General features: G+C 36.5%; 1 protein-coding gene across 2 annotated transcripts; it reads right to left on the bottom strand.

The window, feature by feature from the left end:
- Positions 1-31,419: 31,419 nt before the first annotated feature.
- Positions 31,420-215,801, bottom strand: LOC145681460 (putative inorganic phosphate cotransporter). 2 transcript variants are annotated; one of them, XM_081753101.1, is made up of 10 exons: positions 215,480-215,801; positions 92,111-92,247; positions 70,637-70,888; positions 64,689-64,776; positions 60,385-60,605; positions 54,367-54,516; positions 39,973-40,105; positions 35,670-35,923; positions 34,597-34,744; positions 31,420-31,582 (listed from the first exon to the last, which is right to left on the bottom strand). In XM_081753101.1, exons 2-10 carry the CDS (start codon positions 92,195-92,197, stop codon positions 31,539-31,541), a joined length of 1,377 nt encoding a protein of 458 aa, XP_081609227.1. In that variant the 5' UTR covers positions 92,198-92,247; positions 215,480-215,801; the 3' UTR covers positions 31,420-31,538. The 2 variants fall into 2 exon arrangements, with proteins under 2 accessions (XP_081609227.1, XP_081609226.1); XM_081753100.1 differs by lacking the exon at positions 215,480-215,801 and adding an exon at positions 143,512-143,789.
- Between the last annotated feature and the right edge of the window lie 14,489 nt (positions 215,802-230,290).

Genomic DNA, 230,290 nt, shown 5'->3' with positions numbered 1-230,290 from the left:
GTTTTTGGATAAATACGGTCCCTCTACGTATGTGATACGTTAATTATTTACTAAAAGATCTAAATTCAAACATCTGAAATGAAAACAAGAAAAAATTAATAACATTAGACTAATAGTAAGTCAGTGATAAGGTTTCCAACATTCATACACAGCTGACTGAGGTATGAACCGCTACACGGAGCAAAGACAGAAAAAGAAAAGAATGAATCAGCTGTATACCGTCCGTTATTCGTCGACATTAACAAGTGATCGAAAATGTAGCGATTATCTTATCACAATAAAGAAAGAAAACGTGTTATCTGCTCTTTGCCGAACAGTTAAAAGCTGGAAGCAAAAAGAGTTTTAAAAACAATGCGTAGTTCTCTTTTCGTACACAGGTGTTCTGTCAAAAACTAAAAGCAAAAAGGAAGAAAAATGAATGAATGTCTATCGCTTAAAAGTTGAAAGAAAGATTAAAAGAAATGCATTGCTTTCCTGGCAGAAAAATTTGTATCAACACACAGTCTTAGTTGCCCCTCTTTTTTTTTTCTTTTCCTATGATTACTGTTTCTGCTTTGATAATTACGGTTTGTTCGTCTATTTCTACGATGGTTACCTCTATGTACAAATCTATGTTTAATGTCACACAAATTGCGGTTCCTGTCTAGTATGTGATAACTCGAGTTACGTGGCCGTGATTTACGACTTCTTTTGTATCTGTTATTCTTTCGTGTGCGCTCTTGGTTCTGATTCCCTTTAAATTTTGTATTGTTTACGATCTGATCTTGGTATCTTTGCTTATTGCTATAACTGTAACTTCGTTTACGCTTTTTCACTCTGTGGTTAGTGGTAGTTATTCTTGTACGCTTACGACCTCTGTCGTCTACAATTGTATATTCGTGGATTTCACTACTTCTACTACAAGCGGCGTCACTAGATTCTGAATAGATAAAATCGTTATCAGATTTGTTACGAGGTTGGTTTAGACTACCTGTCTCTGGTTGGAGTTCAGATTCCTGCGTTTCCTTTTCATTAGGAGTGTTAGTTTGTAGCTCAGGTTTCAATTCCAATGTTTTGTTTACACTAGGAATATCAGTCGCTAACTGAGGTTCAATTTCCGGTGTTTCGTATCCAGTAGGAACATCTGACTGTAACTGGGGTTCACATTCCGGTGTTTTGTTTTCAGCGCTCTCTGTTTCTTGGCTGTTTTCAGTATTTACTATTTGCTGATTATTTTCACGAAATACGTCCCGTAAAGCGTCTATCTTTTGCCCTAATTCGCTCTTTACCTCTGTAAAAATCTCTCTATTTTTATCCAGTTTTCGTTCTAACCTAGCAAAATTCTCTCTATTTTCAGCACGGTACTCTTTACTTTGCTTTAATAATTTAGCAAAGTGAGCGTGATTTTGTTGCAAAAGTAAATCTAATTTCTCATTAAGTAAAGCTAGTTCTGCTTGCGTGTATGGCATCTTGAACAAAATAACCTAGACTATCACAAAAACATAATTAAAATCACCTGAAAGAGATTTTTTTTCAGGTTACTGGTACTAAGCTGAAAGAGAAATGATATATTAAAATATTAATCTTATATGTATATTCGAGCACCAACGGTCTCGATTCGGGTCGGTAGTTCGGGCGTCATTTATTTGTAACGGTCCAGGGTTCGAGTCCCTGTTCGGGCGCCATTTATTTGTAGCCGGTCCTGAGTTCGAGTCGCTGTTCGGGCAGCCATTTATTTGTAACCAATTGGAGTTCGAGTCGCTGTTCGGGCGTCCATTTATTTGTAAACAACTCAAGTTCGTGGTCCATGTTCAGGCAGCTATTTATTTGTAACCGCCTGTAGTTCTGTTCGCTGTCCTCGGCTCGTGGTATTACCAATAAGTATACTCCTGATACTTTAACTTACCTGGACAGGACGACGAAGACCTCTCCAAGAAAGGTTACAAACTGTTTCCCAAAAAGCTCGTCGGTCTCAATAATGAGATGAGCATTAGGCGCCGAGAGGTTCGGGTGTCTCGTCTCGAAAACCTCACGGACGATCAGACGGTCATCCAGACCATAACGCACACAAACATCACTCATACAAACAACGAAAACACACTGGATTAATTGACACTATACTTATTTATTAGAACACTATTTTGAAAAAAAAATAACGAAGAGAAATGAATACAACACTGGACACTAATAAATTTTGCCGCGGAAATTACGTTTTGCCCTATTCGGGAAATATAGCCCTTTCTATATAAATGATTATAATTCAGGTATCACTATAAATACTTTGCTCACACCATTAACACACTTGGGGGATTAGCACTGGGGAAAAGTTGTCTGGATCGTCCCACGATGAATCCAGTTGTTACGCTGAACAGTCCTGCAGCGTAAAGGTGAATCTTCGAAAAAAAGATCTGCCCAGTGGGATACTGATATGGTGGGCGCGTATATAACTTTTTAAACGCACAAGGTCTGAGGACCTGGGATTTCACTGATTGGGGCTAGCCGTAAGAAATCGTCCTTCACCGGCTAAATAGCGTGTGCCCCTTAACACAACTTATGTTTGAAGTTCAACGCGAGATGCGTGGTTGCATCTTCCAGACCTGGAGTCAAACTCCTCGAGCGTCCAAGCTCAAGCTACGGGTTGCAATGGTCAACGGAAAAGTGTTGGCAGTTCAATTCAAAAATTACTCAGTTACTCACCTGTATGCACATACAAACAGAATACGGAAAACAATTTATGTTAATTTTAGTCAACTGCCCATAATGCACTAGACACGGCGATAACACTGGCGTGAGAAAGTACAGATAACGGGCTGGAATACAACGCAGTTGGTGCCACTTCGGCTACTGGGACATCTGGTCAGCCCGTATTTCTCTAATCTATTGTAATGTTTCCATAAGCGATTAACGAAAGCACTTAATTCAGTTCCCAATAACTATAGAATATATACTGTGCATATAATAAGTCAGGGAGAAACACTGAAATGGTTAGTCACTAACTGAAATGTTCTCAGCAAAAGCAATGTTTTAAATATATATATGAAAAAACGATGAAAGACTTCTTTGTCCAATTGTGTGGGAAAGAAGCAATTCCCACCAAAGAAAGAACTTATGTGCGTTGCAGAACAAAGTATAAATCGAAAATAATGATCACTGTCTTGACGAAATATACAGAGTGTCCACAAAAAATCCTTCTATAACCTGGTAGCGGTTATATATGAATGAGCTTTTGTAAAAAACACTAACTTCACACAACGCCGACGGACAACCCTATTGTCTGTTTATCGCTAGCGCTAGGACAAAATGTAAAAAGATTCTAAGGACAGTGTTCGGATTTTTGGCGTTTGCATTATCGACATCCTACTGTACTTATTTTTAATGAGTTTATATAGCAAGTTTCTTCTTCCGTGAAATATTCTATTTTTTGCATAAATTTTAAATCTCCCTCCTCTTCCCTTAGAATATTTATTAGTGTACAAAAATTTATTTCAACTACTTACTTATCTTTTGTTGTTTTAATATATTCAATTTACTCCTTCGACGCCATCCATTTGAACTCAATACACATCAACTGCACCGCTAAATGTAAACAAACAGTACCCTTGATGCGATCACAAACAAAAGTCCTACTTCTTTCATTTTTTTTTTTTTTTACCTATATTGGTTTCGACACTAATCTCAGTCATTTTAGTCAGGCTTTTATTTTTTTCTCTTCTAATCCCATGCAGATCGGGTCTGAACCTGAAGTTAGATTCCATCGAAAGTGTCACTATTCGTCTCAGCAATCCCGAAAACTATGGATCCAACATTATTATCGGTCCTTTTCGATTATTTTTACGTTATTCCCTTTCCACCCCCTGGGGTGTCTTAACATCCCAATATTTTTTTGTTTGTTGTAAAATTATTAGTTAAGATTATTAGCTATGTTTATGCCCACTTGTTTCTAAAAATGAGTTTACATACCGAGTTTCATATTCCTAGTATCAGAAGCATGTAAGATACTCTATTTTTGTATAAATTTTAAATCATCTCTTCCCCTTTCAACTTGCATCCTCTTCCGTTAGGATGCACATAAAAAATCTAAATAGCCTACGTGCTCTACAAGACTTTGGTCACCTCAATAAAGTTATTCAGTAATAAGCCCAGTCATCAGTGTGGGTTTGTGTGTTATATATAGAAATGATCACACAAAGAAAAATTTGTATATATAAAATTTACAAACAATTAATTTTATAAAATATATGATATAGTAATACGATATTAATTAATTTAAAATCGGCAATATTTATTGTTTCTTTTTAACATCCTAAAATATTTTACATTATAATTTAAAATAATACATTTGGCTAAACAACGGGTGGTGATCACTGTTTAGATATTAAAGATCATGATGTTCATAGTGTATCTAAGTATTTTAAGTAGAAATACTCACAAAAATTAAAATAATTAAAATCAGCTGTGGAGTAAAATTACCAAAAATTATACCGAAATTATGGAAATACTGAATTTTCAAAAATTATGAATTCGGTGAGAGAGACCGAGGTTCGATTCCCCATAGGAGATTATGTGCTCGGATCCCACGTTAAGCTTTAGATCCATGTCTCATATAGCCTTGATGTTGACTGGGACGTTAAACTTCAATCCAAAAATCGACCCATCCAGTGATTATTTCAGGGAAGGATTTCAATACACTGAGAGTTAAATAAGTAGTAAAAAGAAAGTACTGACAACCACCGTTGAGCACGAGCGAAGACATGCACATTTTGTTTTTCGTCTTCGAGGGAATTTCTCCTCGCTTCACTCCAAAATCACCACCACATCCACTATAGATTATTATGACCTTTCATCTTTCATTTTCACCTTCTTTTCCTCCGCAGAGTAAAAATTTTTCGTCTAGATATGAAAAACCTTTTGTGAAGGCCTAGGTCAACTCTCCACTCCTGAGATACAAGGTGGTATATATGTATTGAAAAGTCCTGAGACTCTTCATCATATAGAAGCACAAGTTGTACGTGTAGAGGGAGCAAGAACCTTCGTATGTAAGTGTGCGAAGAAGAGAAGCATTGCCTTATGCAGGACCGGATTTAGAAGGGGTTGCACGTGCATCCCCCCTATGATGTAAATATACATTATCTAAGTAACACTTTCTGAAACTTTTTGCCGTCATGTTTCGTTTGAGGCTTAAAAGAAAGCAAAGCTTTGCAAAAGCAATACTTTAAGTCGGTTTTCTGAAGGTTGAAGGAAAACAATATACAGGGTGTCTACTGATACTGGTAATACTTGAATTATACTGGAATTTTGATCCACATACTGGAAAAACCATGAAACTGGTAATTTGTCAACAACACTTTTTTTTGTAATTGTTTTAATAGTCTTAGAAACAATATTGTATTCATTGAGATTGTAATTTTTTTAAAAAAGCAAGAGCTGTATTAATTTTGTAATTAGACATTTAAAACAATGGGTGAAGTGGAGGGCTGTGAGGGGAGTTGGAATGTTAATCTAGTTCTAGTTCTAGTTATCTCCCTTTCGGGAGATTTATAAAGAAAGTCCCAGCCTTATAGCCCAGTGGACTGCTTTACTAAATTTGTTTTAATTGTTTTTGAAAGCGTAGATTTGTATAAAATGGCGCGTTCCAACATGGACGAATTCGCCTGTTCTAAGTAAATTTGTTTTTACACTATTTGTAAAATTACTTGGGGGTTAGAGGCTCAGGACATATAAAAAAGATGTAATAATATATAAAAATTGTAAAGAAATTAAATTTTGTCAAAATTTAAAATTATGAACAGATTCACAATTGCACAATTGTAAGAGCATGACACTCCAGGTGTAAAGATGTCCGTCGCCATCTTGTTCTCCCGAATCCAAAAAATGTTTAAAAAATCATTTGTATTTAAAAAAATCAATGGTAACGAAAATTTATTAAAAATATTCTTTTGATGGTAAAACAATTACAAACCTGAAATCATCAAGAGTGTTTTATTATTGCTAAAGAACTTTAAAAAAAATCATTGTAATAGGTATTGGAATTTTGCTGATAGTTATACTGAATATACTGGGATTTTGAAAATGAAACTCAGTAGACACCCTGATATAACATTTCTCAATGAAGAAAACAGAAGTCAGGACGAGAGAACTTCTTTCTGTATATCAGTTGTGAGTGGCCCTTTTTAAAATACTCCAATTGTATTTTGTATGTATCAATGTTGTCAAGGGTAAAGAATATTGTCACATGTCACTTTGAAGAGTTTCAGTGTGACTGGTAGTTATTGGTGCACCCCGCTCAGAAAATCCTGAATCCGACCCTGGTCTTATGTGTAGTCTTGTTCAAAAAATCGTGGTCATATACCTACCTTATTTTAGAAGGCCATATTCTGATAGTCATACGAAGAAATTATATTACTTCAGCTGTCATTAAAAATCTTTATTGGCCAAAGATAATATGCATTTGTTTGATTTAATTAATACTGTTGTTGAGAATGCATTTTAAAAAAAAAGACATGGTGACAAAAGTTTTTTTAATGATGATGAAGAAGAAGAAGAAGAAGAAGGCTATACATCGGAAAATCAACAACTGGTACTACTCTAACCATCATGGATATCAAGCAGCCAGACTATCAATACTACTACAATCAATACTACATATTTTATGATGCCTTGGGGTAGAAATTCTGCAACAGTGACTGAATCTGTGCCACGATCAAAATTCGATGTTCCACGATCATTATGGACTCTATTACTTCGTTCTTCTCACACTGAGTCAATACGATCTCATTTCTGCACTCATTCTACTCCCCAGATTTGGCTCTTCTGGACTATCTTTGCGAATGTAGGTCGAGCTCAAGAGTCACTGTTTTGACAACGCTGTGGAGATTCAGTGCGAATGCAGAAGGTGCTTGACACGTTTATAAAACATTTTGAGGGAGTATTTGAGAAGTACGAGGATAGTCAAAGAAATACCCGGCCTGACATATAGATGGTGGTTGTTGTTTGAAAAAAACATGATAGTCGAAAGCACCAACCTTAGTTTGAAGTTTGAAGACGCTACGTCGTTTAGTGCTTTTTTGGCAGCCATCAATAGTGAAAGCTCTGAGTGATTTTGTAAACATGGAAGGAATAGGCCATTATTATGTGATATTATACTTTCATTTGAAAGGTCTCAGATCAACAAATATCAAGGTCGAGCTAGATTCTACTCTGAGGGAGTCTGCTCCTTCGTTTACAAAATTAAAACATTAAGTGGCCGATTATAAACGAGGTCATACGAACTGCAAAGTCGAACATTGCAGTGATGGACCAAAGGAGGTGGGTGACCACAGCAAATATGGTTAATAAAATCTACAAAATAGTATTGGATGACTGTCGACTGAAAATAAGCGAGCTGGCAGACATGGTAGGCATTTCAAAAAAATGCTGTACATAGCATATTGACTGAAAATTTGAATATGAGAAATCTGTGTGCGAGATGGGTGCCGCGTTTGCAGAAAATGGAACAAAAACACTGCCTTCAGGATGTTTCAATCGAGTGTTTGGCGACGTTTCGCAGCAATAAAGCTGAGTTTTTGCATCGATTCATAACCGTGGATCAAACATGTGTCCATCACTTCAACATCTGGGACGAAGGAACAGTCAAAACAATGGATTGAAGGGAAGAATCGGCTCCAAAGGAGGCGAAGACAGTTTCATCTGCTGGCAAGGTCATGGCGTCAGTTTTTTTGGGATCCGCGTGGGATAATTTTCATTGATTATTATCTTCAAAAAGAAAAAAACAATCAACGGCTAGTATTATTCAAACTTATTGTAGCGTTTGAGAGATAAAATCAAGAAAAACAGCCGCATTTAGCGAAACAAAGTGTTGATTCATAGCAATGCACCAGTTCGCACATCCGTTATCATGATGGCCAAAATTAATGAGTTAAAGTTCGAATTGCTTCCTCATGCACCTTATTGTCAGACTTAGTCCCCTCGGACTGTTCTCTCTGTCCAAACTTGAAAACATGGCTCATTGGTTATGAAGACAATGCACCAATTCACACATCCGTTATCACGATGGCCAAAATCAATGAGTTAAAGTTCGAATTACTTCCTCATGCACCTTATTGTCAGACATAGTCCCCTCGGACTGTTCTCTCTGTCCAAACTTGAAAACATGGCTCATTGGTTATGAAGACAATGCACCAGTTCGCACATCCGTTATCACGATGGCCAAAATCAATGAGTAAAGTTCGAATTGCTTTCTCATGCACCTTATTGTCAGACTTAGTCCCCTTGGACTGTTCTCTCTGTCCAAACTTGAAAACATGGCTCATTGGTCATGAAGACAATGCACCAGTTCGCACATCCGTTATCATGATGGCCAAAATCAACGAGTTAAAGTTCGAATTGCTTCTTCATGCACCTTATTGTTAGAATTAATCCTCTCGGACTATTTTCTCTGTTCAAACTTGAAAACATGGCTCATTGGTAAAAGATTTGCCAACAGTGAGGAAGTGGACTTTACGGTTAATGGCTGTTTTGAGAAACTCGACATTTCTCACTATAAACAGGGTTTTGAAGCTATTGAACATCGTTGGGAAAAGTGTATCGAGCTAAAAGGAGACTATGTTGAGAAATAATATCTTTTAACCATTTTTTTGTCTTTTATTTGTAAGATCGGATACTTCTTGAAAATATTTTTGTAGCAAGAATGTTATATTACTCTGAAACGACATTGTATAAAGGAAGACTAAATCTACATTTTTGTAAACAGACCTAGTGTCAAAGCTTTCTGTTATCTCCTTGTATACTTATACTATAATATTTACCGTTTTCATCGAAGTTGTCGTTCTAGCGTAGATGATTTGTTATTATTGCTCGTACTTTTGGTGCAACTGATTTGTCAGAAATGTTAATCGAAACCTCCAATTAGAACTTTGCAATAATAGCACTTTGAGATGGAGTAAATGGTGTATTGTCCCTAAAATGTCACGACTTTCTACTAGAGATGGCCGTGGCAATCCCGTAGCCAGAATGCTAGGACAGGAAGACGAAATAATTTAGGGAGCTAACTTAGGTTCATCTTACATTTATACTACATTTATACACATATATACCAATAAACAACAAAGTTTCAGAGGATGTTGGAAATGAAATTTTGAGTTTTACGCCCCGTGGTTATGCCCGTTAGGCTAAAGGGATGGTGATGATGAGAAATGTGTGAAGCGGTTGAATGAAACGGGAGAACTACGAGGAAACCCACCCACACAGTGTTTGTCCACCAGAGTTCACTTGGCGCGAGCTGGGATCGAACCAGGGACCCCAAGCACCAGAGGTGAACGCTCTACCGCTGAGCCACTGCGGCTCCGATGTTGGAAGTGACTTCAGAGGTCTGAGTTCCCTGGCCACCACCTAGCTACAGGCCGAGGTCGTGGTAATAGCCGCAGGAGGTATAGATAATGCATCAGGACGAGATTAGTTGAAGATTGGGCACCGGCTAAAGTCAGCGACGGTTAGTAGGTCATTTCGCTGCTGTGGAGATGTTTACAGTTGGGCGACAGTATTCGGAGGCAGTATTCAGGTCACGCACATACAAAACTCAGCTGATATTCATTATTGAGTTATAAGTGATCAAAGCAAACATCCCCCAGAACAGTATCTACACAGGGTAGAAACTTCGCAGCAGCCTGTGAGAGACATGTCTCTCTATATAGCAGGTTGTGTATTGTCGAGCTATCCCTTCACCGAAAGCACAATCACGAGATGCATTTCTCTCATATAAAGGCAGCACTAGACCTATATAAGAGTATATTATCATCGTATTTGGGCCCCACAACAGTTGGGTAATGTACTTTTCAGGGATGAGTTTCTTTTAGTTCAGGAAACTGATTCTGTTCATTTGGCGCGTAGTAGCGAATCACTATAAACCAACGTTGTGGAAACGGATCACTGTGAATGTAAAGTAGTTACCGTCAGGCCAAAAATCATGTTGAAGTCATGTACACCACCACTCTATGTGTTTCAGTGGGATGCTGTTGCGGGTGTAATGGTCTATAGGGATGTCTTCCTGAAACTGTGTAAAACTGGTGTTCATAGATTACATTACTGGTATATAAGAATGTTCGATTCCATCTGGTTCAGAAATACCTGGAAAATGAGTGTAGCGCGAATCTAGAGTACACTATTAGTCACCTCGCTGTCCAGATCTCAGTTACAGCTTGCATACCTTAGATGTCCTTGGCCGCGGAATGGCATTCTTAATTATAGCACGGACCATTGCCAATCCATAAATAGGGGGAAGAGTTATCAGAACCAGAGGTATTGATGGATGGCCTGATCCATAGTATGAAGAACCGTTCTATGACATATTGTAGAGTTGAACAATACTATATCGTTTCAACTCGATATTGTACTCCGGGAATTTGTCCATATGTCCAGATTGTAGCCGATATGTGTCAGTTTTTTTTTTCACGTCTATAGTCATTCTCTTTGACTTATGGATGTTGTGTTCCCTCATGAGCGAATGGTTAAAGCATGGGCGGCGATTAGGGGGGGCAAGAGGGGACAGTTGCCCCCCAGTTTTTTGAAGTGACGCCCTAATTTATATAGTTTCATTTGGAAATGTAAACAGGGTGTCCACACGATTCAATTTGGAGAAAGAAATCTGTGATTTTTCCATGACGTTAAGTTTCAGATTTCCCTGACTCCTGAATAACTTTAAAATATAGAAAAAAGAAAGAAACCCCAGCATCCACACTCCCCATAGTTGGCCTTGTTCTCTGCTGCTTCTGTTTCTTTCTTTTTTCATTTTTTTTCCAAATGTATGTAAATTTACAAACATGTGCATTAGGCCGATATTGATTAGGCTTGCATATTACACAAAATGTAAAGTTACAAACGAAAGTATGCAGTATATAGAGTACTTAAGATATGAAAAAAAATACACATTGTATGCTTACACACTATAATACCAATCACATAGCATTATAATATTGCCTATAGTAATAAACAGTCAGTGGCGTCGGAAGTATTTTTCAGCTGGAGGGGCAAACTGCTGTCTTGAAAATAGACACGGGAATGTAACATAGGTAAGATAATACGAATATATGTTTGTAATGTAACAATAATTTGATTTGATTGGTTAATAATAATAATAATAATAATAATAATAATAATAATAATAATAATAATAATAATAATAATATAATGAAGCTGTGAACAGTTTCGTGAGAGTGAAATTTCCATCTATAAGAGGCATCTTAGTTTACATCTTTAGATTAATTAATCCTGTGTCAGTTCTGTGCAGAAATTTTCAACCGTGAATTTTGGTCTGGTGCAGAAATTTTCAACCACTGAAATCAGAATTAAAAACATATAAAATTGTAAAATTTGTTCTGCTCAAAATGACTATTTGTAAGTACAATTTTTACCATTTTATATACTGGTACATATCTTTAACTGTATTGGACAAGGTCACACGGTCACTATTAAAGAGTCTTAAAGCTGCTTAAATCACTTGGAAACGAGAAAATTAAAGTTATATTATTAAAAATCCAGTTCTAGTGTTGCAGTACACTGTAATATTAGAAATTGCTATTTAGAACTACAAACTTCGTAGCACTTTGTAGTAGAAAGTATCTTGAACATTATAAAACAGGCTACATAATCAAGTAAAAAATAAGAAAATATATTTTTTCTACCTCCTTGACTTCGTGCCAGAAATGGAAAAATGGAATTTTCACTAGACTTCATAAAATTTATATAGAAAATTCAATTACACTAATTATCCAGAGTTATTTGTATTTTTACTACACTTACTTCAGTATATCTAGTTTGTTACTACATTCACCTCTCTTCCTAATCTCATTATATTCACTTCACTTCACACTAATAAAGTACGACACAATTAATAAGGAATAATTCAAGTTTATATTGAATTTTAAGTGCTATTTTGTAATTTAAATAATTGATTATATACGGTAACGCATAACATTTTCGCTTATGTAATTCTACATTTATTTCTTTTCAAAATTGACCAAAAGTATCTTTTCTTTCGCTTGTCTTTGATATGAATTCTCTTGCAATGATGTTTAAATCTAAGTCTGGTCGCTACACATGTGCAACAACAGCAGATGAGCCAATCTTTGCTGCGTCATGGACGTCCTCAAATATGGTTTTGGACGATGCAAATAGCTGAATGATCTTTCGCAAATGCTCAAGAAGATGGCATAGTGAGAACGACAGTCCCTAGACGATTTGGTCGAAAAGGCTGCGAACAGTAGGGTTTTCAGCACCAATAGTTTTTAATATTCTGGTGGTCGTCAGCGACTCAGTCGTCATCAAAGTAGGTGAAAGCAGCCTGAGCTGAGCTCATAATCTATCCAGGCTAAAATCCGACACGTGAACTCAAAATTCCTGCTTCAAATATTCTCTTGAGAGAGAGCCACCAGCACATATAGCTCCTTCACAAAGTATCTTCTGGAGTTTTATGGGTTGTTTGAGGCCTGAATGATTGAAACGACGCTGTACTTTATTCAACATATAGTCAATGATTTCGATGTACTTTTTCGAAGAACTGATACAGGTTCTAGAGTAGGTGCTATAGAAAGGTTATCAGTCTGCTCCAACCTGATTGGTGGTCTGTTTGATCTTGAAGTGGGCAATTTTAAGTGTGGTCTGTCTGCATTTTCCTTTGCTTACTTATAGATGTTTTCAAATGCACTGTCCCCTCGTAGGTTTCTCAGAGTATCCTCTAGATAGAATCACTGCTGCTCTTTTAGCTCCAGAAGCAGAAGCTTCAGAATTTTGAACCACTTTCGCCAGTTGTCCGCAAGGTACGAAAGCACGTATACTGACTATCATAAAAAAATATCATTCTGAATTTGTTCATTCTTTTCAAATACCCTTTTAGAATTACTTTTTGATCATCATTTGGACCACTTGTATTACTGATGATTCTTTTCCAACGTGATTTGAATTCGTTTGTAGTAAATTGAAATCTGATTAGAGATTTTCGCCTAACACACCAGCGAGTAGGACAAAGAGGCAGCAAATGTTTAGGATTACTTTCGTTGATAGTTTTACAGGGCTCAAGAACAATGTCAGCGTATGTTGTCTGTCGTTTTGCAGAATCCAGGTTTATGTTTCAAACGTCTTTCACTATGGCCCGTACGTCACACAAAAATTCGCATTTTCGTGCTACTTCCTGCAATGGAAGATCTAATGCATGATTATTGCAATGAATGTATACAGCTTTCGGATGTTGAGTCGAAATTATCTTCTGCACATCATTCACTCGTCCTGACATAATAGCTGCACCATCATGACATTATTCGCGTATATTTTCTGCATTCAGGTTAAGTTTCGTTAGAATATCTTTGATCGTGAATTCTGTTTGTGCCATGTGGGATGATCATTCTCAAAAATATTTTGTAGGGTTTGATGAATCAGAGTCAATACATCGCACACAGAGATAACTGTTCTTTCTTTGAAATATCAGTAGTGGAGTCGGCTATGATTGCATAAAATGCAGACTCTTTAACTTCTGCTACCAAGTTTCTCTATATTGCATGTCCCATAATCTTTAAAATTTCATTCTTTCAATCAGCATTAAGCCAGTTATCCCGTCGATTAATCCATTGATTGAGAACAGGCACATCCATTTTTCTTTCAGCCAGGAGCAACATCAAATTATCCGTACTATGCAAATATCCACTGATTGCTTGACCACTGCGAGCTAAATATCTAGGACTACTAATTATTAGAAGCAGCGACTGTCTTCTTTATTCTCGTTTACGTATTTGGTCTGAAAGGAGAGCTGAAACAGGTGTTCCATTTCTGCACTCAATCTTAACCTTTCACTACCACTGGGACATATGTGTCCCACGATACATTCTCAGAGGATCCGTGATAATTTACCGCATGTTATTGCTATGAATCGATGTTCCACTAGTAAAGAGAAGCCTGCTAATGGTTCACAGAATTCTTATGAACATTATCAAATAGACAGTAGTGGAAGTGAACGTGGTAATAATGGAACAGATGAAAGTGAAGAACAAGGTGCTAGTGATAAAGCAGTAGTTGCATGTACTGTCATTTGGAAAAGGATGCCGAAATGTAAAATATTTGTAATCATAAATACGACCCAACTGTTTTTTTCTCACAATATACGTATCATAATTGAAAATACAATATGATCATTCATGTCACTACCACTGGGACATATAGATCCTACGTAAAAATATCAGTGGGATACATATGTCCCACCCTTCTCACGTCGAAAAACGAAACTGCGAAAAATGTTATTTTATTTAAAATATTTATTTTCATTTCAAATATATATGTTTGAAAACAACTTAAAGTAATCATATATTAATGTTTTTCACTCCGAAAAAAATGGAAGTGAAAGGGTTAAACGAACACAACGACAATGGAGTTCGCATTTTTCATGTGTTCTGAATTATTAATCCTATCTTATACATTTTTCCTCCTCACTAAAAAACCTTACTGCACTCTGCATATTGTTTGTAAGAACATTAATTTCACTTTGTGGAAAATGTATTTAGGTCCTAAATGTCGTGTTACTCACTCAAACTGTTATATTTTTCAAACTTTAAAATCTCGCTCGACGACTCGTTTCGTATTGCAGACTTACGATTACTAAAACAACAATTTTTAAAGAATTTAGTGTTTTGAGAATGTACACGAATGGAAATAAAGAGAATTTTCAATTCTTTCTCCTAACTCTTTTTGTCTAACATGGGGGCAGAGAAAGCGCCCGGTCCCTTGTTTCAAAGAGAAAGATGAATCTGGAATAGAGAATTTCTTTACATTACCATAAAAAGCAAAATTTAATTCTTATAATCAGTGTTGTGTGATGTTTTTACGGTCTCAAAGTGAGGGGGCAAAACGAGTATCTTGCCCCCTCTGAAACGAGTATCTTGCCCCAGTTCATACATGATTTTACTGATTATAAACACATACACACACACACACACACACACACACACACACACACACACACACACACACACACACACACTATGTGACATACTTCTGCTAGTTCAGTTGTTAAATGCAACCCATTTAGAAATTTGTTTTCATCCTTTCTCGCATAGTTTTCTTCTCATTGATCTGAATATCCTTCTTGTTGTCTCCCTAGTTTAATTTTCTTCTCTTCTTCCTTCAGCTCCTTTAGTTGTTGCTGAATCTTCCGTTTCTCTCTCCTCTTCTCGTCTCCAGCATTTATTTCTCTTTTCTTCTCCAAATACACTTGATATTGTCCCATTGAACTTCTCACTGAATTTATCATACCTCTTGTAATTATTAATCCTGATGATCCACCTATTCTCATCACAGAATCATATATGATCCGTTGAGCCCCCAGAGATTCTTCTTGTAAGGTATCAACAATGAGAATTTTATTTATTGTGAAACCACTTTCAAAAAATGCTTTTCCGTGAAAGAAGATAAAACACATTTCATAACTGACCATAAGTCAACGAAGTTCTTTCCATTTCCTAAGACTAAGATTAAAAAAAAAAAAAATCATCAAGTCCAATGCCGTCTCTGTCATTGGCTAAGAATTCATTCGAGTGTTCCTTAAATTCTTCAGTCTGAGCTTTCGCTGTGTGCTGGAGATACTATTTCTTTGCGTTCTCAGCTACTTGTCCAGATATCCTCTTGGCACCATGTAATTCTAGAACAGCGTCTACCCTTTTGAGCAAATATGCCAGGATGTAGTTAGATGTGTTTCTCACAGGAAATTAGTTTCCGCAACTATATCAGAGAACACTGACTCCCTCAATATCATAATTGAGAACACCACATTTTGCATCCAGTAACAGTAAAGAAATCAACCCTATTTCATAAATTTAGTAATTGAACAATGGGCCTAAATCGATTTTTCCGTGACTTTCCCTGGCCAATCCGCCATTTCCCTTACTTCACCTGATACACTTTTACTTCCCTGACCTTTCCATAACTTTTGCCAGAACGTGGACACCCTGGTAAAGGTTTTGTATGTGTTACTGTTTCATAGAAAAAATGGTACCAAATTTCACAAAATTAAATCCCCACGTTAAGCGGGTTTGCATATCCAGGCTCCTAACTATGAAAACATTTACGCTCAGTCCAACCTCAATCATTTCACGAATTCAACCTGTTTTACGTATGTTATTAGGACATAATATCGATTGTGATTTATTCTAAAAACACTTTTATACATTGCAAGAGCTGTAACGTCCAAATATTTACTGAGAACTCATAGTCGTATCGGAATAAACAAAAGCGAGTATGGAACAGTAAACTGCTATAACAAAAGGCAAAAGAAGATGTGCAAAGCCATACAAAACGGTCGAGTGGTTTGGGACGATACACTATTAATCACATGTTTGTGAGTTCGAACCCGGTAGCAAGTTGTTTCTTTTTTAAATGTCTTCCTACTTTCATCCGGAGGCTGATAATATTTCTTTGAGTAACTCATTGAAAACTTCTTTTGTTTCAAATTCGATTAGAACGGAACATTATATGAATTGCGAATCTTAAATCCATAGCTAAAAAAATGAAGTATATTCACTACTCTATTATCCTCTGATTTGTAACGAAAAACTATTTATAAACAGTGGTGACTTCAGAAAATTATCCTCGGGGGAATTTCAATATGCGGGTGGCGGGCAAACATTGGTAGTCCACATTGAGCACGATCGGATATATGGTCCTGAAGGCGGAAATTTCTTAGCTCGAGAGGGGTCTCAAATTCTCCCTCAGATCATGTCCTGAAAGCATCATTGCTTAAAGGCTTTTCGTAACAAATATAATATTACACTTGTTTCTCGTTCTACATTTAGAATTGGTAAAATCATAACTTATAGAGGATTATAATAAAAGTATAAAAATCACAATACCAATCATGTATAAATTATCCTGTAAGTTACCAACTTTGGGTCAGATTAAAACTCAAATATTTGTTTTCGCATTGCACTTAGAAGTAAGTCCTCTCTATATAATCCTGATTGGAAAGTCATGTTTAAGACTAATTAATTAATCAAATATTTATACGAATATTTTTTTTATCTTACTATTTTTACTATTCAATAGTATATACACTTCCTTTCCAAAATCAAAATCTCGAAAATGTATATTGTACGAGTGCAGACTCGCAAATAAATGATTATTTATCATATAGGCCTATATAGGTCTCTATTCAAAATTCTATTTAATCGAATCCGACAAGAACACAGACAGAAACATCGAGAACAGATGAAAAAAAGAGAGAAAAAGACGTTGTACCCGGCGCGGACTCGAAGTAAGTTCGAATGGTGCTTTACAAGCCGAACGCCTTAGACCACTCGGCTATGGTAACAACTAGTGACTGCAGCAAAGGCTTCGAGTAGTAGTTCTTATTACAGAATAACATTTTCTATTGCCTAAAATTTAAACCTAATTTACTTTGATATAATATATCTATTAATTTGTTTCATGAACGTTTTCGTTACTTTGATGAATGATGTATGTTGTTGATATAGATTCTATTACACGTTCTTTCGTAAATATTATAGCAAATAGGATTATTTATGATCTTTTATGGAAATTGACTGGCGCATGCGCAGTACAAAGACAGTTCAATTGGAAGGCGAGGAAGGAAACGCTAACACACTGTTAGAATGTTTCATCGCTGTGAAGTATAAAGAACAGCTAAAATGTATTTTACGCTTGTCATTGCGTAAAGAATCACCAGGTTAATGTTTGCCCAAGTTCTCACTAATCAACTGGACTCATGAAAAATAATTAATATTGTCATTACTGCACAATATGAAGAATAAAGAACGTATATTAAACCACATTTTTCTCGAATTCGAACTTAGCTAAGGAAGGGACAATAACAAAATGTGATTTATTCATTCGAATTGAGATAATTCAATGAAACTAGAAATTACACAATCAAAAGGAAAAATATCGTTAAAAAGACAATAATACTTTTATCCGAGATGTGAAATAAAGTTATTAATTAACTGAAATGAAAGTAGTATTGGGCATGATATAGAGTAAGAAAAAGAAGTAAATGTATTCTTAGAAACGTTCAAAGTAAATTCACAAATACTTTTTGAAGATATACTACTCTTCCTTTACATTTTAACGAACTAATAAGTAAACAAGCAAAGGAAAAGAATGAAGAACGAAAGTATTGCTCTTGAAAAAATAAAGATATAATAAATAAATGAAACTTAAACAAATGTTTACACAAAAAATAACACACTAGTACTTCGTGTAGTCACCTCCAGAGTCAGTAACTTCTTGAAGTCTGGAGGGGATACTAGATACAAGTCTCGAGCAATACGACGGTGTGTCACGAAAATGTTGCCACAGTTCCATAACATGATTTTGAAGAAACGTTTGGTCTCTGTCTTCATGTTTTTCTTCCCATTCTTGCACCATGTAGGCCCACAGCTGTTCAATTGGGTTCAAATCTGGGGATAGAGGGGGCCACTCAATACAAATTAACTCTGGATGTTCACTTAGCCACTCTAGTGTTTGCCGGGAAGTGTGAACAGCACTGTTGTCATGCATAAATATATATTCTTCCTGTTCGGGGAAGTTTCTTTCTAAGGACGGTAACAACGTATTTTCGAGGATATTAATGTAAACACAGCTGTTCATTCTCTCAGGCACCGCAACCAAATCTCCAGGACCAGCAGCCGTCATGTATCCCCAAAAGTGTGCTGATATTCGTCCTGAACAAGAAGTTCTGATAATATTTTGTTCAGCATACCTGGTTCCGCGCGGTCTATACAATATTACTCTGCCTTGTTGGTTAGATTTGAAAACCTTCTCTTCGGTCCAGATGACTAAGTCCCAATATGACTGAGGTTGGGTTATGTTATTCTGTGCCCATTCCATTCGTCTGGCCTTGTGAGTTTTAGTCAGGAGAGTCTTCCTAGCGGGTCTTGAACAGTGTAGACCAGCCCCCAATAATCTTCTTCTTATTGTTTCGTGAGAACAATTATATTCTCTGGCTTTGTCCAAGAGGATTGACGTGTGGCGTAGAGGTCTGTTTATTACTTCTGTAACTAAAGCTTGATCTTGAGCTGCAGTTGTCACTTTTGGCCTTCCACTTCTTGACCGAAACCTGAACCATTCACCACCTTCTTCATGTCGCTGAACCCATTTCTTGACCGTTTTCTTGTCACATCCCAGATCTCTAGCAATCTGAGGCACAGTTTGTCCCATTTTTGCTCGGCCTATGATTTCTCCTCTCAGAGCAACAGACAGTTCTCCACAACCTTTAGAACGAGGCATTTTGAGAACCTGTTAGAAATTTGCGTTCTGGCGTGTATGACAAATGTCGGTAAAGTGCATCTTTCTGTTTCTACTGCGCATGCACCAGTCAATTTTCGTGAAAGATCATAAATAATCCTGACAATTGCTGTAATATTTATGAGCGAATACGTAATAGAACCTATATTAACAACATCATTCGTCAAAGTAAAGAATACCGTAAACATAAAACAATTTCAACAGACTATTACATCAGGCCAAAATAGGCTTATTTCACACTGTAACAAAAGATTGAACATGAAACACGCTTACTATATTTTCAACTTGTCACATTAGCCGAGTGGACTAAGGCGTGCGGCTAGAGATTCGCACCATTCAAGAGTAGTTCGAATCCCACCACAGTACAATTTGATTTTACCTCTTCTTGACGTTTCTGTTTGTGATCCTGTCGGATTCTATTAAATATAATTCCATAATACGCTAAAATATACGTAATATTTGAAGTTCTTAACCTCCCATTTTTACATTTTTCAAGCTCAATTAAGAAGAAAGAGGGAAAATGAAAGTACAAAGATTTACAATAATTACTTAGCATTTACTGCATTGAAATTGTAATTAATTTATTTATGAAAATGTATAATGAACTAAAAATATATTTAGTAGGTCACTGTCTCCATTTTTCGATTCTAACTTGAAAGTTAGAGTTTAGGCGGTGACATGTCGAAGACTCAGGGGGTTGAGGGGGATGTAACCCCTCCCATTAAAACTTTTATATTCTATTGAAATAAAAAGTGTTTCAGTTTATAATCTTGGAAAAGCAACAATCACTGTGTGGGGAGGACGGTTTATTTATACTACGATTTATCACTTCCAAATGTGTAGAAGATGTGACTGGATACTGTGTATAATCATTCAAGAAATATAAGACAACGAAGGGACTTCGTAAACCCTTCACGCCACGTAAGGAGGACGAAGTGCGTCCCGCCGTCCCTCGGTTGGGAACTACTGCTTGCGAGGGAAACATTCTAACAGTGTGTTAGCGTTTCCTTTCTCGCCTTCCAATTGAACTGTCTGTGTACTGCGCATGCGCCATTCAATTTCGATAAAAGATCATAAATAACCCTGATATTTTCTATAATATTTACGAAAGAACGTGTAATAGAATCTATATTAACAACAAACATCATTCATCAGAGTAACGAAAACGTTCATGAAACAAATTAATAGATATATTACTGTATATCAAAGTAAATTAGGTTTAAATTTTAGGCAATAGAAAATGTTATTCTGTAATAAGAACTACTACTCGAAGCCTTTGCTGCAGTCACTAATTGTTACCATAGCCGAGTGGTCTAAGGCGTTCGGCTTGTAAAGCACCATTCGGACTTTTTTCGAGTCCCCGCTGGGTACAACGTCTTTTTCTCTTTTTTTCACCTGTTCTCGATGTTTCTGTCTGTGTTCCTATCGGATTCAATTAAATAGAATTTCGAATAGAGACCAATATAGGCCTATATGATAAATAATCATTTATTTGCGAGTCTGCACTCGTACAATATACAGTTTCGAGATTTTGATTTTGGAAAGGAAGTGTATATACTATTGAATAGTAAAAATAGTAAGATACAAAAATATTCGTATAAATATTGATTAATTAATTAGTCTTAAACATGGCTTTCCAATCAGGATTATATAGAGAGGACTTACTTCTAAGTGCAATGCGAAAACAAATATTTGAGTTTTAATCTGACCCAAAGTTGGTAACTTACAGGATAATTTATACATGATTGGTATTGTGATTTTTATACTTTTATTATAATCCTCTATAAGTTATGATTTTACCAATTCTAAATGTAGAACGAGAAACAAGTGTAATATTATATTTGTTACGAAAAGCCTTTAAGCAATGATGCTTTCAGGACATGATCTGAGGGAGAATTTGAGACCCCTCTCGAGCTAAGAAATTTCCGCCTTCAGGACCATATATCCGATCGTGCTCAATGTGGACTACCAATGTTTGTCCGCCACCCGCATATTGAAATTCCCCCGAGGATAATTTTCTGAAGTCACCACTGTTTATAAATAGTTTTTCGTTACAAATCAGAGGATAATAGAGTAGTGAATATACTTCATTTTTTTAGCTATGGATTTAAGATTCGCAATTCATATAATGTTCCGTTCTAATCGAATTTGAAACAAAAGAAGTTTTCAATGAGTTACTCAAAGAAATATTATCAGCCTCCGGATGAAAGTAGGAAGACATTTAAAAAAGAAACAACTTGCTACCGGGTTCGAACTCACAAACATGTGATTAATAGTGTATCGTCCCAAACCACTCGACCGTTTTGTATGCCTTTGCACATCTTCTTTTGCCTTTAGTTATAGCAGTTTACTGTTCCATACTCGCTTTTGTTTATTCCGATACGACTATGAGTTCTCAGTAAATATTTGGACGTTACAGCTCTTGCAATGTATAAAAGTGTTTTTAGAATAAATCACAATCGATATTATGTCCTAATAACATGCGTAAAACAGGTTGAATTCGTGAAATGATTGAGGTTGGACTGAGCGTAAATGTTTTCATAGTTAGGAGCCTGAATATGCAAACCCGCTTAACGTGGGGATTTAATTTTGTGAAATTTGGTACCATATGATATTTGCCGTTGCGTGAGTACGTATTGGTTATTTGTCTTCCCGTGGAGTTAAGAAAGCTACAGGAATTGCGCTTTAATTGCAATTCAAAGCAATTAATATTGCAATTGCATATTTCTTTAAATGTCATAGCATATGCTGCAGTATTTACTGTGTATAAGTTGTTCATGAATTCCCAGTTTCAATATAACCTCTGCAAAACAAGCGTCATTATCCATTACTATGATTAATATTATCCCTTCTATTTATTTGTTTTGCAAATTTATTAACTAATCTGATCACATAATTTTCCAGACAGAATTGTAAGATGTTCATGAGCAAGAACTCGAATCTCTTCTTATACTTTCGTTGTTTAAGAGTAAAGGGCTAGTACCTACCTGTATTGCTCTTATGAATTTGCTTAATAAAATAGAAATACGATATACGGTATTTTAAGTGAAAAAAAATAGTATCCTATTAGTTATACAACCATTCATCAAACAGCGTTAGAAACAAGCAGGAAATCTAACATTGATATGCAGTTGTTCAGATCATGTCTTGCCTCCCCCCCACACACTTTTAACGTCCAACCGCCGCCACTGGGTTAAAGCACGTGCTTTCTGTATCCGTGGTTTCGGGTTCAATTCCCGCTGTTGCCAAGGATAAAAACTACAGTCATGGTTCTGATTACACTTCAAACAGTAGGCATTTTCTCATGTATCATTAGCACTGAAAAAGGAACTTAACTCTATTCAACAACAACAATAGCTTTTTGCGTATAATTAAGTGTGCAAATTTCAAAATAATCGCTTTTGTTTGTTTACAAACATTGCAACAATTCAGAGGAGGATGAGAGGGGTGAACAGAGGACGTTTTAATCTATCAGCGAAATCATTGTGACATTGACCTTTCGCATAACACACAAGGACAAATCAATATTTAAGGCGTCGGGATCTAAGAGATTGAAATTTCTGTTACTGAGGTATTTGTCATCAGAATATCAATAAAATGTTTGTCAACAGGTGTGTGACTAATACCTAAACACCAATAGCAAGAAAAAAATATTAAACAGAAAAAAAAAGGAAATGCGTTTTTGTTTGCATGCAACTCTATTCATCTCTTTACGTTTATTATCAGCAGATCCGCCGGATGTTGTGAAAGGCAGTCTGCACTTTGTCAGCAGGTCCATCTGTTTCTCTTTGTGATCTACAAAGAGACGTTACAGACATTTATTTGCCACTAGGCAATATATTCTTGTCTCTATATAACACGAAGTTATGAATTGTTCATCCGAAAATATCTACGAGTAGTAATTTATATGGCTAATAATTCCTTTCATAAAATTGAATTGTCCAATCAGCTCCAAGAGGGAGCATGTTTTGCAAATGGGGACACGAAGCAATTATTTACTTGGTTATTGAAGTGGGGATGTTTTAATTACACATTTGAATCTAACTTGCAAAAGTTTAATTCCATTAATTGATTACATGCTTAACGTGTGGATATTTATTAAGTTCTACGTGCGTGTAGATTGTTTACGTTGGGTAGTGAAATACCGCAATACCGTTATTTGGGAGAAAATTTTAGATAATAATCTATAATGATTTTGGAGGCAAATGAAGGTTAATATTAAAGTACGTCATTTCAATAGTTTCGTTATATAATACTAAATGTAAGACAGTAACTTCCAACGATGCAGATATCAACATTTTTCAGAGGGGGCACGGTGGCTTAATGGTAGAAAGCATACTTTTGGTGCCTGGTTCGATAGTTGGACAAGTAATATTTGGTGGACAACATTGTGTCCGTAGGTTTTCTCGGGGGACTCCCGTTTCCTCCCACATTCTCATTCCAACAATTTTTCAGTCACATTCACTTGCCATAATCATCTATCTCGATTAGCCTAAAGGGCGTAAACGTGGGACGTTAAACTAAAAAAATTTCATTCCATTTCAACATTTTAAAAAAAAAATCAGCCTACGCGTTATGGAATTATACGTGAATACATACACACAATTAAGATACTAACACTGACAGCCATTGAGGGTTTTCATGGTCTAGCTCCGAAGCAATAGCGTAACTAAGTACGCATGAGCTCCCCATTCCGCCTTCTTTTTCACGTACACTCATGTCCAAAATGACTGTCGCATACTTATAACTGTCTTCTCGTAAGAATATAATTTGATAATGATTTTGCAGGGTACTTTTAATACTGATTCTATGTCTATAATCGGGAAATGTACATTTGTGGTAAATTTCATAGGAAAAGAATTATAAATACGAAAATTAGAATGAGTAGAACAAAATGTTGCTAAATGGACAAGAAAGTTTTATTTTCGTTTTATTGTTTCTATTTGCTGCTCTTTTGACATGAAATTTGCCACATACATGTCTTTGCCGATTATTATACGCATACTAATATTATAAGAAATACTGAGAGAATACGTTATCAAATTATATTCCTACAACAATATATTTATAGACATGCGACAATAATTTTGGACATGAGTGTACATGAAGGCACATAAAATTTATACAGCAGTAGAAAACTTTTTTTTTTTTACTTTGGATGTTCCATCTAGTCTATCATTATTTTCTCATATTATACACAAATTGCATATTATTATTATTATTTAACATTATATATATATATATATATATATATATATATATATATATATATAAATCTAGTTATAAATAAATCTGTTCCAGCAGAACTATCTGTTACTATTGACAATGAATGATATATTTTTCGTGCTACAGAAGTTCATTTTGTCTATTTTGTCGAAAACTACGCATCAGAATCTACTCTTGGTAAATTCAATGTAATCCATCAACTGATATATGTCTTAATTTTAAATAATGTATTAATTATAATTTTGGGCTATATCTCAGTACCCATACTAGTACTATCATCTTCTTAGTGTCATAATAAAAGGCTTCATGAGAGTATATATTTCAGTATCAGTCTCATCTCAAAATGTCGCGTGGTTTCCGCTTAACATCAATTTTTAGGACTACAAAATAAATTGTTTTCCCAATTTTCTCAAAAGCTATTCATGAGCTTTTTCACCGATGCATATAATTTTGTATTAATTAGTGAGATAAATTGATTGGTATATGTGTGATCTATGAACATCCCGCCTCCGTTAAACACTAATAATATTGTAATTTATAAATTTATAAATTTATAAATTACAATATTATTCATCCATATCCTATCCTATCCATTCATCCATATCCTATAAATTTATAAAAGCAAGGATTTTAGGGATGTCCAAAAAAATGGATAGGGTGTCTATCGGTCACGAAAGTCATAAAAATAAGTCGCGAAATCTGAAAACGGTCATGAAAGTCAAGAAAAAAGTCACGAAATTTAGCTCTTGGATCATTATTTTTTAAAAATCTGTACAAAAATAAGTATAGACTGGAAAATTTTGTTCTATAAAACGTCAAAATTCACCACCAAGATTGTCTATGATCGGCTTTAGACGCTATGAAATCGCAAGCAAAGCACCCTTCTATCACATGCATGAAAATTCGGCCCAATTCGCACCTAAATTCGTTCTTGAGAATGTTACTAAATTTTATGGTTTGGGAAAGAAAAGGTCACGAAATTTCATTTTGACATTTTAGTAGACACCCTGATGGATCAAAAGATTGCGACCTTGGCCAATAATTAGTTTGTGGACCAGGGGCCACAAAATGATTTTTGGAACGGACTCTAAATCGAATTTTCGTATTTTTTAAAATGAACAATATTTTCTTAGAGTGTAGCATACTTCAGGTACTCAGCATATCATGCTGAGTGAACTGATAGTTTGTGTTTGGTTACACGTATGTAGTTCTTCTGATATAAGGCTTACAAAAAAATTTTTTTGATTGAAATATATTGGATCTTTTGATCCAAAAATAGTCTAATTCGTTTTTGACAAAATCATTAAAGTAAACTACTCTTTGCAAAGATTTTAATATACAAAATTTATAATGTAATATTGATTTATGTTATATAAATTAAATCGTTAGAGTCATTTTCCAGAATATCTTGAGCAATTTTTCGTCTTGGTGATCTTTCAGAAAACTATCCTTATCTGCGGGACTAGAAAGAAAATTGGAATTCTCCTCTGACGAAGGTTATACAAACTTTAAGTTTTAAAATTTGAATCGTATTATCTTCCAGGTAAGTGAATATACATCGGGACGAATATGCGGACAAACATTAAAAAATATATACATATCTTTTTTGATTTGTAAGTGCCATGAAACGAGCAAATCAGTTGAAATACCGGTTGCTTATCACTTCCATTTGCAATAAAGAAACAATATCAGAGTTGAAATATATTCTGGCGGAAGCGAATCCATATCTGAAAAAATATTATTGCCATTAATTTCCGTTCTATCCATTATGCGATCAGTGTTGTAAACGATGATAATACTTTCTTCTTACTCATCGTCCCACGAAAGTAAGAAGACAGAAAAGAAATATTAATTATATCGAAAATAACTGTACAATTCGATAGATTCGATTCAACACATTCCTTAACGTTAGAAGGAATTATTTACATTGAGTTATTCCGTTCGTTTTTTCTTTGTGTTTGATTTCCTGCGTACATACAGTGTAATAGTGTTTACGTATTTAATGCTGTTTGTTTTACGTATCTTGACAGATGACTTTTGTGAGTTCTTAGAAATTATCTCTTGTCTTATTCTTATCAGAAGTACTTTTTACACTTATTTATAAACCCATGTTTCATCTTTGTCGATGTCAAGTACAAGATGCTCTTTTTCATTTCATACTTTCAGGTTTAAATGATTTCCTAAAACTATCTCCAAATGAAAAAAAAAATCTTTAAGTGTTTAAAATTCATTTGTTACAATTAATTAGCGTGAAGAGTATATTGTGTCAAAGTTAGGAAAAGAACGATGCGTTAGTTTTAAGAATGTTGCATACAATACATAAATAAATAGCAATTCCTTAGAATGTTGCATACAGTACTTAAATAAATAACAATTTCTTAGAGTGTAGCATATAGTACATAAATAAATAAATAACAATTTCTTAGAGTGTAGTATATAGTACATAAATAAATAACAATTTCTTGGGCTGTTGCATACAGTACATAAATAAATAACAGTTTCTTAGAGTGTAGCATACAGTACATAAATAAATAACCATTTCTTAGAGTGTTGCATATAGTACATAAATAAATAACAATTTCTTATAGTGTAGCATATAGTACGTAAATAAATAAATAACAATTTCTTAGAGTGTAGTATATAGTACATAAATAAATAACAATTTCCTAGAGTGTTGCATATAGTACATAAATAACAATTTCTTAGAGTATAACATACAGTACATAAATAAATAACAATTCCTTATAGTATAGCACACAGTACATAAATAAATAACAATTTCTTAGAGTGTAGCATACAGTACATAAATAAATAACAATTTCTTGGAGTGTTGCATATGGTACATAAATAAATAACAATTTCTTAGAGTGTAGCATACAGTACATAAATAAATAACAATTTCTTAAAGTGTAGCGTACAGTATATTGTTTTTCCAATATCCAACCTGGGAATTGGATTGATTTTCTGACTAAAGAAAAATAAAGCAATAATTGCGAAACAGTCGGAAGAAATTAACATATATCAGAGTAGCAGTACTTGATCCAAATTCTTTTGCATATGCCCACATTAATGTCCAGTTACTTCTAAAGAAACTATCTAACTAACTAACTCTATGGCCTATGGAACCCGGAGGTTCAATGCCGCGTTCACAAAAGCTCTTCACTGACTTCTATCCTTAGCTAACTGCATTAAATTTCTACTTTGTATTCCAATCTCTGCGATATCCATCTTAATATTGTCCTCCCATCTGCACCTAAGTCTTCCTAATGCTCGTTTTCCGATTGGTCTTCCAGCCAAGACTTTGAAAGCGTTTCTACTTTCTTCCATTCTAGCTACATGACCCGCCCACCTAAGCCTCCTAGACTTGACGACCCTAACAATGTTGGGTAAACCATATAACTTATGTAGTTCCTCATTATGAAGTTTCCGCCATTCCCTATTCCCGTTCCTCTTGGGTCCGAATATTCGTCTCAGGATCTTGTTCTCAAATACTTTTAGTCTATGTTCTTCCCTCAGAGTAAATGATCATGTTTCGCAACCATACAGAACAACAGGCATGATTATCGTTTTATATATTTTAAGCCTCAAATTCCTCGGCAGAATTCGCGACAAGAGATTTTGAACCGAATAGTAACACGAATTCCCTGCTTTTAGTCGACATTTAATTTCTTCGTGGATATGATTTTCGTCTGTTAATATTGATCCTAAATATTTGAAACTATCCACTTTATCAAAAGTATTATTTAATATTTTAACGCATTTATAATTTGCTGTATTACGGTCCCGACGCACTTCCATGTATCTAGTTTTCTCTTAATTTACTTCTAAACCCATGTCCCTGCAAGCGTTTAATAAGATCTCTCCATTTATTTCTATTGTTCTCCTATCATCCCCCATTAAATTTCATCATCATATGCCATAACCTGGTGAATACCGTTTAACTCTAGGCCCTGGTTGCTATCTTTGATTTTCCTTGTAGCGTATTCCAGAACAAAGTTAAATAATAATGGCGACAACGCATCTCCTTGCTTCAGGCCATTTTCGACGTGAAAGCTCGTGGACAAAAATTTTCCTACCCGGACTTTACTTTGGGATTCATTTAAACATGGGGCCGCGGTGGCTCAGTGGTAGAGCGTTCACCTCTGGTGCTAGGGGTCTCGGGTTCAAACCCTGCTCCCGCGAAGTGAACTTTGTGGTGGACAAACACCCTGTGCGTGGGTTTTCTCGGGGTTCTCCCGTTTCCTCCCACTTTCTTCATTCCACCATTTCATTCATTACTCATCATCACCGTCTCCTTTAGCCTAACCGGCATAACCGTGGGACGTAAAACTCAAAAATTTCATTCAACTCAAAAGGAGAATGAGTTTGTGTATCTTGTTCCACAATTTTTCACCAACAGCTAAAATTAACTCAGCCGGAATTTCATCTACACCCGGAGATTTCATACAGTTTAGAGATTTGTGTTTCTTTAATTTCTTTATAGCGGTTTCTACTTCTATTCTGTTGGGTTCTGGAATATACGATTCTGCGGTGTATATCTCCTTTTCTCCACACACACTAGTTTTTGGTTGCGTGTTAAGCAAATCGTCAAAGAAATCTTTCCACCTATTTAAGATGCTATCCGTGTCAGTGAGAACTGTACCGTCAGATTTCTTTAATATATAAATAAGCACGAGGTTGATAGCCTTTCTTAAATACGCTGATCCCCTTATACATGTCCCGGATGTTTTTATTTTTACTATTATCTTCAAGTTCCTTAATTTTAGCTTTCAGAAAATCGCGTTTCTTTGTTCTAAAAGTTTTGGAAGTTTCCCGCCTGATATGTGCGAAATTTTGTGTAGTTATTTCATTCGGATTTTTAGCCAGCGTAATTTTGCCTGTTTTCTCTTCTCTGCTAGTTTTATGCATTCCTGGTCGAACCATGGTTTGTTTCTACGTATTCCCGCGTGTCCCAATTTTTCGTTTGCTGAACTTTTAATGCTATCTCTAATTTCAATCCAAGTATCCTCAACACTAGTGCACTCCGAATCTTCTAAAACCGAGAATTTATTCGAAACTTCAATCTGGTATTCCTCTTTTACCTGGCTCTCTTCTAATTTCTTTAAATTGAATCTCTCCGTTTTCGGACAATGAATATTACCTTTGTTCAACGATAATCTCTCTCGTATTATCGCTGCTACCAGGTAGTGATCAGTGTCACAATCAGCCCCTCTAAACGACCAGACATCAATTATGCTAGATTACCTTCTTCTATCTACTAAAACGTGATCAATTTGATTATGCGTTTTTCCGTCTGGTGATGTCCAAGTGTATTTATGAACGTGGGAATTTTGTACTCTTCACGATTAGGTTTTTGGATGTTGCAAAGTTCACGATTCTAACACAGTTGTTATTACTTTCCTTGTGCAGACTTTCGTTCCCTATAATCGGTTTGAAAATATCCTCTCGTCCTACCTTCGCATTGAAATCCCCTAATAGAATTTTCATATGGTATTGCGGTCAAATATCCGTTCCACTTCTTCGTAAAAACTGTCTTTTATATCGTCATCCTTATCTTCAGTTGGGGCATGTACATTTAAAACAATAATATCACACCACCGTCCCTTAAGAGTAATAAAAGAAAGTCTGTCAGTAACAAATTCAACCCGTTTAATTGCTGGTAATATTCATTTGTGAACGAAAAACCCTGTTCCTAACTGGTGATTTTTATTTCCTTCCCCGTAAAAGAATGTAAAATTTACGGAATTCACAGATCCAATTTTTTCCCATCTAACTTCCTGAACTCCTACTACGTCCATCCTGTATTTCTCTAACTCACTCGTTACGGATTTTAACGCGCCTGCCCTATAAAGACTTCTAATATTCCATGTTCCAAATCTCATGTCCATTTTCTTTTACTGAGGTCGTGCCAAGTTATCAGTCCTTGTCCGAGGCTTTTGTGAATATTTCTGAACAAGTGCTTTCTTTTACAGGATGAGGTTGTTAGCCTTACCCAAATGAGTAGGAACCACCCGAAATTAAATAAAATTAAATTTTGAACACAAACTTTACAATAAAGCTAAAAAAAAAAAAGAAGAAAAGAAAAGAAAAGAAAGAAAAGAAAAAAGATACTGTTCGGGTTCAGTAGTATCTGTTACATTCTACACAAGTTTTACAGGTTTGTTTAATTAAATTTTGATATAAGTAACACATTATAGCTTTTTTTTCTGTGATTCTGCTGTGCTTATGCTCTAAAAGTTAAAAATGTACGCTACAAGAGAAAAAGAAACGATAGATTTAGTGAGCAGAAAAAGGGATAGAGGAGAGAATCTCTAGTTGGATTTGTATTTAGCGTCCTTTCCACCGCAGAGGCTATCTGAGACGTGGATCTACAGCTTAACATGGGATCCAACCCACATGACTTTGCACAGAAATCGTGTTTGTTAGAATTACATGAGCAGCCTCATACGTAATCTTCAAGTGTATGACGATATTTCGTTGCCTCTGGATCACAGGTCTGTCCAGCTCACGGAGTCTTGACTGCTTTCGTGTACGGATCACGAAGTTTGTGACCTGTTCTCTCACTGCAATGGTGGATCTAGGCTGGGTGTAACTAGCCCCCCTCCCGAAGTTTTTTGAGTGACAAAAATAATTGAAGCTATTGTTTATATATTTTTGAAAGTTTATAGTAAACTCATGATATAAGTCTTACGTTAATTTACCTTCTAGATCTCCACTGCCTCACTGAATTCATTAATCAATGATCTCTTTTAATCTTAAAAGGACCCATGTAAGATAGTAAATAAAGAATTCGCATTGAGCTTCTTTTAACTGCCATGCAAGAAATAACATTTTCCGTGTTACATGGTTCAACCACCACATACTCTGGTGTGCATGCAGAAATTTCAACAATGGATCGTGAAGCATTAGAAATGAATAACACAGTAATTGTTAACGTATATTTAATTTAGTATAAAACAGAAAAAAAAAAAAAACAATACAAATCTGGATGTTCAAATGCACGAAATCACATGTGATGAAATGAGAAGTTATGACATAGCAGATTAAAATCTCTCCTTCTCGACTTGTAAGGCATTTCCAACTTTATCTGAAATCAGAGAGGACATAATATAAATATAAGCATAAAAATACGGTCTCCAATAACCAAAATTGGATATCTTAACACAAAATACATGGATACTTACATATATTGGATACTTCCAATATATTATATTTCCTTCTTTCTTTAAATAAAATAAAATAAAATAAATAAATAAATACCGTATTTCAGTAAATTTGAAATGAATGTGGTTATCCTAAATATGTTTCAAATCACTTAAAACAAATATGGTTTCCACTAACTTTTTCGGAAACCATTACTCACCCCAAACTTTTTGATTAACTAAGTTGTATATACTGTATGTGGGTATTCACTAATGTTGACCTATATCCATTGTATCGTCTTCTGTGCTATATGCATATGCAAGCGAAGTAAAAAATATTATGTAATTTGCTTGCTTTAAATTTACTCATGCAACACAGACTTTTTATGGCCTGAGTAACTGAAGAATAGCAAAAGGGTAAAAAAATTTCTAGGGTGACGTTCATAAATGCTAAAGTACGGAAGTCCTAAATATTCGAGCACTAATTCTAAATTCTAGGTCTTCTCCACTTTAGGATTTGTGTTGCTAGATAAGTTTTTAGAATTTTTGTGTTTTAGGACTTCTAAGTTCAATAATATTTGTAACTTTCCCACTTTCTTAAAAAAAAATGTTTCTAGTCTTTCGGACTCATGTATTTTAGGATTTTTTATACTCATACAGCTTTGATGAATTTTAGGATTTCTGTATATTCTTAAGATATTCTTGTCTTTTAGGATTTCTGCGTTTTAGGACTAATGAAGCTAGATGATTTTTAGAACTCTTGCACATTGATTGTTTTCTAAACTTCTGTGCTTTAGGACTTGTGCACATAGAACTCAATATACGAGACAAATTAGACATTGCAAAAGACATTGCAACTTTTTTTTTTCTTGCTGATATGTGAGCGGATCACAAACAGCTATGTCGCGTAAAAGCCATACAAGCACAGTGTGTATGCATAATAACAGATGGTTCTGTAATTGCTGGTGCTGGCACAGAGAGCTCTAAAATCAGTTGTACGGTGAGCATTGTGCGAGAGGAAGTAACCCATATTAAGCAGACCGTATCAACATATCCGTTCTCCGAGGGAGAAATGCTAGAGAATGTCACAGTGAATTGGCGGAACCCTTGGGAATCATGTCCTCCCATAACGTACAATAGCATGGTGAGTAGGAAATTTCAGCAAAGACTTGTGACAACAGCGATCAGACGCTGATGATATTGCTTCCCACATCGTTGGCAGCGTGTAGTGAACGTTGCAGGGGACTACTTTGAGGGCCTGTAGACCCAGTTTTGTCATGTCAACTGTAGAACAGGTGCATGTGCTGTGCTCCTACTTACTAAAATATAGTACTTCGTACTTTTGCATCATGAAACCAATATTGTCCTCTACATGACCGTAATAAATATGTGAGGCACAACGTTCGCGTATTATTCCATGTCCACACATGTTGTTTCAACCTTGTTCTTTTATATGTATATCTCACATTTGCCAACCGGGCTGTTATCTGCAAGAAACAAAACAGTTGCAATGACTTTTGCCCCCCACCCTCGTATTAGGTTAATGTAACTGAAATGGTAGTCCTAATTGTCTATAAAACTTGGTTAATCAAAAGGTTTAAGTGCGTAAGTCAATGCCAAAATTTGTTTTTTTTTTTTAAATAATTTTCTGATCCTTTATCTCATAAACGGTTTGAGATAAAACATTAAAATTTTACATAGAATATGGTTTGATACTAGTTAGTGATGCAGCAAAGTTTCGTTTCCCTGTCTACATGGAAAGCGAAATTACGAATGTTCGAAAAATACCTGAGTGGTTTCGTGCAAATAAGATACACGGTGTGCTCCAGCCAGAGAATTTGACTTGGTGCACTGCCATACGCCTTGAAATAAATACAGATAATAAAGGAAGAGGTTTGGTGGTTCAGTAGTAGAGCACTCATCTGTTGTGAAGATGTCCCTGGTTCAATCCCCGAACATGTGAGTTTGTAGTGGACAACGTCGTGTCCCGGTGTTTTCACGAGGTTTTCCTGTTTTCCTTCACATTCTCATTCCATTATTCATGATCATAGACTTTCATTAACCATCTGTTTCTTTTTAGACTAAAGGGTATAACCGTGGGATCACGTTGCATTTAGTCGTGAGAGTTGAGATATTCAGACTCGCTTTATTAGATCACCATTCTCTCTTTGGCCATAGACAATTATAATCAGTGCCATATTTACGTATAACCTAAACAAGCTATGGCGTAGGGCCTCAGTCTCTCCTCCCCCCGCAAGAAAAAAATAAAGAAAAAAATGGTAGTAATGACATTTCAAAATAATGAAAAAAAGCAAATACGATAAAACGCACATACGACAACTGTGTTTTGTATTATGTACTAGTTCATGAATACCACCCCTGTTTTCCAGCTTTGCTTGTATTCGGAGCCTGTTTCTCAGCCCCGCATGTAATCGAACCGTTTTTCAGCCCCGCTTGTAATGGGGTCCCGTTAAACTATCCCCGCTTGTAATAGGGGCACCCTCTTCAATAGCTTAGGGCTCTGTCAAACCTAAATCCGGCACTGATTATATAATACTTGCGTAATCGGCAGTTCAAAACTCGGGAAGAAGTTAAAAAAGCAGTGGCACAATTTTCTGAGTCACAGGATACAAATTCCTACAAAAATGGCATCTATGGACTTGTTCGTAGATGGAAGAAGGTTATAGAAGCGGGTGGAGGCTATTTTCCTGAATAAATATTGTGTAAACCCCCTTGTATGCGCTTGTTTTCTTTTCTATGCTCAAACGGCACGAACTTTTTTGGACACCTGGTAAATAATGCAGAATATTAAGTGAAACATTACAAGTAGCAACTTCCCTTCAGTAAATAAGCACGCTACGCCAATAAAATTTACCCTTATTATGTAGTGGCCTTCAGATTATTCACACTATATACTTATGTCACAATTACAATGACATGTGTAAAAATGAAATGTTACCTGATATTTGTTGTGAGTTATCTTCCTTGACTATTACATTATTCCACGGCTGTACCTCTCCAGATCCACAGAGTATAAAAAATATATCTTCAACGATGAACACACCGGCGGAAATGAACCAAACAATTCTCCATCTGGAGGCATAATCCTGTGCAATAGAAAAATGACAAGAAAAGCTCAAAAATATTCTTGGGACGATGAATCGTTTGAAAAATACCACTTCTCGTTATATTTTACTGTTTTTATTCTAGTGTTCAAGATTAAAACAGGAAATGGTTCTAATTTTTGTCATTTCCGTTTCGAATAGAAGATTAAGAGAGAATATGGTACTTATTCTTACGGTTAGAACACTCAATCGATTCAAAAAACACAGCTACTCGCTACTTCCGGTTGAATAGATGGTTAACAAAGTAATTGGCACCAATTGTTAGGACGCTGACAGTGGCGGATCTAGAAGGTAAAAACTGGAGGGGGGCAGCCAGACCATGCTAGGTATATCACGAATTTACTATAAACTTTAAAAAATATATAAATAATAGGTTAAATTATTTTTGTCACAAAAAAACTGGGGGGGGGGGCTAGGCCTCCCAGCTCCAGGCTAGATCCGCCACTGAACGCTGATTCAATTCCAATATGAAACGAAGTTCGCTTTTTTTTTTTTGTAATAAATACTATTAGTTATTTTTAGATAGAATTACACTAAATAGATATAGAATAAATGACTGCATTTCCTAATTTCTTCCAAATTTACATTTTAGTAACGAGTAGGGCCTACATATACAGTATGTATAACATACATAGCTACAGTTGTGCAATTAGCATATAAACAAAACCGACATCTTTGTTCGAAAGTCAAGATGTACCGTATATATGGGAAACATTATTCAAGGGCATGGTAGGTCAGTTTTTCTTGTCTGCTGCTGACAGTAGCTAGAGCCTAACTCTTCGTAATGGAGGAAACATTTTAGTTATTCACAATCCGCACGTGACCCCTAATGACCTTCTGACTGCTCATAAGAGAATTTTGATTAGTTTTTAAATTTCACTATATGTAACCATTATATTATTCGTACCTCATTTGTTTTAACTCCAGCAACGATTTTCCCTGCTACTGCTGGTCCTGCGATACTCATTAAATTACCAGCACAATTCGTTATGCCCATCATAGTTCCAGCAAAGTTTGGTGATAGGTCAATGTGGTTAACTTGGAAACCAACGTAACTGGCACCATTGAAACCTACAGCGACAGTTAACAGAACCACAGCTGCTGTGCAATTGGTTCCTACGAAGCCAAGACCAATCAGAGCTGCTGCAGGCCCCACATGAGCTAAAAATATAAAAACACACACATGTTATATAAATTAATCTTCAGTCTCTTATGAGTGCAATTTGAAGACATATTAAAGAGATATTTTGAAGATTAGAGAAGTTTGTCCTAACTTGTTTGACCTTTAGGTTCTCACCTCATTCGCTCTCTTTTCCATGTGCGATTTTGTCATCATATTTATTTACAGCACGAAAGTGAAACACAACTAAAGGTATTCTCGTGGAGAGCGCCAATTCTCCTGTTGATATAAGGCTGTTGATCTTGCACACCTAAGGGTACTCAGCTAGATTTCGGCTACGTAGTAAACTATTTTGTTCTTTTTTTTTTTTTTTGCCAAACCGCTCATGCAACTCCTTATCAATCAACTAAAGACCAAAGGAGTTTGTGTTGCCACGACGCTACGTGAGGAGACAAGACATTACACGAGACAGATCTCTTCTTATCAATTCCGGAATTTTTACTTTCCAGTATCCGGAAAATTGAAATGGGAAAATTCCGGAATTCGGAAAAATTCCGGTTTTCGAATAATTGCGATTTCGAGAAAACTCCGCAATTCGGAAAATTTCCGGATTTTTCCGAATTCCGGATTTTTTCCGAAATCCGGAAAGTGAAATTTCCGATTCCGGAAAATAAATTTTCCGAAATCCGGATTCTGGAAAATTTTGGCCAGCCCTACTTCATATACTTTCTGAGACGAGACGATCGTTTTCGAGACGAGACAGCCTCAACTCTTGTTTCATTTCGTTGGTATCCCTAATTTCAATCATGAAAGGAAAATATTTACCAACGTGCTCGATGTCGAGTTAGCTTTCCATAAGTTACTGACACATGTTCAGTTTTCTTGCTAATATGTAACACACACAAACAATCATTTTCATATTGTGAGCTGTATTTGATTCCGCTACAGAGCTCGGATAAAGGCAAGGGCTTGGATAAAAAGGGGTTTTAAAATGTTTTTTTCATGGCCTTTTTGAGTGGGAAATTTTGTTCTTTTTTGAACATTTCAACTTTAATAAAGAAATAACAGTATGTTCCATCTTTTTTTGTTATTATAACAAGAAAAAGCATTTAAATGTCGTATTTTGAAGAAGTTCAGTACGATAAGTTCAGTAACCAAGGACAATCGGTCACTCGTTAGGAAAGAAAAAGGGCAAATCGGTGAACGCAATGGATTTTCTAATTCGAACGAATTGTTTGTGGAGCTATTAGAAAATATTCTATGACAGAAAAAGATTATCCCTGATACTTAAAAAGAGAAAGAGAAAATGGTTGGGACATTGGCTGAGAGCAGGCACGTAGCCAAGGGGGGGGGGGGTCCGGACCCCCCCCCCTTCGAGACCAGAAATGAAAAAATTAAGGAAGGATAAAACAAAATGAAATGACAAAAAGAAGGATCAGCGTTAAAAATTAAAAAGAAAACTACAGGAAGCTTTTGTTTACTTTTTCTTATGAGGAGATTTGTATTACTTGCAATATGGTGGTGAGGTAAGCGAGGTATTTTGGAAGAGTCAGGGAATTTTAAATTTCAAGAAAAGTTATGGAATTCTCAGAATTCCTGCTATTAGTCAGGGAGATTTTAAGCTTTCGAAAGCATAAGTGCCGTTGTGTAACAGCGTGGGCATTTTTAATCATAACTTTTCGTCATCGCATCCTTGCAGTATCAAACATGTTATTTCAAGGACAATTTTCTGTTGCTCCTTTAACCTGTCATTTGGAACCGACAGTAGTTGACGGAATAATAAAAACAAAAAAAATTATGTTGAAAGAAAGTTCTGTTAGCATTTGATTCAACAGAGAAAGGAACGCATATATTGTAAAACTAGTTGAATATACATATGCTTCGCACAGGGGCTGTATTTGGAAGTCAACGCTTGTGGGAGTATCACCATTGATTTCAGCGACCGCGAAAACTATGGATTTGATTCTAATATCGGTCATTTTGGGATATTTTTTATATGCCTCGGTATCGACATCCCGCTGGCTCCCGGCCCGTATACTTGCAAGTCATCGCTAATTGAAGTGTCACCATTGATTTCAGCGACCGCGAAAACTATGGATTTGACACTAATATTGGTCATTTTGGATTAGTTTTATATGTCTTAGTATCTCACCCCCTTCCGGTGACCCCCGGCCCGGAGGCGAATGGCGTGAATTTGGAAGTTAATGCGACTTGAGTTTCACCATTGATTTCAGCGACCGCGAAAATATGAATTCGGCACTAATAGCTCAAGTGGTAGAGCGTTGGCTTCGCATTTGGGAGGTCGTGGTTTCGAATCCCGCTGCCTATCATTCTGACTGAGGTTTTCCTGGGTTTCCCTCAGTCCTACCAGGCAAATGCCGGGATAGCACCTACTAAACAGGCCCTGGCCGACACCTTCCCAAATCCTTTCCATTGTTAATGTTGTTGGATATCCAGTGTAAAATGGCCTCTGAGCTGTATCTGGTGATTGTTAAATAAATAAATAAATATTGATCATTTTCTACTACTTTTACATGTCCCGGTAAACGCCCCCTGAGACCCCCCTGGTTCGAATTTCGACAGAAACGTTTAACTCTGGTCTGGAGCCTGGACCAAGGTATTCGTGACTAAAATTTGGTAACTCTAGGTCAATTTGTCTGGTTCCCTAGCCGGTTCCGGTAAACGCCCCCCTGAGACCCCACTGTTTCGAAATTAAAAAAAAAAACGCTTCGTCTTGATCTGGGGACTGGGCCAACCCCTGACCAAAATTTGGTAACTCCCGGTCCACTCGTCTGGTCCCCAGGCAGCACACAGACAGACAGACAGACAAACACACAAACAAACTCTTCATTTTATTTATATTAAAGGATAGTTTACAAGATAGTATTCAGTATGTACTTTTTATAATAATTGAGGTCATAACGAAAGGAAAATTGTTATATTTGAATAAACAGGAGAAGAACGTAAATATTGCAAAATCTTTTCAATACTTTTTTTTATTATTTTGCTCGAAATTTCTTCATAGTTTGTTATTAAAATACTTGCCAACATATCCTCATTTTATTGTCCTAACAAACCAATATATGTTGATAGTAAAGTAGTTTAGATTGATCGAGCGCCTGGGCCTTCAGAATTTCATGTCCATCCCCCCTCCCCCGCCGTTACGAAATCCTGGCTAAACGAACCAATATATGTTCCAGTAAAATAGTTTAGAGTGATCGAACACCTTTTGTGATGACCACAGTATTTCATGTCACGGACCCCCCCCTTCACGAAATCCTGGCTACGTGCCTGCTGAGAGGGAACTGTAGAAACGCACTAGAGAGTGTGGTGACAGGTAGAAGAGAGAGAGGCGAAGGAGCCTTACAGTGATGGACGGTATCAAAACAGATAAATCGTGCTTGAAGACAGAGGGTCTTATGCAGAGTCGTTCTGACGTCTGATTAATGACCTACTACGGGTTTGACTAACGGATGGTTATCAAAAGTGTATTCAGAGTCGCTGATTAGGACGTAGTAGTTGACGAAGTTAATCACATGTGACTAATTAATCTAGAGCAGAGGGTACCCTTTAGCCACGTTTTAGCTTGTGCGACACATTTCGGATTTCATGTATTTTCATGTTTACAGACTACGCATGCGCACATCTTTTCCTAGTTGCCACATTTATTTTTCTCACCCGATGCATTGAGTTTATATTAGTTAATCATACCCAAATCAACATTTTTAGTTGTATTCAAAGTAGACTCTGAATATCAAAAAATATACCTTCTTTAGTAAAGTTCTAGTATGCCACTAACTAGTCCGTGACTAACCCTTCATTAACGAATTCTCTCTGAATACGGCCCTGAAAGTTTAGCTAAAGACTTCGTATGGAAACTTCTCAGTTAAGGCAAGTGATCTGCCAATAATAGCAGAATTCTTGCGATTATTATTACTATTGTGATTTTATCATAAAACAACGTTACATTTCCTTCAAACACACAAACTTAGTTGGTAATGTTTACGGTAATAGGTTAGTAATGAGGATCATACTTAACGATTCTCGATGTAGGCTATTATTAAAGTTTCTAAATATTAACCTAACTCACCTATAGTATTCCCTATTTTTCTAGAAACTGCAGTAGAGACGATGTGGTTAGTCTTTGCAAAATCAGCTGCAAAGCTCGCTATGAAGCTAAACAGCCACATTGCCAAATATGGATAAGTAGAAAGTGTTCCAGGCTGTAAAACAATTAAGAAAATCTGTTTAATAATAAAAAAAAAGAGGTCCTTTTGAATTAAGACATAATAAGTCCGATGTTGAAAACTCAACTAAGGAAGAAACACACAATCCTTCAGTACTTTATGATCATATTTTCATGGTATTGAGGGATGCCGAAAAATAAAGGAACATTTTTTTCACTTACATATACATAAGAAGAGCTAAATATGTGTTTGAAGTCAGGTTAATTAAACTCTTTACTATATACAGTGAAACCTCTCTTAACGGACACCTCTCAATAACGGACACCTCTATAATACGGACAGAGTTTTTTGTCCCGGCAAATTTATATGTTCTCTTATGGAACAAAACCCTCCCTTTAACGGACACTCTCAGATACGGACGCGGACAGTCCTTTTTTCACCCAAACGTTTCAATAACCTCTTCATAACGGACAGGAATTATTCTCGGTTCAGCGATATATTACAAGAGACAGAAAAGTCTTTTCCCCACAAGTGTATCTATCATAAGTCTAGACCTGGTGAACCATCAAACAGAACAGCTTCAAGCTGAACTTGAAATTCTTCTTTGTTTATGCCCGCAATAAACTGCTTTGTGATGGAAATCCTAGAAAACCTTCATTCAATGAGTAATAACACTCATACAGGCCAGTCGTAAGGCCAAGAATTCTACGCGAAAGATCTTCTCTTCCCTAACAAATTTAGCCCTTTTTCATCTGGGCCTTGCATCTTTCCCGATAGTTTCTTAAATAACAAAATAATGTTTGTTTTACAATAACATTTTCAACTAGCAATGTTTCCTCTCTTACGTTTTTGGAAAAGTAACATTTTTCTTTTACTTACGACACTGGAACAAGTCTGGGTTTGGAGTTTCCCGGCTTTCTTTTCATTTTCACTAAGGGGATATTCTTTGTGATTGGGACTGGGTCAATAAACATATGCACTCCCAATAAACTGCCTTTTCATCCAAAGAACGAATATATTAACATATTCCCCAGTAATAATATTATTTAACAGGATTATATTTCTCCTTCATCCCCCTGCCAGTAATTTAAATGCGTACTAAATAGAATATTTTCATATTGAATTTCACGTATCTACGCTCATACATAATGCATTTACTGTATATTACTGCATACAATTACAATTGTGGGAAATTAAATTTCTGTAACCTCTATGTAACGGACACCTCTCAATAGCGGACAAAAATTCATGTACCATTGGTGTCCGTTATTCAGAGGTTTCACTGTACACAAAAACCTTGAGGTATCTTAAATACGTGTTTGAGCACAAGTAAACTCAAATTTTTACTATGTACACGCAAATTTGGAGAGCCTTAAGTATGGTTTGAGTTGAGATAAATTCAAACCTTTCTTTATGCATACAAAAACTTTAGTAACAAAAGAAACACTGACCAAAGCTTAAACACACACTGTATTTTAAATAATACAATAGAATTTAGACCTTTTTTTTTTTTATAAGAATGACAATATATATGTCTATATCTTCATTTATGTTCTATAGTGTGTAACGGTTTCAGATATGTAACATATCCTTCATCAGACACAATAGAACATAAACCAAAATAATAACTTTTCTCTGCCAATAGCCAGACACGGACTTCTAGCATATGTTGCTATTTTGCCCATGGCTTCTTCTCACTTGTATGGCAGGATGAATATCGAAACAAGTAACACTAGAATTCTGTTCCTGATGATCAGTATTGGGTAAGTTACTTGTAAAAATGTAACGCGTTACAAGTTACTTTACTTTCTTTTAAAATGTATCGCGTTAGTAACGCGTTACTTGCCCCAGAAAAGTAACTGTTACTTTACATCGAAAGTAACGCGTTACTTTTAGGTCCGAAATATTAAATATGTGAAAAAAATATTACTTCAATTTTCCATACTACTATTACTACCGCTATTATTATTATTATTATTATTATTATTATTATTATTATTATTATTATTATTGCACTTCTGAATCGTTTTATGTAAATGCAAGGACAAATTTTTACTTGTTATACGAATATTTTCATATAATGTAACATTGATAAAATGCCTAATGCGTTACTCGTAGAACTGGGCACGAGCGAGTTCGAGCTAATTTTCTTTGAAACTCCATTCGACTAGAAGCATACATTTTTGAGCTTGACCCGAGAACTCGATTCGAAAAATATCCTCTAACTCGACTCGAATTGGGGTCGAGCTTCAAGTCAAGTCGAGCCAAATCCGGTGTGTAATTTCGAGTACTCTCTTCAAGTATATTATGTAGACAATATAATTATTATCAATGACACTACTACTACTACAACTTATTATTATTATTATTATTATTATTATTATTATTATTATTATTATTATTATTATTATTATTATAACAACACTGTATATAAACATGAAAGATAGGTGGTTTGTATTTGAATACTAAAAAACTAGTTGATTGCCAACCTCGGTAATCGTGAAGTCCAGGAGTCAAGGACATTGTTCACGAGATTCTGAATTTGGGTTGAGGGTCTAGGTTTAGTATTCGAGCTCGAGCCAAACACTGTTAAAAGTTATAGGTCACTGGCCAAATATCTTCAAAACTGCTCGGCCCGGGTTTAGAATTGTCAACGACTCGAGTAGCTCGGCTCACAGCTCTTTCACTATCGACCCGAACCGAGAAGTAAACCGAGCCAACAGCTCACCCAACCGACTCGGCTAGAGCTCTCGGCTCAGTTGAGCCGAACCGAGCAGATGGCTCATCCCAACTAAGCCAGTTCGAGTCGATGGCTCACCCCAAGAGAGCCGGCTCGAACCATCTTCTCAGTTGAGCCGAGCGGAGCTGAGCTTGTTATAAAAAATCTCTTGTGGTCTCGCTATTGAGACGACATGAGATACGAGCAGTGTCTCCTCTCGTGAACAACACTAAAAGTATTCCATATTACTGTTTAGCTTACATTTCTCATGGCTTTCGCTTTCCAGTGTAATCAGACCATGATTTCAAGACGAGTTAAAACGAACGAGCCATTTATGAAACTCGACTGGACCCGAAACTCGACGCGAAAAACAATCGGCTCGGAACTCAACTCGAGAATATTACCTTTGACTTAACTTGAAACTCGACTTGAATTCGAGTCGAGTCGAGTTTTATCTTGACTCGTGCTCACCATTATGCGTTAGGAAAAATGGTTGCTTATTATTATTCTGCTAAACTAATTATATAATAATAACAAAGTTATGTAAAATTAAAAATACAGAATATAGAGAAACATTACACTACAACTAACAAAATGAGAACACATGAACTGGTTGTGAATCAAAACTGGCCAATAACTCTAAAATCGATACATGCTTTTTAAAGCTAGTTTCAAATTCTATAATCAACGGGGCTCTAGGATAAGCAAACTGATCTGAAAGAACTCCAACATTACATACCATCAGCAAACAATTTTCTAGTAATAAAGTAGGCCTGCTCATCAGAACAGTTTATTGATATTAACCCCTTACTGTATATCGTTAATTATGGCACCCTAGATGTCGATATATTCCTCCGGAGCAATTCAGACACTTTACTTTTGAATTCTATCCACCAACATCCTCAGCTCTTAAGAAAAAAGTATTGTTTCAAATGTTCGAACGGTAAAATAATTTCGTTCTCCATCTTTATAAAAACAACACCAATCAAAGTAAAATATCATTACACTCCTAGTTCACTCACTGAATGTATTGATTTGGAGCTGTCAAAATCTACGACAAAATCTTCCAGGTGCTTGCAATCAGTACACGTGATTTCCCTGAGGCTGTCCTCATCTTTCAAAAACAGCAAATGACACTACGAACTTATCTGTTTCTCTGTGTGTCGGTGACTGTCGGTCACTGACATACGTAGTTCATGCTCGATTGTTTCATTCTGAGAGATTCACCTACAGGAGAGAACCATTTGTTTCCGAAAAAAATTATATATATATATATATATATATATATATATATATATATATATATATATATATATATATATTGTAGTTACTCATCCGAAATGTAACGCGAAAAAAGTAACGCAAACTAAGTACGTTACTTAAAAATTTGTAACGCGTTATCGTTACAGTTACTTTGAAAAAAATGTAACGCGTTACTAGGAAACGTTACTTAAAAGTAACGCGTTACTTGCGTTACGTTACTTCCCAAGACTGCTGATGATCTTTGAGTGCGTTGCCGATGTTGTGTGATGCCGATGTTTGTGAAATCCTCTTCTTGGCAAGTGGTCCTGTACCTGGGTTGGTGATGTTGTCTTCTGGCGTTGATCTTATTACAATCCGAGGAGAGTACCGAAGCAGGAATCACATGGTATTCAGTTCATAAAACATTGAGTGTGAATTAAGCTAAATGTTGGATGTGTTATTTACTTGTTGCGAATATGTTGATAGTTGTGCATCTAGGTGATGTCAGGTGTAGGTAGAGTGGTTGGAAGCAGGGACGTACGCAGGGGGGGGGGTCACGGGGGTCCTGACCCCCCCCCCGAAATTTTGACCTTTTAAAATTTAGCCTAATTTTAGGGGCTATTTTAGGAATTTTAATAAAAAATACCTTCATATTTAGTTTGGACCCCCCCCGAAATGAATTCCTGGGTACGCTACTGGTTGGAAGTACTTGATGCTGAAATGTTCTTCTTTGTAGTGTTAGTGAGAGTGAGATTAGTGCAGTTAATGTGAAGGTTGCCTTTGGTTGTGGTGAGGATATTAAGTTGCTTACAGAAGATCTGGCGGGTGACTTTTGCGATGGTTTGGTGAAGGGTTTTCTGTTTCTGGGAGTCGGTGATTGTAGATAGGATGGATGCTGCCCATATGAGAATGCATTTAGTGGCGTTGTCAATGGCTTCGGAGATCTTGGCATCTATTTCTGCGTTGTGGATTTCTGATTCAGATGATTCTGTTTCCTCTTGTTTTCCTGTTTGGAAATTCAAACTGGTTGAGAAGGTTGCGTATGGTCTGTCTGAGTGGGTTTTTGCGAGGCCTCTGAGGACAGTCACTGTTACCCGTTTGATGTCCGATTCTTTTGCAGGTGGCACAGAACCATCGGTCGATTGGTTTGTTGCAGGGCGTGCTGTGGCTCTCTCCACATCGGAAGCAAACTCTGGGACGTGTGCAGGTCTGGGTGCGATGGTCGTAGCCGTAACAGTTATAACATGGTGTGGGTCTTGCTGTGGAACGTGAAGCTTCTCCCTTATACAAGTTGTCATGAATACAAATGCCGTCAGCAATGAGTTTGTTGACCGTGGCAAAACTGGTTGTGAAGAGCTGGATCAGGGGGAGTGGCCCTGTAGAATTCTTGATTCGAGTGATATTGCAGAAGTTCACATTTTTCTTGTCAAGATCATCTTCAATGGTTGTGATATCCATGTTCACGTCAACGCCCTTGATCACACATGTATAGGTATGTCTTCTATTATTTGTGTTTGATTACTGTCCGAGAGGAGGTAACTTGCCATCAGCTCTGTCTATGTCTTCTTGGGTAGAGATGGTGGTTAGTCTGACTTTCGGTCCAAAATCTCGTAGTGAGAACTTCTTAGTGAATGCTTCGATGGCTTCCTGTGTTTGAATAATGATATGAAAGCCTTCTCCGTTGTGTGTTGGTCGGCCACGCAGATATCAACGGTATTCTGGTATGCCATCCTTGATATGATTGAAGAAAACATCTGGTTCATAAAAATGGGCAGCAAGGTTTAGTGAGGACATAATGAAAACTGGGTAAGGCGGGAGATTGAGTAAGAATGTAAATGACGATACAGACATATATATTGTCATTCTTATGAAAAAGTCTAAATTCTATTGGCTGAAACCTTTATCCAATCCCGTAGGTCTCCGTGTTCACTTTCCAACGAATCATGTTCCGCCATTTTTGGTCTTTATAAGGGCCTTTTTCAATTTTCATATTGTCTACGCTATCCAAAATTCTCGAGTCGAGTCGAGTGATCGTCTTTTTACCATCTCATAGGAGACAGAAGGATATTCTAGCTTCAGCTACTTCATCCAGTGTTAAGCATTGATAAATGTATGTGGAAAATTGGTAGAAGTGATGATGAGCGCAACAACTGGTCGAAACAAGCCTTAACAAGTTGACTTCTGTTCTTGGATCTTCTGCTGTGTGTGATGCCGAAGTGGAGCGAAGCCGATGTATAAGATCTTCCATCAGGTAAGATGGTCCTGTACGTGGTCCTGTACCAGGCTGGTGTAGAATCTTCTTATATCATTGTTTTGAGCTGCTGATCTTGGCTATCTTCGTCTCGTTTTGAATATCCGAGGAGAGTGCCGAAGAAGGAAGCTTAAGGTATTGAGTACAAAAACATTGGTTGTGTATTGGTGTGATTCGATGAGTATGTGATTATTCAATATTTGAGTGTGTTTGGGATGATGATTTTATGTTATGTGAGATGAGTTTATTGTGGTATTCTTCTGTATCAATGGGAATAGGTTTTTGTGAGTGAAGTAGATATTACCATGTGTGGTTGTAAAAATATTTAGTTGTTTTCGGAATATTTGTTGAGTGGCTTTGGAAATGGTCTGGTGAAGTGTTTTTTTGTTTCGGGGGGTCGGTAACTATTGCGAGTATAGAACCTACCCATTTCATGATGGAATTTGTGGCCTGTTCTATTGTTTCATGGATTTTGTCTTGAAGATCTGAACTTTGAATGGTCGGTTGTGAATTTGGTTCTGCTGCTTCTTCGTCTTCTTGAATTGTGGGAGTCTGGTTGTGAGCCTTACAAGGGCCGGTTTCTGGAAGTGCTGAAAAATCAGTTGTATTTAGAATGTTTGGGATGATCTGTCTTCTTTCTGTGTAATGAGGCCTTTTGGGGCAGTCACTACTTCCTGTGCGGTGTCCAATTGTCTTGCAAGTAGCACAGAACCATCTATTGATTGGTCTTCCACAAGGTGAGCTGTGACTTTCGCCACAACGAAAGCATACTCTAGTCCGAGTACAAACGTGGGTTGGATGGTCGTAATTGTAGCAATTAAAACATTGTGTAGGTCTTGCTGCTGATCTGGATGCCTCTACTCGATGCTTCATGTTGTTGATATAGATACCATTCGCAATTAAGCTGCTAATGGTTTCTGCATTGGTGGAAAAAATCCTTATTAGTGGGAGTGAACCAGCAGAGTTTCGAATTCTTGTTATTTTGCAAAAATCAAGTTCACTGGCTATGAATGCTTCTTTAAGCTCTTGAATAGTAAAGTCGACATCTACACCTTTTATAACACATGTATAAGTATGTCTACTATTTTTATTGTGTTGGGTATTCTTAGATGATGGTAAGAGTCCGTTCGCCTTCTTAATGTCTTCGGGAGTCAGTATGGTTGTCATTCTGGTTTTAGGGCCAAAATCAGTCGGTTTAAACTGGTTGTGAAATGCCTCAAGGGTCTCCTGGTTTTCAATGAGTATGTGAAATCCTCCGTTAATGGTTGGACAGCCTCGGAAACCACTTTTAAATCCTGGTAGGCTATCCATTATATAGTGAAAGAAGGCATTGGGTTCATAGAAATGGGCGACTAGGTTTGTGAATACATAATGTTTTAGAATTGATAGTTTTTCTTTGTTGGTGGTTGAGGTGTCAGAGTTCTTCTCTGTATTTGTGTTGGTGGGTGAGGTGTCAGAGTTCTTCTCTGTATTTGTGTTGGTGAGTGGGATGTCAGAGTTCTTCTCTGTTTCTGTAGACTGTTGTGAATCAGTATCTTCTTGAGGTGTGAAATTGTCTAGTGCGGTAGTGATAGTCTTCCGTGATCGTTTACGCACCATTATGTTAGAGTAAAGTATGACTGCTTACGCTGGGCACTCTTGTCACTTCTCTCGGAAAGATGTCCAAAATTCTCTGCAATAATTCATTAATAGGTAATCCTCCTATTAAAATGGCGGAACGTGATTAGTTGGAAAGTGAATACAGGGACCTACGGGATTGGCTGAAGGCTTCATAAATAGAATTTAGACTTTTCTCACAAGAATGACTATATATATATGTCCACCTCCTGAAGAAACGAAGGCAGATAGAAACATGAAACCTTTTGGAACCTTCAAGGGACATAAAAGGCAACATTATGCTGAGAAGGAGAATCCCCCACAAGGGGGCTAAAGGGAGTTACTGGGGGTAACTCAAAAATTGTAAATAGCAACCCCCATCGTGTGGTGCCTCGTTTGAAAGGTAATCACGAGTAAAGACCACTTGTAAAAATTGTAAGTCGCTAGCATGTCCGTAGCCAACATGGCGGCCATCCGTAAAGGACGGTCGAAGTGCGTTCAACGAATAACACTAAAGCTCGTCTCCAGAAGAAACGAAGGCAGATAGAAACATGAAACCTTTTGGAACCTTCAAGGAACTTAAAAGGCAACATTATGCTGAGAAGGAGAATCCCCCACAAGGGGGGCTAAAGGGGGTTACTGGGGATAACTCAAAAATTGTAAATAGCAACCCCCATCGTGTGGTGCCTCGTTTGAAAGGTAATCACGAGTAAAGACAACTTGTAAAAATTGTAAGTCGCTAGCATGTCCGTAGCCAACATGGCGGCCATCCGTAAAGGACGGTCGAAGTGCGTTCAACGAATAACACTAAAGCTCGTCTCCAGAAGAAACGAAGGCAGATAGAAACATGAAACCTTTTGGAACCTTCAAGGAACTTAAAAGGCAACATTATGCTGAGAAGGAGAATCCCCCACAAGGGGGGCTAAAGGGGTTACTGGGGATAACTCATAAATTTTTAATAGCAATCCCCATCGTGTGGTACCTCGCTGGAAAAGTAATCGCGTAGAGACCAGACCGTGTCCACAACAAACTCTAAAGTCTAACGTAGGTCTAGTTCGGAACGAATGCACAATACACATACCACACAACTAGCACTATAACAGTATTGCAAATACAAAACATGCAAATTGAACTGAAACCGATAGAAAAGAGAGTACTATAATATTATTGAAAAATCTGAACCCTCCAAGGCTCGAACCCCGGACCGCACGTGTACTGAACCAACACTTTACCATTGCGCTACTGTCGAACTGCTACTCTTACGGACGAGGAGATGTAGTTCATGACGACGAGTTGCCCGTGGTGGGGCTTTGGTGTTGGACAAACGTACTTTAGCAAAGCTACTCTGTTTACTCGTGCACCACTATCAGATGTGCTTTTCCGACCAACAGTGCGCTACATTACAACCCGGAACAGTAGGTCTGAAGGACGTAGACGTGTGTTTGTGCTGGTGCGTTTGACCATCCTACATTGCATACATAATGTGGTCTCTTGAACAGAGAATTGAAATTGTGTTACTCTTTGGTGCTACGAATCGTTCGTACAGTGCAACAGCACGGTTGTTCAATGAACAAAATGTGCGCAACCCAATTAGTGTTTCTTCTGTACGCCATTTATTAATCAAATTCTTTACGACAGGCAGTGTGACCAATGCCCCAAAGTCTCGAAACCCTAGTGTTGCTACGGAAGAAACACAAATACAAGTGTTGGCGGAGCTGAATGTGCATCCTCAACAGTCCATAACAACTGTGGGTCAAACGTGTGGTATGTCACGCACAACGACATACAGAATCTAAAAAAAACATACCTTCCATCCATACAAACTACATATGGTCCAGGAGTTAAGTGAACATGATCCTGATATGCGTATCGAGTTTTGTGAGCAGATGTGTGACACATTGGCACGTGGGACCATTGTGCTGACAAACGTGTGTTTCAGCGATGAGAGTACGTTCTACTTGAATGGCAAGGTCAACAGGCATAACTGCCGATATTGGTGTGACACAAACCCTCATGTATTTCGTGAAGGCAACACTCAACACCCAGAGTCGCTGAATGTCTGGGCGGGTATCTTAGGTAATCACATAATCGGGCCCCTCTTCATCGATGGAATATTAACGGGTGAGAAGTACCTGGCGCTGTTGCAAGACTTTATTGCACCGTTGATGTCGAGGCAATGGAAGAGAATCCGCAAGAATTTGGAGAGATTCCGCCCGTTTTTCAGAATGACGGCTGTCCTGCCCATTTTCACCGCCTTGTACGTGACTATTTTATTTTTATTTTATTTTATTTTATTTATTTATTTAAAGAAGAAAATTAATATATTGGATGTATCCAATATATTAAAGAATATACATAAAAATACATAAACATATTAAATTATAAAGTAACAATATACAAAATATTTAGATAGTGAGTTTCCGCGACGATGGATTGGTCGTCGCGGCACCATTGAATGGCCAGCCCGTTCGCCAGACCTTGCTCCACCCGACTTTTTTCTCTGGGGCTATTTGAAGACTATAGTGTTCCGCACGCAGCCGAACAACATTGCGGAGTTGCGCCAACGCATAGTTGATGCCTGTCATTCTATACCGGTAATGACTTTTACCTGTGTTCGAGAGGAGTTCGTCCAACGTTTACATTACTGCCAGGAAGTGGACGGTGCACACTTCGAGCATCTCCTGCATTAATGAGGTATGTTCCAAATCATACTATGTTACTCTCTGCTTACAGGTTTGCAATGTTTCTTCGACCGTCCTTTACGGATGGCCGCCATGTTGGCTACGGACATGCTAGCGACTTACAATTTTCACAAGTGGTCTTTACTCGTGATTACCTTTCAAACGAGGTACCACACGATGGGCGTTGCTATTTAAAATTTCTGAGTTGTGGGGACGACTTCTTCTCAGCATAATGTTGCCTTTTAAGTTCCTTGAAGGTTCCAAAAGGTTTCATGTTTCTATCTGCCTTCGTTTCTTCAGGAGGTGGACCTTAGTGTTATTCGTGGAACGCACTGTATATGTCTGTATCTTCATTTATGTCATTCTGAGTAAGATACCGAGGGGAGACGTATGTTATACCGCTTCACTCCGCCCAACAAGAAGAAAACCAACAAACAGTGGCACGAACAAAAACAGGCTTCTGCCCATAAATTAAAGAACAAAGACAGTGTCAAGTGAGTGTGGTTGCGACTCGCGCACACACTGAAGAAGATAGTGCGAGTGTTGAAAGTCGTCGATTCGTGCCGCCGTCGACAATTCAGCTCCAAGTGCTACCGACTATAGAGGCCCTGTCACTCGCCCCATTGTGCGCTTCTCGTGAAAAAGAGAGAAAGATCGAGCCGTGGAGGCCCCTTGGATAACTAAGATTCGCACTGGTATCCTTGTTGTACAGCCTTTGGCGACAGCCGCTGGTGTAGATCTCTTCTCCCCTTCCTCGGAAACACACAGCCCCCGCACACACACACACACACACACACACACACACACACACACACACACACACACACACACAGATTGGTCCTTTTTAGGACCACACCACATCACCCACAAGAAATAGAATCCAGAAAATCCACTCACACCTACACAATCATGGGTAGAGGTCAAAAGAAACCAAAGCAGAACCCCATCAAATCCAGAACCACCCCCACCAATAGAAGAAATAAATGCGCACGGAGAACATCGCTTTAACGAAGAATTCACCAGAAGTACACCCAATCCCAATGAGACAGACTCGGCCCTTCTGCCCAATCGCAATGAGACAGAGAATACATCAACGCCCTTCTGCAGGATATATACCCTGGAAAAGTAAACTACACATTCGAAGAATTGAGTCAAATAGCAAACGACATCCAGCAAATAGTTGAGAGAGAAACCAAAACAATAATAGGGTTCACAACCAAACTAACCACAACAACGGACTGCGGTACACCATGCATACACCTCTCATTCGAAGATCCTGAAGACTCGTTACTCTTTCACCAAACATTCAATCCAGAATGTTTTAAAGACTACAGCGAACACACGTCCTTCCAATGGGACAAGGAGGACCTCACAATAGATACTGTCCCAAAGAAGAACACTCACACCTCACAACCACCACACATTCATGAAAAGCCAACCACAAAGAATACCAAGAAAAACACTCCAGAGAAGAACACAAATGCAAGAAACCCGAAGAAGAACTCTCGCCACGCCATCACACAAAACACACATTACAAGACAGCAGCAAACCACACACAAAAGAAGAACTCGGGCCAAAACAACATACTCCCAGCAAGAAACACAACATGCAAGAAACAGCGGAAACACACCCCTACCTTCACATGCATAATAAAAGGCGTAGACTTGAAATTCAGCATAGAAGAAATAAAAGACGAACTGCAGAAACAAAACATCGAGTTCACAAACGCACTCAGAATGCAAGGAAAAGAGGGCCCCATTCCCTTAATTAGGGTATTTTCCCAGAATCCAGAACAGATACAAACGCTCATACAATCAAGCACACCACTCTTTCAGAAAATCCACAGAACAAAAGCATCACGCTCAAATGCTAAGCCGCTGCCTTGCTGGAAGTGCTACCAATGCGATCACCCGACTTCAGCCTGCCCAAACAAGAAGATCTGCTTCAGATGCAGAGACCACCACACTGAAAATTGCAAGCTAGAATCAAACCCAAACTTCTGCGCCACATGCAAGAAGACTGGCCACCGGACGGGCCACAGCAGCTGCCCCAAACGACCGAGAGAAGGACAAAACTACATCTACAACAAACTTCCAAATATCATAAAAAAACAGAACAAGCAAACACCCACTTGAAGAATCCGGCCCTTTCAAGGACCACACGGAAGACAGCACAGAGCAGCTAACCGAAAAAAAGAACAAGAAACACATCAACCAATCACAGACAAGCAAACCAAATCCAATCAACCAATAGAATCCCTTATACAGGAAACGATCAAGAAAGCAACAGAAGAAATTATGAATTGGGTTTCATACATCCTAACTGCAGTAACCACACCCTCAAAACAAACAATGCTCTTTAAAGCAATCAACACAGCATCCAAACAAATATTACAGGAAAACCTCAGCATCATCACCTCTACCCATGGGGATATATACATGACACACACAAAACAAGAAGAAAATACATCACATGTCACGAGCAAAAAATCACAAAACATAGAAAACAACACATCATATGCCACCACTCCCATATAGAATCAAACTCACTAAGAACCCAACCAAATCCCGCTCTCAAGAGAGTCTACCTGTCGCTAGATAGCAAACACAAAACCAAATAGTGTCACTGAAAACTCACAAAAAACCCACACATATATATAACAAAAAAACAAAACAAAAAAACAGAAGAACTCTTACAGGCAGCGTCTCCTCGCCTCCTCCCATCCCCCACAAAAAAAAAAAAAAAAAAAAAAACTACAACACAAAACAAATACCAGCCTACAAAAATAAAAACAACATCTTCCACTGGACAAAGTAGCCATAGAGTATAGGTCCCTCCTTTCCATTATGAAAAGGTAAATCGACGTTCATTCATTCATTCATTCATTTATGTTTTATAGTGTCTGATGAAGGATATGTTAGATATCCGAAGCCGTTACACATTATAGTTTAAAATACTGTGTGTGTTGAAGCTTTGGTCAGGGTTTCTTTTCTTACAATATCCAATTCAAAGCCATGGAAAGTGTTGTTATAAAAACTTTGGAACTGTTAAATATGTGATTCAACGCAGATAAAATTCAAATCTTTACTACAATACAAAAACTGTAGAAACCTTAAGCATGCGTTTAGGTTCAGGTAAAGTCTAATCTTTACTACACATACATAAACTTTAGAAATGTTTAATATATGTTTGAGTTTAGGTAAATTCAATTTTTTACTGCACATAGAATATCTTTAAAAACGTTAACCGTGTGTTTCAACTTAAATAAATTCAAATCGTTGATATACATACAAAAAACTTTATAAAACGTTAAATATGCGCTTAAGCTTAGTTAAATTCAAATCTTTACTACGCATACAAAACCTTAGAAACATTAAATATGTGTTTCAGCGCAGGTAAAATTCATAGCAATAGTACACATACAAAAACTTTAGAAACCTTAAATATCTGTTTAAGTTCACAGAAAGTCTAATCATTACTAAACTACACATGTTTATCTAAGCTTAAATGTGTTTAAGATTAGGTAAATTCAATTGTTTACTATATATGCAAAAAAGTTTTGAAACGTTAACTACCTGTTTGAGCACAAGCTTCTCATAGTGTTTTATCGTCAAGTTTTTATATATATATATATATATATATATATATATATATATATATATATATATATATATATATATATATATATAGATAGATAGATAGATAGATAGATAGATAGATAGATAGATATAGATAGATAGATATATAGATATAGATAGATAGATAGATAGATAGTATCATAAGTATAATTTTAAAAATAATACAAACCTGCGCTTCTCCGCAATATAACGTAGTCTGTATGTATGTAGGCATTTCTGTAAGCAACGTCATCACACCCCAATTCTGTCCCATGTGTCCTATAATAATCGCCCACATAGGAAGGGATGTAAAGATGGATTTCCATGGAATTGGCAGGCGCTGTAGAAAATAAAAAAAACAATAATGCAATTGTTTTTGATAGTTACTTTTACCTTATGTTCTAACCAGTTTATTTTTCTTTTATTTAATTATTTATGTTATTATTATCTTTCATACTTTCGCTAACACTTCATTGACTTTTCCTTTAACTCAGTAATTTTTCTTCATTCTTCTCCATATCCAGATTTCAGTACTTCTAGTCTTTTTTCTAATGTCTACTTTTCTGCTCTGTACAGTATAACATTTCACATGGAACATTTAGTGTGTGTTTTTTTTCACACTTCTTAATTTAACACCTATAAAATATGAGTCTCTTCTTCCAAAATAGTTCCTTCGTCATCCATTGTATACTTGCTTTTATTTTAGATTTTCATTATTGTCCTAGCCAGTTCTAGGTTCTATACTGAGAAAAATTAGTTCTCCGGACAGCGGTATATTCTACAAATATACGGAATCCTTTTGCTTACTACAGAAATCAATACGGAGCATACGTTATCCGTATGCTACATGGGCACTGCCCTTAAATGTTACATCATGGCGTTGCAGGATGTCTGATACCTAACAGTCTTCCTTATATTACATACATATATGTATGTTACCTTCGTCAGCTGTATGTCATATACGTCCACTTGTATGTGAGGACCGCCTATACTGTTTCATACGGAAAGTATGTGTAGACGGCACACTTATACAGAAAGTATTATAAAACACGCGTTTTCAGTTATACGGTTACTATACGTTAAGTCCAAAAACTACAAGATTTACAAATCGTTGCATGAGAACCAGAGGAACTTAACTCCAAAAATGCAGTTTTCGTTTTCTTCATGTTTGGACATAATTTTGAAAGCCCCAGTTAGTGTAAATGGAACGTAACGAAATCTGTTCTCCTTGTCGACCATCTATTGTAATGTATCTCAATTACTATCTTATTGAAAACACATCTTTTTAAGAAAATAATATTTTGGTCCTCTCGCCTGCAAACCTACGAAAATGGAGTTACGTTCCTCTGGTTCTCATGCGACGAAATGTAACAGATTTTACACACGCCACATACGATTTTTTTCTCAGTTAAACGAGCGAGCGCAGGATAGTATGTAGTTGAGCGGTCTGAGGTATTATATTGATGATCGTGGGACGAAACCCTTGTAGACCCTCTTAAGAGTATTTTATCAGATTTTTAATTGCCCTCCAAGTTTCTGTGTTCGTGTCCCTGCCACAGTGATTTATTTGTGGATTTTGTAGAAAGGGGGAATGTTTATGCAAGATTGTGTTCCGTATAACAGAACAACTTTAAAGTCGGGTTTTTGACAACGTTATTTTTAAACCTACCTGCTTTAAAATTATGCTACTACTTTGATAGGCGGTCACCAAGTTCAGTTTTTCACCTTTTTAAAAACAGTTTTATGATAAATACGGGTAGGTAGGCTAGATAAGATTTGGTTAGGTACATTAGTTTACATGTGTTACCTTGCTACTTTTCGCCCTATTGCTGAAGACAAGTGTGCAACATCCAGTAAAACCCTATAATTACATTGCAATCTGCACAACTTGTCATAACATGTGTCACACTCCTACGTTAAACCGATTTGTTATGACAAATAATTCTTTAGTTCGTTCTAATTTGGTCTTTGAAAACCAAATTCCTCGCCCGAGCAATAAATACGATAAAAGGTAAGTTTACTTTGGGCAGAACAGTGATAGGTACACATACACTTGAACCTGATTTTATTAAATAGAAGGGGAAAGACGGTATTAAATGTCATTCCTCATATCATAAATGAGTTTTTGATTTGCTCCTTCTACTTAATAAAAGTAAATTCAGGGGTGTGTGACCGTAGCACTGTTCTGCTGAAAGTAAACTTCTGGTCAACAAAACATACTGGTATTAAAACGAATCCAGAATTGAACAAAGACTGTAATCTGGTCTCCGAAGAATCATGAGCATCTATTAAGCAATTGCCAATATGATGCTACCTAGGAAAAAATACTTTACCTTTTTTTTTTTTTTTTTTTTTTCACTTTTACTCTCGAAGTTGAAACAGCCACTGTAGCCTACAACATTTACAATTTTTACAACAAAATCACAAGAAAGGATTGACTGCCGATTTCACCTTGAGTTAAGCTAAAGCATGACTTACGGCGTGTTATCTAACACTGTCTTTAGAAATTAACAATATTTTCACAGCGTACCTCACTTTAGAATGGTGAAGCAATAGGAGGTTGGATTACATCGGATACCGTCTTTTTCAGTTGGTTTGTCGGTAGCAGCATGATATCCACTTTTTTATCTAGCTGAAGGCATACTTTTCTGCATTGAAAGAAGTAATGTCTGGCCCATTAACGTTTATGGAAAGAAGAGATTCGATGGTTTTTACAGATAAATGGTTTCTAGCGTCAGTATGCTGTAAGTTTAAGTTGGAAAAGCCTCTCTTACACTCTGCAGAAGAAACTGAAGCAATTCTATGAACAATTCTTCGGGAAGAAATTTTATAAACAAGACCAACATAGCTCGTGACAATAAACATACTGAAAAAAAATAAAGAATCGCTACTAAAACATGAAGTTGAATCATTGCACTTCAAAACAGTCTATAGCTTAAGAAAGGGGAAAAACATCTTCCCAGTCTGGGAAGCCTGGATTAAACCTAGAGACAGGGAAGTCAAAATTTAGAAGGGGGGAAATTCCCAGGCTTCCCTGGCTACAAATAAATCCCTGCCCTGCCATATTGGATTAAGCAAAATGTTGAACAAGATTAGTTACCTAGGTAAAAGATCATGGAGACAAGTGTTACGGTATGGACGATTAAAAGAAAAGTGATTAGCTTCTATCCTTCGCAATCAGAAGATGGATTCGAATCCTAAGGGAGACCATCCTGTGAAGCTTTATTCATATGTTTACCAGGCAAATTCCGGGATCTTAAATGCTTCCTCACTATGTTATTTGGTTGTTTATTAATAGATAGGATGGCTATACAGAACTTAAGTCAGTCCTAAATACTTTAAAATATGTGCTTTCTGTAAAATCACTAAAAATCCCTCCCTGGGCGCAATTGAATTTCCAAAAAACGTAAGTGACAATCAGTTAAATTTATTTCAGATTTTATCATAAGTAATTTACTAACTTTGTGGTCTATGGAACCCGAAATTTCAATAACTTACAAAAACTATGACTTCTCTCTCAGTCAACTGGATCCAGTTTCTACTTTGTATTCCCATTTCTGTGAGAGACTACATCTTAATGTTGTCCTCCCACCTGCGACTAAGTGTTCCTAATCCTTTTCGTCTTGGAGTTGCAATTTTATGAATAGAGTTCCTACTTCTTCTTCTTCTTCTTTTTCTTCTTCTTCTTTTTTGTTTGGCTACAAGATCTGCCCCACCTAAGCCTCCTACATTTGATGATCCTAACAATGTTTGGTAATCTTTATAAATTATGCCGTTACATATTATGAAGTTTCCGCCATTCCCCATTCTCGTTCCTCTTTGGTCCGAATATTCGTCTCAGGATTTTATTCTCAAATACTGTGTCTGCGCTCTTCCCTCAAAGTAAGCGAGCATGTTTTGCAACTGTACAGCACAGCAAGCATAATAATTATTTTACATAATATACCTAGGTATTTAAGCTTCAAATTCTTCGACAGATTCGAGAAGACAAAAGAGTTTGGGTTGAGTAATAAAACGAATTCCCTGCTTTTAGTCGACATTTGATTTTTTTAATATTGTTTTGGTCTGTTAATATTGATCCTAGATATTTGAAAGTATCCATTTTGTCGAAAGTACCACTTGATATTTTAACGTATCTATAAACTATGGTCACTGAAAGTTTCTGTGCATTTAGTTTTCGTATTCGTACTTTCGCATTCAGATTCAGGAATACGAGTCAATCATATTTAAAGTGAACACATTTAGCCCTTCTACCTTCTACCGAAATATCATCTTTCCTTGGCGCATGACAATGGCAAAAATTAAACATTTTTGGGAAGTAAGGAATGGTGGTATTAGAATAAAAAGCGACCAAATATACTTTTTAAATGAGGGTATGGAGAGGAATACAGGAGACTAGATGGATCTAACGGAAAACCGATAAAGAAATGTGAAGAAATACGAAAGGAAAGAACAATATTAGATACAATTTTATAAGAGGAAAAGAAGCTGGTTAGAGCAATAATTAAGAAGAAATTGTATTCTGAAGAACTTTATGGAAGGTACGATGAAGACAAAAAGGAAAGGGAAAAAAATCCAATTTGTGGACGTTATTACACTGGATACCTTGTACCGTAGTTAAGATGAAGGGCTTAAACCAGAACCGTGGTGGATGTAAGTGCTTGAGATTGCTTCAAGTAATCTGCCAGTAATGGCAGAATACGTGTTATATCCATGCTCCACATCACTTGCTTTGATTTTAAAAAAATAATACAATGAACAATGAGACAATTGGTGTTTTCAATTCACAAGGAAATCAAGTCCTTTTTTTTTTTGTCATTTTGTACATATTTCATTTGGACATATTGTAATTTGCTTGACAAACTTTAATTTTCAGTTACTCTTTAGTACAGTTGCTAATCAAAGCGAGTAACTATGTATATAAAGAAATTTTCAATTGCTATTAACTTTGAAGTCAAATGATTTGAGATTTGAGTATTTATATAGTCAATTGAATCTTAAGTGCACCATGTTCTCTGTAAGTTGCAGAAATGTGTACTCAAATAATAATAATAATAATAATAATAATAATAATAATAATAATAATAATAATAATAATAATAATAATAATAATAATAATAATAATAATAATAATAATAGTAATAATAATAATAATAATATTCATTTTGAAGTTACTGACAAACGTGTGCAGTCCTCAACTTTTGTATTTTCCTTTAGTGAGGTGGACGTTTCTTAGTTGAAATTAACGAGAATCGTAGTACGAAGAGTTGAGGACTAGACTATTATTACATCATAAAATAGTAGGTTCGATGCACAAGGGAATAAAGTCTATTTATAGTCATTTTGGACGTATTCTATCTTTAAGACTATCTGAGGCACCTTACAGAGTTTTACAGATTCCTGTAAATAACTTTTATATATATATATATATATATATATATATATATATATATATATATATATATATATATATATATAAACTGACTAAACTTTTCCATGTATTTTCAAAGCTTCCAACTTTTCCAAACACTGTGGGATACACGAGAAGAGCGATGGAGGCAACCTCCTCCTGAAAGACTACATTTTAATAGGTCTATATACATAAAATATTGTATTACTTTATTCTAATTTGATATAAAAATACGTATTTCAAGGCTGGATTAATCACAGGAGCTATTCCCCCCTCCAAACGATTTTTCTACATCTGCCAGTGCTTCAAAGAAATTTGTATAAACTTTATTTTTCTTACAATTTTGGTAAGGTGACTTGATTCCCTTGTGCTCTGAATGCCCTGAATGGATCATCAGAAATAACTTTTACCTAGAAATAACCAGAATGGTCTGTCTGTTAGTTTGTTTAAACGCATTTGATCAACACTAGATTGCTTACTTTCCAAAATGTTCGATATTTTCAATTGCAATTTGCGTCATTTATCATTACAATTTATAACAAGTGATGTAAAGATTCGTGAAAATATTTATAATAACTCGTAAATCGCAATTACTTAGAGTGAAAAAAAAAACAACTTAAATCCTTGAAAAAATGAATCTATTACTTAATAAAGTAACGCATATGACAAATGTTATATAATGATATTTGTAATCAGTTACTCAAAACTTTGCATTAATAAAAAATCATAATAAAATGAAACAAAAGATATAATTTCCAAAAAGTGAATTCTCTAGATAGAACAGGATTAACAACTTACCTCTGTGTTATGTGAGGTACCAAGAGAAGTCTCTATGTATTTTCTTTCAGCGTCTGAGATAAACCTATGAGTGGCCGGTGTATCAGATCCTAATACGCACCAGATAATGACCCAAAATATCCCCACACATCCCAGGAGATAGAAAGCAATTTCCCAGCCTAATTCACTGTCAATTATGGCAGCAGTCAGAGGCATCGCAATAAAAGTGCCGAATTGCGAACCTATGTGTCGTACAAAAAGAAAAAGAAAAAGTTTATTCACACTAGGCATTGTACGTGTATTTCTCAGGGGGTATTCACACAGAGTTCAGTTGCAAATTGGCTAAGTTTGAAGCTAAATTTCTTAAGGAACTGAAATACGGAGCAAATATACTAATGGTTCCCTAGGATCAATTTAATCTTTTATGTACTGCATGTTGACATTCAAAATTCTAGCAACCTCTGACTCTGGAGAATGCCGCATTCTTAATAATGTCGGAGTTTGGATGCTAACAGCATATGACTACTTATACAACCTTTTAATGAAAGAAGATTAGAACACTTTATGGAACACAGACCAAATATTAACGTTCACCAACTAATAAAACAGTTCCACACAATTTTAGTTCAACTGAAAAAAAAAAATAGTTCTACCGAATTTTAGTTCAACTAAATCAAGTAGTTCCATCCCTTTTCTTTGCTGAATTTATAATATGTCTATATAAAAGAAATCCTAAGTGAATGACTAATCAACAGTAGGAAATCTGAAATTTAGACTGAACATAGAAGTTGTGATGCTTAAGGGAGAGGATGTTGAACTGGCAATTATTATATTAAAATGTCCAATTACTGACTGTTAGACATGAAACTTAGTATATGGATTTCTTAGTTAAAATAATAAGACACGTAATTCAGTGTTTCTTGATATTTGACCTAGAAAGGAATAAAATAGTGCCTAAAGAAAAGGGGATGAGGATTACAATTATTATAATAAAAGGACTTCATACTTGGAATCTCTTTGATTTGCTTTTGGACTTATCATTTTAAATAATAAGAAATGTCTTCAAGCATTTTTTGATACTTGTCCTGGAAGGGAAGGAAGGAAAGAGAAAGTGGGGGTTGCAATTCTGGTGCAGGTGTATCAAAAGTCGTATTTCATAATCGTACTTCTTCCAGAAAGTTGTTTTCTGTAAATCACGATTAAAAATATTGGTATTCTACCAAGCCAGACTGAAAATCGGTAGCACTAGCGCTCTCACACGGTTTCTTGAATAGTTATGATTATGAGAGTTATATTGCCATGTAGAGTCATTCATGACAAGTCAGAAACTCAAAATCGACCATCTTTGGCTTCTGACAGTATTCGTAATGTCGTAACGTGGGTTACCTATGCTGCAGGCAAAATACAGCATCTCAACTTTGGTTTTCCTCATTTTACACCAAGTTGTGCCTAAGGTATCAAACCACGGTCTGAATATATTATAGATGAGTTGGTGCTACATCTATGGTGAAAAATAGAAGATGGTCATTCAAACATAAAACAAACAAACAAACAAACAAAAAAGAATTCGAATATTTTCGATGCATTTTTCGCTAGAAATTTCAAAGGCGAAATACATTGTTTCTCGTTTCGTGTATCGTCTTTATATTTACTTCCGAAATATTTCCCAAAACTATAACCCATTGCGATGAATTAATCGCTAGCAGAATTAGAAACTATTATTAATAATACCATACTTTACAGGCAAGGGCGCCCATCAGGGGAAGCAAGGTGGGGAGCTCGCCCCCCTAGAGGAAATTGTACTTCGAAATATCGAAAACCCAATAGAATTTTTACATTAGTTACAGCAAAATTTGAACCTATATTTGAAATGTCCCCGTACAATTGCCCCCCCTGGAAACCACAATATGGGCGCCCTTGTTTACAGGTAAATATAGAAGGCAATAAATAGCGAGACATATTTTATTTTCTATCAAAGTTTGATTAAAGTAAATAAATGACAATTGAATGTAGTTAGGATTAGTTGACTTTACTTGACTTTGAGTTTAGCGTCCCTTTTAGCAGCGAAGCTATATGAGACGTGGACCTACAGCTTAACGTGAAATCCGAACCACGTGAGCTCCCGCCGAGAATTGAACCCCGTTCTCCCACGCCAAATGCACGTAAACTAACAGCGTAGCCACGAAGAAGCTCAATTATTAGGATTAGTATTAGATCTCTGGTTTTCGGTAACTATGACCATGTTAGCCACTCACAGATATATGAAGGATAACATATCTCGGCGATCACACTACCCTGGAATCGGAAAAGATTGGAAATGGGAAGGAAGGGAGCGGCCTGGGGACCATTATGGTAGGTACCACCACCGCATTTGCCTGGTGTGAATAAGGACACCCTGGAAACCTCACTGAGGATGGCTGGCCTGGAAAAGCTTTTATACTTTTTCGACCGAGTGTCCTTGCCGGAAATCGAACCTGAGTCCGCTCGCACCTAGCGACTACTCCACAATTGTTAACTTATAGCACGCTTGTAAGCGCCAGTGACTTCTAACAGATCTCTAAGTCATGTGATCGTGCAATATATTAACCTAAGCATATTTCAGCAGGGTTGATATGTTTAAAACAAAATGTTTAACCCTTATCCGGGCAAGACATTTCCGGGCAAGACAAAGAATTCAGTATTTTATGTCTTCGAAATATGTATGGTTATTGAGAAATTTTAGAAAAATGAAGCTACTGGGCCTGGGAGGCTCCGGTTGCCCGGATAAAGGTTAAAACAAGTGTTTAAAACATATTTATAACGAGGGCTGTTGTTTTATTCAGTTTGTTTTAAACGTTTTAAACAAATTGTTTTAAACGTATTTTTATTCGATGGTGGTTGAACATGTTTAAAACAACTAAAATATCAGATTGAGTAAGTTAATTTAATTTTCTAACAAACAACCCATCCTTCGCAGGATTTGTGCATGGAGTAAATTACAAGCAGAGTTATATTCTTATTATAACAGCAATTACTGAACGAAATTCTGCACATCAATGTGCGTATAACTAAACCAACAGAAATTAAATGAAGTATTTCAACATTTCTTAATTTCCAAGAATAACGGAGGTTAAACACACTATACACTATTTTAAGTTCCAAATTCACAAATTAAAAAACTTGGATATTTTTTTATCATTATCATTTCCATAATAATGAAGAGTTCTCACATCATAAGCTAGAAGAAATGCTCTGACAAATACGATACAACTCATAGAAAAGAGCAGTGACTAGCCTACAAGGAGCAAATGACATATTTTAACTAAACAGTTTTCAAGATACATCTCTATCTGAAACATGGGTAGCTAATAATGATTAATGTCTACGGCATAACAACACAATTAACTCTAGACGCCCACCAGGCATTTTAACAAAATGGTAGACTCTCACGTTCGGGGCTCTGGTGACCCCCTAATTATCACAGAGTCATGAGTTATACACCATTGGAAAGCTTATAGACCACAAATTCCAACGAGGTAACATTTGTGAAATTCCCGCCGTATTCGTAGAAAAAGAACAGATTATTACCATGTAGTGGCCTACTTCATTTCTTCACGTAACAATTTTTATGAATCTATCCCCCAATAGGGGGAATGGTCCCCCAAAAAAACTGTTGAAAAAAAAACACGATATTTACCCTTCTCCCATATACATAAAATGCACACCAGCAAAGCTGCATCTTTCAGGAATAAATTGGTACCAAAACCATCTTCCAGGTTTAATTTGAGGTTTAAGACTGAGCCATTGAGGTTTAAAGCCCTGACACAGCAGTTGCGTCAATGGGCGTTTAAAGATTAAGAATGCAGACGACAAGTAGAACGTAACACAAAGAAACTAAGCTACATATTCCGTGAACGGAGATCGGAAAAATCCCGATTTCTTTCTCCGTAATTGAACATTGGGGCGGACCGAGATTAGGGAAGTTCCCGAAATTTGATCTAGCGGTTGAATATAGATGGCAAGCAATACCTAAGAGTGTAAAAATGTAATATATATATATGCCTATTTAGATTATTGTTTTAAACAAAATAAACATTTTAAACATTTTTTTTGTTTAAAACAAAGTACTTTTTTAAACGTTTAAAACGTTTAAAAATGTTTTAAACATAAAAAACGTTCTTTTTTTTTAAAAAAAAACGTTTTTTTCAACGCTGTATTTCAGAACATTTTGTAAACTATAGTTTTTATTTTTTTGAAAATTAACAAGAAGTTACGTAGTTTTAGAGCCAGAAGTTAATATACAGTAAGTTAATACGTACATAGTTTAAATTGTCATTTACTCTTACCTGCATAAGCAAATGTAACGAGTCTACTCCTTTCTAGTGGTGGAGCCCATTTCGCTAACAATGCGTGTGTTGCTGGGAATAGAAAGCCCTGCATGAAAGATAAAGAAAAGTAAATTTTTAAAATATCCATTCATTAAGTTGAAAATTTTGCTCTATTATTTGGTAGAAATTTAAAGAAATGTGTGGTTGAGCTTTCTGTAGTTCAATGCTTGAAAAGAAAATGTACCGTTTCAATTGTACTTAGATTATACTTGTTTAATTCTTTAGATTTCACTTCACTTTCGGAATTCTTACCTTCTTTCTTTTTTTTCTCTCTTGTAAATAGTTCAGCAACAACAGAGAACACGTTTATCACTTAATTTAATACACATTTTCATTAATACGTTTAGTTACACAGTTACACAGTTAGTTTAGTTACACAAACATTTAATAAGTACAAAGCACTACACTGAATGAACTAGAGAAGCGCAGAGGGATCTATTACCAAATGAACTACAAATAATAGGCAGGCACGTAGCCAAGGGGTGGGTCCGGAGGGTCCGGACCCCCCCCCCTTCGAGACCAGAAATAAAAATTAAGGAAGGATGAAACAAAAAGAAACAAGAAATAGGAAGAATCAGCGTTAAAAACAAAAAAGCTAAAAATAAAAATAATTTTTCATCATCGCTTCTCTGCAGTATCAAACATGATATTTGAGAAACAGTTTTCTGCTCCTTTGTCATTTGGAACAGACAGCAGTTGACGGAATAATAAAAACAAAAAGTTATGTGGAATGAAAGTTCTAGCAACATTTGATTCAACAGAGAAAGGAACCCAGATATTATAAAATATTTTACAAGACATTATTGGATACGTACTTTTTTTTTTAATAGTTGAGGTCATAATGAAAGGAAAATTGTTGTATTTGGATGAACAGAAGAAGGAACGTAGATATTGTAAAACATTTTTTTAAATCTCTTTTTTTTTTGGGGGGGGGGGCGCGGTGGCTCAGTGGTAGAGCGTTCACCTCCGGTGCTTGAGGTCCCTGGTTCGGTACCAGCTCGCGCCGTGTGGTCTTTGTGGTGGACAGACAATTTGCTCGTGGGTTTTCTTGGGGTTGTCCCGTTTCCTCCCACTTTCTTCATTGTATCCTTTCACTCATCTCTTATCACAGTCTCCTTTAGCCTAACCGGCATAAACGTGGGACGTAAAACTTAAAGATTTCATTTCATTTTCATGTCAAATCTTTTTTTTTTTTTAAATATTCTTTTATTCGAGATTTCCTCATAGTTTGTTACTAAAATGGTTACTAACATATCCTAATTTTAAAGTCTTAACAAACTAATATATGTTGCTATTAAAATAGTTTAAATTGATCAAGCCACTGATGTGATAACAATATTTCATATCAAACTCCCCTCACCCCCTCGTTACGAAATCCTGACTAAACGAACCAATGTATGTTACCAGTAAAATAGTTTAGAATAATCGAACTCGGATGTGATAACCACAGTATTTCATGTCTAGGAACCCCCTATTACGAAATCCTGGCTACTTGCCTGTAATAGGTATTTTCAAGATCTTTTATATTATAGAGAAATTTGAATACTGAACATTTGAGGAACATTTATTTTCAAAAAAGGAAGATTTTCATTTAATTTTTTTTTCTCTTCGAAATTCATCTTTAACGTTTTCTGAATCTTTGGAATTAAATGTTCTACAAGCGTAGACTGGGGTCTATTTCTCAAAACTATTAATTTTGTGTAACAAAAGGTACAGGCTACCGCACTAGGCTTTCTCGTTCCAATTTCTTAAACCAAATCATACTATGCTGCAGTTATTAATGAAATGTTTTCTTGTGAAGTACGAACAAAATTTTAAGAAGTTTTCGGGAAATTTCACCGCAAGAAATCTCATTCCTATAAGTAAACTACCCCCTTGTAGATTCTTTCATAAGAAAATAACTTATGTCATGTGTTAAAGTTATTAATGAAATATTTAAAAATAAAATAATACCCAAAAAAAGGTATTCGTAAGGAATAATTTACACAGCATTATAGAACTATTAATGAAATCTTTACGTATGAAACATGAAAAGAAAATGCCTGAATTGTTTTTGAGAAAATTGTCCGGCAAAACTCATTCCCAAGCAGTGGTCGAACTTGGTCGGTATGCGGTGGTATGCCATACCGCCTCTGGTTTTTCAGTGATGGAGGCATCTGTCTGTTTTTTTTTTTTTTTTTTTTTTTTTTTAAGTGATCAAGACATGTCACGGGAGAGTAGATGCTAAATACCTTTAATAAATTCATTTTTATACATACACAGAAATTGACGAATAGCTTTACACGTAAAATGATTTTATTTCTTATGTAGAAATAATTTTTTAGTTGACAATATGGACATTTTTGTTATTTTTTCTTACCTTTTGTTTTTAAAATGAGGTGTCTTCAAAGAAGTTCATCTAGTTTATATTTTGATATGCGATATTGAATTGTTTCTTTCGTATGTATGTATGTGGTCTTCTTGTCTTAATTCATATAAATGTCGTGTTTTGAGCATGAGCGGATTTAGGGATTGTCTGCTATGGGAGCGATCCTTCTGGTAGTTTGGAATGCCTCGCAGTCGAATGAGAACGCGGGAACTTTCCCCGCAGAAAATTTTTAATATAAAAACTCGGTTTTTGAGCATTTTCGCGTGTAGTTCTCTATAATACAACTAAGGGAATATTTTTTTTTCAGAAAGTTGTTGGCGAGAGTTCAGTCTCTCTATGCTCCCCCCCCCAAAAAAAAAAAAAAAAGAGAAGCTCTCCAGTGGTTTTCAGTCATTATACAAATACAAATGTAATATTTTAGGCAACATTCCCTCACTGTATTAAAAAAAAATACCGTCTTTTTTTCCCACTTCGAACACTGTTCCCAAGAACACATTTTTTCATAACAAATAAGTTATGCCATATTAATTAGATTATTAATTAGATATTTATTTATGAAATATGATCAAAATTGCTTGTGTCGTTTTTGAGAAATCATCTGGAAAAAAAAAACACCCCACGTACATTTTTCAGGACAAATGAACTATGTCAAATTGTCAGGTTACTAATGAAATATTATCTGTTTATGAAATATGAACAAAATCCTTGAGTCGTCCGAGAAAAACACTCCCAGGAGTAAATTAACTCTCGGTATTTCTTAGAGAAACGATTTTTACCAGAGTATGGGGTTGTTATTGAAAAATTGATTTATGAAATACAAACAAAATCATTAGAGCCTTTTTTAAGAAATGCTCAAGTTTTTTATTTTTATCCTTCAGTAATCTATCCTTATTTTTAGGAATCGGAAGAAAATTTGAAAAAGAAACCTAGAGAATCACATAAAAACCCTAAGATTAAAATTTGGTTTCTATACGTTGAATGGTATAATCTTTAAGTGAATGTTTATCAGGACGAACGGACGAACAGATGAACAGGTGTTGAAAAAATCACTTTTTTGGTGTGTATAGGGTCGTGTAAATCCTTGGAAAACTCGAATTATTTTTTTTTTCAAATTCACCATACTTTCTTATCACCTTTCGTCGCTCGAAAGTAATATAAGGTACGGGCCACCGCACTAAACTCTCTCGCTCCAATTCATTAAACTAAATCATGTTATGCTATAGTTATTAATGAAACATTTTCTTGTGAAATATGAACAAAATTATAAGGAGTTTTCCGAAAAATTCGCCCAAAGAAAACTCACACCCAAAAGTAAATTACTGGTTGTAGATTCTTCCACAAGAGAATGGCTTATGTTAGAGTTATTAATGAAATATTTATATAGACAAAAATAACAAAATCCCATACAGTAAGTCGTATTTCGTAAAACCGTAAAAAAAAAAAAATAAATAAATAAATAAATAAATAAAATAAATAAAATAAAAACTCACCCCAAGTGTAAATGGTGTACAGTGCCATCCACACGTGTGGCAGAAGGAAATAAAGATGAAAGCCGATTACATTGAAGGAATGTAACAGGGAATGTAACAGGGAATGTAACAGGCGTTCTTCTGTACATAAGGCCAGGTACAAATTATATGGATGTTACCATTACTTTTTATCCAGCTCTTGTAGAACTAAAGTGTAAATCTCTTATAACCATATAGCCCTGTTTAGCATAGACAAGATTTTCACGATGCTCTTGCATGAATTTCAAGTTGTTTTTTTTTTTTTTTTTTTTTCAAATCAATGCTAACCATACATAATTTATTTTAGGATTCATAGAATCAGGACGAACTATTACACTTCAAAATGTCATTGAATTCATGCGAATATTAGTTGTAACGCACACAAAATACTGTAATTTGTATGCTAAAGTTTTTCTTTTAAGGCCGAAATTTTGAACAATTAGAATTACATATCGTGCATTTTTTCCCCCGGCTGAAGTCCGAAAGAAGTCTAGGCTGTAAACGAATTCTTGATTCCCGAGTTATTTGACATCAAAGTTGGAGTTTGTATATAGTCAAATTTTCGAAATAAAAAAAAATCACTAATTGGTGTTTAGAACAAGAATTTGGAAGGAAATTCATGAGACAAATCTATTAAAGTCAATTAGAGGTTAAGAATTAAACTGTTAAACGTTAAGTAAACGCAGTGTATGATTAAAATAAATATGTATTTGCTCAAACCTAGTTGCACATTCGGGAAACTCATTGCAACTTCATTAACTACAGGGGTTTATTCATTTATATTAAGCCGAAGTCAATATGCAACTGTACTACACATGCGCAACCCATCGCCGTGAGATTGCCAAGAGGTAACAATACTATTTCGTTAGTCGCATAGTAGAGCAGTACGATCAAGCGTAGTCTGATGCCGCCTAAACTGAACAGATTCTGAGAGGGGACTCACTGTGGCCCTTTCCGACGCTAAGTACACAGCGTCGTGCATCGTAGAAATGTCAAGTGCGTAATTTTCGTGTAAGTTGTGCAACTGTGAATCGTATTGTACAAAAATATGCTGCACAGAGGCCTGGGCCCACCACACCTACGTCAGAAGCTGGAATCCACTCTTCCGTGAAAAGGACCCCACCGCTATTGCGTGTGTTTCGGCGACCTCCGATAATTCCATCATACAGCGTGCAGTGGCCAGCAAATGCTGCACTTCGCAGGCGACAATCAACTGCGTCTTTCACAGGGATTTACGCCTCACGCTCGTTCGCAAGAGCAGTGTAGACGCCCTGAAATCATATCATGTGGCTGATGGAGAACGGAACTGTAGGAGCTGTATGAACGTCATCTCATGGGTGATTATTGAAAGTGTGATGTTACCCTTGATGAGGTGTGTATTTACTTCATAAACTGTAGTAAAGTTCACACCATTAGATACAGTCCTGTTGACGCCAAGAGCCGAAGCACGTTCTTCCACCAGTGCGCAGAGAGTTATCCGAAAGAGTTCATGATTGTGGCCGGTTTTAGTACAGAAGCAAACTGCGTCTCCGAAAGGTGGACCAAAACATCAAAATCAATGGAACAGAACATCCAGTAATACGGCGAAACCATCGCTGGAGTTCTATCGTCGTATGGAACAGAAAACTGAAATTTGGGCAATTCCTTTCTCTGACATCCCTGTCAAGAGTCCAGATGCCAGCCTAATGAACTATTGTGCATTCGGGCTCCTCAAGCGGCGCTTGTCCCATCTTTGAGTCTACACCGTCTCCAGCCTGTGGGAAACCTGTAAATCGGAGTGGGATGAAATATCCATGATCCAGCTGCAACGCAGTCTTCTACAACGGAAACTCCGATGCCGAGCAATTGTCAGTAGAGGTGGCCTACAGTTTGAATACAACCGGTGGTGAAAACACGTAATTTCCTATGTAAGTGGCACATTGAAATTCGGCTCAATATAAATGAATCAACCTCTGTAGTTTATCCAGTGTACCTTGTGACAATAATGATGTTTACATGACTTAGGTACGTTAACAGATCACAGTACTTACCTCCCCAAATCCTTGAAGAAATCGCACAGCCAAAATAGGTCCGTCGCCTCCGTGCCCTCCGTACGCTGCTAATGGAATAAATAACGTGAATGTAGATGATGCCATTACTGAGACAGCTATCATGATTTTTGGTCCAAATTTCTCCGTTAGCCATCCACCAGGAATTTGAGTGATGACATATCCCCAAAAGAAGGCACTCAAGATTGTTCCTTGAGTGGCTGCATCCCAAACGCCGGGACCATCTTTAACATCCTAATAATATGTAATAATCTAATCAGCAAGACAACAAACTATTCTTGAAACGCGGGTTAGCTGTGTAGCGACTGTAACTAGGGAATATTCCTTAATAATTATTCAGATAATGTGACACAAGATGGATATGTTACCGTTTATATTAACGTAAAAATCAAAACGAACAATTTTATACAAAATTTCACGAATACATTTGAAGAAAGACAAGTACTTTATTAATTATGTTTTATTGGAACAAGGGGAAAGATTTTAATAAATAGAATAGGCAAACACATAAAAAAAAGGACATTTTAATACCATAGATTCAAAGGTACCGGGCCTTATGCAGAGTCGTTTTGATGCGCGATTAGTGCCATACTAAAGAGTTCGACTAACATAAGTCTCCTGCAGTAGTCAGTGTTTTAGTATGATGCTAATCATTCGTGGAAACGACTCTGCATAAGGCGGACCAAGTTTACCTTTATACTACTTAATCCATTACTACAGTAACTGGAGAATATCAAATAATGATCTGGTTTCAGGGTCAAGTACTTAATTTTTTAACATTAATTTGTGATTTGGACAGTTTTACTACTCTCTATTTGGCTTAAGTTTAGAGTTGCCCCTCCAGTCTGAAGGTGCCCTTGGACTTTGCAACATACAAAAAAAAAAAAAAAAAAAAAAAAAAAAAAACAGTGCTTAAAGTATTAAAAATTGTTACATTTCACTTAACTTTAGTACTCCGTGGGCTACACAAAAATTTAAAAGGTTTTCTTCATTATTTTTGAGCATCCGTTACACCTGTTCGCCATATTCGCCATATTTTACAAGCACCATGCTGCTGAAACCTTCCGCGAATGCTTCCGCATCCGGCAAATAGTACTAACTTCCACATATCTTTTCTCGTATTAAACATAACTCTCCTGCCGAACTTAGATTCCTAAACGTCAAATAAAAACTTTAAATTATCATTTCTTACCTCATTTCTCCTGTAAATTTTCTTGATTTTTATAAAAAGTGGAGGGGGTAACTCTAAACTTAACCCCTCTATTTTGATAGGTAATTAGTTAATTTTCAGTGACGGCTCTTGCGGGAGGTCACATCAATATAAATTGAAATTTTATCGCTATCAACTAAGGAAAGAAAGCTTATATAACTTACTAATTCTTGTATATAACTTTTGAAGCTATGTGAATTTCTCTTCCCTTGCCTTATAGCGATAAAATTCTAGTATTTATCGATGTGACTCACCTCAAGAGCCACCACTGGTTAATTTATTCCTCACAAACTATTTATTAATACTATGTTTACTGTAGCTTAAATCGTCGATAGTTTGTTCATGCTAGTGATGTCGAAATCGTTTTTTGAAAAAACCGAAAACTGTTTTTTGAAAAAAAAGTGAAATTTCATAAAACCGAAATGTCGGTTTTGAAAACCGCATTTGCGGTTTCGGTTTTGAAAACCGCTTTTGAGGTTTCGGTTTCCAAAACCGCATTTGCGGTTTCGGTTTCGAAAACGGCATTTACGGTTTCGATTTTGAAAACCACATTTGCGGTTTCGGTTTCCAAAACCTGTTTTCAGAACACCGCAAAAACCGAAAACCGCAAATGTCACAAAAATTCGACAGCACTAATATCAAGTAACGACCAGAAAACAGCAAAGAATCTTTCCCCACTTCGGCTCACAGTTGCCAGATGGAGGGAAATTTCCCTCGGCGCAGTGGTACATTTCCCCAATTTCCTGGCCAAAACCTCTATTGCATATAATTTCAATTTTTAGCTGCTCAGTTGCTAAGTACATAAATAAAAAAAGACTTAAAATCGTAGTAGTGTATTGGTTGAGTAGTCAAATGACTCTTATGATCTTAATTTGCCAGTTAAAATATCATGTTTTATGCATTTTTATTTATGCAATTTGTAAGTTTATGAGCATAATTTCAGAGAAATCTATCAATAATGATGTACAGTTTCAATATGAAATGAAAATGTACGCACAAAAATACCAAACGAACATAGCTTATTACATTTTACATACATTTAACACATAATTATATACCAATAAAATTACTGCTTGTTGCAAAATAAATAAAAAAAAAAGAGTTGAGTTGATTTTAGTTTAGCGTCCCGTTCAGCAGCGAGGCTATATGAGACGTGGACCCACTGATTAACGTGGAATCCGAATCACATGAGCTCCAGCCGGGAATCGAACCCGGGTCTCCCACGCCAAATAATAAAAAAAAAGAAAATCAAAGAATGTTTTAAAATTAAAATAATAAGAATACTGTGGAATTCTCAAAAAATCATCGAGCTGTATTCCCATCGTTACTATTTCTGTAACTTTATTTTGAACGATCTACAATAAGCCCTAATTTCTTCACTAATTAGCCACTTCTGAATGCTCAATTTGTAAGACAAGTGAAGTTATGTATTATTTATTTATTTATTTCGGAAAAACAACAGGTAAATGCCTAATTACAGTTTTCCCTTATTGTATGGTAATACACTTTAAAATACACATATAATAACATAATAATATGACCCCAATTCTATCGTAATACACTCTAAAATACATATATAATAATATAATATGAAAGCAAAATATACGTTAAAATGGAGATAGCACGATATTCAGGATGCAACAAATTTATGTAGAATGAAAATTTTATTCCTTATGTTTTCTATATCTGGGTGTTCTTGTGACATCTTATTATACAATATACACATTTTTCTGACAGGCGATACATCTAATGCATTAGTCATTTGTGCTGAGAGATGGAATATGTCATTATGTGGTCTCGTTGCTCTATGTGGGACGCGAATTTTGATTTCTGATAACAAATATTCTGAATCTATTGCACCATGAATTATTTTATTTAAGAAAGATAATATGAAATTACTTCTTCTGCTTTCAAGAGATTGTAATGAATATTTGTTTCGAAGACCTTCGTAGTTCTCAAATTTGGGATATATAACTGTTTCTTTATATGTCAAAAAGCGCACAAATTTATTTTGAATGTTTTCGATTTTATTTATATATTTTTTACTATTAGAATCCCATATTATCGCCGCATATTCCACCTTAGACCGTACATAGGCAGTGTATAATGTTTTGAGAGCATTAGTATTAGAAAAATCACCTCCTAATCTCATCACAAAGCCAAGATTCCTAAAGGCCTCACCAATTACTCTCTTGACATGAATATCGAATGATAGGTTTGACTGCAGAGTGACTCCAAGATCAGTAATATAATCCACTCTCTCAATTGGCGTTTGATTAATAGTATACACATTGCGTACATAGTTTATTTTCCTGGTGTATGATACTACTTTACATTTTCTAATATTTAGTAGCAACTTGTTTGATTCACACCATTGGGAAACAGCATTAATGTCATTTTGCAAAGAAATTGCGTCTAATTCCATGGAGATACTGCGATAGATTTTTTAGATCGTCAGCAAACAATAGTTTGTGGGAAGATGTTATTACAGGTGGTAAATCGTTAACAAATAGTATGAATAACAGAGGTCCTAAGTTCGATCCCTGAGGCACACCAGAGCCTACGACATATTCATTAGTTAAAATATTTTTGTATCGAATGCGATGTTTCCGTTGGCAAAGATAGGACGCTATAAGTTGTTGAAGATTTTGTGAAAAATTGAATATCACAAGTTTGCTGAGAAGTATATCATGATTAATTACGTCGAACGCCTTGGAGAAATCTGTATAAATTACATCTACTTGTTCCTTTTTATCAATTTGATTAGCTGTAAAATTGAGAATTCTGAGAGATTAGTTATAGTTGATCTCTTTGGCATGAAACCATGTTGAAAGGAAGATAATATTGACCGTACATGTGAAAAAATTTTTTCGTATATAATAATTTCAAATGTCTTAGATGGGGCAGATAGTAGGGTTACCGGTCGATAATTTTTTATTTGGTCTGTAGGACAGCCTGTTTTGGGAATGGGACAGACGTCACCAATCTTCCATTTCGTAGGAAATGTAGAAGAAGCTATTGACTTGTTAAAAATAACTTGTAGGGGATGTTTCAGTAGTTCTGAGCAGCCTTTAATGATATATGGTGGTATTTTGTCCGGTCCACAAGATGACCGTGGTTTAAGTTTTTAAATAGCATTCTCCACATCTTCGATTTTTATAAAGTTAATGTTTAATTTGTCATGGATTTCCGAATTATTGCGTTGCCCCATAGGAATAAGATTGTAGCTTGATTTACTGTGTGCCACTTGAAAATTTGCCATAAACGCGTTTGCAATATCAGCATCGTCACTCAAAGTTTGACTATAATAATGAAGACATTCAAACAAAAGTATCCATACGTGTAATGTAGATAATACGAAAGGTAGAGAAGCTACATTTATATCTTTACGAAACACTTTTTCTACGTTATTGAACTTTTCGGATGTGACTCCATATAGATGACACTTTTGTATGAGTTCAATACTTGCCATTTCTTTCGGATTCAGAGTATGGACAACAGCATCTTGGGCTTCGATTACTCTCTTAACTGTGTTGTTTAAAATTCCTTGCAACATTGTTTCTGCAGCTTTATCAGAAATTCCAGTCTCTGTTTCATCAGTGTAGTACTTCCTTTTTGCTTCTAGAACAGTTCTGTATTCAAGGAAAATATTATTATTGGCATCATTTGCAGCTGATCTCATGACATTATATTGCGATTCTGTTAGCTTGGCTTCAACAATAAGTGACAGTTACTTTTCCCACCTTAATGGAACTATGGAATGCGACGATGCTATATGTGCTTTCTGTACTTGGAAGCTCTATGGTCGAAGTTGTAAGAATAATGTCCTTTACTACTTTGACAGCCTCGGTATCTCCTGAAGTCCGTAGGCTCATTTGCATTGCATAGGTATGCAAGTTCACTTTCAGTTATTGTTGCTCGCAATGTTTCTGTTTTCTCCTTTTTAAACGGTCACTAATTTCCTCAAAGCCAGTCACTGAACGCCAACCTCTCTGATGCGTTTCAGTGGCATTGACAGGAAAGCTGATGCTCTTTTACAGTAACTTTTAGTTCTGGTCAAGCAATATATGTGTATTTCTTCTTGCCTTTTGCCACCTACTTTTAAAGTCACATATTAAATGATTCAACACAACTTTTAAATCTCTAAAAGTGTTTCAGTTCTGACCCGGTTAGCCTAACAATATATTCCCTCAAAAATTTACATTTCCCTACAAATTTTAGTGCTGTTTTTTCTTACATAACGTCAAATAATTCCTTTCTTGTTAGAGTTATATGTCTGCTTCCTGATCCTGAAGGTAAATTAAAGAAATTAAGAACTTTTTGTACAATTTGTTCCAGGCCCGTGCTGGCCCACCGGGACACCGGGACGTGTCCCGGTGCGCCCTCCGAAATATCACAGTATAAATAAAGGTACAAGTTTTTAGTAATAAATTCTTACAGTTTTTTGGTAAAGAACTCGTGAAAGGTGCAGTGCGCCCTTTACATTAGGCGTCCTTTCGAGACCACATCAAAGTTGAACGATTTTATTTACTCTTCTGTATAGCACAATTCTGTATAATAAATACACACAGTTACTGTTGGCGAAGAACCCATGTAAGGTACAGTGTGCTCTTTACATAAGGCGCCCTACGAAACATCACATTATAGATAAGTGGTTTTAGTTATCCTGTATACCAGCTTTGTATAATAAATTCAAATACTGACTGGTAGTACAGAACCTGTGAAGAATACGAGGCGCGCCCTTTACGTAAGATGCCCTGCGAAATATCACTTTTTTATTATTATTATTATTATTCTGTATTTCAGTTTTGTATTATGAATTTATACAGTTGCTATTGGCAGAAAACAGGTAAAGAGTATAATCACTTACAAAAATATTATAAAGTTATATATCTATAAAACGAAACAATGTGATACATCAAGAATAGTTCGGATAGTCAAATGTATGATGCATTTATGTAATACTACATTGACACTAGTCTCTAATTTACGATTTTTACGGCATCGAAGCTTTCACAGTCCATATATTCATGCATCCATATATCCGAGCATATTGATTGTTCCTGTGTGTTTTAATCAGTACCTGTTGTATTTTTGAAATATAGCTGTATTAATTTCCGTAAAATGTAGCCTTCCTGTCACCACGGCATGGCGCGTCCTCAGGTTGTGGATCGGGGAGAAGGTCTCTAAATACAGAGGTTAGCTGCGAATATACTGAGTAAGCAGTAGCTGACAGACAAGAGATGATAATCCAGCTTGAAAATTTGGTGTGAGGCTAACAACCTCATATTGTAAAAAAAAAAAAAAAAAAAAAAAAAAAAAAAAAAAAAAAAAAAAAAAAAGATTGTTCGGATAAGTTCGCAGAATCCTCAGATCAGAACTGATAACTTGGCATAACTCAGCAAAGTAAAATCGACATGAGATTTGGAACATGGAATATTAGAAGTCTCTATAGGAAAGGCAAGTTAAAATTGTAATGAATGTATTTAGAAATAGAGGATGGACCTAGTGAGATATCAGGAAGTTAGATGAGAAGGAAATGGAGAAGTCAAGTCGGGAAATTTTACGTTCTTTTAAACGGAACAAATTAAAAATTACCAACTAGAAACAGGATTTTTCGTTCACAAACGAATACGTAATATCAGCAATTACTTAGGTTGGATTTGTTAATGATAGATTTTCTTTTATTTCTCTTAAGGGTCGGTGGTGTAATATTATTGTTTTAAATGCACATGCCCCAACAGAAAATAAGAATGGCGATAAAAAAAAAGTACCGTTTTTACGAAAGAATAGAACTAGTATTTGATCATCTCCTGCAATACCATATGAAAATTCTGTTAGGCGGTTTCAATGCGAAGGTAGGACGAGAGGGTATTTTCAAACCGATTATAGGGTATAAATATTTCTAGAAGGAAGGTTGTGACAACGGCGTTAGACTCGTGAACTGTGCAATATCCAGAAACCTTATCGTGAATATTACAAAATTCCAACATCGCGAAATTCATAAATATACTTGGACTTCATCGGATGGAAAAACACATATTCAAACTGATCAGGTTTTAGTTGACAGAAAAGGACAGTCTAGCATAACTGATGTTCAGTCGTTCAGAGGAGATGATTGTGATAGTAAGAGACAGACTATCGTTGAATAAAGGAAATATTCAATATCTGAAAACGGAGCGGTTTATTTTTTTAAAATAGAGGAGAATCAGGTGAGAGGGGAGCCAGATTGAAGTGTCGAATAGATTCTCGGTTTTAGAAGGTTCGGAGTGCACTAGAGTTCAAGATACTTGCTTGAAATTAGAGATAGCATTAACATTTCAGCAAAAGAAATATTGGGTCACACAGAAATATGTAGAAAAAAACCATGGTTCAACCAGGAATGTACTAAAGTAGCAGAGAAGAGAAAACAGAAGAAACAGCGTTGGCTACAAAATCCGAACGAAATAACCACATACAATTTCATTGTCATCTGGCGGAAAACTTCAAAAACTTTTAGAACAAAGAAACGCGACATTTGAAAGTTCAAATTAATTAACTTGAAGATAATAGTGAAAACAAAAACATTCGGGACATGTATAAATGCATCAACGAAATGAAGAAAGGCTATCAACTTCGTGCTTATATATTAAAGAAACCAAAAGGAGCAGTTCTCACTGATACAGATAGCATCTTAAATAGATGTAAAGATTTCTTTGACAATTTGCTTAACACACAATCAAAAACTAATGCGCGTGGAGAAAGTGAAATGAATGCAGTATAACCGTATATTCCAGAACCTAACCAGACAGAAATAGAAATCGCTATTTTAAAAAATTAAACACACATCTCCGGGTGTACACGAAATTCTAGTTGATTTAATTTTAGCTGGAGGGGAAAAATTGTAGAGCAAGATACACAAAGTCATTCTCCTTATCTGGAACAAGGAGGAATTACCACAAGAGTGAAGAGAATCAATCATTGTTCCAGTTCAGAAGAAAAGCAACAAAACAGATTTAATAATTATCAAGGCATTTCTCTTCTGTCAACATCCAATAAATCCTCTTAAACACTGTATTAGCAAGGTTGACTCCATACGCAGATGAAATTATTGGAGATTATCAGCCCGAATTTAGGTAAAATCGATCAACTATCGACCAGATATTTACCATTCGACTAATACTTGAAGACAATTGAGAGAATACAACATCCTGGCACATCAATTATTGCCTTTATACTCTGGTAGGAGAAAAACATTGTACAACATGCTTACAGAATTTGCAATAACGAAAAAGGTAGATTAATTAAGATATGTTTAAATGAATCCCAAAGTAAGGTTCGAGTAGAGAAATTCTTGTTCACAAGCTTTCATGTTGAGAATGACCTGAAACAAGGAGATGCGTTGTCGTCATTATTATTTAACTTTGTTCTGGAGAACACTATAAAGAAAATCAAAGAAAGCAATCAGGTTCTAGAGCTGAATTGTATTTGCCAGGTTATGGCGTACGCTGATGATGTAAATTTAATAGGTAATGATAGAAGAATAGAAAGAAATGCAGAAATCTTAATTAACGCTTACAGGGATATAGGCGTAAAAGTAAATGCAGAGAAAACTAAATAAATGGAAGTTTGTCAGGATCGTAATACTGCATTTTATGGACCAAAACCAAATGCATATTAACAGACCAAAACCATAATCACTAAAAAATTTGATGTCAACTGAAAGCAGGGATTTCCTGCTACTATTCAATTAAAAATGTTTTGTTGTCGCTAATTCTGTTGAGGAATTTGTAGCTCAAAATATAAAACGATAATCATGCCTGTTGTGCTGTATGGTTGCGAAACATGGTCACTGACTCTGAGGAAAAATCGCAGACTGAAAGTATTTGAAAACAAGATTCTTAAACCAATATTCGAATTCCAAAAGGAAAGGAAATGGGGAAAGGCGGAAACTTCATAAGGAGGAACTGCATAATTTTATACCGTTTACCAAACATTATTAGGGTCATCAAGTCTAGGAGGCTCAAATGGTCAGATTATGTAGCCAGAATGGAAGAAATTAGAAACGCTTTCGAAGTTGTAACTGGAAATCCAAATAGGAAAATGACCGTTAGGAAGACCGAGGCGCAGATGAGAGGACAATATTAAAATGGTTCTCGCAGAGATTGAAATATAAAGTAGAAACTGGGTTCAGTTGGCTAAGGGCGGAAATCAATGGAGAGCTTTTGTAAACGCGGCAACGAACCTCCTATGTCTATTGGTGTGTTATATTAAGTTGTTGATACGTTTAGCTTCTTTTTATTTGACAAAAATGTTATTAAAGGAACTAAAACGTTTTTCGCTAGTAAAGAGGATTTCGATTCAAGGTTAGCTATTTACGTTAACATTAAAACAAATTTGGTGGTTATTTTGATATAAAATGGGACCCATACTTTCTTTCAAAGTCTCTCTCTCTGTATATATATATATATATATATATATATATATATATATATATTCCTGTTTGTATGGGCGCCCTTTTAGTAGAGTTGTCCACCGCCCTCATTAGTATCCCAGCACGGCCCTGATTTGTTCCAAGAATTAGCAAACACTGACGTAAACCTAACTGCGCAGTTTCTGGTAATATGTAGGGCCTATATACAATTACGCGTAAAATGGCAGCTAAAAGCAGCAGTATTCACTGCAATCGTAAATAACAATACCCATTCTATGAAACTTGAGCCATAGTGTTGCTCGATCGTGTAGGATCGGTAACTTTAATGCTATGAGAAAATTAATAACAAGATTCATCATTAAACAATACACATATACAGAGCTCCTTCGTGGCTAAGCGGTTAGCATACGCGCCTGTGTGGTGGGAAACCCGGGTTCGATTCCCGGCGGGAGCTAATGTGATTCGGATTCCACGTTAATCAGTAGGTCCACGTCTCATATAGCCTCGCTGTTGAACAGGACATTAAACTCAAACTCAACTCAATACACGTATACAGGTAAATTATTTTCTTTATTTAAATGTTATTAGTAATTCTCAATAAATATCGTACCAAAATATTCTACAAACCACCGGGAATTGAATCCATGTTGTAGGTTTCTTTTCTAACATTAATATTCACAATATTATAACTTTAGAAAAATAGAATTTTAGAATCACCGTTTACAAGATTCTCTCAAGCTGACTAAAGGGAATGTTTAGATTATTATTCTGGCTCCGTATATTCCTCAAAAGAGATAAGATAAACAAGAATTGAAAGCCACATCCTTCCTCTTCAATTTATAATAACACTGAAAGCTAAATTAACGAGTTCGATTTTTAGGGTTTTGGCCAGGAATTTGGGAAAATGTACCACTGTGCGGCGTAGGGAAAAATGCTAAAAATTTGCAGAGGGGAAAGAAGGTATTTTTTTCTTAAAATGTCTTAAGGTTAGTGTAAAGGGACAAGTTTTGCCGATAGATGTCACTACGGTCTTCGTATCTCTCCTATGTATATTTTACTTTTCACGAAAATTTACAATTTATTTTACAAATTTCAACGTAGAGACTGCAATTTTTTAGAGAAGTAACTTCATAACCTATTGAAGGGAACAATCCGTGACGATTTTTTATTTAGAATTTCCTTCATTGTTGAAACAGTTCCATTGTTAAAGGTTTGGATTTGCATTTTAACAATCAAGCCATTTCAACAATGAAGAATATTCTAAATAAAAAATCGGCACGGATTATTGCCTTCGATAGATTATGAAGTTACTTTTCTAAAAATTTGAAGTCTGTAGGTTGAAATTTGTAACAGAAATCGTGAATTTTCTTGAAAGGTAAAAAATACATGGAAGAGATACGAAGATTGTACTGCCATCTATCGACAAAACTTGTCCCTTTAAACCAACCTTAAAGTATACGGAAATTCTTGTTGAGTATACTACAATTGGCATAATAAAAATGTAAGTTGCAATTTCTCACAAAGAGGCACGGCTATCGTTATTGGGAAGTAAAAAGATACAGAATAAAACATGATCGGTGTTTCCTTCACGTATAAAGAAAAAAAATGACGGTTAAAGAATTTAAACTCTGTTATAACAACATTTATATATATGTCTGTATTTTCATTAATTTTGATCGTGTCTGAAGAAGGATATGCTAGATATCCGAAACAGTTACAAATTATAATTTAAAATAAAGTAAAGATTTAAGCTTTGGTCAGTGTCTCTTTTGTTACAGCAAACATTGTATCTGCTTCGAAAAAGACAAACATGGTTTCGATTATAAAACCGCAAACATGGTTTCGGGCGACTTTCGCTTTCGAAAAGGGCTTTTGTGGTTTCCGTTTGGAAATCCGCTTTTGCGGTTTCGGTTTTAAAAACCGCATTTGCGGTTTCGGCTTTGAAAACCGCTTTTGCGGCTTCGGTTTTGAAAACCGCCTTTGAAGTTTCGGTTTCAAAAACTACCTTTGCGGTTTCGGTTTTGAGAACCGCTTTTGCGGTTTTTGGTTTTCAGAAAACCGGTTTCTCAAAAACGGAAAACCGCAAATGTCTCAAAAATTCGACAGCACTAGTTCATACTATGCAATATATAGGAAATTGGTCAGATTTATGTCTAAACTACGTCAGGAAAAGGATAAGCAACTTTACTAAACAATTTTCAAAATTATACTGGACCTAATGGGTTAATTGTTTCTATTTTCGGTCGGTGCAAGGCGAATATAAATTTCGAAATGCTTCATTTATCTTTAAAAATTTTAAACTAGCGGCCAGGCCAAATGAAAATGAAAAATGAAATGAAATCTTTGAGTTTTACGTCCCACGGTTATGCCGGTTAGGCTAAAGGAGACGGTGATGTTGAGTGATGAATGAAATGGTGGAATGAAGAAAGTGGGAGGAAACGGGAGAACCCCGAGAAAACCCACGCACAAGGTGTTTGTCCACCACAAAGTTCACTTGGCGGGGGCTGGGATCGAACCCGGGACCCCAAGCACCAGAGGTGAACGCTCTACCACTGAGCCACCGCGGCCCCGTCAGGCCAAATGAGTTTTATTTATTTGTTAAAGTTTAACGGAAAGAAATGCTAGAATGAAGAAAGTAGATGGAAACAGAACCTCTAGGAAACCCACACACACGGTGTTTGTTCATCAGAAAGTCCATTAGGCCCGAGCTGGGATTGAATCAGTGGCTCCAATCACCAGAGATGAGCTCTGTACCGCCGAATCACGAGTTAGATTTTATATTCAAGAACTGTGTGTGTTTTTTATGAAATAGAGATACTATTTTATATTTACCAGAATCAGACAGACATTCGTTTTCAATGTTAGGCCTTATATAGTATAGTAAACAAGAAAAACGTTTAGCAGGAAACTGCAACAACTCTCCGCCTTGCCGATGGCTAAGGGCACGTAATTTTTCAGACATACACTGGTGGCGCTGCCTTACCACGCTTCTAGTGACATCTATTGAGGGAAATAAGCACAACACACATACAACCTTCAGATACGATTTATTTCCATACAATGAGATCTAAAATTACTGACGCAAGACATTTGAGAACTAAAGATGAAAAACATTCAACCATACTTCAACATTTGAGTTGACTCGGGTTAAGTGCTGACAAGGTTAATGCAACGTATTGATGCATGTCTGCAATGGAGCTCCGTCGTGGCTATATGGTTAGCGTACGCACCTTTGGTGCAGGAGATCCAGGTTCGATTTTCGTTGGGAGCTCATGTAGTTCGGATCTTTATTAAGTTGTAGGTTCACGTCTCATATAGCCTCACTGCTGAATGGCACGCTAAACTCATTTCAATCCAATTCATACCTGCAATCAAAGTGGGAGAGGGGTCCAATACTACAAAACACTACATCCATGTACTATTTGGACCGATGTTTTCTGCGTCTTAAAAAACGATATGTAAATTGTTAAGTGCTGCCACCTATATTCTCAGAGAAAAATGATAGAACTAGATTATTTTTATAAGAAGAGAAAGAATATAGATGAAATATAAAATCAAATCTTCGGGCTACATTAATCATTTTTCTGCCAAACAAATACATTTTTATTAACAAAGTGTACATACAAACATATGTTGCGTTACGAAATTTTGTTTTTGAGGATGGTCCAGACCCTGTGGATTCCCTGCGTGAGTACTCCCCTGTTAGGAAGTCCATATTTTGCACAGAATTTAATGAGAATGCCCTTCCTTTCATTCAGAACTGTCCTGTCGATTTACGGTACTTGGGCGAAAGTAAATCGTAATGCCAGGTCAATAATGTGAAAATTCCACAGTCAGCATGCATAAGCTATTTGGTACAAACTTTGACTTTTCATATAATTACTTAACCCAATACGAGTACAGTGTGTGACATTAATAGTATACAATCATAAAAATGCTCCAGAAAATGATGATTCACCATCTCTAAATATTTTGAATCCCAAATATCAATCAAAAATAATACTCTTGTTATTTTTTTCTGAAGATCATTTTTCTTCCTATGGCATGGGTCTGAGACCAGGCCCGAATTGGGGTCTAGGGTGAGTAGGCTTGGACGTAATATAGGGGCGTGATTGCAAGATATATAAGGGTGTAATATGTATTGTAATTGCAAAATTTGGTCAACACAAAACCCTCTGATATAATTACTAACTGATTTTCTCCTACTGAATGTCTTAATACTTTTCATTACATCCTTAATGTTTGTTCCCACAATCCCTGTAGTCTTTCCATCCATTCATTTTTAAATTTCTAATATCCTAAAACTAAAGACTGAAAGCTAAAAGCTCAATCAAAATATACAATTTTCTTCACTTGCTAAAACAGAGTGGACATCAATAGCCACACTATCGGTAAGTACGAGGCACTCTAAAAAGTAAGTTCCGAAAGTGCCCGAAGAGGGATCAGAGCATAACGCGTTTGCGCAGGAGTGGAGCTACGTTACGACGTAGCCATAATAACCTGGGTTAAGAACAGTTTTATGGAGTCTATGATGAGAGACCTTTGGTACGGCAAACATTGTCGGCGCTTAGGTATCTCCACGCTGAGAGGCTGTTGGCGTCACAAATCCTCCACGTGAAGTGTGTTGCCCGGATATAATGAGTGAAGGAATGATCAGAAAATGGTGCGGACAATTCATAGCAGTCCAGTATACACGACAAAATCTGTAGTGCCCGACCGTCCATGGTTACACTTGAACTGGTGGAAAGTGTGTAGGAAGCAATTCTGCAGATCTGGTGATTCACAATGTCCGCACTCTCATGTTACTTCCGCAGATCTCCCGTTGACTGCTGCATAATATCGTCACTCAGCAACTTCAGTTTGTCAAGTTATGTGCACGATAGGTTTCAAATCAACTGACAACGCGCACAAGAAGAAGTGCCTAGCGCTCGCTCTGACTTTCCTGCTGTGTTATCTCCAGGAAGGTGACTAATTCCTCGATCACATCGTCGCTAGACACGAAACGTGATGTCTTACGTAACCTCTCGCATCAAGCGAATCCCTGAAGCGATTTTTGGCTGACAACGGTTCTATAGTGTAGCTGAGTTGAAGATGGTTCTTGTGACATCCTGATTCCAGCCCTTGGACCCCCCCTTTTTTTTTGACAGGCATACAAAAGCTGGTACCGCGTTACAATACCCTCAACAAAGATGACACATGTATTGAAAAGTAGGCGATATATTACTAACTTCATAGTAATAAAATTACTTTCTTCTGATGTTCATTTTTTATTTTACAGTCAATTGGATCTTCCTGAATGCGCCTCGAAGAAATAAATATAAAATTACATTATATTAGTTTCTGGGAGTGGGGTGTAGCCTAAGGCGCTAGAGTATATTAATCCGGCCCTGCCTGTGATGACTGCTCTACTTGCTCTACTAGCTGGTCAGCCTAGCTTCATTATACGAAACATGGCTTATTATCGCATCCCTACATTTCAAATTGAGCCTTCTGCTAATGTAAGTTATGCTGCTGCAACGTAATAATGACAAAAATAGAAGAAATAATTCAGGGGTATGAAAAAGTGAGATAAGATTAGATTGTTTGTATTTATCACACAGAAAGTTTACATAAAACTTCTGCTATGCAAATCTAACTCTCCACAAGAACGAACACACCGTTGTGGAGTCATTGAGTTCAAGATGCAGAATTAATTTTTCCAGAGGGACGTCAAAAATTGATCTAAATATCAATGATGTTACTAATTGATCTAATGATGTGACACATAGTTGATAAACTACATACACTTACCAAAAGATGTACGTAGTTGCATTATAAAATAACGTTGTAAATTTTAGTCCGGCTCAAAATATTTAACATGAATATTATGAAATATTCAATTCTTTTATGGAGTTTTGTAGGTTCTGCCAGTATACCGGTATTTTAGTGGCGGTTCTTGAAGGATGTCACAACAGTAAAAATTTAAATTATCACTACAAGCTAAGGAAAGAAATATCTAATCTACTGTACAGGTATTAATTCTTATACTCAGCTTTCTGAAACTGTATGAAGCTTTCTTTCCTTAGCTTGGAATAAAAAAAAAACTTCCGATGTGACTTCCCTCAAATACCGCCACTGTCTTAAAGATCTTCACTACGCTTTCCACAATTCTGGTCTTTTACCCTTTTAACGATTACGCTGCTATACGCTGCTACACACACACACATTTACCATGTTAAAATACTCTAGACTAGAACGTGCAACGTGGTTCCTCAAACTGTGGCACGCGAGTCACTGCTAGGTAATACATACGATTTAAGGTGGTACGGAAGTCGAAAAGATTGAGAAACCCAGCTCTAGAAAATATAGGCTTGTTTGAAATTGTAGTTTGTTTTTGCTGTCATCTCTTTGGGATATCAGTCAACCACAGGAAACATGTTGTTATGAGTGAGGGAGAAAAATGGGGGTCTTGAGGCCATTTGAAGTTTAAGCCTGGAAACAGTCATGAGTTTTGCAAGATGGTGGCAATATGTGCCACCTTCTCATTTTATTATTTTGGTTGGCAATAGAAGAGAAAAAAAATGAGTTTTCATAATTAATATCGATAATTGAACTGTACAGTTCATGCATTGAAAATTAAGCCCTAACTTCTCCTTCTTCCAGTTATCTCCAAATATTCAGAAAGTTTTTGGTCCATCCTTGGTTCTGCTTCAAACAAGAGTTACTTTTCGGTGACAGAGAGTGTATTTTTGAGAAGTTGGTGTTGGTTTGTGTTGTTTATATAAGCGGAAGATAATTGTGTGGATCAGTGACGTATTTACGATTTTGTTTCCGGGGGGGGGGGGGCTTTGCGGACTTTATTCCTGGAGATGTGAAAATTCTGCAAGATATTTAATTTACAATAATATAGTAAATAAAATTTCAGGGTTGCTTAAGTCCGGAATGCCCCTTAAATACGCCACTGGTGTGGATTATTTACAATGTTTTGCGTGGTAATACTAGAAGGAGAATAATGCTATTTTTGGGTTCGATTCTTTGATAGTATCTCTTCGATAGCAATTATGTCGTTCTTTTCCTATTCTATGAAATTTTGTATTGTCAAACAGAATAGGAAAATATATTTTCTCTCATATCTATTGAAGATATCGCAATAAAATTTGTCACTCATATTACCCATTCCCCTTAGTATTTTTCAAGGTATATTACGTTCTTGCAGCTTTAATTGGAGCCGCTCCAGATGACAAAATTTCCAAACAAATTTATAGGCCTTCGTTGTAAATATACACTACCTAAAATGAGAAGCTGGCAGTGAGATTTGCAAAATTTAATAGTTTCAGCCAATTTTCAGAAGGTTGAAGGAAAAGTATTCATCGAGAGCAGACACTTATCATTTCCAGGGCAATTCCTCATTCACACTACAGATGCCTAAAGACATTTAAAAAACTCACTTTAAGTCAAATGTACTGGCACTTATTTGGTGCAACCCCCCCCCCCTCAGAAAATCCTGGATCCGACCATGTATATATATAATTCATTATATTTTTGGAGAGAAAGTTCTCGAATTATCACTAATTTTCCTTTCCGCGTGTATCAAGCATTTTAACAACATTTGAAAGTTTATTTCGTTCTGAAGAAAATGAAGTACGAAGCGTGTCGTTTGTATGAATAGTGATGGGGGGCACGGTGCTTTAATGGTGGGTGGCGCTTATCTCTGATGCGTCGGGTCTCTGGTTCGATCCCCAGCTAAGTAAATTTGTTGTGAACAACATCGTATCCGTAGGTATTCTCGGGGTATTTCACGTTTCCACCCACTTTCCCATTCCACCAATTCTTCCATCATCATTCACTTGTCTTTATCATCCATCTTTCTTAGCCTAAAAGGCGTAATCGCAGGTCGTTAAATTGAAAAATTTGATTTCATTTCTTGAATAGTGCTGAAGCAGTAACTACGTAACTGGAACTCCAGAATTTCCTTTTAAAAAGTCATAAATTAAAAGCGTTAAAAAGTTTTCTGAATAATTTAAAGTCAATAAAAAAATGTAGGAAGTGAGGCAGATAGTAAGTAGTATTTGTTAATAGATAAGTGATTTCAAATCTTTGCACACACGTCAGAGAAATGGGTATGAATGTACAGTAATAATTGTCACTCAAATTTCTTCATTATGTGAAGAGCCTTGAAATCAATAGTTGATTCATTTAGTAACATTTCGTAATGACTAAATGGCGTATGTTTCAAAATTTTAGTATGGCTTGTTGTTATAGAGTTATTTACAAAATAAGAAAGAAAAACGTGGTGGGAGTGTTGTGAAGACCCTTAATCAATTGTGAAACAGATACTGATAGAGATAAGGAGTGATAAAAGTGATATCATTCTTTTTTTTTCTTCTTTTTCTAGGTAACTGTGTGTTTTCATTCATATGGCTATGCTTTGCTGTATTACTCTTTCCCTTCAAATCTGAATTGAAAAAGGAAAATGAAAGTGTTATCTCGTTAACAGCAAATTTAGAATTCTAAATTAGTACTAGGTATTATATTTCCTTATTTTCGGAATTTATCACGTGTGTCTTATGACGTTCCTCGGTGAGCACACAATCCGGGGAAATGGAGAAGAAAGCGGCATGGGACCCTAATTTAGGTACTATCGCGGCATATGATTGATGTGAATAAGGAAAACCCAGGAAAACCTCACTGAGGGTGGATGGCTTTTACACCTCTCCGACCGAGTGTCCCTCCTGGCGGTCAACCCGGGACCACTCGCACTAAAGATGAAAGTATTAGCGGTCACACTACGCGGACCCACTAAAATTCTAAAAATCAACGTAATAGGAAGATGATACGGATGTGGCATAGTTTCAGAGCACCAAAGTATTGTTATAGTTTCGATTTCAGGTCTATGGCCTTATTTATGGTAGAAATAGGGTCCGTGATATCTTTTGTTGTTCTTCCATTGATTTCCATTATAGTCCTACACTACACTACAGTGCAGTGGCAACATCCCTGTAGGTTAAGTAGGTCGGTTGACATGAAGCAGCGCTCAAGGACAACCATCAGTTCTGCTGAGGTGCACAATGAGGACAACCTTTCGTGTTCTCATAATAGGTGAAAATTGCACTGACTAACTAGTGAGTGTAACGAATGTGTCCCAAGACCTATGACATCAAGTTTAGAATACGTTGTCATCTATAGCATAGCAATAGGGTTTCCTACGAAGCAAAAATTGTCTCGAAAATGTGTCGTGATGGGCCGTCCACATATTACATAACGCTATTTTTGACCAATTTTTATTCCCTCCCTCCTCCTTGTCACACTTCGTAACGAAAGATCGAACCCCTCCACCCTCTGTTATGGGGCGTTTACACTTAGTCGATTTGCGTTCGATTCAGTTGAATTGACGTCACTTTCAACTTAATCGACCGTGTAAACGGGACTTCAACTTAATCGCTTGTTGATCAAAGGCGACTAATCGACTGGTAACTGAATTGAAAGACGTTCTATTTTCTGTGGTTGAAATAATTGAACACATCCATCGATCTGATTCGGCCTAGTTGCTTCTATTTAGTGGCAAATGCAGCGAGTCGATTTAGCCGTGCGACTAAATCGACCAAGTGTAAACGCCCCATTACGTAACACTTTTTGTTTTTTTTCGCCAATTTTGCTTATTTTGGGGATTATTACAATAAAAAATAAATTTTACTAGCAGAATTTTTTTAATTACAAAATGCTTGTATTCTGAATATATTTGTAGGGTATTTTCACCAACAAATCAAAATATTGGAAAATGATAGAACCGTAATAATATTTTAACCCCATAAGGTTGTTTAATTAACCAGTCCTAATTCTTCGAAATTGCATATTGTCGTTTTCCCAAGGAGATCGTATCCATTCTTTTAGGTCACCGTTGATTAGGAAAGAGAAAGTACTGCCGGAAGATGTAGATGAAACAGGATCTAGAAAACTGACATCAACCACTTTCTCCTTGATCCAGGATGCTTCGCGTAACGGTATTTGAAGTTCCCCAGTGTCGACGATGCAAAGAGTTCTCTTCCTCCTCGACCATAGATTCAAAGTAGCTGCACACGTGAACAAGCTTTCGAGGATCTTCTTTGGACTTTGGATTTCAGTTTACCTCTTTTCAAATTCTTCTTGTCCTAAATCAGCGTCAGAATGCGAGCAAACTCGATTTCTTCAGAAATATTCAAATCGAAAAAATTCAGTACGAAGTGAATATCCAACAAATTAGGTTTTTAATATCTTATTTTGCTCTGCAAATCGTGGATCGTTTCGTCGCGGAAAATATTATTTCACGGAAAAGAGTTTCTTCTATTTCACATGCAAAACCTCTTAGAGGATTAGAGTGAGTAATGATTCAAATCAAAACTTTTAAATAATATTATCAGAAATAACGATGCGAGTGGGAGCGCGATAGCATTTTCTAGAGGTGGTTACAATCACTAACAACTAACTCCAGAAAAGCGTGTGCCGCTAATGCAATGCTGCGAGCGCCACAAAAGGAGTTTTATCGTATTGTAATGCACGCAGGATTCGTCACCAATCATGCTTGTGTTTAGTAGTGCGTTCGAACCCTTCTCATGATTCAATTTATAGAGGCTATATTTTCGCAATTTCACCCAAAATTACAAATATTTATTTATAAAAAAGAAAAGAAATTTATAAAATTATTTGTTGAAAAGATTGGATATAAACCTGAGAATAAAAATAAAATATTACACGGAAAAAACATTCGTTACGTAACGAAGATGTAAACCCCCATCCCCCTTGTCACACTTCGTAACGCAAGGCCGAACCCCCCTCCCATCCTTTGCCGCGTTACGTAATATGTGGACGACCCTAGAGAGTGATGCTTCGTTTCGTAAAATGTATCTCTTTCTATTAATAGAGCCATGTCTCGTCTTGCTTAGTGAACAACTCTACATAGTAAGTACAATACTGTTGAAGAACAAGATTCACAAGCACACGTAGATAACGAAACCTTCGGTCTATCAAAATCGGACCAAAATAGTGGCTAATTGGTCTTTCTAATGACAATATACGTACGGAAGATAGTCCACAGGCAATGGTGAGCACAGGTTGATATTTAGGTAGGTTGATCCCATGAGAATATTTGGGGAGTACACAATTTTTTATTGAAAATGGTTCAATGAAACTGAAGAGTAATAAATTTGGGAAGGGTAGAAAAGAAAATTTGGGAATAGAACGGGCACACCCTCCCTACATATGTTTTTTTTTTAAACAAAAACCACTCATTCTTTCATGAACATCCTGTATGGTTGATTATTCCTTTAAGAAAGTCACTTCAAGACATGTGTTTGTTTCACTTGTGAGATATGAAGCAGTGTATAATCCGAGAGTTTTCCTTTAAATATAATTTCTTTACTCTTTTTTCCTTATTTGCACTACATTACTAAAGCAAAAGACGTTGCAACCTTCGAACAATGGTTAATTCTGCAATCTCTCATGTTGACATTTACTTTCTATACAATACATGCATTGCTTAATTCTAATAAAAATGCAATGATCACTTTTCCAGGTAAATATGATAAAAGTACAATATACACAGCATAGTAGCAATACATTATATTTTTTAATCTAATATTTAATTATGGCGTACCTGACGAGTAGATCCACTTAAAATAGAAAAAATGATTCAACGCTCTAATGTATAAAGCCAGTTTCACTCTTCAGTAAAGCGGAATTATTCAATGAATTATCTGATACATAATGTTAAAAAAAAAAAAAAAAAGTCGTGCTTCATCACGAGTTTAACGTAAGGACTTCTAGGTAATGTTAAAATACTCATATAATGATAATGATGATACAAATGAATACATCTTACCTCTTCGCCATCTTTCAATGCTGTGTGGTTGACCATAGCGACAATGGCAACTGACAAATCAACGCGCAGCGCGTAGACAACTGCCATGCTGAAGAAAGACAGGAGGATGATGAGATGGCGGACACCAATACAGCATGCTGAAAAGGCATTATAGTAGCTTTTAACAAAAGTGGTGTATACACAATACGTAATGTAACATCTATTTTTGTATATTGTAATATGTTATTATAATCATTAAGATTCATTGTAGGTATATAGGCCTGTTGCTCCGAATCGGAAATATTGCTCTGACAGCTGAGAGAAAGTATAACACTCACCTGCGGAGCACAGTTATGAGTTCAAAACCCGGTGTATAACTACTATGCACATTGATTTATACTAGGTCTGTTCCAAGTTTTCCTCGCTTTTTTATTCCACGATATACTCATGATTACTATCACTTGCATTTATTCTCTTTTAACCCAAAATATTGAAACCTAAATCCATTCATGTTAAGAGTTATAAACAGTTTTATATATATATATATATATATATATATATATATTTTTTTTTTTTTTCAACTGACTTAGTAATGTTGACAAGCTTGGGCAGGTAAGCGCTGTTCTTTCTGTCTGTCTGTCTTTCTTTCTTTTCTTATGGAGGGGATAGAGGGAGAAGGGACAAATTTGAATGTTCCTCTACTTTCTTTGGATTCTTCAGTGCCTCTTATTCTAACGTACTTGCATGTACAATCTAAATGTTTTTCCCATGGGGGAATGAATTTCATCCAATATTCGCACTCAGCCTTCACACGCATACACTCATACAACCAATATACAGGGTGTTTCAAAACAACACTGACAACATTTGGGAGGTGATTCCTGACACTAAGATAAGACAAAATGTATAGACCAAAATGACTACAGAAATCCTTCGTTTCGGAGTTATAGGCTGCCAAAAACATTAAAAAAGTAAAACTTTAAGGTTCATAGCTCCAATGCCGTGATCAGTCCAGATTTCACGTAGGAACTGGTATGTGCTCTACTCAAATATCCATGTTAGAATCCTGTGGTACTTCTGCAATATTTTTTGTAGAAGTACTTACCAACTACTACAGCTATATCCCCGTAGCCAAACTCCCCCCATAAAAATTGTTGTGTGAGTACCGCAGCATTCTGAAACATGTATTTTGGATAGCGCACATATTAGTTTCTTAGTAAAGTTTTGACCCGACTACGGTAGGTCCAATAGTATTGGAGCGATGGTCATTTAAAGTTCATTTTTTCATGATTTTGGCAGCTTATAATTCCAAAATGACGGATATACTTTTTGTCTTATCTTGGTGTCAGGAATCATCTCCCAAACGTTGTCGGTGATTTTGAAACACCCTATATATGGAAATGCCAGGAGGAAATGTTATCGCTACCAGGGATGAAACTTTGCTTCTCTAGGAGAGATAAAGTTTGTCAGGAGTGAAACGTCTTGCATCAACCCGTCAATTAAAACACTGTAGTTAGTCAGTGGGATCTTCTTTGAAGTTCTATTTTTAGAAAGTATAAATTTCTTTTTAAATCACTCATCAAAGTAGAGAAGATTTAATTTTGTTTTACTTCCTACTGCATCTTCAGCTAGTTCGCTTTCTTTCTGAAGCTATTACGTAAGAAATAAAAGGTACGGGCCACCGTACTATACTTTTTCGCTTCCATATCTTCAACTATATCATTCTGCTCTTATTCCGGTAAAATTTATTTACCATCAAAGTTACAATAGGGTCAATCCATGCCAAGTGATCGAGAAAAAAGAAAATTACCGCTCGACCTTTTCAAAACTAGAGGAAAGAAAGGAGTTTGAGAGCCTTAACTGGACTAGCCATTCATCCTACCTTATTTTACTTCACAACAACGAATTTTCAGTTGAATTTTTGAACAAAACACCTCCCAGAGTATGACGTCATTCCTTAATACTTTAATCCCCTTGTACTCAAAAACACAAAACGCGCTTCGTTGTGTGTTATGGTATGCTAAAGGAGTAACTATTTCCAAAATTTCAGACTATTTTATCCAGGCCCATTGGAGATATTGGACAGTGGAATAATTGGCATAATTCCCCAACTTTACGATATTTTTTCAGGCCTTTGGGAGCAGCTACAGGTCTGGAAATTTTAGAATATAAACGTATGATCCCCGGACTACATGTACACACAAATTCAGACCTCTACGTCAGTTGCTTCCTCTTCCCAAACATGTCTTCAATGTCTAAAAATGTTGCTACTATAGGCCCTGATTTAACCCATTTCAAGTGGTTTTAAGCAAAAATGTTAAGAGAACAAAGTTTTAGCTCTGCACAAGTTGGACACACCCAGCAATTTTCAATTTGGTAGGACAAATACATGTTGAGATAATCAAAACAATGTAAACTCCTGAAATCGAGAAAACGCAAAATGGCGGCAGAAGCTGCGTCGCTACGAAATGTTTTAAAAATAATTAATTGAGGTTTTAAAGTACCCTGGTATAGTATAAACATACATGAAAAAATTAGATTTTTTGGCGATGGTCGAGCGGCACATGCTTGATCGCCTAGAATGGATTGACTCAATAGGCATTTTCAGAAGGATTCGTTTGAAAGGTTCCTTCCTGTTCTGCCTAATTCATTTCCTGTCTAATGACCCTCTAGCAGTTTATAACACATTTTTTTTTATCTAATATTATCTTATCTTATCTTTAGGCAGAAGAGGAATTCCTGTTCTGCCTAATTTTCGCAAAAGAGATATTTAAATTTGAGAGAAATTTATTAGAACCTATTATTTTTATTAATTTTCAAATATCATTCAAAAGCCCTTTAAATTAAATTTGAGCGCACGAGTGAGGGCCATAAGTTGAACTCATGAGTGGAACGAAATGTTTTATATGATCAAACAGCCCTAAAAATCACTTTTAGTATAATAAATCAAGTGGAAGTGTCCACTATGAAGTAGAAAGCAAAACACTACAATCACATGGAGTAAAGTGATTACATAATTTATTTCAGATAAATACTTTCAAATATCTATAAAGAAAGAAAGCTTTACAAGAACAAAGCTTGCACTACAACAACAAATTAAAATATCGCAACAGGAACCACAGTTTTCATTTCTTAAAGGATTCACATATATATATATATCTTGTCAATTCGAAGCATAAGCGAACATTGCAACTTTAAAAATCATACTTATATACGCAGAAAATTGACACATATTTTGACATACCCGCTTACATACAACCTTTATTGTTCTAAATGTAAGCAGTATGAGACAACGTCTACATACGAAATCAAATTCAAATGACCTGATTCAAATCTACTCTGTAAGGACTTGATTCTTTGATGAGCACGTTTAAGTTTTTTTTTTTTTTTTCAGGTATTCCAAATATCTAATGCCACTAGAACATAAATTGTTATAATTCTAGAAATTCAATCCAGGAAATCTAATGGTATATATCCTGTATTCCCCTAATCCCTCTGCAATGTGTAGGTAATAGTCATACGTTTTGAAACACCATATTCCTTTCATGCCCAAGTGGCTAGTATACGTAATCTTTAGGTGGATCCCCAGTAGGTGCAACTGCCTTGGATGTAAGATTTAGATTCTACCTCGAGTACTTGTTTGGATTCCACTTTATAACAGTAACAGTAACAGTCTCATATAGCCTTAGTGCTGTAAATAGACGTTAAACACCAACTAACTAATTTAATTAACTTTGCAATAAGTAAATTATCATCACGTGTAAGTAATATGTTTCAAGTGCTCCTTCCCTCTACAGGGTTAGCACTTTGAATACGGACATGACAAAGCGTGTCTGTGTCTGGATGAATTCGTATAATCATCTGGAAAGTGTTGAGGGAGTTAAAGTATTTTAGTATTAACCGAGCATTAGCGGAAAAAAGTTTTTTTTTCTTTAATCGTATCAAACTAAATGGTCCACCACATTATGACAAAATTCCATTTAAGAGTTGTTTTGTATAAACGAGAGACCTGAACAACGAAACAAAATAAGAAGTGAAAACTACTCTCAGAAAGCTTAAGCATATTAAGGACAGCAAGCCCTAGCGGATGCGAGTCTCAGCTACCTTGAGCTTTATTGAAGTTAGTGAGCGCGATACTCATTCAGGCCAGTGAATCTGTGTCCAAGTGAGCCCCATTGATGATAGTGAACGTGTAAGCAAGCAAGTGAACCCATTGGAGGACAGTGACCTAGTGACCTTGTGCCCAAGTGAGGCGTAATTACAAAGTGGCCGTTTCTACCGAAAAGCCGAGATTAAACGTTTAGCTTAACCACTTATATACGCCTATTAAGTAAAGCAGGCGAATTATATGAGTGAAAGTAAGTGATTATAGAAGTGTTCGTGACATGAAAATTTTAGGAACGAACGTGAGTATTGACATTGACGCCCTCCAGAATGTGCCCCGATTTCCAAGGAGGCACTTGAACAAAAAGGGTGATTGGGTTATTTGATGGCCTATTATACCTTTTTCTTATTATGACGAAAGCCATTATATATTTTACAAATTATCAAAAGTTTAGACGTTTTTTTAACTAATAATAATGTAGATTCCTCAATGCTGGTTTTAAGAATTGAAGCCGTATTCTGCTTCTTAGACTGCTTCGTCCAAATCTTATATTCAGCTCTGTCCATTAGTGGATTGGATTAAGATGAGCGTAAGAGCTCAGGGCAATCATATTTAGCCAGGGGGACGCTAGGCTCGGAAAGGTTGCCCTAGATTGCCAGGAACATATATATAAAGTTTCAATTTCCAGAGTTTCAAGAACTTTTAAAATTCATAGCACTTAATAGTATTGAAACAATTTTTTTAAAGTGCAATTTCATTCCCGTCCGAAGATAGTGGGCCACAGAAGGTAACGTCTTCTCTGGAGGTATGAGCATTCATTTATTGGTAGTACCATTGGAAGATGGTATCAGGATTTATTTATTAATTGATATATTTATCTGGTTAGGCATACAGAAGAAGGTGACCTCAGCATAGTGTGTAATATATATATATATTGAAATGAAATGCAGGTAACAGAACAAAGATATATAATGTTAGTTGCGACGATGGTGTTAATCTTCTGCTCTGGGGCTACTCAAAGCGGGTTTAGACACTTGGATGTCTGCTAGTTAGAAAACAAAGGAGTGTCTTTATGAAATTATGTGCAATGGGTGTATGGATGCGGACATATATAAAACAACAAGGTTTATAGTGAGCGGTGGCCTGATCATGTTATGGATAGCAAGAAGATGATCTAACGGTGAATATATGTAACGTGGTAGAGAGCTGGTCTAACTGGTCTAAGACTTCACGGAGAATCGGATGAGCGACTGCTATACGGCATTGAATGTAACGAGGGCGAAGACTGTACAGATGTGGTAAGAGTATTGGTATAGATGTGCAACGATAGACTTCTTGTATTGGTGTCCATGGTGGTAAGGAATAAGCAATGCGTAAGACATGGCGTTCCAGGACTTGTAGCTTGAAACAAAAGTCCTTTGCATAGAAATAATGGTGGTCTATGACTGTTAGTTTAATTTTAGATATGCTGGAATGATATAAGAAACTCAGGAGATCTTGAAAGCAACTGCAATTGTCGAGAAAATAATTAGTATTAAATTTCCCTTAAATTTAAATATCCCTTTTTACGAAGATGAGGCAAAAAGGAAATTAGGCAGAACAGGAATTCCTGTTCTGCCTAAAGATAAGATTAGATCAAAAATGCGTTACAAAGTGCTGGAGGGTCATCAGGCAGAACAGGAAGACACCGTCTGAAGAAAACTCACTTCCAACGGCAAAGTGCACCTGGCGAATAATTTTCATGATTAGTAAATTGAGTCATATTATAGGGTTCCTAATGAAACCTCCTTTTTATGAACTATCAATGAACAAAACTGACTGAGTCGTCTTTGGAAAAATCTTTTAAAAGATCTCCTGTAGAGCAAAGTATCCGTGTGGATAGTTTCATTAGTAATTGAAACATTTTCTCAAATAACGCTGTACGTCACATTTTGGAATTTACTGAGTTATCAGTGGAATCATGCACTACAGCACAAGACTGACATATACTGAAATGTTCGTTTTTCCATTGCCCAAGATCATGGGCGCCCGAAGGGATGGCAGGGAGATCCGGGCCCCTCCTGGCTCACGAAAATGTATACGTAATACAGCAAACTACGTATATTAAATACAAGAAATATCAGACGTAATATAGCAACCATAGAGATGGGCCCCCTAGAAAATTATCTTCGGACGTCTCTGCCCAAGATATGGTGCTGGGTGGAAAATGACTAATTAATAAAAAGAACTGCTATTCATTTTGTAATATCGATTCTTGTTTATTAGGAAAACATACACTTGTCCCTCGTTACATAAGAAAACAAAATAATATGTTAAATCTCAATATAGGTACCTGTGTTGTTAACCAGCTTTCTCAAACAGTAAGGGGTACAATTTATACCTTTCTGAGTCTGTGCTTCCAATTCCTCCACTGTGTAAGGTTTGGATTTGTACACCCCCTCCTTCTTATTGTACCTCAAAAAAAAAAAAAAAAAAAAACAACACGAAGTGAGATTAGGACTTCTTGCTGGCCATTCATGATGCTCACGCCTTTCAAGCCAACGTAAGAAAACTTCTAGACCAACTACTTGCGAATTATAACACAAAAGTAGGATAGTGCATGATCTTGCATGGAAGTAAGGTCAGCGATGTTTTCTCGTGCTGATACTGAAGACTACACGTAATCCAAAGCAGCTGAAGGCAGCGGATTCATGGATCACGCAGAAGATATGAGCCAACGAGCATTTCGCCGTCGTTCCACATCACACGATCATTTTATTAAGTTGAGTTAGTTTATTAAGTTGAGTTCGGGAATTGAATCCAGGTCTCCCGCGCCGATTCCGGTTCGATTCCTGGAGGGATTTCATGTGGTTCGGATTCTATGTTAAGCTATAAGTCCATGTCCACATCTCACATAGCCTCGTTGCTAAAGGTTTTGCTAAATTCAAATCCAATCGAAGAATTCTCCTTTACCTCATCTCCAATTACAACAGATTTCAGATGAGAAGCGGCATGGCCTTGAGTTGGCTTTACGCGGCGTCCAATTGGCTTTGAGCGGTGTTGACAATTCGCGACAAGCAGTTCTGCACGCTGACTTCTCGCGCTACTGCGAATCTTGACAATAGCAGAGGCGCTTATTAGAAATATTGTATTAGCACATTAACTGCTCACTTTACGAAGTAGAGAAAAGAATTACGAACACATACGTGAAAACTACATCTTTTTATGATAACTGGTTGTCATGATACACGCTTTGAAAGGTTTCCATATAAAACAATTAGTAAAACGAGCGTTGAGTCCCGTCTAATTTCCAGTGGATTTTTCTTCGATTTGGAAATGGAACTCAACTTTTATTAAAGGATAATCAGGGGTGTAACCAACAGGTTGTTCTAGGGGAACATTACTTTCAGGGGGAGGAAAGCTTTTCACACATTAAAAACAGAACAAATGACCTCTTTCAGAATATGAAAGCATTTTAACTCACCATGTATACTATACACATATTATGTTTCCTCGATCCTACCTTAACAAAAGACGGATCTTAACAGTACTGAAGTTGAAAAGCGGATTGTAAGAGATAAATCAATAAGCTATTCATAAGAAAACAAATGCTGTTTCTAGCAGTCTGTTTATCCGACTTTGTGTTTATGTAGGTTAAAATACTAAAAGGAAAAAACTCGAAAAAATATCAACTCAGATATTATTATGCAATAATATAGTAGTGAGAGATCCTGGGGGGACTGAGGGAGCCAGGGCCCCTCATTTTATTTGTAAATGTGCAATATTAGGCATAATTTGAATGCAATTTGTCTTAAAATCATCATATATGCTTTCTGCATCTGAATGCACCCCCCCCCCCCCCAATTTACAGAGAAATCAGCGTCCTTGTAATTAGGTACAGAAACTGTATTGATGATGTTTTCTTTTTTCTTTTTTTAAAAATCTTATTTTATTATAAACGTTCCTAATTTGCATTAATTATTAAATAAGTTTACTAAACATATACTAGATGAACCTCATTTCGGGGCTGGAAATAGTTTGGAAAGTCAAGGCCCGCTTTTCCCCCGTTTCTACACCCTTGAGAATAGTAAGCGATCGAATTAAATAACAAGCCTCTGCAATTTGATTCATATATATATATATATTCGATTCCCGGCGGGAGCTCATGTGGAAGAACAGAAGGTATGGGACATTCGTAATATTGTTTTGAAATTGCCTTCATGCAAGATTCTTCCTTATTCGACAGAAGAAACGCAGTATGATTTTTTTTTCTTCGTTTCAATACCTTACGTATGTGTGGCCAATTACGTACTCCTTCTTTACTCCTCTAGCAAGGACGCAAAAGCACCAGGCGTCTGAGTGGTGTCATAAATTATTGTAACCCAAAACAAACTCGACCATATCGTGTTGCTTACGAATCAGATGGATTGTTGTTGTGAGACCTACATCAAGTATAAGAGTATGTTATTACATGGAAGCAAAGGAGCTGATTGTGTGTGTAGGAACGCAACTTCTCTTCTTCTAGCATAAACAGAATTCATCAGTGTCTAGGTTGCTTTCTTTCGTGGTAGTTCATTTGTTCTCCAAAATTATAGTTGACAATGTCTTTAAGGAAACCGAGCACAAGTGCGGAATTTTCTTTAAAAAAAAAAAAAAAAAAAAAGTGCTACGAAGTGAAGCTCGAAGAATTATTTTTTGTGTTTACAATTTTTGGAACTCATAATAAAAAATTTACAAGAGTCAGATTCAGACAATGGCGAAATATTAATTGACATAGACGATAGTGAAAGTAGTGTTGAAGACGAACGTTTAGCAGTTCCACTGGAATAAGTTAATAGGTAGGTTATTCAGTTGCTATATATACTTCTAGGATACACAGCCAAAATCTTTGAGTTTGCTGGAATAGTATATTTACATTGTGAATAATGTTGCCAATGTATGTGTAATAATCTCAACTAGAGGAAGAGCGAGAAGGGAAAGGGGAGTCCGAAATCCGGCAACACCGCGCGGAATATCGCACAGCATTGGCTACTGCCCGTGATGCTTTACATCTGAAAAACACAATAGGGCTTATGTACATTATATAGTTCTCACTCTACGTTGAATTATGCTTTCGCATTGTATATAGCTTCAGAATTAAGAAATAAATGCTTAAACCCGAATTAATCAACTCACTTGTCAACTTTGCGCTTTTACCTGGCTCCTAGCAATATCATGAGCTGAGGTCTAACTTTAATTGCATGATACAAATAGGGTTAAGTTTTTTTTTTCCTTTCTTTCAAAAGAAGATTTTAATTATTATATAGAAGTGACAAAAAAATGTATGGGAAAACATCGTAATTTCCCCTTTTAACAATAGCTTCCAAGCAATGAAATTACAGTGTGTAGAAGAGCACCTGTATTTCGTTATCCAGTAGGATGACCAGCAGTATTATTGTGGGATGAGTATTATCATTGGCAAATTTGAATTATATTTTTTAAAAGCAAGGCAAGGTGTCAGGCCTACAAGAAGCTTTTGAACATTTCTTTTGTGATAAATTGTATCATTATGTAGGAAAATTAATTTTAAATTAGATACTTCTGTTAACTAGATGTCTCTAAATTTAGGGTTATTTGAATCATTTAACAAGGATAAAATGAGTTCATTTTCTTAAAAAGAATATTTATCAGAAATGTCTATTGTGATAAGGCATCTCCGACTACGGATAACCATACAATACGATGCATATACAGCCGTAAAATAAATCAAATACAAGAGAACCTCCTTACAATATATTAGACTGCTATACTTTTATTAACTATTCGCGATATTTACAATTGTACTTTATATGTAAGGTCCTTGGATGTCTTCCCACTTGTGACAGTCCTATGAGCGACAGGAACTGTTAACTGTCCTATGAGCGACCGATTTGATCTGTTAACTCCCCTATGAGTAACCGATTCGTTCATAGTAAGATAATGGAAGAAGATAAGGTTCTCTCTTCTTTAACTTGTTTCATGCTAATGTGATGTAGAACCTAACAAAATGTACTATGAAAAATTTCGCTCTACCTGAATTTAATACGTGAGAATGCTCTCATTACATTAACAATCTTTTATACGTTTTTCCTAATATTATACTTTTTAATTAATTTCTATGAATACATTGACTAATCAAGAGGAAAACTGACTAAATACTTAAAGTAGCTCCGCCTTTGTCTATGATTATAATATAATTAAAAATTTCATGTTAAAATTATGCGGAGCATAAGTTTAGATTGAATATGTTTATGGCATAAGAAAGAAATCAGAAAAAGGTAGGGGCGCCCGAAGAAAATTTTCTAGGGAAAGGTACCTCTATGGTTGCTGTATCACGTTTGGTATATCTGATATTTAATATATGTGGTTTGCTATATTACGTATACATTTTTGTGAACCAGGGGGGCAACCCCTGCCTTCTCATCGGGCGTCCATAGAAAGAGGGTGTTCACTACTTGAGGATATCAAAGAAATCTAAAAAACACGGTATATTCGAAGAAGTTATTACACAAGTTACAAATCTCTCGCAGGACTTAACTTTCGTCTAGTTATAAGGTAATATTTCAGATTGCTACACGACAAGCTTTTATGTATAAGTCAAAACAAGGGAGGAAAGCAAATCAAGCAATTAGTTTACGTTTTAGTAGCTTACAATAGGGAGGAAGGTAGTTTAAAGAGTTTGTTTACCTTTTGGATTGTTTAGAGTGAACTGCATTGTATTTGGTGGGATTGGTTGAGAATAGCCAATCAGATGTAAGGGATTTCAAAAGCTTTCTTTTGTCATTGACATTTTTTTCTTCATTTTATTCACGGCGAAACTGTTACACGTTTAAGTTTTTCAAAATAAAATATATTACTGGGCTTAGTGAGTAATTAAATTTGAATCAAATTAAGTACAGAAACACAGAGCTTTTGCAGAAAGGGGATATTACAACTGGATTTTCAACAATTACATAGGAATATACTTTTCATGGAAATATCCCTGTTTACTCGTTATTTGATATGTTTTATGTCAAATCTAACTCAAAATTAAATTAAGTTTTATTTGTACTCACATAGAGGAAAAATACAGTATATTTGACGAACTAGTATCACTGGCACGTACATATTTCATAACAAGGTTGTTCGGGCGCTAATAACGCCAGAGGCAAACATACTTTACGAGATGGAACCATATCATCTTCCATCATCTCAATGTAAATGAATCGGTCACTCATAGGACAGATAACAGTTCCTGTCGCTAATAGGACTGTCACTTCTGGGACTAATTCAGGTCCTTGTAATTTAGGAGATATTATGCAATGGTTAAAAATGAATCACCTAGTCTTCGGCGTGGAGTAGACGAGATGATTCTACACCAGGTATTTAAACTGTTTCCTGTCAGGGTACGAAATATACGAAATACAAAGAGAATATACGAAATGCAATTTTACCAAACTGACGCCGAGAGTTTCTATGTTTGGTTCAGAGACCGTGTTGCCCTTGATTGTTAAAGGTTAATTAACATTGGTATATTTGTCTTTCTTTTCACATAACTGTTCAATACCCTTTCAAGACAAATCAAGTACGTAAATACAAATAACCAACGTGTTCTATCTATATATGTAGTATTGGTCCTAACCTCTCTTCAGTAGCAAAATCCTTTCCAAAGCGTTAATCAACCGTTCCATTTCAAGACTACAATTCTGCAGTCTCAGTTGGCCATCTTCGACTCCAAATACAACTATCAAACCCACATAGAGTAGGTAACTTATCGGAGTTACTTAACACATGGCCACATCCATATTCTTCTGTAGTTGTGTGCTTAAGTTAAAGAAAGAAAAAGGACAAGAGATAGGCATGGTTAAGAGTTCATTCCAGGGGCGGCTTTAGGTTTTTAATTTTGGGTAGGCCCGCTCCCCTCGCTTATGGATACATATACAAATTTGATTGATATAATAGTAGTAGGAAATAGTAGTAGTAGGAATCAAAGACAGGCTTCTCAAATTCACGTCGCCTTACATTCACACCTCTCAGCATGGCTTTCTACCGAAAAGCTCAAGTCTCACAAACTTATGTACTCTTCTTTCCTGTGCAGTTCAATGTATAAATAACAATACTTAATTAGATGTCATTTATTTTGATCTCTCAAAGGCCTTTGATTCTGTCAGTCACATTCTTCTTCTCCACAAGCTTTCCAATAGGTTTAATGTACATGGTAAATTTCTCTCTTTAATCACGAGCTATCTAAAGGGCCGTAAACAGAAAGTTGTTCTTTCACGGGCGACTTTTAACCCCCAACCTGTGATCTCGGGGGTGCCTCAGGGAAGCGTACTAGGGCCCCTGCTATTTATCCTGTATATGGACGATCTTTACTCTCACCTATCAGTTAATTCTAGTGGCCTTTTGCTGACGATTGCAAATTATATAGAGAAATATCATGTTTCCATGACACAATTGCCCTACAGGAAGACATAAATTATCTTGTAGACTGGTGTGAAATGTGGCAATTGAAACTTAACAGTAAGAAATGTGACGGTATTACAATTAATCTGAAAAAGTCTCCTGTTCCCTCCAAATACCATATTAACGACTCCCCTATAACACATTCTGCCAGTCATAATGATCTTGGTGTCATCTTTGATTCGAAACTCGTTCTCTGACCACATTTCCTCAATAGTTAAGAAATCAATGCGTATGCTGGGGCTTCTTTACCGATTCACTGAACTACGTACTATGGCATCATTAACAACATTCTATAAAACTCTAATAGCACCCAAGATCGAATACTGCTCTCCCATATGGGCCATGGCCGCACCTACACATCTCTCTAGACTTGAGTCTGTTCTCAATTTCTTTATTGCAATAGTACGTTTTCGTGTTCCCGCACTTCGAATATTACCTAAGGAGGAAATTTTGCGATATCTTAATATCCAGACGCAGAAATAACTCTGATTTGAAGTTTCTACATAAGATTGTAAACGGGAACCTAAGATCAGAAACCCTAATTCAACAACTATCCTTACATGTCCCTTCCCGCAAAACCCGGAATACCCACCTATTCCATCTTGCACGCCCTAGGTTGACAATTATACAGAGGTCTCTTTTTCACAGAGTACCCAACTATTATAATAATCTAACAAGTGAGGTGGACATTTTTTCGAGCTACCCGGTGTTTGAAAGAGCAATAAAACGCGTGCTGGCTAAATAATATTACTTGTGCACTCTTTGTTAATACTATTGATGTTACTTTTGTTGTTTATTTTTTAAATTCTTTTTCTTTTTTCCTGCTTGTTGACATTTCCCTGTGTAAAATGGCACAATTATGCTGTATCTGGGAATTTGTTCAATAAATAAAATAAAAATATTTACAGTAGTCGTTAACGTTATTTGTTAAATAATTATCTATTATTAATATAAATAGTGGAAAATATATTTACTCTTTATTGTATCTTTCAGCGTTATATATTTTTCAAAATTTTTGGGTAGGCCCGTGCCTATCTGGTTTACCCGCTAAAGCCACCAGTGGTTCATTCAAGACTAAACGGGAGACTAAAAGAATAGATCAAGACAAGAATAGATCATCAATACAAAATTCAAAACCTTCCAAATTGAGCGTTTTCAGAAATTTTAATGTTAACAAATCATCACTATTATATGTTGGGAGTTAATTCTGTAATATTCTGAGTACTAACTAACCTATGGCGTAAAAAAAAAATATCTCAAATACATACAATTAGAAATGGTAATTTTGTAAATATTGAGTTTTTGTGAAATCGAAGAAAATCTTGGTTTGGATCCTTACTTCGAAATACAATTCCTTATTTTGTTAATTATCATTTTTCTACAAATGTAGAAATCCTGACTTTCTGTTTGCACATACCTGTATACGTTGTGAGATTGGAAAGTTTTAAGACAGTTGGGAACACTGCTCAGGAGGAGTAGATATAATCGCCTGTTAGCATAGAAGCAATGGCTTGGTGTGTCCTTGAGACATGTTGAAACATGCACCGAGGACCGAGATATCTATATTTAGTACGGCGTAGCAATCAGGTGAGTGCTGGCGTGTGTGTGTGTGTCTTGGCAGATTTTTAAGTGTGCAAAATGGATGAAAAATTGGAACAATGTGTTTGTAAGAAATTTTATTTTAAAACTGGGAAATCTGCTTCAGAGACTTATGAATTCTTAAAAACAACTTTTGGAGACAAATGTCTGAGCTGGTCAAATGTGTTTATCTGGTTTCACAGATTCAAAGATGGCCGCAAGTCAGTAGAGGATGACCCCCGGTCTAGCCGGCCTTCAACATCCAAAACTAACGGAAACATTGCGAAAGTTGGCGATTTAGTGCTCTCGAACCATAGACTTGCAATTAGGGAGATGGTTGAAGACCTGAATTTAAGTTTGTATGCGGTTCAGTCAAATTTAACTGATGATTTGAACATGCGTCGAGTGTCCGCGAAATTCATTCCAAAAGTGTTGTCACACGAGCAGAAACAACACAGACTTGAAGTGTCCCAAGAACTGTTTAATCGAGCCGAAATGGACTCAGATTTCTAAAATAGGGTAATAACAGGGGATGAATCATGGGTTTATTGGTATGACCCATAAACAAAGGCCCAATTTTGTCAGTGGAAGAGCCCAGATCCACCAAGACCAAAAAAAGCGCGACAAAGTCGCTCGAATGTGAAGGCATTGTTGGTGTTTTTTTTTTCGATTCTAAGGGTATCATGCATTATGAATTTGCCCCTAGGGGGTAGACAGTCAACCAGGAATACTTCAGCGTCTGCGCTAAAATGTGCGGCGGAAAAGGCCTGCCCTCTGGAAAGAAAACAATTGGATTCTCTACCACGACAATGCACCAGCATATTGTGCGTTCTCGATCCAGGAATTTTTGGCCAAATTTAACACTCCTGTGCTTCCACAATTCCCGTATTCCCCAGATTTGGCCCCGGCCGACTTCTACCTCTTTCCTAAATTAAAATTGTCACTGAAAGGGAAGAGATTTGACTCAAAACAAATTTTACAGAGATTTGACTCAGGATATTCAAACAAATACGAAGAGAGAGCTTCACACCATCACGGAAAATAATTTTCAGGAATGCGTCCAGAAGTGAAAACACCGTTGGAATTGGTGTGTTCATTCAGCAGGGGACTACTTTGAAGGAGATCCATCCCAATAGCCTGTAACTACTCCCATTTTTAAATTACATGTGCACTAATGTTCAAACACTTCTCATAATGGGTGACTAACTTGTCCAAACCTTCTGCAAAGAAACATTCCGGTAGTGAAGACAACTATAAATCCACAGTATTGTTTGCGACGTCGTCACTTTCAAAGCGCTTACTGCCGAGCTCGCACTTCAGTCAGACGGCGCCAAGTAGAGCCTATACTGCGGGTGATCAAACTGCTCCCAAACGAACTGTCGGATTAACTTTTGGGTGGCACCAGCAGTATGGGGACGATCATTGTCATGGAGCAACACAACTCCTTTACTCATCGTTCCTTTCCTTTTGTTTCGGATTACACACTGAAGTTTACTCAGATCTTACAGTGTCATTCCGAATTGATGATTTCACCCCTGGGTACGGAGTCAACTGGCGAGATGTTTCGTTATGGAAGGTTTGGACAAGTTGGTCACAGGCTGTGACAAATGTTTGAACATTGGTGGAAACTATGCCCAAACATAGTTTAAGTTGTGATCTTTCATGTAAAATAAATTTGACTTGAACAAACAAACCTATTTTGTATTTTTTTCAAAGCGGCACTTACTTTCCGGACAGCCACGTATATATATTTTAAAAATAAATACTCTAAGGAAATCAAATAATTGAATAAAAGATCACGTAATTATATAAGCTACCCAACTAAACTTTCATGCTCCCATTCCTAAAATTAAACCATGTCATGCTAAAGTTAATACAATGACTATAATTTTCTTCAATATTTATTAAGCTTGAACAAAATTATAATAAGTTTTTTCGGAAAATTTCGTCCGAAGGAAAGTCAACCTATCCTTTCTGTGGTCTTATAGAAAATCATAAGAGCTATTTTCGGGAAAGTCGTTCTAATAACCATATCAGTAAACTGCTCTTTCTGAAATTTTGTGTGAAAAATTAATGAGGCCATATCATAGGATTGTTAATGAAATATTTATTTCTGAAATATAAACTGAAATATGAATTAACAGTGAAAGTCTTTTTTTCTTTTTCTTTTTTTCTTTTTCTTTTCTTTTCTTTTCTTTTTTTAAAGAAAATCTCCATGCTAGATGTTCATTTTTAAGTGCACTACTATAAATTTTGTCGTACGATAAAAATTCGAAATACACAGCTTGGAGAAATTCCATTAAAATATATTTTTTTAAATGATCTTAATACATATAATAATGTAACTTCTAGGCCTCTGTGTATACTAACGAACAAATTCACCCAGTACAAAGATCTTTCTTAGGCATGTACAGGGTCATGAGATGAGTAAATTAGTCAAAATGTAGAGTTTGTTTTTCAAACATCAAAGTTTCACCCTACCTGTAAACTACTTTTCCTTCCTTTTTCCAAGAAAAATTACATGCTATTTTGTAAGTGTATTAATGAAAAATATTCATTTACTAAATATGAGCACAAAAACTTTAAAAAAGAATGTTAGCCAACTTTGAAAAAGCACTACAAAGCTGGAAATAATTCAGCTGCCCTTTTAACAAAGCAGTGGCTTCACGAACCTTCTTATCTAAACGCCTATATTACATTGTGTGCATCTATATAATATTGATTAAGTTTTATTATTATTATTATTATTATTATTATTATTATTATTATTATTATTATTATTATTATTATTATTATTATTATTATTATTATTATTATTATTATTATTATTATTATATTACCTAACAAAAATTTGAGGCCAAGCCAAACAAATTTTTGTCTCACCAAAATTACTAATGAAAGTATACATTTATACTTGGTCATTAGTTTCTTTGGCTTGCCATCTTCGACTATAAACAATGGATTTGCGTGGAAATGTATTTTCTCTCTTGAGTTTAACGATGGTTTTACTTAAAAAAGAACAGAAATTAGCATACAAAATGTACTCCGACAAAACACATACATGCTTCAACGTTGGTCAGAAACATAATTGAAGCGAACACCTGGGATCCAGCACACTAAATATATAAATTAACGTTCTTAAATTTCGGATGACCAACGAATATACTTATTTTACTAACATCCGAGTAAATGTGTATTTTAATATTGAATATTGAATACGTATTCAAATTAGAGAATACTCGAATAATAATAATAATAATAATAAATTCGTATAATTTTAATACGCTAGTGAAAAATATGAAAGTTTTAATTTAACGTCTCAGGTTATATCTCTTTGGGCTAAAAGAGACAAATACGAAGCCTTCCTGAAAGACGTTTTGGCCTATCTCGGCAGTGGGCAAAGCTAGAGTCGCCATCTTGGTATCAGAACTTTGCCCCAATCAGTACGCATCCAGCTATGGTAGCGTGAAGACTGTGACTCTCTTACTGTGCTTTCTGTGACGTGTTACAATGTGCGCAGCAATAGAAAATCCCAGTTCTTGTGAGGTGCGTTCTGTGATTAGATTTGTGTTAGCCAATTAAAATCCATCTCCGGGGAAAACTTAGAGCAAAGGTATTGTTTTTTCACGACAAAGCACCCCAAGTGTACCCGAGAGCTCTTGGATAGTTTTGGAAGGAGGTGTTCGATCACCCACCATATAGCTCGGATTTGGCGCCGAGCGAATGCCACCTCTTCCCACCGATGAAGACATGGCTTACTTCCAATGCTTTGATTCTGACGCCGAACTGCATGCCGTGTAAGCCAGTTGTTGAAGTCGCAGGTTGCAGATTTCTACTGCGACAGTAGGCCCTATTGAAAAACTTGTGACATGTTATGGTAAGTAGTAGTAGGGACCCGCGTATATTGAGCCGAGTCAGCAAAAATTTTCTCGATTCTGATTGGTGGAGAGAGGTCACGTGACTTTAGGCCCCGCCCAAGCGGGAAATTCAAATTTCCAGGTCACGTGGTATGACGTCATGAGTCACCCCGTGGGGAAATCCCTTATTCTCTTTTACGGCCGGGTTTTTTGAAATTTGTTCCCTTTTATGGGTAAGATGAGTGCTTTGATACCTGATTCTGATTGGTTGACAGATATCACGTGATCTTAGACCCTGGGATATTTGAAATTCGTTCCCTTTTATGGGTAACATGAATGCTTTGGTACCACGATGATGAGGTGCATTTCACCAGCCCCCCCACCTTGGAGTTTCGAAAAAAAAACCTATGCCAATCGTTTGTGCTACGTTTGTGCCGGAATGTACCGCAAAAATTTTCGTTTGTACCACTTCCGGTACGAAGTAATAATAGTTTTAAAGTGGGGGGACTGGGGAAACGGCAGCCTCCCCACCTTGGAATTTCGAAACGAAACCTATGCCAATCGTTTGTGCTACGTTTGTCCCGGAATGTACCGCAAAAATTTTCGTTTGTACCACTTCCGGTACGAAGTTATAAGGGTTTTAAAGTGGGGGCTGGAGAAACGGAAGCCTCCAACCTTGGAATTTCGAAACAAAAACTATGCCAATCGCTTGTGCTACGTTTGTGCCGGAATGTACCGCAAAAATTTTCGTTTGTACCACTTCCGGTACGAAGTTATAAGGGTTTTAAAGTGGGGAGCTGGAAAACCGGCAGTCCGCCACCTAGAAATTTCAAAACTAAACCTATGTCAATCGTTTGTGCTACACTTGTGCCAGAATGTACCGCAAAAATTTTCGTTTGTACCACTTCCGGTACGAAGTTATAAGGGTTTTAAAGTGGGGGGGCTGGACAAACGGCAGTCCGCCACCTAGGAATTTCAAAACTAAACCTATGTCAATCGTTTGTGCTACACTTGTGCCGGAATGTACCGCAAAAATTTTCGTTTGTACCACTTCCGGTACGAAGTTATAAGGGTTTTAAAGTGGGGGGCTGGAGAAACGGCAGCCTCCAAACTTGGAATTTCTAAACAAAACCTATGGCAATCGTTTGTGCTACGTTTGTGCCGGAATGTACCGCAAGAATTTTCGTTTGTACCACTTCCGGTAGGAAGTTGTAAGGGTTTTAATGTGGGGGGGCTGGTGAAGCGGCAACCACCAAATTTAAAATTTCGAAACAAAACCTATGGCAATCGTTTGTGCTACGTTTGTACCGGAATGTACCGCAAAAATTTTTGTTTGTACCACTTCCGGTACGAAGTTATAAGGGTTTTAAAGTGGGGGGCTGGGGAAACGGAAGCCCCCACCTAGGAATTTCAAAACAAAACCTATGCCAATCGTTTGTGCTACGTTTGTGCCGGAATGTACCGTAAACATTTTCGTTTGTACCACTTCCGGTACGAAGTTATAAGGGTTTTAAAGTGGGGGGGCTGGAGAAATGGCAGCCTCCAAACTTCGAATTTCGAAACAAAGCCTATGGCAATCGTTTGTGCTACGTTTGTGCCGGAATGTACCGCAAAAATTTTCGTTTGTACCACTTCGGGTACGAAGTTATAAGGGTTTTAAAGTGGGGGCTGGAGAAACGAAAGCCTCCAACCTTGGAATTTCGAAACAAAAACTATGCCAATCGTTTGTGCTACGTTTGTGCCGGAATGTACCGCAAAAATTTTCGTTTGTACCACTTCGGGTACGAAGTTATAAGGGTTTTAAAGTGGGGACTGGAGAAACGAAAGCCTCCAACCTTGGAATTTCGAAACGAAACCTATGCCAATCGTTTGTGCTACGTTTGTGCCGGAATGTACCGCAAAAAGTTTCGTTTGTACCACTTCGGGTACGAAGTTATAAGGGTTTTAAAGTGTGAGGCTCGGGAAACGGAAGCCCCCACCTAGGAATTTCAAAACAAAACCTATGCCAATCGTTTGTGCCGGAATGTACCGCAAAAATTTTTGTTTGTACCACTTCCGGTACGAAGTTATAAGGGATTTAAAGTGGGGGCTGGAGAAACGGCAGCCTCCAAACTTCGAATTTCGAGACAAAACCTATGGCAATCGTTTGTGCTACGTTTGTGCCGGAATGTACCGCAAAAAATTTCGTTTGTACCACTTCCGGTACGAAGTTATAAGGGTTTTAAAGGGGGGGGGGCTGGAGAAACGGAAGCCTCCAACCTTGGAATTTCGAAACAAAAACTATGCCAATCGTTTGTGCTACGTTTGTGCCGCAATGTACCGCAAAAATTTTCGTTTGTACCACTTCCGGCACGAAGTAATAATAGTTTTAAAGTGGGGGGCTGGGGAAACGGCAGCCTCCCCACCTTGGAATTTCGAAACGAAACCTATGCCAATCGTTTGTGCTACGTTTGTGCCGGAATGTACCGCAAAAATTTTCGTTTGTACCACTTCCGGTACGAAGTTATAAGGGTTTTAAAGTGGGGAGCTGGAAAAACGGCAGTCCGCCACCTAGGAATTTCAAAACCAAACCTATGTCAATCGTTTGTGCTACGTTTGTGACGGAATGTACCGCAAACATTTTCGTTTGTACCACTTCCGGTAGATGTTATAAGGGTTTTAAAGTGGGGAGAGGGGGCTGGAGAAACGGCAGCCTCCAACTTTGGAATTTCGATACAAAACCTATGCCAATCGTGTGTGCTACGTTTGTGTCGCAATGTACCGCAAAAAGTTGCGTTTGTTCCACTTCCGGTACGAAGTTATATGAATTTTCAAGAGGGGCTGTGGCAGGGGTGTAGCCATGGGGGGGCCCATCGGGGCCCGGCCCCCCCAAATGACTTCCTGGCCCCCCAAATGACCAGCTTTTAAAAACATCATGTAAGATTACCTCGCTTCATTCACTTGAAAATAACAAAGTTTACATATAATTGATAATTTACGGTAAAACATTATGGAAAAATACTATTTTACTATACCAATCGAAATATAGTATGGTATTTCCTCCTTATACCAGTCGGAAAACAGTATGGTTTATTATTATTATTATTATTATTATTATTATTATTATTATTATTATTATTATTATTATTATTATTATTATTTTTACAGCAGATATCACACTTTACTGCGATTTATATTTGACACTTCGAAAACAAACGTTTCAACAATTTACTGTAAATACTACCACAAAACAATGGTACTAAACTGATTTGTAAGTAGGCCTGCATTACATTTTTTTATATGCTGTAACTAGTATTTAAAAAAAACATATTTATACCAGATGAAAAATTTGGTGAAAAACAACGTTTTTCAGTATGGATTTCAATTAATCGGTAATTTTCAATTATTTTCACATGTCATCATCCCCCTTAGGAGTAATAATGGCCACTGAATTTGGATTTAAACGGCATCGGAAGTGGCACTGTTCGTATCAGCCACTCCGAAAACTATGATTCAACATTAATATTGGTCATTTTCGATCATTTTTGTATATCTTCGCTTCTCTTCAAAGTGCACATTCAAAGTAAAGCTATAAAAAACATTCCAGGCCCGAAACTCATCTACGTTGAAAATTTAATCGCAATCAGTCGGGTGGCTCAAGAGTTGTTACAAATGTAGTAATTTCATTATATATATATATATTACAGAGTGAATGGTAAGTAAGTGGACAAATTTGGGCGGGTGATAGTACATCTAATAAGAAGCAAAAAAAAAGTCGTAGTGAACATGGGAAATTCCATCCCGTTTAGGACTGACAGTGTCGAAAGCAATACATCATAGAGAATGCGGTTAAAAATGTAACTTAGAAAGTCATACCTACTCTGTTGAAAAATGCATGTTTGGAAACACAGCTATGCGTGCGCACGGAATTCCCCAAAGGAACGGAGGGATTCCCGGATATGCTGTAAAGGAAAGAAGTGTCACACGTTGTTAATCCCGTGCGCACACGTAGCTGCGTTTTCAAATATGGATTTTTCAATAGAGTAGGTATGAGTTTCTAAGTGACGTTTTTAACCGCACTCTCCACGATGTTGACCTCTGAAGCTGTTTTTAAGCTGTTGGCCTCTGAAGTACATGTTCCCATGCTTTCAACACTCTGTCATTGCTAAATGGGACGGAATTTCCCCCATGATCACTAGGACTTTTTTTTTTTTTTTTTTTTTTTGCTTTTCTAAGATTTACTATCGCCCATCCAAGTTCGTCCACGTAGTTACCGTTCACCCTGTATATATAGATATATAAATAAATAATTATATTATTTCGAAAAGTTTCGAACTATAGCCTATCTAAATTGAATCATACAGAAGTTATTCGAAGACGCACTAGACACCAGCATGACTGGTGAAGAACTCTGTGTGTATCACAATACAATAAAACTCGGTTTTGCGGCTATCGCAGCATTGCATTTACGTCACACGATTTTCTGGAGTTAGTTGTTAGTGATCGTAACTACCGCTTTAAAATTCCTTCGCGTTCCCACTTGCATCGCTATTTCTGAGAATATTATTTAAAACTTCTGATTCGAATCATTACCCATTCTTTTCTTCGAAGAAATTTCGCATGTGAAACAGAAGAAACTTTTTTTTCTTGAAACATTTTTTGACGGAACAATGCACGATTTGCAGACCTAAAGATATTAAAAACCTTATTCGTCGGATATTATTGTCGTACTACTTTATTATTATTATTTTTGGATTTGAATGTTTCTGAAGAAATCGAGTTTATTCGCATTCTCGCACCAATTTGTTTAAAAAAAGAATTTATAAAGTGGTAAACTGAAGTCCGAAGTCCAAAGAAGATGCTCGAAAGCTTGTTTACAAACGAGATGTCCCTGCTCCTTCACGTGTGCAGCCACTTCGAATTTGTGGTCGACGAGGAACGGAACTCTGTATCGTTAAGACTGGCGAACTTCAAATGCACGAAGCACCCTGTATCTCGGAAGAAGAGGTCGATGTTATTTCTTTAAATCCTGTTTTGACTGCATCTTCCACAGTAAATTCTCCTTGCCAATCACCAGTGTCCTAAACTGATGGGTGCGACCTCCTTGGTTAATTAAACAACCTTATGGGGATAAAAGATTATTACGAGTCTACCATTTTCTAATACTTTGATTTGTTGGCGAAAAACGCTATAAATATATTCACAATAATATAAGCATTTTCTAATAAAAAAAAGTTCTACCCTAAAATAATCAAAATAATGAAAAACTAAAGATCAAAAAGTGTTACGTAACAAAGGGGTGGGGTTCGGCCTTGCGTTACAAAGTGTGACAAGCAGAAGGGTGGGGTAAAATTGGTCAAAAATAGCGTTACGTAATATGTGGACGGCCTCTAGAACAGGAAATAAGACATAGATGTTAATTAAATAATTATGTTTTTTTTTTAAGTCACGAATAATAAATAATTATTTTTGTCAGGAAATCTTAAAGAAAATAAGTGAAATTTCAAAGAAAATTAGCCTTATGTAGATAGGTTCTGTGTACAAGGGCTTAAACTAGTTATGCAAAAGGTATATTCCGGGTCCGGTAAGGAATTTGGTCCGGGACAGTGATTATTGGTTAAACATAATAAAAACTACCTGGAATATAATTTATGCACAAAAAGCAAATAATAATAATAATAATAATAATAATAATAATAATAATAATAATAATAATAATAATAATAATAATAATAATAAAGAAGAAGAAGAAGAAGAAGCTGGAAACCAAAATTTGCCAGTTTTTTCATGCCTCAAAAACACTAGCTGCAACATAATTTCTTTTGGCTTTGTAGCTGGCCCCCCCTCAAAAACGACGGGCCCCCCTACATAAACCTGCTGGCTACACCCCTGGGCTGTGGTAACGGCAACCCTGCACCCAGTAATTTCGAAATGAAACCTATGCCCACTCTTTAAACTACTTTTGAACAGGAACGTTTCGCTAAACTCTTTTCTGTACCACTTCCGGTACAAAGATTCGAGAGTTTCAAACTACGGGGCTGCCGTTTTCAAACCCCTCTGAGTTTCGAAACGAGACCTATGCAAATCGTTTAACAACATTTGTGTCGGAATGTATCGCAAACATTTTTGTTTGTATCACTTCCAGTGCAAAAGTATGACAGTTTTAACTAGGGGGCTGCCGTTTCCAGAACCCCCCCATCTTGGAATTTCGAGATAAGACTATGTCAATCGTTTGTGGTACGTTTTTACCGGAATGTACCGCAAAAAAAAAAAAAAAGTGCCTGAAGTTGGCCCCCCACCTCTTCCAAATTACACCAAACGTTGCACATCGTTAATGCATCGTTAGTGCACGTCAGTGCATTTAGAACTAACGTTAGTGCTATCAGCGTTTACGAGATATTGAAGAATTTGGTGGGGGACCAACTTCATATGAAGTTAGCCCCCCACCCATCTTTATGCAGACAGATTTTCACTAAACATAGCGCATCGTTAGTGCATCGTTAGTGCACTTAAATACACTAAGCACTACCGTAAGTGCTACCATATTTTGGGATTATTCAAGATTTTCGGTGGGGGGCCAACTTCAGAAATATCAAATTCTATACAAATAGAGGTAGAAACATGGGGTTGACGGTAATCGTTAGTGCATTGTTAGTGCACTTAAACGCAATAAGCACTAACGTTAATGCTACCATATTTTGGGATTTATTCAAGATCTTTGGTGGGGGGCCAACTTCAAAAATATCAAATTTTATACAAATAGAGGTAGAAACATGGAGTTAATGGCAATCGTTAGAGCGTGATTAGCGCACTTAAATGCACTAAGCACTAACGTTAGTGTTACCACATTTTGAAATTTATTCAAAATTTTTGGTGGGGGCCATTTTCAGAAATATCAAATTCCATACAAAGTGTCAGTATTTTCAGGAATCAGTAACGAATGCACTAATTACTTTGTTAGTGCTTGAAGAGGGCGCAAATTCACGCTGACCACCAAAGATATTTTACTTGTAGCACCTACACTAATTAAGCACTAACGTTAGGGGTTGGTGCACGAAGAAGCACTAACGATGGACTAAGGATTGTACTGGAAATGATTTTTAGTGCTTTTTAATTTGGCAGAAATTTGACACAATGAAAAACTCCCCTTAAATTTCTTATGTGAGTTTCCTGAGATGTAACTGGATATAACTACACTAATAGTGAAGCACTAACGAAAACGGCTCTAATTTTTTCGTTATCGGTTGAAGTGGGGCGCCAAGTTCATGAAAGCTTCCAAAGGTTTTTTTACTTGTAGGACCTACATTAATGAAGAACTAACGTTAGGTTTTAATGCACTAAGAAACACTAATAATTTCAGTAGAAGAGGTCATTAGTGCTTTTGATTTTGGCGGAAATTTGACGCAATGAAAAATTCCACATGAATCTCTTATGGGATTTTTGTGGCATATAATTGGCCATATCTACATCAATAGTTAAGCATTAACGGAACTATGAGTGTTTTGCAGAAGCGCTAACGATACATTAACGAATGGACTTATTTTTCGTTACTGCTTGAAGTGGAAACCAAGTTCACGCTGGCCCGCAAAGGTTTCTTACTTGTAGCACCTACACTAATGAAGCACGAAACTTAGGTGTTGGTGCACTAGGAAGCACTAATATTACAAGGAAAGAAAACTTTCGAATTTATCGTGAACTTAGCCCCCACTACAAGCACTAACGAAAAAATTAGTTTTATACGTTAGTGCATTGTTAGTACTTCTAGAAGATACAAGTAGTTTCGTTAGTGTTTCATCATTAGTGTAGAAATGGCCAATTATAAGTCTCAAAACTCCCATAAGAAACACATGGGAAATTATTCATTGTATCAAATTCCCATCTCATTCAAAAGCACTAATTACCTCTGTTAGTGCAATTGTTAGTGCATCGTAATTGCTTCTTAGAGCACAAACACCTAACGTTAGTGCTTCATTAGTGTAGGTGTTACAAGTAAAAAAAAACCTATGGGGAAGTCAGCGTGAATTTCGCACCGACACTTTAAGCACTAACGGAAAAAATAGTCCAATTCGTTAGTGCTTCTATAAAGCACTAACAATTTCGTTAGTGCTTCACTATTAGTGTAGTTATGGCCAATTACATATCACGAGACTCACAAGAAATTTAGGCAAATTTTTCATTGAATCAAATTTCCGCCAAATTCACAATCACTAATGATCTCTTCTAGAGCGATCGTTAGTGCATTGTTAGTGCTTTTTAGCGCATCTACACCTAAGGTTAGTGCTTCATTAGTAAATGTGCTACAATTAAAATACCTTTTGAGGCCAGAGTGAACTTAGCGCCCCCACTTCAAGCACTAACTAAAACTTAGTGCCATTCGTTAGTGCATTGGTAGTGCTTCTGGAAAACACTAACAATTTAGTTAGAACTTCAATATTAGTTTAGTTATGGCCAATTACATGTAACGAAACACATAATAAATTTATGGGAAATTTTTCATTGCGTCAAATTTCCGTCAAATTCAAGAGTACTAATGATCTATTCTAGTGCAATCGTTAGTGCATCGTTAGTGCCTCTAGAAAACACTAACAGTTTTGTTTGTCCTTCAATATTAGTGTAGTTATGGACAATTAAATGTCACTAAACTCCTATAAGACATTTATTGGGAATTTTTAATTGCATCAAATTTCCGCCATATTCAAAAGCACTAATGATATCTTCTAGTGCAATTGTTAGTGGTTCTTAGTGCACCAACCCCTAACGTTAGTACTTCATTAGTGTAGGTGCTACAGGTACAATATCTTTGGAGGGCACGGTGAACTTGCGTCAACTTCAAGCACTAACAAAAAATTAATGCAATTCATTAGTGTATTGTTAGTGCTTCTAGAAAGCACTAAATGTTTGTATGAAATTTGATATTTCTGAAGTTGGTCCCACCAGAAATCTTCAATAAATCTCAAAATATGGTAATGCTAACCTTAATGCTTAGTGCATTTAAGTGCACTAACGATGCAACAACGATTGTCTTTAACTGCATGTTTCTACCTCTATTTGTATAGAATTTGATATTTCTGAAGTTGGCCCCCATCTAAAATCTTGAATAAATCCCAAAATATTGTAGCACTAACGACAGTGTTTAGTATTTTAAGTGCACTAACGATGCACTAACGATTGCCGTTAACTCTATGTTCCTATCTCTATTTGTATAGAATTTGATATTTCTGAAATTGACCACCCCACCAAATTTTTTGAATAAATCTCAAAATATAGTAGCGCTAACGTTAGTGCTTAGTGCGAATAAGTGCACTAATGATGCACTAATGATTGCTGTTAACACTATGTTTCTACCTTTATTTGTATAGAATTTGATATTTCTGAAATTGGCTCCCCCACCAAAAATCTTGAATAAATCCCAAAATATGATAGCCCTAACGTTAGTGCTTAGTGCTTATAAGCGCACTAACGATTCCCGTTAACTCAATGTTTCTATCTCTATTTGTATTGAATTTGATGTTTCTGAATTTTGCCCCCCACTTTAAAACTATTATAACTTCGTACCGGAAGTGGTACAAACGAAAATTTTTGCGGTACATTCCGGCACAAACATAGCACAGACGATTGGTATAGGTTTTGTTTCGAAATTCCAAGTAGGGAGGCTGCCGTTTCTCCAGCCCTCCCACTTTAAAACCCTTATAACTTCGTACCGGAAGTGGTACAAACGAAAATTTTTGCGGTACATTCCGGCACAAACGTAGCACAAACGATTGGCATAGGTTTTGTTTTGAAATTCTTGGGTGGGAGGCTGCCGTTTTCCCAGCCCTCCCACTTTAAAACCCTTATAACTTCGTACCGGAAGTGGTACAAACGAAAATGTTTGCGGTATATTCCGGCACAAACGTAGCAAAAACGATTGGCATAGGTTTTGTTTCGAAATTCCAAGGAAGGGGTTGCCGTTTCAGCAGCCCTCACATTAAAACTCTTATAACTTCGTACCGGAAGTGGTACAAACGAAATTTTTTGCGGTACATTCCGGCACAAACGATTGGCATAGGTTTTGTTTCGAAATTCCAAGGTTGGAAGCTTCCGTTTCTCCAGCCCCCCCCTTATAAACCCTTATAACTTCGTACCGGAAGTGGTACAAACGAAAATTTTTGCGGTACATTCAGGCACAAACGAATGACATAAATTTTGCTTTGAAGTTCCTAGGTGGGGAGCTGCCGTTGGCCCAGCTCGCCACTTCAAAACCCTTACAACTTCGTACCGGAAGTGGTACAAACGAAAATTTTTGCGGTACATTCCGGCACAAACGTAGCACAAACGATTGCCATAGGTTTTGTTTTGAAATTCCTAGGTGGGGGCTGCCGTTTCCCCAACCCCGCTTTAAAACTCTTATAACTTCGTACCGGAAGTGGTACAAACGAAAATTTTTACTGTACATTCCGGCACAAACTTAGCACTAACGACTGGCATAGGTTTTGTTTCAAAATTCCAAGTTTGGTGGCTGCCTTTTCTCCAGCCCCTCACTTTAAAACCCTTATAACTTCGTACCGGAAGTGGTACAAACGAAAATGTTTACGGTACATTCCGGCACAAACGTAGCACAAACGATTGCCATAGGCTTTGTTTCGAAATTCGAAGTTTGGAGACTGCCGTTTCTCCAGCCCCCCCACTTTAAAACCCTTATAACTTCGTACCGGAAGTGATACAAACAAAAATTTTTGCGGTACATTGCGGCACAAACGTAGAACAAACGATTGCCATAGGTTTTGTTTCGAAATTCGAAGTTTGGAGGCTGCCGTTTCTCCAGCCCCCCCTCCCCACTTTAAAACCCTTATAACTTCGTACCGGAAGTGGTACAAACGAAAATTTTTGCGGTACATTCCGGCACAAACGTAGCACAAACGATTGGCATAGGTTTTGTTTTGAAATTCCTAGGTGGGGGGGCTGCCGTTTCCCCACCCCCCACTTTAAAACCCTTATAACTTCGTACCGGAAGTGGTACAAACGAAAATTTTTGCGGTACATTCCGGCACAAACGTAGCACAAACGATTGGCATAGGTTTCGTTTCGAAATTCCAAGGTGGGGGGGCTGCCTTTTCTCCAGCCCCCCACTTTAAAACCCTTATAACTTCGTACCGGAAGTGGTACAAACGAAAATGTTTACGGTACATTCCGGCACAAACGATTGCCATAGGCTTTGTTTCGAAATTCGAAGTTTGGAGACTGCCGTTTCTCCAGCCCTCCCACTTTAAAACCCTTATAACTTCGTACCGGAAGTGGTACAAACGAAAATTTTTGCGGTACATTCCGGCACAAACGTAGCACAAACGATTGGCATAGGTTTTGTTTTGAAATTCTTGGGTGGGAGGCTGCCGTTTTCCCAGCCCTCCCACTTTAAAACCCTTATAACTTCGTACCGGAAGTGGTACAAACGAAAATGTTTGCGGTATATTCCGGCACAAACGTAGCAAAAACGATTGGCATAGGTTTTGTTTCGAAATTCCAAGGAAGGGGTTGCCGTTTCCGCAGCCCTCACATTAAAACTCTTATAACTTCGTACCGGAAGTGGTACAAACGAAATTTTTTGCGGTACATTCCGGCACAAACGATTGGCATAGGTTTTGTTTCGAAATTTTAAGGTTGGAAGCTTCCGTTTCTCCAGCCCCCCCCCACTTATAAACCCTTATAACTTCGTACCGGAAATGGTACAAACGAAATTTTTTGCGGTACATTCAGGCACAAACGTAGCACAAACGAATGACATAAATTTTGCTTTGAAGTTCCTAGGTGGGGGGCTGCCGTTGGCCCAGCTCGCCACTTCAAAACCCTTACAACTTCGTACCGGAAGTGGTACAAACGAAAATTTTTGCGGTACATTCCGGCACAAACGTAGCACAAACGATTGCCATAGGTTTTGTTTTGAAATTCCTAGGTGGGGGCTGCCGTTTCCCCAACCCCGCTTTAAAACTCTTATAACTTCGTACCGGAAGTGGTACAAACGAAAATTTTTACTGTACATTCCGGCACAAACTTAGCACTAACGACTGGCATAGGTTTTGTTTCAAAATTCCAAGTTTGGTGGCTGCCTTTTCTCCAGCCCCCCACTTTAAAACCCTTATAACTTCGTACCGGAAGTGGTAGAAACGAAAATGTTTACGGTACATTCCGGCACAAACGATTGCCATAGGCTTTGTTTCGAAATTCGAAGTTTGGAGACTGCCGTTTCTCCAGCCCCCCCACTTTAAAACCCTTATAACTTCGTACCGGAAGTGATACAAACAAAAATTTTTGCGGTACATTGCGGCACAAACGTAGCACAAACGATTGCCATAGGTTTTGTTTCGAAATTCGAAGTTTGGAGGCTGCCGTTTCTCCAGCCCCCCCTCCCCACTTTAAAACCCTTATAACTTCGTACCGGAAGTGGTACAAACGAAAATTTTTGCGGTACATTCCGGCACAAACGTAGCACAAACGATTGGCATAGGTTTTGTTTTGAAATTCCTAGGTGGGGGGCTGCCGTTTCCCCAGCCCCCCCACTTTAAAACCCTTATAACTTCGTACCGGAAGTGGTACAAACGAAAATTTTTGCGGTACATTCCGGCACAAACGTAGCACAAACGATTGGCATAGGTTTCGTTTCGAAATTCCAAGGTGGGGGGGCTGGCGAAATGCACCTACGATGATGATTGGTTGATAAAGGTCAGGTAATCTTACAAGTTAGGCTATGCGATTTTTTTAAAATTCGTTCCCTTTTACGGGTAAGATGAGTGCTTTGATACCTGATTCTGATTGGCTGGTAGAGGTCACGTGATCTTAGACCCTGGGATTTTTGAAATTCAGGTATCCTCTTTGATGAGTGCTTTGGTACCTCGCTGTTGATTGGTGGAGAGAGGTCACGTGATTTTAGACCCACCACACGATGAACAGATTACATGGTATAACGTGGGGGAAATCCCTCACTTTGATTTTTTGAAATTCGTACCATTTTTATGCGTAAGATGAGTGTTTAGGTACCTCGATTTTTGATTGGGGGGCGGGGGTAGAAGTCACATGATCTTACCACCAACTCATGCGGGAAATTCATTTTTTTTAGGTTACGTGATATGACGTCATGAGATCAGGCGAGCCACCATAGACCGGGATTTTAGAATTTTGTTCCCTTTTATGGTTATCCTTTTTGGTACCTTAAAGTTCCCATGGAGGGTTCAACCCCTCCTTAAATAACCTTTTTTTTAGTATCATGATATTGTACTGAAGTTTACATTCAATATTATCGTTCTCTTTGACAGATAAGATGATTACCAGCTTTTTTACCTTGATGGGGAGACCTTATATGTTTACGTATGGAGATCCTGTCCTTGAATTAGTAGCCTGTCTCTGGAAGGATACATTTTTTTAACAATGGTGGAAGAGGGGTCCATCCATGTCGCTTGTAGATTTCTTATAATACATTGTTGTGAGTTTAAGCGATTTTTTAAACGCTCAGTAAGCGCTTCATTAATGGAAACAGTGTTGCCAGATTTTTCTTACCTAAACTGCTTCGATTCTTTTCGAAACCGTTCCGCAGAGTGCAAGAAATTTTAAACTAAAATTTTTTCGAACTAAAAAAATTTCAAAACAAAATTTTTCGAATTAAAAAAAATTGTAACTAAAAAATTTTCGAACCAAAAAAAATTTCAAAAAAAATTTCGAACTAAAAATTTTGAAACAAAAATTTCAAAAAAATTCGAACTAAAAAATTTAAAAATTTTTCGAACAAAAAATATTAAAATTTTTTGAACTAAAAAAAATTAAAAAATTTTCGAACCCAAAAAATTTCGAACTAAAATAATTAAACAAAAATTTTTCGAACAAAAAATTTGAAAAATTTTTCGAACCCAAAAAAATTCAAAAAATTTTCGAACCAATTTTTGAACAAGTTTCGAATTAAAGATGTAAACCACATCTCAAAATTTTCAAATCAAAATTTTTTCGAACTAATTAAAAATCAAATTTTGGACACTAAATTTCCAAATCAATTTTTCGAACAAAATCATTTAAACAAATCTTGGATATATTTCACACCTTAAATCTTCAAGATTACCATTATTTGAAAACAAGTGTTCAAGGTTTCAAGATATGATAAAACATATTTTTTCAACTTGTATTTTAACGAAAGGTATGTGCTCTTCCCATACAATTTTATTAACAATAAATACAGGATCTAGTTTAATGAATATTTTGGACGTGTCATCATTTTCGAATCTTGTAGACGTATCCTGTAAAGAAAAAGAAGAAACAATGGATTACTTTATGAATTTCTTTTTTCCTGAAACAATAAAAACGAGTAAATATTGATAAGAGAGAAATAGTACTTACTCGTAAAAGATGGATGTGTTTTGTTAAATCTTACTCCTCGGGTACAAGATGACAGCATTTCTTCCACTGATGGTGGTGTTGGTGGTTTATAAACTCTTCTGGGTACTGCATTTTTTTTTCTTGGTGTTGCTACTTTATGGTCAAGGTTCCCCTTGAATACGAGATGACTGCATTTCTTCCACTGATGGTGTTGGTGGTTTATGAACTCTTCTGAGTACTGCATTTTTTCTTGGTGTTACTGCTTTGTGGTTAAGGAGGAAAAAAAGGAAAAGGAAAAGGAAAAAAGAAATGGTGGCCTCATTGGGTATTTACAATTTTTTCTTCATCTTCTAGTTTTTCCAGTTCCATCTTCTGTTTTTTAACGTACCCGTACGGAACCGTATCATAGGAATTGAGTTCTTTAAATCGACGTTTTGTGTACTGGATGCTGTACATTTTTTCTTCTTTGCGTGTGACGATGGCATGGTCTTTGGTCCTGCATATTTTATGGGGGATAGTAATGGTGACTTGGCCACGGCATTGATTTGTAATCATTTCTTTTAGCGTGTTGAAATTTAATTGCTGTCCTGCATTGTAGTTTAATGTAAATCCTCTAATTTTACATACGTAGCTGGTGACGTTGGTGTCTGGATTGTATATTTCTAAGCTGTAATTTTTTGGCCCACCACTGACAAATGTCTTGATGTATGCTCGTTGTCCATAAGACTCCATCTCATCCGATAAGCATCCCAAGTACGTTGAAGGTTCAATGGTTGGCTCCCCAGGCTTTTCTGTAAAAATCACAGAATCCGTGTCGAAATATAAAACACGTTCCTGCAACATTTCCAGGTACTTGTACAGTTCCAGATGTGCCTGACATGTTGTAAATGCTCCTAACACGACATTGGTGTTTCGGTTTTGGACAGACACATGTTCATTGTACTCCCAGAACGCATACAACTTCGTATCATTGATGGGTACAATTTGATGGAGTTTAATGTCGGGGGAAGTGAGTTTTTCATAAAATTCTTCCGGCCGATCAATAATTGTGGTCTGGCTAAGGTTTGTACGCTGAGAAAGCTTTCCCCATAGAGCGTTAACACAAAGCTTAGATAAACTTCTTCGTGCAGGATTATTTTCAATTTTGGACGGATCCAATGCAATACCTTCACGCTCCAAAACGGTTTGTATAAATTTTGTTTTGTCTTCTTCGGTGACACATGAACTTGGCCAACCAGAAGCTTCCATTTTCGATTTCAAAAACGTATTGATGTATTCCGTGAACAAGCCACCTGTTTTCGTGATGGGATCATATTGTTCAATGTCATAATCCCAAATTTCAAAGATTTCCACAGGTTGATATTCTAATTCTATTGCCTTCTGTATTTCATATGATACCCATGTTCCAGTGAGACATCGCTCCTGATCGTTGTGCGTACACGTTGCTGTAGGGTCTGGGTTCATTTCTTCGGCACAAGCAGCACACAGTGAAACAGTAGTTTTTTGTTGCATCGGTAAGGCAGGAGACCATGATAAAGATGGCGACTTGGCAATATCGTCATTTTGATCAAACCGTTGACTTTATTTATTGGTGGTATATTTTCATCACCCTGTAGATAAATTCTAGGGTGGCCTACAGGGTATTTAGCACAGTTATTTATGTACGGATAAAGCGAAACAATATCGAAATATTTTATTATTTCTCCTTTTTTTCGTCGACTTGGTGGTACAATTTCACACAATTGGTCCTTCCTCCAGAAAAGCTATCTCTTGGATTTAAGGTCTGCGGTTCATGTACGGATGATTTTTGAGATACGTCGCCATTGCTGGATTTTGTTTCAAGAAGTGTTTAAATTGGCACTCCCACATTTCATGTACAATGTACCCCAATTCACGCAGTCTTGCATTTTTTCGTTGCGTTCGTTCATAACGGAATTCCATGGTGTCTTCTGGATTGCCTTAGATGGGCTGATTACGGCCTGTAGTAATACACACTTTACAGCCGTGATAAAAACAGCCGGCATGCTCATAGATGTGCTCCTCTAACGTCTCAGGATCTTGGTAGTAGCCATCAACATGGAATCCCGCAATAAACACTTCTTTTAGTCGGGCCGCATGTAAGATTTGTTTTCCTTCGTTTTTTTCAATGTAGGCCAGCCATTGCATTGCAGCGATCGATTGGGTACTTCTCCATCGATAACCATGTGCCGGTAGAATTCCAATGGTGTTGGGTTTGAGGAAATTCCGGCGAAATACTAAATTGGAAGCACTTGCAATCGTGATCGTCTCCAAGAAGGGATTCACTTTGGTTTCTGCTTCAAAAGACGTCATAAACGAAACGCATGCTTGTCGCAGTACATTGACATCTTGAATACAATAATTGATAATTTCCTTCTGGAAATCAAACGTGTCATTACGATGATCGTTGTACCAATGCATGAACTTGTTCCTGTCTTCGACGCTCATTTCATTTGCACCATAATACTTCGTTTCTGGAAGTGGTCCAATATACGATTGATTTTCTTTGGTGTTGAAGAAATGCGGGAAGTAGCCTTTGGTTGCGGGTAAATTGAACGCTTTTCACAATTTGCTTAATACCATAGGAAGGAAGTTCAAAGAGTCAATGAATGTCAGATTATTCAAGGTTAAACTCAGTATCTTGGTCCCATTTAATATGACGTCAGGTCTCCATTGACATTCTTCTACCATGGTCTTTAGAATAAAATGTCCATCGTAGCCCTTCGAATTGTGAGCGACACAGAAAATCCTATTTATTTTGGGACGACGTTCCCGCAAGTACTGAAGAAAATCATAAACCTGATCATCTCCTTGGAAAATATGCTGGCGCTGACCACACGTACTGCAAGACTGCTGGATATTATCGTTTTCAACACATGCATAACATACTTGTTGTGCAACCAATAAATTCGGAACGTGTACAAACATATTATCGTCAATATTCTTGTCTTGCATAGATTCTATATCATAGAAAATCAATAAGGCTTTCTTTGCGTGCATGAGTGAAGGAACACCAGGTTTCAAGCATTGGCGATCAGGAAGCATAAAGCATTGATGTGATCCCGGAACAATCTTCTTACATACATTACAAAAGATCTCATTACAGTCATGAATGCGTTGTCCACTTCGTACAAAAGAATATACTCTGTAACATTTAGTACATTGCTTCACCATTTTACATATAGGTTCTCCTTGATTATATACAATATTACGATGATTGTTCGCCGTAAAATTGACGATTGCAGTCGTTGCACAATATCGACGTTTGGTTCTTGTCGCATAGAGGTCTCTGTAAGCATTTGGAACATGTTACAGGACAATTTTTCACATGTCTGTTACGTTGATCATACTTTTTATGGCACGCTTCACAGTAGAACTTGATTGCAAAACAAGCCGTTAAAGATTGAATGATGTCAAAATGTCCAGCCAAACAAACAGGCCCGTGCTGGGACGCTAACGAGGGCGGTGGACAAGTCTACCAAAAGGGCGCCCATACAAAGATTAATACGTGTATATATATATATATATATATATATATATATATATATATATATATATATATATATATATATATATATATGTGTGTGTGTGTGTGTGTGTGTGTGTGTGTGTGGTGTAATTTAATCAATGTAACAAACGCCGAGAGGTGATTCCTGTCCCCAACATAAAACGAAAACGAAAAGTATACACCAACCTGAGAGTAGAAATGCCTCACAAGTAAGGGACCATATGGTTGTTGCGCAAATCAGATGCAGACATACGCCATCTGATTGAGCATGAAAAGATATGGAGAACACAGAAATTTAAGGTGCTAAGGGCCATAGGGAGCGGAGCGAGGAAAGAGGAAACATTGAATGTCGGCAAAATTGAAGAAAGTCAGGAATGACGGGAAAAGTTAATTTCTTGCAAACAGGGAAAGAAAGTCAACCAAAAGAACGAAATTAAACATAACAAGGGCATCAAGGACGAACAAAGATCATAATCAGGGTTGCCATTCGGACCGCAGTGTTGCCAGCGCTGCATAACATTGATATGGAAGGTATAGCACAGTATAGCAATTCATGCACAATTAAAAATATTAGTAACACAAAAGACAATTGAAAAGACTCTGTACACGTGCGTAAAAAGGTTTAACGATAGTCGTGAGTGAATAATGTACATGAGGGAGGACAAATATAGACATGAAAGTGAAGGGGGTACACATGATAACGCAGAAACGAAAGTGTTTGGGAGCATTGTTCCATGATGATGATGATGATGATGATCGGTGTTCTGCCCGAAGGCAGGTTTTGACCTGAAGGTCCCTGGGCTGGATGAACTCATGGTGGTTTGCTATTGCCTTCCATGGGATGACAATATATGTTTGAGTGTTGACCGCGAATTCATTCGTGATCTTCACGTCAACTGCAATTAAACTACAAATGGTGCGTACTGTTCTCTATTTTCCTCCATTTGTATTCACGCGGGTGTAGTATTCACTCAAGACTACGTTAAACCTTTTTACGCACGTGTACAGAGTGTTTTCAATTGTTTTTTATGTTACTAATATTTTTCCCTGTTCATGAATTGCTATAGTGTGCTATATCTTCCATATCAATGTTATGCAGCGCTAGCAACACTGCGGTCCGGATGGCAACCCTGATTATGATCTTTCTTCGTCCTTGATGCTCTTGTTATGTTTAGTTTCTTTCTTTTGGTTGACTTTCTTTCCCTGTTTGCACGAAATTACCTTTTCCCGTCATTCCTGACTTTCTTCAATTTTGCCGACATTCAATGTTTCCTCTTTCCTCGCTCCGCTCCCTATGGCCCTTAGCACCTTAAATTTCTGTGTTCTCCATATCTTTTCATGCTCAATCAGATGGCGTATGTCTGCATCTGATTTGCGCGACAACCATATGGTCCCTTACTTGTCAGAGCTATGACCACCCGAAAATTTTCGAAAAAGTGCAAAAACAACCATCTGAAGAATAAAATGTCGGATCGAAATCCGGCAAAAAATGACCATTATTTTTAGCCGTAGATTGAATTCGTGTACAATCGGATGTATACTGGAACGGTGCAAGGATGACTCCCAAAGATAGTAGAGTATTCCTTCGAGTATTTTATCAAACGTTGAATAAGGAAAATCAATAATAATCAAGTACAATATTTCAACAATCAAAAATAATAGTACATCGTTCAAATTAGAACATTTAGAATTCGAAACAAAGAGAGATACACATGTGTGATTGATCTATTTTGTCTCAGCAAAGAATAAACTCTCGGAAGAAGAATTTAAATGGAAAGAAGTCTTTAACATATCACAGTTATATCTTCTAGGCTAATGGTAACGGATGATAAATGAAGAGCTTCCTGTCCAAGTTAAGAGTGTGTTAACTTTGATCCAGATTAGGTTTATAACGACTGTGCAGAAGACAGTCAGGCGGCAAATATCATGTATGATGAACGAGAGTACAAAGGATTCTTCACGTGACAACAGTGACTCCCAAAAATTATGTGAATATAATTTGGGCGGAAGTAAGCTGCATTAAAAGATTTCTTCCTCGTAATACGCAGAGAAGCAATGAAACTTTGACGAAACACAAGCTGTTGCGCGTGTTGTACAATGATACAAAGAAATGCAGTTTGAAACTACCGATTTATTTTGTTTCGTCCAAAGTAGGATAACTGTGAAATACTTAGAGGTACCTTGCAGTACACGAGACAGCTGTGAGGAATAACAGTTCACAGTCTGATACTGTCGACGCTGTCCGCATTGCAAAGATGACATCGGCGAAGGAAACTTTTCTGCGTGCGGTCAAGCACACCTGTAATTTCGGGGATGACTGCCGTAACTATATTAACTCGAGCAACAAGTTCTTCGGCTGTCGTGACTGAAAAAGTGTTTCATACCTCCCCCCCCCAAAAAAAAATAAATCAAGGGGCGTGAGGTATGGTGAACGGAGTGGTCATAACACAGGTCCTTCTCTCCCAATCCAACGATCTGGGAATGTTTCATTTAGATAGGTCTGCATATTACTGTCAAAATGTGCAGGTGCTCTATCATGCTGGGATCACATCTGATGTCTTATGTTTAAGGCCACGTGTTCTAACAATTTTGGGAGAACATTACGTTGAAATAAAAGATGCGTACTCCTACACAGGCGGGTCGGTAATAAATACAGTCCTATCACAAAATTATCCACCATACCTCACCGCACGCTGACACTAAATTTCTGCTGCTGATCGTTCAATAGGGTGGCACGTGGATTTTTACGCCCAACACATGGCTATTGCTAGTTTCAGGGTCGTCTCTGATCATTCCCAGAACCCTGTATTCAAATTCAACTGCTTACATGGTGCGATTTCCTCCGATTTCACATAGGGGAAATTTAAAAGACCCTATCTCTCTGGAGGTGTGAAAAAATACAGGGAAAGGTACTCTCCTTTGAGGGCGACGGTCACAATATAAACGCGTCGTCTTTGAGCTATTTCCCCTTGTCTCTCCATAAAAAAGGTGCATATCGGCCAGCTCGTGGACAGGGTAATCTGCCATTGCGCAGGCATATACATATTAACACAATCAATTTTGCTTAAACACCGATGCCTACACTTTTACGCGAACGTGATCGACACAACCTTCTACCGTTGAACGCAACACTTCTTATCCTGTTATACAGCACTTCCATACGTAACACCAGAGCATCGGACTATGTATATCGCTCACAAGTTGCGTAGATGCCTACTACAATATAGTCACGCTAATTGACGCCATTCCACAGCAAAACTGCAAGACAGCCTTTTGCGAGCCACTTGCAATCGGCACACAAGGGACGGTATTTCCGTAGTGTGCGACCAAAGCATCATGCCCTTAGTAAAAGTACTATGAGCTACGTACGTGAGGCTACGTGTACGCAAAAGTGCCACATTCTCTTTTTTCCGTGTAGGTATTCTATCCAGCTCCAACGTATATTAGAGCATCGAAAAAAGATTTTCCCCCATTTTTTCAACGTAATTCCTACGAGCTTTCTTCTAGGAAATCTCCAAGCAGTGACAAAATCAAAATGTAAGTGAGCTACACTAGGACGCTATTTTGGTATATTCACAATAGCAACATAATGTTTCATAGTTTAGTGGTAAGGGGAGGTTTGCCAACTTCAAGAGAAGGGAAAAGCTCCTCGAAAGTATCCCTGGAAGAAGCTTCGCCTCACGGATAAATCAGTATACTGTCCCAGCGCATTTCTTTGTATCATTATGCAATGTGTCTACATGTCGTGTTTTGTCCATTTTTGTTGCTTCTGTTCACAGAAGTACCCTATTCAACGGAATTACTACTACGGGGAGGAAACCATTTATTGCAGCTTACTTTTGCTCAATATGTATTCATGCAATGTTTGTGAAACCTTGTGTAATATGGAAATCCCTTGTACATTCGTTCATTATATATGATTTTTGCGTTTTTGGATACTACATGTTATGTTTCTATATATGCCGCCTGACTGTCCTGTGCACAGTCGTTTTAAACCTAATCTGGATCAGAGTTATTTTCCCATTTTTACACACTCATTACTTGGACAGGAAGCCGTTCATTTATCATCCGTCATCATTAGCCTAGAAGATTTAATTGTGATACGTTAAAGCAGGGATGCAAATAAGCAACAAAATTTTACTAGCCCAAGAAGAGAAGCTACTAGCCCACATCTCACAATAGAAATCATTTACTTACCTTCACTATGATATTAAATACTCGCCCGTACCGATGAACCACTCGCCCCGGGCGAGTGGTTATTTGCATCCCTGCGTTAAAGACTTCGTTTCATTTAAATTCTCCTCCGAGAGTAGGGATGCGCACGAGACAAGATTTGTGGCTGTCTCGTCTCGAAAATGTGATATAAAAGTGATGTCTCGACTCGAAAAATGTATATTTCTCTATTGGAAGAGCCGTGTCTCGACTCGAATTTTGTCAGGAAAATCCTGTCTCGACTCGTCTCGTGCGCATCCCTATCCGAGAGTTTATTCTGCACTGAGACAAAATAGATCACTCACACATGTGTATCTCTCTTTCTTTCAAATTCTAAGTGTTCTTGTAACTTGAAAGGTGTACTATTATCTTTGTTGAAATCTTATACTTGATTGTTGTTCATTTCCCTCATTCAACGATTCATAAAATACTCAAAGGAATATTCCACTTTCTTTGGGAGTCATCCTTGCGCCGCCACTGCACTATATCCGATTGTGTATTAATGGAATCTATGACTAAAAATTATGGATATTCTCTTTTACCCGACTTCGATCCGATGTTTTGTTCTCGAGTTATGGCTGTTTTTATATTTTTCCGACAAATTTTTGTGTTATCAAGGTTCTGAAAGGAGGCATTTTTGCACCCAGGTTGGTGTATACTTTTCGTTTTATCTCGCTGTCAGGAATCACCTCCCGACGTTTGTTATATTAATTAAGTTATACCCTGTATATATACGGGCCCCATTTTATGTATTAAATAGCTAAACTGTGAAAATGTCTTTACTAGAGAAACATTTTTTAGTTCTTGTAATAATTTTTTTTTTGTCAAAGAATATGAAGCTAATATATACCAATAAATTAATATAGCTATATTTTAGAAATACAATAAATAGGCACTGATTATTCGAACACTGCTTTAAAACACACAGGAACAATCAAATTTGTAAATTAAAAATTAAAAAAAAACTACACTACATCGATTGCGCTTACCTTCTGAAAGCTTTTTTTTTTCAATAAATAAGTAGCCGCAGGAAAAACTCCTACATTATCTTACCAAATAGACCTACATGTTAATTGCTTTACTGGCTCTATACATATTTTTTGAAAAGTGATCGTACTCTTTACCTTTTCTCTGCCAATAGAAACTGTATGAATGTATAATACATAACTGATATACAGTTTTTTTTTTAATATTTATAATGTGATATTTCGCAGTCCATCTTTTATAAGGGCGCATTTTATCCTTCACAGGTTCTTTACCAACAGCCACTATATGAATTTACTATACAAGCCTGGTATATGGAACAACTAAAACTACTTATCTATAATGTGATGTTTGGCAGGGCACTCTACGCGCAGAGCACACTTTATCTTTTACGTTTTTTTTTTTAATCGAGTAAGAGTATGTATTTATTGTACAGAACTGTGCTATACAGAAGATTAAATAAAACAGTTTTACTTTGATGTGGGTTTGCAAGGGCGCCTTAGGTAAAGGGCGCACTGTACCCTTCACGGGTTCTTTACCAACAGTAATACACTGTAGTACGTATTCATTGTACAAAACTGTGCTATATAGAAGAATAAATAAAACCGTTTATCTTTGACGTGGTTTTGCAAGGGCGCCTTACGTAAAGGGCGAACTGTACCCTTCACGGGTTCTTTACCAACAGTAATACGCTGTAGTACGTATTCATTGTACAGAACTGTGTCATATAGAAGAATGAATAAAACCGTTTATCTTTGATGTGGTTTCGCAAGGGCGCCTTATGTAAAGAGCGCACTGTACTTATCACGGGTTCTTTACCAATAGCTTTATTATTTTAAAAAAATAAACTTGCATCATATTTTTATAATGTGATGTTTCGGAGGGCGCACCGGGACATGTCCCGGTGTCCCGGTGGGCCAGCACGGGCCTGCAAACAAATCAAATTTATGGGAGTGCGATTTTCATCGTTGGGCCCCTCGTACATAATGTCATGGCCTGAGAAACTGGTATACACTGTAATTTTATATTCTTTGAGGTATGACTGGAATTGTTGAATTTCATTTACACTGGCACCATGATCCAAATTGACTCTTGCATTTGCACATAGCACATCGACTTCTTCATCCACAATACATTTCGATTGATCTTGATATTGTCTATGTCGTTTCACATCTACATTCTTGTATTTTTTCAGGCCAATAGCAATAACAAGGGCGTACGCCAGACACCTTGAATTTTGATTTTTTACACGTACAATCCCTCGCTTGCAACGTAACAATTCTTCATTTTGTAGTACTCCTTGCCGCAAACCGCCGCCGTAGCCACGTGGAATATCCACACGATGAAAATGAACGGTGAATGGTTCGTGCAGGAGAAATGCATTGTTACTTTGTAAAACTCTTTCGAACGAGGCCCACATTGTTTCCAGTGTCAGGTTTCGTGCTTGGCGAAAACTCACCCAAAATGGCTTATTGGTGTTGCGTGGCGATATTACCGATAAACCAACCTACCGATAAGCCAACCATCTAGGCTAGCAAAACTAGAAGAAAAACAAATATTGGCTACAGCACTCAGGCAAATAGTAAGAGATTTGCATGTAAATGGTAGATCAATAACGTATCGAACTCTGGAAGAGACAGATAGAATTGAGCTAAGAATCTATAATTTACCAGCAAATGGATTTGAACTTCTAGATCTGGTGGATCAAGTTTTTGAAAGACGAGGAATATACTGGTCCTTAGAAAATGTTTATAAACAACTAGTTAGAGCACACGGTAGAGTATATTATGATCCTACGAAATCAGGTGCGGATGCTTACGTTTTTACGAGATATGGATGAAAACTATCCAACATTAAAAATAATGCAAAATAACGCACAGGGAAGCAAGGTGGCAACAATGGAATTAAGAAGATTAGCGGAAATAAAAAGAATAGATATTGTGGCAATACAGGAGCCATATCTTCTAAATAGCAAATTAACAACCTTTCCTGTGGGAAGTAGGATCATCTATGGAGGAGAAGATCCAAAAGCTGTAACTGTAATCATGAATAAGGAAATTGAAATACTGAAGCTAGCTCAGTATGCAGATAATTGGATAACAACAGTGGAAATTAAATGGAAAAAAAATTAAATTTTGGATAATTAATGCGTACTTTCAATACCGACTACCAACTCAAGATTTTGTAAACAAAATACAGGACATAATAGGACAAAGAGGTAATAATAGTATTCTGCTGTTCGCAGACACAAATGCAAAGTCGACAATGTGGGGAGCACAAGAAAACGATGACAAGGGTGACTTAGTAGAAGATTTAATTATTCAAAATGGACTGCAAATCTTAAACGTGGGAAATAGACCAACCTTTATAGGAAACAGAGGAAAATCACACATAGATGTATCATGTGCAACCACTGAGTTAGCAAACAGAGTAACAAATTGGCATCTGGGAGACAGTAACACGCTAAGTGATCACGAAATTATCATCATAGAGATTCAGGCAAACCAAACAACCAAAGTAGCAGAGACATATAATATAAAGAAAACAAACTGGAATAAGTTTAAAGATAATTTAAAGTTACCACAAATAGAAGAAGACAGTAATGTTACACAAATAATACAGCAAATAGAGTTAGTAACCAAAGAAGCACTAAAAGATGCTACCCCGACAAATAAGGAAATTAAGAAATAAGAAGACTTTTGGAACCCCAAACTCCAGAGGTTGAAACGAATAGCGACATCAGCAAGAAAAAGCTACCAATCAACACTTCATCCCATTCTGAAGGAAAGGAGATTGGAAAAATACAGAATTGCTAAAAGGGAATACAAAGAAGAACTATTAGAGGCAAAAAAGAAAAGTTGGGATTTATTCCTAAAAAAGAATATAGAAGTAGACCCATGGGGAGCACCCTACAAACTAATTACACAAAAAGTCAACCCTTTAATCTTGAGCACAGCTAAAAAACCTGATGGAATGCTAACTACGAACAGAGAGGAAACATTAACGGCGTTAGCAAATAAGTTCTTCCCAAAGGATATAGAGGAGAAGATACGGAAAGTAACATCGAGTTAAGAAACAAAATGATGGAGGAAACCATTGATACTGTACCTCAAGAAGATCTGGTAACAAATGAGGAGATGGAAAAGATAATAAAGAAACTTAAAAACAAAAAAGCACCAGGAATAGATGAACTAAAGAATGAAATCTACAAAAAGGCAAAAGATATTTGGACACCATATCTAGCTAGACTATTTAACTGGTTACTTAAGAAGCAACTTTTCCCAGATTCCTGGAAAGTTTCGAAGTATCCTATCTAAAGGACCAGAAAAGGACGCCTCAGAAGTTGGATCTTATAGACCCATTTGCTTGCTTAAAAACATTTCCAAAGCTTTTGAAAGAATAATCCTAAACATGTTAGAAAAATATAGAGATGTCAAGGACGATCAATTACAATATGGTTTTAGAGTTGGAAAATCAACAGAAGACGCTATAAATAGATTAGTAGATAATATAAAGGAAAAAAAGTACGAACGAAAATATGTCTTAGCGCTCTTTATAGATATTGAAGGAGCTTTTGACAATCTTTGGTTTCCCTCACTTCTAGAAAATATCAGAAAATTAAATTTGCCTAAATATATAATAAACTTAGTAAGAAATTACTTATTAAACAGGAAAATCATAATACCGAACGAAGAAGGAGACATAGAAGTTGAGACCGAGAAAGGTTGCCCACAAGGTTCTATCCTGGGACCAACTTTATGGGACATTGAGCTACAACCATGCTTGGAAGTATTAAACAAGATGCAGGACGTGGACATAGTTGTTGCATTTGCCGACGACATTGCAATAACAGCAAGTGGAAATAGCAGAAGAGAATTAGAAATTAAAACTGCAAAAATAATAGAACACTTAAACAAATGGAGCAAAGACAGTAAATTAAAATTATCAACGAGTAAAACTAAATACCTAATTTTTGGAACAAAGTTACAACGAAACCCAATAATAAAGCTAAATGATATAAACATAAAAAGAGAACAAAATATAAGATATCTGGGAATAATATTAGATGAAAAACTAAATTTTGATGCACATTTTAAATATATAACAACTAGAGGGAACAGCATAGCAAATAAATTAATTACGATAGCTAGAAACAAATAGAAACTACAATTGAAAATAATAAATTTGTACCAAGAAACCATTTTAGCAGCTGCAATGACATATGCATCAAGTGTTTGGATTGGGAGAACATTAGAAAATAAAACATATAAGAATAGATTAAATAGACCACAAAGAAATACTAATAAGATTAAGTGGAGCTTTTTCATCGACATCACATAGCTCACTAAGTATAATATTAGGAGTAAAACCCATGAATATTGTAGCTCTGCAGAGGGCAGCGAACTATTGGTTAAGAAAAGGAAATCTAGACAAAATCAGGGATACATTTGATAAAGAACTAAATACCGAAAAAGAAATTGAAGATCATATGATAGCAATTTGGAATGAAGATTGGCAACGGTATGAAGGAGCTCACAGAGTACATCAGATATTTCCAAACATAAAAGATAGACTACAAATAAAACATTTAAATCCCACTTACGGAATAATTCATTTCCTAACAGGACATGGACCGTATGAAGATTACTTGTATAAAATTAAATCCAAACGAACACCAAGCTGTGAATGTGGAGAAATTGGCACACCAGAACATCACATTATGTGGTGCCCAACAATGGAAGATGATGTGATATTAAGAAGGGATATTCGAAACAAGACTTTACAAGAAATATTAACTAGTAAGGAAGATTGTGAGAAATTGAAAAAAATAACTAATGAATACTCAGATATAAGAAGAAATATGTACAGAAGAAATTTAAACAATGGAGAGAATTAAAGTGATGAATGAAAGAAAATGAACGAATGTGAGACTTGTTCCTGGACCGGAGAAAAGACTCCAGGAGAGGAAACACAGGAAAACCGTGTCTCCTACCGGGAACAAATCGAATGAATGGATGCACCTCCAGCCTAGGGACTGGAAGAGGAATTCCGGTGCAAGAGTGTGTGAAGAAGAGTGCGTGAAATGGAGTGGTGGTGGGTTCACGGGAGGGAATAGGGTAATGATAAGAAAGGACATAATGGAAAACACCGCATTTATCGTTCGGGCGCCGGGGGAGGTTGGTGAGGATGGCACTGGGATACAACGGACCGGGGTCCACACTAAGTGCTCCGAGTGGACCCCGGACCCAGTCTATAAGAACCAGCCAAGATACCAAGGAACGCAAAATGAGCGGTTAAAATAAATAAATAAATAATGAATACAGTAATAGAGTTAAACGAAAAGAGAAATTTTTAGTATGTGGAAGAGTGAAAGTGAACAATAAATGGAAAAACATACAGGCTGAAAAACGAAATGCTTAAGTTAAGCCAGAAATTCGTGTGGTGCAAGGTGAAGTTAAATATATATATATATATATATATATATATATATATATATATATATATATATATATATATATATATATATATATATACAAATAGAAAGTCATATAGGTGAAAAACAAGTGTTAGTGATTATTAGTGTTAGTGACAGCACAAGCATATAGTGTAGTGTAGTAAGAATATTAGTTTTGGTGCACATATGGGTGAAAAAACCTAAACACACAGGGAAAACCTGCAAGAAACAAGAAGAAGCCTACGGTAAAAAGAAGAAGAAGCCAAAAGGTAAAAACATAAAAACATAAATACGCAGAGAACACAGATACCAAACACACATACTGAAATACACAATAAACAAGCAATCTAAATTCAAACTGTTTTGTTAAATTTCATAGCTTTCTTTTGTTGTTGTTGTTTTGTTTCGTTTTTGTAAATTTTTCCCTTTTTGGTCTCTTTTCCTTCTCCATCCTTTCCCTCCCAAATTTTCCTATTTTTTTCTTTTTCACTTATGGAAATAAAGAAAAAAAAACAAAACTACCATAGAAATCATTCGCAATGATGATAACTCGTCGGTTTTCGAATGCTCTAGGTAACCGACTAAGAGTAACGCGACTGAGCAAATGTAAAAAAAAAAAAAAAAAAAAGTCTTATCATCGACATTGTCTAATAAATGGTCCAGCATTGCTTGAAAATATTATGCACGTACTGGATAATATTGGTTCCTACGGGTGGTGCGTTAAATTGAATTTCCAGCAATTTGCCCTCAATGTTAAATCGTCTATAATGACGAGTGATTTTATTACAAACAGTAAAACCCGATTCGGCCATGGTTAAAAACAGGAGAAAACAAACAAACAGGTAGAATTACGATAAAATATGTAATGGGGGAAAAAGGAATTGAGCAGCGTGAATTTACTACAAAAGAAAAGAAGAAAGAAAAATCTTAATCATCTGATAAACAGGAAATCATAACATTGATGATAAATTCTTAACTAAGCAATTCATGTAAAGGTCCTGAGTTTGATTCCCTGGCGGGAAGGGGGGGCTCAGAATCACATTATGAAAGCACACGTAATAGAAATCAAAGTTTTCTTTAAAAAATAATTATGTTACTGAAATGAGTGTTTTATTGTTGTCATACTGGAAATCAAACTCGAGACCATTACATCAGCATATAACTGACCTACGGCTCTGTAGTGATAAAAAGAATGCATGAAATGAATGAATGTTTCAACAGTGCTGAGATGTGACAAAGTACGCGTAAGCATTTTTCCACTCACAACGACCTTTAAATGATGCGTTTGCAAGTTGAAGAGATTCACCAAACATTAACGTTACGCATACGTAATTGCCAAAACAAAATCTGTATAGCGTAAAACTTTTAACCAAATATTCATGCACTCCTTTTTTTTTAAGCGGTTAGCGTACATGCTTCTAACGTGGAAGGCCCTGGTTCAATCCTCGGTGGGTTTGCTTTCCACGTCGGATCGCTGTCAAGCTTTTTCAGAAATTTATTATTCTTATGCGTTATCATACATTCTTTTCAAAACTAAGCTAAATGGTTGACGTACACACCTCTGGCCCTGGTTCAATCCCGGGGGTGGTTGCTCAAATATCACGTTAAACTGAAGGGACGCTAAACTAAAACAATGCGTTTGCAGGTTTAAGATATTCATCAAACATTAACGTTACGCATATGTAATTGTCAAAACAAAATCTGTATAGCGTAAAACTTTAAAGCAAATATTCATGCACTCTTTTTTTTATTATCATCATGGCTAAGCGGTTAGCGTACATGGTTCTAACATGGAAGGTCCTGGTTCAACCCTTGGTGGGTTTACTTTTCACGTCGAATCGCTGTCAAGCCTTTTCTGAAATTTATTATTCTCATGTGTTATCATACATTCTTTTCAAAACTAAGCTAAGTGGTTGACGTACACACCTCTGGCCCTGGTTCAACCTCGGGCGGTTGCTCGAATATCACGTTAAGCTGAAGGGACGCTAAACTAAAATAATGTTTTCAAAGGGAATCGAACCATATTATTCTCAGGTGTAGTTTTCGAAATTTTGAATGCATTCTTTTCAAAACTAAGCGCACACATTTTTAGCCATGGTTCAATTCCCGACGGGCGCTCAGATTCAACATTAAGCTGAAGGGACGCTAAACCAAAATAAGCAAACCATATCATTTCTCGTGCTTAGTTTTAATGTGTGGGTTCGATCTCGTGAGTTTATTAAGGGTACTCCCACTTTCCCATTCCACTAATTCCACATAGCCTAAATATTTCGTACTAAAAGTAAAACAGTGTATTAGTGATCCGCCCACAAATATTAAATAAAAAATGATTTTCGAATCTTGTGTGAAAAATAAAATCTCACTGAACTTACCTCAAATTCGATGAACAAAAAGTCGGTGCAATGAAGACACTTTTAAAAAGCAGACCTTCTTCACTTGACAGTTGAGAGCGGTGTAGGATTTGAAAAATGAAATTTAGATATTTATTTAGGTCGCTGAAGACCAATCAGAAACGAGGAAATTTATAAAATGATGTCACAACGATCCAATCAAAACGCTGCTTTTGTCATGAATCACGAACCAAAACGATGTGTAACAATCGATCGTGACGTCATTCATGTTTCTCAATAGTTACAACATCTAGTATTGCAATTCCGATCATGACATCATCCCAAATGCTGTCAGGATCATGTCACTACCTGTCGTAAATTGTGACATTTCATTTTCCTCATATTCCGTAAGAAAATGTTTTCTTTCTTTTTTTTTCATGAATCATGCTGACACGTTCGTAGTAAAACTAAAGTAATACGATACAACATTCGCTGACGTTTGCATTTTCAATCATATGTGGTTCTATGTCAACACACAAAGAAGTCTATCAGTATTTTATTTTAATCCACGAATGGAAGCGTTACACTGCCAGATTTATTTTCTTAAAGTATAAGTGTATCATTTTCAAAGACCATGGTTCGAAACCCACCAAGCACGATTAAAACCGAATTCATTCATAGCTAAGCGGTTAGGATACACGTCTTTGGCTTGAAAGACCTGAGTTCGATTCCGGGAGAAACATTTTCTTAGGATTTTTCTTTTAGTTTTCTAAAACTTGGTTTAAATTTTAGCGGGTCTAAAACCTCTATCAGCCAATCAGAATCGAGGTAGTAAAGTAATGATCAAAGAGGGTACCCAAATTTCAAAAGTCCCAGGGTCTAAGATCATATGACCTTTACCAACCAATCAAAATCAAGGTACCAAACCACTCATTTTACCCATAAAAGGGAACGAATTTAAAAAAAAAGTCCCAGAGCCTAAGATCATGTGACCTCTATCAACCAATCATCATCGTGGTACCAAAGCATTCATCTTACGCGTAAAAAGGGAACGAATTTCAAATATCTTTGGACCTAAGATTACGTGACCTCTGTCAGCCAATCAGAATCAGGTATCAAAGCACTCATCTTACCCGTAAAAGGGAACAAATTTTAAAAAAATTGCAGAACCTAAGATCACGTGACCTTTATCAACCAATCATCATCGTGGTACCAAAGCATTCATGTTACCCATAAAAGGGAACGAATTTCAAATATCCCAGGGTCTAAGATCACGTGATATCTGTCAACCAATCAGAATCAGGTATCAAAGCACTCATCTTACCCATAAAAGGGAACAAATTTCAAAAACCCCGGCCGTAAAAGAGAATAAGGGATTTCCTCACGGGGTGACTCATGACGTCATACCACGTGACCTGGAAATTTGAATTTCCCGCTTGGGCGGGGCCTAAAGTCACGTGATCTCTCTCCACCAATCAGAATCGAGAAAATTTTTGCTGACTCGGCTCAATATACGCGGGTCCCTACTACTTAAGTGCCTTAATTTGCATGGCAATTATGTGGAAAAATAGCTTTTCAAATGTATATAATACAATTTGGTTTGTTCATTCGGTTCCTTTTTTATTTCAGAACGTCTGTTACTTTCTGGACAGACCTAGTAATTAATGAAAGCGAATTAACATGGAGAATTAAAGAAGTGAGAAAATGGGAGGAAAGGGGTGAACCATGAGAAAACCCAAAGACACAATGTTATTCCTCACAACTCACATGACCTTAGATTGAAGCAGTGACTGGACTACTCCACGACTGAACCATCGATTGTCCCCCTTTTAATACTCTAATGCTAAGGTCTGTGGCTTCCGGCATGTTTCAAGGCGGGAAATATAAATTTTATTTGCAAGTTTCCTAGAGATGGAAAATTCTATAAAGCTATCAAATTTCCACAAATTTCTGAATTGTCTAGCACAGAAAGTGCGAATTTTGAAAAATTATCACCATGGTAGAAAATGTTATCATATTTCAACGAATTATTCGGAATTTTTAATGTGCATTATATTTCATTAACTGATGATAATATTAATTATGTTAATATACATTTTTATAACTTTTCATTCACTGCAGAATAGTAAAACTTAATGAAGGAAGTTTTCTCCAGCTTAAAAAGTCGCTAAAATGTAGACAAGAAGAACCTAGTAGGGCGAAAACTCCATAGTTTATATTTACAGAGAAATCCTTGATGAAGGATTTTTATTATTATTATTATTTCTTTTAAATACAACATCCCTTCTGAGAGTCAAGGTTGAAAGGAACTTCTCAACTTTCCTATACAGCTTAACTAGCCACATGAGCTTCCATCGGTAATCGAACCCGTGTCTCCAGTCCTGAAGGTGCAAATCTTTAAACACTATCATTTAGGCGTTAAGAGTTTGCCTTTAAAAAAATAATAATAAGATTGAGTGTTATAACGTCTTTCCACCGCAACTCTTGTATTGTAGTATTTTGTTTGACCAATGTTACTGAAACATACAGTCCCCACCACTTCTGTCTGATTACAGAGTTACAGAACTTTTATACCACTGGTCCGTCACAAAAGTACGAATAAACACTAATTAACATTTACCTGGTTGAACAATTTCCTCTTCATGAGTGATGATAGGAACAACAGAATGATCTGCTCTAATTGGACCTTCCTGAGTTTGGATACTCATTGTTGACTCACAAATTGCTACGTCTTTGGCGTATTGTATATGCAGGTGTGGCATATAGGTATATGCTATACATGTAGACTTGTAGAGAATGTTTTGTAAACGTGGAAGTTCTGTGATTGACAGAGCCGATGATTAGGTAATTGTCCTCTAGAAGAACTGAACGCTGTGTCTTGGATGTTGTTCCTCAGAAGTGTTGTTGGTTGAAAGACCAAGAATGATCTTTTCGCTTAGATTTTGTTGTAAAGATAAGAAATCTAGATAAGTATATAGTCTATAAAAAAGAAAAGTCGTTGAATGTTGAAACAGTTGATGTATGTTTTTTCCTTGTTTAGGGGATACACCGTTTATGATTATGTCTGTTATCAGATGATACTGTGACGTTTTTTCTCTCATATCACCTGGTGTTCTGTGCACATAGTACCTCGTCACTAGGAAATAAAGGAAAGTGCATGGTGTTTTGACGTTAGATAGCTATCTCTTAGATCTGCAAGCAGACAAGCAGAACATCTACACATGTGTCTGGAACATTTGTTGGTGTTTATTTAATTACCTATTTATTTATTATTAAATTCGTGTTCTTTTTAAATTTTATTTCTCATTGAAAAGTTGACATCAGTAGAGGCAAAAACGGTCCCGCAAACCTTCCTTAAGTTATGGAACTTGATTCGCATTATACTTTTTTTTTTCTTAGCTCGGCGGGGGAAGATTGAATCGGTTTCGCTACCATTGCTTGCGTATAAAGTTACATCCAGGATGCAAATTACCGGTAAATGAGGATGATTTTCCCCCTCAATCACATGTTGATCCCCTCCAAAGAAACTAGTCCTCCCGAATCATGTTTAATGAGAACTGGTTCAAATATATTGTAATCAGCATGGGTTTTGTCCTTAATCTGGAATTTTAATCTTCTAATTGTATCCTAAATTGAAAGATGTAAGCTATTCAGTTTCGCATCTAGTTTTATACACACAGCTAAGACAGCAAACGCATTCTCCTCCTCTGTCTCCACCGTCGTCCCGCTCTTTATTGTGCCTCTATAAAGTATTCGCGCCGAGTCGTGAAGCTTGACCTAGATCTACCGATTTCACTATCCAATAGAACGCGAGGAGGTGTTCCTATCGTCAACCCCCACCCATCAAATTTTGTCAGTGTCGTCTCTCGCGCTACACGGAAAACATCTCCCGAGAGTACAGTGTTGTCGGATTGGCGCAAAGTTCCGTTTTTACTTGTTTTTTTTTGTTGCGTTATATTTTCGTTGTTACTATTCGTGTTATTGTTACCGTTTTAGAATAATTGTTACAGTGGTTATTGTTGTGCAGTGTTATTATTGGTAATTTTTAAATGCTTTTTTAAATAGAAAATACTCATTTTCTATCTCTTCAAAGTTTGGCAACGTTGTTGGAGAATTTCAGCTGTTTGACGTTTCCCCAAGTGTGCGCTCGGGAAGCGGCTCCACGAATTTTACCGAAGTTTTCCGATGCATCGGAGCTCAAGCAAAATATTGCTGGGATTGGTTTAGAACCCAAGCTTCATGACTGGGCGCGAGTACTATAGTTGTCACTTGCAACTGTATCCTCATAGCCTTCAGTTCGTCGTTGTTGGAGATGAATTTGGATGACGGCGTTATACTAACTACATATGATGAAGTCATACATGGAATTACAAATGTCTTACATCATGTAGTTTTTTTTTTTTTTTATGGTCACTTATTTCACTGAAAAGTTTTGCACTTTTACCTATGGTTGCAATCAAATCCAACAAATGTGGATTTTTCTTTGGCCAATCGAGATCTTTATTTAGAGCCAAATTATTAGAATTTCCTTAAATCAGTTTGCGGAATATGGCCTTCTAAAGTAAGGTGGGTGGTCAAGATTTTTTTTTTTTTTTTGAAACAATGTTGTACGTACATATACAATGTAGGATACTTTTAATCCTACTCTCAAACAAATTCGGAAAGATTAGGTGCAAGTAAGTATCTCAGGCAATACACCTAGGTACATTCAATTTATTATTGTTGATAAATTAATTGATTTGATACATTTCTTGTTTGTTACTGTTGTCAGATAATCATAGTTGTGTGTACGGGTATTGAGGAGGGCGACTTTCTCTCATTTAATATTATTATTATTACTATGATTGGGCCTTGAGATCTCTGTGTCCTATTGGCACTCACTTTATCCCCTTCCCATCCAACCCAATTCACAGACTGCTTATGTTTACCGCGAATGAAACTGAAGCAACGTCGTTACATTAACTGAGGTAATGTTCTAATATGTTCGTCGTGCATTAACGTATAAGAATACAAATTATTCAAGAACAGCACATAGACAAACTATTAAGTAGGGATGGCCACAAAGTTCCGGTTCCGGCGGAACCGGTTCCGCGAGGAACCGGTTCTCGGAGATCCGGTTTTCAGAACCAGTTCCAGACCTGGATCCGAAAACCCGGTTCCAGAACCGGATCTTAAGAACCGGTTCCAGATCTGGATCTGAAAACCCGGTTCCAGAACCGGATCTTAGGAACCGGTTCCAGATCTGGATCTGAAAACCCGGTTCCAGAACCGGATCTTAGGGACCGGTTCCAGACCTGGATCCGAAAGCCTCCAAAGACCCGTAAAAGAGGCACAAAGTTCACCTTCAAAAATAATGCAAAGAGGACCATGCGCTTGTGCCTTCCCCGCCCAGACCCGCTTGTGCCCCCATAAAAAAAATTTGGTCCACCAGTGGGTGTTTAGCCAAATGAGTTGGCCAGTTTGCCTGTTTAGCCAATGAGTTTGCCAGTTACCCAGTTTATTTAGCCAAATGAGACAAGCTGCAGCCGTCTGGGAGCCTGCCTGTCGCTTCCACCATTTCATCTAGCATACTGTTCACAGCTTGCCAGCAGCTCGCGTTTAGGTAGGGATGGTAACAAAGTTTCGGTTCCAGCGGAACCGGTTCCAGACCTGGATCCGAAGAACCGGTTCCAGACCTGGATACGAAGAACCGGTTCCAGACCTGGATCCGAAAAACCGGTTCCGGAACCGGATCTTCTAGAACCGGATCCGTTCAGACCCGAAAACCGGTTCCACCAAGAACCGGTTCTGGCCATCCCTACTATTAAGAGTTCTCACTTCGCAATCGGAAGATCTTATATTCGAATCCTGCAGCCGGCTATCTAGAAAACAATGGATTAAATCTAATTTAACATTCCACATTTTTGCCCTTTAGGTTAAAGGAGGTGGATAATTAGTGAAAGTCAATGTGGTAGAATGAGAAAATGAGAGGAGACGGAAGGACTTCGAGAAAACTCACGGAACAATGCTATCCAGCACAAACTCACATGGCCCGGGATGGAACCAAGGACATCTCGCACCATATATGATCGCTCTACCACCTAACTACTGTATTCCCTGGTAATTTAGATATTTTCTGTCTCACCAAGTTATTAATCAGATTATATCTTTGTTGCCCATGAGACTAAACGAGCCTGAGTTTTCATGTCAAGATGCGAGACAAGACTCAGCTCTTCCAATAGATACATCATGATGAAGCAATGTTGCCAGATCTTTTTGTTTAAACAGTTCCGATTCGTTTCGAAACAGTTCTTTTTCAACGAGTACAAAATATGGAACTAAAAATTTCAAACTAAAATTTTCAAACAAATATTTTTAAACTAAAAAGTTTCAATCCCCCCCCAAAAAAAATCAAAAGAAAATTTTGTAACTAAAAAATTTCAAACAATTTTTTTTTTTTAAATTTTCGAGATAAGATTGGACTTTCAAGACACTTTTTCGAGACGAGAAAACATACATTTTCTCTAGTGAGCAACATTATATCTTGTTATTATCCGTCCTGGCTACCTTTCTTTTAAAATTCCTTTCCGTGATTTATTTGTCAACAAATGATTCGGGGAAGGGGGGGGGGGAATCAAGGTCCAGAAAATGGAAATTTGCAAGAGAAACAAAAAAAAAGTTGAATTATTGCATTCGTGAATAGATATATAGTGTGTCTTAAATCTTCAATAACTTTGTTACTCTGTAAATTATTTTCCGTTCATATCTTACCATGTTTAAATTACTATTTGTTGGAGCTTGAAAATTCGAACTGCTTCCACCTTCTCCAGGTAAGGCAGGCACGTAGTCAAGGGGTGGGTCCGGGGGGTCCGGACCCCCCCCCCTTCGGAACCAGAAATCTAAAAATTAAGAAACAATGAAACAAAAAGGAACGAGAAAAAGAATAATCAGGGTTAAAAATATAAAGCTGCAGCAAGCGCTCGGTTACTCTTTCTTATGAGGAGCTTTGTTTTAAGGAAACAGGGGAGGAAGTCAAGTTCAAAATGGATATTATTGTAATGGAACGTTCCGAATTCCGTTTTGCTCCATGCTAATCCTATGGACTACAAATGACTACCGATAAACCGGTTCGATCTGGTAGACTCTCAGAAGAACTTAAGAAACTCGGAAGATTATATCTTTTTCAATACTTTTTTTATATTTTTTTTTTACCGGAGATTTTTCATAGTTCGTTGTTAAAATACTTACTAACATATACTCATTTTATTATCCTTAGAAATATGGCTATGTTGCCAGTAAAATAGTTTAGATTGATGGAGCCCCTGGCGTGTAACCAGAGTATTTCATGTCATGCCCCCTTCCATTACGAAATCCTAGTTAAACGAACCAATATATATTTGCAGTAAAATAGTTTAGAATGATGAAGCCCCTGGTGTGATAACCGCAGTATTTTGTCACGGACCCTCCCTATTACGAAATCCTGGCTACGTGCCTGGGTAAGGTAAATTAAATTCCGATTATTACGCAAAACACATCCTTTAGGCAAATATCCCTTCACATATTGGTTTGCCCGCAACCCCTTCCAGGACAAAATTTGCTGGAGGAAAGTCTGACGGAGAATCTAAAGTTCATCGGAAGACTAATCGAACGTTTGTATGGAAATGTGGCCATGAGTCGGGCAAGGCCTTTTTGGATGTCATGTACGTTTCTAGAAAAAGCGGAACGTCACTTGAATACGACGAAAGATCACGATGATCATCCACGACTTCAATACATTAGAGTGTCTGACAACCAGTGCATCCTTGAATTTTTAGAGAACAGTGTATTAAACTCTTAAGTGTGGTTTGAGTATTTACCGTGTTTCTATAAAGTGCTTGCCCAAGTTTCTGACCTAAGAAGACAAGGAGCACTGTGATGCAATCCCTTAAGAGGTTCGTCAGGACACATCTTCCATGTCTAGGTTTGTCATTGTGGATGAAAAGTGGGTGGATATACTCGGATATTTTCACCCACAACAGCATTAGTACACTGCAACATCTGCTCTACTCAACAGATATATGTCCTCTTGTGACTTCTTCCACTTTGCAGCTAAAGAGTGACCAGTTTCGCAGTGTAGAGGAGATCCTTAGTGTCCCTTGATAAAAGGCGTTAGGATCCATATATCGCAGAAGAGGAGTGTTTTGAAAAGATACAGTATTCAGTTTCAGAGCTTTCTGATACATTCTCGTACATGCGATTTATTTTCAATTTTTTTTTTTTTTTTTTGTATGAATAAAGACCATTTCAAAGATGAAAGATACTAAACATTTTTAATAACTAAAAAAATCTAGAATTTGTAACAGAAGCTAATTGCTCTTTAATGTTTACTGTAATAAAACTACTAGTTTAATATAATTATTGTTCCTTTACATTTTACAATTGAAAGTCTCCATGAATCGTAAGAACAGCCTCTGATAAACAACTTTTGTTCAAGTAGTTATTATTATTATTATTATTATTATTATTATTATTATTATTATTATTATTATTATTATTATTATAATTATTATTATTATTATTATTATTATTATTATCTTGATGGTGTTTCGTAAGGAGGTAAGGCATAGACACATGATTTATTCAGAAGAGGTTCACACTATATTGCTAGCAAATATAGTTCTTACTTTAGAACTATTGAGGGGGAGAGAGGAAATTGGCCAACGAAAATAAACCTCACAATTTTTAAGACATTGATTAAAGTGTTAAAAAGTAGAATCTACATCGCCACAGAAACAAAACAAAACAAACCGACCATTGATTGCTAATACCATGTAACCCAATCCCATCAAGTTGTTGTTACCAACTTTAGTAAAATCTATTGACGACATTTTACTCTCAGTCAGTTGTAAAGCTTTCCAACCAAAGCCCTTTGCGCCGCAGGAAGCTTTCTATGTAAACAATGTGTGGCACGTCGTCTAGATAATGACGTCTAGATAATCATATTATAGTTAGTCGTCGATTTACGATCGACTTTGGTTACAACCACCCGGTCGTAAGTTGATTTAGCAACTCACTATCAAAAATAAGAAAAGAAATCTGGATCAATTTTCAATTTGCTTTTGCTACCATGCACGTTTCTTTTTAGATTTTAAAGAGAAGTGGCTGCTCCGCGCGCGGAGTTTCGCTTGACTATGTAAACACCCATTTGCTCAATGACCCTTTCCGCCTCTCGGAGAACTATGGTGCTTACATAGTCAAGCGTAACTCCGCGCGCGGAACAGCCACTTCTCTTTAAAATGTAAACAGCAAGGTGCATAGTAGCATAACCAAAATGGAGATTGATCCAGAAAGACTTATTACAGAAGTTGAATTAAGACCATGTTTATGGGATCCCGCTTGCGCAGAATAAAAAAATCATGAGATTCGCATTTTTTTTTTAATTAATTCATCGAACGACCGGACTGACATGCGAAAATAATTGAAGAACTTTTTCTCATCTTCTCGCAAACCTACATACAGAGTCACAAAAGCTTCCTTCAAACTTCTTTGAGTAACTAAGGGGTGACTTTGGACCCGCCTATTTTTCTGTGTTCTTCGTTTTCTTTTCTTACAGAGATAATAAGAAACCACTATTGTCGTTTCGATCTTACTCATGTTGACTCGCAACACTGACTGAAGAGAATTGTGTATGTAATCACGTGACGCGTAGCTACGGATGACTGTGTAAGCACACACGCGTAGTGCGGAGCTCCGTTTGACTGTGTAACGGACCTAAGGCCCGTTATACAGTCAAGCGGAGCTCCGCGCTCCCATCTTCCGCCCTCCGCACTACGCGTGTGTGCTTACACAGTCATCCGTAGCTACGCGTCACGTGATTATATACAGGATTCTTCTCAATCAGTGTTGCGAGTCAACATGAAAAGATCGAAACTACAATAGTAACATCTTAATATTTCTGTAAGAAGAGAAAACGAACACAAAAATAAATGTCTCAAGATTCATCCCTTAGTTTCTCAAAGAAGTCTGAAGGGAGCTTTTCTGTCTGTGTATGTAGATTTGCAAGAAGACGAGAAGAAGTATTTCAATAATTTCCGTACGTCAATTCAGTCGTTCGATGACCTAATTGAAAAAAATCCATCGAAATTATAAAAAATGTAGTTTAAATAGGATCCATATGCACGCTCTTAAAATACAGCACTTTCCTTTAAAAAATGTCATGATACTGTTTTTTTAACAAATGAAAATAACGAATGTTTGTACATTTGGTTAGAACTTCACATCCAATCACTTTTCATCCAATCAACTATTTAATAATAGAGATAAATTATTTGCCTCAATTTATCTTTTTTCATTGTCCATACCTTCATTTTTACAAAAAAATCTTTTACATATCTCGTTCCATGCCTGTTTATGAATGTCACGCTTTTTGTATTCCTCACAAGAGGGATCCCATTAACATGGTGTTAATTTAACCTCCGTGATAATTGAAATTGAAACTGAAATTTGAAATTTGTTGAAAGAAAGACGAAAAATTACAATAGTCACGTACTGTTAACATTGGTACATTAGAGGCACCACATGTACAGTTCTAATTAAGCAAAACGAAGACATTATAGCTAATTTAAAAATAACATTAAAAAATATGAAAATAGTATTATAGAACAGTATAAAATATTTAGCAACTCACTATCAAAAATAAGAAAAGAAATCTAGATCAATTTTCATTTTGCTTTTGCTACCATGCACGTTTCTTTTTACATTTTAAAGGGAAGTGGCTGCTCCGCGCGCGGAGTTCCGCATGACTGTGTAAGCACCCATTTGCTCAATGGCCCCATCTGCCTCGCGGAGCGCGGATAGGGCCACGCGGAGGCTGCTCCGCGCGCGGAGGCCTCCGCGTGACTGTGTAGGCACCCATAAGAATCAATAGAACAATCTTGCCACGCGGGACTCCGCGCGCGGAGCTCCGCGTGACTGTGTAACGGGCCTAAGAGTTCACCTCTATTTTTATTGTTTTTTTTGGTGAGGCAGGAGAAAATGAAAAAATAATTTAAAAAAAACATTTTTATAGTTCAGCCACTCCAACTAGTGGGTATTTCGAGAACTAGAAGGAGGACCTAGCTCCTTTTTGCACAAATAACAAGTTATTTTAGATGGGGGGAGGGGGGGAGAGAAGAACGAGTAAATATCGCAAATCCTCACCTTTAGAGCTAATTTCTTACTGCAGCAAGTTCCTACATTTTTGAATTCAGTTTTCTTTTTTTCAGTAGACAGTTCGAGCGATTGTGTCTTCCGAGTTTGTTAATGGACCCAATCCGTTTAATATCCATATTCCATTTCCAACTCTTGAAACAAAAGTGTATAATTGTAGCACTAGAAATTGCATATTGCGCAGTTAGATGGCAACAGACTTCTTCCAGCGGTTGAGGTCCACCGGACGAAATTGAATCTAACCTTTACAACTGGTCGTAATTGCGAGTGGTCGTCGTAAGTAGACGAGTAACTGGGTTCTCATTCTCGTTATCTTCGGTGCAATGAAGTTTCGTCTTATGTAATTATCTCAATGTAGACATGGTTAGGAGTAGTCAAGTGGCTACATACGTGCTTTCTGCGCATGTAGTACCTGATTCGTTCTATTTGGGGTACTTTACTGGAGATTTACTATCAGTGTGAGCCGCGGATTTCACCTTATAGAGCCTCGATAGTGAAAAAGGGGCGGTAACCTTCAATGAATCAATTTCTCCACAACTAAGCATTCTTTTTCATAGAATTTTTCTCAAAATTTGTTTACTGAAAACCAGTTTGTGTTCAACTCTTGCTTTAGCATCAGGGCTAGGTTTCTTTTTTCAGCTCCATTATGTCTCCAGAGGAGAACTATGTGAGATGATGAAACAGAGTATAAGGATAAGAGAAAGCTGCTCATTGGACATAGTCCATAGCTTCTTACATCGATAGACAAATTCTGTAATTCAATTATTGTGGGCTAGAAAGCATGAATACCTATCGAATGCACCAGATTCTGAACATTTGGCCTCAGTATCAACAAAACTAATTTGCATTTATCACAGTCAATAGCTAGATAGGGCAAATAGCCATTCAAAAACTAATAATAATAATAATAATAATAATAATAATAATAATAATAATAATAATAATAATAATAATAATAATAATAATAGAGCTTAATTTTTGGTGACATTATGACGTCTTTTACTTGGTACGGACCTGGGAGAAATACTCCTTCAAGAGTTCTTCAACAATCTCCTTTTCTGAAAACTATGGAGGAAATTTTGGGGAGTATGGAGAAATGCTTTAAGTACTATACTATTTTATTAGATATCCTGTTAATGCTCATACCAATCACAAACGCAGTCAAGCGAACAAACAAGAAATCTATTTCACGCTAATTACTCTGATTAAAAAAAAATAATGCCTATTTTTTTTTATCGCCTGGTATTTATACCGTATATGAATAATGAGAGGCAATTGAGATTAATTTCATTCATTAATAAAAATAAATCTGAAAAAAAGTGTTACCTTAATTATTCGATTTCTTATAAATTTAAAGATAAATTAGAAAATTACTTCTTAACCAGCCATTGTTCAATATGTGGACGCTACTACAGCAACTTAGGAGGAAAGGTAATGTTGCTTGTCTCTACTATGAGTGAAGTTATTCTATGTTTTGTACGTTTGTATTTCACATAATCATTTTGCATAGTTTATAGATAGATTTCTTGAAATTATTTCTGAAATTAAAGAGTACACTTGTCTCAATTCTTTTTCAATTTGTTTCGGAGAAAGTCATGATCGATTCGTTCACCTCTGATGCAAATGGTTCTAGGTTCGATCTCAGACTATCTGAGCTTCTGGTATATATATATATATATATATATATATATATATATACAGGGTGCGGCACGTAAAACCGGCCCGTCGTAATATTCTGGTATATTGTGTTTTTGGCAACACTTAAATAATCTACCTTCCTACCAAGAGATGGCGTGTCAAGGTCGGGTCGACTTACGTGACCTGCAGCAGTCACGTGCAGCCGCAGCCAGTGAAACTTGTCGAAACCAGTTGAGAAAAAGGCCTCGTTGTGTTAAGCCGGGTGAGTGTCAGTGTGTGATAATGCCGTATTCGATACCCGAGCGTGTTGCCATTGTTGAAGGGTTCATTCTCACTGGATCTTTTGTGAAAACAAAGAATTTGTTTCGGGAGAAATTTCCAGGACGTCATACTTTCCAGAGGTTTGCCTCTGAAGCGCCACCTACTTAGAACGGTGACGGTTTTTGAAAACCTTCCTACTCCTGATCCTGGGCTTTTCTCCGCATTTTTTCAGGACACTGTTCATCAGACTTATCTCATCCAAGGGTGTACAGTGTCACTGCATTAATTGGGGAACTGCCTTACCTGGACTACTATCCAAACGGGTAGTCCAACCTTGCTATCATCTCATATCATCTCATCACATCACGTCACATCACATCACATCACATCACATCACATCACATCACATCACATCACATCATTTGGGCATCTGCCCACCGGATAGACTTCACTATGGCGGATCATGGCACGAAACCTGGTAAACGAACTAGCGGACGACATACGAATCTACCTACTGTTGTCGATGGACCATCTGTTTGTCCCACGAAGGTGGGGCCACGGAAGGGATAATCAAAGACACAAACGAATGTTTCTCGCTCTCGCCAACGGAAAGATTCTCAAACTTCTTGTGCATCTGTCGAATCTTCTACATCAGTCCGATCCAGGTCGCCTCAATCAAAGGCTAGCTATGCTGCCCGAGTTCAAAACTCACCGCCGAAGAAAAAGCTTCATACTGAATACCCGACCAATGACGCCATGGATATAGGACCACCAGCAGATTCTACTCCTCCATCTGTTCAGTCATCTTTTTCCATCCTTCTCCGCAATTACGACACGAAGTTCTCAAATGAGAAATTTGTTGCACTCCAGCTAAGGAAGTATCTTCCACGTGCTGCCATCAGGGAAATAGTGCACACAAGAAATGGTTATATCTTTAAAACGTCTGACCCTGATCTATACACGACGATTCGAAACAAAGTGCCTATCGATACTTTCGGAGCACAAGCCGAAATCACCAATCTCACTACTTCGACACGCAAGCAACCCCCTCCACCACGGAGACCCTCGCTTCTTTCTGTAGTCATCCGAGGTGTCGACCCGTCTTACACAGACGAGGAAGTTCATGATGAACTAAAACTCGAAGGCTACACCATTTCTAAAGTACTCAGAATTCGCAACGATCGTGGGCCCACTTTCATGGTTCGCATCCTCACACCCCATCAAGAGACAATCGACGATTTGCTTGCACATGGAGCTTTCATATATAATCGTAAACATAGAGTCGAACCATCGCGTTCAATGGCACCCTTACCAGTTCGATGCAAACGCTGCCAAGAATATAATACGCATAATACAGCTGATTGTAAGAATGACTTCAAATGCGGTTACTATGCAGGACACCTCGTTTATGCACTAATTTGCACCAACCAGCGAAATGTTCTACATGTCCGGACAGCCACCCTACTTATAGCTATAAATGTAAAGCAAAACCGGACCCAACGCCGCAACATCCGGAACTGGTTGTACCCTTGCGTACCACATCGCTTGTTACCACCCCTCCGCCCACAGTAGATACCCCAGTCACAATAAATCAACTCCTTACTTTTCTTACTCTTTCACTGCAAAATATCCATCCTTTCATCCGGCCACACATCTTACAGCAAATCACCCTTGCAGCCAAAGCAACATTTCATATTCACTTCACAGCAACATACTCTGGAAACTCAGTGCATTTTCATGCATCTCCAACAACTCAAACCGGTTGAATTTAATTTCATCGTGGCTCTAAACTTTCTTTATTTGAACATCCGATCCTTTACTAAAAACAAACCTTTGTTTCAAACCCTACTACTCGAGGAACATATAACAGTTTGCCTCTTAAACGAAACATTCTTAACCAAAGCAACTCCATGTCGCCTACCAGGATATACCATTTTACGTGCAGACAATCTACAGCCCGCACAGCGCGCTAATGGGGGCGTAGCGGTTGGTTTCTTCCCTTACTTGCCTTACGGTCAGTTCTATTATACTCATACACCATTACCTGAATATATAATTACCACTGTATATTTCAAATCTATTATCATTACCATAGCAACCATCTACATCCGGCCTGGCCATCCTCTCCCAATACAATTTGTACAACATATTTCAAACACCTATAGCCACTATATCATCATGGCAGATTTTAATATGCATAGTCGCTCAGATCACGATCGTACCAATTTCGCAGCTTTCATCACCACACACACCACTGGAACCATTCATCAGTTACCAAAACCCACTCGGCCAATCTCTGACACAACACCAGACATCGTTATTACGTCTAGCAATCTAATAACTCATAGCACTATTTCCGTACTTGATACCCTGGGAAGTGACCATGCTCCTGTTAAACTCTCAATAAATCTTCACTCTTCTGCTTCCCCTCGTCCTCAATTGCCTTCACGCATCTGTTTTCGCTTTGATAAAGCTAACTGGAACTCCTATCGCTCTTATCTTACTAAACGCACTCAACATCTTTCATCGCCCACTTCCGAAGACGACCTCTACAGCACTGTCGATACACTCACTTCTACTATTCAGGAAGCTAGCACTCTTTACATTCCTACCACCAAAAATATTCCATATCAACCTCGACTGCCACCACATTACCTGACTATGATCACACGTTCTCGCCAACTTTATCGAGATTACGTTCGCACACGAAATCCTGATGCCTTACACCATCATCAACAATTGCAGAGAACTGTGCACAACTACATCAGGGCCTATAAACTTCGATGTTGGGTGAAAACCTGTAATAATCTTTCTACCACCAGTCATCCTACCAAATTTTGGAAAAAGTTCAACGGTTTATGCGGCAAGTACACAAAAACTCCTTACACCATTCTGATCGGCAACTCCGCAGCTCACACAGATACGGAGAAAGCAAATGCCTTTGCAGATCATCTGCAGAACATTTTCACACCACCACCCCCTGGAATGACACCCCATGTTGCAGACAAAGCTAACACTTCTCCATTCTTGCAACCCAATACCATGCATGAACTCAGTGTCGATCAACATGTTACTGCACCCATCACTGTCCAGGAGGTCACAGATACCATCAAATGTAAACGGAATTCGGCCGTTCGATAATACCACCTACCAGGCTTCGATAATATCACCTATCGTCAGATCAGGGACTGTCCCCCTACACTACTCATCCTCATCGCTAATCTCTTCACCTTTATACTCCGTACGGGCTACTTTCCTATGTCTTGCAAAACATCTAAAACACTTATGTTTCCAAAACCACATAAGCCTCCTCATGAGATCTCTTCCTATAGGCCAATCCAACTCACAAGCACATTCAGTAAAATCCTTGAATGCATTCTCGTGAAACGCCTTCATATCTACCTCAACACAAGAAATATCATTCCTCTCACTCAAGCAGGTTTCCGTCCTTCTTTCTCTATAAACGATCAACTCTTACGACTCACAAGCCTTATCACCACACACTATAATAGAGTGAAATCATCCTGTCTCGTACTATTCGATCTCGAGAAAGCGTTCGACAAAGTGTGGCATCTCGGACTTATTCATAAACTAATCAGGCTCAAGCTTCCTACAACATACATCCGGCTTATCTTTAACTTTCTCTCAGGTCGTCTTACTTATGTTGCCATCAACGAACATCTCTCTCATCCCATATTCTTACTATCCGGAGTTCCACAGGATTCTGCCCTCTCCCCGCTGTTGTACATTCTGTTTGTTGCTGACATGCCACGTCTCCCCGAACAAGTCTATTCTTTCCAGTACGCAGATGATACTGCCTTTCTCGCCCTAGGAACATTCATCCAGCATATAAATAATATCCTACAAACAGCCATCACAGATTTCAGCTTTTGGTGCCGGAAGTGGAAACTCACCATCAACGCTACAAAAACACAGGCTATCATCTTTCTACCGCCAAAGAAAACAACTAAGGTTCGCCGCAATCGCCGTTGTTTATCTCTTCACGTGGACCAGGTTCCACTACGGGCTACTAAGGCAGTCACCTACCAAGGCATCACATTCGACACACACCTTACCTGGACGCAACATCTTAAAACAGTTGTGACCAAAGCGCATAATCGTCTGAACTTACTTAAACGTCTCGTAGGAACGACATGGGGTCTCAAATCACACACAGTCTTAAACACCTATAAAGTATTTCTCCGTCCTAGTCTCACCTATGGTTTCACAGCTTGGATTGCAGCATCAGACAGATTCTACAACAAACTTCTTATTCTCGAACGTCATGCTCTCCGCATTGAATTTCGCATAAAATTACCTAGCCCCACACAAGACTTGTATCAACGCACTACTTTTCCTACCTTGCAATACCATCTTGAGTCCCTTCGACTCTCCTACATACGACGCCGATTCCAAACCCAACATCCACTACTTTTCGATACAATGCACTACATAGCCCTACATCCCACACCCACACGGTATCTTCACACGTCATTATCTCTTCTATTTACATTATACCATTACACGCTTCCTCCTCATGATCCCTCACTCTTGCTTCTGAACGATTACGTCACTCATGTTCATTTACCTCTCATTTTTCCATCATATCATGCACAGTAATTTTCTCATACTAACTTGGGTTCATCATGTCTCTCATCATAGCCTAGAGTCCCCCTAGGCAAGAAGATAACTGCATTCGTCCACTAATATGTTCCTATGTGTTGTCCTGTGCTTGCACCTCATCTCATACTTCATCCTCATTAATTATATTACTCTACTACTGCGTTATTATCACCTAGTTTCTATTCTCCTGATTATGTTTATTGTATATTTGGTCTAGGAATTAATTCGTGCGGGTGGACAAGAGATGGCGCAACGAACGGAGCGTCCCACAGTTCCGTGTATCCACACATGTGTTGCAAACCCCTGTCATCGCGTATCGTTCGTAGTATAGGGCAGTGGATTAAAGCGTCAACAACACCAGTTTGTAGTTAAGTGAACATGGCGCAATTTGTGCCTGATAAAGTGTTTTTGCGGGGTGTCCTGCTGCATTACTTTAACATGCAGAAAAGTGCGACTGAAAGTCATCGTATTTTGGTGGAAGTGTATGGTGACCATGCTCTAGCTGAGCGAACGTGTCAGAAGTGGTTTGCACGGTTTAGAAGTGGTGATTTCGGCTTGGCAGACCAAGAGCGAGCTGGACAGCCAAAAAAATTTCAAGACGAAGAATTGACAGCATTGCTCGAGCAGGATTCGTGTCAAACGCAGGAACAACTTGCAGCAGCATTAGGCGTTGATCAAACAACAGTCTCCAAACGCTTGAAAGCCATGGGAATGATTCAAAAGATGTCACATTGGGTTCCACATGAATTGAAAGACAGAGACGTTGAAAGACGAAAAACCATTTGCGAATTGCTGCTTCAACGACAGAGCAGAAAGGGGTTTCTGCATCGAATTATTACGGGTGATGAGAAGTGGATCCATTACGAGAACCCTAAACGAAAAAAGGCCTGGGTGAAACCAGGTGAACCAGGTCCATCACAACCAAAACGAGATATTCACTGTGCAAAGGTTATGCTGTGCATATGGTGGGATATGAAAGGTGTGGTGTACTATGAGCTGCTGCAACCGGGTGAAACTATGAATGGAGAACGTTATCGACGACAATTAATGCGTTTGAAGCAAGCTCTGGCCAGAACACGACCAGAATGGGAGAACAGACATGATAAACTTATTGTTCAACATGATAACGCTCGCCCACATGTCGCAAAACCGGTCAAAACCTATTTAGAAAATGTCGGATGGGAAGTTTTACCCCACCCGCCGTATTCACCAGACGTTGCTCCCTCGGACTACTACTTGTTCGATTGCATGAACAACGATTTGATTGGACAGCGGTTTACTTCTTCAGAAGATATCGAAACATGGGTCTCTGACTGGATCGCTTCCAAGGATGAGGACTTCTTTCGCCACGGAATCCGTACATTGCCTGACAGATGGGCGAAAGTGGTGGCTAGCGATGGACAATATTTTTCTTAAGGTATTTATGTATTTTGTGTTTATACTACAGCTTCAATGTGTGCGTACCAACCGCACGAATTAATTCCTAGACCAAATATGTTACCTAAATAGTGTTCCTCATGTATTGTACTGTTGATCTTTGTTCATATTCATCTTTCATAACAGCAATGTATGTATGTTTATGTTGTCTATATGTATTTGTCTCTTTCTTCACCTAATGTTAAGGAACGCAAAGTTCCTTAAGTCCATTCCTACTATGGAAGAAATTCAATAAAGCACTTAGACCAACCAGAGATTCACAAACCTCAATCCCTTCACATCACTTCCCTAAAAGAGGGCGTAACCCTCTCAAAGGTAGCTAGCCTCAGCTAGCAATGTAAAAAAAATCCAGGACGTTCTGTGCCAGCAAAAAGCACCATTCAGGAATTGATTGAAAAATGGCGGCGTAAAGGATCGGTTCAAAATGCTCCCAGGAACAGACGACCATCTGGCTGCACACCTGAATTAAAGATGCAGGTGGAGGAGATAATGACAAGAAGTCCTCGAAAGTCAACCAGGAGATTGAGTCAACAGGTTCATGCGAGTGAGAGAAGTTGCAGACGTGTTTTAAAGGGACTGAAGTTAAAACCGTACCGGATAAGTGTTGTGCAAGAACTGAAGGCTTGCAAAGGCTTGTGGCCTCCTCGGTCACCAGACTTGTCCACGTGTGACTTTTACTTATGGGGACTGTTAAAGAGAAGAGTATACGAAACAAATCCACACAACCAGGATGTCACCAATAGCATTACAACACAAGAATTGACAAGGGTATATATGAATCTCCTCAATCGTGCTCACATGTGTGTTGAAGTGGGCGGAGGACACTTTCAGCACTTGCTGTGAAGGCTGCTGTGAAGGTGAGTAGTCATATTCAATACATTACATTTCATTTTATGTGTTCACTTTACGGGCCGGTTTTACGTGCCGCACCCTGTATATATATATATATATATATATATATATATATATATATATATATATATATATATATATATATATATATATATATATATATATATATATATCGTGTTCGTGTTCATGTTATGAATATTGATATGATACTAGAGTCATTCACATTTTAGACTTCTAAATTATGCTATGCATAAGTATCGCAAGTCTTATATATAGACCGACTATATCCATCTGTGTGTCTGTCTATCCTCTGTGTGAATTTAGTTATTGATATTGGAGGGGGGGATATTGTGAAGCTCAAGAGGACACAGATGTCTGAAAGTGCAATAATTCAAAAAAAAATAATGACATGTTCTCTCCGTTTCCCCCACCCTCCCGCACACACACAAATGCACACATAAATATAATTATCTCGGAACCGTAACATTCATGAAAGTTCTTAAATCAATAAACTTAGCAACAATAACTAAATTAAGTATATATACTTCTTAGATAGCTGCACTTATAAATCAATGGGCTAAGAAAACAAAGATGGCACATGTGTTCAACAGGGTTAATTATGTACAGTGTTCAACACTTTTTTTCAAGTGGTTATCGCATAACACAAAGATAGAGAGTGTTTACTTGACACATTCAATTAGTGTTAAGCTTTTTTAAGTACAATTATAAAATTGTACTTTCCTCAAATAACGTTATGGGGAATTCTAGACGTTATCTTCTTCCTCATTCAAGATAAGTTATAGTTAACGCATTCATTTAGTTAAAAATAATAGGTAATCAATTGAAAGTTTTCTTCCTTCTCTTTAACAATAATATTGATTTAATTATTTCATTCATTCATTAAAAAACACTGGTTACTTTTGTTGTTAAAAAACAAGATAATTTTTTAATTATTCTTATGATATTTCCATTCATAAAAAAATCAAATGTTTGTTTTTAATGAAAAATGAAATGAAATATCTGAGTTTAATGTCCCAGATTATACTATTTAGCCTAAGAGAGACGATCATTAAGGCAAGTGAATGATAATGGAAGAATTGGTGGAATGAATATGTGGAAGGAAACGGGAGTACCCCGCGAAAACCCACGAAATCGATGTTGTTCGCCACAAACTTACTTGGAGGGGTATCGAACCAAGGAACTCAAACACCCTACGACAGAGCCACCGCGCCTCCCGTTTCTTTTTAATGTTTAGACTAGTGATGAGCAAATGCAAGACCAAGACCAAGACTCGGGTGGTCTTGGTCTTGGTCTTGGTCTTGGTCTTATAACGACTCACCAAGGGTAGTCGTCAACCTGGTTCGATCGTTGATATATGAATTTCGAGTGGTAGCAATTGTTTGCATGTAAAAATACCTTTAATAATTATACATATTATTATTCTCACCTTTTCTATAAGAATTATAAAGTCGATGAACGGTACTAAATGGTTTATTAGTTGATACACTTTATAATATATTTTCGTTCAAACTGTCATGCACACAGACATGATGATTAGGTATCCATAAACAACAACTACATAGCAACTAATTACATAACACTATCTATATCTCTTACAGATATTAAAAACATTCTTCTTTTGTTAATATTAAATTAACATTCTATTAAGTATAGTGCTTATGTATGAGCACTTTCTGCCCAAGGTACAGGTAATTAATAATTTATCCAAAGTATTTCGTTATATAAAATGTCGCCCGACAATTGGAATGAATATAAAAGTCATAAGCAAGCTTGGCTTTTATCTTCAAGAACCACTGGTCCGTTTACAATAATGGTCTTACATTACATATGTCCATCACATTTTGATCGCCCCTCGTATGTATCTTCATTACATATTATAGATATAGATACATTTATAACAAATCTTTCACTTCATTAATACTTATCTTTTATTACATTAATTATATTTTATTATTAAAATGTCGTCGCCCATTTATTTAATCCTTAAAGGGTGCGAAGTCAAAATCGTAAGAAACAAACATGAGTTACCATTATCCAGGGCGCATTATATAATAATTATATTGGGTGATATTTTAAAATAAACATTGGATCAATAAGGCATCAAAATATAGAAGAATTTCATTCAAGATAGTCGTTGAATAATTAACTTAATAGAATGAATTTTATACTTAACATAATCTTCGACAGTTAGGTTTTCAACACAAATCAATCTAATATAAATAACCTTTGCTTTTAATCATTTATGAATCGAATTATAATTCTTCACATTAACAAGAGAGAATTAAAATCATTTGAAAATTAACTTTCCAGTCTATCTAAAACTATATCTAAGCACTTCAAGTATTCATAAGAGTCGTTTTCATTATCAACATTAACTCATAAAATTGAAGATAAAAGTTCACAAGAATCTATAACTAATATGGGTTTAACCTAATTTCATTAACGGTAATCAGCTTACATTCGTACTTGCATATGATTCTAATAAAGTACATTGTACTGCACAGTCATGATTAGGTTCCACAATATGTTGTACATGTATTTCATCGTGATTCTGATTTTGATACGAAGTGCCATCTCTTGACCTCCAATTACGCCTATCCATGTAGCTTGTTGTATTCTTGTAATTTCGCCCTATATTCCGATAGTTTTTATGTCTACTTCTGTTGGGTGATCTGACATCAGGATTACCACGATTAATTAGGTTAGGCTGATTCCCTACATAACTTTGCCTATTTTGCTCGTTTGGATTGCTAGAATTTACTCGGCTTAGGTTGTGTTCCGTATCGTTCACACTTCTGATATTTAGATTCCGAACAGGTACAAAATGATCTGAATAATTCTTATTTTTACCTACTCCTGCTTGTTGACTCATAGCATGGTAGTGAGTTTCATAGCATTGGACAAGCATTAATAAATGGTTGAAACTCATACACTGTGTAGAAAACAAGATCTGTTGTAACCTAAATGGGAGCAAATTTCGAATCGATGCTATTATTCTAGATTCCGATTGCAAGGGATTAACGACTTTTAATTCGTTGTATGTATTTACAACAAATTCAACAACAGATTTGTGCAAACGAGGATTGAAATGTTGATTTCTAATGGTGGCATCTCGATTTGCAAGCAAAAAGTCATTTTCATAATTCGCAATTAGCGCTGCTTTGAATTCCTCATAAGTATTGATGTGATCACGTACGGCTTTAAACCATAAAGAACATGGTGGGAGTAATACATGAGGGATTAATTTCATATATTGTGATCTATCTATACACATTATATTGCATTCGTCCTGAAATTTTTCCAGGAAAGAAGTAGCGTTTTCATTATATTTACCACTGAATTTACTCATAGCCCGTATTTCACTCATCTTAACACTTAACTTTACCTTTCTTTTATCATTCCGTGTACTTATTGGGTGACAATTCCTATCCATGACGTGATGTGTCGTTGCACCATCCCTTTTCCGCCCATCTGTCCTCTTCGGATGAATTTCTTCCAAAATAATATCCTCATCAGACACAGGTGAAGGCGAAGTCATCTCTGGTGAGTGGGGAAAATCCAAGCGATCGCTACCCATATTATTGTGGTATGTGTTGTCCTTAACCTGTAGCGTTCTAATTTCTTCCTGTAGAGTAGCTATCAATTGCGTATTTGCACGTATGTTGTTAGAATTATTGATGACCTGAATCTTTTGCTGTTGAACAGAAGATTCTATTACTTCTAAATCCTTTTTTACATCACTGATTTCTTGGATTTGGTGGTTGTGCTTATCCTGACAATCCTCAGATATTCTTTTTAACTTTTCCTCGAACTGCGAGGTGATGTCATTCATCGCCTGGACAATTGACTGTTTCGTTTCATCTGACTTCTGTTCCATTCGTCTACTTAATTCCTCATATTGCTTGTTAGATTCTTCAGACTTATGCTCTATCGTCTGCCTTAACTCCTCGTATTGCTTGTTAGATTCTTCGGACTTCTGTTCTATCTTCTGTTCTATCGTCTGCTTCAATTCCTCGTATTGCTTATTGGATTCGTCAGACTTATGTTCTATCGTCTGCTTTAATTCGACCAAATTTTGTTTCATGGCTTCAAAATCGTCCTTTCGACATTGTTCTTGCCGCTGTAAGGCTAGCAAGATTCGTTCTTCGAATGTCATTCCTGGTACTACACTATGTTCACCGTTATCACCATCATTGGATTCATTTTCTATGGCCTCACCGTTCATTTTTCTTATAATTATTTTACCACTTCTCAGTCTTGTGAAATTTGTATTCATTAACTTTATTACAAAAGTAAATTCACCCTTACTTTGCTTCGGGATATGAATTTACAGCAATTCCCGGGTGAGGTAAACCAAAATTTTTAGCTATTCCCGGTGTGAAGGCACCAAAATTTTTATAACGACTCACCAAGGGTAGTCGTCAACCTGGTTCGATCGTTTATATATGAATTTCGAGTGGTAGCAATTGTTTGCATGTAAAAATACCTTTAATAATTATACATATTATTATTCTCACCTTTTCTATAAGAATTATAAAGTCGATGAACGGTACTAAATGGTTTATTAGTTGATACACTTTATAATATATTTTCGTTCAAACTGTCATGCACACAGACATGATGATTAGGTATCCATAAACAACAACTACATAGCAACTAATTACATAACACTATCTATATCTCTTACAGATATTAAAAACATTCTTCTTTTGTTAATATTAAATTAACATTCTATTAAGTATAGTGCTTATGTATGAGCACTTTCTGCCCAAGGTACAGGTAATTAATAATCTATCCAAAGTATTTCGTTATAGTCTTGCACACCCGGTCTTGGTCTTGGTCTTGCACTGGAAATCTTGGTCTTGGTCTTGTACACCCAGTCTTTGTCTTGGTCTTGGTCTCGCTTGCAAGAGTCTACAACGAGATACTTTGTATCGGTTGATAATTACCTGTATCTTGGGCAGAAAGTGCTTCTACACAAGCACTATACCTGATATAATGTTAATTGAAAACAACAAAAAGAAGAATGTTTTAATATATGTAAGAAATATACATTATGGTATAGTTGGTTGCTATGTAGTTGTTTGTGGATACCTAATTAACATGTTATGATTGCAAGACAGTTTTGTGTGAATATACGTTAAAAGAGAATCAACGAATAAATTATTTAATACTCATCATCGATTTGTAATTTCAGTAGAAAAGGTGATAATACTAGTGGATATAATTACGGAAGATATTTTAAGGTGTGAACAATTTTTGCCACTAAAGATTTACTTATATTATTAGCCGAACCAGGGTTGACGACTACCTTTGGTGAGTCGTTGTAAAATTTTTGGTGTTTCCGCCCGGGATCGAACCGGGGACCTTACGTTATCTCTTCTTCAAGTAATCCATCCGATGAGGACATTATTTTGGAAAGAATTCATCCAAGGAATACAGATGGGCGGAAAAGAGATGGTGGAACCACACATCACGCAGTAGGTAGGAATTGTCACTCAACACGAACACGAAATGGTGAAAGGAAGGTAAAGTTAAGTGTAAAGATGAGCGAAATACGTGCTATGAGTAAGTTTAGTGGTAAATGTAATGAAAATGCTACTTCTTTCCTAGAAAAATTTCAGGATGAGTGCAGTATAATGTGTATAGATAAATCCCAATGTATGAAACTAATCCCTCATTTATTACTCCCACCATGTTCTTTATGGTTTAAAGCAGTACGGGATCACGTCAATACATATGAGGAATTCAAAGCAGCGCTGATTGCAAATTACGAAAACGATTTTTTACTTGCAAACAGAGATGCCACGATTAGAAACCAACCTTTTAATCCTCGCTTGCACAAATCTGTTGTTGACTTTGTTGTAAATACGTATAACGAATTAAAAGTCGTAAATCCACTGCAATCGGAATCTAGAGTGATTGCATCTATTCGAAATTTACTACCGTTTAAACTACAACAGATCCTGTTTTCTACGCAGTGCATGAGTTTTAATCACCTATTAATGCTTGTCCAATGTTATGAAACTCAATATCAGGCACTGAATCATCAAGCGGGAGTAGGTAAAATTAAAAACAATTCAGATCACCTTGTACCTGTTCGGAATCTAAATATCCGTAATGCAGACAATACGGAACATAACTTAATTCGATCAAATTTAAACAATCAGAACGATCAAAATAGGCAAAGATATGATGGGAATCCATCTAACCTAACCAATCGTGACAATAATTATGTCAGATCACTTAATCGAAGTAGACTCAAAAACAGTCGAAATTCATGGCGAAATTCTAGAAATGCTATAAATCCTATGGATAGACATGACCGTAGTTCAAGAGATGGCACTTTGTATCAAAATCAAAGTCATGACGCAATTCATGTACAAAATAATGCGGAACATAATCACGATTGTGCAGTACAATGTACTTTATTAGAATCATATGCAAGTATGAATTTAAACTGACTGCAGTTGATGAAGTAAGGGTTAAACCCATATCAGCTATAGATTCTTATGAACATTTATCTACACTCGAGAGACACTCGCCTCGAGCAAATACATGAAGATTTGGAACTCCCATTTCTACATGACTACAGAATTCACAGATCAGCCAACTTCTGGAGGACAATCAGAGCCTCACCACACCAACACATAGCCACCATAGGAACGGCCAACCCAAGAAGACGAACTTACAAGATGCCGCACCCCTAAAACGCACAACCACTAAACTGACATAGGAACAGCAAAAGAGGAGCGCGACAGTTGCGTCCTCTCTCACAACAAATACGCACGCAAAACAAACGACAGTCAACAACACAAATGGAAGGCAAGGGCCCAAGCCCGGTACTTAAATCAACCACAAAAACCGCCAAGAAATCTCTGCTCTGCTCTGCTCTCAACCCTTATGACTTTTAGATACTTTATCACGTTTGTTTCAACAAATGATAATTTTCAAATGATTTTAATTCTGTCTTGTTAATATGAAGAATTATAATTCGATTCATAATTGATTAATCACAAAGGTTATTTACATTATATTGATCTGTGTTGAAACTTTGTTGTCAAAGATTATGTTAAGTATAAGGTCCATTCTATTAAGCTAATTATCCGACGACTGTCTTCATGCGCTACCTTATATGTTACTCGAATAAGATTCTTCTGTATTCTGACGCCTTATTGATACGATGTATACATTAAAAATATCATCTAACGTAGTTATTATATAATGCGCCCTGGAAAGATCAAACATTTTTTTTAACATCACCGTTTTTAATGATGATTGAAACTGTTGATCATTATGATTTATGTTTTAAAATGTAATTACCTCTTACGTTTTTGACTTCGCACCCTTCGTTGATTATATTAGTAAGCGACGACGTTTTTATAATAAAAGATAAATATTAATGGAATAAAAGACTTATTATAAATGTATCTATATGAAGGAAACTTAATGAAGTTATATACGAGGGGCGATCAAAATGTAAAGGACATAATTAATGTAATATCATTATTATAAACAGACCAGTGGTTCTTAAATATAAAAGTCAAGCTCCCTTGTAACTTTTATATTTAGTCCCATTATCGGGCGACATTTTATACAACGAGATACTTTGTATCGGTTGATAATTACCTGTATCTTGGGCAGAAAGTGCTTCTACACAAGCACTATACCTGATATAATGTTAATTGAAAATAACAAAAAGAAGAATGTTTTAATATATGTAAGAAATATACATTATGGTATAGTTGGTTGCTATGTAGTTGTTTGTGGATACCTAATTAACATGTTATGATTGCAAGACAGTTTTGTGTGAATATACGTTAAAAGAGAATCAACGAATAAATTATTTAATACTCATCATCGATTTGTAATTTCAGTAGAAAAGGTGATAATACTAGTGGATATAATTACGGAAGATATTTTAAGGTGTGAACAATTATTGCCACTAAAGATTTACTTATATTATTAGCCGAACCAGGGTTGACGACTACCTTTGGTGAGTCGTTGTAAGTCTTGCAAGTCTTGCTTTTAAGAAATCTTATGCCTTTCATAGGTAAATTTTACTCTGGATATAAAGGATAATAAATTCTACAATGCGGCAATAGTAACGGAAATACAATGTATGTTTCTAAATGTAATGTAGTTTACCTTCGTGTAAGTATGATGATAGTGTACGACATAGGCAATGACTTTTTTTCAATGGATGCCCACGCTTCACTAATAAGATAAATCACAACGTTTCGTAATCTTTTTATATTTTTTAATCAGGGTTGGAAAAATACAGTTTTTTTTAAAAAAAAGAATAAAACATGTTTAAAACATGAAAAAGGTGTTTAAAATGTTTTAAACATGTTTTAAAACACACACGAAAGAAAAAAGTTTTAAACATTTTGAACAGTTTAAAACATGATTTTAAACATATATTTCAAAATCGGGTAATAACTTATTTGTTAAGATTTCTTGCTCTTTACTAGCAATCAGTGATGTTATTCTAATTCTTTAACAACTGGTTCTGTATATATACATACATATCATTCATACATATTATTATTATAAGATTATTATTAAAAGTTTTCCTTTTATAACTGTTCAAAATTTACTGTTTATCTTTCTGTAAAAAAATATTAATTATTATGAAATGAAATGTATATATATATATATATATATATATATATATATATATATATTAGGGATGGCCAATTCCGGAATTTTCACTTTCTGGAATCCGGAAAGTAAAATCGGAAAAGACCGGATTTCGGAAAATTCCGGAATTCAAAAAAATCCGGAATTCGGAAAAATCCGGAATTCGGAAAAAATATTTTTTTTTTTTTGTAATCCTAAGAATTTTGTTCAAATGCAAACGAACAAATTTCCTTTTTGTAATCCTAAGAATGTATGATGCAAGTTAAGCTGAAACTTACATCCTAAAGTATACATTACTCAATCTTTCCATGGTTAATGAGATGTAGTCCAAAAGTACGATGTACTTCTAATATTTAATTTTTCTTTTACTGTGATATTATCCAGAGGTAAGACATATATCACTGAGATAAACAACTTGACATAATGAAGATGTTATCATACGTAGTTTTCCAGAAAATCGTCAGAAACTAATTTTTATGAAGTAAAAATATGCGTCCCTTGTTGCCAGTGTGATGCAATTAATAACTTTTATGCTGGAATAGTCTTATTATTATTATTATTATTATTATTATTATTATTATTATTATTATTATTATTATTATTATTATTATTAATCGTTTATGTACTGTAAAAGAAAAATATGAACCGTTAAGTAGTAGATTTTATCTGTTGTTTTTTGATACCTTCTAACAGTAATAACAAACTGCTTGTAAATACGCAATGATTATCAATGACAATGGTATATTAATGTAAGGACTACTCTGCAGACTAGCAATAAATAACAGATAAACAATAGTTGCAAAAAAATAACTAACTTGGGCACGTCAGGGAACATCCACATTGCGCATTATGTTCGCGAGAATATAGGGACGCATCGAGACTCTAGCAAAGAGCGTGGTGTTATCATGTTCGTTTGGCTAATTTTAATAAGGTGAGCCTGATGTATCAAGTTGTTAAAGTCATATTATTACTCCAAGGGCCGTACGATGGAGGCATTAACGTTAATATTAATGTCACTAATGAGCACTTACTTGCTCTAACGGTTAAACTCATTTTTGAGATGATTCTTAGAAGTGGGCGTGTTGGCATGCAGTTAGAAGACCTACAGTCGCTCTCACAATTGAGCGCACACTTGTAGTTATTACGCTAAAACTGCTATAACGTCTACATATATAATATTTTGTTTCCATAAATTAGCATGGGTCTATGCTGAAAGAGTTTGAGGCTTCTAGAGCCAATGTAAGTAAGAATTTGTTGTGTTTCGAAGGACGTATGCATACGAAGTCCTGTAGGATATAAAAAACAGACACAGAATTGAGCGTACACCTTAGTATTTGTCTCCATTGCAAGACTGTAGAGGGGGTACAAAAGTGCAATAGGCCTTACTCAATGATCGTTGTGCTTCATCGATACCTACCTTGATACGTTGAATGTGTTTTGTATGAAAACAAGAGCAAAATGACTGGAAGAAAAGAGACAACTATTGAAGTCAGAAACTTAATAGTGAAATTGGCTTTGCAAGGTAAGTTATTGCGTCAAATTGGACAGCGTGTAGGTAAAACGCATTCTACAGTGCAAAAAATTGTTGACAAATTTAAATATGATGGGACAGTGCGCAATAAATGAGGGAGGGGTAGAAAAATCTATTCTAAATGAGCGAGAGCAAGGAAATGTGGTTATGCAAATAAGAAGAAATCCATGTCAAAGTGTGCCAAAACTTGCCACGAAAATTGCATTTGAGACGGGAAAAGCATCTCGTGTGAAACAATACGTAGGATGTTGAGAAGAGCTGGATATCATGGTCGCATAGCCAGAAAGAAGCCATGGATAAGTAAAGATAACAAACGTAAAAGATTGGTGTTCCCTAAAAAGTATATTTCACAGTCTCCTGCATTCTGAGATTCAATGATATTCAGCGACGAAAGCAAGTTTAATGTGTTCGGGTCAGATGGACTGCAGTATGTGTGGCAGCGATCCAATAAATCTCTACAACAGGAAAATCTACGACCTACTGTCAAACACAGAGGTTGCTCCGTAATGTTGTCGAGCTGTATGTCCGTTTCTGGTGTCTTTAACATGGAGTTTGTTGATACCACAATGGACAAATACGGGTATTTGTCAGTGTTAAAGAATAATATCAAGGAAAGTGCTAATAAGCTTGATATGGGGTCATTGTATTATTTTCAGCATGACAACGATCCCAAACATACTGCACATATTGTCAAACTGTGGTTATTATATAACACTCCACAAAGGTTGGAAACTCCACCACAGTCTCCGGATTTAAATGCAATTGAGAATTTGTGTAGGAATTAGGAAAACAAGTGCAGAAACATAAAATAATGAATAAAACTGAGTTGAAAAGGATTCTGCAAGAAGAGTGGAGCAAAATTCTTCCTTCAGTAATTTACAAATATGTACATTCCATGCCTAAAAGGTTAACTGCTAATAAAATCCAAAGGTGGTGCCACCAACTACTGATTTTTTTTTTTTTTATTTCTGTTCAATACTCAAATGTGTATTCAAGTATGTACACTCAATTTTGTGACTCCAAATATACATACTATTTTGTTTCTTTTTCTTTTTTTTCTGAAAAAGAAAAAGAAACTGAAATAATGTTTACGAAGAAAATATATTCTAATTTGTTCTAGATCTGTTCAGAAAGTAATATTTTAAGTTTGAAAAACGTCTTCGCGTATGTAGATATCTTTTGTGTATTTTTATGTTAATAAATAAAGTGTACGCTCAATTGTGAGAGCGACTGTATATCCATTGTTTAAAAAGCACACGTTATCTGTGGAGTACTAACGATTTGCGTCACTATCGAACACTAACGTAGCACTAGCGACGTTTAAAGTCGAAATTGGGGTCTGACGTAAGTGACTTGTCAACTTCACGGACATTATATTTTCCTTGAATGCGAGAATTTTGCGCCCGGGAAATTTTGCGCCCTACCACAAAAATAGGGAAAAATGCGCCCGCAATATATTTGCACTGGGATGTTTGCGCCCTACCCCAAAAAGAGGGAAAAAGGCGCCGGCATATATTTGCACTGGGATGTTTGCGCCCTACAATTCAACTTATTTTTGTATTGTGGAAAGTAACTTCCACTCACACTTGAACTAGGCTTGCCTCTCATCGTCTCAGTGAGTTACTCCATCCGTTATAATATTCCGAACAAATGAAAAAAAATACAATTTTAGTTCACTAAAGGGCAATCCATACAAATGCAATTTTTCATTATACTACAAAATTTACAATAAAAGTATAAATGACTGATATATAATTATTTATTAATATAATCAAAGAGTATAATTTAATCTACAAAAGGCTGTTTGGCTCTACCCAGATATCTCTGTTCACAATCCTTGCGAGTTGTTTGGCTTTTCAGGTCACAAAATATAGAAAAGGAAATGTAAAGTGAATGTAAAATCAGTTCAGTAATATTATCAAGAAAACTATGTACAGTACAATGTGTTTACTTGCTGGAATTACACTTCAAACACACAATTGCGTTCAGTCGTTCTTTCAGAAAAAATGTTCCGGGGAGCACACTTAGTATTCCGGAGGGGGGTCACTGCTGGTACTATTCTATTTATTATTATATTATAGACGTATTATTTTGGTCTCCTCCGAGGGGGCACTCTGAGAGCTCTGGGGAGGCCAGTGTTCCCCCAAAATCATCTCTGGAAGAAGCAGTGATTGCGTTGATCCGTTGTGTTCTTTTGGCTTATATTGAAGTTTATTCTCCCCTTATATAGCCACAATGAAAATAAATCACAAATGGCATGGCTGTGGGGGGAGGATTGTTTATGCTGTAATGTCAGCCCCTCCGAGCAAATGCGTAAGCTCGAATTGGTTCTTTTATTTCGCAGGGCTCAAACTTCCCGGTGGAGGTACACCGCAGGCACAATTTTCCCTGTTCTTGAGGTAGGGCGCAAATTTCCCAGGCGCAAAATTCTCGACACCGTTCGAATGACCTCGGTAGACTATATCTTTTTCAATACTTTTTTATATTCTTTTACTCGAGATTTCTTCATAGCTTCTTATTAAAATACTAATATATCCTCATTTTATTGTCCTAACCAATCAATATGGGTATGTTGTCAGTAAAATATTTAGATTGATCGAGCCCCTGGTGTGTAACCACAGTATTTCATATCATCCCCCCCATTAGAAATCTTGGCTAAACGAACCAATATATGTTGCCAATAAAATAGTTTAGAATGATTGAGCCCCTGGTAAATAACCACAGTATTTCGTGACAGACCCTCCCCCCCTTCCTATTACCATATTCTAGTTACGTGCCTGACTCAGCTAATACTCTATGTTCTTTACCAAGCACACATTTTCTAAAGCGGAAAACGTTCTCTAAATACCTAAGCTCATCATTTTCAGCAGATGCACAAATTGGGTAACATTCTATCTACATGAATGTTATGTATGTCGATTACTGGAAACCGCTTCTCGCTATCTATTACCATATTTACTATATAATGATTAACGTTAAAAGCGGAAATAGTTGATTTGTATCGCTTCCGGTTTGAATATTACATTCATCAGGAAACTCGATTCTTAACTATTGGCTCTGTACATCGTGGCCAAAATTGATGATAATCCATCAGATAGTTCTTGAGACTGTTTGTTTCACTGACGGACAGAATGAATACATGGCTATAGAGTTTTGATAAACTAAATTCGTTAATGAGTGATGATGGAACAAATACAAGAAAGGGAACGAAGAGTACCATCGGGAAAATTTTCGAACACAAAATGAGTCATCGAAAACCCACATGTCCTGGGTTAGAATACCATAGATGAAAACTCTACCACTGAGTCATCATTCACCCGCTCATTAGTTTTATTAATTAGGGTAAATGTGCCAGTCCTCGACCACCTAACTCATTTTCGTATGGTCCCTAATCGTTGTTCACTGACTGGAATAACTTAGGAGGATGCAACTAGCTCACATGTGTTCCTAAAGCTATATTTTATCTATATTTTATCCAAAACTGAGATAACTTATACCATTTACGTAATATTAGTCGGAGAAACACCAATGCCTGTTTCTTTTTAGTGTTCGACCACTTTTCGTTACTGTTCGACCGCATACCATTTAGTCACCGACCACTACTCGGTTAATGTGTTTTTAATTACAGTATGAAGGCTAAAGCATAACTTTACCTAACTAATAACATCTGCTGATGTTACATCATTAGTTTTTCAGGTATCACTTCGCAGTTTCGCGCAATATTCGCTGAGAATAAGTAATTTTGTGATTGTCAAGAAAGGAACCACCAAATTCATTTAAGATTCAGTGGAATGCAGTACAAACAGGCTTCGTCTTTTCGGATAGAATGTTAAACTGTAGGTCTTGTGACATAGATGGCTGGCCCCAAGCCAGTAGCCAGGCCGAAAATGTAGGGGGGAGGGCGATCCAACAATATTATAGTTCATCACTATATTAAGTTCATTTGCCAAGTTCATTTGTTCAATGTAGATGTGAACATTTTAGGGGGCCAATAAAAATTTAGGGGATGCTCCGCCCCCTAGACCCCCCCGTGAATACGGACCTGACTGGTCCTAACCTAGCCACTCTATAAATGAAAACCCTTTACCTTACCTTTAGAGATCCACAGTTGAAAACTGGATTCGTCAGCATTAAATATTCCCTCAGAATCATTCAGGCTATCAGATTGCCCCGTTTCTTCCAAGTATTTCTCAAAGTCCTGAAACCACAAGCTACTGTTTTTCTCGGTTAGCATATCGCGCCTTGTTCAAAGTTTCGGGAGTTTGAGACACGATTTGCGGGTGTCTTCTCATGTAAGCATGGTACCAGGTTTTACCAGATCGATTGTCTTTGAACTGTGTTTTAAGTTTATCTGCATCGACAATACTTCAGAAGATCGTGTTTCTTCTATGGAAAGCCCACATATTAATGAGTCAGTTTGATAATCCCTCTTCTTTCTGTGTTAGGTGTGGTTCTGGACCCATTCTCCGCTCTTCGGGACTGCAATCATGAAGTTTATTCATCAGCGTTACCCGAGGGATTCCATAGATTGCTGATGCCTTTCGTATGGAGTGTTATTATTTGCGACAAGCCTCGAGAGCTTTTTGTAAATCTTCGTTTGAACAAAGAGAATCTACTTAGACTCATTGTTTTTGAAAGAAACAGGAAAATTCTTAATAACATGCAAGGAAAACAGGCGTATTCCAGGCTGATAGTAGCTATACCGCTAATAATATTTGAATACAGTTCCACGACGAAGCAAGAATGGTGTAGTTCAGTATTAAACGAATTAGACCAAATATAAATTTATTACTCAAATGAAATGTCATACCCTAACAGTTCCGTTAAGTTTGCATGAAAATCTAAGGAAACTGCGTTCAGTTAACTTGAGTTTGAATTTATTTTATGGCCTTTAGGCATCTAAGGTTCCGATCGGGATAGGATGAGGAGAGGATGATGGAAGGTAGACGGCCAGGGCTTATTTTGTAGGTACCATCCCAGCGTTTCCCTGGTGTGACTGAGGAAAAACCCTGTAGAACCTCAGTCAGGATGGTCGGCCGCTGGGATTGAACCTAGGGCCTCCCGAATGCTAAACCAATGTTCTACCATTTTTTAAAGGTCGTCTTAACCGAGACATTCAGCTTTAAGGCTCCTCCGTCAATTTGGCGTAATCTAATTATGACAGGGACACGAACACAAATATCAAGGACAGTTAAAAACGTCCTTGCTCTTCAGAGGGATTCGAACTCCCAGTAGATTGCCGCCTCATGATCCGAAGCCCGAGACTACTACCATTGAACCACGGCCGTTCGATGAATAATCCGTTACTAACAATAAGATTCAGCAGATGCTTATACAGATGTAAATTGATGACTTAATGCTTGAATCAAGGAATTCTGCGAGAAAATACAAACGCAAAGCATGATCGGACACTGAAAAAAAAGTTAATCCTCGACCAGCACAGATGTATAATGAAAAGTAGTGGTCGAACACTAGTAAATGTTTTTGTACACCATTATAACTTCAGAATTGGTAACTAGGAATTCATTTCATGCAGATGAATCGAAAGTTAGTCGTTATTGACATTTCTACAATTTTTCAATGCTCGACCACCCTGTGGTCGAGCACTAATTAACAAAGAATATTTCATAAGTCATTGTCCGATCACTACATTTTATCGATTTGTTCTTCAAATCTTACAGTTATCACTAAAATTTTGTTACTGAAATGTGCTCTACAGTTCCATGCAACATACTAGTATGTGCATTTCTTACCTGGTGCGATAAAATTACGAAAAAACACGAAAAACAGAACATTGTCGTTCCCATTTGCAACAGATTAAAGCTGTCGAAAACTCAGCGCTTCTTCCGAAAGCATACATTTAATAAGCTATTACCGAATGTACGTGCAATATATTTTGACAGTATCTTTAGGATTGGTTCAGAATAAGCTGCAATTCAATTATAACGGAAAATCATGCTTTTTTTATCGGAAAATAAGCCTAATATATGGTTTTAAAGTCAAAAGTGGTCGGTAACTAGGGGGTGGTCGAAGACTGGCACATCCACCCTATTATATTTATATAAATTAATGAACGCCTGCTTATGTTAATTATTGAACAATTACATTGTACACTTCGTAAAGTCAAAAATTATAAATTTGTACTTACTGTACATATTTATGTTGACAATAAGCGAATGTTACTAGAATATTTGTTGAGATTTCTTTTCCTTCACTGCCTTTCGTCTGGTTAAAAGATAGTTTGCAGTGATTTATAGCAGCTGCAGGTGGGAACACGATAATGTTTGAGACATACCGGCGACTTCTTTGTGTGTGGAAATAAGACCTTCCTCATAAAGCAGTAAATAACTGCAGTAGCAATTGTCTACGTAAGTGATAAAGACATGTCCAACTACAAGAAACTAATACAAGTATATATATTCATTATTGTGTTTTCTTTTAACAGCTATTAGCTAGGGATGGCCAATTCCAGAATTTTTACTTTCCGGAATCCGGAAAGTAAAATCGAAAAAATCCGGATTTTTCTAAATTCCGGATTTTTTCCGAATGTCGGAATTTTTCTGAATTCCGGAATTTTTCCGAAATCCGGAATTTTTCTGAATTCCGGAAATTTTCCGAATTCCGGAAAATGTTGGTCATCCCTAATATATATATATATATATATATATATATATATATATATATATATATATATATATATATATATATGTGTGTGTGTGTGTGTGTGTGTGTGTGTGTGTGTGTGTGTGGAGAGAGAGAGAGAGAGTGGATGGATAGGAGGTAGATAAATAGATATAACTCTCTTAGGAAACAAACCGTACAAGGTAGACAAAAGCGGTTTTTTACTGGATACCACAAGTGACAAGAAGCGACCTACACAGCATTCTAATACAAGGTGGTGTGATGAAATTAGGTACTACTGCAAATGTGTAGGAAACAAATTACCCAACATAGATGGTTATCAAAAAGTATTGGAAAGACCTTAATCCAGCAATGGATCGGCAAGTGTTGATAATATATATGCGTTTCAAATATACATAGACCTAAATAACCCTTATCACTACTCTCATGTGATCCCAGTTTTCATTCTTGATATCTGAGCATTTGATATTAAGAAATACATCGCTTACACTTTGTTTCTCGGAATCATATGTTTAACCCTTTAGCTGTGAGAATTTCTAAAAACACAGATAGTTAAACTAAAATTTACTGTTCCTGAGTATAACTGGGTACAATTTATTGTTATGTCTGGTTATAACAAACGGTTCTGCGAACTCGGAATATTTAACAACCGGTTCTAGCTAGTGATGAGCAAATGCAAGACCAAGACCAAGACCGGGGTGGTCTTGGTCTTGCACATCCAGTCTTGGTCTTGGTCTTGCACTGAAACTCTTGGTCTTGGTCTTGCACACCCAGTCTTGGTCTTGGTCTTGGTCTTACATGCAAGAGTCTTGCAAGTCTTGCATTTAAGAAATATCAAGCTTTTCATAGGTAAATTTTACTATGGATATAAGGGATAATAAACTCTACAATGCGCCAATAGTAACGGAAATACAATGCATGTTTCTAAATGCAATATAGTTTAACTTTATGTAAGTATCATGATAGTGTACAACATAGGTGATGACCTTTCCTTTTTTAATGGGTACGCACGCTTCACTAGTTGTAAGATATGCCTAAATCACATCGTTTCGTAATCTGTTTATATGTTTTAACAGATCCAACACTCCACTGGTTCCCAAATTGGGGAGGCTACCCCTGAGACGCATGAAAGGAAATCAAGACGGCACAGATTATTGAAATATCATGATTGCAAAATTATTTGTACACTCTAAAGGTGACAGATTTTTCTTTTCAACCACGATTAGCTAATCCTAGTATTAATCAAACTTCCAATTAAATATTGAAATTTTGTTTTACTGTTTCCAATATGTACTCTATGGGGCAGAAATATTGACATTACGCAAAAGTTATGAAAAAATTGCAGGCTTTCGATACATGGGCATGGAGAAAAAAGAAGAGAATTAGCTGTGTTGAATGGACAACGAATGAGAAGGTGTTAAAAAAATTAGCAGTAGGGAAAAAATGAATTTTAGATATTGTTAAGAGGAGGAAGAGGAACTGGTTAGGCTATTGGCTGCGGAGGAACTGTATTATGAGGGACGTGCTGGAGGGTATTGTGGAAGGAAAGAGGGGGAGGGAACGAAGGAAACTAGTTGAAGGAAGGTATTAAAACAGAAAATTGCTACGTCAAGTCGAAGAGACTAGCTGAGGACCACCAAAAGTCAAAGCTTCTCAGTCGCTCGCAGCATGTAACCTGCCAATAATGGCAGAATAGCTATTATGAAGATGATGATATATTTAGCAATATTGACTAAAAAAAGAGAGAGAAAATTAAAAATAATAATTATTATAATCAAACATCTTAATATTTTATAATAATTTGAGTGAAAACTGAAAACGATTCAACTGTCTATGTCTTTTGTGTAAATTAAATCTATATAAATACTTTTGACCTGTAGCTATTGGAAATACAAAATAACGGCATCAAACTCCAAGTTACTTGAAGTCTCACTTGTGAATATGGATTACTAACATCAATTACCCACTTCGTTGGGTTAAACAAAATAATAACAACAACAATAATAATATATTTCGTTAGTCAGTCACTTTTTACTATTAGTAAAGCGCTCTCTGATATTGGTCATTTTCGATTATTTTTTTATTTCTCTCTCCTCCTACTCAAGTTGCGGGGCTGAATTTGAATTTAAACGGCATCGGAAGTGTCACTGTTCGTCTCAGAGGCCCCCAAAACTAATCATTCAGCACTAATATCGGCCATTTTCAATAACTTATATATCTCATTCACCCCCATGTAGCGAGGTACGGCATCGGAAGTGTCATTGTTCATCTCAATGACCTCGAAAACCATGAGTTCGACATTGATAATGGTAATTTTTGATAATTTTATATATATATCCTGTTCCTCCCCCAAGTTGCGGTGCCGAATTTGCATTTAAACGGGATCGAAAGTATCACTATTTACCTTAGCGACGCCGAAAACTATGGATTCGACACTAATATATGGTCATTTTTGATCATTATTATGTATCTCCCTCTCCCCAAGTTACAAGGCTGAATTTGGTCGTAAACGGTATCGGAAGTGTCAGTATTCAACTCAGAAAACTGGAAAACTATGGATTCGACAATAATATTTGTCATTTTCGATTGTTTTTATATATCTTCTCTTTCCTCCGCCAAGCTACGGGGCTGAACTTGGATTTAAATAGCGTCGGAAGTGTCACTGTTTATCTCAGTGACCTCTAAAAACTATAGACTCCATTTTAAAATCGGTAATTTTCGATCATTTTAAAATATCATTCTCCCTCCCCTAAACTCCACCGTCAAAGTGATATGACAGAAACCACCTCAGGTCCGATCCTCCTCTATGTTGAAAATGAGATCGAATTCGGTCGGGTTGTTCAAGAGTTATTAAATTTTATTTATTTTTGTATATTTTCCATCTCCACCTCCTACCGTCAAAGTGATTTGATAAAAAAAACACCCCATATCAGAATCTCATCTATGTTGAAAATTTGATTGAGATCGATTGGCTGGTTCAAGAGTGATGAAGTCACAAATGTAGCACTTATATTTTTAATTTTATATATATCCTCGATGTGCCGTATACCTAAGGAGGCTATTAATAGATATTAATAAACAATAAAGAATTAATATATTAATAAACAATTATTCAATGTATAAGTATCCGCCCATGAAATCAAACTTGCGGTCACATGCACTAAGTTTTTGTCAATGCCATGCAAATGTTATTCCGATATTAGTTTTAAGAGCACACATTGAAAATTTCCAACGGATGCTTGAGTCTCGGAGCCAAGGCTATACCCATGTAGTCGACACCTATGGTGTACGGTATTACCGATGTTCAATACTACATTTCCCTTTAGTTTTGGAAAAAGAACTCCACTAATATGCTTTGAAATGATATTAAGTATCTAGTTTCACGTCCCACGTTTGTGCACCAAGGCTAAGGGAGACAGTGATGATGAGAAATGACTGAAATGGTGGAATGAAGAAAGTAGAAGGAAACGAAAAAATACCGAAAAAACACACGCACACATTGTTTGTCCACCAAAAAAGCTCACATGGTGCGAGATGACGCCTGTGTGGCTTGAAAACGAGTAATATCTACAGAAAACGCGAACAACCAATTCAGAAAACGACATTTTGTTGCTTTAAGGTACAGGAGCAGATCGACTCACACGGATTGCATAAACTACTGGGAACATTCACTCCAGCAGCATCTTTACTGAAGCCAAGTTCCTTCTCTTTTACATTATATAAAAGAAAATTCAAGTACTGCCGGTATTTGCGCAAGACTCTTGCGCAAGAGTCTTGGTCTTGGTCTTGGTCTTGCAGGTATGGTCTTGGTCTTGCTCTTGGTCTTGCACCCCTTGGTCTTGGTCTTGGTCTTGCATCGGGATCCTGGTCTTGGTCTTGGTCTTAGTCTTGGTCTTGCATGCAAGAGTCTTGCAAAAACTGCAAGACCAAGACTCTTGCGCTCATCATTAGTTCTAGCGAATCGATCGGAACCGGCTGAATATCAGCACTGCTTGTAACCGACCTTTTCATTTATTTTATCCATGTTAAGACTACAATGTGTTGGATACAGAATATTTCAGTATAGATTAGTAATTCTCAACTTTTTTCATATTACGACCCCCTTTTATTACACCCTCTTGCCAGTAACTCTCATAAGTGCTTTTTTGGTTGTAATAAGCTTTTTAGGTAGATTTTAAAATCTACCTACTATGGAGATTTCACACCATCTATCAATATGCATTGTGAAATAAAAGTCCTCATCACCCTTGTGTGTTGATAACGGGTTGAGAAACTTGAAAGTGGTCTGACACATCAGATGGTGCTATCAAGCATCATGTCGGCCATCTTTGATTGCAATTCGAAATTTCAAATACAAAGGGAATCATTTTACATGTTTTAAGGTTAGAATTTTACCAGAAATACGCTTGTGCGGTTATTTTTGCCCTAAGACAAGTCATTTCAAAGTTAGTGTTTCTGAAAGTTTTCTAGTTATGTCCTCAGGGGCTAAACTCATGCATCGTGAGGCGGGTGAGATTTTAGTTGCAAAATTTCATTGCTATTTCAGAACACTGATGCTAATAAAATTATTTTAAAATAATAAATTTTCTAAAAGTAATATTTGTAGCACACTTCGCGTTGTGTTAACTTTAGAATATTTTTTGCAAGTCTATGTAATTGGTTCCTTTTCTCTAGCCAATAATTAATTGAAGAAAAGTAATGTTTGGGGCGTTCAGAGCACAATGGATCCAAGTCCATTTTCAATAAGGTTCGATTTTTACTCAGGAAATGAATTTTATTTCAAAATGTAATATCTTCGCAGTCAAGAGTCCGAAATAAATGTAACTAAAAAAAACACAAAAAAAAAAAAACAACGTAAAATGGCATAGGATAATTTCATATGACAGCAGCTAGACAGGGGCATCAGTGGGGTAGGAGGCATCCGCCCCCAACCCCACCCTGAATCTCAGATTTTGGGGACAGTAAGGCAGTTTTAGAAAGCTTTAGATAAACAAAGTTCAACAGAACAAGTTTGAGGTCCTTACCAGGGTTACCAACAGTCCCGATTCTGTCGGTACTGTACCGGTTTCTGACTTATTTGTCCCGTGTCCCGACCGAACATTCGTCGGGACGCATATTGTCTCGATTTGTCAATTTTCAGACTTAATTAATATTTTACTGGGCCATTTTTACAAAGAAATAACATTCATTTACATGCAGTTTTATGTACAGAATCACTTGTAACAAATGTGTGTTTTAATTTGACTCATAAAAAATAGCAGCTCGTCTTTAATTTATAGTTATTCCCTAATTGTTTTGAGTTGATAATCCAGCCGATTATGATAATAGTATATTCCATGCAGCTTCCATGCTGCACTAAAAATTTTGTTTTTGCAATCTCTTTTAAGCGTTGTTTATGTTAAATAAATTACAATTACTTTAATTTGAATTTTTCGCATGATAATAGCCAAAGAATAAGACTTCAGTAATACTTTTTGTCAGTAATTCCTTAACAATGTTATGCACTCATTTGTGATAAAAATAATCTATACAGTTTTCTCTCTAAATTTTGTTTATATTAAATAAATTGCAGTTTTTTTTTAATTTGTTGCATATATTGCTTGGTACCTAGTGATGAGCAGTGGGTGAGAAAATAAAAAAAAAAAAATAAGGTGCCGCATTCATTCAGGTTCGTGTTATTCAGCTGATTATTTACATTGTTTTCAACGACTTGCCGTATGTGTAGTTTTCTCCGGGGGGGTGGGGCGGATTCCAACACCTATTGTTCCGTTCCGATTTTTTCTTAAGAGAAGTTGGCAACCCTGGTCCTTACACCGAATAAATACGGAGGAAATATATATGATCAAAACTGGAACGTTGCTTAGGCCCAGTTTCCAGAACTTTAAGCAGGCCCGAAACTCGAAAGTAGATCCACCTTTGAAATCTTAGGCCAAAAAATAAACAAGAGATCAATTTAGGCTTATAGTTCCTTATGGTCAATAGAAATGGTGATCAAAGTCTGTATTTATTCGGTATAAGGACTTCAAATTTTTTCTGTGGATTTTGCTCAGCAAAGGGTTTCTAAATCTGCATTATTGTTCCTAACATCTAAACTTGAGGCTAGGGGGCGGATGACCTCTAAACGGACGCCCCTCTCTAGCGGCAATCATTTAAAACTCTAGATTGCATCTTGTCATGTAGTTTTTCTTTCTTTCATTGTGGATTCTTTCTTTCTCTAAAGATGTATATATGAAGACTGAGAACCAACACTGTATCGACAAATGCCTGCGATATTTCAGAAGCACAATTTAGCAAAGAGCCCTTTGTTTGTTTACCGAATACAACACAAAAACTTGTTTCCATAATAATTCTTTTATTTATTTTTTAACATCAGTTCTATAAGAAGTCCAACCTTCTACTACGACACTTTCTCGCAAGTTAACTGATAAGCATTTAAACAGTGCAATAAACGTTTAAAACAAGGGAAAAAAGAGACAAAAGAAATTGTAGATCACCTCATTGACCTGCTGTAGCAACGAGAAATCAAAACATTCACATGGGAATGGACATTACGCAAAAGCGATGGAAAAAATGGAGGCTTTCGAAACGTGGGCACGGAGAAAAAAGGAAAGAATTAGCTGGGTTGAACAGAAAATGAACGAAAATGTGTTAGAAATAGTAGCAGTATTGTGGGATAGCTACTAGAGGGTATTGTGGAAGGAAAGAGAGGGAGAGGCGAAGGAGACTGTAGTTGATGGAAGGTATTATACAGGGTGTTTCAAAACAACACCGACACCGTTTGTGAGGTGATTCCTGACACCAAGATGAGACAAAAATTATAGACCAACCTGGGTGCACAAATGCTTCCTTACGGAGTTATAGGCTGCCGAAAACGTGGTCCATAGCTCCAAACCTATGGGACCTAGCGTAGTCGGGTCAAGACTTCACTTAGGAACTAGTATGTGCCCTATCCAAATATCCATGTTTCTAAATCCTGCGGTACCCTCGCAACAATTTTTATAGAGCTAGTTGCTCCTACTTCAAATTATATGCCTATAGCCAAACACCCTCTATAAAAATTGTTGCGTGAGTACCTTAGGATTCTGAAACATGGATTTTTGGATAGTTCACATACTAGTTCATAAGTGAAATCTTGAAAACACGAACAACCAATTCAGGAAACGACATAATGTAGCTCTATGCTACAGGGGAAGATCGACTCACACGGATTGCATAAACTACTGGGAACATATTCACTCCAGCGGTATTTTTACTGAAGCCAAGAAATTCAAGTAAAAAATGTAATGATTTTTCCCCTTTTTACATTCTATAAAAGAATTCAAGTAGTACCGGTATTTATGCAAGACTCTTGCGCAAGAGTCTTGGTCTTGGCCTTGGTCTTGGTCTTGGTCTTGGTCTTGGTCTTGCACCCCTTGATCTTGGTCTTGGTCTTGCATGCAAGACTCTCGCAGAAACTGCAAGACCAAGACTCTTGCGCTCATCACTAGTTTAGACATTCTTTCATATTTATTATTGGCTATCCAAGAGCGCCAGGTTTCGAAAACCAGTGTTCTAATTCACAATTCAAAACCGGGGGATTTGGGTGTATGTAATACCGTAATACCACCTAAGCTTGGAGGCGGGTACAGGAATCCTATCTGAAAAATTTTTGAAAATTGGTCTTCCTGAAAAGGCAGTATTAGGCATTTTTGAATGACAACGGATTTTTTCGTGTCTGTTTTCCTTTTCTTCTTTATTTTTCAGAGTGAAAAATATGAAATGAAATCTTTAAGCTTTACTCCCACGCTTATGCCGGTTAGGCTAAAGGAGACGGTGATTATGAGAAATGAATGAAATGGTGGAATGAAGAAAGTGGGAGGTAACGGGAGAACCTCGAGAAAACCCACTAGCACGGTGTTTGTCCACCACAAAGTCCACACGGCGCGAGCTGGGATCAAACCAGGGACCCCAAGCACCGGAAGTGAACGCTCTACCACTGAGCCACCGTGCCCCCAGTGAAAAATATATGTTCTTGAATGAGAGTAGGGTGGCGTAACTAGGGAGTGTCTAAGATTTTAGCCCCTCGTTGTGCCATATAGAACGAGGAGTGTCATTTGGAGAGAGAGAGAAAATGAAATGAAATCTTTCAGTTTAAGGTCCTACGATTATTTCTTTCAATCTAAGCGAAATGGATTATTAAGGCAAGTAATTGATAATGGAACTATTGGTGGAATAAGAACGTGGGAGGAGACTGGAGTACACCGAGAAAACCAACGGACACGACGTTCTCCATCACAAACTTAATTGGCTGAGATCGATCCAAAGATCCCTTGCACTAGAATTAAGCGCTCTCTCACTGAGCGATCGTGCTTCTCTCTCTCTCTTTTTTTTTGAGAGAGAGAGAGAGCACGGAGCCTTTGCTGTCTTTAACTTTGAGAAACACATGCTCTTTAATCAATTGTATACAAATATATTGATGAAAAACGTGAAACTCTTATGTCGGTGGTAAGTTTTGTCCCCCCCCTCCCCCCAACAAAATCTGAAAGGACGCTAATGGTCTGAACATCGATAGTTTGTCTATAAGAAGTATAAAAGTTTTAGCTGTAAATAGTATGGAGAAATGCTCATTCAATTTGCCATTTAAAAAGAAATAGTTGTCTCCTCGGGAAGAAATTACAGTGAAAATAATTTTGGCGCTTTTGATTTTAAGCCCTACAATTTCGGAAGTACCTCATATCATTTTACATATATTTTAATCCCTGGTAAAAGCTCTGTACAAACTTTATATTCTTCCTCTCCTCTGTATGAGAAAAATCGAGCTGTTTCATTATTTAAGAAACAGCGCAAGATTATAATTTCCCTTTTTTCTTCCTTTCTTTTTTCTTTTCTTCTTCTTTCTTATTTTCTTTTCTATTTTCTTATTTTCCTTCTCTTTGCTTTGCGCGGACACGACGTTCTCCATCACAAACTTAATTGGCTGAGATCGATCCAAAGATCCCTTGCACTAGCATCCGCCTAAAAATTCTGGAGATCCTAGAGCATCGTCCCAAACATGATTTACTAAAATTAAAATATAAACGAAGTTAAATAATGTTTAATTTTATTTCTTTCCTTAGCAATAACTCGAAAAAAAATCCTATAATTGTTATTGTAGTTGTTTTCGTTTGTTGAGTGACCCTATTTCAGCACTATTTCTGAGCCTATTTCTGAGCCTTCAGGTTAGAGAGAAATCCGTACCACGTACTCTACTCAAATGTCAATGCTCTCCACTGGGAATAATGTTGCAATTCAAGCCATTACTCGCTTCCCCTTACTGCTTTTGCTTTATGACGATAAATGTTGAAATCACAAATGGTTAATTTGAACCGCTTTCAGTTTGAATAGACGGTTAACGAAGTAGATGGAACCTGTTCTTCGGACGTTGAATGACTGCAAAACATCGCTTCTCGACATCCCTTTGCTTTATGAAAATCAGTATTGAAATCGGAAATACTAATAAACTTCAACTAACTGTTACTTCTGGTTTTTGGAAGAGTGTTGCACGTAGTGACGGCAAGTTCTCTTGAGACGCTGAATCGATTGCAAAAAAACCGTTTGCCGCTATCGATTACTGTTTCTGTTCTATATCGATCAACCTTGAAACCGAGAATAGTTGATTTCTGCTACTTCCAGCTTAACGGAAGAAATAATACATATTCTTTAGATGCTGGATTGATTGCAAGAAACCACATCTCCGTTACTCTTATCGTTTTTGCTCTTTGAAGACCAGTATTGAAACCTGAGATAGGGCCTACTGTAGTAAATGTCAACCACTTTTGCTTTTGGTAGAGTGTTGCAGAATATGATGCTGTATTTTACTGAAACACTGGAATCGATTGCAGAAACGTGGTTGTCGCTATCTATTACTGTTTTTGTTCGTTGGCGCTAAATCTTGAAACCAGAATTCGTTAGTTTGAACAATTTCTGGCATAAATACAGGGTTAACGAAGGAAACGGAACCTATGCTTGGGACGCTGAATCGATCACATTCTCAATATATTTTACCGTTTTGGCTCTAATACCTATCGACAGACGGACGGACATAGTGGAGCTATAAGAATTCCGACACTTATACATACATAGTTTGAATATCTTAAAAATAAATGCATTTCGTTCCATATTATGAAGTTGCAGTAACTTCCTAATTGTGATGATCCAACTTTGAAATTAAAAGTGATAGATCTTTCCCTTTCGGTTTCAATACAATAAAAACGAAGCTGGAACGTACACAAGTTCAATAAAGTAAAATCCCCATGTTCAACTGGTTTGCATATCCAGTCTTCTAACTATGAAAACATTTACGATTACTTTAACCTCACTCTTTTCACAAATTCGACCTGTTTTACGCAAGATATTATAACGTAAAATAAAATATAACGTTTGCAAAAATTACGTTTATGCATAGCAAAATATGTAACTTTCAATTCGCCACAAACTCAGTCGTTCCTGACTGTAAACAAAAGTTAGTGTGAAGTAGAAAAATATTTTATACAAAAAGGAAAGTAAGTTCCTTTTGTACAAAAAGGAAGTTCAAGATAGAATAAGAAATAGTCATGTAGTTCGGCTGGGTAGAAGCACATGCGTATATGGTGTATGTGGTCCTGGATTCGATTCCCGATAGGAGAGCATTTGGAATTTTAATTGTCTTCGATATGTCTCTGTGTTCGTGTCCTTGTCCTTCCCCTGACGTAATAACTCTATTGCAATTTTTAATGATTGTGTTATCTGTTATTTTGACGAATTCTAGTTATTTGATATTGATACCTGCTGTATTTCATACTTTGTTCATCAATATTGTATAAATTATTAGGATTCTCTTGGAGTATATGGAAATGTACTATTATTTAAATGCACGCGCAAGGGAAACAGGAAGATCCACTTTACTGAGACTTCTGAACTTACACGAGCCGCAATTTGAAGTCCTAATAGACTGTCAAAATACTTCACTGCGTGTTGCGCGTTCTGATGATATGTTCTCTTAAGGGGACAGACTACTAAATATTTTTGAAAAGCTAACAAAGTTTCTTTTGCCCGTTTTTCGTAAGTGAAAAGAGATAATGAAATGTAACTTACTACAATAATAGATAATGTTATTCTACATCCGAAAATACGAATCGGAAGAATTCCCAGTGTTGCAATCCATAGAAATTACAGTGTATCAAAATTTTGAATTACCCAAAAATCTAAGTTAAGGCAGCGACTAGAAAAATGAACTCGACGGTAGTTAATTACTTATCATGCTATCTAGGTTTCTTGTTTACTACTTTTTAAATAATGTTTGTATTTATTTTGTAATAACTTATTTACTTTGTAATAATTTCTGTAAGTTATTACAAAATAAATACAAACATTATTTAAAAAGTAGTAAACAAGGAACCAAGACAACATGATAAATAATCAATTACCGTTGAGTTCATTTTTTTAGTCGCTGCCTTAACCTAGATTTTTGGGTAATTCAAAATTTGGATACACTGTAATTTCTATGGATTGCAACACTGGGAATTCTTCCGATTCGTATTTTTGGATGTAGAATAACATTATCTATTGTTGTAGTAAGTTACATTTCATTATCTCTTTTCACTTACGAAAAACGGGCAAAAGAAAATTTGTTAGCTTTTCAAAAATATTTAGTAGTCTGCCCCCTTAAAACGCTGAATTGATTATAAAAGATCATTTGTCCATATTTGTTACCACTTCTGTTCTATAGTGATAACTGTTGAAACCAGAAATTCTTGATAAGAACCACTTCCAGTTTAAATACAGGGTTAAGGGAGGAAATAAAACCTATTCTTGAGACACCAAATCGAATGCAAAAAAACATCTTTTCGATATATTTACTGCTTTTGCCCTTTGGAGATCAATATCGGAACCTAAAATAGTAATAAATTACAAATATATCTATGTCTTTTTTGAGATGTCTCTTACTATTTTTGTTTTAGGAATATAACCATTGAAACGGGAAATTATCGATTTCGACCACTTCCTGTTTGAATAGAGGGTTGTTGGATGAGATAAAACCTCTTCTTGGGACACTAAATCGATTCCGAAAAACCGCTTCTCGATATATCTTTCCATTTTTACTCTGATATCTGTTGACAGACAGACGGACGAACATAATTGTTCTATAAGAGTTGAGTTGAGTTGATTTTGAGTTTAACGTCCCTTTGAGCAGCGAAGCTATTTGAAAGGGGACCTACTGCTTAACGTGGAATCCGAACCACATGAGCTTCCGCCGGGAATCGAACCCGGGTCTCCCACGCCAAAGGCTCGTACGCTAACTGCTTAGCCACGAAGGAGCTCAATTGTTCTATAAGACTTCCGATATTTATGCATAGCATAGTTAGGAAGTCCAATAATAATAAAAGACAATATCAGACCTACTTTGAATGTTTGTGAATTCGTAAAGATTCAATACATAAAAATAGCAGACTTAATGTCCTGAATCTCTGGCTTTGAAGTTCAGTAGCAAATACATCACCAGCAGAAACTTAAATAACAAACTCAAGTTCCTATTAGCTATATGGATACTGTGATTTAAAATTAACTGGCAAAACTTGATCGATTATGTCTCACATCTTCGTTGGATGAGCATAACTTCCAAGATTTTTCTTTGGTACTCATGCTTCTAGATTACACAAAATAACACAAGTTAAAACTTTATTCGTCTTGATACTTCAACGATCTCTCTGCTAATGTAATAACTTATTTTAAGATGGAAAATAGAAAAACAAAGGGAAGTAATAATATTAGCTGCAAAGAAGTCTAATTAGATTAAATAGGAAGTAAAAGAAAAAGATAATAAAGAAGTTAAGAAGATTTTTGCATGCATATAGATTTTTGTTGGATTTCTAAACACACACATTATATATATATATATATATATATATATATATATATATATATATATTGAAATATAAGAAGGGAAATCGTCTCCAAATATGTTTTCAATATATATATATATATATATATATATATATATATATATATATATATATATATATATATATATATATATATATATATATATTTGTACGTGGAAATTCAATAATTGCTTGAGTCTAGCAGCGGAAGAATTCGGCTTTTCTTTTCCCCTCTTGTTGTTTTAAACGTGTATCCTAAGAATTTGCTCTGATAATCTTAACTATTCAAAAATTACTTTACCATTTGGCACTACAGCCCTGGGTGGGATTTGGCCTCTTCCACTATTTGTCTCCACTCTTCCCGATCTCTGCATTTTTTCTTTCTTTCCTGGAACCTTCAATTTTTCCAAATCACTTTCTACTCAGTCCAGCCATCTGGTTTTTGGCCTTCTTTTTCTTTTGCCGAAGTAAAGTCTCCCTTTCATTATTTTATATGGCATCCTGTCGCTTTTCATTCTTACTACATGTCCTAGCCACCTTAGTCGATTCGATTTTATAAACCTGACTATATCCTGATTGTTTATTATGTTGTTTATCTCTTCGTTAGTTCTGATTCTCCAGGTTCCTTGTTCTTTAATTGGTCCGTATAATCTCCTTACTATTCTTCTCTCGAAGGTTCTAAAATCTTTCTCAGTGGCTATGTTTCCGAACCATCGAACCATATGTTACTACCGACCTTATTACCTTATTACCACTTTTGTTCTTCTACTTATGTTTTTACTTTTTTACCAACTTCATATTTACGTTGTATGCTTTGTTGCTTAGTTGTATTCTTTCCTTGGCTGTCTCTTTTTATGAAGTTCTTATCTGTTATTGTTAGGCCCAAATATTTAAACTTACCTACTTTTTCAAATTCTTTACCTTCTATTATGGAAGAAAGTAGAAACGCTTTCAAAGTCTTGACTGGTAGACCCATAGGAAAACATCCATTAGGAAGACCTAGGCGCAGATGGGAGGATAATATTAAGATGGATCTCGCAGAGATAGGAATACAAAGTAGAAACTGGATGCAATTAGCTAAGGATAGAAGTCAGTGGAGAGCTTTTGTGAACGCGGCACTGAACCTCCGGGTTCCATAGGCCATAGAGTTAGTTAGTTAGTTAGTTACCTTCTATTATAATTGATTTTTGGTTTCTTTCTGTTGTGTACGGTGTTATTGCCATTTACTTTGTTTTCATTATATTAGTTCGCAGTCCTATTTTGTTAACCTCTTTCTCTAGCTGTGTGTACGCTATTCAAAATTTACTATGCTATAAATGTACTACTACTGCTAATAATAATATTTTCTTACCATACGTATAATCATGATAATAATCTGTATTTCTTCAAGAATATTAATTACGTGAAATAATACATTAAAAATGTGTATTAATGAAGTTATTCAAATGGAAAACCCCATATGTACTCCAATTTGAAAAGTTGTACTACCAATTATCACAGTAGTCCAGCAACTTTTATATCATCCAGCACTAAGGCTATAGTTAAGAAAACTTGATGCATTAAGGAAGTAGAGTCACTACTATTATATGTCGAATCAAAATGACACTAAAATCGTTTTACGTAAAATGAAGTAAAGTTATCACATTTTTGTCCAATAAAAACATCTAAAGGGGGCAGCTTTGCTTCTAGGGACTCTGGCTCCCTGGCGATCCCGGAAGTTACTCCTACGCTTTTCACCAACGAAAGGCATGCCTACTATTTTCAGACCCTACGTTCGAACGTTAAAGTTCTATTCCATTGCTCTGATAGATGATTTGAGGAGTTCTAACCTTTTATCAATTTAGAAATAGTAAAAAATATAGACTACTTGAAATTATATAAAAATTTTAAAGATATATGATTTACTTCAAGGCTAAAAAAAGTTTCATAATACGATATGATCATAAAATCGTGCGCTATCATGAAGTAATTAATTTAGTCGATTAAATGCATTAAATTTAGAAAAAATGAACAAGTGTTCCACAATTATTCTAATTATTTTGGAATAATGGTGGGAAATTAGTCTTAGAATCAGTGGCGTACATAGAATTTCTTCAAAGTTATATTTAAGTACTATTGTTCATGTCATTTCTATTGTTCAGAACACTCACGATCTTTTTTTTTATTATTATTATTATTTTTGGTATACGTATCTTCGCATGGTGTTTATTTTTCCATAATATATTGTTGACCGGAGGGCTTATAAAATTGGAAACCCCACTTCTGTACGTCGGTATCGTACTTAAAATTATTTGGGAAATAAAAATGTAAATCACAGTTTTAACTGAACTATGATTTTCTTGTTTACATATTCCCAGTAAGAGAGCACAGTAACAATAAATTAATAGATGAGTCCATGAAATTGTTGAGTCATGGTTTGGATATAGGCCTATCTGATCTTTGGATCTATGACCCAAATAGTTAATATCATTAATTCACGTCCAACGTGAATGAACTGAAAAATAAATGTTTTAAAAAATACAGTTGATACTGATGATCTGGTCCGATAGAAAAAGAAGTACGGTTTCGCAATCATTCATTAGTGTCTTCTGTTGAGATTTATAAATAAAAGTGAAAGACTGTTATTAAGATAAATCTCTTTCATAAAACAATTTCTCTTTGAGGAAATAATTCCAAAACATTGACTGATTTAAATCTAATATTGCTATTGAATATTTTTCATACAAGCACGTGGCTCTTCACATGTTGTTCACAACTTGCATTCTTAATTGGACGTTGAGTGGTTTGATCAAAGTCTACTTCATACAGCTGACATACGAGAAATTTATCTATCCATTTAGAGATGTATATTATTAAACTACTACTGGTGCAGGGACAAGGTGGCTCAGTGATACACAGCACATCTCTGGTGTTAGGGCTCCCTCTTTCGATTCCTGACCAAGTGAGTTTTCGGTGTGGAGTCTGTTGGTTTTCTCGAAGTTCCTCCCACATTCTCACTCTACCAATTTTTTTTTCTAATCATTCACTTTCAGTAGTCATCCTACAGAATATATAAAACACTAATGTGGAACATAAAACTAATGTTTCATTTTTATCAACTGCTGTGCATTGTATATACAAGTCAAAGAAGAATTGTTGTTTTTCAGATTGGAGAATTTCACGCCTTTGCCCTTCAACGATTTCAGTCCCAATCCCTTTAATCTTAAAAGGAAACACACGCTATGTTTAATAGAAGTTTTTTTTTAAAACGAACTTAACCCTGAAACATATTCTTTAAATCGGGGTTAAATTTTTACCTTTCGTTCAGGAGTTTAACCCTAAGTAGTAGCTGCCATTAGGAATAACAAAAGAAACCATACGCATTTTGTTTATGAAAATCTGGTAATTTCTAAAAGAAATGTCTGTTAAACATATTTTCCTTTAAAATGGCGTGAATTTGCCCCTTTTTCTCCGACTAATTTCTGCCCCAAGAAGTAGAGGCAATTTTAAAGTTTCAAACAATATACACGCTACACATAATGAAGATTAGATAATTTTCAACGAACTTAAAAAAAGTTCATTACTGAATTCTCTTTGTCTGTGTGTGTGTGTGTGTGTGTGTGTGTATGTGTGTGTGTGTGTGTGTGTGTGTGTGTGTGTGTGTGTGTGTGTGTGTCTGTTATTTGCGTATTTTTCAATTTTGAGCCCTCCATTCAATACAGTATCAAAATCTATCTGAAAGAAGTTATGGAATTTTTCGCATCACTCTTGCCGTTTCCGAGGTATTGGCCAAAAACGTTCCGATTTCGTGAGATTTAAAGACTATATATCGGGAACTAAGTCATAGAGAGATGATATTGGTGTTGGTGATTCAATTTTCAGCGTTTCATTCTTTATATATAGCATCAAAAACTATCTGAATTTTTCGTGACACTCTTACCGTCTCTGAGATAGTGGCCAAAATAGTTCCGATTTCGAAAGATTTAAGGAGCCATATCTCGGAAACCGTAAATCACAGAGAAATGATATTGGTGTTGATTAATACCAATATTGATTCAATGCCAATACCAATTATTGATTTAATAATTATTGCGTCATTAGTTATTGATTCAATAATTATTGCTTCGGTAGTTATTGATTTAATAATTATTGCGTCATTAGTTATTGTCTCAATAATTATTATGTCTTAGTTACTGAATCAATAATTATTGTGTCATTAGTTATTGACTCAATAATTATTATGTCTTAGTTACTGAATCAATAATTATTGTGTCACTAGTTATTGACTCAATAATTATTATGTCTTAGTTACTGAATCAATAATTATTGTGTCATTAGTTATTGACTCTATAATTATTATGTCTTAGTTACTGAATCAATAATTATTGAGTCGTTAGTTATTATTTCAATAATTATTATGTCTTAGTTACTGAATCAATAATTATTGAGTCGTTAGTTATTGTCTCAATAATTATTATGTCTTAGTTACTAAATCAATAACTATTGAGTCGTTAGTTATTGTCTCAATAATTATTATGTCTTAGTTACTAAATCAATAACTATTGAGTCGTTAGTTATTGTCTCAATAATTATTATGTCTTAGTTACTGAATCAATAATTATTGAGTCGTTAGTTATTGTCTCAATAATTATTATGTCTTAGTTACTGAATCAATAATTATTGAGTCGTTAGTTATTGTCTCAATAATTATTATGTCTTAGTTACTGAATCAATAATTATTGAGTCGTTAGTTATTGTCTCAATAATTATTATGTCTTAGTTACTGAATCAATAATTATTGAGTCGTTAGTTATTGTCTCAATAATTATTATGTCTTAGTTACTGAATCAATAATTATTGAGTCGTTAGTTATTGTCTCAATAATTATTATGTCTTAGTTACTGAATCAATAATTATTGAGTCGTTAGTTATTGTCTCAGTAATTATTATGTCTTAGTTACTGAATCAATAATTATTGAGTCGTTAGTTATTGTCTCAATAATTATTATGTCTTAGTTACTGAATCAATAATTATTGAGTCGTTAGTTATTGTCTCAATAATTATTATGTCTTAGTTACTGAATCAATAATTATTGAGTCGTTAGTTATTGACTCAATAATTATTGCGTCGTTAGTTATTGTCTGAATAATTATTGCGTCAAAACATATAGACATTTTTTGTAGTAGTTAGTGATTCAATATTATTTCATTAGTATTTATTGAATAATAAATTAAATAATATTTTCCGTCAATAATTGTTTGATTTGTATTCTAAGCCAAATATTATTGTCTTTGTAATTAGTAAATTATCACATTATACTTTATTATAAAATATTTTTGTGTTAATAATTTTAAATCACAAATAATAATTTTAAATCATATATTCATAATTTTAATTTTATTTATTTCAGTAAAAGTTTAAAGTAATTTTTTTATCAGTATTTCCATTACGTATCTATTGAAGTTAATCAAATCAATTTAATATACAATTTCAAATACATTACGAAAAAAATAAATATTTTTAAAGTTCGTTCTGGCAATTGCCTTCGAGCATTCTCAACTGGTTGCTCATATACTTTAAAAAGAATACTGACGGAAGGGGGGGGGGCAGCCTCGTTCTGTTTTCTTGACTGACATAATGTTCAATCAATGAAGATAAATTTGAAACTTCAGAGAAAATATAAGTTGTATTGGATCAAAATCGAATAATTTTTAACTAAGTAATTAACTCTATGACCAACGGAATCCGAAGTGATACTCAAAGCACATTTTAAAATCACGATAATGTTTTGCACACAACAATAATAACAGGAAAGGAATGTTCAAACTAGTGTCATGAAAGTACAACCTTAGATAACATAAAATCACACTAAAGTAAACGAAATACATCATAATAATAATACGGGCAGGGCCGGATTTAGGGGGGTGCACCAGAGCACGTGCACCCCCCCTTCCATTCGTTCTGAATATACACTATCTAAAGTGAGAAACTGGCAGTGGAAATAGCAATACTTTCCTAAAATTTCATGTCATGTTTCCGTTTCGGGCTTACAAGAAAGCACTTTTGCTAAACACAATAGTTTAAGTCAGTTCCTCATACATATCACAGATGCCTAAAGGCATTTTTAAAAAAATAAATTTGATTCAAATATACTGATAGTTATTGTACATGCCCCTTCAGAAAATCCTGGATCCGGTTCTGGATACCGCCATACCACGATTTTGCTCTCAAAAACAGACTTAACAAGTAATGATGTCTTCTACTGAAAGGAAATAAAACTGATGAAAATCAAATGGAAGTCAATAACACAAACATATATAATTCGACAGAAGGCAACAAGCAGATATCGCAAACAGCACAATTTAATCATGGTGGAAAGACTACCATGATCTTGTAGTCTTTCCACCATGAATTTAATAAACTTTCACAGCTTTCATCAACACAGGAAAATAATATTTCACTTATAGAAAATATATTGCAATTTACAAGAACTATTTCGGTACTTTAATATCAAGTTACCCATCTGAAAACGTATTGTAATTTATGGTTTATTTTAATTTCACCTAATGTTATGATTAACCTCTAATATCAGCAATTAAGATTACTTCAATTTTCACGTTTTTTGGACTGACTGGCCATATTTGTTACAGTGTTGCTGTAATGGCCTTTTCATCCAGTTCAATACTTCATTGTTAACAAAATTTACTGTTGTAGAGGATCTGGCATAAGTGCTACCCTCAATGGTTACGAAGAAAGAAGAATGGACCATCTAGGACAGTCAACCTGATCCTAATGTTGAAGGGTTATGAAGGTTTTTATTTTCAGTTTAATTACAATGTCAAAGAGAGGGATAGCTGTAGAAATCTGTTTTATGATATAAATTTTAAGACTAAATAAATGGTCCAGGTGTAATAGTAAAGGCTGCGATTATTACATTTTGTTTAAGATAACAACAGATACTGAACGATTAAGTTTAACAATGCTGTATACAGGTTAGTTGAAGTGTCATGTCATCCCATGTAATAATGTTGAAAATATATCTGAATAAGTTTTAATCCTGTATATTTTGTAGCAACAGTATTTCAAGAAGGAATCATCTCTTTCTGTTTCAGATAGCTAACGAGCTCCATCAGTTTGGAAGAGCTCCTGTATACAGATTGCAAGCATATAGGCAGTACGAGCATGTGCAGTCTGACAAGAACGTGACTTCACTGCATAATTAGGCAGACTTGCTTCTCCAAGGAGTATAATTATGCGTTGGAAACACAAAAGGCTTCTGATAGGACCAATGAAGGATAAACTTCCACATGGAGGGATAAATGTGTGAAGTTGGAAACGTCTGTGCTAAGATCACCCAAGAAATCACTGCGGAAACCGAGCTAGAATTTCCAAAAATCACTACGTTAAGACATATGACAAAAAAAATTTCAACTGAAATCATTTAAGCGAACATTTGCCAACGAGCTAAGTGATAATGACATGGATAAAAGACGTGTGGCATGTAGACAGTAGCTTTATTTGTTACGAATGATCCCGCAGCGTAGAAAGCTATTTTTTTCGGCGAAGTGTAATTTACCTGAATGGAACGGCAAGGAATATTTATTTCTGGAGTAAAGAAAATCCGCAGTATTGCGAAGAACAAGAGCACAACCCCTCGCATGTGATGGTATAGGCCGCGATATTGAGTAAGCAGTTGATAGAACCCCATATCGTCGACGCTCTGTTAACCAGCACCTGTGCGTCACCATGTTGAGGAAGTGGGTTCGTTAAACAGTAGCAGAGGTTGAATGTCGATTTGAATGATTGTTGGTTTCAACAGTATAGTGCTCCACCACAGTGTGCTATCAGTGTCAGTGAATACCTGAATGACATTTTTTTCCGTTACAGATAGATAGGGAGAGGATCACAACTTCCTGATGGCCTCCCAGAAGTCCAGATCTTGCAGCTTTGCGACACCTGCTTGTCCATATCAAGAAACGGGTTTCCTCAGAGCGATCTAGTTGAAGGATGCTATTATGACAGCCTTTGCAAGAACTATCATGACAGCACTTCACAAAACACCACAAAGAACTTGACGCCAAATCATGTTTGCCACGAAAACGATGGACCTTCTGTTTGTGTGACATTGTCAGTAAATGAAAGTGACAATGACAGAGACAGTGATCAATTAAAACCAGTATGTGTGTGTATATGGTATTATTGTATTGTTCTTGAACATTGACGTAGCGAGTGACAAGATATTTGGACCACGGTGTACAACATGCGGAGATTAATATTATAGTGATCAGTGGCAATTCTTGACGGAAGTCACATTGGTAAAGTCTTAAGAGGCCTCATCACTGCGAAATTAAAATACCGCTAATTTTACAGTAATTTTGTGATATCTTCAAATAGATAAAAGATGATCGAAAAGTGAAACAAGACCTCCCTATACAATATTATTTTACATGAGATACCGTTATCATGACTCATTTATCTGCTTACGATTTCCAGCCATTTAGAAAATCGGCATTTATTTTCGCGTTTCTAAATAACTGCAAACGGAAAGCTACTAGGTGACTCGTGATAACGGTACCTCATGCAAAACAACATCGTCTAGGGAGATCTTGATCCACTTTTCGATTATCTTTTATCTATTTGAAGATATCACGTAATTAGTGTAAAATTAGCGGTATTTTAATTTTGCAGTGATAGGAACTCTTAAATTTTCTCTACGGAAAGAAAACTCATCCATTGCACTGTCGTTACATGTTATACAGCTTTCTGGAGCTATAAGAGCGTTTGGATCGGAAACAGGTTATAGGATTTTTGATATTTTGACTATAAAATTGATGTTATTCGATTCTACACGTCTTACTTAGTCTACACACTAAAGTTGTAAACGAAGGGATCCAAAGTTATGAGGGTCAACATTTTACCAAAAGTATAGGGGTTTTAGGAAAATAGTGTTATAGAGCGGATTGATTAGATTATTACGTTCTTCAGCGTTTTCCTGCTGTTTTCTTGCAGGTTAGAGTGTTAGAGGTTAACAAACCAGATTTTCTACTCATCCTCCCTGATAATTCGTACACTGAGGATTATGTTAAATATTCAAAATCTAAAAGTAACTTTAGAACTACCCTGTTAATGAGATGACTGAGCTTGCTTCCGGGACGCCAACTCCTCGATTCCTGGTCGAATCTTGGAGAGTGCGAGAATCAGAGTTGATTCTGGATTCAATCAATTTCTGTGCTTCGTTTTTATTGATGTTAATGCAGAAAAACCCTGTTTACACCAATATGTTGATGGAAATGGAAGAAGTTATGAAACTGCACTGTCACTAATTTCATTATACTCTTTTCGTGCATATACAGGGTGTTTCAAAACAACACCGACTACGTTTGGGAGGTTATTAATAAAACTTAAATAAAACGAAAAGTATAGACAAACCTGGGTGCACAAATGCTTCATTTGGGAGTTATAGGCTGCCGAAAACATTAAAAAAATTAACTTTAAAGGTGCATAGCTCCAATACTGTGGGACTTACCGCAGTCGGGTCAAGACTTTATTTAGGAACTAGTATGTGTCCTATCCAAATATCCATGTTTCAGAATCCTGGGGTAGTTCCGCAACAATTTTTATAGAAACAGATTACATGCCTGTAGCCAAACTGCCTCTAAAAATTATTGCTTGAATACCTTAGGGTTCTGAAACATGTATTTTTGGATAGCGCACATATTAGTTCCTAAGTGAAGTCTTGACCCGACTACGGTAGATCCTCTAGTTTTGGATGTATGGACCTTTAAAGTTAATTTTTTCACGTTTTCGGCAACCTCTAACTCGGAAATGAAGCATTTGTGCACCCAGGTTGGTCTATACTTTTCGTCTTATCTTGGTGTCAGGAATCACCTCCCAAACGTTGTCGGTGTTGTTTTGAAACACCCTGTATACAAAAGTCACAAATTAATAAGTTATCGAATTTCATTTGTAGTGAACTGTCAACAGACATTTCCAGTATAACTCTAGAAGCAGCATTACGTACCCCCAGAAACATCTTCGCATATTCACGGTTGAATAGCACTGCTGTAAAGTTTAACACTATTCGAGGCGAGTCCCAGATTACAAAAGGTTGCGTAACAGTAGCATAAAACTATTTTATGATACTTTGTTCATATTATCTATTCATTTTTTTTTTTCAATCACATTAACTTTTGATTTTGAACATGTGATGATATTATTTCTCAGAGGAAGAAAAGAAAATCGCCTTCGCTTTTGTAATTGTTATTGTGACAAAGTTCAATAGGTATGAAGATAGCTAATTTCCTCGAATTTTATGCAATTGAAACAAACAGTATTATTGTGAACAAAAATGCATTCATGTTATCTAATTTTATACAGGTCTATTAATAATATCTAGCAGGTGATGTATTCAGTAGAGATGTTTCTGATTGCCAATGATTTCTTTTAAAATATTTTCTTTATCAAGAATAGTAATTCTACAATATAATTAAACGGAAAAGATTATGTTCATATATTATACATTTACTTCTCATTGAGCTGAATAAAATTTATGTGAATGAATATAAAACCACATGCGTAGTATTCGAGATACTTAAGAAAAACTCATCTTTTATACCTAAAGCTTGATATATGACAAGCACGTCACCCATTAAGATTAAATTCATAGTGAAGTATACGAGGTTCGTTCAATAAGTCCATACAAAATCCGAAAGATCACACTCGTAGTATGAAGTAACTGTGTATTAGATGAGATGTGACCATGAGATAATTGTGTAAATTCCTAACTTAATTCACTAAATTCGATTATTTTATTAAATTACATTATTAACGAAAGAATCATGAACTTTTGAAAATTCAACGGAAGAAAACTTTAATCAAGATTGTACATTCTTAGACACCTGTTGTAAACAGATATTTGTTAATAAACTCGACTAGCTTCCTCATTATCTTTCCGCATACCTTCAAGCATAACCTGATATTTCCTGATTCATTGGACTCTTAGGTCATCATTCTTCAGCCGAACAAAACCACGAGGGACACAACAACAAGGGATATTCGACACACGATTAGGATAGGTGAAAAATCGACGAGAGAAGCGGATCGCACCGTTGGAGAATAGCCAGCTCCATAAGTCAAGAGTACCATTCTGTTGGTTTATCGCCGCAGACACTTTTGAGTTCGTCAGCAGACTAGTGGAATGAAGGTGTAGGAGAACATCATCGTAAAGACGCATTATCGACGCCCCTTGCAGATCAACAGGATAGAGATCCAGATGTTGATTGTCTCCAGCTTATCCAGGCTCCTCCAGGAGAAAACATTCATCGTTCCAGATGACTAGGACGACGCCAGCCTCGTTGGAATTATCAGGCGAGTGCTCATTCCTTTATCTCAGTTAAAACCTTTCTCTTTCTCTTACCTTTCCCACAACTAGTCATTTTTCAAAATTAGAAACATTTTAATTTCATTAAAATTCAACCATATTTTTACAGTTAAATACGATGTTGTGCATCAGTTCCATTCCCATTTGGTTGCATTTATTTATTACGTATTCTGAGCCACAACTAATGGCACAGCACCGGCACATGGCGGAGATGCTCTAAGGCTTACGCCTTTGTTACGAACCCAAAATTTCTTAATATTTACACCAGCCCACATGCATGATGGAGATGTTGTGAGGCTTACGCTGTTGTAACGATTCCAAATTACTAAATCTTTTTCGATAGTTAACAATTTCGATAGATAAGTCAGGTACTTTAGAGATTTTAAAAGGTAACAATGATGCATTTTGAGTAATCAGTACAGCGTAATTGAGTAGAGTTACTTTTAGCCCACCCTCGCTGCGTTAGAGCATTTGCTTAGTTAGCGTAATTTTTATTTCATTGTTTCTTATTTGATTGATTAACTGGGAGAGAAGAGAAAATTTTGCCAACTTATTATATTTTGTTTTTCTTTCCGTTAGTATGTAAGAAGTGTTATTTACATTTTGGTGTTGATATATATATATATACATATAAGTGTAAAAAATTTATTATAAGAGTGATTTTGAAAATAGATATAATGGAGAATACTAGTGCTATATCTTCTGCTTTAGATCGTTTAGTAGAACCCCCCAAATTTTCTGGCAAATTGAACGAGTCAGTTCAGTCATTTTTTTGTCATTTTGAGGATTTTTTCTATCCTTCATAACCTACGTGATGTACAGAAACTTCATTTGTTGCCATATTGTTTAGAAAATGGAGCTCGCACCTTCTTGTTGGCTTTACAATCAACCGCAGAATATGATAATCTCATGTATGTTCAGATTAAGAAGAAATTAATAGAGGCTTATGAAGATAATATAGTTTCGCAAGTTTTAGAGCAGGAAATGAGAAATAGTAATGAGAAATGAGTACTAGTAATGATGAGTTTCTGGGGTACTCATATGAATTTGAAAACCCAATATTTGAACGTGGGGGTGGATTCAGTCAATCACTAACCAACCAACCTTCAGTGGCGGAGTCAGAGGTTGTAATGAAAATAGGAGTACTATTCAAAATACTTCCTTTTCTAATAATTTGACTCTAAATTTCAGTAAACAAGCTTCGGATGGTATTTATCGAGCTCTAATTAATGAAATAAAAACACTCCCTATTATAGATGGTTCTAATACGGAACTAATATTTAAATATCTACTGAAATTGAATAGTATTGTGAGGAGTAAGAATTTACCCTTAGATTTGATTCTCATTGCCTGCCTTTCACGTTCTAGAGGTGAAGTTCAGGAAATGATACAGGTCGTTATCGGTGGTTCTTATTCGTAGCAAACTATTTGTAGGAGAATTATGCTTAGATTTATTTCAACTGTTGCTCGTCCCCAGTTCATGTCAAAATATGTTTACACAATGCAGAGTGAAGATCAAACGCTTTTTGAATTTGCAGATCTTAAATTAAGCATTATTAACGTCCTTGACGTGTCTTTTAGTGAAAATTCGGTTTGTGATCTTATATGTAACATGGTCTGTCCTTATGCCCATATGTTTTTGGTAGAACATGGAATGCCTAACACGTTTGAGCAATTAATGTCTTTGTCAGCTCGGTATGATATATTGCATAGGTATAAGGCCGATTATTATAAACTGCGAACACCTGTTAGGGGAAATCGGGATATGGTACCATCCAGGAAATCGTCTGCCATGGTCGGTGTTAAAAATACTAGAGATCAGGTAATTGTGCAATTAAGGCAACCAACTCAAAGGTATTATCATAATCCCCCTCAATTATTAAGTAAGAGTGTTGATCATATTGGTGGGAATATTCAGACATGTGCAGAGGATTGTGTTCAACCTTGTGATTGGTCAAGGGAGAGTAAGAACTTATGGGAAAATACCCCCTTTTCTCAAAATCTAATACCGTACCGGTTTATATAAAATGGAAGTGTGTAAATTGTTTGATAGATACTGGTAATACGTGTAATTACGTTAGTAAGCGGTATTTTGATATATGAAAAAAAAAAAAAACAGTGTAAAACTAAAGTGGAAAATGTTAGTGTTCAGACTACTGGACTAGGAAATATCCAAGTAACAGCAAATCAACGTGTTAGAATCTACTTCAAAATGGGAAGGCAGCAATTTTCTGAACTGTTTTACATAGTTAAATCCAAGGACTTCGACATCTTACTAGGGAACAGTTTTCATTCCAAATATAATGCTGTTATAGACATATCTAATGGAGTGTATAAGGTCCAATCTCGAAAATTAGTTGTACCTATTCGAGAGACTTCGTTATTAGCAGTTACTCCTCGCTCTTCCCTATCTACTTCTAGGGAAGAGGTCAGCGGAAAGCAACCAGCACGCTCCTTTGGTTCGCCTAAAACTTTACCTCGCCCCAGTCTTACTCCAAACTTTTCAAACATTATGGGGATGTCGTCAACTTCAACATTGCCGACAACTGTGATTTCAAGTGTCTGTAGGAGAGATGCTGCAGTTGGGGTGTCCTTTGATCCTGAACTGAAGGTGCAGTTTGACCATTCAGTTTTACATTCGGAGGAATCCGAAAGGGAAGAAAGAAAAGGTAATTATAAGGTTTTATCAGAACTTTTACAGAAAAATCCTGAATTGCAAGAGTATGGTGATAATTTAGTAGAAAATTATGCAGATGTTATAACCAGTAAAATAGGAAAAGTTAAAAATTTTACATATAATATTGAATTATCTGATAATACTCCTATTCGTCAATAGCCATATCAGATACCCACCAACAAACAAAAGTAACTTGAGAAATATATTCAGAATTCAGTTAAGGAGGTAATTGTGGAAGAAATTGATTATTCCCCCTTTACGTCTCCCTATTTCATGGTTACAAATGCTGATAAGAGTAAGAGGCTCGTAGTGGCGTTTAGGATTCAGTCACTGACATTATTTACTATCTTTCTCAAGGTAAGCATCCTGTTGGTCTCATAAGTTTAATGGCGGACAATGAAGAAGTTAAATTAAAGCTAAAAGATAAATCTGGTTTAAAATTTGAACCTAACCCTTCTCCTATTTCGGAACTTTGAAGGAGGATTTCATAAAATTAAAGGTAAAGGATGTGTTAAATAGTTTTGTGAAAAAAAAAAGTTAGAAAATTAAGAGCGTTAAAACTTCTTTTGGTTTGAATGCAACAAAAGTATTCGTTCCCAGTTCAAGGCTGGATTTGTTTTGCACTATTTAAAACTTTTCGAGTTATCATTTTCATATACAATATTTAATTTGTTGGATAAATATTTATTATTGCTGTCTCGAAAATTTTGTTACAATAAATTGTTAACTATCTTGGAATTTTTGGGGATTTACAATTTCAGAACGTAGATTAGATCCTTACCCCACTAATTTGGTACAAAAAAAAGTATTTTTGCATATAAGGTTAAAGGGAATTGAAGGGGAAAAATTATGGAAAATATCGATTGCTCCATTACACGTAGTGCAAAAGTAAACTTGTATTTCGGTGGATTTGTCCAGTAGTTCCTCCTTTGAAAAAAAAAAAGTTTTTGAAGGTAGGAGCTAGGGCTGGTCCACCGAGGTAGAGGTTTGCATGTTGCACTGAATTATGTATGTTGTGGTTATTCGCGACAGGACGCTTTAAGCCTAAATAATTTAAATTTCCTCAAACTGAAATCAGTACCTTTCGTGTGTAGTCTAACTTTACTATCTTTGGTTAGCTAGATAGTATTACAACGATTTTTCTTTTCTCGCGTATTAGTCGTCTTTGATATTGAAGTTATTTTCTATATATATGTATAGAGAGAGAGAGAGAGAGAGGTCTATATTGGATTTTACACTTATGAAATATTTATATATTTGATTATGATTTTTTTTACGTATCTAAGTTTTGATAATCTATACTATTGATAATTGAATTCATTATTATTCATACCTTTCATTTCCCTTCCCTGAGCACTAACGCAACTCCACACTAACATTTTAAAACACATGTCACTCACAATGATATTATGCAAGCACTAATGTTTATTTTTCTTTTCTTACTTTCCATGTTCCCAGAGACGCTGTCGTTACATATTCCAAGGTCGCCTAGTGAAGTACATGAACTGTCTTACGTTAGAATACATACTCAAAAGTTTGCGGTCAAGGATTAATTCAAAACAATATGTTATACAAAGAACTCTTTTATCTTCAACAAACATTTTTTTAAAATTTCTTCAATATTTTTGGGAGCAACAGGATTGCGCACACTATAGATCCCGAGTTGCGCACAAATCTCTGTTGGTCTTTCTGAACACAAATTTTTGCCCAACGTTGCCACAATGGTAGATTTAAAATCTGTGCGCAAAGAAGGTTTTCCTTCAGACTAGGATAGAAACAGAAATTAGAAATAAAATTCATATTATACTGAGGATTAACTAAATATAATTTGATTAGTAGATACAAGAAGTCATGATACCTCCAAATTTACAATCCAAATGCTAAAATTTTCTTGTCTCATAATCTGAATCCCTTCGGAGTTGTAGTACCTCTTTTTAGGTACTAATGTAGCGTCTTCATTATTCGATAAAAAATAAAAAATAAATAAAAAAATAAAGCTTTTTACTTTTTTCAAGTCTAGAGGCACTGTAGTACACGTTACGTATGGTTTCACGCCTTCCTGCGTCGAGACATAGGAAGTGATGACATCATAACCTTAAAAAGTATTTTTGTTAGTCCTATTTTCATTATTTTTTGGCGGGCTTGCTTTCGCACCTAGAAGATTGAAATTTTGTACAAACATTCGGTCCATCGAGTACTATTTAGATTTTTTCAGATCTCTACGTTAGTACAAGGTGGATCCAGAGGGGCAAAAAGGTAAATAAAAGGGAATTTTTGGTTTAAAAAATCCCTTTTATCGCGATTTTCCCGCCTGAGATACATGATGGAGACATGTGAAGGGTCCGTTTGAAAGGCAGTTTTATTCTGAAGATAATAAAGGGCGAACTATGATTCTAGGATAAATAGGGATGTCTCAGGAAATGTTCTGCCTGAAATCAAGGTATTTTACAGTAATCTGGGTTATTGTGGGGATTATTGATATTTTTCCCGCCCTGACTGTTCAAGATAAAAGCTTGAAATTTTGTACAGGCATTTAGTACAGCCCTTAGTGTTTTCCAGTTGAGTTTTAGGTCTTTGCATTAACACAGTAGAGGTTCAGATGGGTTCAATTAAAAAAAAAAAGAAATATTTTCAAAGAAAAGTCCCGATTTCTCTCAAAATTTCCCGCCTCAGGGACATGATAAGGAGATGTGAATGGTACCATTTGAAAGGTTGCTCTATTGTAAAAAGAAAACGAAGTATGAACTATGATCCTATGATAAATAGGGATGATACTGTAGCCGCTTGACTGAAAGCCTAATTTACCTTAAAAAGCCGGAATCTATAAGGGTTAAGCATTTCATACTGCTACCATATGATGTTATGTATGTTTAAATCTTCCTTTTTTTTTTTTTTTTGTATATTGGTATATCCTTTCGCAATTGATCTTAATTTCAATTTTGTTTCTCTGTATCTTCAACAAAGAAGAGATCACCTGATAAATATCTGTACCAAGAATTATTAATTGTAATGTTTGTGAAATGTTTCCGCCCTATTTTCGTTCGAGGAGCTACTGAGGGTTCTGAAGCCCATATTCTAGGTGGGAACCTAAATAAAACAAAGCAAACATTTATGATGACATTCCTAATGTTAATAATAATAATAATAGTAATATACTATACATACTTCCCACTTCCATAGCCAAGTTTTATGGAAAAATTGAAAATTGAAAAAGTGAATAATTTTCTCCATTGTCGTAAAGTTTTGCTTTGGTAAAAGTATTGAGATCTGTCATTAACATCTGGTCATATAATAGGATACTTGCTACAATAATATGTGCGATACAATAAACTTAAATTACAATATTATTAGTATAATACAACTAGTGGCGTATTTAGGGGGGCTTCCGGGCTTAAGCGCCCCCCGAAATCTTACTTACTATAGTAAAGTATATGAAATATCTTGCAGAATTTTCACATTTTCAGCCAAAGCCCCCCACCCCGAAAGTTAGCAAAGCCCTCCCCGAAACAAAATCGTAAATACGCCACTGAATACAACGATGTGAGTAAACTATTTCCTCATACTAATTACACTGCATTCCAATATAGTCCTTGCAAAATTACACGATTTACTTATTAATAATATGGAATATGTCAATATATATCTTAAATAGCCTTCCTAAATCTAGTTAGAATATGTAATTAGAAACAGTATGATGTAGCTACCTGCTAATTTTATTACATACACTACGACTATGTAAGTAAATGCTATCATTGTTCGTACCTAATGTTACTCGCACAGGTTAGGATGATAATCTTAGCTTCTTTATTTATAAATAGAAACTTTTCTTCATCTAACTGAACTCAACTTCTCTTTCAATCATTTACTGAAGCAGCCTCTGTAATATTTCTAGGAAGAACTGGTGAGAGTTTTTTTTTTCGAATACAGTTTGTAGCTTCTCTATCCTTAAGTGTTAATTCCTCTGTATTTTCTAAATTAGCTCAATCCTAGTAATTTTATTCGACCATGGGTTCGAGTATTCCGCTGCTCTTTTCTCACAGATTTCCATAACAGAAGAGAAAATATTTTCCATCTGACAACATTGCTTAATTTTTCTGTGCGCAATCCTGTATATAATGACAGCTTGTCAATGACTTATCAGATAAAACTGATAAAACTGGAAAAGTGTGCGCAATCTCATTGCAGCCATATTTTTTGTACTACGGAAAATTAAAATTTTCATGTATTTCCAGTTTCGAGGAGGGTGTGTGAAATAACTGTGTATTAGATGTGAAGTGACCATGAGATAATTGTGTAAACTCCTAACTTAATTCACTAAATTCGATTATTTTATTAAATTATATTATTAACGAAAGAATCATGAACTTTTGAAAATTCAACGGAAGAAAACTTTAATCAAGATTGTATGGACTCTTAGGTCATCATTCTTCAGCCGAACAAAACCACGAGGGACACAACAACAAGGGATATTCGACACACAATTAGGATAGGTGCAGGATCGACGAGAGAAGCGGATCGCACCGTTGGAGAATAGCCAGCTCCATCTGTTGGTTTATCGCCGCAGACACTTTTGAGTTCGTCAGCAGACTAGTGGAATGAAGGTGTAGGAGAACATCATCGTAAAGACGCATTATCGACGCCCCTTGCAGATCAACAGGATAGAGATCCAGATGTTGATTGTCTCCAGCTTATCCAGGCTCCTCCAGGGGAAAACATTCATCGTTCCAGATGACTAGGACGACGCCAGCCTCGTTGGAATTATCAGGCGAGTGCTCATTCCTTTATCTCAGTTAAAACCTTTCTCTTTCTCTTACCTTTCCCACAACTAGTCATTTTTCAAAATTAGAAACATTTGAATTTCATTAAAATTCAACCATATTTTTACAGTTAATTAAGGTGTTGTGCATCAGTTCCATTCCCATTTGGTTGCATTTATTTATTACGTATTCTGAGCTACAACTGATGGCACAGCACCGGCACAGTAGTATCGAACTGTTGCTAAAGTTTCAGCTATATCCGTAACGTGGTTTCACTGTTATAGTCGATTGAAAAAACAAACTTGTGTTTATTTAGAAAAATGAAAAGAAATGGAATTTTATGCTGTTATTAAACACTTCTATTTAAAAGGTTTAACACCAAAAGAGATCAAAGCCGAGTTGGATGAAGTTCATGGTAAAGACCTGCACGGGCCGAATTTTTCGGCCCGAGCCCAATCCAGCCCGAATGTATCTAGGCCCGGTCCAGCCCGAGCCCGAAATGTTTTGGAGATTTTCGGCCCGAGCCCGGCCCGATAAGTTTTTTTTTTTAAATTCTTGGCCCAAGCCCGGGCCGGGCCCGATAAATTTTAAAAGTTTTTGGCCCGACCCAGCCCGATAAATTTTTAAAAAATTTAGCTCGAGCCCCAATCTTTCTGAAAATTTAGTATTAAACTTGACCTAACCCTCAGAAACATTTTCTAAACTCTGGTTCACAACTTGACGCTTGGCTCCCGAATGGTACCATTGCCTCCTAGAACTTTGCCTGTCATCGAGAGAAGAAAAACTACATTTCCTGTAACAAAAATCTAACTTAATTGATTTTTAGCAGAAAGTGAAGATGGCAATATTGTTTAGCGACAGGCAAAACTTTCCCACCCCTTCTTGTGATATTTTGGGTTCAGTGAAGGTCAAGGTCAGAGCTCAATTTACCGCGTAATGCCTGCAACCCTCTATAGTGAAAGTGGAGCCGCTAAGCAACACAAACTCTAAATAGCTATTGCATTCTTTGTAACATTTTTCACGGGCACACTTCCACGTTTGGCTTTATTCCAATTATCGTTTAACGAAAGTCAATAATGATTAAAGAATTGTAATTAATCGGCCCCAGCCCGGCCCGACCTGAAGAGAAATCAGTGTCGGCCCGCATAAGCCCGGCCCATGCAGGTCTCTGGTTCATGGCACATCTGCCCCTGTGTTTGCGACTGTTTACAATTGGGTAAATGAGTTTAAATATGGTTGTACATCCATAAATGACGAACATCGTTCGGAACGTGCAGTGGAAGTGACTTCCTCCGAAATGATTGACAAAATACACGATACGGCTTTGGCTGTTCGATGAATAAAAGTGCTCGAAATAGTTGAGGCCACAGACATATCAAAAGGTACAGTGTTTACAATTTTACACGAAAAATTGGGTTTAAAAAAACTCTCGGGAAGATGAGTGCCGCCTTTGCTGTCAGTGGAGAATAAATGCAGTCGTGCGATCGATTTGAAGGCTGGTTTGGCGTTTTTTCGTCTCAAACCCGTCGAGTTTCTGCGTTGATACATAACAGTGGACCAGACATGGACTCTAGAAACAAAGAAACAGACGAAACAGTGGGTTTTTGAAGACGATCCAGCTCCAAAGAAGACGAAGAGGTGATGACCACAGTTTTTTGGGATGCACGCGGAATCTACATCGATCAGTTGTAAAAAGGACAAACAATAAATCGAGAGTATTGTGCATCGTTATTACACCGGTTGAGATAAGAAATCAAGAAAAAACGTCCTCATTTTTGAAAGGAAAGATTCTCTTTCATCAAGACAAGTTTTGATGGTGAAAATTATGGAATTAAAATTCGAAATATTACAACATCCAACGTATTCACCAGATTTGGCCCTCAGGGGTTTGTTTTACTTCCAAACTTGAAAAAAATTGCTCGGTGGAAAACGATTCACGTCGAAAGAGGAGGCATCGCCCAAGCAGATACCTAATTTAAGGACCTTTTGAAATCCTATTTTTTGGACGGCTTAAAAAAGTTGCAGAAACCCTGGGGAAAATGTGTCGAGATAAAAGGAGATGATGTTGAAAAGTGAAAAAGATTCTACCTAAAATGATTTGTTTTCTAAGGAATTATCGAACGATACTCGTATGTTCATCATGTCTTTCATTGTGGCACTATCAAAATGACAGTATACAATATGCTTAATGATTTATTTAGCTTAAAATTATCTTTAACTTCTCAACTTTAATTTTTGTTTTAACGATAATATTGCGTAAAGATATGACACATCGAGCTGAAGAAAATTACTTATATGCTTGAGGGAAAATTCTCATACGTAGTTTCCGAGAAAGTCATGGAAAAGTAATTTTTACGACAAAATAACGTACGTCATTCGTTGTAAAATAATGATTAGTAGGTTCTATCCTATTGGTTCAAATACTCGAAGTTTTATTTATTTATGTTCCGTATATGTAAAATAAATACACTATTAAGTAATATATTGTATATGTTGTCGTTTTTATATTCTCTTAACGGAGACTCAAAACATACTCCTTAACAGTGACATACATACTTCTAACCGTGAGGCACATACTACTTGTTACGTGGAAGAGAAACGTATTCTCACTTGTCCTAAAAATTCAAGTAGACAGTTGCGTCATCAAAAAATTTCACCTATTATTATTATTATTATTATTATTATTATTATTATTATTATTATTATTATTATTATTATTATTATTATTATTATTATTATTATTATTATTATTATTATTGCCAACAAGCTGATTGAGAGACCCCCAAAATACCTTCCTGCGCCGAGCCCGAAAGAGATTTATTATGCTGAGTATGTTATGCAATGCTCGAAATAGGGCGTATACTCTGGTATGACACACTACAACACTTCTTTCTATTTAATTTTTATACTGGCACTTTTCATAGTGAGATTATACATGTAAAGTTTTTAATTGAACGGTACACTTCAAAATTCATATGCAAACTATATAGTCTACCATTTGATATTTCTCGTTTCGAGCATTGGTTATGTAGGAAATGTTTCGAAAACTAGAAGAATTGAAAGAAAAAGAATACCGTTCCTCCTAATTCGAGCACCTTTATTTGCGTGAAAGTATTCTTATATTGGAGAGGCGACAAAAATTGCCAGCGACTGTTGGTTTATTTATTTTTTTTTTTTTTTAATTTTACTATTTCAGACCCAAAATTAAATTAGGACTTTTATAACAGATGTTCGATTTCAAAAACGTAAATCCGTTTCGGTTTTCAAAACCAAAAAATCGGTTTCACTTTTCAAAATTGAAAATCGGTTGCGATTTCCCAAACCGAATAACCACTTCCGGTGTTCAAAACCGAAAATTGATTTCGATTTTCAAAACTGAAAATCGGTTCAAGTTTTCAGGACAGAAAAACTGCTTTCGTTTTTCGAAACCGAAAATCAATTTTGTTTTTTGAAACCGAGAAACCGGTTTCCATTTTTGAAACTGAAAATCGTTTCGGTTTTTAAAATCCAAAAGCGATTATCAGATATTTGATTTTTTTAAAAAAATTGAAAACCGAAAATGTCATGAAATGTGAAAAGTACTAGTGGTCACCGTAGACGACTCGTGAATGTATCAGACCGATTATGGAAAGATTCGAGCAATTACGTACAGAAGTATGATGAAGTAATAGTCAAAGCAATTTCGTTCGTCACTGCACCGAAAGTTATCCATGCAAATTCATGGTCGTAGATGGATTTTTATACAGGAAAAAATTTTAAAGCTAACACAACGCTATGAAAATCAATGCTGCCTATTAGCAGGAACATGTTTTGAAGGATGGGCCCTATGTCAAAAACGAAATCCCAACACTGTATGGAGCGGACACCAAACGGGTGAAGCTGCATCAAAATAAGACGTCCAGACATTCAGCAAAGTCATCGCTGGCATTCTATTCCTTCACCGACATCCCAGTGAAGTCACGATGATATCCCAAATGACTACTGTGCCTTTGGTCTGAAAATTTTGCCTTTCACATCGTAAAGTGAGCACAGTTTCTAGCTTCTCGAAAGCTAAATGAAATAAATCCTTTAATTTAACGTCCCAGGATTATGTCTTTAAGTAAGGAAGACGGATAATTAATGAAACTGAAAGATTAGGAAATAATTGGTGGAGTGAGAAAATAGGAGGAAATTTGAGAACTCCATGAGAACCCAGGATCGAACCTAGGATTCCTTGCACGAAAGGTGAGCATTCTGCCGCTGATTAAATGTGACCCCTGCTGAGGAAAGTATGTCAGCAAGAATGGAAATAAAATTCCTAGTGTACACTCGCAAATAAGTCTTCTCGAGTGAAAAAATACGATATCGAGCAACTGTCAAAAGTGCTGTAGTCACACGAATATCTATAATAGGTGGTGGAAGAGCGAACTATCATAAGTGAGAGAGCACTTCAAAATCGTCTATATGGAAGAGTATAAGTTTCAGTAGCTGTACGCTGTTATTTTCTAGCCTTACCGATTATTGTAACTTGTTGCAGCAAAACCCTCAAGAATTCCTCATTACATACAGGAGCAAATTACACATTTTTTCGATACTAGCGTTGATTACTCGCTTCGCTAGGTTGAAATAAAAACATTAAATGCTCAATTCCTTTATATACTGTATCCCCCCCCCCCACAATTTGCGAGGCTGAATTTGGATTAAAATGGCATCGGAAGTGTGACTTTTCATCTCAGCGACCCCAAAAACTATGGATTGGACATTAATATCCGTTATTTTCAATCATTTTTAAATATCTCCTCCCTCCTTTTCCCCTAAGTTGCACTGTCAAAGTGAAATGACAAAAAAAAAAAAAAAAAAAAAAAAAAATCCCAGGCCCAAACCTCATCTATGTTGAAAGTGTGATCAAGATCGGTCGGGTGTTCAACAGTTATTAAGTCACAAACTAGTGACTTTCATTCTTATATATACGTATAGTGGATTAGTGTTATTAGAATCATGCAAATGGGTATTATAACTAGTAATATTAATACGAACGTCTATCCGTTACTGCACAAGATGACTCTTGAACTGAAAAGAACTAAATTATTATTATTATTATTATTATTATTATTATTATTATTATTATTATTATTATTATTATTAATTTTGCAATAGATATTAGCCGAATTCTATAACGGAATCAATCCATTAGCATCTTTACGGGTAACGGTGAATTTAAGGTGGCCATCCATATCCCATACCTGGAAATACGTGCGTTTCGCGTGATCTCCTTTATTGTCTTCACCAGAGTTCGTTATCTTCTAGAAAAATGTTATTGAATTCGACTTTTCCTTATTTGGTTTCAAGTATGAGTCAATACTGTAGTGTTGTCTGAGAATTATTGCAAAACTTCTCATTTATCACTGACATACAAAATCACGGAAATATGTAACGATGATGCAATGTTAAAAACCATTGTAATAGTCCAAGGTTGTTTCTATTCTTTGTAAAGGAAGTATGTTTTTCGTTCTTCGTCTTAACCTGAAAGGATTATATTAGATGCACTGAACAAAAGCAAATATTTTGTTCGAATTATTATGACGTTTCATATTATGACAAGCAAACAGTTTGTTAGACTTCAAAATATTAGACTTGGTATGCGTAAGTATGGGGACTTTTATAGACAGATATAGACCTACTTTGATCCCAAGTACGGAAGCCGATGATTGGGAGGCCGAAGGGGGTCCCACTCCCCAAAATTTGTGTGGGTTTCCCTTATATCTGGACTTACTTGCTTGAGTCTTTACTTCGATATGTAACAATGGAACACCCATCCTTGGACGTCATCCTCCCGTCAAAAAGAAGTTATACAGAAATCGGCGCTGCTGGTTCTAAGTAATAGTTAGTGACGTGAAGTTTTCGTTTTATTTTATCCCTGAAATCGGTGTTATTTTTTGCCCAAAATCGGTGTTATTTTTCGCGATTTAATACAAGGAAATAGAGAATATTTGCTTTGTTTTGTAATGGTTTTGAAAATAAAGTATATTGTACACAAAGAAAAAGTGATCTGTGAAAGTAAACGAATAGTTTTAAATTTTGACAACTTAAATTTAAAAGGATAAATTATATTTTTGGACTTACCAGCTAAGAAAAAGTGGCTCGATATCCCTCCTAAATTTGGATTTATTTAATGTATGATTTAGGTACACATATTGACCACACTGCAGTGTTTCTTAACATTTTCTTCACTTCAAAAAACAATCAATTCACAATACACTTATTCAAAACGCAATTCATATCATTATCAACACACATTTTCACTTAATGGCGAATTTATAGTTTCTTCAATGTTTCTTATTTTTCATAGCACAAAATTGTCAATATTTCCACATTTTCTACTTTAAGGTTTTGCCTCTTTACCGTAACTACAGAGTTATATTCTGAAAAAATATCTTTCAAAATCAACGTTGGAAGCTGCCAAAGATAATGCCTCAAGAGCACACGCAACAAAATCTCAGGGGCAAACTTTCACTAACCAATCGGTATAAAAATAACAGGACTGATGGTCTTCTGTGAATGACATTTTGTTGCAAAGGAAACTTTTGTTATTTTATTAGTATTACTGGCCAACATGACGATTTCTTGAATCTATCGCTTTATGCAGTATATTTCGGTGTTCTTTTTTTAATTCGCGATTTTTTTATTTCGCGATTTAGAAACACCAAAAACGTCCTTCCATCATATATTTAGGTGTATCTATATACTTTACCTTTTTCAAGTTTTCGATGTTATCGTTAAAACGAAAACTTCACGTCCCTAGTAATAGTGAGGTATTTTCAGCCCACCTCCGGTCATTGATTACCAAGCTGAATCAATTCCTTGTTTATCAGCCTTAGCTCGGCAATTTTTATTGTCGGATTCGGATTTAGAGCGATAATTTCGTATAGGATCACTCATTTTTATCACCGTAATCAAACCCTTGTAGAACAGTTTTATCGGAAGGTTTGTGCCCTTTGGATCCCACGTTTATTATCCGAGGACCACAAATGTCAGAGATTAACCATTGCCCAAACCCTTCTTCAGAGATTTCGACATGAAGTTGATGACTTTTAGACGAGTATTGTGACTGGAGATGAAAGCTAGTTCCATCATTATGAACCTGAAACAAAACGACAGAGTATGGAATGGTACCAATTGAATTCGCCTCCAAAGAAGAAAGCGAAGACAGTGCAATCGGTAGGGAAAGTTATGGGTAGCGTCTTCTGGGATGCACAGGGTTGCATTCTGGTTGACTTTCTTGGTCCAAGACAAACCATAAATTCTGCCTGCGACATCCAGATACTTTTGAAGCTCCGTCGTGCCTTGAATGATAAACGTCTTGGAGGGAAGATGATCGTCCAACAGGATAATGCGCGTTCGCATACTGCACGTGCCACTATGGGGCAGATCAGAAGATTTGGGTGGGAAACACTTCCACGTCCTCCCTACAGCCCCGACATTGTACCCTCCGAGTACCACCTTTTCGGTTTTGTGAAGGAACAGATGCGAGGCCACCGCTAGGAGACAATGGAGAATATTCGGCAAGCATTGCGTCAGTCTCAACGGGAAGCTGGAACGGAATTCTATCGTAAGAGCATTTTCAAACTTGCAGAACGATGCGATGGGGAAAATGTGTCAAAAAAAAAAAAAAACGGAGACTATGTGGGAAAAAAGTGAAAGAAAGGTCTGTAGTTCGGGATTATATATTTGGTTTCACTTACAAATAAAGATTACGGTTGTGAAAAAATGTTGCTCACGACTTTCAATATACCCTTCGTAATTAGTCCATGTATATTATGTACTGACTTGCGTATCTTTAAACGTTGATAAATGTTCTTCGTTGTGTTGAGTTCCTCGTGGCTAACCGGTTAGCATACGTCCTTTTGACATGGGAGACCGGGGTTTGATTTCCGGCGGGAGTTTGTGTTTCCAATCCCTCGTTAAGCTGTAAGTCCACGTCGCTTGCCACTGAAAGGGACGCTAAACTCAAAATCAAATCAATCTTCTTTGTGTTCACAGAATCACTGTATCATTTTATAGGTTTTATAATATGAATCATGTGACATTAAAATGGTGATTGAGATCTAAGGCTTGAGTGAACTAGTATTGTTCTCGAAAGGAATTTCTCGTCTCGAGAACGAGACGAGAAGTGCATTTTCAATTTCGACACTAGAAGAAATAAACGAAAAGGGGGGCAAGATGGTACAAGGGGCAAGATGCTATTTTCCCTCTGGTGGCTATATTTGTAAACAGTAAGCAATCGTAGAAGTTGAGGAAGAAGAAGAAGATATCAAGGCGGAGGTACTGCATGAATGCTGGCGAATTTGCTTTAAAAACAGGTGTGTTTAACCAGTGTAAAAGAAAAATAGCAGTGTAACGGTAAATTCCAGTTGATGGGTACTAAAGTATTTCATAAATGTAGTGTATGTATGCGAAAATTCTAAGTATTACGACGAGAATCGGTGGGTGTTGTAAACAAAGACATATAGGCCTCATGGCGCCATAGCTGCTTTAGTGTTGGAAAATAGCGAAAAATGTTTGCAAGTGCACTTCTGGGCAAGTTGATACAGAAGGAAGTGGGGCAAAATGATACATGTATCATCTTGCCCCATTATTATTTATTAGAAGGATACAGGGATGAAATACGTTAAATCGCACTTCAAAAATTATTCAGGAGAGCGTATTTAATGTTCAGAAACATATACTTTTCTCCTCGAGAGCATGTAACCATGTACGCGATTCATTTAATAGGCAATAAAATGATACAGAAAGCAATTGCGTCAAAGGATAAGTAGGAGAAACACATTCTGGGGAAAAGTAACAAGAACTCATCAGCACCCAAACGTGAATATTACTGCCCGACATGTTCAGAAAAATATGTCGATTCGCCGTCCACTAATTGGATTGATTGTTATGACTGCAAACAGTGGTTTCATGAGAACTGTACAAACTATAAAGGTGTTAGTCCTTTTATCTATAATGATAAGTGATATCTGTAAATGGTGAATGATTACTGATACGAATTCGGCACACCTCCACTTTCACCTTCTATTTATTTTTTTTAAATTTTAGTTTTATTATTATCATTTACATTCTATATTATTTCAGAATTAGTTAATTTTCTTTTCATTAAAATTATTATTAGCGAATGAAGAATAATAACAGTTTTATTTTAAAGTTACAAGATTAGAAGAATAATCTGAATATATACTATGAGTAGACTAATCCTTTTCATTTTTCTATTTTTAAATTGCAAATGAAGTATTGACCTAGTTTTTTTTTCTTTTTTTAATACGCATCGTTGAGATTCTCAGTGTAACATTTCTGTTTATCACTAATATCGATTTAAAATGTTAGATATAGGTTTATTTGTACTTTTAGATTACAAAATTATATATTGTTTATATGTAAGGAAAACATTAATATTGTATCAACTTGCCCCAGTATTAATATCATTTTGCCTGTGTGTGTGGGTTAAGATGATATTTTTAACCTAGTCATTAACAAGAAATGTTCCTGCGGAACCACTGAGGGAACATCAACATCACTTTGTTCGTTTTTACTAAATATACCAATCTTTCTGTGGGTATAAAGAGCTGCGACTTGCGATGAATAGTACTTTCAACACGTGACAGGCCGGTAGCCAAGCCAAAAATATAGAGGGGATTCGGTAGAAGTTGGGGGGCCCGATCGAACCATATTATAGTTTATCACCATATTACAGTTCATTTGCAAGCCTATCGTGAAAATTTTAGGGGGACCAGTAAATATTTAGTAGGAGCCCTCTCCCCTAGACCACCGTGGATATGGGCCTGCCACGTGATAAAATACAACAACTGTATCATCTTGCCCCATCTCCCCCACCTTAATTTTGGTCTTGTTTTAAGACGAGACGAGCAACGCTAATCCGAGACAAAATATCCTCATTTTGAGTCGAATTTAGGATCACGCGTATAGAAGACAGGCGCAATAGTTAATTCTATTCTGTCACGACGAGGGAACGCGATGGCTCAGTGGTAGAGCGCATATCCCTGGTGCGTGGGGTCCCTGGTTCGATCCCGCCAAATAAGTTTGTTACAGACAACATTGTATGCGTGGGTTTTCTCGGGGTTCTCCTGTTTCCTCCCACTTTCTTATTCCACAAATTCTTCCATTATCATCCACTTGCTTTAATCAACGTCTCCCTTCATAATCGTCGAATGTTAAACTGAAAGATTTCACTTTTTCGGCCACGAGGAAACACTTGATGTCATAAAGTTTATATATACTGGTTGTTCTACATAAGCCTTCGACTCATCTGTGCAAGTTGCCTGCACTCTAGCGACATCTCTTGGCGCTAGTAGGAGGCGGCGGAGCTAGCGACAACCATTAGCCTGGCTGTGAACTATTAAGAATTAGCGTGATTGACATATTGAGGCGTCTTGCTTTTATTGTGAGAATTGGGAATATCTATTTCCCTCTACATGTTTATGCAACCCGTTTCTCTTAAATATTTAGAAGTTTGCGTATTAGCACTACTCACAGTCTGATACGTCTTTGCTTTAAGAATAACAGAGAGGCCTTATATAATTCTGCGATGCTTTTAAATTGGATGCATAGTTTATATTAGTAGGCATTTCACTATTTTCAACTCCTGAAATAAATTTATCTCTGTATTAAGATTCTGATAACCAGTGATGATTTCAGCGAATACCCAAGGGCGAAATTTCACCATCCCTCGAGCTACAAAATTCTCCCCAGGGCAAATTTCCGATCGTCCTAAACAAGGGTCTGCAGTATTTTCTCCGTACTAATTTAACCCCCTGCGTATTGAAATCTCCCCCCCCCTCGGGAAGAAATCGTCTGATATGATTACTGCTTGAGACACTGGCGGATCCACGTGGGGGCGGAGGGGGCGACCGCCCCCTCCAAAGGTCTTTTTTTTACTTCCAGCATTTACCGTTGGGAGATACAAATATGCTTTCTCCCGACCGATCCAATCTGTGTGACAAGCCTAGCAGAGTTTAACCAAAATTTGTTTTACTTAATAGTACTTAATACAGACATATTTGAATTGTGACTACTTCTGTCCTTGAGACGGTCACCATAAGCCCCAAAGAAGAGAGAATATGATTCATTCGTTGCACGAACAGCTGTAGGAAGGAGGCTAAGACGACTCACTCTTTGAACTAAAAATGTATATTTTAAAATTGTGTCCTAGAAAAAGATGTGGAAATGAAATTCGGGTCCCGAGACTTCAATTAATTTTACCTTGAATAAAGAGAAATATAGACTGTTCAGCGCTCCTTACCGAAAAGCTCTCTGAAACTGAGACTTTTCGGTTTGTTGATTGATCGATATGTATTTACGTCATTTGTTAAAAGCGATGCTTTACAGAACGAGTACCGGTACTAGAGTTTAAAGTTGGGTCTGAACTACTGTAGTGCGTTCGATGCTCACTCGCCTGGGATCAAACCACAGAACCTCATGTATCAAAGATTAATGGTACTTTTTGCTAGCTACTAGATCAACAAAGAGAGCCGTGACTTTTGGGGTTCAACACGAAAACACCAAGAAGGCACCAGGGATTCATTGTGACTTTTAATGGCACTTCATCTTTTCTTGTGAAATAACACAAGCTGTTATTGTAATTCATACATAAAAGACGAGGTCCTGAGTGAATAACTGATCTTCGCACAGGCCAAACCGATTAACCTAGAAACTTGAAATTCGAACAGTATACTGTATAAGATTTGTGACATAGGGTATCACTGAGAAAGGATTCTTTTTGGAAATTCGAAGAAAGGAATGGGGACGGAGTAGAAATTATTTTAATAAGATGGCCATCTTTCCGAAACTCTTAAGGTTAGACACTTGAAATTTGGAATTTCGATTTCTCATTTAAAATAATTTGACACGCATTTCAACGTAGTAAAATGGGGGGAAACCAGATGGAAAGATAAAGGGGCGGGTATTATAATAAGATATCAATATCTAAATCTTTGAAGGTTAGAAACATGGAATTTGCCAGGAACAAGGTAGATTTTTGCTTGTGCTGTAACATTCACAGAGATGGACTGCAAGGTGATTAAGACCGTTGTGTGGTTTCCGCCCGTCGTGGTCTTTGCCCGTAATTATTTTCAACTCGTGAGTATTCCCAGAAAGTTATGAGACTGAGTCTAAAGTTGAACTCTTTGGATTTATCTGAATCGCAAATAAAATCAAGAAAGATGAACGAACTCGAAAAAGTTTTTCAAATCGCTTTTTCTAAATCTTTAAATGAATCAAAAGGGCACAACTACAATCGTAAAACATGTGTATATTTTTAATAAACAATTATGTATTATACATATGATATTTGATTTGTTTGTTTAACGTCTCACGATAGTGCCAGAACGGCTAAAGAAGACGTGGATCTAATCATTACAGTGGAATCCGAATATTTTTTTTCGTTCAACTGTACTCCCACCGGGAATCGAACCCGGGAGCACGCGCACCAAAGGTAAGCGTGTTAGCCATTTTTTTTAAAGTTAACTGATCCACCAAATCTGCCTCATTAACTTGCTTAACTACTTAACACTAGGTTCCTACTTATTTTACTCCTTTTTACTCGTTTTTCCATTAACCTAGAACAGCAAGGACACGAACGCAGAAACATCGAGGGCGATTAAAATTTCCAAAGGCTCTCCCACCGGGAATCGAACTCGGGACCCCGTACGCCAAAGATGCATGTGCTAGCGACTAAACCAGCGGGAGGGCATATCATTAGGCCAAATGGGGTTCATATTATATCTGAGATGAAAGAAAAATAAGTTATACGTGTTTTATTCTCTATTGGAAATTTCATTTAAAAATGAGGATTTTTCAAAATTAAATTTTAATTTGCATTTTTTTCAAATATTTGATATTGTCAAATATCACCAGTCGGTATGTTGAAGGAAATATAGTTTGTGTGCAGTAATGAACGGAAATATCACTTTGGTTTTACATTTCTGATCTTCTTTCGTTCATTTTATTGTAGGCTTTGTTAATCTTTCAGAGGGGGCGCGGTGGCTCAGTGGTAGAGCGTTCACCTCTGGTGCTTGGGGTCCCGGGTTCGCTCCCAGCCCCCGCCAAGTGAACTTTGTGGTGGACAAACACCGTGCTCGTGGGTTTTCTCGGGGTTCTCCCGTTTCCTCCCACTTTCTTCATTCCACCATTTTCATTCATCTCTCATTATCACCGTCTCCTTTAGCCTCACCGGCATAACCTTGGGACGTAAAACTTAAAGATTTCATTTCATTTTTAATCTTTCAGAGGTTTCATTTTTTTTACTATTTATGCATTATAATGACTTATATTGCAATTCTAAATAATTTTAATTCACATTTTAATTCATGTAAAATATATACGCAGTTCTTGCTAGATTTGACAAAATTTCTGTTGAGTTTGTGTAAGAGAAAGTTTAATATTGATATTTTTTGTTATTACATTATTTGCAGTATTTTATTGACTTGATTGTGTATTTACCTTATTAATGATTTATATGGTTAAGGAATACTGCAATATGCTATATTTATATAGCAATTATATTCACAATTCATTTCTTTATATGTTACGGCTGTACTTTGAATTCAAACCGTCGCTCTGGGTTCCTGTTAGTAGTACAGTACAATGTTTAAATGCAGTGATTAGTATTATGTATTCAAAAGTGTTTCCATTTCATTCTCCTGTACTTGATCTGTGACCTTGAATGAGCAGGCCTGTTCTTTTAAGGGAAAACCACAACATTCTTCTTTCGGGAAAAATTCGAAATTCATGTTCGGGCAATCACCACGGGGAAGAATCACGGAGCCGCTAAAACATCCATTGAGTTCACTTTGAATATTTTTTCTTTCCAATTTTCAATCTGTTTAATTATATTCTGAGATAAATAGAAATGAAAGTAATATCTAAAGCTTGCTCCCCTATATTTTGGACTATTTGGAACAATATGTGCCATACGGTATATTATCAAACATCACTTTATAATTAATTATTGTATTATTTTTAAGCTACCAAGAAATGTAAAGTATGCGACAAAAATAAACACCATAATCACCATTAAAACTAATGACGATTTTGGTCATTGATTTTTGTCCCGTACTTTACATAGAAATATCATAATGAATTTTATTATTTGTTGATATTTTGTATTATTCTTATGCATGTATACTTTTGTTATCTATTTACTGTGCAAGACAGCGCATCTGATATATCGCGGTGACTATGTGTGAAGTGAATCATAACACGGATAGGTGCTGATTGCCACGGGTGCTGACTGCCACAGCCAATTATTGGTGCTGACTGCCACGATTGTCGCTGATTGCAAATATGTAGGTGCTGACTGCCACGACGGCGTGCTGACTGCCACGAGCCTGGGAGAAAATGTATTTGGAAAGAGAGGAATTAATCCCTCATACTAAATTTATGATTATTAATTAATTTAATAGGGATTAATTTAGTAATCATCACAACAAATCTATGTGGCATCCTATAAGTTACAAAATTGCTCACTAAGTGGAACGACATACACTTGGATGTTTATAAAGGGATTGTCTTTTCTGTTATATGTACAATTTGCACGTTTCATTGTTTATATTAATTGTTTTATTGTATTATTTAATGGGTATGATGGTCTGAAGCCAGCTGACACGTGAAGTTTGGGAGAAGCACTCGCCTGCAGAGAAATAAGCATGTCATTTGAAGGACCAATTCATGCTAATTACAACAGGTAATAAAACTCCTGTACGTTGAGAACTGTTCGAGATATTCAGCTTGGAAATTTATATGTGAAAATGAGTGGATGCACGTTTCAATACGTTAAGTATTCTCACCCATGGCGAAGCCTGATGGTTTGAACTTGCAATTGCTTGATTACTGGGGTCCATTCACAGACAAATTGTCCATTACAAGTTGCATGACGGATGGCAAAGACATAATGGTTGAGAAGATACCAAAGAATTGCACACGATATGTGCAACCATTTGATGTGTTTTGATTCCGATCAATCAAAGATTATGGCAGGAGATTTGTACATAGTATGAATCTTCTTCATCTGGACGTTATAATGTACCAACGAAACAATCAAATAAAGTTCGTGTCCATACGAATCACTTCCGGTCACCGCGATACATTGGATTGTTTCAGTTTGCATTCCGCAAGGCAGGTTACGAACAAATTATAGGCCTATAACTTTTGAATGACTTGTTGAATTTGCTTTTTGCTTTGGTTCTGCGAGCTGTTCTCTTGACGGATGCAACACAATTGCACATAAAAAATATTCATGATGCAAGGGAGTATTTTGCCTGCGTCACTTCTTCATAAAACAGAAGGACAACAGTGATCAATTTTCATCTCTAACCTATGATTATTGTGAACAATGTAATGACTAATTGTATCTAACAAACCCGTTAGTTATTGCGAAACACTTTTTTTTCTGTTATTTCCGATAGCTTTCAATTCGTATGTCAATGTTCGTTACTAATTATGTTGTATTTAACGCGTATAAATGCGTATATCTTCATTTTCTCATATAAGCTTCCAAGCTGAATATCTCGAACCGTTCTCAACCGTACAGGAAATTTATTAGCTTGTTATAATCAGCATGAATTGGGACTTCAAATGGCACGCTTAGTTTCTCTGCAGGCGAGTGCTTTCTCCTGAACTTCCCTTGTGAGGGATAGCCAGCAGTGTTTTTTTGATGGAACTTTCAAGAGCTGCTCGAAACAATTTGCACAGCTGTACACAGTTCATGCTGACATAAGGAGTTCAAGTGAGAATACATAAATCGTACCAATTTTGTACGCACCGCTCTCTGACAAAACTGAAAGTACACTCATGTCCAAAATTATTGTCACATATCTATAACTGTCTTCTTGAAAGAATATAATTTGATAATTTTGCAGAGTACTTTTAATACTTATATTATGTGTATAATCAGGAAATTTATATTTGTGATAAATTTCATAGGAAAAGAATTATAAATACGAAAATCATAATGAGTAAAATAAAATGTAACTAAATGAACAAGAAAATTTTCTTTTCGTTTTATTGTTCTTATTTACTGCTCTTTTGACATGAAATTTACCACATACTTGTCTTTGCCGATTATACACATACTAACATTATAAGAAATACCGGGCGAATTCGTTATCAAATTATATTACTAGAACAACATATTTATAATCATGTGACAATAACTTTGGACATGATTGTACATACAGAGACCTGTTTACCTTTGTTAGGTGTTGGTCTGAACAAAACGATCCTTAGGATCATCTAGTTTCTTTCATGCTTCTTGGCGTCCGGTAATGTTACGTCTAGCAACTTTCTCTCAGGCTCGTGGCAGTCAGCACGCCATCGTGGCAGTCAGCACCTTGATATTGGCAATCAGTGCCAGTCGTGGCAATCAGCACCAATAATTGGCTGTGGCAGTCAGCACCCGTGGCAGTCAGCACCCCACCCATAACACCTCCATACCTCCGAAACGGAAGTGCATATTTGATCTAAATCCACAGAAAGAATATACGTTCATTTAAAAAGCTTACAAATTCGGGTCCCAAAATGGAATCTGGGAATCAAGTTTACACCCCCTCCAGCCCCGGATTCATATGCGTCTTATTTTTGCAAATTAAAATTCTGGTCACCTTGAGGCTACACTTATCTTCCAGGAAGCGAACCGCCCCCTCCAAACGATCATTCTGGATCCGCTAGTGGCTTGAGAAGACTTTCTATTTATTCAGATTAACATAGCTTACTTATTACGTCACCATTATCATTCAGCCCAGACATTATTACAGTACCGAAGTTTTTCATACATAGTTGAGAAAGTAGTCCCAAGAGGGCAGGCAAGTTTAAATAACAGCAAGGAGTTTTAAGCTACGGACTACAGATGTCAGTTGTACCATTCAACATTAAGTAAAGTCGTGTAAGTAATGACACATGCTCCAACTACAGAATGACCAATGAAGGACGCAGAAGCAGATGATTAGCCTATCAAATGTTCAAAATAATTTCCAAGTAACCACTTTTACTCTACTAAACGTATCAATCTAGAACATCCAGCAACATAACTAATAATCTTACTTGTCGTTGTTAAATTCTTCACCATCTGCCTTCTATGCGTATGTTCTCGGGTTCGATCCCCGTTGGAGGCATTTACTTAGGATACATTCCCGAGGGCTGGTTTGTATTCCACTTCAAACAGTAGATTCAAACTTATATTTCTTCGTCCAGTAGCACAGACACAAAGGGGCACCTATCTGGCTGAAGTCCCTCCATTAGAGTTGGAGTGGGTCAATGGAACCCACTGTCCCACCACCCACCGTGACCCACTCTGACACACGACCCACCGTCACCAACCACCTACCGTGACCCACTCTGACCCACCGTGACCCACTCTGACCAACCACCCGCCGTGACCCACCACCCACCATAAACCATGAACCATCCACTGTGATCTATGCTGACTCACCAAAATCCATCATCATCAACTCTGAACACGATCCACGGCCTCTTCTGTACTGACTAAAGAGTTTACACTTGTAATAAAACAAGACTGACATTGTCACTAATCGGGGTTTGAATTTATAGTCAACCGCTCAAGCCCCACTCTGTTACAATAACGGTGGATCTGACCTTTACGATATAAAATGGTAAAGTGTTTGTCAGTGAGGAAATTGAAACAGTTCGAGGTGGGGGGAAATTAGTATTGCCTAAAATATACTTGTACTAAGAGAGTATTCTTGCAAGTGTTAATTTCTGAACGCATTCCAAAAGAAACTTCTATTCGCAGGAAAATACCCCTGTACAATATGGAAAAGGTTATGGTTTCTCAGTTCGCAGTATTTTTCTCACAGAAAACTTGAAAAATCAGTTTTTCATTGTGTATAAAGGTGCTCGGGTACCCTATGTGAGAGCATCCCCATAAAGTATGCTCATAATTGTAATTTGTGTGATCACTAAAACACCACGTTAAATTTAAGTTACAAATATGCATAATTGCAGTTATTATGAATATTTATTCAAAGTAGTTTACCTAAAGCAAAGAAGAGACTTACTAAAAATTAGGTAGAAAGTTGAATAACACAAATAAGCCATTAGTAATACAAGTATACATTTTCCATAATTCGTAATTTTTCACCTTGAAACAAATCTGAAATCGGGTTGATTTCCTGTTGGTAACTTTTTCGTGGTAAATCATCCGCAACGGAATCATGTCCATCCTTCAGCCAAGAAATAACTAGCTCGTCTACTTTGAGCTTGTCTAGCGGTGGGCCATTAACATTGATGAACAACAAGTTAGACAATGTTTGAGCACTTAGTCTATTTCTAATATCAGTTATCTGTAAATTCATAAGGGGAAATCCCCGTTCGCACTCTGACGTGGAAATTGATAATACTTCTACCCGACGTAGAAATTTCTGCAACTCTTCATCGACCATCTGCTTGTTAGACTTAAGTCTAATAATGATTTTTCTTGGTCAGTTTTGAAATACTCAGCAAGAAGTATCTCTCTCTATCACCATACAACATCTTTTTCATATTGACCATGTCAGTTGGCAATGCCGATTCATGGAGAACAGAAACTTCATCTACCACGCCTTCGATAGGGAATCTTGTGAATAAATTATCAATTAAAGTCTGATAAACTGATGATTTCTTATTTGTTTATAAATTTAATTTTTGTAATTACACATGAAGGTTTGATGCCATTACAAAGTTCCCTACCCCTCTAGAAAGCGAAAGGGAACGAGGTTCCTGGAAAGTGTTCAGAGGTGAATGGGAATTTCCCTTCTTCTTCCCCTTCAATTACCACACTGCTGTTTGCCATGTGTCAAATTATGATGAATTTCAATTAAATTATCATAGTATAATTATTTCCTTGATGAATTATCGATACTTTTCAGGGGAAAAAAGGATGAAATTTGAAAGTCCCAAATCAAGGTAAGTAGACCAACGTAAAGGATAAAAAGTGTAAAATTTTCCATATAATTATGCGTACAATCCAAACTTAAAATTTTCGTGTAATTAAGCTTACAGTACAAATTTTATGTCTATTTTTCTCACAACTTTATGGGTTGATTGCCCTGTGCTGTAAGCGCTCCGTATAATTAACATAAGCTTCATCAATTATTATAGTAGAAAACAATGGATATATGAAGCAAAGCACTGTATTTTTTTTTTAAATAACATCGATCGTTTTCGATCATTTTTACAAACCAACTCACTACCAATTTTCCATATATAGAAAGCTCCCCCCCCCCCCATAAAGGATAATTTAAAAAAATGCTAGGACACATTCTGTTTATTTTAATACACTGAATTCCAGCTCCCTAAGTTTAACGGCTAGCGAGATACTCTTTTTTTTTTTTTTTTTTTTCAAAAATTCGGATTCTCACTACCTCCTTAGGATGTTATGCATTATAATGAAAGCAATATAACATCCCAGTTTGGATTAAGACCTAGCTATATACCAAAAGTAATTTCATTTGACTTTGCAATTTGACCGTGATGATTAGGTACACATGTTACATTCAATTTTTTATATAATAATTTATATATTACAGTAATTCAAAAATGTATTTTTTTTTCAGTAGTTAGCTTCTCTAAAAACTCACAGGTCTCGAAAGCCAAGTAGTAGTATAAGTCCTATTGTCTATTACAATTAAAAATATCAACATCCAAAAGTGCGTGAAGTTCATTTTTCACTTGGTTAGATATACTCACCTCAGGTAAGTAGACAGAAACAAATGGAAAAGGAAGGAAAGGAAATGAAGGTCTTGAAAGTAAAACGAAGACAAATTTACCAATCTTCAGAAGATACTGTCTACAATGCAGTGAGCAGAGTGGGTCGGTAGATCATACTGAGTCGGTGGATCTAAGTGGGTCATAGTGGGTGGTGGGTCGTAGGGAGTCATGGTGGTGGTGGGTCGCACTGGGTCACGGTGGGTGGTGGGTCACAGTGGGTCGCATGCTTTTGACCCACGACCCACTGACCCACGCAGAAAACTTGACCCACTCCATCTCTGCCCCCCGTGGTACCATTTCTTCCCATTTTCTTAGGGGACGGTGGCTCAGTGGCAGAGCGCTTACCTCTGGTGCATGGCGTCCCTGGTTTATATCTCCTGCCAATTACGTTTGTGGTGGACAACGTCGTGTCCGTGGGTTTTCTTCGTGTACTCCTGTTTCGCATAGTAATCGTGCGACGAACAGAGAACCTTATATTCGTATAAATATAGCATTGGTGTATGTATTTTTCAATTTATTTATCACTTGCTAGAGGATAGGAAAATTAATATTTTCGAGTTTTAGATTTAGTCGGTGCTACTGTCGATCATGGCGGCACAAATTTGCAACTTTTATAAGAAACTTGTTACTTTACCAGAAAATAGTGATGATGCACTGTAGTTGTGCAGCTTGATATGACTAGGAAAGCATGATTTCAAGAAGGTCATACAATACACTGTTCTCACTATTTTTTTAAGAAAAGAAAAATAGCACAGGAGTTTTTGTATACTCTTTGAACGTCCGATATTCTATTTTTATTTCTGTAATATTTTTATTTTCGAGTGACGATAGGAGAGGAGAAAATACAGTGATCATGAAAATAATCGAATTCGATATTTCAATTGTTTCATGAAAAATTTATTTTTGACGTATGGTTCATCCGTTCATTCGTCTCAAGGTATATACACTCGCTTAGAGGGCATACCGAATATTAATCTATCCAGACCGAATATTAAACTTTAGGTTTTATAAGATTCTCTAGAGGCGATTTTCAAATCTTTTTAGCCCGAAAAATAAGGGCAGTTTACTGTACAAAAAGGCAAAATCAATATTTGCTATTTTCTCGAAAATAGCTCTAACGATTTTGTTTATATTTCATAAATCAAGATAGGCCTATCATTTACA

Source organism: Thermobia domestica, chromosome 3, assembly GCF_964235325.1.
Source record: "Thermobia domestica chromosome 3, izTheDome1.hap1.1, whole genome shotgun sequence".
Lineage (NCBI taxonomy): Eukaryota > Metazoa > Arthropoda > Insecta > Zygentoma > Lepismatidae > Thermobia > Thermobia domestica.
This window is presented reverse-complemented; position numbering and strand designations above follow the sequence as displayed.

Excerpts from the sequence above, each read along its gene's own strand:
- LOC145681460 (XM_081753100.1), bottom strand. The coding sequence starts at position 143,653 with ATGCCACACCTGCATATACAATACGCCAAAGACGTAGCAATTTGTGAG. Across the intron at positions 70,889-92,110 it reads CATTGAAAGATGGCGAAGAG|GATGTTAAAGATGGTCCCGG; the intron begins GTAAGATGTATT and ends ACATATTATTAG. Across the intron at positions 64,777-70,636 it reads TTCTTCAAGGATTTGGGGAG|GGCTTTCTATTCCCAGCAAC; the intron begins GTAAGTACTGTG and ends TCTTTCATGCAG.